A 288,358-nucleotide genomic window follows, 5' to 3' on the forward strand; every position below is an offset into this window, starting at 1 on the left:
TCATAATTAGTTGTAACTATATTTTGAAAAATTTAAATTAAAAACACAATAATTTCATTAACAGCTTGAAGTAAAAAGGAGACAGAACATGAGTCATTGGCATCTCCACGGGCAGATTCGTTCACAGATGTAGACAAACCGTTGTGCAGTTCCTACAAGTCGCGCAATTATCTTCTCCCGCAGGTTGTTGCATGATTGTGAGAAGCTGGCATGAGTCAAGAGTATCTTTTTTACAGGATGTAACCATTTCTGTAGTTTAACAAAATATCCACAGAACTTAATATAAATCAGTAGTTTGTGTCATTTATAGCTTTAATTGGTAGCTGGATGATAAGTGGGCATCAGGATCCTGCTCACCCTGTCAGGATTCTAATTTGCATAACTGCCTGTCCACTGAATATTAGTATCTCTTAAGTTGCAAACTGTCAAGCCATTAACTACCTGCTGATAATGTAGCTGTGTTGTTTTTTCGTATGTAGTATATCTACCATTTTATTGGCTCTCTGCAACTTGCTCTTAACAAACTCAGTTTACTTTTAAATACTGATGCTAATTTATACAGCCAGAGCTGTATCATTAAATAATCTCATTGAATCCTCTTCAAGGAGACGCCTGATTGACAAAAACTAAAAATAATTAAAATCTATTCAGCTGATAGATTTATATGAAAACTAAAACAACATTTCTACAATTATAATCTTGCTTGATGACAGATAAAAAAAAAACGAGTTTATTTTTACAGAGAATAAATCAACAGTTAATTTTCATAGGCTGAAGGTTGTTCAGGCAGCTTTTAGATTCCTGTTAGGATACAGGGATGTGATTCATGAATGTGTATTCCTTTTTATCCCTTTAAATTCAGGACTCATTATCAACTGTTTCCACAGTCAGTGCAGACTACACAAGAGTTTTAGTGTGAATGTGTCAAATAAAGGCAGTTGGATGCATGCTCCTGTCTAAGGTCGGACTTAACCAGATGTACATAAATGCAATTCTGCTTTGTTTACACTTAAGAATCTTGATTAACGTCGCTCTTTCATTCTATCTGATACCTTGATGTGACATGGTTTATTTCACAAGACCCTCCCTTCCAGTAACATATCAAACACTCCTGTCAAGTCCACACACACAACACACCTCCAGATAGGTCAAGCTACCACCAGCTCCACTCTGAAGACAGAGCACAAGCACTATACACGGTACTCTCATCTTTGCTCTGTTTTTTTTCTCTTTGGCTTTGATATCCTGATGGCTTTGCAAAATCACTCTCAACATTGTTCATTCCATAATTTTCCTTATGTATATTCTTGCTGCAATGTAGTAAATTGCCATGACGGATCCAAAGCCAGGGCTATAACCAACACAGGTATTCTTTTAAAATGCGGATATTGCCTTTCCCGAGCGATATCATTTGCATTTAAATAATGACGGCAATGCATCTTCTTATTTACCTCAGCAAGGAAGGAGTGACAAACATTATCATTATTCTGTGTAAGTGGGATCCTATGGCAGCAAACACACCAGCGGGCAGGGAAGGTGCAGCACAAACAAGCGGGAAGTGTCACTGCATGGCTAATGGGTGAAGCACAAAAGCTCAAAAACAACTCAGAGAGTAACGGGAACAGCTCCAAGTGAAAAGGTGGAAGCGCCATCAGCACTGAATATACCATCTCTGTATTGTAAAGGGGCATTGGCACATGGACAGTTTCATAAGAAGGAAATGATAGACATCCATAGCATAATTGCTTTTCAGATGGCCGGTTGGCAGTAGTAGTTTGGAAGGGAGGAAGACGAAGCACAATAATGATGAAATATCAATGAGATGATGAAAAAGTAATCATTCTGCCACAGAAGCACACAGCTCAAAAGATCTAAGTGCCAACACTCAGAAATCAATAAGTCTGATCCAATGTGGGACAATTTGCACACGACACATCACTCATCACTCCATATTGGAAAGCACACTGCCAGATTGCCATTCGGGAGAGATAATCACTGCCCAACAAGAATAATGCAGCTCAATGTAGAGCAGCCAAACTAAAAAAAATCTAAAAAAAATCTAACTTTTCACATAAACTTTTCTATCTTATCTCCAGCCCAGGAGAGAGAATACAAGAGTAGGTGTTTCATGCATTGATTCATCCAGCCTTATACTACATCCTCTATTAATTCAAACCAATCTCTTTTTTTTTTTTACACAAGTTGGATTCACATGCGCACATATTTCAGTCGCTATTACACCATCTCAAAGTGAGAACAAGACAGGAATATAAAGGGAAACTTTAATATTCACTATAGCAAATCATTCAAAAACGCATTTCACAATCACTACACTTTGAAAGACATCTGCTAAGTAGGTAATTTGAATGTTCTGTGATGGAAAAATCTGTGAATGGAATCAGGCAAAGTCCAGGTATACTGCTCTCAGAAGCTGAATACTAAAGACTTACCTAAACATGGTTTTGTGTATTTTACCAGACTTTGCAAAAATCAAGACATTTGCTTTCAGTTGGAGCTGTAACACATCAGAAGACCAGAGATTTTCTGCTGCAGTAAAATGTCTTGCACTTTATGTACAGAGCATTTGGAGGAACCTGTCAATGTGTGTGAAATAATAAAGTAAGAAAAGCACTGACAACTGTTCATTACTCATTGTAGATTTTTAAGTGGTTATAAAACAGTGCCATGATGGCCCTATATGATTAACAAAATCAAGCTATCATTGTTGCATTGATTGGCTGTACGAAAGGACTTATTCTGAAAGCCCATTACTGCAGTTAGTGGATCAATTTTCTGCAATGCCCGGAGAGTCTATTTTTATACATTCCTCAGCAAAGTTAGAGGTGGGAGTGTTCGCCATTTCAACGGCAGTACATGTGAGCAGGGTCGACAGCAAAGAGTTAACAAGAGGAGAAATGACTTAAGAATAGTGAAAAGTGATTTTTAACATTTTATTCAAAGTAGTCTTGCTACCAAGCTATGTCTTCTTGTTGGCTTATATAGAGGAAAGCACTGCAACAACCATACCTAGGAAAGACTATGAAGGCTAAACCCAGGATTTCATCAAGCTGTCGGGGTATGTCTGATCAGAAACAAAAAGTGTTGTCCCTACCCTTTCTGTTTTGTGAAATGTTGTGTTTTGCCCTCCAGGCCCACTATACATTATCCCTTGCTAAATCGAATTTAGCAACACAGATATGTTTGACCTAATCTGTAGGTGTTTAAAAAAAGTTGCATATCTATTCTAGTTTGCAAAACAAAAGCACACGCTTGCCACATTGAGAGCTTCTCCTCATAAGGCTTACCACTTTATCCAAAGAGCCACTTCAATCAACACAAAAGGAAAAGTTCCTCACTGCGATGTTAAATGAATGATTCCTTTACACATAATATTGGAAGCATTACCAGTTCCATCATTGTTTGGCTGCCCCTCTATCTTTATTCTAAAGTAATATCATGGATGACAGGCATTATCTCCAGACACAGTCAATCCAAAAGACTGGAAAAAAAGTCTGTTCAAATCACATAACCCCCCAAAACCAACACAGTAATTCCCTTGAAAACTTTCTGTATTTGTCTTGTTTTTCGAACATTTTGCAGCAAAGCTTTTGTTAGCTTGTTGATCCAGGCAGAACTGTACTGAAGTGCGCTGTACCCATATCTGCAGTGCCAGAGTATTCCTTTGTGAATACTCAACACAGCACTTAAGCATTTCAAAAAGCCTTATGCCAAAGACAGGATTCTCTTTAGTGAGAAATCAACAACACTACAGCTTTCCTGCACACGAACTCAAGTCGTGGCGGTATATGCCAGCATGTGACGCTCGCATTATGTCCTGGAAGAGATGCCAATTCAAGTCTATAATTTGCAACAAGCATCTGTACAGCAGAAGCTGTGAGAAGGTGGTTCTTCCCAAGCGACTGCGTGTTATTTCCCTGGTTCATAGTTTGTCGCCTCCACTCACCGACACTTTCTCTCCGTTTCTCTTTCTCTCTCTCTCCCACCCACACACACACACACACACACACACTCTTCTTCTGCTGAGCTCCCAAATACACTGAGAGTGTCGGGCCTAGATAGCAATGCCAGTAACCAGGCCTGACAGATATTCCTCTGTGGCCGGTGGGCAAGGAGCCCAAAGCACCTGCAAGCAGGCTGCCACGTCACAGCAGTTGTCACCAGCAATCTCATTCCCCCAGCTGATACCAAATGCATGTTAGGAAGGTGTGTGCCTTGCTTGGTACGGTTTGCTAAGATGGCAAAGTTTGTTACATGGTGCATTCCCATGGAGGCATGCCAATTTCACATCAAACCCACAAGCATTCCCAGCTGATACAAACACTGAAGTAATTTGGAGCTGCATACATATCAGTTGACTTCATGCAGTATATTAGCCTTGCAAGATTATAAGAAAATATGATCTCCAATCTATCTGTGGTGATATCTTTCCAAGCAGATACTTTATTTCTGCTCTAAGTTTATATTCAAAATGTATAAATGACCTTAGAAACAGCTGTTCAAAATACTATCTCAACTAAAGGTCCATTAACCGTTATGAGTCTTTTGATCACACCCACCAAGCACAAGATGTCATCAAAAGCTCCCAAACAAGGCCACTTTACGTTGTCTCTCAGATCCCTTCATATAATAGTAGAGTGTGTAGGCTCGGGTCAAGGTTTGTAAGTTGGTAACACTGGATTTTTTTTGTATTGAGTTGTTGAAGTGATATTATCTAATCATATTTCAGTGGAAGAGTCCCAATGGAGGGCAAAAAAGGAGGAATGCATTTGCAGTAATTCAATCCTAGAACCTTTCAGTCAACATCTGACCAAGAATAAGCAGTTTATGGGGCTGTCAAATTTAATATGTTGATAACGTGTTGACAGAAACGCCACAAGCTATTTTCATCATGTGCTTCTCGTACGGTACTGTACGTTCTGTGGTTATGACCCTCAACCAGGGAGATCAGGAAGCCGCAGTGGTAATAATGTAGATGGTGAGCAGAAACAAATTTCCTTCAGCTAAAATGGAAAAGGTAGGAGGCTTTTGAAAAGCAACTTCAGCTACAAAGCCTTGCAAGATGCTTCTCTTTATAAGACTTAAGTTATTAATGAGAACTGAGTTACCACCAAAGTATGTTGAGTCTCACATACCTCTTGCTGGCCAAGCACATAACTGATGCAGAGAGCCTTCCTCCCCCTTGGCAAAGACAGGCTACACTGAATAGTTTGAATTAGAGATGTCTAGACAACTCTACAACCAACGAACGTTCAACAGGGAGAGTTAAACGGGTGGCTACAGCTTGCAGGCCAATGGAAATTGTAGAGACAAATGGTCTGCTTGAAAGAACGCCGAAAAGTGTCAGAAATCTTTCTCTGACTGGTAAAGGCACATAGGAACTATTAACATACTATGGAAATGTATTGCTGAGGAAATGAAGGATTTCTTGTAGATGTTCATGGGCCAGAGGGACTTGGTACCATCTGCCTAGTGGCAGTAACTGAAAGGAATGGTAGACGGGGTGAGAGGGGTCCTCTGTGATCAGGATGGTTATCCCAATCATGAAGCAGTTGTACAGTTCAGAGAGAGGAGGTTTGGATGATGTGAGTATTTTGTAGGTGCAGGAGAGCTTTGTTTTGTGTTCACTGGTGAAGGAGCAGGATGACATTCTGTCAGTGAGAATGGAATCAATGATTGAGAAGTAAACCAGAGTTAAAATGTCTTCCCTGACATGAGTTTCCCTGAGTTTCCTCAGCAGCTGCAGGCACTGCACCTTATACACAGAGTGAGCATGCTATGAAAAGGACAGACAGGTGTCCAGCTCTGTTTAGTGGCAGTTCAAAGACTCAACCTGATCTACCAGCTGACCCTGGATACTGTGGAGAGGAGATGATGATTTATCTCTGCCTCCACAGCACAACTGCTTGGTCTTTGTAATGTTGAGTTTGAATGAGTGTTCACCAAACGGTGAAAACTGCATTACAGAGTGAAGTGTAACCTTGGAAAGAGTTGTGAAAACACTGTCAACACTTCTTCCATGATAGTCATTCAGTCTTGTTCAAGAAATCACTCAGAACATCTCTCTTTAACCACAGTAACAGTTACACTCTGGCCCTTCTTTCTATCACTTACACAGAGCCCCACATTCACACCTTTTCTCCATCCAGACTTGATAACAGCATGTTGTGTTGATTGCTTCAGCTAGCAATTCATTTACAACCCCAATTCCAAAAAAAGTAGCTGTGTAAAATCTTGATTTTGGTGGTTTGCAAATCATTAAAACCCTACACTTAATTGGCAGTGTGCTCAGACAACATATGGAATGTTGACATTTAGTTTTTTTTTTTTTTTGTATTTATCGAAACAATTTGCTCATTTTAGACTTAAAGCCAGCAACACTTTTCAAAGTTGGGACAGGGACAACACAACTGAAAAAAGTTATGCTAAAACCACTTGAATAAAGATCTCTCAACTATTTAGGATAATCCATGACAGGTTATTAACATGACTGGGTATACATTCCAGGGAGGAAGAGGTTCACCACACAGTGAAAGAGCACATAAACAAATAGTTTCAATTTCAGAATGTTTCTCAGCATACAATTGCAAAGAATGTAGGGATTGCATCATCTGCAGTTCGTAATAGCATGAAAAGAGTCAAAGAATCTGAAGAAATCTCTGTACAATAGGTCGAAAACCAACACTGAAATCTTTAATCATGACCCTCCAGTGTTGGATGGTCACGATTGAAGATTTATTATCTTTTTACTGATACATGCTTCACAATGATTTGAACTTGAATTGGTTTGCATTCAATGTCCTTATACTCGTACAATGACAATAAAGACGTTCTGTTCAATTCTATCTCCTGGCCCTGAGTGCAGGAGTGAAAACAGACGTGAATCTGTAGTGGAAATCACTGCATTGGCTCCAAATCACTTCCGAAAACCACCGACTGTGAACAAAGTATGTATAGTTGCATCCACAAAAGCAAAATCCAAAAAAGGTTCAAACTGTACTATACAAAGAGGAAGCCATATGTAAACATGATCCAGAGACACTTGTGACTTCTCTGGGCTTGAGCCCATTTAATAAGGACCAAAGTGAAGTGGAAAACTGTCCTGTGATCTGACAAATTTATATTTGACCTTGTTTTTGGAAATCATGGATGCAGCGTCCTCCCCTGTAAAGAGGAGAGGGACCACCTAGATTGTTATCAGCACACAGTTCAAAAGCCAACATCCCTGATATGGTTATAAAGTGTACATAGAATGGGTGGCTTACACATCTGTGAAGGCTCCATTAATACTGAGCAATGTATACAGGTTTTGGAGCAACATTTTCTGCCATCCAGACAATGTATTTTTCAGGGAAGATCTTACATATTTGATTAAGGCAATACCACACCTCGTTCTGCTCATACTACAACTGCATGGCTCAGTAGTAGAAGAGTATTGGTGCTAAACGGGTCTGCCTGCAGTCACCATATGTCACCCATTGAAAACATTTGGCACATCATGAAATGAAAAGTATGATAAAAGAGACTCAAAACTTGTGAGCCGCTGAAATCCATTTTGGTCACGAATGTATTAACATTTTACACAGCATCTCATTATTTTCATAGCTGGGGTTTTAATACAAAAATGACCCATGTTATTTTTCAGGTGATCTGATGACTTACAAAATCACAAGTGGATATGCCCTGCTATTCCTGTGTAATTTCCCTAAAGTTTATACTCCATTCAATGCTCTCTGCCCTCAGAATAAATGACATCTGAGTGACCCCAGTTTTAAAATAAGTCAGTAGGCTGCTGAGCCTCTCCATATCATGACCACATCCACTGAGTTACCCTCACTGCAGACATGTGACAGTATGAATCTGATGTGTTGGACACTCATATCCAAACTCTAAAGTCATTTCACTGCCGTTTTCAGTAAACTCAATATGTGTGCACCTCTACTTCAATTCTTGTGGTAGGTCGCTCTCAATCCCAAGGAATCTGTTAAACCTGGTATTATGGTCCATAAATTTCCTCTTGATGATAATACTGTAAATCACTGAAAAACAGCAGCATCCTTCCAACTCTGTTTATTTATGTCCAAAAAGCACATCAGCATCCAGACTGTGTACCTCTCTCTACACCTCTTTTCTTCTCGTCTGACCGTTTGCCATCTTGGCACCATCCTCTCTCCACTGGCCTCATTCTAGATGATTTGGATTTGATTCTCTGTCCTCCAGGAGTCATAGCCTCCCCTCCCAATTAATCTATCCCCACCTCATGTTGTCCTTGTCTTTCCTTCCCCAATTGTTTTATTTGTTCTACTTGCTTTTAGGGTCATTACGGTGGAAAGGTCACATAAGTCACGCCCTATCTGTTGGCACATCTCCATATATGCATGTATATTACAGTGTTTGTCCACTCTGTGCTCATATCTTTTGCATGTCTCTCTGTCTTGTTGGTTGGATGCCTCTTCTTTGAAGAAGAACGTTTGCTAAAGAAGAAGATAAGGAAGAAAGCGTTGCTGTAGAGGCTTAAGCCTGATTTATATTCTGCGTTGAATCGACGGCGTAGCCTCCGCCAGGGGTCCGCGTAGCTTCTGTATCTATGCAGAGGCCTACGCACGTAGCTGACGTGCACCTCCTCCAAAATGTAACTACGTGTAGAATCGACGTGGACCGCAAGCCTTGTGATTGGTCCACTCGCCCCTGCTGCGTAGGGGAGACGCAGAAGTATAAATCAGCCTTTAATATATGCAGTTTGTGACAGGGCTGTAAATACATGATTTGATCAGAAGTCTCAGACTTTTACATCTTTTTGATTTCTTTGAAGGTGTAATGCACCAATTGTAGGTCAACTTGGACCAATTTTTTTGTTTTCCATGAAGGTAAAAAACAATAATTCCACCTTTGTTTGGCTTTAGTCCATTACTTAAAGCTGGAGTAGGACATCCTGAAAAAGCCGCAGCAGTTAGCTTGATTTTGAAAGCACACAGCCGAATAGAGCCCTCCCTCTCCTTCAGAGCAGCCTGTGGGGAGAGGGGAGGGACACGCCTCCAAACACATGAACGCGCTGTGGCAGACTACAGCTGGAGGATGACGTCACGACAGCTAGCTGTGGAGCGGCGAGCGATTGAATTTATTTTTATCGAAGGAAAACATGTCTATCTCCCATGTAAGTAAACTGCTTATATTACCAAAAATAATGTAATTAGTTAGAATGCACAGCATAGCTTGCATGTTAGCTTTACTTGTATTTGTTTTTATCATCTGAATACAGCTAGAGTAAGGTGTTGCTGCTGGGCTAAAAACTCCTGGCTAGACATGTTTTATTTTGATTTAGCATGTCATGATGTTTAGTTACTAGACGGCTACAGGGCCTATATATTTATTAGCATTCACCATTGTTGACAGTCTTCATTTTCATGTTGGAACTACAACATATTGACTGTTTTTTGTGCTTGTTAGAGCTCTCATGATGACTGCTGATTACGATCCTGAGCCAAGCACCTCAGGTCGGAGAGGACGAGGCCGGGGTCGAGTGCAAGGCAAAGCCAGACGAGCGAGAGGGAGCGCAACGACTGGGGACGAGCTCCAGATCCTGGGGACAGAAACAGAAAGTTCCGCCATGCTGCACAGACAGGTTGTTGTCTGGCAGCATGGAGCACTTGGTGCAGGTCATAGAGTAGTAATACCTTGTTGCTGTATCTGGAAAATCCGTGACCCTTACCCAGATCCACATGGGCAGTATAAAGGTTTCAGTGATGAGTGAATGACACTATGACATGATTACATACAATACTTTTATGGTGACCCTTTAGCTCCTTTGTATATATTTTATATTTATCTTCATGTAAAAAAATACTTGAGTGTGCTGTGTATACATTTGTTAAATAAATCTTTAAATGTACACTGGCCTTCTCTCTTCAAATTGCAAAATAATTAAATCCATATCAAGTAACATCCAACATTATAAACAAATAATTGCAATATCAAAGAGTTGTTTTACATTTACTTTTATTAGAAAATGTATTTATTACAGAAATAAAAATAATGTCTGTTGAAGGTAAATATGTTGGCGTGGATCATCCCATCTCCTGGTTCTCTTCTTGGGCATCCCCCCAGCTCACGCAAGCCTCTGCGTACCATGTTTTAATGGTGTGGACGTCGATGTTTCCTTCTCGTAGCTATGAAAACACAGACAAGACAGCATGTAGACTTTATACAACATCCCATTCATGCTGATACAGAGCAACAGAAGAGCTACCAGCTAACAGACTGTATACAGGTCTGATGCAGAGCAACAGAAGACAGTTATCGCTAGCTATCTCATAGATGAACAAAACAATGAACACAAAGATAAATTAAATGACATGATTACCTGTCCAGTAGAAAATCAGCAACCATGGCGTCGCTTTAGAGACCCTTCAAATCCTTCAGCTGTCGCTGAAATGCAGCCCGAATATTGACTCGTGTTTGTCTCTTCATCCAGCGTTTTTAAGTCGTCTCCTTTTCCATCACAGTCTTCCTCTTCTTGCTCTGTGTAGCGGCATAACTTGAGGGCAGAAGTTGGGCTAAAATTGTCTGTTTCTCTCTCTCTGACATGTTTATCAGGTGTTCTGAGTTAGTGAATAGCCTGCGAGGTGACGATCTTAGTCAGGTCACGCGCACTCTGGTAAACAGTAGGTGTGTCTTTCGGCAGGTCACAGGTCATCCGGCCGGTCTAGCTGCTGACACAGACAACTGAGATTTCTCATCTCAGTGTTGGACCACTTTGTGTATTACTCCCTATCGATGTATACATTGATTTTTGCTAGTGGTTGATAAAAATGTATCAAAATAATATGTCCTACTCCAGCTTTAAACCACTGATTAGCAAAGTCAACTTTGTAGTCTATTGACTTGTTAATTAGCTTGCTAGCCAAAGTCTAAAAGGTAGGTATTCATGGTTGGACTCCCAAAGAGAACCCTGCATAATGCAACCCCTGCATAAAGTTACATTGGACTGCCGAAATACAAAGCTAAACACACAAAATATATATCCATGTGTATACTAATTATCACCTTAAAACTAACAGTGTGAACAAACATTCCATATTTCTGTATTTTGACTGAGGATATGTTTACAGCGCTGGAGGGTGTTAGTTTATGTGAGTTTATTTGGAGAGGTAAGCTTTGGGAGTTTGCCGTCTCAGCAAAGTTACGCATGTGGAAAATATGATAATCACTTCCCCAAATCATCTTTAACCACAGTAAACATGAGGGAGGAGTACCAGAGAGCTGCTTGAAGAATAGCAAGAGCAACCAGATAAACATTATTTTTATCTTCCTTTAATTGGTATTGTCAGAGCTTGTAAGAAGTGGGTATGAAGACACAAGCACTTTTACTTTTTATGATTTTGTGCATCTCTGCCATTTGTCATTGTGGTGTCCTCAAAGATGTCCTGGCCAAATACTTGCTAATTGGATCTACTCATGCATTCTGTCTGATGCAACAAAACACTTGAAAAAAGAAGCATGCTATTATGAATTTCAGTGGAACAATTAAAACTCAATAGAGATGTTTTATCCCAAAAAATTAATAGGCAGGACATGCGGTACTCGCTGACTGAGACAGATTGGAGTGGGGCAGAGGGAGGAATGAAATCCAAACTTCATCACACTGAGCCAACATGTAGAGAGCTTTAAAGTGAAATGAGGAATGAAAGGACATTGGCGCCTGGTCGCACATAACCCCTCACACGCCAGGAGCTCATCACACTGCCTGATGGCTGCTGATAGAGCAGTTCTGGAGTGAGGCAGAGGACCCTCCACACACACGCTTCAAAATATAGGTTCAGCATGATTTCAATGTCATTTTTCTTCCTGTACATTCTCTATAGAAACTACTGGTAAGGAGACTGGTCTGCTGCAGGTTGTGTATTAAAAACTTGACCTCCTATGTCTTCTCTTCTAGTCAAGGGGAAGTTGTTGTTTTTTTTAGTAAACTGCTGAGTTGTACACAAAGTTTTATCTTAATATTAAAATGTAAAGGAAGAATAAAAACTGAAACCTTCGTATAATTAAACAATAACAAAATCTGTGAAAGTGATTTACACCTCCAAAATTATAAATGCGGCTATTGGGTTTATTACTAACATTAACCCAACAAATACAAACGTATATATCTACACATCTGCAGGTTATGCATTAAAACAACACTATGAAACTGGTTTGGACATCAAATCCATCCATCCATCCATTATCTTGACCGCTTATTCCGTTAGGGGTCACAGGGGGCTGGAGCCTATCCCAGCTGGCTTCGGGCGGAAGGCAGGGTACACCCTGGACAGGTAGCCAACCCATCACAGGGCGGACATCAAATCTCAAAACTTAATATCTGGTTCTATCTTGATGCCTTGGATCTGTTGGCCTAAGACAGTAAATGGCGTATGTGGAACAATACACTTAAAATAGCATTTAAAAAATATTACATTTTTTAACAATTCTAAATGATCATAGTTTACATTTCTGGCTAAAAATGTAACTTCCAGAAATATAATTTTTTTTTTTTAAACAAAAAAACAGAGAAGCAGAGAGTCTGATCATAGCTTTTATGATCCTCCTACTCAGCTACCAGAGGGACAAATGCAACAATGCTTGATGCTGATTGGTCAGGTGTAATGAGAGAGAGAGGGTTTTTCTAATTTGGCCTTTATATATTTATTTAAATTATAACTATTAGTTATTAAGCAAGTTAATCCCACAGGTGCATTATTGTTTTCTTGTAGGTTGACTTCTGGTTTTCAAGAGATAGTATTCAGGCATAGATTAGATTATTCTGAGTCAGATTCTGACAGATCAACTCACATTGTAAATATGAAAAACAATACATTAGTTGCATGATTTTGTGAAAACCAAAAAAATTTTTGGTTTCTAATTTCACCATGGGCTGCATACCATAAGTAGACATGAAAATTCAGCATTACTCATAGTTCTGTTGACTACTGTTTTGAAGCCTGGAGTTTGGCTTTTGGACGTCGCCATCTTGGTTTTGGAAAGCCAGAACTGACCACATGGAAGATGAATACATCTTACTTACATCATATCCTGACTGACAAATTCCTGAAGTAATGACCTGTAAGTCACAGCTGGAGAAGTGTGAATTCATAGCCTGCTTTATACTCAATTTTACTCCAGAAGGTACAGGGCCATAACTTAGAAAAGTTAGAAAAGAACAGCATTCTGAATTGGAAGACTTGATACCAGTGAATGGACTGCACGCATATCATGAGAGGGTTTAGAAGTAGATCATCTGAGTGGTGGCATCAGACTGAAGCAGCCTTGAGATCTCCCCCCTTCGGCCATTAGAAGAGGAAACTGCTTAAGGAAAGAACCCAAACTCAAACTATGAAACCATGAAGAGGTGTATGTTTACTTTTAAACCAACTTAATATTCCCTTTTTTTAACTTAAGAATGAATATTTTCTTTACTCAAAACAGTTGAGCAACTTCAACGTGATGATTAAAAAAGTGAAAAGCCTTGCATATTGCAGGGACAAAAAGATGAAATACTTTGTCACTGACAGTTGTGTAGAAACAAATGTAAAAGTAATAACGTTCCTTTAAAATTGAATTTGCTGTCTCTTGTAGACCTAAATCAATAGCTTGTGTTTCAAGCTCAGCCTCGACCTGCTTTTGAAAGTGCTGTTTTTGTTTCACTTTGCTTTGGAGAGTTGTCTTGTAAGGAACAAAAGTTTAACATGCAGCACATAGTGATCCCATTAAGTCACTGAGGTCTAGTAAACATGTTGAATTATTTTAGTTCTTTATAAAACCGTTGCCAAGGTAATTCTTTTAGATTCAAGCTTTAATCTTGATTACACCCACTTCTAGTTTTGAGAAGAACATTTTTTTACAAAAAGAGGGAGACGTTTCAAATCCACCTGTGGAGCAGAGAGAAAGGATGACATCACTGGCTTGACTGTCGATTGCTTCATCCATGTGTGCATGCATGTGCACAAGACACACAAAATGGGGGACTCTCTGATTAAAGTTAGAAAAGCTCAAAGCACAACCAGAGGTCAAAGACTCCACAGGGAACCTTTTTAATAACCCTTATTCCAAGTAGTCCCTTTCTGGCTCTTGATAGTGGCTTTTTTATCATAAAAAATGATACCACCCTGAACACATCTTATGAAACAGTGAGTCCCCAGAGGCATGATGGAAGCTGTATTAACTTAAATTGATTCCAATGGTGAAAGCATGTCAAAGAATTTCTCAAACAACTGCAAAAACTATGCTATGGGAGTTTGCTGGATGCAATCTTTATTTTTTTCAGCAACATAAAGACTCTCTCAGATAACCAGGTATATGAGTTTGAGAACTGCTTCTTTTTTATTCAAACAGATATGGCTGTACACTTGCTCTCCTTGAGAACAGGGTCTCCACTTTCACAGCAACTGTGCAGCAGGGAGACAATTATGGAGATTCATCTCTGCAGTTTGTCTTCAGGGCACAACTCATCTCTGGAGAGGGGGAGAGATAATTCTGCACTGTGTCGGATGACTTGCAGATGTTGTGTGTCACATGGCGCAGAAAAACAGCTTTTCAATAGACCCGTCACTGCAGTCTCAGCACTGTTGTGAAGGTGTGATATGTGTTTGTAGGGGCAGGGAAGTTTGCACGCTTCAAGATCCAGATGTTCAGTTTGTGCAAAATGAGGTGATTTGTTCTGAGATATTGGAGACCCGTGCGCTGTCACACTGCTTCTGTGATTTATGGATCATAAAGCTGGGAGTAAGATCAGAGCATTTCAGATGCCAGCTTCTGTGAAATGTCCAGCCCAGACCATTTGCAAATCCTAAATCACCAAAATCCATTAGCTTGGCCAAACATGTTAAAACATGAGAAGAACTGCTCTAGTTTCATTTCTAGGAGCTGTCCTCTTGCATGTTGTTTTGTGGCATAGGAGTCAAGACGCATGATACAAACAGTGTGGATGTTTGCATGGGCCGGTTATAAGGGGCAGTGGATGGGAAGAACGTATGAAGACTCAAATCCTGTGCCGAACAAGTAATGTTCATCTCTTTTGAGCAGTCTAATGCTTGCTAGTTACACAGTGTATGAATGTACATCACAACATATACATTGTTTGTCTGCTATGATATCTTTGAATGCTTTTAAGCGGTCCTTAAACGACTTGGAGGCTGGAGCATCTGTCTGTAGATGTTTTGTTTAAATATGACACGCTGTTTTTCTGGAGGTACCTGTTGTGTAGCTGTTGTATGCGTCTGCTATTTGTATTTATGTCTATTGTAAAATTGTAACTCTGTAACTGTGCTGCTGCCTATCTTGGCTAGGACTCTCTTGGAAAAGAGATTTTTAATCTCAATGAGCATTTCCTGGTTGAATTAAGGTTATAATAATAATAATGATAATGATATAATAATAATAATAATAATAATAATAATAATAATAATAATAATAATAATAAGAATAAATGTGTTAGTTACACAGTATAGTGATGTATCTAGGACAGGTACCTCACTTATTTTAACCTAAAACATAATATTTTTATGAAGCCTATACAAGGTATTGGTGCCTAACACTAAGCCAACTGCAATGTTTTCAACTATATCAATCACATGTTACTAATAGTTGTGCATCCAAAAGTCATGAACAGAGAAACCTTTATGAGCAAGCTTCATCTAGCCTATTTTTAATTATTTATTACATCTAACTTTGGAAAGATTAATCAGCCACTAAGTGCTTCATTTTTTAATTCTGAGGTTGTGGAGCACAAAGAGAGGTGGAGTCAAAAAATCATGGAACACATCAACAATGCACAGAGCCTGTGGCAAAGTGGCGTATTCACAATAATCTCTCAAAATCAATTGGAGAGAAACATGTAGAATCACGCAGTGCATCACTCTCTCTTACTCTCTGTGAGTGACATGCTGTCAGTCTGCTCTGCTTTGGCCGCATTGACAGCACCGTATTTGCCCAATTTGTCATTTTCAGCTCAGACATAATTTCACCTTTCATAGCCCATGAAACAAGAATTTCACAATATCACCATTTCACAGCACAAATGCTCTTTCTGCACCCTGAGACACATGCCCAAATATTTAGACACCAAATGCATTAAACCAATTGCATATCAGGCTTCTACCAATGCATGCAAGGCATGCACTCCCCCATACTGGCCTCATGCATTTGTCAACATCATCAAACTTGTCACTCTTGCAATTAATTATATACACTACACAGCAGCACAGCTGTGAGCAAAAGTAAAATGTTGAACTTACCTGCTTATTTAGCCACAAAACAACCACTGATCCCTTCACCTGCTTTCCTCTCTTTTGCTTGTTCTTCATGGTCATGTTTGCTGGTGGCAGGTGCCACTGTGCTAGCATCACTGCTGCTCATAGCAGAGCTACCTACTTCTGTTCTAAATGTTATCACCACCACCTTCCGCCGAAAGTGTCTTTACCTGCTTTGAGTCCAGCAGATCCCCCTGCTTAAAGAAACTCATCCAAGTTGATCGTCTTTGTCACGTTTTGCTTTTTTCCCTCTTGCTGTGCTTAAAGCTCCCGTAAGGAGTTTTTCACTGATTATAAAGCATACTGGGTTTAAAAGTGGTGCCACTCTATGAGCTATAAAAGCAAAGAAGGTCATTAGTAAAAATAGAGACAACTTTTATTTTGTGATTTTAAATTCCTGTAACTGTTTTGCCACTGAAAAATCCACTAAAAATATTTATGATGAGTGACACATTTGACAGTTAGATGATAACAGGATGGGTTTGTCCAGAAAAAACAATTAACACATGTAGCAGACAAGATAAGCAAAGAGATGAGAGGTATAATTTTGTCCACAGGCGGCGCCACAAACAGACACAAACCGAAAATCTCCCACAGGACCTTCAATCAAATCACTGACAGTTACATCGCTCTTGTGACATGTGGAGTACTCCCACACTCTAGGCATCCCCACATGACCTGACCCTGATCTTGCCTCTTGCTGTCTCCCGCTTTTTGTGAAATGAGATTTAGAAATGCATATTGTCACAGCTCGTGGGCCATGGCAAAAAGTGGGACGAGAACAAGGACCAAAGCAAAAAAGTGGTAGTGAAAACAGAACAACAGAAGAACAACAATAGATATGAGGCGTGTAAAGTTTGTAGGATAGGTAGTATGCATGTGGGTGTGTGAACAGGGTGTAGTGAGAGGTGTTGAGGAGTGCACTAACACTGAAGTGCAGCTTAAGAAAAAATGTGCAGATACTGGTGTGGCGTCGGGAGAGCAAGGGAGAGGGAATGAACAGGAAGCCAGCTTTTAGTTCCTGGGTGGAGCAATGGGCTCAGGTGCTCAAGATTTTGCAGGACACAATAATCAGCTTTCCAGGCACCTCAGAGAGAACATATGCAAATCAGTATGGCCACCAGAATATAAACACACACGCAGGGCCGTAATACAAGTGGAAAACAAGAGATGTTTATAATGTATGTCAAAGAATGATGAAACTGATAATATTAAAGACTAGATTTTAATAGTGACAAAGGTGGTGCTGGCTCCATTTAGATAGGTGCAGGTCCTGGTTGGGGAGGTTCTGGATCCTGGGATCAGCCCTGCAGAGGCTGCACTGCATTTATAGCCTTCCTAACTGTAGATCCCTGCAGTGATACCTAGATGTATTAAGCTAAAGGTCACAAATAAAGCTTTTGTTTTGATAAGTTGGAGGGACATCTGGGTCCACTTATTGTGCCTATATAGCATCAAAACTTACTCTGTATTTAAAAGAGTCAAAGAGAAAAAAGACACCAGTTCCTGTTTTAGAGAAGACATTTACAGGATGTTTAATGTGGGCTAACATGAGAAAATAGGCTCAAACCTGGAATGCAATCTCTGTAATCATCTACATGTTGTTGTCAGTGTGTTCATATTTAGGCTGCAAAGAAGGATCAGTGGAAGACACAAGTCAACAAATAATTCAGCATTCTTAAAGCACAGCCAAGGCGAGCTTCAAACAGACAGAGACATCAAACACAGGAACCACTAATGCACTGACTCTGCAGAAGTTGGCCAGACAGAAATGCAGCGTCATAGGTGCCTGCCTACGCTCTGAGCAACCCTATGCTCACTGGCCAGTTCAGAGACAGGGCAAGCAGATTCTGCAACAACAGAGGAGCTGATATGGAAATCCTCTCGGGCACAGATTAGAGTTTTACAAATGAGAAAAAAAAAAATCCCCCCTGCTGTGCTGCTTTAGAAGCTTAGTGGAATATCGAGCTGATGGGACCATTCAATGATTAAAGACAACCAACTGGACTCAGTGATGTGCTAAAACCTCAGCCAGAAAAGACAAGTACAATATAAGCCTGTGGACTAATTAGAATTGAATGGTGGATTGAACAGACTGCTCTATTGTTTGGATATATCTTCACTTTGTGCTCATAAGGACTTATTAATACATTATGATTGTGTTTTCACTGTAACCAGCTGAACAAGATAATGATGTAGTATGATATCACAATCTAAGGGCTGGTCTTTCTCTTGTGATATGGTGTGAATTACATCATCGCTATAGACAATCACACCGGTGTAGGAGTACTTAACGAGTAAGGGATACCGTAAAGTAAAATAAGCCGGTTGTTCAATTGGAATATTTCCATTTTAAAGGATTTTATGGAATTGACAATGATTTTATTAATGAGAGTACAAATTAGTCTCTTTGTTTTTGTTGGCTAAACAGCATTTAAGGCACAGTAAACTCTGTAGCCTTCCTAAAATGAGTCTACTTAGCTGCTATTACTCACATTAAGCTGAACATTTATATTGATGGGGAAGTGAGAAGAGGTGAGAGGAAAACTGCACTACCTGATTGAACTTTCTGCCCCGTAATTTTGAAAGTCTGTTGACATTTTCATTCCCATTAACCAGTCTTTAAACAACGCCGTGGTCAATACCACGTCTCTTTAGTGATTACTTCATGTCCATCCTCTTCAATTTGGTCGATTTCTCTCTGCTCCAGCTTGATGTGGCTTTTTAACCTCTCATTGTTTTGCTGCATTGTTTACTTTTTTGCCTCTCTCTTTTTCTTCCCTTTTCTTTTCAGCCACAGAAGACAGACAGACCTTAAATGGAATGTACTTCTTTGTGAAGAAGTACATTTGATACAGACTAGATGTTCCAGAGACTGTTATCAGTGCTGTGTCCATTGAGGAAGCTGCTATCCATTGCAGGGGTACTGTTATAAAGACACAGCAGGCAGAAGAAAGAGTTGAGTTTCCAATACAGCCAAAAAAAGGAAATAATTGGACATTACCCATTTGTTTGTGGACTAGAGTCAAAGCTTCAAAGCATCCTTTTCTGTTGTTTTTTTTAAAATTGGGAACTGCCCATTTTTATTTACATTACTTTGTCATCTATTTTTGTCATGATTTTCTATTGTTGAGTTTTGAATCACCCTTGTTTTGTATTTTGGTCCTAACTTCCTGTTTGATTTTGTAGTTTTTACCTCGTGTTTCATGTGTTGTCTTATGTTCTTGTCTTTAACAGTCATTTTAATTTATTTTGTTATTTTGTGGGCCAGTATACATGTTTTCCTGAGCTCCCTGCGTGTGTACTGTTTCCTGTTTTATTTTGTAGTATTCACCTATTGTGTCTGGGTTTAGTTTTACTCCCTGTGTTTTCCCTCCAGTTTGATTGCACCTCACTTCTTTCACCTGTGTCTTGTGCTCACACCTGTATTTGATTACCCAGTTTGTGTGCAGTCTCTGTTTGTTCCCTCTTTCTTGGTCAGTTCATTGAGTCTTACCTCTGCTTCCCATGGTTCTTTGTGTGTTTTTGAGACTTTCTGCTGGACATTTCTGGATTTCATGGACATTTAAGTACCTTTTCCCATGTGGATTTGGGTTGGATTTTCAGTTGAACTTCGGACATTAAGAGAGGTGAGATTCTGTATTGGTCTTTTGTTTAATAAACCTTTATTTAGTTTTGTCTGCAATTTGGTCCTTTTTTAATAAAATGAACATCATGTTGTTTTGAATGAGACTCGAAAGGAAAGATTTAAGTCACAACTTTAGCTATTCTGTTTTCATTAAGACATATGTTCCAACTTATTTTTCAACCAGCTGAGTCGCCTCCAAATGGCCACAAGATAAGAACATTTAAAGATGCCTCTTAACACTGTTATGCAGATCACAGTCAGCTTTACATGTCTTTTAAACCTGTAAATATCTCTAAATTATCCACTACACTTGGCTGTGTGAACTGTCAAGATCGGATGGAGAGTATGTTGTGTCACATGTGGTTTGGCCCACTTTTACTTTTCCACTATTAATGGACAAATTAAATCAACATTGTTTTGTAATACATTTTGGTTGGAAGTACATGTCTGCCACAAGTAGTTAAAATCTTGTGTCTTGACTCTACCCAGGTCCAATTTTGAGCTAATAAATCCAGGCTAACTGGCATATCTCGTAGAGTGCAATTTAATATATCTGTTCATGTAATGAGACATGCTTATCTCACTGGTCTGCTCAGTCGTCTGAACTCCTTTTAATCCCACTTTGATTCCAATATGAGTTTCAAAACACAGACTAATTCAATAACAATATTTGGTAATAACTCCAGCAGTCAATAACTCACCTGAAGCTCCATTTCGATCCATTTATATCTAATATGATCTTCAATGAGGAGCAGTGTGAGTGATTTCATGGCAGTCACTCCTTCCAATAAACTCCCACATATGACAGAATAGGATATTTGAGATCAGTAAATAAGACAGATGCTCCAATAAACTGGACTAATGTTTCAGCTGCACAAAAAATGAGCCAATTGTTACCATGGTGCAATTTGGAAGATACACAATCCATTACTGTTCCATAAAGTCTCATTTTAACATCTCAGTACTTTTAAGTGAAAGATGAGAACGTTTTATTTGAGAACACTAAATAACTCTGGAACGCCTCCCTGTGCGTTCAAGATCTGATAATGTTGTTGATACATATAAGTTTAATAAAAGAGATTTCTCATCAATGGGAAAAAGACGATTTTAAATTAACAGTTTGTTAAAGAAATGATTGCAAGCTCTCTTTAAAAAAAATTCAAACGAAAATCTTCCTCAATGGAATCAAACCTCTGGATCAGTGTGCAGCAGGTCGCTCTGACATATAACCGCACATTTTAGTAATCATTCTCCAAACTTTCAAACATTTTTTTCTTTGGGCAGCACACCTTGGCTCACATTCAATATAGTACTCATAATATGAGATGTGCTCATTCTTGATTGAATAAGTTCAAGATTGGCTGGCTCAGCCTCGAGTTCTGCTGCTCTCAGAGCCCCTCCGCACATCCTGTCCTCTTTTATAAATACCCAGCATGCTGAAGACGGCAGGCAGGCTTAGGTCTGAATGATTTTGTCGCTACCATCTACAGGAAAAATGCAAATCTTTATTTAAATCTATTCATTAACCTCTCTCTGGTTCCTGTTGCGCTGTGCTGACATATGCCATCACCTCAGTTCCCTTGCTAGCTGGAATTGCAGAGGGTGTAAAGAAAATATTTCATGTACCATTTCTGTACCTCAGCAGGAGGGGTAAAATGACTGTCAAGGAGCATCAGTGGGGATGGGGTGATAACTGTTCTGAACAGCTCCTCTCCTACCTTTTTCTTTCCTCCCTGGCCCGATAGCATCCATTCCCCCTTATGTAAATGTCACAATGTTGCCTTATAGACCCCACAACATCCATCTCCTTGAGGAAATGCCACAGCATCAGCACCACTGTGCATCGATCCGATGCCTGAGTTGCGGCACTCCAGAAAAAGAAGAAGGGGGTCAAGAGGCACAGTGCTATTTCGGGGGGAGGTATTTTCTGCGTTGCACTGCTTAAGAGAGCAAGACCATGTCGAATTTAAATGACCTTATAGAAGCAGGAAGCAGTTGATAACAGTAAGACAGACACAGAGACAAATACGGAGAAGGAAGAAAACCCTGATATCTATTTTTCATTCTTGCAGTGTGAGGGTGCCTGTCACTCTGCACGATAAGGAGTGGTTCTGCTTTAGATTAATGGCCTGCTTACAGTGCAGCACCAAATCAGCGCAGATGTTGTGCGCAGAAAAGATGACTTTGCTGACAAGCAGTGTGTCCTCTCTGTCAACAGGAGAGACTCCCAGCCCCTACCATTACCCCTACACCCCCACTGAGCAGTATCACGCTGATGAAAATCTCACACCTCTGAATTTAATCAAGGTATTTCCAGTTATTTCTTGCTCAAACTAGCTCTGCCCTCCTCTGCCGGATTGTCCCTTCATCCCCCACAGAGCAGCACCGGATGATTTCATCAGCCATCTCAAAGGGATACCTTGACATTATGAGTGATAGTCTTGTTATTAGTTAGCTTGAGTTCTCTTCACTAGGTGTGTATGTGTTTGTGTGGGTGGAAGAGTATTGGCAGCTCAATCACCCAAATGACAGGGTGTTTGAGTCTGGTGCAGTGGGCACAGCCAGCTGCAAGCCGATTTCAGATTAAGCCAAGGACAAGTGTTGCACTTCCCTTTCTATATTGTTTGGTTTTCATACCCTGCAAATATCATACACTGGATACATAACGGATGCAGCCATTCAGGCATCACAAGTTGTTTTGTCGAGTATGTTTTTGAAGGCTCAAGTCTGGCATTTTAACTGTCACCATGTTGTCTTTATGGTGCTATGTTTGGGCAATAGGGTGGGGCTGGAGAGGTATGGGGATGTGGCGAGTTCATAAAGTGCAACAGTCATCAGCTAGTGAAGCAACCATTGAACTTGTCTGCACACATCTCAGGTGGGAGAGCAAGCTTTAAAGGAAGGCATTAACGGAGTAAGTTTTAACAACCAGCCTGCAAATCCAGACTTATGCATGGATCACCACAAATAGACCAATGTATGATAAAGGCTAAACAAGGAAACCAGCCAGGTGGGTCATTAATTTGCTAACTAGCTCATTACTTCTAACCTATCACTAGAACAGTATTACAACTATTAATCATAACAGCTTCTGCTTTGAGCTGTGACTAAGTTATATAAAATTATCATTCATTCAGTTATCACAAAAAAAAGCTTCACATAGAGACCAAAAATATTGTCGTTACTGGGCTCTAAACATGTGGGTCCAAATGAGGACAGACTCTTCTCTTGAGCCAGCCCCATGTGGCCATTCAAAGAACTGGAGTTTTTGGCTCATCTGAGTTGATTCATATTTCAATTTCAGAGGTTGCTGCTTAGTTGAAAGATTAAATTGTCATCTTTTGTGTGCATCTTCATCTCAACCTGCTGTCTAGATCCCTCCAAACACCATCTCACAATTGTGTAGTCCTTCCAACCTCCTTTACAGAGTAGATTCAGATTTTCACAAATGATAACAAGAGATGTCTTTAAAGGAGGGTGTGGTGGGGATGCTATATAAAACTAATTGGCATTATATAAGGATTTGAATTGCATCTGGCACTGTTGTGGTTTCAGTGTTGGGTTTGATTAAATGGCTGGACCTCCTGTTAGACACAGTTGGGCTGGCACTGCTCATCTCTGCTTACTGGCGCCTCTCCTGGGCAGCGCTTCCCTCTCCCATCTGGCACTGCCATCACTGCCAGTAAGCTTCTCACACCATATCGCTCTGTCTGTCTGCCTCTCACCATGAACTTCTCCTCTAAATATTGCTGTGATTCATTGTTTCACACTGAGATACAGAGTGTGCAAACTCTGACGCATGGCAACACGCAGAGCTGGTACCATATAGTGTGCGGTATTTTAAAAGCATTGTTCAAAGTTTTGGTCTGCACTCTATCTCTTTTGATCAATTTTTCTTTCCTTTCAGCATTCCTTTCAATGTTCTGTTTTTTTCAGATCCTCCTGGTGTGCTGGCTTTTCTCTGTTCCTGAAGAAGATGACAGTGACTCAAGGATTCATGCTGAGACTGCAGGTATTTGTGACAGTCCAGATTTGAGAGAAGCTCTGAGATTCTTGGAAGAAAGGACACATAATTGCCGACATTATAGTGATTCTGAGCAGTAGGAATTGCAGAAGGATGTGGATGAACTGAGGTCAGGATACAAAGCCAAAGGTACTCTATAAAAAAGACTACAAAGTAAAGTAGCAGTGGTCCATCTTGTTCTTGTGCTACTTCTAAATGAAGACACAGTGCTCAGGTTTTCATGGTCCTTGTAGCGACACTTGCTGCGATCATGGTGTCATTTTTTTTTCTTTAGGCCTAATGGTTGCATGCAGACTCTAAGAAGGGAACAGATTTTAACACCATCGCCAGAATATAATGAGCCAGTAAACTCAATGAAGTACTGATATGTTATGAATCATGTCATCACTTTACTTTAATCATCTAATGATGAGTAATGAGAAAGTATTCTCTAATAGCGTATAAGCACCAACTTACATTAGTGGATCAGAGGCATTGCCAATTAAGAGTGTGGGAAGTGGAAGGTTTGCTGCTGAATGTGACACAAAAAACAGCCTCTGAGTCTCATTTCTTACTGAAACTGTGTAATAATTGGTGCTGACTTTAAAGGTCAGCTCACCAAAATGAAGTTTTTCTCATTTGTCCGTTGTTGAAGCCAGTTGTGTTAAAGATTTTGGTCAGTTCTTTCGAATAAGTAGTCCCTATGAAAAGCCTTTAAAGGGAGGTCAGCAGATTATTCAGATTCATTAGATAAAGGGTACCCTGCTGTTAAGTTTTGAATTTGTTAGAATTTTAGTAATTTGTATTAATATACAGTGTTTTGAGCAGCAGAAGCCAAACTCCACACACTTGCATTGCACTTAATAGACACTAACGATAAAGGTCTCATTAAATTAAAATAGACGGGTAAATTTTTTATGATGCAACATGCACAGATTTGACTTATTAGTCAGTCGCTGGCCTCCCAAAGACCAAAGCTCAGTGTTCGGTGGCTTTACATTACAAAGAGGCTGATCGTGGCAGCATGCGTGTGAACACACACGCGCATGTTTTAACAATGACTCTTTAAGACTAATTTATACTTCTGCGTCGAATTGATGGCGGACACAACGACGAAGTATGTGGTAGTCGTGTCAGCCCCTGCTGCGTAGGGGTGACGCTGAAGTATAAATGAGCCTTTAGTCTTGAAAAGATAAAGGTGTTACATTAAATGCCCCTCTGAGTTATTTTGAAGCAATTGTTATCTTAGCATTTGTAATGATATATTTGAGTATTACATTTCCTGTCAACCTTAAAAAGATGATTAATCATCTAAAATGTTCTACTTTTTTATGATGTCATCAGCCGGCTGTCTCTTTTGCAACGAACAAAAACAAGGGAAAAGAATATGGGTGAATAATTCCAGAAGCTGGCCTCATGCTTCATTATTTCACTGTTCTCAGGGTAGAGTTGAGTTCAGTTTCACAGTGTGATACTGTGAAGATCTAAGAATATGATCTTGTATTTTGGCTCTGCTTGCCCTTTAAAATCTTGTTCAGAGACATTTCTGTTGGACTAGATATCTAGAGCAATATATTTTGTCCTTTAAAAAACACGTTTTCCCTGTTAGAGGGTGTATCTGTTATCAAAGCTTTATTCTTCAGGGTGAGGGTCGGATGCAGTCTGACCAGAAGTCGTCAGCACATTGTGTTCTGCTTACCGAAACAGAGTAAAATATGTTTTCAAAAAGATGAGCAACAGTCAGTGTTCACTCAGTCTCAATCAGCGTCAAACATCTGACTTGGCTGGCTCATGAGTTTGATTGCAATCATTGTTTGCTTCTACCCGAACAACCTTGCATCACTTCAAACTCGCTCCCTCTCTCTCTCCTCCAACATCCGTGTAGTCTGTTGCTGCACAAACAAAAGCACACACAATAAGCACTGCAAGCTGCTCTTCCCTCTCAAGTTCTACTTCAGCTCAATAAGGGTGAAAAACAAAGTATGTTTCACATTTGTGCTGTGAGATCCCTCATGACTCAATCCAAATAGAAACTATTCTAATTTGCATTGACTCTCTTCAGTGCCTCATCATTTAGTGTGCCCACCACTGCTGGAGGAACAGGAGCCCACGGGAGCCGAGGTTGTTTGATGTGAGAGCAACAAAAAAATGACAGTTATGAGATGTGAATGTGCCCAGCATCAGCTACAGAGAATGACAAAAAAAATGATTGGCACCATTTTGGAACAAAGTAACCCCCTTGTTTGCTTGCTACAGAACCAGGAGGTAATGTAGTCAGTCATAGTAGACAGGTTAAAGAACTAGACAAGACTGTGCATTAACTTCAGGATCAATAAATCTACACATTTTAAAATGATATACTAAGAGTGTTGTGAAAATAATGACACATGATATTATACACCAATACACTAGGGGAATATATTTCACATCATATTTTAGGCCTGCTCGACATTGGATGAGAGGAGAATATATTTAACTAATCTCCTATTGCAAAACATTCTAGAAGTAACGGTTGTTCAGAAAGTGGTAAGCAATAATCAGGTCAAGACTTCTTTCTTCTTGAGCTGTTTCTTCTTCTAGTAAAATATATTTTACTTTTAAGGTGTTGCATTGATTCCAACCTATAAGGCAGTATCTGGGCTTTCAGCAACAAAAACTTATTCCATTTACATTTCTAAAAATCAGTGGCAGCTGATGGCTATATTGGGTGGTTGGGCTCATACATGCATTATAATTGTATGTAGCTAATGCAGCAGCAAAATTAGCATTACATGTGAGACTTCAAGTTACAGTGCAACACTACAGAGAAGTGATTAACACTAGTAAGGGGTCTGTGTATCTCTTCCTTGATGGTGAATGCCTGTTTTTATTTACCAGCTCGTTCTGTCTCTGTATAGCCATGTAGTAGCCCTCTTCACAGGCAATGTTAACTTTGCCCAGCATCAATAGCATCACACAGTTTCCAATGTGACTTGTGCTGCATTCATGCTTTCTAATTTTGTCATAAATGTTCTGAAAAGCTCCTCCAAAAGCTAAGCATGGGAAACAGAAAGCAAATTCTTAACTACACATGCTGTCAGCCAATCCTTTCACCAAAACCAAGGACCAAAAACTTTTGATTTTGTTCATTTTTCCTTTTATGTTATTTAAATCAGGAGAGACACAATTTGAAGATTAAATGTTATTTATTACAACTTAATGAATAATGGAACTTGACAGAAATCTTTGGCGTAAGGACTCTATGGAGCGTAGAATGTGTGAATTTGGCAGCAGAAGAAATCGCCCTAGTCCAGACACTGGTGGTGGTAGTTAATGAATTCTAGGAATTGAAGACTTGCGGAGACCAGGTGGAAATGGGGAGGTGGAGGGGTGTGCACCATCAATGCAAGAAGGAACTAGCTGGAGAGAGAGACACATTTAAAAAGACAGCAGAAAGTTGATAGACTGACGATAAGGGCGTGCCACTAAGCTTTTTGATGACAGCCGCTGCTGATTAACCAATGACAGCTCCGGAGCATGGTGAAGCAGGTGAAGGGAGAGGAGAGTTAAACAACTGCTTGTGAATGCTTTTATAGTCTTCCTGTCTGAACATTTGCTAGAGCTACATTTAACCATTTGGATGATGAGTCCACAGTCTTTTAACCTCCAGTTTTTCCAAAGAACATTTGTTTCTCTTTGGTCATCGTACTCAAAACTGAAAAGCATGGAGCAAACACAGCAGTGGCTTTGACGTTTTGTGTATGTGTTTGCTAGTTATCACTGAAGAGGGGTAAAGGGACCAGGTTTGTTCAAGGTTTCTATCTAGGAAGAGAAAATTGCTCAGACTGTTCTGGAGTTTGCTTCATCATAGTGTCATGTTACAGTGGAGCAATGAAACCTGATTGAAATATGAAACACTCTGTGGCCTAATAACCTGTCTTTTGTTTAAGAGTTTCAGAGGTAAATGGATATGGAATTGATGATGATAAGACTAACTATACTGTATAACTATATATTAACTAACTATACTTATCATTACTGTTATCCCTGACCCTTTACCCCTCAAAAGGCTATGCCTTTTGCCAGGTCATCACTGGAAATAAGAATTTGTTCTTAATGACTTACCTGGTTAAATAAAGGTTAAATAAAAACAAATAAAAAATAAATACTGGCTAAGGATTGTGTCAATGAGGATCACTGAGGTATGAAAACAAGTCCATAAAATCTTAGCACAAAGTCAGGTAAATGGCACCAATGTGCTCACATATTAATCTCTTATTGTTAAAAGACTGAAACTAAGAACAGATGTTACTATATTTAAGACCGTTTAGTTAACTTCCCAGGTTTATTGGTTTGTTTTATTTGAAAAGGGACAGCTAAATTAACCAACTTTCAGACAAATGTACTGTAAATGCAACTGAGCAAGCTGATTTCTTTGGCAGTCCCTTTGCAAGATGTTGTCTGTCATCATATAGTTGTCTACCAGGACCTCCCAGTTGTTTGTGTCATTGTCATAGTCTTATGTCTTAAGTATGTCTTGGTAGCAGCAAACAAACAGTTACTTTGTTTGGTAATTGAATTTTTCATTTGAAGACAGCCTGAAGCTATCTATGATTTAAAGGATCTGTTGTTGCAACAAATTGTTCCGAAGTTGCACAAATGTAATGTTTATCCCAAATATATGCTACACAGAACAGCATGCTAATGATCTCAAATTAAATGTTGCAAGGATTTTATGGAATCAGTGTTGTATTGACTTCGTACATTAGACAGAAAGGAAGAAGTGAAGTCATTCTGTTTGTGTAAAAATTAAAATGGAAGTAGGCCATCAGGAAAAAAGTAATTGGATCTGGCTCTGAAGCCTAGCAGCAGGGCAGTAATGAAGAAAGAGATGTCCCTTGATTGTAAAGTGCGAGCAGTAATGGTTGAAATTTCATCGTGTGCAATTACTCACACTGATATTTGGCCTGGGTTCAAATCTTAGCCACTCCTTTACATGAATCTTCCTGCACAAATTAAGTAAGTAACAACCAAATCAATTAAATTAAAATAGATGCTTTTGTTTTCTGTGCATTCCTAGAGAAGCAAAGCTTTTTAGTAAGATTCAGATGTGGCAGGACTGAATGGCTTTCCATTATGACTCAGCAATACTAAACATCTCAGAGGAGGTGAAACTTTGCAGACAAGAGAACGCCTGCTCCTACCGATAAAAAAAGTCTGACTGCTCGCAGAACCTGAACCTTCGCCGTTCTAGCTGTCAGTGGAGCTTTGCCTCTGTATTGAAATCTAAGAAGTGACTCCTCCACAAAATGTGAACCCAGCACAACAATCAGAACTCAAGATGAGTGCCAATCATGTCAGCTTTCACGTGTGCGAAGGGGATAAAAAAATAAAACTCTGCTCTAACGTATCAGAACAGAGAGGCTGACAGGCAGACATAATCTCCCCAGGAGTCTGAGCGCTGTGCTGTGGATGAAGGATAACGGAAGGAGGGTGGGGGTTGATGGAGTGCTTGTGGTGGATAGATAGATGGCTGGGAGGATGGATGGATTGATAGAGGGGAGGGGTGTCAGAGGGAGGGATGGAGTGTTGGACCATACTCGAATGCCCTCATGCTCTTGATATCAGATAACTACTGTCTGTGTAGCCGGTCAGAGTGACAAACAAACACCACATATACACACAAATAAAAACACAGAAACACACACTCTCAGTAGAGAGAGTGCACACACATACACACACACACACACACACAAACTTGTCAGATAAGACAGCTTTGCATCAGGGATCACTGCTCACAAGCCTGAGACCAGCCAAATCCTGTTCGAAAATCCTGCTGCTATTGATGCCAGCGGGGAGTCCTGTGAACAGCGCGGCGTGCGCCTACACTTTGTGTGTGATAAAACAAGCAAGGACTGTCATGGTCGATAAGGAGGGGCACTTTATCTGTGGATCAAGCCTTATCCTGATGAAACCAGTCATCTATGATGGCACACTGACATTTTATAGGCAGCAGTGGCTCTATACTTCACACCATGAGACTGATGCTGTTTCACAGCAGCATTCCAGGGTTCATTTTGCCCTTGTTGCTGATGATAGCAAATGATCCCAGGAGGGCTGTTTGATTTGCACATCTCAAACAACAATATGCATGCTGTGATTTTCTTCTTTTTTTTAATCCTTGAGACCACCAAGTAGGTGTTGTGTATTTGAGCTTATTGAGCTGATGGAAATGCAGTTGTAATGGATCCGACTCACATCCTTTGTGTCCCTTTTCTTAACTTGTTCTGACTCTTGTTGTTCTGGACCTGCAGCTCATGACCCTAATAAAGAAGAAATGTCAGCTCTGGCATCATCATAGGGCCTCTGCATATGATATAATTTATATTGTGTGGTCTTTGAGTATCGTTCCTCCAGACTGGAAATAACAGCCATGTACACACATTCAAATTGTACTGTGTTGGCTGATGTTTTACTCATGCTCATTTCTTGCCTCTGGTGACTTGAATTCACACTTAAGAATCTATAAAAATAACATGTTTCTGTCATAACCTGGCTCAAGGGGTATGACAAATGGGAAGGACACTAGAGCTAAATGCAATTGGTATTATTTATTGTACAGAAAATAACAGCTGGAGAATTAACTCCAAATAAGGAGTGTGTTAGTCAGCAAGGTCAGCGATATAAATGTGGATACGTGACCTGATGAAGTGCGGAGTGTTGTCAGGCAAAACAAACAAAGGCACAAATGTGTTGGTGATTGCTGGGATGAGTCCTTATGGACTGAGAGAGATAGAGAGCATCACTGGGGTTGGGCTTTTATGCACTCAAAGGGTGCATCTCAAAGCTCTAAACGTCCATCCTCGCGTCGTTTCCTCGTGTCTCTTCCTCGCGTCTTAGTCCTGCCCACCAGAGATGCGAGGAAATGAAACCAGAGGAGAGAGGAGATTTGTATTTAGAGAAATGAGACGTCCTCTCCTCCGGAGCGTCACGTGAAGCGATGTTGGTTTGTGATGACGGCTTTAACAACTGTTACTGACTGCACACATGTTCACTGTAATAACTCTGATCAATATAAACAGTAACAGAGCTCTGTCTCTGTGTTTACCTGTTTAACACACACCTGCACATGAAGAGAATCAGCTCTGTTTATTCTGTCCTGAAGCATCACGGATCGATTCACCGGTAAAATGCCTCATTATTAAATAATTCATTACTTCAAGGGGAAATAGAAACCATGCAACTCTTTTCAAACCCTGTGCTCATTAATTATCAGCCTCGTATGAAACTTTATTTACCTGACAGGAAATATTTCAAGTGTTTTTACTAACAGACAAACTTTACTGTCAGACATTAATTCTCTTAATGTAGAAAATGAGAACAAACGGGGAAACTAACAGGAGGAATAACTGATCATTAATATATATTCTATCTATGATATTATACTCTATTAATCTATTTCATTAGACAGTGAATCTGACAAAAACAATCAGATATAACATAATCCATCCTCTGTTATATTAAATTTATGATTTTGCGTTCAGTATTTTGTGTTTAAAACTCACATCAAACACTTTTCAATCTCAGCTCATCACACACAGACTGTTTAGAAACCAACGTATGTTTCTGATCTGTTTCAGGGCACCCTTAGTGACTGTTTTAGGTCCGTCTTTTCTCTGTTATTAAACTCAGCTGATGTTAAGTTTCCGTTAAGTCCGAGCCGCTGCAGCATCCAATCAGTGAGTGATGTTCGATACGGAGGCGTGTCTGTCGGAGAAAAGACTTCCGCGAAGTCTGCTCTCGTGTTTCCTCGATAATCCCTCCTCGGATCAGTCTCCTCGCGCCTCGCTCCTCTCTCCTCCAGCAGCGTTTAGAGCTTTGGGACGCAAGTTAAAATGACGCGTCAGTAACTACTTCTGGTTCGGCTGAGGAGCGAGGAGACTGCAGTTTAGAGCTTTGAGATGCACCCAAAGAGCCGAGCTCAGGCAATCTGAATCAGACCTCTCAAATCAAAGAGAGACAAGGATGGGTTAGTCAAGTCTGTAGTGAGAGGGTCAGGCAGAGACTGTCACATTTCAGACTGCTTCATTACAAACAAGGCGACAATGAGGGCTACTGATGCATACAAAACTCAACCTCAAACTCCTTTGTTGTATCGTGTCGCTCTGATGTTAGATTGGAGAGTACACCGTGAGTTCTGCTGCTATGATGACATGCTATTAAGGGTACAAACGTTGCCTCAAGCTTGTAAACAGCATATAAGAACAGAACACATCCCATGTAAACAGATGATATCGGATTTCTCATCCGAAAGATACTGGTTATGATATCAAAGCGTAGTCATTAAACACCTTTTGTCAGTTTTCCTCACCTGCCTCCTAACTTTGCTCACAATTATGTTGGTAATTTACGAGTCCCAGTGCATCATGCTTTATGGATATATGAACCAAAAGTGAATGAAAGCATCCTGAATGGGTACAGTCTTTTTTACAAACAGATGCACATTATATTTCCATTTTTCTGCAAAGGTTGGCATATAACTAGATCAGTTTCCGTGGGCTTTTAACTGAGTTGTCAGGAGACTTAAGAGGTTTTCTTTAACACTAAACAGTTCTTGTTATTGTGTGATTAGGCAGAATTCCCATTGTATTATTGATGTGGCAAAAATACAACTATTTCCTCGTTAAATGTTGGCTGCAGTTACTGGAGATAACTTAAAAGAAACACATGAGTATTTTGCTGGCAGCTACCCAACGTCAGACTTCACCATACCTGCCATCAGCATAATTGTCAAAGCTTGAAACAAGACACATTTCATACATTAAGATAGATGCATATTGCTATGAATAGAGGTACCTAAACTACAGCTACACATAGTGCCAATGAAAGTGGTTTTGCAAGAACAACACTTACCCTTGTGTCGTTTTGTAAGCTCCTTTGTGTTGAAAAAGTACAACAAGGGGTGGTGAATTTTTAGGTTGAAACTCTCATGCTGTAGTTGCTTTACTCAGTGGCTTTAGATGGATATTGGCAGAAGTGGAGTCTTATTTTGGAATGTCAGCTGAACACTGAGAGGACAACTTAAAAAGCATGAATCCTTTTATGTAAGGTTAGCAGTTACAAGCCACACAAAGGCTTTTACTGTAGATTGGCTCCATTCCCCTCGACACCTGTCAAGATGAGTGACAGTTGCTGGGGCAGTAACTTGCCTGGCATAGGAGAAAAGAGGCATTCTTCGGTGATCTACTGTGCTGCATGAGAGTGAAGAAGCACATTGCAACAATCCTTCAGCTTTGTAAGTTTGTCTTTGGAAGTTGTGTTTTTTTTTGCAGTGCATCCCTTTAGTGATTCACCTGTCTCTTAATTTTCCATCTTAACACCTATATGAGAAAGCTCTTTAACTTCACAGTGACTGATACTCAGTGAACAGGAGTCTGGTTTGCAGAGATGGATCCTCTCAACCTGTAGCCTTCATTCCCTCAACGCAGCACCAAGCACAGCTGTGGCAGTCAGGAGAGTTTAAAAATGTAATTTCCGGAAATAATGAACCAATTAAAATTAAATACCACCCATAAACACAGAATAATCTTCCCCTTATTTGCATTTTGCAATTTATTATTTCAAAGCACTCATCTTAGCATGACTGAGTGCTTCCTGCACTTAATATTAAAGAATACCACATGCTAGCTATCTGTCTACCTTCCCGAAAACACAAACAACTCGTGTTTTTTAAATGAAAATGTATTCCGAACTTCACCACAGTTACATCACTCATACTACCGTCCAGCCATTAGTCTACTATTCTCCTTGAACTTAGCTAATGCTTGGCGTATCTATGAATGTGTTATGACAACCTTCTATAAGACAATAAATCTATTTCTTTCAGTCCGCCATAAATCTGTTGAATCTGTTGAGGTTTACTTAAACGTAATGACATTCACTACTAATTCAAATCAATCCATCAGACAGGGTAAACAAACAGGAATCAAATGAATGACTATTCATCACTGTGCATGCTACATTAAACTCCCTTCACTCTCAAGCAAATAAACACAGCTTAATTTGTGCTAATTGGTTAGCGCCGGCCAAAAGTTGGAGAAGCAGCTTGCACCGGTCAGCGGTTTGATCCCATGACAAACAAAAAACTGGAAAGTGGAAAAGACATAATTGCCAAAGGTTGTGATGCCCTTGAGCAAGGCAGTTTACCCCCCAACTGCCTAATGAACAGCAGATCAGACTGCAGCTGTACTGGACGACTTCCAAATCTGAAGGCATGAAACTGAGTGCCCTTGATCAGGGTGCTACTCTGAAAGACAGCACTGCCTGAATGAACAAAGGTTATTAAAGACATTTTTGTTTTTAATATGCACACAGAACAAGTCAATACATGATGCAAGTAGAACCATATTTCTTCAAACAAGTCAAACTTTCATTTTAAAGAAAACATTACCCTGAAAGCGAAAGAGCAGTAAAGGTAGGCCTAGAGTTCATAGCAACAGAAGCACATAAATGTTACGAGAGGACATACCAATGACAGTCTCTCTGTCTCCGTCCTTCTCTGCAGAGCATGAGATATAATCATTACACCTTTGTCAAACCAGCAGAACGAGGGTATGCAAATGGTAGAGCAAGGAAGGATTATCAACGTATCCAGTGTTAAAGGTGATATTTTATTAGATAAAAGAATAATTATGCTAAACAAGTTTTAACTAATTCCCTCAAAGGCTCATGCAATATCTTGTCAACTAACGTTAGATGGATGTAAGGTCCCAGTAATTCTGACCTTTGCCCCACAATGACCCTCATCTTATCACTTCATCTTTGAGCCGAAATGAACCCTTTAGCGACATTATAAGATATTATCTCTAAGCATGCTGGATTTATTGCATTCACAAGAACAGGACAGCGTTAAATAAAAGAAAAGTATTTCACAGAGACATTAAGATGTCAGTGAGTCGACCTTTGACATCCAGGGTAAAAAAAAAACACATACTCCACTTTATCTCTTAGACATCTGTGTGAAATAGTGTCACAGAGTGCATTAATTCTTGAGATATGGCCACATTTTTTATGAGATCACAGTCACCTTTGACCACCAAATTCAAATCAGTTCATCCTTGAGTTGTAGGACACTCTCGGCTAAATGTGAAGTAATTTCCTCGAGTGTTCCTTGAAATATTAGAGATACAAGAATACGATGGAAGGATTCACTGCAAACATAATGCCTCAGGCCTCAAATGTGGTGGGATAACAACTGGTGACATTTGATAAACAATAACAATTGTCTTCTCATTGATTGTTCAATGCGTCTAACTTCCCCCACTACACATACTGAGACATTATGTTGACTATTTGTGAACATACTCTTCCTGAGAGACTTCTTGTAGCTTGTGCCAGTGTTGACATACTTGAGTCAAGGACTCAGACTCGTGTCCGACTCATGTCCTCATTTTCAGGAAATGTGACTCCAGTCTTACTCCAGCATGGATGGCTTGGACCTGGGCTTGGCCATTCACAGCATTTGTACTAAAAAGATGCAGGGGAGGACTCAATTTATGTATGACAAATAGTCCCTTCCATTTGTTTTGTAAATTTGTATTTAAGGCCCTAATGATTCATTCAGTTTCAAGCAAGGGCTGTCACTTGTATGCACATGCATGCATGCTTATGTGCTGTCTTGTCCAGTAACGGTTTCTGTCAGGATGTCTCAAGCAGTGACCACATTGTGAGTTTTGCTTTCAATGATTTTACAGGAAATGCAAACAAGAGCAGTTTGATATGTTTAATATGAAAGAACCATCAAGTAGAAAACGGGGACAACCTCAAACTTCAACAGACATCTGTCCAGGATACAGCGTGACTGTTGGCAGCTAATATTAGCCTTGAAAATGACTCCACCAGATTGCCAAAGATGTTTGGTTGGTTAAATTTCTGATCAAAAGCAAGTAGGTTTCACTTTTTTTTGGAGTTTATTAACTGGCAGTGATGCCACCACATCAGAACTGATGAGTGCGTCTCTATCTTTAGAGGCCTGGTTTGCATGTACAAGGCACAGTAACCTCAATGATCATTTAAATCTCCACACATAATAATAATAATAATAATAATAATACATTTTATTTATATAGTGCTTTTTCAAAAACTCAAAGACACTGTACAATTGTTAAAATCAATACAAGCAAAATAAACAAATAACAAAAAACACAGATCAAACAAAACACAACAGTACAATCACAAATGAAAAGCTAACTTAAAAAGGTGAGTTTTTAAAAGAGATTTGAAAGCGGAAGGGTCAGAGCAGTTTTGTATATGCCAACAGGGTGAGTCTGAATATAGTGTAAATTAATTATATCTGTTTTCTACACATCAAAAGGTGCCACACAGTCAGTCCAGGTTCACACAGTGAATGTGTGGAGTGAAATAGCGCTTCTCATTATAAAACCTTTGGTGATGTGAGTGAATAATGGAGGCTTAATTTAGACTCTGACTCAGGTAACAGGGACTCGATTCAGTCACAGATTCAGTTCTCTCTTTGGTGACTTGCCCATGACTTGGACCCTGGGAACCTGAGACTCAACTCTAACTCAAGGTTTAGTGTCTTGACCATAACACTGGTTTGTACCAGTGAAACAGTAAATGACCTCACACTGCGCTGAAGTTTCATTTAATTAATTGGAGACTCAACACTTTGCTCATCCTGCACTATGGAATATGTGTGGTACATGTATTATCATGTTTCCATGTGCTGCCTGTGTCACGCTGAGGAGTGAATTATGCCTACTGTAGTGGCCATTACCTCCAGTCATCGTCAGTGTTCACTGATACTGAGATGAAAGCCAAGAGTGCTTTCTGGGGGATGTAAATTATTAAGTAGCAACATGAAATCTAATTCAGGGTGATAAATGGAATTACATTAAATTAGAGTCCGAGTCTATGCAAGCCAATCGTTACTTGGAGGGCAGAGAAATAATGGTGTGTGTGTGTGTGAGTGTGTCTGGGTGTTTTTTGATTAATGGATACTTCTCTCCAGCTTGGGCTGTATGCCTGAACTTGCTACAGAACATCAGCCATTCAGCACCAATGACCCTCCCCTTGGCAAGACAAAGGCAAGCACTCTCACCTTTATCCTTTGGTATAAAGGTCTATCAGGAAACCTATAATTCATATGCTGGAAACACAGAGGTTCCAAAGGCTCTTTTCGCATGGGGTTCAGAGGGCTGGGGGAAAGATGATAGGCTATCTCCAATAAGCTAGAGATATGTCTTTTTAAACTTCTTATAAGTTTAATAAGGTGTTTTTTTCTGAAAAGTACAGGTCCAACTTGGCTGACGGAATTTTTCAAAAACCTCTTTGATAATCAAGTGAGACTCAAACTTATTTCTCCTTCACTTAAATGTACTGTTGTACCTTCCTTCTGTCAAAGAAAATAGAGACAGTCGGGGGTTGACTTGCCATCTGGAGTAGCGGGAGGTACCCTGTGGGACATTCAACCTGTGAGACTAGCAACAGTGATAAGATTAAAAAAAATCCCACACTGTTTGATTTGGCTTTAGACGGACTGACTCTTAGTTCCAAGTGTGTGTAAATCCACCATGTCTGAGGTGTCGGTGTATCAGCCCCCACCAACTGTCAGAACTGAAAATGACTCTACAAGCAATGCATATACAACATGCAATATGTGTAATGAAAAGTAAGTATTATTCAGCATTGATGTAGTATGTTTTGTATAACCGTGCAGCACAAAGTGTACCTTTTAGCAAAACTTAAAACAAAACAGAAAAAATTTATAAAAAGAACTAAGAATTTTGCAAGAATAAAACTTCACACTTATAAAACAATACATGTAAGAAATCCATAAATGAAAACAGGTGACATTTACAATGAGAGCAGAATAAAAGCAGACAAAATCAATAACAGGGATACATCTATAATGAATAAAAGTGATAAGTCAAGCTAAAAAACAATCTTGTATGAAAAGCATTGAGTACCTCAACTGAGATAGCTCGGCAAAAGCTTCTGCACATCATTCAACTAATACATTTTGGTACAAGGCCTTGGTTAAAGAGCTTTATTTAAAAGAACATAGCGATGTGAACATACAAACAAAGCAATAATTCTGCCAAGACATAGCTCAGCTGAAAACTAATAAGCCTTTGTGAGAACATTTGATTTCATGAGCATATTCTGGGCTCATTATAGAGTGGTTGAGGGCCTAGTGTTACTTTTTTTTTTTTGCTCTATGCATATGCAGTAATCAATCAGTTTCTTTGTGTGTGTGTACATTTAGAAGTGGTCTTAGCCATGCATATAGAGAAAGCCTGGAGGGTAGAAATGTAGTAGAACTCACACTGAAAGCATATGTGCGCAAGAAGCATTGTTGAGAGCACTATAGATTTGTTGGAGGCCCAGAGGCTGTGTCTCTCCATAAGGTGACACACTATATTTCTCGCCTTCAATATCAGGTTTAATGTTGGCAGAATCCTTGATCTTTTCTTCCTTCTTTTTCAAATATTTAACTTGAGAGCAACCTCAACTCTCACTCTGCAGATCCCAGGCTCATTGGAGCAAAATCTGGAAAATGTGACTCATAAAAACAGAATAGTTGTTCAAATGTCAATAATCTTCTGTAACTGTAACAAGACCATTACCTTGAGGTGCAAGTTTCAAACCTGCATTTTTGCTGAAGGCCAGCTGAGCGAGACTCTCCCTTTTTCAAAAAAAAAAAAAAAAAAAGTAGTCATATTCTATAGAGCAAAAAGAAGACGCTACTTCTAACTTGAATAATTTCCTAAGTAACAAATTCTTTTAATATGCCAGTTGGAGTTTCAGGTCTTTTCTCAATACCATGATGGCTTTGTGATTAAAAAGCGGTCTTTTTCAGAGTAAAACAGATAATAGAGGAGGTGCTGCTTCAGTTGTTTCACCTTGACACGTCACCACCATGGCAACCTAAAATCTGACGTTATTTGTTTGTACCAAAAAAACATTTTAAGTATACCTGTTGATAAGTGCATTCTGTTTGACCTGCTTTTAAGAGTTAAAATTGGCATCCCTAATATTCCTTATAGACACGGATATTATAAAAGAGGGTCATTTTTTTAATTCACTCATATTGGGGGTGTAATAATTAAATGTCAATATTTGTTACATTTATTGGAGCCATTTATCTGTGAAGTGAGTGATTAAGGCTAGCTGTTACTCACGGCTATGGTGCCAGGGGATATAAAAAAATTGGAAGGACACGGTGAACAAAGTTGCACAAAAGAAGGACGAGTTACCCAAAAAGTGAAGCTTACTTATCATGCTTTTTTTTAAAGAAAACGGCCGAAACAATAATGGCAAGCGTCCAAGAAATATGATGTCCTAGAAAGTAATGATTGAAGATGGCGAGTGAGAAAAAATTTGCCCAACACATTTGAGTATGTTTTGAGACTAAAAATTAAAAAGTATACCCATTAACAGACCTGTCATCCATTAACTAGATGGCAGGTTATTTTAATTTTCTTGGCATTACAATTCTGATACTGTAACTCTACCTACATTTCCTGCCAAACATGTATCAAACCAAACAGTAACTGGCTGGTTTTAAAATCATTGAGTGACAAATGTGACAACATATTGTGATCTTACAAAGAGATGGAAAATACTAAAGACGGCTTCATGTGGGTGGTTTTATAAATAAATAAATACGATAAAGAGAGTAGCAAAGCAAAACATGTCAAACTCTGGCTCTTCCCTACATTATTCCTCTAAAAACAGCAGTATATTTCAAGTAGGCAGGATGCACTCATTTGAATTGGCCAGTGTGATTCCTTTCTACATAATGCTTTCTTGGTTTATTGCAAAAGTTTTGCAAGGTCGGACTCTTTTGCTGAACTACCCTGTGTTTCTTTCACACATTCCTGCTCAGAGTGCTTGTTCCATGCAGACCTGAAGTGCATTGCCTCTCCTTCTTGTCATTTTCTTTACACATCACATCAAAGTGCAGTCAGGTTTGATTAATCAAGCTCATTGTTTTGACACTTTGGTTTTCATTAAGACTTTAACTGTGTGTTATGTTTCTGCCTTAATATTTATAGTTGGTTTACTTAAACCTTCACCAGAATAGAAGGTTGAGGAGTCGTGGATGTGTCTAGTATGTGTGTTGCTTCATGTTTATGAGAGAAAAAGTTTTGATTCTGAATTAGAGACTTCGGACTTTCTGTCACGTCAGTAATAAACCAAAATTGCCTGCCCATGCATGACCTAAATACATCGAGGAGGAACATAAGAAGGATTTTTGGAAAGGATTTTCTGTGCTCTCTAAATTGCCAGGATGTAATAAGAATTATGCATTGCGTGTATCATCCTATATATAGAGTCTGAGCGAATCCGGCTCTGCCCATTTTAGTGCCCAAGCGAAAGAGATTAGGATTTGGCGCCCAAAGTAAATGTCTAAATCATTGTGAATTTAAAGTGTGCCTCATACTAACTGCGCATGGCATTTATTAAACATCATATGACTGCTGTTGCATTAAAAATTCCAGTTGATTTCATCTAGATCACATATGTTGTTTCATTAAGAGGGCTTTCCTTGGGTCACACATTTTCAGATAAACCTTACACAGTGTTGTGCCTGCGTAACATTTTATTGACTTCTGCTTATCCTCACACACTTTTCTCCATCTACTGCTGTCTCGCTGTCCTATATCTTCCTCAATCATCTACTGCTGCCTCTCTCACTCTATCATATTCTTCTGTTTCTATGTCTGTCTGTATCCCATGAAAGAATTCTGGGTATGACCTGCTAATTAAACAGCACCTTGAATCATGATGAGAAGCAAAATAAATCTTATCGCTTATCACCAATTACTGGGAAATTACTTCAAAGGATGAGCTTTGTTACCAGGACCGTAGCACTCATGACTTTTTCGCTCTCAAACATTTTTGGCCCAAACCAGCCAGGCCTACCCCCCTCATTGCTGTATCTATCGGGTGCGCTTGAAGCTGGCCTGAATCTTTCTGTCTCTTTAATAGTTTTTTTATGCATGACTCAAACATGCAGTGCATGGGTGGAAAATCTGTTGGCTGTCTTTGATCAACTACTGTGGTTTGATTTTTCATGCGACTAAAGCCAGAAAGAAATCAACTCTGAAATATTTTGAATGCATTTCCAGAAAACACAGTTTAGATTTACTCTTCTACATGAATAAGACATTAGATGTATATGTACAATACACACAATGTCCTCCTTTAGGACAAATAAACTATTAATCTGTTATAATGTAACCAGGGAACTGGTGTTTACAGCCTCTTTCATTATTTAGCAAAGTAGGTTTGGGAAAGCACACAGGCTGTGGTTAATACATTAATTTGTCACTTGTGGTTCATGCCCCCAGCACTAGTTATGCACACATTGACAAAAACACTTAAAATATACATGTTGCGCAGTGTAGATATTATTTGCTATGAGCTTTTCTGCTTTTCCTGGAGTTTTCATCCAAATCACACAGTCTTTCACTCCGTTCCCATTCCCACATCAAACGACCACATCTCATACAGCTTAACAACCCCATCCAGTATGTAACCACATGGGCTCACTTGGGTTTGGTTGGCTTTAACTAAGCATGGGCACAGAGTGGCACTTTAAGTGGGCTGGTTTTGGTGCCAACTCTGGCAGCCAGATGAACATAAATGGGCTAAAATTGGCTAACCATTTAGACTGTGAACATAAATATTGGATTGGTTCAAAGGGAGCTCCATCTACTCATATTGGCCCTTTATTAACACCTCATCACCTAACCCTAACCCATGAGAGTCCTCTGGAAACTAAGGACAAAACTAGATGTGCCTTGGATTGGTATCATGATAGCTCAGGTACAACTCTTTTTTTTTTTTTTTACTTGGTGTTGGCTTGAAAGGTAACCCTAGGCATTTATATGACATAGTTCGAGCTATTACACAAATGAAATCCTATTTATGGCAGCATTTGTAAGTGTGGTTTTCGACCTTAGGGAGGTGAAGCTTTGGTGAAAAAGAGCAGGACTTTGAAATAGTATTTTAACCCACATCATGACTCTTTCAAGTGAAGGACTCAGACTTGAATCTGACTCTAGCCCTCATTTTCAGGACTCAATTTGGACTCAAGCACTGATGATTCAGACTTAGACTCGGACTCAAGCATTGACTGCGTTATGGTGTGAAATTGTTTTACTCAAGGGTTGGTGACGTGAATCCAACATTGCTGTTATCAATGAACCATGTCAAAACATTTCAACAGCTTCGTTTACTGCCCCAGTGTACACTTTCATTTGGAACTGGTCAGCGATGTCATTGTATTGCCTGCAAACTGTCTACTGTACATGTGTTATGTGGGCTGTGTGTTTCCAGTTTTTCCACCACCATCTCCTTCCAGTGTGACTCACAGGCTGCTCCATCTGCTGTAGATCCATTAGACAAACAGACCATATTAATTGCATGGATTCAACACCAATTTGACTGCTCTTGAGAACACGCCACATTTGATTTCCTTTGGAGTACACAACCAGCCTAACCCACACAGACATGTACATCCAAGCTGCTGACTCTTTGATCTGTATACGCTTCCTGCAGGGCATATGAGTCACTCAGCTTTTCACCGTCTGTACATTTGTGTATTTCTGTGTCTGGCTCCTGTGTAGTTTTTTTTTATGCCCTTTCTCTTCAACCTTCATATGCCCACCTGAGGGAAGAAGCCTTACCACAGGGTGGGGATCAATGAACTGCTGTGTTGTGCTCAGCCAGCATAGGATCTTATTTAGAAGCCCTCCAGGTGGGTAGGATCAGTAGCGCACAGAAGGAGAGGGCAAAGCCAGCATCCATTATTTATTTCTTCATTTAACACTGGCAGCGGGTTGCTCACCCACTTTTATTTGTTAAAGAGAGTAGTAGCGTGTGGGGATGATTCTCCAAAGGGGTTAATATTTGGAACATAATTGGATTCCTGCACTGGGACAGATGGGAGTTGGAAAGATAAGGGATGTGTTGTAAACACACTAAGCCCCGTCACTGATAAAAGATCTATTTGTGCTGCCTGGTCTTTTGCTATAATGTCAGTGCATGCCAGAACAGGGCGGCATGGTGAAGCTTATTGATCTCCCAATCCTTCTTCAATTAGAGGAATGAAGAATTAGTCCTTGCCAATAAAACATAACTTATTGTCTTCTCCAATGTTTCCCAACCCACCTGTCCGTCCCTCCATCCATCGCTCTTCTTCACCGTTTATCTGGCTGAAAAGCAAACGCTTCTCTAATGAGAGCTTAAGAGCAGGCTGCTTTGTGCTGTTGGAGATAAAACTCCTCAGAGGAGAGACAGGACTTCTGGGAGGTAAAAAGTGAAACTGTAGAGACAGCTTCATCTGTAACTAGGATGGTTTTATGTATAGCTGCATACAGTCTGGTAGTACATAAAGAGTGAATTTGAATTTCAACGGTTCATGAACGAGTCACTTTACTCAGCTCTATTTTCCGATATTCCCAGGGAGAGAAAAGATGTCTCTCTTCATGCAGGGTTTACTCTTCAGCCAACAAGGGTCATCGCTCAGTAATGTTCACTCACGCTAGGAGGTATCTCAGGACATTTTGTTCAATCAGCAGGGTCCAAAAGTAAGGTGTAGGAATTGTTGCTATTGCACTGTTGAACTTTTTGGCTTATGTCTCACCACGCAAGAATTAGGATGATATCAATGATGGTTATGAATGTTAAATAACATTAATTGATGTTTGTGTATTGCCTGTGTTGTGATATTATGTTGTGTGAACTTCTGTTGCACACTAAATTCCCCCACGATAGAACCTTATCCTTGACTTACCTATCCTACCTTACCTTATCCTGCCCTACCCTACATTTTCTTACCTTAGCCTCTCCTACCCTGAGCTACATTATCCTTCCTTATTCTATCCTGTCTTACATAAACGTTTCTTATAATATCCTACATTATCCTATCCTACCTTATCCTGTCATACCATACACTACATTATCCTATATTATTATATCCTACCCTACTTTGACCTATCCTACCTTATCCTGTCCAACCCTAAATTATCCTATTCTACCCTACCTTATCCTGTCCTATCCTACCTTTTCCTGTCCTACATTATCCTATTCTACCCTACCTTATCATGTCCTACCATACCTTTTCCTACCTTAACCTGTCCTACCCTACCTTATCATGTCCTATCCTACCTTTTCCTACCTTACATTATCCTATCTTATCAAATCCTACCGTACATTATCCTATGCCATCCATTCCTTTACTTTTCTTTCCTTTCCTTTCCTATCTTATAAATGCAATAAGATTACACCAGCCACTTACACCTCATCAACCCTGAAAATAGCAAATTACCATGGAGCAGGTACATTATTCAGTCCCTCAGCTATGTTGCAAAAAGAACCTCAACTAAAAATGTAGCAGTGGAAGAAAGCTTAGAAAAATGCAAGAAAAAAAAATCATTTTATATGAGAGCAAAACACTTAAGAAGTTGATACCAAATGGCACATAATTCAATTAAAAATGTAAGTATATTTGCTTTTATACATACCCTACACATTCATAATTTAATACATTTATCTATCTGAGACTGTAAAAGGCTGAATAATTGTTGTACTGTTAAAAAAACTGCATAATAAAGGGGATTCCTTTAAACGCGCACATTTTTACACCGCCTACAGGGCCAGAGCTAAAGAACTGCCTCTGCGGGAATCCAGCAACTAAAAATGCCAAATGATCTGTTATTAAAATACTTTGCCCGTGATAATCACCACAACTGCCCCAAATGGTTGAGCAGTTACCGTTAAACTTTTAAGCTCTAATTAAAAAATTGAAAAGAAGAAGAAAAAGAAATGCATTCATCCGCTGCGCCCCCAGGGATGAAATCTGTCTCCTATTCTGTTGTAAATTGAGCACACCTAGCAGCTCACTGCAGAATAATCAGGAATTAGGAGATAAATGCAGCGACTGTGAAGAGTAATACGAGCTCGCATCGCCCCTGCACCCTGAGTTTATAAAGCTCTCTCTCCCCTCGAGCTTGTGGTTATGCTTCTCTGTTTGAATGCCGGATTTAAAAGTCTCAGGAGAAGCACAGTGGGTGAGTAAGAAGTGTTTTTTTTGTGTCATGCTATAAGCTTCCACTCAAGATATTTTCTGCCCTTTTAGATTCCTTCTTTTTTTCCATCCCTGAATGCATGTGCATTGTGCTTTGAAATAGCACAGAGGCAGTTTGAAGTTGTGATTTCTGCGTAATAAATGAGAAAGAGAAACACTGGCAGTGCCTCTTGCTTTTGACAAGTAATTAAGGGCTACTGTGCCACTGCAGACACTGAATAGTGGCCAAATATTACAAATAAACAAACTCAGGCACAAGACATTCTTTAACAATTACCATATTTGCTGCTTGTTTCTCTCTGTTTATGCATAACAATTCAGAGTGTCTGTTTTAAAGAGGGTGAATGATTCAAGAAAACAATGTTTTCATGATGTTTCTCTTGTCACTCTTCACTCACCGGACATCAGCACTATTTACAGCCTTTATCTTTAATCTGCAGTCTTTCAGGGCCAGTATGAGGCTGTGGTGTAAGGGTGAGGGACACAGAGGAGGCCATGGCCACCTCATCACCCTGGCCTGTCCTTCAGCAGATGGAGTTAACCCCCAGTGCTGACAACAGCCGTCACAGCAGCTCTGGACGGCCTTGCTTGAAATTGAGTGTCAGTTTTTTACTTGAGCGGATTAAGCAGTGGCCCAAAGATTGTACGGGTTATGTCTTTAATCCTTGCAATACTGTTACTGTGCTACTGTCCTTCTCTGCCATGTAAACACGACCACAAGGTGTAGGGACCACACACTCGTTGTGCTGTGGTTGTGTTTTTCTTTAAGCATCAGACATAACATATGACATGGCAGGTTATTTTCTTTTGAATATTTTCATCCAAACATTGCAAAGGGTTTTATGAAAAGCACAGGCATGTTTGGATGTTGTTACAAGCCCTGCTCAATGGGAGAAATCTTTGTACAAGGATTCCTGGGAAGATTTTGTACAGTCATGGTAATAAGTGCTCACTTTATGAAGTCTTGCCATTAGTTTAGCCTTGGTCTCCCCTTCATGGAAGCCATAACAAATAAATCAGAGCAAACAACATACAAGCAAACAATTAAGACACAAAAAAACTAAACCTTTGGTCGCAACTTACAGACATCAAAGGAAATCACTCTTAGAAGAGAAGCAATTAAAATATCTTAATTCATTCACTATATTTTTAATTGTCTGATCAGGATCAGCTCATCTTGCTGCAAATCTGTCTTCAAGTGGTTCCAGGCTACAGAGGCAGAGAACATACAAATCTATTTGCTTCCTGCAAACCTTGGGGACATAAATAAATAGGTGTCACTTGAGTACAAACACTGATTGGTTGATGAGACATACCTTTTGGGGTCCAAGGATGGACTTTATGAGAATGTACCTGTAAATAAAGGGAAATAAGAAAATGAATAATACAGATCATCTGTGTGGGGGAGAAAACTGCCATTTGTACTCAATCAAAAAAGCAGTACATATTTTCTTCCTTTTGGTGATCAGAAAAAAAAAAAGGGGGGGGGGGGGGGGGGGGGGGGGGGGGGGGGTCTGATTTTGTGACTGATTCCACCCAATGATTTCAGACTGGACGCAATGTCTGCACAGTCCCTGTACACCTGTAAAAGCATATGCAATCATTTCCACAGATTAGAGTCTTCTGCAAGGTATAGCTTCTTAGCTATTTGTGGAAGGATGGCAGAGAAAGGTCCACTACAGTTCATGATTGCACTGCACCCATCTCCACATTGCACTCCTTTTTTTTCCCATTGAACACTTTCAAATCAAGCAAGCATTTGGTGGTGTATAAAACTCAAATTGCAAATGACTACTTTTCTGAGTAGCTGCCATCCTATATATTTCTTTGTTGTTGTTGTTTTCTTGTATTGCAACAGTGTGTCAAATACCATGAGCCAGTAAGTAAAGGGAATGGAAACTGAGTAACAACTGCATGGAAGTCAAAAGGTTATTTATTGTTGTCGCTGCTGTCTTCTTGTGCAGGGATGATACTAACCAAATAAGTTCCTCCTGAATCTTCCTTTGTCTAAGTCATCATATTGTAAATTTTAACACCAGCACAGCCATCAGCACTTTAAAAGACAATAAGAAATCCTCTAAATCCCATTGTTCCACGTTTAAATTTTACAGTACAGCCCTTACTTTGTTCTCTTAACCTACATGCGAATTATACAGTACACTGTGCAGAACCCATCCTGGCATGTTGCTTAATTTAGCTTCTTTCTTGGCAAGATATCATAACCACAGGGAGGACAAGTGTGTCATACATGAGGGGGTTCTTGCTGCAGCAACTGAAGAACAGTGATGTGGTTTCATAACAGAAAGTTGCCAGACAGTCCTGCTGACCAACAGTATGTGGGTGCAGCCTCATTAATCCTAAAAAAAAACGTATGTTCCTCACATCAGAGAGTGTTATTTACATCAGCAGCTTACTGTTTACTTGATGGATATCCTGGCTCAGTTTCTGAAAGATCAAACCAAGATATGTCACAGAACAGCGACTGATTTTGAAATTAATGCTGGCACACTTCAGAACATTTTCCAGCTTTTAATGTTTTCAGGCAACAATAATCATTTTACTCTAAGAAAACCAGACACAAACTTTGACTTTATGCTATTTTTGCAATCCAGAACAGTAAACATTAATACTTTTTAATGCAAAAATGTCATTTGATAAATCAGTGCAGAATGAATTCAAGAAAATTACAAATCCCTGCATAGAACAGTAGAAATAATACATTCAAAATATGAAATTGCATGAATGTTGCATGCAAATCAATTACTAATGTTATTTAAGAAAAAAAAAGCTTTTTCTAGGAGCGTTCAAAATACAAGCTCCATTGTACTGCAGTTTTAGGGTATGAGAGTAGACTACAACACCCATTTATAGGCTGTGTCCTATACACGGATGCAACCAATACACCAGCATAAAATGCAGGTTTTGTTTGGATATTTTACCCATAGGATGGCAGGCCAAAAAACTAGCTGCCAATTTTCTGTGCAAAGCATACTGGGATACATAGAAACATGGACTTAGCTAACAGCACCGCTGTTAAACATCTTTCCTCCCTCATTATGTCTTCATCATGCTTTTAATTAATTAAGTATTGGTATTATATTAAATTTTTCCACAAAACTTCTCAGTTTAAGACAGCAAGTGTTCTGGATGTTGCAGGTCCTCATGAATTGTTGTCAGTTGGTCTGTTCCTCCCAGCTATCAAATGAACCACAGGATAAGCTCAGTTACCATAATGGTAGCTAGCAGGATTGCAAAATGCATGTGGTGAAAAGAGATGGTACCAAAAAAAGCTACACAGCTGCACAGAAAGTGCACACTGTGAACGTTGCTGAAAGCAAAGGAAATCATCATACTGAAAGTTAGTTAAAACATTTTTCTTTCCAGAACACCCCCAAAACAGACTGCGTCTTATACACCCATGCAACTTATAGAAGAAGCTGGCTCAGACCTCTTGGCACCTCTGAAGGGTGCCGGTATGCCCAACATCTAATTGTAGTTCCAATATCACGTTAATTCCAAAACGCCATACCTTGTCAGAAAATGTCCAATTTAAAATATGGCATTAAACAAACATAAGCATGAAAACATAACATATTTTAATACCAACGATCAAGAAATAAATTAAAATTTGTTAAACAATGTCATTAAGACTCAGTTTGTTAAAAGAAAATACAAGTTTGTAGTTACAGAAATAAAAACTAAGGTTGAAAAATGAGTTTGCATCCCTTTTATGGGGTGGGGAGTAAGCAGCTAAAAAGAGGAATGTTTTTTAATTGGGAAGGATTATTATAAATAGTAAGCCCCCCTCGCAGCTCTGAAGTCTGTAACTTGCAGAGTTTTACTGTCCCACCGGACACAGAATCACAACTGATCTTGTCTTAACCGAAATTAACCCTTTTAATTATTAATTAATCTCAAAACTTCTTCCCAAGGATTAAGACTCACACTTTGAAAAAAGAGAACTGTTGGTGCTGTTGAAATAGTAGCCATTAGAATTTACAAGTGCCGCCTATCTCAGCCCGTCCTTCCAACATCATCACGTTGATAGTGATAATTTGTTGAATACCATTATATAGTCTATCGTGTCTGTTTGTCAAATCACGGCACAAATGTATTGCTTTATGATCGCCTTATCTGAAACTATGACCATCATAACAGAAAACAGATTGTGTATTCTGTCAAAAATGTTTTTAGGGATAGAAGCAGGTAGGGGAAGTTGTTACACTGAATAAAAATAGGGTTTTTGTACCTACACATTCAGCATCCTGCCTGCTTTGCTGTTAACATTGTTGTTGACAAAGGTATGTAGACTATGGTTTTAATCACTTCAGTAATGATATTCTGACTCTCAGACCAGATTATGCTTCTCCAAAAAAATGCATATTGACCGTTTTTGTTTGCATGGCTTAAATGAGCAAGTACTTGTTTACTGTGAAATCTTCAGTTGGAGTTAATCCTGGAAAATGAATATACAGTACATGTGTGATTACCAGCATATCTTTTCTAATGCAATGAGTAAAGAAAAACCTCTCCCAGATTCTGCGTTGTGGTATCTGGTCCTGTCTGGCATCCTTCTCTTTGCCAAACGTACTCTTGGTAATATTAAAATTTATGTTTTCCACTCCTGATTCCAAGTAGATCTTTTTAAACATGAGTTTGCCGAGTGCACCACTACTTCCTATTCATAACAAATCTACTCTAGGCTAACACCCCCCCACACACACATACATACACACAAAAGGACACACACATGCATATCATACATAATTTCCTTTGTCGATTTTATTAATGCAATTGTTCCCCCACACACTTAGGGAACTAGTCTTTTAATATTTACACAAACATACCTTCAGGTGACTGAGTTGTAGTAATGCTCATTATCCACCCACTGATCTCCATGGGAGTGACCCAGGGTTATCACTGACAGCAGTGTGGCTCGTCATCAAGCAACAAGTCTCCGTAGCAGAAGTTTTGCTGTGAGGCCCTCGTAGAAAACCTCAGCACATGAGTGATTCTCAGCTTGACTTGTAGAGGTGTTGGCAGTGAGAAACATAAGTTCCACAACCACAGCAGGGGGCTACAACACTCAGCAGGGCACTTCATTTCAGAAATCTGGCTGAACTGCCAATCTCTTATACAAACTCCACACAACAGGAAACAGCAAGTAAATATTATGAGACTTTAAATATTTGTGACAGCTTGTTCTCTGAATACCATTCCTATAAATAACACACCCACACTTAAGGAAGGTGTCAAGGGAGAGTAAAACTTTATAGAAAGTGCATAAATGTAAGTGCTAAACTTTTTCCTTTTTTTAGTGTTGCTCTGCTTTTTGAAATTCATACGTGCAGCCGAGCCTCTCGCCCGCTCTTTGGGGCATGACGAATGACTCCAAACTGTATTCCCTTTCAGGCCTGCATTGCACATTAACAAGAAAAATGGCAGCTGATGCATTTGAAAAGAAATGTAATTGAGACTGGGTGCAGTGGACACTCTGATATTAATTTCTCAGAGGGCAGGGCCTGCTGCGGGGCATCAGATAAAATGTAATTAGGCCCACATTTCATTTGAGAGCTTCTGTACTGCAAACATAGACCGGAGGTGAAGTCAGGTCGCCGCTTTGATGATAAGTAATATTGGATCCCAAACAATGTATCAATCATGCCCGCGGGCTTCTTAACCAGAATATATTATTCATATTCATTACTGTAGTCTGTAAACAGTGAGAAGAAAAATGCTGTGACAACTCACTTGGACTTGATACTTTACTTTTAGCACTATTTAAGCAGAAACATTTAACCATATACCATCATGATGAGGGAAATAGTGTACACACAGGCCATAACTGTCACCATCTATTCAGGCCTAGTACGTCGACATCAACCTCAACAAAGTCCTGCAAAAGATTCAGTAGCAGCTCTTCTAGACCTAGTCTGAAATGAGTTGTTCCAGTACAAATACTTTGATTTGAGAGAAACTCTTTATTACTAGCCCATCAAATAGTTAGCTTCAACAACAGTGAGAAGCTAGCAGAAAGGTTCATATACGTCAGCAATCAGTGATATTTCACCAATAATGAGTAAATATATTTTCACATTTGAACAAGACACAGGCTATCTGGGCTGAAAAGGAACAAAATAAGTAAAAACTGTATTTTTTCTGTAGTCTGAGGTTTACAATTTGAGATAGCTTGTTCTCAAGAGCAGTCACAGTTTGCACAACTGAGATTGAACTGTAGATTTTGAAATGTTCCTGTCCTCTAAAGACTTCAAGGACTTCAAGGACTCCTTGTCTTGTTTTTGTTAAACATTTGTGAAAGGAAAAGATAATCATAATAAAACAGCAAACTATAAGATATGGGAATGTTTTACTCTGGTTCAGTCCACCATTTGAAGGTCTGAGTGACCTTATTTTTAGAACAGTAGGTGCAAGCAGTGCAGTATGTCCTTCATTTGATCTCTTCAATCACTGGATCCACCAATCAGCCTTGGACATAAGGTATGCAAAGATATTGCACTGAAAATATCTATTGAGGTTACTACAAGAGCTGTGAAGCTGCCAGGTTTCTTACCTGCACCACCTGGTCTGAACGTGTGAAGCCCTCTGTGCTTCAGAGACTTCACAGTCTAAGCCAAAGTCAATTACTTTTACCCTCGATCGCTCCTGTAAATGCTCCACAATCATTATATCCGCAGATTTTAGATCTATGTGCACAATCCCTTTTGCTCCTCAGAAACCACAGTCTTAGCTCAATCCTGGACAGAAATATTATGAGAGGGTCAGCTTTACTGCAGCAGTTAACATTTTTGAATGTCATACCTGGGGCAGGCTCGGATTCAGGTTCACTTCAGGGCAAGCTGCTGACTCTCAAGCAGACCAGAAATCAAGTTGCCAAAACCTGTCAAGAAAATAGAGGTTCTGTTATTTGTACCAGCTTTGATATCAGTTCAGTTCAATCCAAAGACTGGAACAATGGGAAAATCTTGTGTAAAACTATTTTTCCAAAGCATGGAAGCAGAAGTTAATTGATGCATGATCAATGCATGGAAAACCAGAACAATATTTAAAGAAATAAATGGAACGCAAAGAAAATGTTGTTTGAATATTTGTGTAATTCATCAAAATATGTTGGAAACTAAAAGATGCATTTCATACAAACAAAGGGAAAAAAAAATGCAATTTCTGAATACAAAAGCAGTCTCGTGCCGTCATAAACCACCCTGCTTTGAGTAAAACATTGTACATCTATAGATACAGGTTTAATTTGACTTTCTATATGAATCAGGCCATGTAAACATCAACAGTATTGTAAGATGTCGGATGGATGTGCTAATTTTCAGTAAATTGGACCAGTGGTATCCCAGTTAATTAATATTGATTGTTAATATTCAGTTTGTATTGATGGATTCTCCACCACCATGCATACAACATGATGTGGGTTTGAATTTTTTTTTTTTACCTTTTGGTTTCATTTCGTAAAACTAATGTTGCAATACTATTTAATTTATGTTTAAAATTTACAACTATAGCAATTTCATAAAGCTTTTATTCTACACTTAGTCCCACTTTCATTTATTTACTACATCTCCGTGAAAATGTCAGTTTCCTCTGTTTCTGCAGCTGCTTTGAGACACGACACTTCCTCCACCAGTGTTCACTGTAATGACATTCATCATACACAGCTGCCTGCGTGTGCCACGTCTGAGTGAGCGTCAAAGAGATCCTCTCTGAGCTCCCTAAATATCACACGCTAAGTTGTATTTCCACCTGCTGCCAAAATAGGCAAATCACTTCTTAATCCCAGAGTCACAATCACAGTATTGAATATAATGCATCTCACATTTACGTTATAGCTTACATTGCACTTGCAGATTCAGAGGCATTTTGTAAAGAGGGCGGACGCATTAATCTAAACGCCACAACCAACCTCCCCCATTCCCTCCCTGCACACAAAACAATCTACAATCTGTTTCCCCTGTGGTGGCTCCTCCTGACTTATGCAGAACTCAAATCTTGCCAGGGTAATTTATTACTTTCCTTCGCGTTGGGCGAGTCTCCATTCTGCAGTATAAAGAGACGGCAGAGAGCCCGGGATGCTCACACATCATTATGCAGTACGAAGATAGTGTAACATGGATGACAAGTCCTGCACATTAGCTCTACATACAGGGCTATGTCTGTGGGCGAGTATGAGCTAATTCAGGACAAATCCTTACAGGTCTTCAACAGTGAGAGCGCTGTGGCTCCAATCCTTGTACAGGCCACTGAATTCACACACATTCAGTAGTTCCAGAGGACCCAAAATGTCACCACCTGCCTTTCATGATATATCACAAGGACACAGTGACTCATGATCAGGTGTGATAGCCACAACTGTGCCTGTGGTAGAAAAGGCAGAGCGAGTTAAGAATTGCTGTTATATATGTATCTGGTGAGTCATAAAAGAAACCTGAATTTAAATTGGAGTATCATTTGCATAATGTTGAATGCATTTACTGACTCTGTCTTCCCTATTTTCCCTTAGTGCAAATAATATTTCACTATGACAAGCCATCTGGGAAGGGTTTCTGATGATGCAGCTTGAATTCAGCTAAGGAAGCAGAAAATAGTTCTGAATTGAGCACCCTGTGTTATGTTGTTCAACGGTGTGACTATCTCTGATTGGATCCTGGGAATCTAGCAGAAATTTGAATTGCATCATTTTCTAATCAATTGTTGTGGCCTCTTTGTTCATGCTTTAAGGACAAAAAGAATCAATGTAATTGAGGAAATAAAACATTGTTTTTACCATCATGGAAGTGACAAGAGGGAGTTTAGGTTTGAGATAACAGGTAATACATACCAATGTGGTTGCTATTCCCTCTCTATAAACAATTAACTGTTTAATCAAAAGGGGTTGAATCAGAATAAATCCAAAGAGGGGAATGAGATCTGAGATTCAAAAATGTTCATTCAGTCCAAGCGATTCCCTCAGGATGCATGAGATGTTTTGATTTTTTATTTCTGCACAACCTTATCAAATATAGAGAGGGGGTTTGGCAGTTTTATCAATCAGTGCAGTTTGCCAAATTAAAATTAATCCAATTCAGCAAAACATTTTCCAATTTCTCAGCTATTTAGAAAATGACTGCAAGGACTGTATTGACATTGTCAGATGGCTTCCCCCCCTGGCAAGCAAAACAGTTGACTTCTTTTGAATGACCAAAAGTGAATAATTATCTGTAACCCAATAACTAAATGTAATGAAGCATTTTGTTTTCACCACACAGCATGGCAAGCAGCACTGAGGTTAATTCAAACTAGCTCTCATGGTATCAGATTTTCAGCTCGTTATTTTTGTAGCCAAAATAATTCATGAGTCGTCTTCTACTACTACATCTTCTCATTTGTCTTCCCTCCATTTTTGGCTGGTGGCAACCAGTATAAATAACGTCTCCAACTATGAACTAAGTTGTTATTGGGTATTACTGTATGCTTTTTTTTTTTTATCACAAATGCAATATTTCATTTTTAAATAAATAAATACCAGTATATTGCAACAGCCATGATTTAGACCTTAAATATAAATGTAAAGTTTGAAAGCATGGACAAATTGAAGGTCAGCAACTGCAATATTTTTACATGAGTGATAGCCTGCGTTGTTTAGACTTTTCTGTCCTTTGGGGTCATGAAAATTGCAAATAAAATGTGCAAATGCCTTGGTGCTCTGTGTTATAGAAACTGCTTCCACACTGGATGATTTCTCACCACTGGATTGCAGGATGTACTAGAACAAAAGGTAAAGCCAGAGGTTGGAGGTTGTTAAATTTTCATGCAGTTTAAGTTTTTTTAATCCTGCCAGCTATCTGAAATGAACTTTAACCTTTCCATAAACAAATGTCCAAGATCATTTTTTAACCTTCTAACCACCCTGCAGCGCTGCAAACAGGTATAAAACAAAGTTCCAAATATACCACCTTGAATGAATGTTGGTTTCTTCAAAAATTCAAAGACCCCCAGGGTCCTATGGTGGAAATCAACAAACTTGTTTGTCACAGGGTAGGACAAACCTATTAGTTTGTTCCTTCATAAGGAAACCATACTGTCAGAATCTTCAGAGTCTTTTCTAAAAACAGCCTTACTTCTGATGGTCGGATAAAGTTTAGGGCCTACAAAATGTAGTTCATTTTTTTGTTAAAGGGCAACCAATACCAGTGTACAGTAATTGCAAAAACGATTGATGTCTCTATGATTGATTATCAGCCTGAACTTCAATACATCACCAGAAGTCCAGAGGTAAAATGCATCTCCAATGTTAAGAGATTTTGAATTCCTTATCCATCATACTTGTTGGCACAGAAACAAAACTCCCTGCATCCTTTTTCACATCCTGTAACACAAGATATTTTAAAACTCCCTTGCACGACTTGGTAATTCCTCCACAAAAGAACACCATGCATTTCAGCTGAAGATGACTACTACAGTACATTTGTCTGTCATGTGAAAGAGGCTTGTTGCTGCAAGCAATAGAGCCTGGATTAAAAGGTCAATCTCTCCTTTTGCAGTTTTACCATTTGCTGCGGAGATCCAGGAGAGTTTGAGGTTCACCTGCAAATTTTTCAGACAGAAAGAGAGTCAGAGAGATGAGACAGCTGTCTTTCTTTGATGATTGACTGTCATGTAAGAACCTAACAAACATGGAAGAAAATATTAAAGAATACCTGGTCTGCTCTTCACATAATACAGGCTAAAAACGAGGGACTCTTTTGGATGAATTGTTAGTCATATCAGACTCAATGGATCTAGAGAATGAAGAGTAATGATTACAATGGAGTGGGGGGTGAAATGGCTCCTGCTCATTCTTTTTAATGGAGTTTACACAAGTTACATTTCTTCTTGCACAATAAGCAATTTTGGCCCAGTCGATAAAAGCCGTTGCAAAATAGTTTACTTCCCTTGCCTGTAAATCATTTCAAAATTGGTTTGATATTAAGGCATATCCCTGAGAGCTTGTACACTATGGATGTGGGTGATTACAAAGCAAACTGCAGCAACCTTTACAGACTTCCTAAGGACCCCTGTACTCTTTCTAATTAGCTCTTTATCCCTCCAGGGCACCAGATAATGGCTGGGTGTGAATGAAATTTGTGGGTGGATTTTCGCCCCAGGTATGTGTCAGATGCTATATGTGTTAGGAGAACAAAACCAGTGCAGTTGTTAAGCTCCAGAGTCAAGTGGGAGTAAGTCATGTTATTAAAGCATAATCTTGTTTCTGCCTAGGGTAGCGTCCCATTGGCCCCTGAGGGATGAAAGAAGAAGGTGTGTCACTAACTCTTTTTGAGTCTGAAAACAAACACAAAAGTATATACACTGAAAGTTCTGTTCCAAATATATATTTCATTAAATTAATTTGCATCGGGAAGTATGTTTTTCAGAGGTTTTATGGGAAACCAAAATTAGTATTACATTTTTTATTTTTTTAAATTAAGAATGTTAATTAATATTCATGTCCAGAAGCTTTTTTTGAATATTGAAAGAGTCAGCATTATTTTTAATTTTTTTTTGGAACTTTGACCTGTATCTGATTACGAATGAGCCCAAATTTGATTATGAATACCGAAAGGCATTGATTATTAGATGAGAACAGATTTTTTTTATATTGGACTATGCTTGTCATTATCCAGAAATAAAAAAAAATAAGTCATTTTTATATGTGCTTAATTGACGCAGCTTGCACCACCTAACGCCCTGCATGTCTGGTTAGCTTCATGTGCTCTTTCCTGCGGGATTCACTGAGGCTGTGGGGTCATTCCAGTCAAACTTCTGCAACATACATCAATATAAAGCTAAACATAACTAATTTTAGCAGAATGTGTAAATTTCCTCCATTTAAAAGTTCAGCTCGAAAGTCATTTCATTTCCCACATTAGTGAATTATTCACTTGATACCAACCTTCGGTCTAAAAATATGAGTCCAATGCGGAAGTGTTAAAAACTGCAGTTCATCGAGGATCCGCTTGAGATTGGCTCAGGAAGTACCGGAAGGAGGAGTAATCAATAGTTTGGTGGTGAAAGTCTTTTCTGGCAGGCAGATTTCTTTCGAACCTCAAGTCATTAAATGTCATCTTGATACCCCTGCTAACACGATACCGTGCAAACCCAACAGTTTTTTGGCGACACTTCACCCCTTTCTTTTCTGGCTCATTCTGCTTTGCTGCTAAGATATTACTACCCTATGAACTCGGTGTCATGGTGACCCTGCTCATTCTACCGCTCATTGCTCTGCAGCCTTGGACAGAAATACACTTAGATGGCCGCAGGCTGTCTGCACATGATCAGCAGCAGAATCACTTTGCACAGGCATGAACTGCTGCTTACCTAGGGAGAGAGATAATGGTATACCCCACTACAGTGCTACCCTGAGCATTGAATACTGCTCAGATTTAACATTTATGAATTTTAATATAATCCTGTTCACAATACTCCTGAGCTCAAGAACAAAAAAATAGATGATGTCAATGATTTTTCAAATATCTCTACCAAGTTTGATATTTCAAGTTTCAGTTTTCAGCAGTTCTTCTTTTTAAATGTTTGCAGGTCAGCATTAGCTAAGCACTCATCACAGACTGTATAATGAACTAATGCTGCAAATCATCAAGCAGCCTGACCTTACATTAATGAGTTTTTGTCCAGGATGCATCACACATCAAAATTTGCACATGCATAACTTTGCCATGTGTTTGATAATCATTTGTCCCATTCCTTCTTCACATCTCACTGCTTTAATAGTTGATGCTCAAAAGACTGACTATGAATATATCAACCCATGCATAGTTTTGAATCCGATTATCTAGCTTTTGTATTGCTATGTATTGCTTTTAGTTTTGCTTGCACGTCCAGAGTTTGAAAAATATCTCGCCTCATGTTGCTTATGCTAAGCTGCTAACCATATGTATTTTAAAATCTGATGAGACTTATGAGAATTATTGGTTACTTGACAGCAGTGCCCTGCATGTTCATAACAAATATTCAAAGGGACACCAGGATTGCTCAAGTGAAAGCATGCTGGCTGGGCAATCTTTGACTTTGATTGTTGCTCATGAGTAAGTATATGGCTCCAAATCTGCCAACCATATTTCTTGAACATCTTGACCTCCAAATCAAACCCCTTGACTCTTTCCGTGGTGGGTACCTAAGCTGGAAATCCTGACTCACCCGTACTGAGTATCTGACAGTGTTAATTTTGTCAACGAAATTATGACGCTATATGTTCGTCAACGACTCATTTTTTCATGACACGAGAATATGACTAGCTAAAGTGCATCACTAAAAACTCTGACAAAAATATGTTTTGATTTAATCGGCGAGACAATGACGAGACAAACTTTAGTGGCGGATCGTCGGACATTAAGAATCCATGTTTCCCTCCCCTGGCCTCCTGGTTGAACACACTGAGTTTGTTTGGCCCATCCATCAGCTCAAATGTCACCTGGATTCAGGGCAAACTCAAAACAGCAAGGCAGAGAATAGAGCCATGGGAGCTATTGTTGAACCTAACTTGTCATATCTTGATGTGTTGGGTAGCTGACCAAGCTACAGCGTTAGTCAGCTTAGGACTAAGAACAGGAAGATACACAGGGGATGCTTTATGACAGTTTCACAAAGTTGTAGAGCACACTCTTGCTGTATTCAGGCATCCATGAGAGAGCAAGTTTTATATTTCTCAGCATCTCTTTGCATAAAATCACATCCTCTTTTCTGAAGCCTTATCATGGATCATTCTTACAGAAGGATTTGCTTTGCTATAGGATGTTTTTCACAATAGGGCATGGTGTACTAGCATAGTCAGCCTCGGTGTACAGCCGGCTGTAAAATATTCCCCACTGTCAATGAAGAACCAGGTAAATGAGGGATGTTAGGACGATTTAGAGAGTGAATAGGTGTCTAGGGAAGTACTGATTATGGAGGTGCACATTTCCACCCTCACTGTGAATTTGTCTTGTTAGCAGTTCATTAATAACAGAGCTGAGGAAGTGGTTTTCCAGCCGTATCAGGCCTGTCTTTTCTCATACCCCATCATTTTAAATCTTTAATACAGTATGCACCCTTCTCGATGACCCATAACTCCAGACTAAATCAACCTTGTGTGGAAAGCACAACAAGTTCATGAATCACTGCAATACATCAGCAGGATTTATCCTCTCACAGAGGGATATACAGGCAACAGACCCAACCACCACTTATTAATTTTGCGAATTATTAATTTTCTACCGCACACCCGCAACCACACATATGAACAACTGTAATATCCATTATAGCTTTTCAGAGCTCCAATGGATAGAGCACAGGCTCAGCCAGAATTATTGCTTCAGTGTGTTCAACACTGGAGGGACCTCTAAAAATAAATGAGCAAGCTGACTGTAGGAGGTGTCGTTATAGGGCTGTTATTTAATCAGCATGCCTGTGTTAGAATACTGTAGGTTCCACTGTTTGTAAGTGTCTGTCAACGCCACATCTACGTGACTGGCACTTAAATGTAATTTAATGTAAATGCACTCTCAGTGGCTGCTCTTGATATTTTCTCTTTTATTTGTTCAGGTGGTGATGAAGGGATGAATAGAAGCTGCTGATGGCTGATGTTGTGGGCCGATATTCAATCTGTTGCCGTGTGATCATTACAGTTTACATATTCAAAGCAAAAAAGGACAGACACTGTAGTACTGTCTGTTCATCTTCAATCTGTGAAAAATGGCAGAGCTAAGAAAAGTCAAAGAAATACAGTGGTATAGTGGAAAAGTCGGTCATCTCTCAATCAGATAATTGGCAGTGTGATCCAGGTCTCACTGTCAGCATGCTGGAGTGTCCTTGAGCAAAACACTTAACCCCAAAACTGCCCCAGGTGGCTGTGTCAGTGGTCTGTGAATAGATTGTTAATTCTGACGCTTTACATAGCAGCGTCTGCCACCAGTGAGTGAATATGATGTGATTGGCTGAAATGGACATGTGACGTAATAACGCAATGAGTCGACAGAAGACTAGATAAACTACTACATAAATACAGTGTATTTAGGGTTAGGGTTAGTTAATTATTTACTACACTGAATAAAAATGTTTTTTAAAAGTTTGAATGAATTGTAATGATTATAATAGAATAAAAAGAAGAACCGGAAGATGCAGGTAGAGAAGAAAATACACAGAAAAGGAAAGAAGCAGGGAAATAAGGAAAGGAGAACAAGAAAAAAAAGGAAGAAAGAAAAAATAATAAGGGTAACAGTCTGGGCTAGAGAGAAAAGAGGACAGCAAAAGGGGGAGACAAAAGAAAGGAAAGGACAGAGATAAGATAGGAGAAGACAGCAGGTAAAGGAGAAGAAAAGGGCAGGAGAGAGGGGAATGGAGGACAATAGAGACACAAGCTAAGGTAAATGGGATTAGAAGAGAGAAAAAAGAGAGCAACACTGAGCAAAAGAAGAGGAAAACAGAGACGGCAACAAGAGAGAAGAGGAAGGATAATGGAAAAGTTAAAATAGAGGTACAGGAGGCAAGACAGGGAGAGATCACAAGATGGAAGAAAGAAGAAAAAGTGAGAGGAGAACAGGAAGAGGTACAAAATGGGAAGGAAAAGATGAAGAAAGGGGAGGAAGAAGTGAGAAAAGGATAAAGTAAAGGAAAAGAGAACATGAGGAGTAGCAGAGTACAGTAGGAGACTGGAATAAATAACAGGAAATGCAGTAGACCCTAGAAGGAAGTATCAGTGTGAGATCATTTAGTAGCAGTGAAAGAGGACATGGAACAAAAGTAGAAGAAGGAAGAGATCAAGATTTCTCCTCTCTCTATTAACTTGCATGTAGAAAACACCCACTGATATCTACTTTTATCAAATTAAATTACAAAATCAGCAATACAAAGTGTTACACTACAACTGCATGTGTGTGTGTGTGTGTGTGTGTGTGTGTGTGTGTGTGTGTGTGTGTGCCCCTTTTTTTAATTTCTGTGCATATGTTGGAATTACCAGCCCTTTTAAAATCTCTTGTTCCAAATCCTTTCATCTCTGGTAATCCCTTTCTCTTTGGAAGTGCGGATTATGTCCACGTACGGTGGACTAAAGTCTTCATCCATACGGAAACGAGATAACCTCTTACTCCCACCTTCTGCAACAAAACCACTCTGAATACCTCACAGACGTGTTCGAATGGGCCTGCGAAGAAGCGAATGTTTATCTTGTTCTGTCAGTGCGAGGCAGACGGTGTCATTACATATGCTGCTGCCATCGCCGCCTGCCGCTCGCCAGCACAGCCAAGCACCGCTGCTTTCCATGGAGGTAATCTGCAGTGGCAGAGGCAGGCTAGATTATGGATAGGAGATGAGACTGCGGGCTGGCCACAGGCGTCCCCCCAAGCTTTTGTCTGTCACGCTGTTTCGGTGAAGCGCAGGGTACCTCTTTGGGGGATGAAAGGATCTCTGTGTCTGTAACTGAGCTCACTGAGAGGATGAAATGGATTTGGCTGCTAACGGGCAGGGCGGGGCTGGCAAAACATTTAAACATCTCTATGAGACGCGAGTCAGAAAGCAGATATACAGAGCAGAGAGCGCTTGGCTCGTAACAGGTGTCCAAAGCAATCATGTCGCACTGAATGAAGACAGCTATACAGATGCAGAAACCTCGGGGAAGAATGGCAGCAAGCATGCATACACAAAATACAGATGGATAAATACTGTACACTAATCTACAATTCTGATTCAGTATAATTTAAGCCTGGCACACACCAAAAAATTGAAACTCCAAACATGATGACAAATAATGACAAATTTAACCTTTTTGTTCTTGTAGTCTGACGCCACACTACAAGACACACTAACATATTCCATTCACCATAAACCAGAGTCCACACCGTCAAACTAGAAATCTCACAAAATCTCTTGTGGTCAAACGTGACTTTAGAGGAACAGTGGTTGTCAAGCTAATCTATGCTAGCTGCTCAGTTACTTAGTGCATCCATTTCTGACCAATTCCTCTCCTTGTCAGTTCTACGGGACACATTAGGTGTATAAACACTTTAGTCGTTGCCACAAAATCAATTCAAAACCTTTATTTATTCGTGGATGACATTGAGGTTTCCCTCTTTCCAATGTCGTCAAGATCATAGGCACATCAGAACCACTAAACAAAGAAATATAATAATTCCCAAAACCCTAGATTGATTAAAATAGATCAAATTTGAGACACATTGGTCAGAAATCAAAGTCTTAAACTCTCTAAAAGAGAGAATAGATATCATCTTTTAATTCTGTTGGAGGGTATTCCATGAGGTAAGGGTGTCAATGGAGAATGCTGGCCTACCAAGTTCAGTATAAACTCGAAGGGCTTTCAGAAAGAGCCAATCAGAAGAGTGAGTCATATAGGTTCCATAATGCCACTGCAACAAGTTTGCAATGTAGGAGAGCAGCTTTCCAGTAAGGGCCTTTAAAAATATACAAATACCAGTATATACAAATCAATAAGTCGGTTCCCTATTTCTGACGTCCATCTGACTTTATGCATCACATTAACCATTGTTCCCATGTCTGCTTTTGCTCTGCTTCCTTCTTCAATCAGCTTGCTTCCCGTTTGGCTATCACTCGGTTCCAAGAGACGATCCACAGAGTGCACACTCGGCTGTGCTAAGGGTTCCCTCCGCACAGCTGATAGTTAATATTGAATATGTTTAATTTTTCAAATCAGGGCGGCCCCAGTTGTCTTCCTAGCAGACTTGTGGAAGTAAAATCACTCTCACTACATCTTATACCACTGGGAATTCTGACAAGATAATCTTCAGGACCATCAAAAAGTCAGGCCTCTGCAGAATTCTGTTGGAAGGGGGAATCAGGACCAAAGTTGACCATATCATCTTGTAGCGTGTACCCCAACTCACTCATTTAACTTTTTTAAAACTCTGCAGATGGTTTTAGCTTATTCTTGAACACTGAACACTGTATTTGCACAGCTGTCTATATGTCTATCTATCCGTCTGCCTGTCTATCTCCTTGTATTTGCAGTATTTTCAGGTAAGATGTGTTAACTGTGCAGAGGACAAACTTTGTCTGTGAGAACAGCATAATTGACCTCTTGTACTGCTACGTTTAATATCATCTGTCTGCTCTGACACTTTCTCACCCGTGTTGAGCCTCTGTCCCTTTTCTCACAGATTTTTTTAACAAACGTGCCTGGGCATGAAATCCACCAATATTCACTGCAGTGTGCTGAGCATGATTTGAATTCATACTTCAAACGCCTCTCTGTCTTTTCCAGTGAACTGGAAGTTTTTTGACTCACTCATTGCATTCCTGCAGCTGGGAATGTTGAGAACAAAAAGCAGCTACAATCAAATGGAAAACAGTATTTGTGTGTCACTAAGAAAAGGCATTTTCTCCACAAGCGCATGAATCCAAAAAAGCTGCTCTTATGGAGGAAAGATGAACAAAGAAAATAGGACAGGTATAAATGCTGCTGAGAGGTACTTTTATTGACTTTGGGAGTCCAAAAGTTTACAAAGTAATGACTGCGGCAAGAGACATGACATTTTGATTTCATTTAATATGAAGAGAAACGACGGCAAAGGGAAGCACTCGAGGAAGCCAAATAAAATGTATTGTCTGACGGTGGAGAACAATGCAATAAAAAGAAGGGAAAAAAGAGCCTAGCTCCATCCACAACAGCATATAATATCATTGAATGTTCAGTAAAGGAGATTACTGTTTCATCAAGCTGCATTTCATGAGGTATATACAGTATAATAGAAAAGCAGATCTGTGTTTCATAAAACCAAGGTATCGTGCAGAACTTGAAGTATGTGCGTGCCTGAGGACAAAGTTTGCCGACCTATCTATTTCTGCAGATTTATATAGGTCTAGTGTGTATGAAGTCAATGCCCCGGAGGCGAGTGTGTCAGAGGAGCAATGCATTAGGTAGGATCTTTTCTGTGGGGTGGAAGCTTACAAGGTCAGGAAATGTGTTTGTGTTGGAGATACAAAAAGGTGGTGAAGGTGCAACAAAACTATACTGCACTCAGCTGTAAACACACCAAAGTCTGTTTTCGGGGTTAGCATGATTCAGTGTGAAAGCCATCAATCAAACCATGGTGCAAACCTAAGATTTCAACCAACACTGTTAAAAAATGTTAGCCTTGCTCTTAGGACTTAAATAATAGCTGAACGTAGCCTCTAGTTTGAAAAGTGGAGCTGAACAGGATGTGCTTTAAAGCTGCTCAGCAGGGGAAGATTCTACCATTTTCAGAATGAAAATAAAAAGTCAGGTCATATTAAAGCAAAAACAGGGGAAATGGCTGTTCTTTCCATAGACTGCACTTGATTTATTACCCCAGAAAACATTTTCCCTCAAGAGACTAGGGCTGGTTTTAAGTCTTCAATACAACATGATGTCCGTTTTGTAAATATTGTTCCCATTCAGAATAAAAATGAACAATAAAGCAATGCATACTTTAGGACTTGGCTACCTGTGATGGCAAGCCTCTACCAACGCAGCCTGTTAACCAGGATAGAAACATTAAAGGGTATCCAGTCAGTCTCCACGCTCGTCTTTGGACATTGTCACTTCTGGTCCCAAAAAACAAGATGACGACAGCATGGATGCTAGATTTGAAGCTTGGACACAGGCTCTAAAGGGTGGTGTCACAGGTCTACTTCCACTTCTTTCATAGAGATTGTCTCTGATCTAGCCCAGCAGACTCCATTGCAGTTTGTAGTTTTGGAAGGAACTGAATCAACCACTTGTTTTAATGCTGACAGATATGACATGTTTGCATCATTGTTAAAGCTTTCGCATTGATAAATCCATCTGCACAAAGTGATATCTGTTTGCAAGGCAGCTGATTAGTATGTGGTTGTAAATAAGATATTTTTCACAGAGCAACCTTGCTTCTATAAATGCATCCCGGAACAGTATTTCTCCTTGTTCTTGGTTTAAATGTTGAATCCAGCTCATGTCAAGCCTATTTAACAGTATACGGCAGTGTTAAGCCTTGAAACATTGTGATACAAAACATCTCCTTGTCCTCCTGTGTCTACCTACTAATGTTTGTTCAGACAAAACTTTAAAAAAAAAGTCATTATACAACCTCTTCCTAATGACTACAACAACTAGGAGGTTCAAAGCTGAATAACACTACATGTTGTATATGTTGTGAAAGTGTTCTATGGGAGTTGAAAATTTGAGATATAATGAGATCAACATCATAATCTGTGTCACATACATATGCATAGTGGATGGAGGATGCTCACATAAAGGTCATTCAGTGGATATTGAGTGTACTTGTTAAGTTATTAGATATTTATTCAGTGTTTTTCAACCTATGACAAAAGGTTTGTGGAATACTCAACCAATATTTTCCTCACTGTACACTTGCACCTGTTTTGCACAGTGCTGATCATATTTCTCCCATATTATACACCGCCATTATCAAGTAATAAAAGCATAGAACGAATAACAGTACAAGTAATGAGTTAACTTTATTTACGTAGAAAACAAACACAGCTTATTTTCCTTGGAGGGTGGTGCAGTAGTTGTATCATTATTTGTTGAAATAGCAAGCCAAATGCAGAACCACTTCTACAAAGCAACAAGTAAGACACTTACTGTTTATAGGACAAACATTGAGTAAGACAAAGAGTTCATTAAGCCCTTTCCCTTGATGGTTCCCCCTATCACTTGCACTTGAAACTAATAGTAAAAATACCTGAGCAAAACACATATCAAGGTGACAAGAACAGGAACCTATTTATTTATTGTCACAAGAAAGGTCTCTTTTCTCTTTCTCTCTCAGTGAGGTGATCTACTTTATTTAGCTGAGGTGGAGAATTGGTATAGAGTGAGAAGTGACGGATGTGACTCAGCGAACGTCTCTAATAATTGCTTAATATGTGATTCTGGTATTTTTGTGTCTTTTATATACAGTATACCCTATCACTACCCAGGCTGTTCTCATTCACAGCATGTAGCAATAACAGAAAAAGTAATGCACTCTTTGTGAAAAGCCAACACAGTGAGGACTCAGTCGCAGTGTGAATATACGACACTCTGACACCTTTATGTGTGAACTGAACTTAACCAATATTTTTTGCCTTTACAAAACCAGAACATTTCATGGTTCAGGTTTTACAGGAAGGCAGGACACAGATGAAGAATGGTGCCTTTTAGCAGACCATGGTGGTACGCTGAAGGAGACAGCAGAGACACCTTGAAACATACTGAAGGGGTACCTCAAAACAGTTACCAAAGGGTACCTGTAATCAGAAACTAAATTATACCTTAAATCGTATACTTAAGGATGCTATATAAAAGTCTCTAAGTGGTGAAACAGAGTTTTGGGATAGTTGATTCAGACTTAAAAGGTACCTTGAAATACTTACATACCCTCTAAACATAAACTAATTTATACCTTTTAATCTAATACTTGCATACCTTGGATGCACTACAAAGTATCTGGATTATACTTTGAAACATAGAAGGGTTAACAAAAGATAGCTGCCATATGATACCTTAATCAGATGCTTAAGGATTGTTGAAATTCTAGCATAGTATCTTCAATTTGAGTCTGTGGTGGATTGTAATTGAAATCAGACATTAAAGGGTGCCTCTAAAAAGTTGCTACAGTATATTTTTCTACATTGTTTGCAGTGTTTCTCAAGGTAGAAACCTAAGGGTACCTTAAATAAGTTGTAATAGTTGCTTTTCAGCTGTTTTAAAGTACCCTAAAATAGGTTTTTAAACTATACTTTAAAGGAGGCACTGAAGAATTTGTACGAAGATGCAAAAACATAATTCTCAACATTTCTCAAAATACAGAAACGAAAAAAAAAACACTTCTTACCCTATTAAGCGCACACGCACGCACGCACACACAAACACACAGGCACGCACGCACGCACACACACACACACACACACACACACACACACACACACACACATATACATATCTTACATAAGATCAAGAGAAACACACTTCTTTCTTCACAGCAGGAGGCTGTAATTTTCTGCCACATATGCCTTGAGTAATGACTTAAACATTATGCGGAGGCTCTTACTGTGTCCATCATTGTGAGAGCTGCACAATGTCTTCTCCTTCCCTCTCTCTCCAAGAGCCTCCGCAGGTGAGAGACGTGTTAGCACGTGGCTTTCTGGCAGTAACGGAGCATCTTTTGATGGGAATGATGGGGAACCTTGTGGTGGCGTTGGCTGTTAGCCTGTTGTGCTCTGCTGGACAGCCATCTTCTCAACAATTTGACATGCATGGCATTTTGTAATCTAGTAAGGACGCCCTGTTCAGAGGGAGTAGATTATGCACCGAATGTCAGGGGGGATATTGTCTCCCCTCCTTCCAGGAAGGATCCAGAAAGCTCAGAGATGATTCCTTCTCTTCCCTGTGGTTTTTTAGCAAATAACACTTGAAGGTAATGACATTACAGTCGGATGCAAATGTCTCCTCGCAGGAAAAGCTGGATTAAAGATGAATTATAAGCCCAGATAGAAGGTAAAGTGAGGGATTTGAAAGACATTTTCATTTTCAAAACATAAGAAGCTTTCCATGAAACAATATTCAGCAATAGAAAGATATCCAACATTACGAACATCAAACAGTGGAAAGATGCAGCTGATCCAGTGGTCCTGATTCAAAGCAAAAGCTCTTGGCCTTTTGATCTGACGAGTGAAAAATGAAAAGTTTTTTTTCTCAGAGCTAATCCGAGAAGTATGTTTGGCATGATACTTAAAAAAGACAGTTGTACTTTCTAAACCTGCTCTTTAACTAACATCCCTTGGTTTAGGAACAAGAGAAGATGGTTAGAGGAAAGCTTCTCATCTTGTACAGAAAAGCAAAGCTTGATTGGTTTTACACGCCATTTTAACATAAACATAAAGCCCCTTTATTTGTTGATGGTTTAAATTTCCTGTAGTACTTACTTACAACAACTTAGATTGAAAAGGAGGTCACCTTTTTAATTGATATCAGTCTCCAAAATGCACTACCAAGACATTCTTGTCAGACAGGAATTTACACTGGAGATGCAAATTCATGCAGCTTCTCAGTCCTGCAGGGCGAGACTCCCACATGGGTTACAACCTGCAGGTTGGAAACCTTTTGGCTTTGTATGTTAGCACTGACAATTTTGGAACAGATCCAGGGAAGCAGAAACCTTTACAAGCACTGAGCTGCTGTGGCCTAACAAATGGTCTTGTAATGCCACCAGTCAGAGCTCAGACATTCAGCACTGAAGGCAGTGACATTTCAGAGACCTTCTGAAAACTAAAGCAACAGCTTGAGTCTGGAGGTAAAGAAGAATTCATTCTTCTGCTTCAACACAACCTAATATCACAGAGATTTTAGACTTTGGTGACTTAGGCACTCATAACTATCAGGAGATTTGTTATGGTGTCAGGGATTATGTAAAGAAAGGATTCAGTCCCATCTGATTTTAACAAACTGTGTAATACGCTACTAATATTCTAGATAGAAAGATGAATAGATAAAACCAGACCATATGAAGATTTGTAAAGCCAATTTATATTTACTAAATTTCAAACAGTCAGAAACCTCCCACATCAATTCCGATTTTCAGTCTTAATAAAAATGTGGCGGAACAAATTAAAACACTACCACTAATTAAAACACAGAAACATATCGGGTAGGTACTTATATGCTGCATGAATCCAATTCCTCTAAACTCATGTCCCCCAATCTTTGCTGCTCACTTCATAGCAAGGATGGAGATCCAACCACTGAGATTTCTTATTCAAGATTGATGAGTATGTCATAATGAGGGGTTAAAGCCTCAAAGTTGATGGCTAAAAGTAGCACTGCCGGCTCTGTACATGCTGTCAGGTATCTGAAAATGCTATGAGAAGGAAAACAGCAAGTTGACACAATGAGTTAGAGCAAATTTTGTCATGGATTAGTTAAAGGTGACATATCATGCAAAATCAACTCTTTAATAGTTCTCTACCTGAAATATGTTCCCTGGCATGTCTACAAACCCCCCGAAAATGAAAAAAATCCATTCTGCCCCTGTTCTGATTTCTCCACCTTTCTGTAAATGTGTGTGAAACAAGCCGTTTCAGACTTCCGTGTTTTTGTTACGTCACAACAATATCCAGTCTGTCACGGAGTCAGAGCTCGGAGCTTGTTCAGCCCATAGACTGTATAAAATACAACTCAGCTCCTCCTCTGTTTTTCATTACCTGCACACACCTGTGCTAACAAGGAGCTTAGGAGGGAGGCATGCTAGTTGTAGGCTGTCTTAATAAACACAAAGGTCCGATTTATTCCCCACGTCTGCAGATTTGAAGATCTAGTGGATGATTTTTATTTTTCATGGATAAGTACTAGCGCTAGTTAGCATAGCCACATAGCTACATGTTCGTAGCTGTGTACCAAGACGCACGTCGACATACTGACAAATAAAACAACAAGAAACACAAAATCTGTGACCAATCGTTCAGAAAGGTCCTGCTGCAGGCGCCTCTCCGTCAGGATCAGATTCTGGATCAAATTCAGAGGGTTGAAGAAACGGGGGTCTGTGAGCTGCCGTGTATATTCAGCTAACATGTAAACATTAGATCAACGTGGGGCGTGGTCAGAGAGAAAACTGAGTCTTCTGAACAGGGCTGAAGAAGAGGGTTTTTCAGGCATGCCAAAATCTGATTTCAAAGTGTTTTTTTGAGCATAAACTTTAAAGACATGTTTTTGGGACCTCTTAGACCAATATATTTTGATGAAAAGAGAGTGATATGTCACCTTAAACATTCCTTTGGTGAGCTCTCTATAGAGTTGGTGGGTTAAGTTAAATTCTATTGTCCAACTCTTATGGATACTACGCATAGACTGAAAAACACTTCGCTGTGGCCTCTGTGACATCATGCATTGGTTTCTGAAGACTCATTTTAGAGCCTTAAAAAGCCAGGCTACAGCCTGCATCTGTGAACTGTTGACTCCCTGTCCACTGCCTGAGGTCTTCTAGCAGGGCCTTACCAGTGGTTCCTCAATCTCGGCCAGGCATAAAATGTGGCTGAGTATTTGCATTTGGGCTCCACAGCTTTGGATCAACCTGCCTGAGGACATCAGGCAGGCAAACTCAGTGTCCTTTTTAAATCTCTTCTTTAAACTCACCTCTATCGTCTGCCTTTATCTTGACATTTAGCTTTGTTGTACTTGTTTCTTTCACTTGTCTCTTTCACCTTGTGTTGTTTAGGTATAGGACCTTATTTGCTGTTGGCTTTTATTATTTGCCTGTTTTGTTGTTAGGGTCTTGTTTTAGTTATAAGCCTTGTTTTGATTATCTACCATATTTTGTTTGGTATTTTCCTTTTTATTGTGTTATCTGTCTTGTCTTGAATGTTTTGATAAATGTTATTTAAGCACATTGTAATCTGTTTTTGAAAATAACCCAAAAAAGTGTTATTCTTACTACTACTACTACTACTACTACTACTACTACTACTACTACTACTACTACTACTACTACTACTACTACTACTAATAATAATAATAATACAAGTAATAATAATAATAATAATAATAAAAATGATTATTAATAGTCAAAGTGATAGAGTTGAAGTTTGTTTTGAGCCTGGCAAACATGTACAAGCACCCACTTGTGCAAATTTATGTTAAACTCTCAGCCTTTATACTATATTAACAGACACATTTAAAATTCCCTCCACATACACATGCAGTGAGTTTGGTATGCATAAATAAATAAATAATCTTCAAATCCAAAAAATATTTTTTTAACTGGGGTGTAATCATGTTTCATTGTGGTGTAAAAATTAACATTTTAATATTTGCTCCAAAGGGGTTTCCTTGAATTTGGCAGCCAGTCTCAAGTGGACACTTGTGAAACTGCAGTTTCCACATTGGTTTCGTTTTTCAACAGTTTGTTGATAATTTAGTATCATACACATACCTTTGATGTGACATGATTGATAAGCAACCATTCACATTGTAATCCATAAAATACCATCCAATGTTTATTACTTATTATACTCTGACGTGCTTAATGATACAAAACATAAAATAGAAAAAACATGCAACATCTCTGTCAGTCATTCTATCCAACCCATTCAGTATTAAATGAATGGTGGTGATTGGCCATATGACATCGAGCCAGACAAAAACCTGTTCATACAAGAGAGGGGACAAGTTTCATCTGCCAATGTACACAATACATGAATTCACAATCTGTGCCTTTGAGTAATGTCTCATATGGACTCCAAAGGGGAGCCTCTTGGTTATTAGTGGTTTATTTCACTTTTGTCTTTACTCACTGGAAATAAGCCTGGCTTGACAGCTGTAACTGCTTTGTGTTTTAATTTGTTTCTTATCTGAGTACAATGTCCAAAACTGTCAGTGGATTTTGGCATTTCTTGCTGCTTCACTGTCCCACAGTTTTATCCACCATATTGGAAAGCTTCATACACCGGACTTGTGTGTGTGTGTGTGTGTGTGTGTGTGTGCGTGTGTGTGTGCGTGTGTGTGTGTGTGTGTGTGTGTGTGTGTGTGTGTGTGTGTGTGTGTGTGTGTGTGTGTGTGTTTGTCACTGTGTGTCTGTGTGTGTGTTTGTCACTGTGTGTCTGTGTGTGTTTGTCACTGTGTGTCTGTGTGTGTTTGTCACTGTGTGTGTGTGTGTGTTTGTCACTGTGTTTGTGTTTGTCACTGTGTGTGTGTTTGTCACTGTGTGTGTAATCCACAAGATTTCTCTCTCCCAGCCAGCCACCTAGCCAGCTAACTTTGCAGTCTGCTCACACCCCCACAGTCCTCTCCTTTGGACAAACACAGCAGTCTCCTCTGTGATGGATGCAGAGTCTAAGTGCCACCACTGTTTTTAGCCTTCTAAATATTTCTGCTCTCGCACAAACGCCTCCATGTGCTTGACACTGGCTCCTCTGTTTAGCCTCTTTTGTGGGCAATATTTGCACCTGTTCCATCTGTCTCCCTGCCCAGCACGTTTCTTTTCTTTCCAGCAGATTTGTGTTTATTCTCTCTGTTTCTTGGGAGAAAAAAATTCACGGGAAACTTTCTGTGGAGCTATGCTAATTCCCCATTGTGTGGGTGAGGGAAACATATTGCCTGCTGTCGAAAAACTGTGCCTATATATGTTTACACAACGCATTGCATACATTTGTGTGCGCAACCATGAGAGAGTGTATTCCTCTTCTTCCCTCTTTGTATGTAAATGTGTTGTGCATGCTCCTTAGTGAACAGCTGAGTTTATCATGGCTAATACAGTGCAGATTTTCAGAGAGAGCCCATAATGCCTCTGGTGCTCGACAAGTTGCTCTTGGCGGCCCTTTTTTTCCAGAGATTTGTTCAAATAATGACCATGTCGAACTGCAGAGGGCAGGCCGGCCAAGCTGCTTGCAGACTGGAGGGGAGAGAGGAAGGTTAGGAAATAGACTAAGTATTATGGGCCAAATAAAATTCTAAAGCTGCATAGAAAAATTTGAATTATTAACATTAAAGTCCTCTGTGATATATCCATGCAAATCTGTAAAAATATGTAAAATGTATAAAAGTTTGAACCATTTTCATTGATCCATTTAAGCTTATATGAAGAGATGGCCCCATTTATGCTATTTCTGTTCTGGCTACATCCACAATAAGGGAGATGTTACAATCAGAGATAGTTCCTCATCAAGAGAGAACACCTTGCTCAACTTGGACAGTAATAATTGAACCTTATTGTGCATTTAATCTTCGTGTAAGCACATAATACTGGTTCAATACCTTGCAAAATATAAAGCATCAACATACTTATGACCTTCCAGTTGTCAAAACACAGGATTTAAGATTTTCTGGACAGGTAACTTAAAAATGTTGAGTAATCACATCTAAAATCTTAAGTGGAATTGACATTCCACCCCTAACTTTGGCAACTAACCAACATCACAGATGTAAGCCGAGCTGCAACTCACTTGTGTAGATGATTACTTAAAACGAGCCACCAAATGTAAAATGTTAGGTGGCTCAAATTAAATATATTTGTAGTGTAATTTCAAAAAACTGTAAAATTATGGTTAAGTGACGTGTCGACTAGAAGGTAGATGGCTAGAAATTAGGGTTGTCCAGCCAACCAATCTTCAGCAGATGCTGATGGGAAATGTCAATACATACTCACAGATAACATGAGGCTCATGTAGCATTATGAAGTTGAAGTGAAATAGAAAAGAAGCACTTAAAGAGTTTTAACACATTCTGGTCAGATTTTACAAGCAAGATCCTTTTGAAATTGTGCTTCATGTCGGCCTTGGCAGAAGCTAAAGCAAAATATATAATATAAACTTGATGTTCAAACATCACAATGGATCAAATGTTCAACTCCATCTTTGCTTAAAATCTATAGAAACAATACAATTCACTTGTATGACCAAAGGCCTAAGTCTGCAATCCACCTGTAAAAGTCTTTGTTGTGTGGAGAATAAATCAAATCAAGGACATGGCTCATATTTACTCATTAACAGTCAAGCTGTGTTCCAGTAACTTTTTCTCTTCCTTAAAGTGAGCCCTAATTCAGAACAGAAGCTCAAAGCGTCAGTCTCAGAATTCAACAGCCACAAACCGAGCATGAAGGGAAGACATCAGTGCTGAGCTGTTTCCTGCCTCTTTAGGGGGGAGAAAGTAATGTCTGGAGACAGCCTGAGAGTCGGGGATGCACTGAAGGGTGTCAATATAGTACAAAATTGAATTAAAGTGTAATTAGGGAAATCATTACCTGACACTTATGCAGTTAGGGATTTGGTTAATTTACTGAACATTCCTTTAACGAATGGACTGTGTCTTAGAAGATTTTGAGTCAAGGGTGACTGAGTGCTTGTGAGTGGTAGAGGATGAATTCATAATGCACTCCTTAATAATGGAACACTGATTCCATCAAATCTGCTTTAAAAGTGTTTATTCAGTCTAAAAGATGGCAACGTTGGTGCTGACTGTGCTGACAGAGGCATATCTTACCCTGCCTCAAAGAGTAAGCATTATCTGTGAGAAGAAATTCTTCCCTCTAAATGCTCTGAAACGGAGTCTGATGCCAGGATTCCACAGGGCACATCACTTTGGCTCCACTATCCTTTTTTTCTGTTGTTTTTACTCTATTTTAGTTTTGGAAGTAACACTCATTCTCTTAGAAAAAAATGTTCTTAAGCAACATTGTTACATCTGAGTCCATCGATGCATTATTAAAGCAATTTTATAACTCTTCTCCATTTCTGTGCGGTCTTTGGAAACACACTTCTGTAAAACTTTGAGAGAACTAAAGCCCTAAAGTATTGATTTGTACTCATACATCTTCATACTGTTAGTAGGAAAACCCCCAAATGGATTTATTCATTACCCTGACAACAGGCATATCTGCACGTGTTCATAGAAGACACAATCACGCACAACACAACCATGCCAAGCTTTCAAAAATGATGCACTGATATAGCATCAACACCCATCAACTTGTCTTTTACTCAAGTGTCAACTACCTTCACAATAAAAACACTACAAAACCAACAACAATCCACATGCAAACAGAGAAACACACGAAACAGGAAGCCACAAAGAAACGTCTATTGTACTTTATCCACTTTTCACAAGCTCTGCATAAAAAAAATAAAAAAAAACAGCCTGAATATGAGAACACTATGATGCTGTTGCACAAACCATACAGCCTCAAGAAAAACTATTTGAAATTGTGTTTAAGGTGGGCACAAAGCAGGTTTTAAAGCAGTCCAGTTTACTTTGGGGGACTGAATTGAGTAATCACACAGGGGTGCCTCCTGTGGGTTCTGTTAGAGGGTAGAAACAAACTGCTGTTGTTGTTGTTGTTGTTGTATTGGTAGGAGGACTTTTAAAGATGAAACCATATTTAACACAGAATTCAAGAGTGATAGAGCAAGGTGTCATCAACATAAAAGTGATTGTAGTTGTTTTATGTAAATCTATAGTAGAAAGTGTACCTATAGAATCCTAAGAGGCCCTTTGGTAAAGGGATAAATGAAGAAATAGAACAAGACTCCAGCAAACTTGATGTGGAAGGTTTCAGCTGTAAGGCAGTTGTCTAACCAGTTTCAGATACCCTGGATATACCAGTACTGAGAGTCTATTAACCTTGGTGACCTATTCTCCTTTAGCAAAAGCCTTGACCTTAAACTAGCTCATAACTTGTGAAGTAGTAAACGCCTCTGGATGTAAATCTAGGAGCATTGTTGACATTGTTGTCCGTTATGCTCTGATCATTTTAAGGCTAAACAACATAGCTACACACAAGTTACATGACCGCAATTAGCTACAGTAGGTCCCTCTGGGGAAGAGATTTATGAGCAGGTGCATGTTTTGTGTGCATATTTGTGTGTGTGTGTGTTTTTGTGCGATCCTGAAACTGCTGCTCTGGTGCAGAGCAGTTAGTTGTGCGGTGCCATTATTTTCACAGAGGAGCTTCATTTGTTGCTCCTTCTCAAGTAATTAATTTATTCATGCCAGTTAAAAATAAAACCAGGAGAGGACCCTTGTGAGAATATTAAGGCAGGGAAAGAAGCTGGAAGGGTGTCAAAACATCTGCTGGTCGTGCTGCAAAGCCGCTTCCACTAACCGTCAAAAAACACAGAAAACCTCACTTTAAGGAGTATGCAAGTAGCTGTGCTGCATTTTGTACTGTGCCTCAGTCTGCTTGGGAAGACCATGGCCTTCCTTAAGGCATCCCCATGAAAACCAAAGGGTGGGAAAAAGATCTAAAATTAAGATGACAAAACATTCTGATTTTAGAGACATCTTTCTCCTGCTGTAGGCCGATCATGTGAATAAAGTCTAATGTGTGGAAGGCATGAGTGTTGAGAAACTAAATGTTCAAAGTGTGTTTTTCAGCATTTTTTACATTACTTTTCACCCTGTTAGGATAAAGCAGTGAGCCTTGTGGGTGATAATACAGCATTAAATAAAAAGGTGCGGAAAATATGACCTTCTGCCAGTGAATATTATGAGGTAAACAACCATCAGTGAGAAAAAAATATCAATTCTACTTTCAGAAAAACATTTCCTTTTCCTCCTTATCATGATACTACAAATGAAGAATAGTTTAAATTAACCTTAAAACTAGATTCTACTGCACAAAAACACTTCAGGTGCATCCCCGACCTACTACATCACAATGTGTACCTAACCTTAGCAAATTGTACGCAAATCATAAACCACTAAGATGGGGAGTCATTCATTAATCCAGGGTCATCGGTTTGATTTCTTGAGTGGCCTTGAGCAGGACACTAGGCAATAAGGTAAGCAATTCTGCAGAGGTATCTCTTCTTGTCAGCAAGGTTATACCAACAGAAAGTAATTCACTAAAACTGTATATAACCAACATACATGGAGACCCAATTTGGTGTTGTTAAGATTATAATCTTACACTATCTGTTGGGTTTGTAGTATATTTTTTTTCTAAACCAAACTAAATATACTTTTAAACAGTGCAATCGTGTTAAAAGGTTGTTGTTTTTTGCGATCAGTTGTTTTTCATTTCAAAAAGAAAAGGGCATGACATAGTTTAAAGGCAGTAGTACAACAGGTTGTAAGCATATATCTTTAAACGCCCCTCTAAAAAAAATTCCCCCCAAATGGCGACATCCCCCGATATTTAAGGTATATACAGTAGCACAGTATGTAATACCCTAGTCTCCTCTGTGTTCAGTAGGTCAAGGTAAGAAAAAAAATACATACATAAATGAATAAATAAATGAATAAATAAGTAAACAAACAAAAAGTCACAAATAAGTACACATTCTTCATTCCAGTAAATCTTTCACCATTGCAGCCGCAGAGGTCCAGTTTGTTTCCTGACCAGCCCCACGCATTCTTGCTACAGACAACTCCATATTATGCTCAAAAAATGTTTACAGCCACTGGGTACGTGTGAGTGTGTAAGGGGGCTTCCAGTGCAAGGCTAGCATTTTTTTAGCTCCAGTCAACCCTGCTAATAGAATGTGTTAAAAGGGTTTAAAAAAACTCAAAACACTTTCTAAGGGAACCTTAAATACCCTAAAGGTGCCTTGAAAGGGATGCTGATGGCTGCTTTACAACCATGCCTAAGAGACCCTTAGCTCATGCTAAAGGACACAGTAAAACTGAGTTCCTTGAACCAAGTGAAAAAGGTTCCCTAAAAAAGACCTCCAAGAGTACCTACAAACAGACATGACAGGATACTTAAAAGCACATGCTAAAGCCCCCCTTAAACAGATCACTAAGGTGCCTTAAAACAGACCATGCAAGTGACAAAAAATAGACCTTAAGGGGAGATTGGAACAAGTCATTGTAGATACATTGAAGGAAAGTACTTAGAGAACTTTAAAATAGACACAAAAATATTCTGCATAACAAACAGTAGAAGTTCTGTTCAAACAGGCACTAGGGAACTAAAGGGATAGATGATCAAAGGTAACAAATGTGGCTGAAACAGCTGATCATGGATACCTCAAAACAGATACAGAAGGCTACTTTGAAACATATGGTTAAAGGCATCTTGTCCATTAATTTATTACAAATACAAATAATTGAGGATACTTTTTCATTACATGTCTTACAATCTTAATGAGTAAACATAGAAAAGCGCTGTTTAAATGCTGTTTAAAAATCCCCTTACACTTTTCGTGATTTTCTTTCTCTCTCACTTAGGATCACTCTGGCCTGAGATGTGTCAGCTCAAGTCCCTGCACTCTCCCTTAGTGTATGTCATTTTCCAGCAACACCCCCAGATCACAACAATCCATTTATTTGGTAAGTGTGTGATCACATGCAATTTGTTTGTTTTTTTCTTTCTCTCCACTGTCCCAGAGTTGATGGCAGCTGATGAGGTCTAGGAGAGCCAAGCCTTTTATTCTCCAGAGAGCATGTCCCAAAACAGCATCTGGCCATGCCTCACAGCCAAATACAGGCTGACGCACACACTCTCTCGCACACAGTATGTCCCACAAACTGTCATACACACATTTAATACACTATGTTTAACCAGTGTTGTCTCCCTCACTGCTGCATTATCTCTAAACATTTTGTCCATCTGCAGTCATTCCATTAAATCTCACTACAGTCTGTTGTCTGCTGTTTAAAATCTCACTGCAGTGTAATTTCAGTATTGCAAGGACATATGGTCTCTGATGAAATGATGATATTATGTCTTTCCATAATAGAGACACAATCAGGATCAATTCCTGAATATTACTAGAAGAGGATTTTCTCTTTCTAGACTTAAAGCAGGGCATGAAAACTGCAAAATATACAAATCTATAAATGGTGAACATTTTATGAGACAGGTTGGGGCAAGAGATGTGAGCATGTTTTTGAAGTATTCACAGCTCTAGGATGTAGCACCATGAGAGAAAATTCTTGCTAAGTCCATGTCTCCATCCTATTAAGATTCTGATACATTTCCAACTTCAGCAACCGTATTATCTCAAATATAGCCTGCAGCAAATGACTGAGCAATACCCACAATTTGTTAAGGTAATAGTCCTAGAAATTTTAAAATGATTATTTCATTTATCTGGGGTGAAACCAGCACAGAAATAGTGTTGGGAAGAGAAGAAAGGAGAAGAGAAGACAAGGATAGATTCAAAGCGATCAAGGGGAATTCGTAGTTTACTCAAGGTTGAAATATCTCCTTCCTCACACAGAGAAAGTTTGCATGTCATTATAACATAACGAGTAAGCTGGCGCGAGTGCTCTCCCAAAACACTCGTGACCCTTAACAAGGTCATTTGAGATCTATGTGAGCAAACAATGGCCATAAAATTACTGCAAACATCTTGTGCAGCACAATCAAAGTATTCAAAAGTCCAATATTTACCTCATTATCTCCAAGACTTCTCCCACTCACAATGCTCTCATGGCCCTGCTCCATGTGGAAAAGTGCTGGCGCCTTCTGAATGTCAAGTGAAATCTTCAAAATTCTAAGAGTCTGAATTTGACATAATCTCATACAATAAAGTCTTGTTGTTGCCTTTACACCTTTTTGGACTGTCAAGCAAAAAGTGCAGCGAAAAGAAGCCACGGCAGTTTGCAAACTGAAGGTAACTGTGGATTCAATGGTAATGTGCTCTGGTTTATTATAGAGTGACTCCTTTTGTCTCTCCCATTAAGTGTCATTATTGTAATATTTTTTTGAAATAAAAAATGAATTAGCGCTGCTTCAATACCTCATAGCATTCAATAATAGCACAGTAGCAACTGGAGAGTGAACAATTTTACATAAATTAGCATTTCAAGTATTTATTAAAAAAAAGATCTTACATGTATAAGTGTAACTTTTATTACTTTTTATATTATAGAATGTGTTGTATCCTTTACACTGGGGAGTCTAATAAAACAATTTAAGATGCAAAGAGAGATATTGTGTTCTGGCGCTTTGAGTAGCAACGAGTGCTTCATGCGCAAAGCATGCCGGATACATCACGAGGCAGAGCTGTAGTGGCGTCACTATTTTACGCTTTTCTCCCTCATTAGATTATAATAATGCATTTTGTAAAAACAATGGTATACTTTTGAGTAAATAGAACTTATGGAGTTTTGGTTTAATTGAAAAGACGCCTCAATTTAGGCCAACAAGTAGCCAGTGGAGGGGGGTGTTGTGAGTCTTACAAGCAGTGAGTCCATCCATACTTCACAACTATCAATGCTACCGTAGGCTCAACTGAACTACCATGCACGTAGCTGGTATACGTGAACAGATGGTATTAGAAAGAGCTACACATCTGCATAGAAACTGCACATTGCTGAACACAATGGGAGTCTTCATGCAAGAACACAGATTAAACCTTTGGGACCCCCCCAAAAACAGACTGTCCTATATACTGGTTCATTTATATTGCAGATTTAACAGTATGTTTCCACAAATATCCTGAGTCCAGCTTCTCAAATGTAAAAGTTAGCTGCATCTTTTGTTTTTGACATGACTTTTTATTAACATATTATGCACCAAAGAAAGAGGATTGATTTAGGAAAAATGAGTAAGGGTTAAATAGCCGTCAGTTTCAGCCTTAGTTCAAGTGTGACACTCCACAAAATGTGAATAAAGCAGTACTGTGGTGCAAAATAAGCTTTAAAAAATGTAGGAAATAATTGGGTAAGCATTTAACTTTTAACACTCCATGGCTGCATAAGTTTGCTCTAAAGCTGTTTGTTGATGCCATGAAAGCTGCCTGAGTATTTTATAGTCATGTCTAAAGCCTTTCAGTCTCGTTAAGGGTAAATAATTAATAAGAAAATGTGTGATTTTTAAAACAGGCAAGAATTGCATCTTCCAAGTTGTGTCGACTCTCATGAGAGTACATAACAGGCTGATGGGCCATTTGCATACTCTGATGACAGTTACACTCACAATGAGCTGAGAAATAGCAATCAGACTTGTTTACACTTTGAGCGCTGCATGGAGACGATTGGAGCAGGACTCTTGTGTATTTCAGCTGGACTCTGCACAAGACTGTGGGCTACTGGCAGAGGTCATTTATCAGCAGCCAGCCGCCACAACGAGGGCTAGGCACTTTCTATCTCTGACCTATGTTCTCTATAAAGTCAGACAATGTCCTACTAACACAGGGCTCTTTTCTGGAAAAAAGTCTCTCTATCACTGCTGAATTGTTTGCTTTTCCCTCCGCAGAGAGAATGAATCGTCCTTGCCTCCCCCCTGCAAATGCAGACCAGCATCAAGGGGAAATAACTCTGAAAAAGGTAAAAACAGAAGAGGGAGGAAAAACATAACACTAACAAGGTTTATACAATGGGTAGTGCCAGCCCAGCAATCTGCTCAGTCAGATAAGCATTCTTAGCGTGTTTTATGAGACCCTTAAGGACATTCAGCCTGGCTGGACTAAAACGAAACTGGTTGCTAAGCTGAAAAAAGTAAGCCATTGTATTAGTCAGAGAGATAAGTAAGCATTTGTTTCTATGCCAGTTTGTTTATTTACCACATACGCTACATTATGAGGATCATTGAGCTATTAATATACAGCAGTAATGTATATATGTTTAATACATCAATATTCAGGTGGACTCAAATGAGAAGCAAGGTATGTCATGTATGTTCACGGTCCTCTTGGTTACTTATGACTTAAACTTTCAAACTGTGGTTACTTGAATTTTGTTTTCACCCAAGGACAATAATTACATAATCATTAAATTATGAATAATAATATAACACATAATGTCCGTTCAAATGTCCCTCCATTATTTACCAGAAGGTCTTTATCATGATCAAGCACCATCATTATCCCCTGCTTTAAAATTCAAACAGTCTAAAACAAAGGAATTAACCATCAATAGCTTGCAAAAAACAGCAATTATGAGTCATCTAATGCAGGATAAACATTATTTCAAGAGAGAATGAAGACTTATCTGCAATCCTTTAAAGCAGCCTTGAGTACTGCATGGATGTCTTCCCTTTCAGTGAGATTTTTTTATGTAATATGTCAAATAGGCAGCCAGGTTAGTGGGCCAATATATGATGCTCTGGGGACCTATGTAGTGAAACCACTGGTCCCTGTCCTCTAGCTTTTGTGTGATGTGCTACTGAATTCAAGTGACACTGTAGAGTGTGAAAGTAGACTTGATGTGGCAGCTGGGGTAGATGCATGTGTCAAACAAACAAAGGACTTTCAACCCATAAAAGCAGGATTTGTTGTGCTGCCCTGTGTGAAGCAGCTGTCAAAGTTGAATAGCTAAAATAAATTGACCATTTTTTAAGTTTTGAACAGTTGCTGGGTAACATCAAGCATTTTCAATTAACTTTTAATGAGGGCTGTGTAGTGTACTTTGGTTAATTACATCCAATAAGGAACACTATTTGGCTAGCATTATACAACCAATGTATGTTGTGCCACCATACAACAAACTAAGGTAAAATCGGTGTATCCTCAATCGGTGTGTGACTGTATAAAATATGGCCGTAGTATCTGTGACATCACCCATCTGTTTCTGAAGCGCTGTTTTGGGGCCAATTGTCGGCGGGAGCCATATTGCTGCTGTCGAGCGAGTGTGACATAAAGAGGCGGGCTTTGAGCCTCCTGACCAACAGTTACTGTATTCCTGCCTGTAAATCAAGTCAGCTGTGCCTCTCATTGGAAGACTTGTAATCTAAATATCTTCTAAATTGCTGCGTTAGAAAAAAATGCACCCCCCATAGAGTGTGTGCCGATTGAGAAGTGAGCTATCCAGACTACATTCGTCCTTTGCACCAGGCTGTAAACATGTTTATTTCTGCTGTAAAGATCGGCCTTTTTGAATTGGTGTGTATGTGGTTTCCGGTACTTCCGGAGCCAGCCTCAAGCGGATCTTCGATGAACTGTAGTTTTTAGCACTTCCGCATTGGACTCATACTCATATTTTTAGACCGGAGGTTGCTGCTTGGTTAGCAGTTATTCAAACTTAACTCTGATATTCTCCCAATATATGGACAGTACAGTTATTTTTTTAGATATCCAAGTGGCAACCTCTGGTGTTGAAAAGATGGCCAATGTGGAAGTGCAAAAAAAATGCCGTTACTCGTGTCTCTACTTTGAGCTGGTAGAAAAAGCCAAGGAATCACCATTAGGTCCTTGCTGAAGCCTGCTTCAGCTCCACATCTTTGTCTATCTAAAGGTTGAATGAGAGTAAGGTTGAGTCAGCATTTCCAACATGGTGCCCACCACCCTTAGACTTCAAAATGCCATTTTAGAAACCAATGGGTGATGTCACAGACTATCCATGGTTTGTCTAGGTTGATATCCTAAAGCTATATGTTCAATAGTAAAGCATCAGATGCTGTGTATGCTTTAGCTACTTATTGTCTCTTTCTGTGCACATAGAGGGTGAAGCAAATTTGGATGATTGTGTCAACAACTGCCTCACTATTATGCTCAGAATCACTTACTAAAAGACGAGAATTTACAATAATTGCTACAATTGTACACAAGGAACACCTTGAAAGCCATGCATGCACAAGTCTGCCATCTGCTTGTTATCCCAGTGTTTCCCCGTCAGTAAAAATCAAATAATGTTTATTCTTTATGTGCAAAACAGTGTATATTTCAATCACTAAAGTTAATGGTTTTCCAGCTGGAGTGGCTGCGTTTGCAAATAACAATTTTGCTCCTGCAAATGAACTCAACTCCCTGATGAGGTGAAAAACCTACCAGTCTTTAACAGTGGGAAATGATTTCATATGGGCTCTCATATCACATGGACAAACACACACACATGCATGCATGCATGAGCGCACACAAACACACCGGCTGTCACTGTATTCTTGACAAAATATGCAAACGTCAGAATCATTCAATAACAGAGGCTCCAACAGGGAGAGGCTGAGCATCTGGGGAGGCTGTAAAGAGAGGTATGAGCCTCTCCCTCTGTGGACATACTGACAGATTTTATTATTTCTCTTTCTCCTTCCTCCTGCTTCATGTACTCTGTGTATGAACGGGTGATGGCAATTGTAAAGCAAGCATGTGACATAAGTCAAGTCAAATTTATTCATGTAGCACATTTCAAACAATATTAACTCACATTTAGTGTGTGCTTCACACAAAATAAAACAACAACAAAAAAACATAGTTGCATATTCAAATACAAATATATGTTTACGGTAGGCTTTTCTAAAATATTGGTAGGCACACCTCTTTTTGTAAACACTGAACTGATCATGTGACTCCAGTTTTATCTCTGATTGGTGGAAATGGTGGTATTACAACTTTCTTCATATTACAGCCATACCCGGTCTCCCCCAGTTAGAAAGCATTTGATCAGCAGTGGTATAGAAACATAATGCATTTTGGGATAAAAGAAAAAGGTAATATATAACACTGATATGTTTCCAATATGTTAATGGTGTACATTTGTAGGATACATTGGCACAGGATCGTCACACTATTGTTGCATTTTGGGTGACTTAAAATGCAAACTTAAAAACGGATTCCAGAGAGACATTTTTTGAAAATGCAACCCCTTCTGTTGCTGTCGTCACAGCCCAATTAACACATGTGTATTATGTCCCCAGTCAATAGCCATGTGCGATTAAGAGGAAAATAAGAACGATGCTTGACTGTTTGTTCTGCTGACTATACTGTGTTTATTAACGCTTCTCCAGACAAAGGTTATGGTTTTTGACCGTGCATTCTCCATAGTCTTCTTGTTTGTATGTTATTACAGCTCTGTTGAAAAACGGCTTTCTGCACATGGCACGTGGTGTTCATTGGTTGTGTTAAATTAGAAAATTATACCACAAACTACTTGTCTGGCATGCTCTAGCGTTTTAAAACCAAGAGAAAGACTTCTCAGCTAGTAATTGGCCTGTTCCTGTGTAAACAAGGCCTTAGTTGAAACCCAATTTGACAGTGTCAAACATGATCATACCATAGACCATAAATAAGACAACTACAAACCAATTATGTGCATACTAACAGAAATGAGGTCATACTGGATATCACATTTAAATCTTTGCATATGTTTATGCATAATAAACACGCTGAAAAACACATCATAAATACAGTACAGTTAAATTCACACATACTGTATGGAACTGCATAATGGATTTACAAGGCCTTCTCCAGTCTGCCCTCTCTCTCTGAGCTGATGACAGTATAGATGGAATTCAATTTCATTGTGCTGTTTAACTGATGTTTCAAAGACTTTCACACATATCCTTCTAAAGAAATGGTGACCTAGGAGAGGATAAAGAACATCTCCTGGTAGAAATGCATTGTGTAGAGGGTAGAATAAAGTATTTAAGAGAAAAAGTTGTAAAATAATCAGCTAAAGGTCTTTAAAAGTAAAAGTAACACCTTGAAAGAAAGGATATGAATAGCACAGAAACAAATATGTACTGTAGCCATAGCCAACTTCAAGTGTTTATGTCTGAAACGACCTTGCATAGTTAATTCGTCACTTCTTGACTCTCCTCTATGTGCACATTACAATGATGTGTCTCACAGTCAGAAAACAGAACAAGACCTCACAGTGATCCAAAAAGTTAATTAGAAAAACTGTGCTAATTGTACTCAAATAAAAAATCTTGAATACTTGTCCAATCCTGCTTGTGTAACGAGAATAAAGAAAATGAAACAAGGGGGAAAAAGTCCCCGTCAGAGGACCAGACAAGAGGCTCAGCGTTTTCTTAAGTTGATTAATGGTGAGTTTAGTGACCCAAATGAACAATAAGTGAAGCAGATTCTGATTAAAGCTTTGTCAGAGTATGGGCTCTTTTAATCACCTTATTATGTATGCCTTCCACGCTGCTGAAATGCGTGCTTTGGATAACATTAAGTGGGAAGGACTCTCTTTTTTTAAGGTTTGACAGGTAGCAATTTATGCTTCATGCATGCCCCTTCAAACATGCCCTACACTCCTAAAATTTCAAAACCATGTCCAAGTGGGCTGGATGTGTGCACGAAAAACAGCCTAATCAGCCCTCACTGAAATAATTTGTCAGGGCAAGCTGATGTTTGAAGATGGCAGTTAATAAACGGGAACACTGACCGTAAGTAAGTTAGAGGACAGTTGATGTTATTTATGTTAAGTGGAGTTTTGCTGATCTGTACTCATAGTCACTTCAGTTAATGTTTCCACTATTGTCTCTGCATTGTGGAAACTTCCCTGTACATGGGGTGGTGATTTTAACCCAGAAACATGTATTATTATGGAAGAGTCTTCCTCCTGCCAGCACCCTCCATCCCACAAAACCAAGTATTTCAAGTTGTGATATTTCATCTGACACTCTCCTGTTGAGAGTCACATAACAGAAAGAGTAACAGGACCTGGACATTGACCAGAAAATGTCCGGTTTGTATATGCTGAAGGGGTTGTAGTCGTCAGGGCAGTTAGCTTACATTAATGCTATTATTCGTACAAAGAAGATGCATCGTCTCATCCATCAATGTTCATGGGCGGAGGTAACTTTGAAGATTTATTTTTTTAGCCTTAACACATCTACATAGTGAGCAGCAAGAGGAGCGTTTCATCTGGCATCTAGGAGTGTCACGCAAACACTATTTTCCTATCATGTGCCTCTCGAGGAGAGAGCAAGTGAAGCCAACACTGTGGTGACAAAGCACTGACAAAAGCTGTCAGGTTTTCAGGCTAATTAAAACCTCAGCTTCACTCTTTTCCCTGATCACTCCTCACAAAGACCCTTGAGTGGCATCAATGAGCACGCTCAGGCTTAAGTGAATGTTTACCTCCCCTAATGACTATCTGTCTCCGTGCTGAGTAAATGCAACTGCCTGGGTCCTCTCCCGTTACTCAGGTTACACACACTCACGCTGAGACGAGACCTCAGGCCGAGGTCTGTGTACCAGCTGTTTGTCGACACAAAACCATTTGCAGGTTGTTATTATTTTGCGGTGTGTAATGATTGCTGGACTGCAGGGCGGCTCAGTGGTGCACAGCGTTGCTTAACAACAATAACAAGAATGCCAGTTTTATTCCACATCTTTGCTCCATCTGCTCAGAGCTGCATGCCAGCTCTTTCTGCTTCTTTAAAAAATTCAAGTCAGGTGGAGGACACAGGAAGAACTGTATGTGAATGTGAAAGTCTCTTTATCTGTGTGTGCCCTGTGATGGAGAGATGACCTACTCAAGGTGTTTTCTTGCTTGCTGCACTATAGCATGCTGGGATAATCTCTCCAGCTTCAAAATTAAAGAAAGCAGGGTGCCTAAATTACCTTAATTGCCTTTTAGATCACATAAGTAGCAAAGCCACAGTTAAAAAAGTAACACATTACAATTAAAAGTCCTGTAGCTAAAAAACCCACAAAGAATAGACAGTGTGTTATCCTGAGTGACCCACAATAGCATCCCTTTGAATAGGCCCCCCTACCCGTGGAAGGAAAAACGTCTGTATACACAGTAATGTACCAAAGACATGGACAGCACAACAGTTCCCCCAAAGTGAAGCTAACTTTTAGAGCCGACCCAACAGCCAGAGGACTTCTCAACATGCCAAGCCCCGATATTTGGCCCCAGCTTAATATGTCAGCACCAATTGAGGTAATATTTTGGCTTAATTTCCTTTAATGGGAAGAGATTGAGGCATGCCGTCCATAATGATATACTGTCAATGCTATTTACCTGCAAAATAGATGTGGAACACTTGGGGAATGTTGATAAGTCGTCAGATTGACTAAGTTTAGACAATTCATACCTGGTTTGGTTTAGAAGAAAGACTGGTTGTGTTCAGCAGCAGGATGAGACTCCCACCCTGCGGGCCAGTGTTCTATCGCAGGTCCTTCATCCCATCCGCAATCAGACTGTTTAACACAAGCACTACAATGTCCCGTTAATCATCTTTTCTAATCTTCCATTCCACTACATGGCAGTTACTATGTGACCTGGCACATTCACAACTAACTATTTTATCCATCTGAATCGCACTGCTCTTCATACTTTGTATGTTTTTTAAATAGCCTGGTGCAATTTTATCCATGCAATAACTTACCTTACTATCTATTTATCAGAAAGAAGTGTACATAGTGTGTATACATCTGTAATAGTTTTTATTCTATTTCATTTTATTTTATTTTATTCTATTTTACCTTCATCATTATTATTATTATTATTATTATTATTATTATTATACATTTAATTATGTTAGTACATTGTTGTATTCCCCTGTCCTGTGCTGTAAAAAACAAATTTCCAATAAAGTATATCTTATCTTATCTTAAGATAAGTATGCTCTGTTCTTTGGTTACTTTTTGAGTCACATGTTTATGAAACCACTTAAAAGAAGTTAGCATTTACTATTGGTTACACAAACAACTCCAACAACCTTGGTATAAGTCTTTTTTTCTTTATGACCCATCGATTGTCCCCAATCACAACCTTTCACTGTTTATACTGTGTCACCTGACTTCCATAACTTCTATTGTCATCATATTCATAGCCAATGGAGATTGCTGCCTCTCTTTAAAAGTGTAATACAGTTGAAAATAAGCTGCTAAGGATCATAACTTAATGGCAAATAGTCTCCATGGAGCACATGGACTGAATCAAGACAGAAAAGGTGCACCTTGACAAACCAAAAGATGAGCTGAAAGAAGCTAAACACTCCAATACATAGACAAAAATCAACTGCAAAGTTTTATAATAACCCTCCCCGGGCTTCCCTTTCACATGACACACTGTCACTTGGACCATAGCTAATATTTATGCACCTAGTACAATTGTAGTTGCTATTGTTTGTAATATATGATCTAAAACTGCTAGAATTACTTCTTTTATTATTGCATCGTATCAAATATTAACATGATGAAACATAGTCTACAGTTCTGCTCAGCTTTATGGAGCCTTATACTGAGTTTATGGTGAGCCCTCAACCTCACCATTATGGTTCACTTTCACTGCTTTTATAATGTTTCTGGCAGCGGGCAGCTGTTTTCAGCCCTACAGTACACTGCAGAGGTAGACACAATTACTGAATACAGGGTAGGTGAATAAAATTGTAATACAAACTGCTTATTCCCCCTCATGATCACTGTAGAGAACAGAGGGAAAGCTATAAAATAGTTAATATTGGGCACAGGCAACACTCAAATTGTAGGTTGATGATTGCATGCATCTGATAAATTTGTACCTTCAACAGTTTGGTGCAATAAGAGTGCTATATCAAGGCAGCTTCATTGCACCTGGGGCTATTTGTGTCCAATAAAAACACAATTTCCTGCAGGTTTAAAATTATGTGTATGCTGTATGTGCTCTGTTAGCCTGTAAAACAACATTTGACGAAATATGAGTGAGTCATAACCCCAAGTAAAGTGTAGCGAGCACTGATTAAAAAAAATTCAAATTAAAAATAAATGAATCATTTTTTGCAGTTGCTGCATGCTTCTGTCAGTAATACTTCATAAATCCAATATTTCTTAATGGTTCAAAAATTCCCAAACCTCTGCAGGAAGATATCTGTTTGAATGGAAGTACAAAGGTTTTGCAATCTGTGGTGACAGTGGCCTCAAAGAGCACACTGATGTCTCCTTGTTATAGGTCATCTGCTCAGCCACTGTGGCCTACACATTTTCGGCACCTTTCTCAGTAATGAGCCCTTTGCAGTGACATTCTCTTTGATTTCTTTTTCCTTTCCTACTTGTGCAATGTTGGTTTACATCTGGTCTCATGTGGACATCCCCATATTTCATCAGTTGGCTATCAATCCCATTTCTGTAGAAAAAAATTAAAGGAGTACACAGACTGTAACAGTGAACACTTAAAAGTATCTACCACAACCACCACTACCACGCACTATCTCTCTCTCTCAAACACAAACACACACACAAGAATTGATGAATGATTTATTTCAAAATGTAAATACCAGCCACTGAGGCTTGCTTCTATTCTGCTCGTGTGGGTTGGGGGACTCTGAAACACAAAAAACAGTATTCTAAAAACGGCCTAAAATGCGATGCCAGTCCATGAAAGTAATGAGCTGTGACACTCTCTGCACTAAATATCATATTTTATTCAAAACTTTAGAAAAAAAAAAGTTTAACCTGTGCGTGCACACAAACTTTAGATGGGCAGCCACAATCCAACTTGAAAAATCCAGAAAGAACACTATGGACAAAGAGTGTCTGTTCCCATTAGAGTCGTCCTTCACAAGTCACCATGGCTGCCAGCAGGGTCAGCAGAAAAGCCACCCAATCCCGAGACACGATGATGAAACCGTGACAAATCAACTCATTCTTTCACTCTAAAATCTGCAAGTTGCTCTGCCACGGGATTTCAGCTTCTCTTTGAGTTTGGGAACCAGCGAATCTCGCGACTCAATGGTGTTCATTTCTCTAATCCAATCCCTGTATAAAACGCTCCCTTTGAACGTCTACAGAAAAGCTGAAAAGCAGCACATATCCCCTCCCTGCGTTCGACTGCTCTCCGCGCTCTCTGATCCACGCTCGGTGTCCTAACACACAAGCTCCTCGGATAGAGAGGGGAGGGATAGAGCAGATCTAATTAAGTTTGCTGATGGTGAAAGTGATGATTATTCTGCAGGAAGAAAAGAGAGGGAGGAAGAGGGCAGAGGAGATAACGAGAATAACTGCAGGGGGGCTGAATGCACCCACTCCTACTCCTCATGATCGTCATTATCATCTCCACCACAACCATCATTAAACTCATTATTCAAAGAATTTAAACTTTTTAGGATCCATTTACACAAAACTCAAAACCATTTAAATAATTTATTGCTATGTAGTTTGAGTCTTCTTCTAGTGGAGCCTAGGAATGACAAGTTATTACAACTAATCCAATTTTACAACTATTTATCCAGCTCTTAATCTGTTTTTTTTTTCTGGATTTTTTGTATTCAAAGCATAATTTGGTTGATAATGACGGCATAATTTGCCTAGAGTATGAATTGATACTCGTGTATGATATTGATTGTTGATTTTTTTTTCTATTTTTGTATGTAGTATCTTGAATAGATGAGCACATGAACCCACTTTCTGGAGTAAAACATGCCTGTAAATGTGTAAGCAGTCATCTTATTAAAGTCGACAGGTCCTGCTTTCTATCCTGGTCTGTTTCCTCTTTTATAACATCATGCTTTTAATCTTTTTCACAATTTCTAAAAGGAGTCATCTGACTCCAGCACATCAGTATCCTCCGACCATTCCTCATTCAGCCACCCCCCTCTCATACTCTCTCTCTCTCTCTCTCTCTCTCTCTCTCTCTCTCTCTCTCTCTCTTCAGTTCTTCGTCTCAGCCAACCGGGAGTGTGCTCGCTGCTGGAATAAATTAAATTGCGGCGGTATGGTACAGGAGAGAGAGTGAGAGCGAGAGGGTGAGGGAGGGGAGAGAGTAGTGCGAATGCCATTCACACATTTCCATGCGCTGGGAGTCCGGGCACTGTCGGCAGCCCTCCGTGCGCTCTGCATGCGCCCAGAGCGCGTCACTCCAATAAAGAGCAGAAATGAGTTAGAGGACAGAAGACACAACAAAGCGTCCACATGCGGGAACGTATCTGGGTCCCAACGCTTCTTTGCAATAAATGTAATGCCAGTGTTCTGAATTCATTTGCCCACCTGGAAGCTTTGACCCTGTGCGCTCTTGAAGCATCGCGTCCTCTGTGACTTACTCCGCTGGATTGGACCAATACAGTTTCTCCTCAGCGTTGTTTGGAAGCTCTCCGGTGGAAATATGCACATTTGAAAAGAGCAGAGTCAAGGAGAGGAGCGCGCTCTGAGGAGGTTGGATGTCATCTTCTGTTTCGCTCAACTTGCTCGGCCCCTAATTGCACGTCTGTTTGCATTTGTGGCGATAATCTTCAGCAAAGTCCTTTTTCCAATGCCGCCCTGTGTGCGCGCCGTGCCGAGCCAAACTTCACGGTCCTATCAAGGGATTTTGCGGAGACTATTTCAGACCAGCCACGGACCAGAATACTCACAGAATAAGGTAAAATTCAACTATCATAGCAAAACAGTGACACTTTTTCATACTTAGACTCGTCTCAAATGTTCGTTTTCTAACAATAAAATGATTTGAATTCTACATTTAAGAGTATTTTGTTTCTTTAACAATGTACATTAAACGCACAGTAGGTATTTTAGCCGTTACTCAAAAGAGTGACTGCCGTCATTCTTGACCCAATAATTATGCACTAATGTAGCTCTCAGTTCATCTTTATCCATCTCACGCCCAAACATAATTTCAACCTCATTCTTCAACTAGTCTCTCCTTCCTCCTTCCTCCAGGACTCAGGAGTGCGAGGAGAATGAAGAGTCACCGGGGCAGGGGGAAGCAGCATGAGTGGCCCGTGCATCTCCATTAGACTGACGGCCCTCATGTTTTTATGGAAGTGGTTAACATTAAGCCTGCTCCAGAGCTGGGTGTCAGAAGGGGCTTGGGCAGCGGACCCTGTGGGGGCCGGCTTCAGTGGCTCCGCCGGGCCCCTGGGCTGGCTCCTATCGGACAAGGGTCCCTTTCACCACTCCCAGGAGTTTGTTGATTTCACAGAGCGCTACCAGCAAGGATTCACCACCAAGTACAAGATATACAGGTGAGGGGGCAGCGGGATCAGGGATGGGTCTACTGTCTGCATGTCTGAGATGCATGTGAGGGAGGTTATTGAAGCCAAAATGGACACAATACACACAGCCTGAGATTGTGAAGCCTGATTTTGATAATGTTGACTTTCATGGCCTTGTTTGGAGCAAAAGTAGTATTTTTTGCAGATCTACCAAATAGTAAAGGCGAGAAATGACACAGTACTTTTCTTCATATGAGGAAAGAGAATAAAGTATGCAGATTTAGTAGGTGGCAAACTGTGGGATGAGGCACTGAGACGATTACTTACTTAGAGGAGTTTTGCATACAAATCAAAGCCCTCCATGTGTTCTGTACAGAAGCAAGCTTCTATGGGTGCGACTGCCTGCTTCCTTTTTTTGTGAGAAGCAGAGACATATGGTTTGAGTATGATACAAACCTTCTGAATGCTTCGTATCAGTGGGAACTCAAAGTGGAGATACTGCAGGAGGGCTTGGGCAAAGCAGCAGGACGTAACAGATATCTGACTGAGCTTGTTGATGTGTGACAGTGGGTAGACAGGAAGGCTTTGGTACTGTGTAGTGTGATGTATAGTGGGTGTGTGCAGAGAGTCGGCAGAGTGAGCTTGCATTGATAACATTTTTTTTAACTTTTTTTTTTATAAATGGGGAGGGTAAAAAAAAAAAGGAAATGAGTATTTCCGAATGAAATCACACAGCATGAATCCACAGGATATTCGATAACTGTCAGTCACATGCACGGCTTGAAATAATGTACAACATGGAGGGCTTCAAAGAAGGACTTTAAAAAAAAAATCAATGAATTAACAATTCTAATCCAACTGAAGAGAAAGGAGGATGATTTTATCATGTCTTACAATCACTACTGAACATAACCTTTATTTTAAATTAGTTTAATAATATTATAGTGAAGTTATTACAGTGATAACAGCTTTAACAGTATCTTATAACTATGGGCACTGCTAATCAAAGTGTTCATGCTTGAAAACGATTAGGATAAAGTATAACTTATCTAGTCCTTTGTGTCTTAAACAATTTATATACACTTAAAGTTTATAGATATCATTATTTTATAAACAATTATATCCATTTGAGTCAATAGCAAAGAGAAAATGTGTTGTCTCAACCTTTCCTAATTTTTTTTCCATTTGAATGTTTTTTTTGTTTTTTTTTTCATTTTGTAAAATTCTCGACCAAAATAAGGCATAACTCCTGCACACTATCTTGCAAAAAAAAAAGCATGTATTAATTTTTAGCAATGTTTTAGTCCCAGACCTTCCTCAGGCACTTTGTGAGAAAGGGCAGAACATCTTTAAAAGGGTGTGGCTGCAAGCATGCAACTAATTACCATCGTAGTAACAGGTGTTAGTGCAGTGCTTAACCAGAATAATGTTTGTGCATTGAGTTCCACTTAAAGACTCTTCTCCAAATCCACCCAACAGACTATAAAACCCTTCTTCTTCTTTGTTATACGAGCACAGAGTTACTTCAGGTTAAGCCTCCTATCCAAATTATAGGGCTATAAATGCAAGAAACTTTTTGGTGTAACAGCTGCTGACTTAACTGTACCTCACAGGCTTTCTTCGTTTGACTCTGTTTTATGTAAGTGTGGGTGTGTTTTTGTGCAGGAATTTCCTCCTGAGTCTGACTCTCTACAGGATTGGAACGCCTCTGATACATTTGAATAAACTCTGAAGCTCAGAGATGATAAAACACTTTAAGGCGGAGGTTCGGTATCTGTAAGGCAGCATGACCCACACATGTTGCAAATGGATCGGGGTATCTTCAAGGTCCACCAGAGGTTAGGACATTTTTCACATTAAGTGAAACCTTGAAGAAGTAGACCTGGAATACATTTCCGTAGCGAGAACAGCCAGAAATCCCATGCTAGATTTCTGATTTCATGAAAGTTTTCAGATTTCCCAGCCAACAGCAAAAAGCCTCACCACAGGATATTGTACGTCACCGTGACTGGCTATGCATACATCTTAGTGTGTGTTTGTGTGTGCGTGTGTTGCTGCCAGGTAAGTGTTTTGATACTCGCTGATGAGAGCGATGCTTTCGGAGCGTCCCCGGCCCTGCAGTGGAGGGCCTGATGCCAGCTGAACACAGGTTTGAGTGACACTGGCATTTAGCAGCTGACAGGGGTGACAATGCCAGGCAAAGATAGAGAATGTAACGCTGCCGGCTTCCCCGCATCCATCACTTCCTCCCTCACTGCCTCTCTGCTCTCGGCCTCTTCTCTCTGTCTCTCAAGATGTCTCCATACCTCCCTTCTTTCCTTCTCGTGTCCATCTTCCTTCCTAAGCCTGGGCAAGAAAATCTAACAGATATTTGCTCACACACAGTTTTGCATTACTAACTAAAATTCACAAGGGCATTGTCTGATGACTTCCATTTCAAAAACCCAAACCCATTTTAGCATTCTTTAACCTACAGCATGACTTCTTTTGACCTCCATCAGCAAATATCCAGAAATGCAAACTTGACAAGTCTATAACCCTCCTTTCCCCTTGAGCTGCAGTGGCCTTTTCAGTTCCCTCCAACGAATAGAAATAAGCAGACTATTTGGAACAAAAAATCCAATCAAGAGTGGAGCAAAACATCAAGTTTCACAATGTCTAAAAGTGGAATTATCCTTCTGTCTTTCCATTTGCTTTCCGTGTCTTGAAAAACAAGTCTTTTCAGACTCTAAATATGTTGCACTCAGAGCTCTGTCATCCACCACTGAGCAGTCGAGGATGCCAGTTAGCTGAGAACTGAAGAGATCACAAGTGCCTTCAAAATGCAATGGGCTGCAGTTTCTCTTTTTTGTTCCAAAACAGACTCATGAATTTTGAAAGGCGGAGAAAGTAATCTTTGAGTCTTTGGTATTGATCAGCAACAGTCTTCTGCTTCTAGCAGGCACATTGCAGTCCTTTATGGGTCAGTAAAAGTCTTGTTATTGCCACTTGAATCATCACTCTAATGCGTTTAACTCCTAAATCTGTGTTCCCAACCAAGACTGGCCTCTAGTAGAACTAGACAGAGCCAAGATGTTCTCAGTTTGGACAGTTTTCATCAATACTTGTTCAGATTTCTGGTTCTCTTAGCAGTGCTTCAAGACATTCACAGACTGACATGGAGGAATGGCAATGAGTAATTACTTTTAATTAACCACCAGGTTAAAAGAAAATTAAATACAATCCAACCTCTGCCTTTATCTCTGCGTGCATCTCACATTCTCTTTTTTTTCTCCCCCTCACTACCCCCCTCCCCCTCTCACTCCCTCATCGAATGATCTCAAACCAATTGCTCTCCCTCGCTCATAAATATTCTCCAGAGCTCAGTTGGCCTTTCCCGTCAGGGAGCAGGAGAGAGGGAGTCACGGATGAGGGGGAGGACCAGAGGAGTTCAGAGGAGGGGAAATAAGAGAAACCAGGGCTTTATCCCCCCCTGCTGGTCGCTCATTGCTCCAGAACAGCTTGTAGCAACAGAACAAATTTCAGAAATAAAATTTAAAAAACAGAAAAAGATGTAGTGTTATTCAGAGCTATGAAGTGTGTAAATGTAACACTTCCCAAGCCCTCATCTTCTATGTGCACTGCTTTTAAAGGACAGATTAACCAGCCTAGAGAATTACACTATTGCAATGTAAAAAAAATTTTTTTTAAATTGCAAATCCTCCGAATGAAAGAGGTTTCTGCCGCTCAAGGTCTGATCAGATGCAATAATGGGAATGATGAACTCAGCAGATTCAAAAGCAGTAAAAAAAAAAAAAAAAAAAACAGTCATGGTGGCACTTAGCAATATTACTTCTTCTGTGATTGCTGGAAAAATATGACTGTTATGTCAGGCTTGATGGTGAATTAACAACACATTCATTTTTTCTCTTGTTGTGTCAGGGCTCAACATTCTGGTAAGTGCTTTGTGGCTTCAGTTTGAAAACCAGACCAATATAGTTGTATTTTTTCTTCATTCACCAGATATTTCCTGCAAAAGACACAAATATAGCATTCAACATTATTCCTCTGCGTGTCTTATTCACGTTGACAGCGTGACTTCAAAGAAGGAATATTTGTGTTTAGTTGCTGCTGCGCAAACGGGTGAAGCAATGAACAAAAGCATGTTTCATTTAATAATTTAAAAGCTTGTGGTGTTTTGAAACCATGGCTGTGATTGTGAGAGGCTCCTTCTCTCATGTAGTCGTGCAGTTCTCACAGACAGAAGCATATTAGTCAAAATGTCAGCTCCTCCTTTCTTCTTCTTCATGGGCCATAACTTTTCCATCACGCCTCATCTCCTGTGTTTTCTCCTCTCTCTTCTCTCCTGACAGCCCACCGGCTATTACATTGACTCCATTTGATGTAAGGGGTTGCCTCATGTAATTATAGTGTGTTTAGTGTTTCAATTATATGCAAACATGTTTGTGGATGATTGTAGAATGCAGAGGCATGATATTACAGTACCTGTGCTGCAGCGTATAATCGTGTCATTTGGATAGGTAGGGATGGATCCTGATGTGCTTTATCTGTCTCGTGTGTATGGTTTTGTGATATTGTGTTTTCACAGTAAGGAGAGATTATAAAATGGAATATAAATGGACATGGAGTGTATGAAGCAATGAAGAGAAGAGCATTAAGGAAGATAATATCAAAATGCACTGCAGTGAGCGCAATACTATGGTGAACTGTATGTGTATTTCAGTTTTACTTTTTGGCATGTTTGTCTTCACTGAATATTGACAGTTGATGTTTAGACTGAGTTCTTGTGATGTGCTGATGACGTTTTTTTTCTGGGGCAGACAATTATCGAAAATACAGTGATAAAAATATTTAGGGCGTGTGAGATCATTAAAATTGTAAATGTCTGCGTTGTTGCCGGGCGCAACTGTAATGTTTAAAAGTTACGGTGAAACACTTTGGGGAGACCAATGTGTCATTCCCGCTGTGCTTCTTCTATGTAACCTACTGTGTACAAATTACGAATCCTAATTCGCATAATCACCTGTTCACTACAAAAAATCTCACCTACATCCAACTCCAGCTACCAGCTCAATACATAAACAAGTTGTCTCAAAAAATGTATTTAAAAATAATGTATTTGCCATGGATTCTCATGGTTTAAGTGACTTCGTAGTGATCTGTAGCTTAGAGATGCTCTCACCAGCTCTGCTGCAGGACAGGATCTCGCCACACTCGCCACACTCATCCCTGTCTCAGGTAGTTGGAGTCCAGTAGCTCTAGGCTAATCCAAGCACAGTAAAGGCTGATTTATACTTCTGCGTTGAATCAACGGCGTAGGCTATGCCGGGGTTCCGCGTAGCTCTCGTACCTACGCAGAGGCCCACGCACAAAGATGACGTGCACCTCCTCCAAAATGTAACTATGCGTCGATTCGACGCAGACCGCAAGCCCTGTGACTGGTCCGCTGGACGGCATTGTATTTCCCGCATTTATATCACTTCCGGGATCCCAAACATCGGCCGCACATCCACTGTGTATTTCATCTCCTCCTCTCTATTCTTCATGTAATCATGTCTGTATGATAAACAGCAACATGTATCAGCTGTAGATTAACATAACACGCTCTGAATCACTGTAGAAAAGTAAACAGAGATCGTAGCAGGGCGGGAAGCAGGCAACCGGCTATCAGAGAGACCACACTGCCCTCAAGCGTTTCGGCTGAGAATTGCTGCGCGTCATGGACACAACAACGCACGAGTATGTGGAGCTCATGTCTGCGTCAGTCCCTGCTGCGTAGGGGAGACGCAGAAGTATAAATCAATACCAACCTGAGGCAGGAACTTGCGTTTATTTTATTTTACGACGTGGGTGACCAGGTTGTCCTTGGTGCTGCTTCTGCTATTGGGAATTAATTACCCTTGTGGTGGGGTTTTGACCAATCAGAATCAGGTATTTAACACAGCTGATAAATAATAAGAGTTAATGTTTTTTAAAAAAAAGGAGTTCTGGCTAGCCTAGCTCTTTCCTGGTAAGCAGCTAAATTCACAATATGTCTGCTTTTAGATGAAAAATGAAACTGCCTTATTGATTCCTAAATAATAACTGTTATATTATAATAATAATTGTTACCAGCATTTCCATTGAAGCCAACACTTAACCCTATTTTTCTTTATTCCTTGACATTGAATTGAATGTTTTTCCTCTGATATGTCAAACTTTTGATTGATTTCTTTTTAATGTATTTGACTTTTTAAATTGAGTTTTGCTCAAATTTTCTGATTGGCATGACGTACGTTTTCTGTATCCCTGAATGCTGTGGGAATGTTTGCTAATTGGTAATTTGATCTCTAAGTCGTAACTTGCGAGAAACCCTGGAATATAAGATATAAAGAGCGATTACAATGATGATACCACAATAATCAAAAGATTGTATGTATAAACTGGCAGATGGATTTCTGTTGCAGGATCCTGAGCACATTCCAGGGATTACTCTCTACTGCTCTACTTTTCTGGCATACATAACCAGATCAAATCTGACCTTGTTGTACATAATGTAGACAGCAGTCACAGGTAGAGGCTGTTGATCCTCGCTGCAGTTGCCTTGTTTGTTTCGTCAATATATTAGTGTCTGGAAATTATTAGAGTAAAGATTTTTCTGCGAACACATTGCAGAACAGTCCCAGAGAGAGTACAAGTATACAGCTTTCATCAAACTGCTGTTTTCTCTCATGCATGAATGCCCGAGCGGCTTGTTCAATGAGAGAGTCATGGTGGAGACAAGTCTATCGTCCTCCAGTCAGAGGGTGAATGCGTCCCCGGGACAGAAGCAGAGCAGCCTCTTCCTCTTGCTCACCAGCAGCAATGGCAGTGACGAGGACTTCATCCAGCGCCGAGCTTATGCTTTCTGACAAGTGTGTGATGGGGGAGTTATCAGGGCCAGAGGTCCATGGAGGCAGCTTTTCTGAAAGAGAAACTCTGCATGAGTGTTTGAATGTATTTTGTACGGATGGTCTGACCCACTAGTGTGGGGAATTCCATACCAGTGATATAGGTTTTTTGTTTTGTCCTTGAAGAGGAAACCTTTTGACAAGGGTAAGATTTAACATCATAAAGCAACATCATACAATGTAGATAGGACTGACAAAGAGGAACAACAAACCCTCTCTTTGACTGTGAGAGCTCCCTCTGTTTATCCCTGTTTAAAGCTGCTGTCATGAGTGATTAATGTCTTCACAGTTCACAAGATGTAGCAAATCTAAAATGTAAAAGTGAAGTAAAGCACTGTCAAAACTAAAAGCAAATGTCAAGCACAGTTTTGGTCCTTTTTTGACGTCTTCCAAAATGCACTGAATAAAAAAGAAGTAATGTATCCGTCTTTTGGCAACAAAGTCCCATACACAGTAACAATGGAAACCAATCTTAACATTCATAGTTACCCAGAGAGTATAAAGTAACATGTTTTAACATTTAAGTACATCATACTAACTTATACAGTATGTGGTATAATTAAATTTTACTCAACGACCATTTGTCATCAGTACAGTGACATCACACACCTGTCATGTTCAACACCATTGAAGTAAAGTGCATGCATGCATATTGAGCGTCTTCCTGAGCAAGCGGCAGTGTTCTTAAAGCTGTGTAAGGTGTGGTGAATTAATAATGTTTCAGCTTGATGTAGTTATTCCCATCAGCACAGCGATACTATAATGAAGAACAGCCAGTTTTTCCCTGTAAACATGCAATTAAAGCGAATACCGAGCAGGCATACGCTGTTAGCCTGCCAACTTGGCATACGCGCAATACATACAAACAACTGCCATGGACAAGTTGAAGTAATGAAGTAATCATCACCCAAAACTTTCATTTTTGCTGTCCACACAAAAACAGTTTTCAAAACTCTCCACCTTGGAAGTACGTTTTAAAGACTCAGTTTTTGGTGACCTATCACTCTTTGCCTGTGAACGAAAGGCAAAAACGAGGTCAAAAATACATGTAGACGGGCACAGACTTGGCCTACTGGTTAAGTTGCGCGCCCATGTAGCGGGCGGCCCGGGGTCGAATCCAGCCTGTGGCTCCCCTCCTGCATGTCATTCCCCCACTCTCTCCCAGTTTCCTACACTATCCACTGTCCTCTCCGCTATCAATAAAGGTGTAAAAGCCCAAAAAATAAAAAATAAAAAAATAAAAAAATACATGTAGACTAGGCATAACAAATGTCAGAAGATATCAAACTGGTTCTTTGATTGCATTTCAGCACTTGCATTTATCCTCCTTCCCCCCCCCACTTAAACTGTCTTATCTACATCTTTTATTTTAATGTGATGAATTAACATCCCAAGGACACACGATACTGTAATCTTTGTCCCCCTAAAATATTCTGCATTCATATGTAATTAATGGATTCTACGGATTCATAGTTTCCATTTTAAAATATGCTCACTCTTGTTTTATGCAGCCCTCTTCTTTTCTGAAGTAGCAGAAACCTGAGTTATGGATTTTGCAATCTAAAACAAAACAAGATGGGAGTCATACCCAGATTAGGAGCCAAACATGGTTGTTGTATAAGCAGTTGAAAGCCAACTGTGTTATGAAAAATGAAGCAAGCATTCTTTAATAATTGAGCATACATGCATGTGCAGTGTGCTTTTGCACGTATGGGATGACACATTGCATACAGTACCCATACAGGCATGTCATCAGCAGAACGGACGGTGTCACATTGGCCAGGATTAACAGTAGCTGGTGGCTTCTCTATATTTTGTTTGTTCGTGTGTGTGTGTGTGTGTTTTGATTGTGAGGTTAAGCACAGCGTGAATTAACAGTCATTATGTCCACAATGTGATTCAAGGCGTTTCATGTTTTATGTGAACAGTGAAGTCGCTTGTCAACAGAGTTATGACAAATTGCTGTACAAAAGAGATCAGCAGGCATCATGTCAGCAAATCATTCTCTGACTTGGCCTTGCTTTCTGTTATCAGGGGTGTAGTGTTATTCATGGGAGCCACAAATCAATAATGCAATTGCTTTTTTTTAACAAAACACACCCTCCAACAACTTGCCTGTTTTCTTTAACGCTGTGCAGTATCTCACAGTTTCACAAAACTGGCCTGACTTTGAATGCCTCAGACGGCTGAAATAAGGTAAATCATAAAATTGCATGCTTGTGTTTCCCTTCTAAGAAAAAATAAAAATATAAGAGTGTTGCTTGAAGGCAAAAGAAAGAAAGGAATAACATTTATTTTATATAAAGGTTTTCTTCCAAATGGTGTAAAGCAGCATAATGTTTTTAGTTTGGAGGTAAAAGCAAGCAATCAGTTCAGACAGGGACATTTACATACAGAAAGCGAGCGTTTACAGCAAATAGCTGTTAAGTATACCAATTTGTGTTATGTGCCTCACTTTTGAGAATGTTCTCAAAGACTTTCAAAACATGCACAACCACGAATAGAGTTTTATTCTTAGTATTTCCAAAGCATAATGTATATGTAGGATTTATGGGTGTTGGATGGTGAAGCAGCAAACAGTGTTGGCATGAGTGTATGAGAGGAGTAATTAGAGGAAAGCAAAGGTGAAAGGGATGAACCCAAACCTCATTGGAAGGATGTCATGATGGATGACTAGGCATAAAAAAAAAATGCTGACTGGAGACTAAAGTTTGTGTTCTGTCTTGTACTGTCTACAATATACTGTTGAGGAAAAATCTTTGTGGACTTAAACCGCTTTCATATCTACTTGAGTGAGTTGCTGCAACTGAACACAATCAACTTTACTAGGGGTGTAACGATTCATCCACTACATCGATGTATCGATTTATATTCCTACGATCTGACCACATCGATCTGTGCTCGGCAAGTTGGCCTTCCAGACAACATATATCCATCTAATATTGTTTTAAAAGGTAATAAATCGATTGTATCAATACTCGGAAATGACGCATTGGATTTAAGCACGGCAGACTTTATATGGATGTATTTTTTTGCACTTTTAATGATAAAGGCGTTAAACGTTACTCAATTCAGGCTGCCTGTCTGTGACGTCATCACCACATGCCAGCAGACAACAAAACATGGTGGATGGCAGAGAAGAAGCCAGCGAGCGAGAAATTATCAAGCCACACACACTGGACCGTAATGATTACGGTGATACTTGTCAGGCAATCGCCCTTAAAATACCGCATTGTAGTTGAATATGCAAGTAGACCGAAAGGTACGACTGTGTTCGAAGCATAGACTGTCTCATAAATGGACATAGTATCCGGAACTTCACCCATCTGTTTCTGAAGCACTGTTTTGAAGCCAATCGTCGGCTGGTGCCATATTGAAACGCTGAAATCAATCCAACTTCGTCCAAGCTAGTGTGAGGTAAAGAGGAGGGCCTTTAGCCTTTTCGCTAACAGCTACAGGGTGCCTGCCTGTAAATCAAGTCAGCCAGGTTGTAAACACGTTAATTATTGCTGCAAATATCATCTTTTTCGAATTGGTGTGTATGTGGTTCCGATGTTTCTGCAGCCAGCCTCAAGTGGACGCTCGATGAACTGCAGTTTTTAGCACTTCCGCATGGGCTTCATATTTAAGACCGGTGGTTGGAAATGGTCCTAGGCCTACGCTCCTAGCTGACGTGCACCTCCTCCAAAATGTAACTCCCCGTAGAGCCGACGCGGACTGCAAGCTCTGTGATTGGTCCGCTCGGCGGCTTTGTCTTTCCCGCATTTACAACACTTTGGGGATCCCGGACATCGGCCGCACATCGGCCGTGTATTTCATCTCCTCCTCTCTATTCTTCATGTAATCATGTCTGTATGATAAACAGCAACATGTATCAGCTGTAGATTAACATAACACGCTCTGAAACTCTGTGGAAAAGTAAACAGAGATCGTAGCGGGACCGGAAGCAGGCGGCCGGCTATCAGAGAGACCGCACTGCCCTCAGGCGTTTCGGCGGAGAATTGCTGCGCGACACGGACACACCGACGCACTAGTATGTGGGGCTCATGTCCGCGTCAGCCCCTGCTGCGTAGGGGAGACGCAGAAGTATAAATCAGCCTTTAGTTTCACTGACTGTGTCTGCCTTTTTATGACCAGTGCATCTGTTCAGATCTCTGTCACTTTGTTCAGAGTCACATTCATGGTGGACAGAATAACGACCCAACATTACTTTAAGTGTAAAGCTTACGTGTAGTTGCTGTCATATGCATGCTGAAGTCCATAAAGGGAGTCTGACAATGTAGTATAAAGGATGAGAAGATCCACACAGAGCAGAGATTGGGATGGATGTATGGGTCAACCAACACATGACTTTCATCAGGTAGATCCAGTGATCGTGCATCCTATGTTAACAGTCATTGCTGACTTGTGGATGCAACGTTAACAGACACATCAATACCTTTCTTTCTTCACTTTACTATTCTTCTTTTATCCAAAACCATGATCTTTTCTAAAACATTTCAACAAAACAAGAGGTTTCCTTTTTTTCCAATGTTGTTTTGATTGGATTATACCTTATGTATAAGGATGTGTGTATAAGTTGTTTGTCCGGTGCATTCATTCATCCTCCTTCCTTTTTTTCTATGTTGTCCTGGAGAAGTGTCTACTATGCTTCATTGGAAGTCCTGTAAAATCAGCCTTTCATGTCATCCTGGAATGCGTATTTGTTTTTTCATGCACTGATAATGTCTGTTTCAAGTTTCATTGAAAGATATTCTGCCACTGAATGAGATGTCCGGTGAGTAGAAGTCATTTTTAACCCCTCAGGGAAGTCTTGTGTTGCCTGCTTTTGCACAATTCGGGATCCCCGAAGAAATTCATTCGAAACCGCTTCAGGACTTAAATGTCCGTTGCAATGGTCTCGGTCCCAGCTGGTAATCAAGCGTTTGAAGTGAATACTTGAGTAACGCTCAGTAACATGAAAGGCCTGAAGAAGAAAAGTAAGCAGAGAGCAGTATGTTGTCTTGTTTATTGCACCTCTCAGCAGGTTTAATAGGATTTTCACAAATCAATGGTCTGATGTTTGTTTGATGTTGCTGGAAAAACTGTTGGTGGCAATTTCATGAAGCGTTCACAACCAGTAGCTATTAAGCACATCATTACATTCTCTCCCTCCGTCCTGATCCTGCTTTTGTTCACTTGGGCTCGCCCTGGGTGGAAAACCAAAGGATGCAAGTCTCTCCATCTTTCCCCCCCCCCCCTCCATCTCAACTCCCACTCACATTGGACTCTTCATTGCTTCTCTTGTTAAGTCTGGATCATCAGTCGCTCAATTAACAAAGTTGATGTGAGCCACTGTGAAGGTGCCTTTCAGGAAGATGCTCGCTATGCAGACAGCCTATGTAGAATTTCTTTTGATGTCACTCAAATGAAAAGCCTCTTTGTTTGCGATTCTTAATTTTCTGAAATCATTTTTGCATATAGAGTAGGATCAATGTCACATCAGATTAAAGGAATCTGCAGCAAAGAAAAAAAAACATGCATCACTGAAAACAGAAGAGCAGCTGCAGTTTGCTTACAAGGTCTCCCAAATAAATGTAATTTGGTTTATCTTATTAAATGAAGCATGAAGGACTTTTCTCTCATTTTGTAGAATTCTCTTTGGGGAGGTCCTTGAAATAACTTTGAGTCTACATCAAGCAACTGTTTTGCACAGCAGGTTATTTCTGTATCTGGGGTAACACAGCTACAAAACACAACATTGTGTTCTTGTTCCGGCCTTTTTCTTGATAAACAAATAACTACCTAAAACTATTAAGGTAAATGATTTTTTTTTATTTTGTATGTCCTTTTTTTATTATTCCCATCATATTAATGTTCAATCCACTAAAGTACAATCTGTTACCAGTAACACATTTATTGTACATCGATATTGGGTAGTAAACCGCAGGTAGAAACTAGAAACTGGACATTTAGAGCAAGAATGAGTGAAGCAGCAAAGATGTGAGATTGAATGAAACTGTCTGTAACTGGCAATCAGCTCCCTGTCGGAAAAAGTGTTTAAATGCAAATATGAAGAACACCTGCAAAGACAAATCAAGATATTTCCGCCTTTTCTTTTGCCCTTCATTTTTAGTTGTGACTTTCAAACGATCTCATGATAAGTTGAAAAGAAATGTGTTATATCCTGCCACATTAACATTTGCACGGTTGAGCCACCTGCAACACAAGAAACTCAGGAGCTATATTTATGATAGAGGGAATAACTAACAGAGAGAAACGTGAAATTACTTTTCTTCTTTCAAAATAATGAACCTGCTTTTCTGCAAAGATGCATCCTGCACAGTGAAATTTGTACAACTCCCGCCTCAGTATAAGCTGAGATGACTTTGGCGTTATTATTTTTATTTCAAAGATGTAAAGGGTCCTTGAGACTTATTGTGTTAGTAAAGTGTTCCTATTCAACATAAGAACCCTGCAGGGAAAGAAAATAATTTATATGTCAATCTCAGAGTGGATTTCAATTCAACCATGCATTAGTATAACCTCATTAGGCATGTTTTTTCCTCCAAAGTTTAAAAGATCTGGCCTGGACCCCCCCATGTGGTTTTCAATAATTTATTAGAATTATGAAGAATTGATCACATAACCTCGGGGGGGTTATTTTCCCCGAACAGAAGGCCATCGATAGTCTCTCCCCTCTAAGGATAATGACATCAAGGCTTATGTAAACAATAGTTTTAAGATATTTTATCTGCTGACAATAGTTACCACCGAACACGCCTCTGGAGATAACCTTTATCTAGTCTGCTCAGTTACACACTGCATGGAGAGGACACAGTCTGCATTGGTGTGCTTGGTAGCCTGTTTCACATGCATCAGCAGGTTATTCGCTGGGTTGATTTCCTGATTTGTTATGGTGGGCACCAAGCGTTGCCCTGAGGCTGCCTGTACTCTGTGATGGATCTGAGACACCTGTTCTGTGATGGACAGGTAGCAGGCTTTGACTGCTCTGATCGCGCAGCACCATAACCTCCTGCAGCTCACCTCCTGGTGCACAGCGCTCCGACTAGCTCCAAGGGAGGGCTGACAGGTAGATGTGCAGCGAGCCCCCTGCTGGAAACAGCTCCGGGTGAAATAAAGCTGCCTCCTGCGTATGTGTGTGTGTCTGTGATAGGCTATTCCAGTCACTCAGCACCTCGCTGAGAACGGTTAAGGGTGAAATAAACCTGCAGTCGTCCATGAAAGGCAAGATCTTTTGCCGTGTGTATGTGCTGGGCATGCTGAAGGTAAAGTCAAAGTTGAGATTTGTGTATGTGTGTGTGTGTGTGTGCTGTATTTCCCAGCTTGGCTGTGGCACCATTCATAAATGTCCATCAGTGAGCAGCATAGCGAGACACTGTCGATCACAGCCTAAGCTCTCCCCCTTTCCCTCTTTCTTTCTCTTTGTGCTGCTCCTTTCTTCAGCCTGCCCCATCGGACAGAGAGAAACACTAATGGCCGCTCGTTATAGAGAAACACTGACATGAAACAGGTCTTAATGAGCTGTTTTCTGTTTTGTATTTTTCTCTGGGGGTCATTGTTATTGGTGGAAAATTGATTGGCAGCAGGCCCTGCACCCTTGGGGGGGCTCTGCAATATTCTGGGCAATAGCAAAGTCGTTGCAGCAAGGGCAGCTTTGTTTAGATGTTTGCAGCTGCAGGGTGCGCAGAAGCGTCTTTGCATGCGAAGGCTGTTGTGTGTGTCTATAGGACTGCGGGTTGCATATATGTTTGAGAGAGAAAAAAACATCCGTGTCCCATTTTGCAAAGACTGTCCAATAATTTATGCAAAACTTCCTAGAAACTACTTAAAACATGTTGTTGCCAGAATTTTGCTGTCTAACACTTTAGAGTCTACCAGACCACTTTGTGCAGTTCTTAACAACTATTGTGCATGCACATTACATTGTGTCTGCCTGTTACATGAGCACACTGCTTGCAGGGGTTGCTAATAGGATTTGGTGATAAAACAAAGTGCTAATGAGAAAAGAGTGATTACCATTTACTTAAAAATGTGTTCAGACCTCACATAGATGAATTATTCAGATGGGTATGAGTGTTTTTGGCTAATCCATTAGATTAGATTCCTGATAGATTAAGTTACATCACATTGAAACAACTACACAAGCTAATATGAGAAGAGATAAGTAGGTCTCTCATTCACTTATTAACCAATTCACGGACAGTCATTCACCCTGAGCAACTCGGCTGCTTATAAATTGTTGTTTTGCTTTTTAACAACAAAGCAATACTGTTTCCAGCAGCAGCAGGGAGCTGTTCTCTGAGGAGAAAACTAAATTTAACCAGTGTACACTACCTAATAGTACACTGCCTACAAATCCCACCATACAGCACACAGACAAAGTTGGCATCTAGCCAGCTCAGTTACTAAACATCTGTTTGCTAAGGGCACTGATATACTTCCTTTACAATCTGATTGGTGGAGACCAAACACGAGCAAATAATATGTTTTTGGTTCAACCCCAGGTGATTGTATTTGTATATACTTATCATGACAGAGTTGAATTAGCTTTAGGAAAGTGTCATGTTAGCGGAACATGTCCAAAGTAAAACTTTGGGCTATTTTTTTTTTGTAGATTTTTTGATCGAGGACTGATGCTGTTTTGTTTGGAAAGCTGTTGCCAGTAAAATAGTGGAGTGTAATATATAAAAATCATCATTTATTTCTAATATGTTTTTTTGGTCATTTTGAACCTGACCAGCCTTGGCAGCTACTGCCTTTTCTTATCACAAAATAGATAACCCTCCTTTCCTTTTTTATTGCAATCATTGTAATTTTGGTAAATTTTTGAGGCATTTTCTTTTACAGTATTTCCAACTATAGAGTAGGATTGCCCTTTTAACCACACACACAAAACTCATCACTAATTCAAGAGCAAACACTTTGTAGAAGTTTTTGAGCAAAACTGATTTGCAAATTGCAGAACATAATGATGGCTGATGCCAGTTTGTCGGTGAGTCTTTTTGTTTTTATGTCACCATATTATGATCAAATAGAAATAGCGTAAATGTTGATAGGTGAAAGAAGCTGAACATTGTCGGGATGAGTAGACTCTTGTTTCATTTTCATCATGTTAGCTGTAATCTAGTCAGAACTCAGTAATGCTTTGTTTGTTCTCATCAGGGGGTCTTGTGTTATGGGATTGTCTAAGTTCATGGCTGTTAATAGTTTACATCCTATCTGCTCATTCTTTCTATAGGCATCTTGGTTTAAAAGCAACCCCTGAAAATTCTATATTTAGACCTTTTTCTTGTTTTTATAAAAAAAAATTCAGAATACATTTGCATGTATTGCTTTGTCTGACATAAATGCTGATATATACTATGTTGCCCCCTTCACTGGCCATAACAATGTATCTTTACTTGTAAATCTCACTGACTGCAGCTTTAAAAAGGAAAAACACATTAAAGCGCAGATGTGTTTAGGATATAATTTGTGTTCTTTTCTCCAATAAAAGAGGCAGCAAACTGTCCAACAGGGATGGAAAGGTCTTCAATTTCTCCCCTGCTAGTTTGGGTAGAACCATGTTTATTACCAGCTCTATTTGAATTGCACTAATCTATGCATCAAGCAGCAGCACTCAGTCTGCACTTGCTAGATAAAGGCAGCTGGCAAGCTACAAGGCCAGGCTGAATATCAAACGACTTTAGATGAAGACTGCTCCCTCCCAAAGATGCCCTGAAAGCAGCAAGACTCCAGCCATGATTACAGCCCATCCAACCACAGTGCCTCAAAAAGGACTAAAGATGAGAAAAGATTGCGCTATTATTTAAAATCGGTTGAGAAACACAATGTTTTTCACTATGGTGCAAAGCAATTCTCCGAGCCGGAGGTAGAAACAGCATGAGCCCATTCATCTTTTAAGAATGGCACACAAGATTCAGTTAGAGGTCGTGCAGGCATCATTTTACGCATGGCAAGGAACAGATCCGAGTATGAACCTCCTTGTGAGGGGCAAGCTGTGTCCTGTCCAGTTTAAAATCACAACAATTGGTCCTTTTTTCTGCCTCTTTTCAGGGACATGAAACTAATGTTCAAACTGGGCTGATGGATTCAGTTTTGCATTGTATTGCTAATGGGGATGACTCAAAACAGCTCAAAAGCCAGATCCCTGTCACTTTATATCAATAATGGAAAGGCTCTTCAAATAGGGACCTCATTGTGTTTGAGTTCAAACAGCACAAGGCTCCTGTTCTGTCCCATGTTTTATCTCAAATGTGCCTGCATGCAGCATTCGTGTGATGTGTGTCCTTTGCTTCTTTTGCCAGGGAGTTTGGCCGCTGGAAGGTGAACAGCTTGGCCCTAGAGAGACAAGAGAACAATGGCTTTTCCTTGCCGCTGGACCCTGAGTTCCTCCAGACCATTAGGCAGCTGGGCAGGAGGCCCAGTCTTGGTGCAATCACTGACAACATTATCAGAAAATACGGAACCCACTTCCTGCTCTCTGCTACACTGGGAGGTAAGTGAGGCAGATGACCCAGGACGAATATTTGGCTGGTCTCCACAACACTAGAGTCTTTCAAGAACCTCTTAATAACCCCAGGAACTTTACCAGTGATTGAAATGGAGAAGCAAGAATCTATATTTAATTGCAAGTTACACAAAAAGTAAATGTATCAGACTTGTTTGCTGTTTCAAACACTTGATAGATCTGTCTTTCTACAGACAGTTCCTGTTTTGGAACTTCTGGTATTAAATGACTCAAAGTTCTTGCAGTTCAACCTATTTAAAGCTCTTCAACTTTTAGCTTTGCATTCAAACAACTAAACATTTTAACTCAGTATTGACTCAGCTGTGACTGTGGGTTTTCTTGTGGTTGTTTAAACCCATATTCTCTGACTCACAATGTAAAATCTGTGTTTGGAGTCGCTTGAACAAAGAAGTCGGTGGATTTTCAGGCTAACTTACACTCATTGTTATGGAAACAGAGAACTGGGATGCGTAGCAAAGCTCCCACAGCTATCTGCTGTACAATCTCCCCCAGCTCCTCTGCCGGCACTTTTCATCTTGTGTCTCTTGTGTATCAACTCTCACAGCTATGATGATCAGTATTTAAAATAGATCTTACAGACAATTCTGTAAAAACTATGCAGCAAACAAAAGGAGAAGGAAAAACAACTGCTTAGGGAGGCTCTAGTAGAGCTTTGGATATAAGTCTAATTTTTTGTTATATTATTAATGTTTTTCCAGAACATTAAAACTTCTGACTGCCATCATCATCAAAATCATTACTATTTCACTATAATTACAAATAAAATCATTATGGTCATCATCATAAATTAACTGTATTATCATTATTATCATCATTGTGATGATAAACTTCCTCACTGTAAAATGGCATGCATTCACTTCTTTGACCAAAACTCAAATTATTTTATAACTTTTTTCAACATTTTTACCATAATTGACACTTGTCCCACCATTATCATCAACATCATCACCATCATCAACATTTCCATCCCTATCCTCAGCATTGTCATAATCATCTTCTCAGTCATCTTCATTTTCATCAGTTATTGTCATTATTTTAGCTAATCATAAGCAGCAGCACAATAAAATTGTCACTATCCTCACCATCACTATTAAAGAATATTTATCACAACTGTTACATGTGAAGTCACTTCTTTCACTTATGAATTAGAACTTTAAAATAATTCCTTTTATCATCAGCTTTTATCATCAGTTTCATAGTTTACATTATCATCATCGTTGTAATTCTGGTATCATCATCACTTATACAATCATAACTAACCCCAGTTCTATTACAGACACTTTTATCATCACCATTATTATCATCATCATTAATAACATCAACATTATAATTATCATCATTATCATCAGCATGATCATCATCATTATCAGTATCATTATCACCATGACTACATATGCATTCACTTACTTTTATAATAACAGATACAATTACTTTTACAGCTTTATCGACACTATCAACACCGTCAACATCATTATCATCATTATAATCAACATCATAGGTTCCCAAACTTTTCAGGCTGGGACCCCCAAAATACAGGTGCCAAAGACTCATGACCCTCACTGTCCATGGATGTAATTGAAATGTTGCTTCATACTTCCTTTAGCTGGTCTTCAGAAAATTCGCCTAGCTTTATGCACATGTGGCTGTTTCCTGAACCTGCTGCTACTTATGTTTTTGTCATTATATTTACAACAATGGGTAAAATATGCAATTTTGGATTACTTGAAAAAATGTAAATCTGGAAGACAACCCCTCATCAACATGATCATCATCACCATTATCTTTCTTTACCACCCACTCTATTAAATACATATCAGTATTATCTACCATCTCTTAAGAAAAAAGAAAGGAAAATGTGATTGCCAGCACCACGACCAAAGAAATCATTCTTAATTTTCATCATTCTTTATCTTCTTTGATAACCTCATCACTAGCTCCAGGAATAGTCTGCTTATTTCCATCAATGTCATCAACAGCCCTGTTATTATAGCAATTTTGACTTTATTTTCATCATTATCATTGTTATCAGTACCATCTGGTTTTGTCAAAATAAACAGTTCTTTTATCAGCGTACATATGTACACACACACACACACACACACACATATATATATATATATATATATATATATATATATATATATATATATATATATATATATATATATATATATTTAAGATTTTCCCTTTCTCTTAAAACAAAGTACAATGTAGTCGATAAAAGACCAAATACAGCTTTTAGTGATGGATTTTTTCCATTCATTGCTGGAGACAAGTGTTAGTCTTTATCTATCCAAAGTGGTAATGTACTGTGTGTTAGTTTTATGCTTCTCCAAATTAAAATGATGTTCCCCTTAAAACCTGATACTGTTAAAAAGGCCTTTTCATCGACCTTTCACTCTGTCCACGGTTTGTCAATATGCTGTCCTGTGAAAGCTCTGGCTCTGATTGGATTGAGAGACTTGTTCAATAAAGCATCTCAATTTGTGATTCTTCTGTAGCAGAAGCATTGGACACACTGTCGACTTTTAAATTAGTAGAGGCAGCCAAGTTTAAGGGGTACTGTTTTCCCGCCTTTGTGAGGGTAGAACGTGCTCTAGCAGGTTTTCAGTCATTCATATTTACCTGTATGATTGTATGTGTTCATAAACAAAAGAGAATGAGCCACTAATGAATTCCGTGTATGTGTCTGCTTGTATGTATTCACAGGAGAGGAGTCCTTAATGATCTTTGTGGACAAGCGGAAGTTAAGTCGGACATCAGAAGTGGGTGAATCCAATGGCACAGCTGTGACTCTGGAGGCTCTGCACCAGCTGGCTGCCTCCTACTTTATCGACAGGGAGAGCACCCTGCACAAGCTGCACCATATCCAGATCGCCTCCACTGCCATCAAGGTAAATATTCAGCTCTCTGGGCTTTGTGTCACACAACAGAATGCCAATAAAAAAATCAGATTCTCACTACACTAAGCATTAGATTGCTGCCATCGCTGGATGTTTATTTCATGTATGATTGCAGCCCTTTCATAGGGACATTGTTCAAATGAGATTTTGTTTTAGTGGATCAACATAATTAGTTAATTTTTTGAAACATAGCAAGTGGACTCGATTAGCTCACTACCTGCAGAATTACCAGTATGGAACGTTTGAATGGAAACTCATTATCAGCAGGTGTACTTCATTCCAATTAGAAGTGGTGTTATTGCTTGACTGTTTTTCGTCACTGCAGACTAGAACACAAATAAATGAAGTACTGAAATGTTATGTATTTTTATCTTCAAATATTACATACATTAGGCTATACATATATAATAACATGCATGCACATAAAATGTATATAAAAACAGTATTGATAATAGAGTATTTTAGGATAGTATCATAAAATATATCCCCACATTTGTTTTATTTTTTGAGCCTTTGTTAACGGTTTCAAATTAAGCTGCTGAAAGGTTTTGGATGAAAAGTGTGTGCTGTTTTTTTATTTCTTCTATGCACCACAGTAGGTGGCATGAGCGTATGTTGTGTTCTTATGTATTTTAGATAATAACTGCGCCTGCGCTCCCTCTGGGCATTAATATTGGAACCATTCAAGACACTCAACAGTGGTCAGTACTTGCCAAGTACTTTCCACTTACTACCAATTACCAAAGGCACTTTACGACCCATCAGAAGGTCCTCGGTGGGCTGCTCTGGCCTGCTTTAAATGCAGAATATCATTACGCTGTAGATTATTAAAGCATATTTTACAGGACATGAAGCAACTTCAGACCTTGGTCGACAACATTAGACCCTCATTTACAGACTGGACTCTCTGTATGCATGGATACACTTCAGCTACTTCTTATGTCGTTTTTAATTAATTATCCCTCCATAGTACATGCGCCATTTAGGAGCTAATCTCATGTGTCCAGCAGCTCTAAGCTTCTTCAGGAACAGGATACCTCAAAACACATTTTACCATACTCCAAGGAAAAATTAACCAAAGAGAATGCTTTTAATGAGAATACCTTTGTATTACTTCATACGTTTACTAATTGGGAAAAAAATGTCCCACAGTAATAATTTCCAAACTTTATAACAGAAACTTATTTTCCTCTGTACCCACTGTATTATAAGCTATGCTAAATGGCAGTTGTTGCTGGCTTTGTATTGAGTGTACAGATACAATAGTGGCATCAAGTGTCTTATCATTTTGTTCAGCAACAAGGGGAATTCCCCAAGAGTCAAACTGTTTACAAAGAAACAACAGTGGATTAAATAAACATATGTAAACGTATTATTTCCTTATTTTTAAGTGAATCAACATCATGAACATTTTTCGTTTATCTCTCTTAGTTGATTGAAGCTCTCTTATCTCTTAAGATTTCTTTGTTGGCTACCGAGGATCTTTCTCAATATGTTTCTTCAACATACTGGGCACCATTAGCAGATTTGACTGTTTTTGTTTCTGATTCTGTTGATAGCAAGTCCTCCAAATCAAACAGTAAAATATGCTGCTGGGCCATGTCCTCTGGAAATGCATATAGAAGTATTTCCTGCCAACTTTCAACAGGACAGCCTGGTTTGTCTGAGCTTTCCAAGACTGTTAAAAAGCAGCCTGAAAGATTCCAGCACTTTAGTATCTGATGCTATTGTAATGGTTCTAAGGGTTGGAGACTTATTATGATCTCAGTTAATGACTTGGCAAATGTTAAATGACTTCTAATAATGGTAACCACATAGTTCAGGAAATGGGATTGGTTGGAGTTATGGTTAAGGGAAACCACCTTTGACTGTAGGAAATAGACTACCAGCAGTGGTCTCCAGGGTCGGAGTCCTTTCTTGACCTATCCATCTATTCAGATACTCTCCCTCCCCTGACTTCTTCATCCTATGATTTCAACAGAGAAGGGTCATTATTCACACGACTTCTTTGAATTTAAACTTACTGTATGCTTTAGGGGTATCTCTACCCGGAGAATAGGACACCCTTGCCACGTGCAATTGGCTGTGTCAGTCTAATGCTGAGCTAAGACTGCACAATCAATGTTACGATATTCGCTGTGTCAGACTAGACAATCACACATCGGCATCTGACCAATCATAATGACCGGTGAAGTTGAAGTGATGACATTGGAAGGAAGAGGGGCTGGGCTAGACGACACCCGGAAATAAAACTGCGTAGGACATAAGTATTAACCAGCATCTGTTTTAACTAGGTTTACCAAAGAACACCCAAATTGAGTGTTTATACTTTATTTCTTTGTCTATCCAAATATTATGATAAATCATATGCTAGCTTTCTGCTAATGCTCATGGCAGTCACTCACAGTGTGTCTACTGTTTCTCGACAACATTTCTCTTTTTCACTTTTCCTCTGTCTCGTAGCTCCATCTCGCAGCATCAATTTCATCATTGTTCTTTTGCTTTGCCATTTTGTTTGTTCACATTCATGACCTTTGCATCTGCAGCACTCTAGGCTCTCATTGGTTGATGATGAAGTGACAGAACACATTGTAGAAAGCAGAAAGAAAGATCAAAAATGCAAGGAGGTCATAAGGCATCCTAGATGTGGCTTTGAATGCCGTACACTACGACACACTACACAAATCGATTTTTCAGGGCCAACAGGTGGCAACACCCTACATCTGCTGGATTAGGCTGCAGTCATGCTTATAACATGTGGTCTGACCTCGGCACAAGACCATACAATTGAAGCTACATTTTTTGAGTTTTCTGATTGTTTTGGGTCAGCTCAGGTTTATTTCAAGAAGCTTGTGTTAAGGACAGAGTGGGTCTCACTGTATTTTTACCGTGAGACCCAGCAACTGCAAGTTCGGCATCATGTCTACTCTTGGTTATAACTTGAATGCATTACAGTTATTTATAATGATTATTACTTGTAGTATTTTTAATGGAATTCTAAATGTTATTTTAAGCCAACAGTAAATATTCAACACAATTTAAAACTATTGTGAAGTAATTGGCCATCTATATCGTTATGCAGCTTGGAAACCACTGTCCTACAGATGTCGTCTTATGCACTACCACAAAGGAACTACAATGGACTGATCAGTATTTAATTCTTAACTTAACTGTTTATTAAAATATGGTGCATTCTTTCCCTCCTAACCTTGTATCATGTGCACACTATATTGCTCTATTGTGACTTTGCATTAAACATGTACAAATACAGGCTCAGTGAGTAAATAGGAATTCAGCCAAGAGAATAGATGGAGCAAGCAGCATTGTTTACTTCCCTTTTCACTCTTGCATGTGTGTATTCAGATGTCTGTGATAAAGAACAGCATGCAATGCATATCAAGATATGCTTATGATGTAAACATCACCTTGCATCTTTTACTGCTTAATACCTCCGGGGTTTGTTCATTCATCACTCTGTCAGTTCTTATCAAGAAGAAAGAATTGAATCGGCTGAGTGTGCCCTTCGCTCCACTCACTGCATTCTGTATGTGCCTTGAAGAATGTGTTGCCTCACGTGGCTTTAATGTGTTTTCCCTCGCTTCAGGTAAACAACAGATTAACTTCACGCAATGTAGGTGAGATGAGTACCTGCAGACAAAAACAATAAAAATCAGAGACACTGTCAGCCTGTTCACTTTGTTTGTCGCATACCGTGAGCAGTGATGACACCAGCTGTCTGTCTCTGGTTTGGAGACTGGATTCAGAACATAAACACATTTGACAGAGCTTAAAGATGTTGTATAAATATATACCTCCATTAATTTTTGGAATATGAACCAGGCTTAGACCTGTGGTGGGATGACTGTACATGCATGTCAAAGACTGTATAAGAAGGTGGATGGCACTCCCACTTTGTAAAGCAAGAACATAAGAGAGCTCCTCCTGGTGTCTGACTGCAGTAACTCTTATAAAGCTGCATCCTCCATGGTAACAGATGGGATATGGGTCAAACTGGAGACCTTAATTACACATCAAATACATATTTCTCAAACATGATTTCAGTTTGACAGTTAGTTCTCAATATGATGATTTATGTGCAACTGTTAATTTTTCAGAGAAGTAAAGTTTTAATTAGCTATTTGATGATAAGAAGATGAGTTGTGATGTCATGATTGACAGCTCTGTTGCTCCTGCATTATTCTCATGGAATTAGCAGAGAAGAGAAGGAAAAGAGAGTGAAAACGTTACAAACACTAGCACAAGAGGCATTGCATTTTAGAGAACTTTGAGTGTCTGCTTCTAATATACACAATAATGTGTTCTGGGTTTCATCTGCAGGTGAAACTTGTGTTTTAGTTAGTGGCAGGTGTGTGACGTCAGCTCCACAAGTCAGATCTCTTCAACACATGCCTTTTTATTTGAGCTTCATGTTTCACAACAGAGGCAGAAGGAGGCGGGTTGTCCACATTTGTGTACAGATTCATATGACAAAAACTCATAACTCATTAGTCATTAGTATTTTTTGTGTCTACCACCTGGTTTAGATTAGAACTAAAGATTATGATTTGTGTTAAAATAATTTATGACATGAAGTAATGTTACTTTCTTTACTTAGATAAACATGTATCTGACATTACACATTAACTCAAGGAAGTGGACGTTGACTTCTGTTTTTACTCAAGACTTAAACTGCAGGTTCTGGGTACACTCCTTGCATTTGTCTGATCCACCATTCCCAAGAACTCAGACCAAAAGCTTTAATTGCTTTAAATTCTATGTCACCTGCATCACCTTTTCTACTTTGATAAATGTGATGACTACTAGAGGTTGCAGCCTAATTGGTGGAACATTTCTGAAATGTGGTGTAATGTTTTTATCTTTACAAGCAAAAAGGGAAACTGAAAGTAAGAAGAAAAAAGGTCAGGTCGTGTTATTAAATACTACTCTATGCTTAGATTTTCAATTTCCCAGGTTACATTTGGGTCTGAGTGAACCAGAACTGATCTTTTACTACAAGCAGAACAACATTTTGTCATGGTTTGTTGCTAGTTTACGTGTCAGCCTTGTACACAGTTATAGGCGTGGTGGTATGCTTGGAAGGGGATGTCACTTCCTATACCAGGGAGAAAACAAACATTAAGCGCTCTCTAAGACAGAGCTCCACTGGAGAAGCAGAAACATCAGAGTTTATTTTGTTCATTGTGACTGCGGTTCGGTGGCTAAAAAACTAAATTGCTGGCCTTTTTCTGAGCTTCAGCCCATTTTTCATTGACTTGTCCTTAGTGATGCCCCACTATACAGTCCATCAGAGATAAAACTACATTCTCTAAAGTGAGTTGGCAAGAGGATGCTGAGCTGATTTGGCAGCCGCCTCCGAACCAAAGTGCTGCTAAAAACCCCTCTGATTTAGATGAATAGAGAAAGAGTCCTCTGGGGTGCGTTTGTTTGTGAGGCATTTTCAGGTGACTGATGTAAAATATTCACGGCGTCAGCAGGCTTTAATTCCTAACATTTTTTTATTTATTTTTTTTACCTCAAACCAATGAAGCCGGATGCCAAAACAAAGCTGCCTTAAAGAAGAGCACTGGTCCCCTGGTTTTAGGAGATAACATTTTTTAAATGGTTGAAATGCCTGGCCTGAAGGAATGAGGGACTGGGTGCAGCAGCACTGGAAAATAATCAAAGACGGGGAAAATGAGATGGGAGGGTGGAAAAAATGGCTCTGCTGTTACGTAGAATGATGAATCAGCCGCTTCCATTCCTGTAATTTCCTTTGAGAGCAGCCTGCCATTTGTCAAACGTTTTGTGGTATGAGTTAAGGTGTCAGGTGCGTCCGAACGGAAAAGATGAGACGAGGACAGACAGGCCTTATTTAGCAGGCTCTTTTAGCTAAGGATCAAGGTGCGGCAGGTAGACAGGAAGTGCTGCATCAATCAATGCACTTAGCTTTGATTTGCAGCCCAGGCTCCTCTGTATTGAAGATTCATTAGGCTAAAGTTGGGAGGAGAAATATCATTGACGAGGAGGAGAAGTGATAAAGAATGGTTGACCCAATTTGCTGTGGTGAGCCTTGAGTGTGCAGTCAGTCATGCAGCTTTACGCTTCATTTGTCGGACTAGACAAGTAAGACCAGAGCTTCAGAAATCAGATAATGGCTGCTGAGAAACAGTTGCAGAGAACACAACACCCTGAGTTTGAGGTCGATTTGATGGCAGGATAAACACGAGAAAAGCAAATAAGAAAAAAAAAAGCAGTCTGTCCTCTTTTATCACAAATGCAGATGAATAATTCATTACTTGCAGATTGTTTTAGCATCTTCATTATTCAGGGAGGAGCATACATTTTTTTGTTGTCTCTTCACTGTGTCTTCAACTCCTTCACCTTTAACAAGACCTATCACTCATCTTCCCGGGTATTCTTTATATGTAGTCGCCTCAGATTATTTCTGGTATAAATATATAGCGAGTAGCTATTGGCTTTAGTTTCTTTTGTGACTTCTGATGACAGGACTTTTTAAGAATTTCCTCTTCCAACCATTTCTTTTTAATCTGCTGCTGCTCAAAAGAATTGATGCCTTGAGAGGAAAAGTACACAGTTTCAAATTTGCTCTCCTGGCCCCTTTTCAAGTGAATGGTGCTTTCCCTAAAAGAGCAAGAGCATAGCTTTCCTGCTCTTAAGAGGACTTAGTGAACATAACACCACATACAGTATTATATTCCACTTTCTTCTTTCGAAGGCTCCCTTTCTGCACCCCTGTGGCTCTAAGCGCCTTTTTTTCTGTTCGAGTGCACACAATAATCTCATTCTGATGCTATTTTCCTCCTCTCCCCCTTTTTCTTGCTCATAGTTTATAAGCTTATCCCTCGCTGGTTGACATTAGAGAGTAAGCCAGTGCCACAAAGTGGTCTTAAAACATGCATCGAAATCCTCAAAGACTGAATAAACAGGCGTAAACGTATCCCACATGCAAATGTGGATTTTCACATTTACTATGCCACGATGATTAAGGCAGACTACAATTCTTCAAGGTGCGGAGAATGAGGCAATTTTGAAATGAGGGATGATTTCATGAAACATTAATGCTATCTTGTACTTTTTTCCCCACATCAAGCAGAAAGTGCAGCCATTTACAGTCCATTGTTGCTCATTCTGACAAAACAAGCTCACTAAGTGACATTTTATGCTGTTTTGGTGGAATTATTCATGTGAGGGATTTGCAGCTGTGATGAATCTTCATCAGTGTGATGCTCTTGCCTAACTGGTCTAATAATAATATTAAAGCCTTAGATTTCTTAAATAATGGATGTGCCTCAGGGCCATCTGTATCAGTTGGCCATGTTAACAGGCTAAGTACAGCGTTGCCCTGCAGAGGCCCCACACCAATAACAGAGCTGCTATCATCCATCCACATACTATGCAAGACAGGGTATTATCAGATTGAGATAATACAGGTGTTTTATTAGGCTACTTGTGCATCATTTCCTTTAATCATGTTCATTTTTTGCAGTTTATGAGCTTTAAGTATTCAGTTTTATCCTCAGACATTAAAAAGTGCTGACTTTCTGCTAAATCATGTTTGAAGGAGAGAAGATAATCTATGATATGGTATCATTGTGTTACATTTCTGAACTATTAACACATTGAGCCTCTTAGAAATTAGTCTCCAAGTGCATATATGGGTATGTAACACACTACAACTTATAAACTGGAAGACAGGAACCTTAGCTTTCTGTTGGAAAAGCATGACAGCTTTAGCAATAAGAAAATTACTTTGAGATTTAAGAGGAATTGTCTGAAACACTCTTGGGGCAACTTGCGGCCACCTACAAGTTCATGTCCTTTGTTTACAGAATGACTTCTGAAATGAACTTATAGATCATGTCATGAAGCTTTCTAGTTTTAGTTTAGATAAGTTCAGACATTATCATCAGTTCCAAACAGTCCTGCGTTGTATGTTTTGGTGTTCTTCCTTTATTTGCCATTTAATATTCTTAATTTGAATGCCTTTGTCTGTGAGTTTTACAATAAATCAAGCATATTTGCCCTTGACAGAATTTGAGAGCGGTGTGTGTGTCTGTGTGTTTGCATAACCTCTCTTGTGGGAACACTGGGCCCATACTATATCTCCTCCTCCACTGTAGAATCTGAGTAAAACTAACAGCTGTGCAGTGTTCAATCCAGCTATACTGCCAAGTCCTGGCTCCGGCTCTCACCTGCTCCAGGAGGTTCAAACGACACGTCCTGAACCGAAGCAGTTGTGCGCTGGGCCGCTCTGAGTGGGACTATGTCAGCTTTCCAAGCAGCAGTGTTTCCCTTAACAATGTCTCTGGCAGCAGGCAGAGCTACATTCACACTGACAGGGTGTAATATGAGGCTAAAAAGGATGCCTGCAGGGCTCACGGGGGAATTTGTGTTTGCTGCTTGAATATACAGACGTGTGGCAAAGAAAAGCTGAATAAATGAACTGAGAAATATGAGAAATGCAGATGCTTCCATACAGGGCAGGAAAGTTCAGTGACTGGTTTGATGAAGTTGATGTGCATCTTGTATGCTGCGGAAGTTTCAGTTAACAGATCTCAACTTAGGCAAGCACTCCTGGGAGACTTTGGATGCACATAGCCACCAACATCATCAAATGACTGTAAAGACAGTTTGAGAATAAAACAAATAAATTCTAAGAATGATATCCTTAGCATCTCAGGATACTCTTCAAGTCTGTGGACTTGGAAGATCTATACCACGGAGAACTGAGGTTGCTATAAAAAGCACATGGGGATCAAACAAGAAGTCTAGTTAAAGAAGAGTTCCAAGCACATCTTCCAACAACTTAGATGCTTCTTGGCTCAAGGACAGCAAGCTGCCAGAGAACAAAAGGCACTGGAACACATCAGTTGATTTGCTTTGATTTAACTGTTTGAACCAACCAACGTTTCAATTCCACAGTGCCCACATCCTAGTCAAGATAAACAAAGACATGAGGCGAACAACGAAATGTCAGTCTGTACCAGGTGTACAACTACCATTTGGGTAATTAGTTGAAGACAGACTCTGATTCATCAGCAACCAAATGCCACACCCCGATCTCACGTTGGATCCACAGCATCATTAAAGTTTTGAATTTAGAAAAAAAGCGACCTTCGCCTACAAGTAGATGAGAATGTTAAGACATCAAAATCTCACAAATCTTTTCAAGTTCTGATTTGCCAAGTGGCTTCTCACATAACTCATATTTGCCAATGTGTATGGGACCGCAGTCAGGCAGTGTCTGCATGTTTTTAGTTTGTCTGTTACCTTTCCTCCTTTCCCGTTTTGTCACACTGAGAAACTGAAATACTTCCACACATAAGGTTCAAAAGCTGCTGGAGAATCCACTATTTCAAAATCATGGGCACACATGAGAAAATAGTATCTGTAGCTCCCACTTCAATCCACTGCAGCTGAAACAAAACTATGCGTGTTGCCTAAAAGATCTATTATTTCATATCATCACAGGTCCACCACACTTCAGTTCACGTGAATTGGCTATATACTATAACGTCCCCCCTGGAATAGCCTGGATAAAGTGTAGACATTTGGCATAAATTAAGTGAAATTGTTATGTTTTTCTGGCTGATACTTAACATTTTAAAAAATACAGGGGACATTTGAAGATTTATTAAATCTTTAAGGTATTCTATTTTGGAATATCTTCATACATACACAATCATTTAACTGGACAACCTCTTAACTTTGGATACCCTCCTGTGAAATGTGTCAAATATTCTCAAATTGAATCCACTAAATCTCTTCCTCTGATCTCTTCATGAATCAGCGGCTGTTAGATTTCCATCTCAGAGGTACAGGAAAGCTTTACAGGTCTGTGATAGGAACATCTATCTATTCTTTCATTCTTAAACTTGCAACAGGTTAGTCTAAAATAAACTATGTGATATCAGCATTTCTGACAGCACAGTAAACATGATTTGCCTGAGCATTGAAACATGTCTCAAAACTAAGATCTTTTGAGACAGGGGCTGACTGAGTCATTACTGCAGATCAGGGGGAATGATATGCTCACATTTCTTTGTATCTCTCACTGTATGCAGTTGCCTGATAATCCGGTGACGCCATTTGCCAGGTCTGCGATCCGTCTGATGTACAAATCTGGTATTGAGAGGGATTTGCATATATACATATTGTCACAAGCAGACAATATGTTTTTCAGTATTTGTGAAGCTCACAATGTTCTGTATCCTTTCTGTAACATGGTTGGATATGTGACAGAAACATAAACCTGTGAAACTGTTTTGTTCCAGACACAGGTGCTGTTGATGTTTGTACAGGTACTTATTTACACTCTTTAAAGATAATATTATCTTGTGTCATTATTCAGTGAAGTTGAAAAACTGTTCTACCAGCAGTCAAACACTGACAATGGTTCAGCTGGTTCAGTTTGATGTTGTTTGTCTTTCATCTTTGCTTGTACTTTGATGCAGATAAAGACACTTCTCTGTGGAACCATCAGTCTACTTGCACTTAAAGCCAATCAATTAGCCATTCTTGTTTCCCTTTTCTTCAAACTTTACGAAACTATTTCAGTTAACCTTCATATCAATTAATATTTCTTTTTTTTCTGTGGTGCAAAAGAGTCACAAAAGACTTGTGCAGTCAAAATTTTGTTTGCTCGGTGATTCAAGGATGCTGTGCACAATAGTGATTGATGAAAGATGAGAAGAAGCAAAGAAAAAAAAAAACACTTGGAGCTTGAGATCTGAAATGGGCATTTTAATTTCTGATATCTGTACTAGGGCTGTCGCAATATACTGGTATTGATGATAACTGTCTTGAATTTAAAAAAATGAATAGATAAGCATACAGTTATACCCTGTAAATTATTGGTTCATCGTAGGGGAGAGTAGTGGTTCTTTATGCTGCTTGCCTCCTGCCATAAAACAGGGGGGAGACATAGAAGAAGCAGCGGCAGAAGAAGAAGACGTAGGCTGTTTTCAAAACCACCTACTGTACTAGCAGTACCTACTGATTTAGCCAAAAATCAGTATGTTTTAAGTAGAATGTGAACAAGAGCAATATCTGCAGGATGCCAAAACTCCCCGGATGTCTAATGATTGGGGAAAACTTTTTAAATTATAAGTGGATGCCAAAGAAGCAGTTTCGCTGTCAGCTTTGCCATTGTTTACTTCCGCATTCCGAAACTGGAAATTCAGTGATGTCTGGCCCAGCATACTGCAACACAAACAGAACACTCATACTACATACTAAATTCAAATGCAGTACGTAGTAGGCAGTACCACAACAAATGAAGTCACAACAAATGTTCTCACCAGACACTTTAAAATGATAACATGTAAGTAAGTCATTTGTGTTTATTAGTAAAAGTTGTTAAGTAAGATGTCGCTTCACACTTGTCTTGCTTTTCCTTAATTTGATGATATCATCATCCTGAATTTTTTGGTTACATTAATGGTGAGGTAAAAATATTTTATCCTGACAGCCCTACAACCCCGACTTGCAATGATCTGAGCATCAAATTAAGATGTTCACTCTTTTAGTTGCGGGTTCCTTTTTGCTGCTTTGCCTACATGGTCTCTTCAGCACTCTTGCATTATTCCACACTCAATGACTTATTTTCTGGCACTGAGATGAAACAATATGTTTTATCCTTTGAAAAGTAATAAAGCCAATGCACACCATGGTGACATTACACTTCTAGCCAACCTGCACCATGAGTGGGAATAACAGCGTTGCCCAGCTATGTGATGGGACTAAAGAGGAGTTATAATAAAACTGCAACATTTATAGACAAGACCTTTAATTTAACAAAGATTGCATGCCATCTTCAATTTCAGCTGGCATCTGAATTTGATTTTGCTTTGCTCCTTTCATGGCCAATATCAGTATGTTGGCTTGACAACACATCAGTTTGGACTCAAAATTATGTTAAATTCAAGATTTGATGTGATTGGTCTGGGAAAATAAAATTCCCCCTCACTCAAGGACATCAGTTCAAGTGAAGGCAACAACAGAGGGAAGAAGAAAATGGAGAGTAATGAGTTTAAAATCACTTTTGATATCTCTCAGTGCAGAAGAAGAATACGTTCACATTATTTTGATTTCTTATATTGTTACAAGAAGCCTGAAACTAACATTTTATGCATCATTGGTCCACCAAAAAATCATCAAAATGAAGCAGATTTCTGCACGGGAAGTAATTACCAGGCACATTTTCAGGATTAATACACTGTAGAAGTGATAAGAGACAGTGAGACGACATCAAAAAAGCACAACTGGAGGGCAAAGTGAAATTCCTTGTGCTAGATAAACAAGTCACGTCCCCAGCATGCGTAATCGTCACAAACTGCTTATTCCGAGAAAGCCTTTAAGTGCAATTAAATGTTCCATTAAATGCAGCTGTTGCGTATTTCAACACAGTCAGCACGATTATCTTGTACTCAATTATGGCACATTAATAATTCCCCCACCAACCGATCCACAACATTTACATATCACGTTCTTGGAATCGCTTGTTTTCTCACTTTCAGCAGACCCGCAAGGTCTTGAAAGGCGATGAGAATACACAAAAGAGATTTTCCCTTTTTTGGGGGTTGATTTCTAATAGAGAAGGCTGACTGTGCACACATGCTCTGCTCCAATGAGTTCTCTTTGCAGATGGTCTCATTGCTATGCATAGAAAAGGCATCCTTAGATTTGCATTTGGTCAATTCCCCTTTAAGTTGGACATCTGTCTGTGTTAGAAATTAATCTGCGGGTCCCTACGGAGGCTGCTTGGATTTTAATTAATTGTGTTAACGCATCAATAATAAAAAGAAGAATGGAATTCAGTTACTCCCCGTCTCTCTCCAGCTCCGTCTGCTTGTCCTGTCCAAAGTGATGATGTCTTTGTATTCATGAGACTATTTAAGTAATTAAACGATGAAAAGCAGTAGCTGATTTGAGTAGCTTTGAGGAGCAGACTAAAAGAGCCTCTGAATGTATACTGTACATACGGTGCTCCCAGCTGTTATTCATCTTTGTATCTTTCTGTATTTACTTCCCTCATTGACCTTGTAGCTGTCAGAACTAGACGTCAACAAAAAGACAACTTTTCTGCCTACAGCGGCAAAAGTTTTCTGTTTCCTCCTGGCTGGATATCAGGAAAGCTGTCATTAATCTAGCAGGGATATGTTGTTATTTTCATTGAACCTTTGGGAAAATATTAAAAGAAGACACCGTCATGGAGCTTGGCAATAATTTGCAAGTGACAGCGAAGGAGATAGATTTCCCTTCAGGTTGGCAGTTTATCTTTGCCGCCCATGGAGCCCGGATACATGCGTGCTCTAAATCAGGCTTTTGTCAAGGATGATTGAGCAGAGATTGTGAACAATCTAACCATGAGCTCAAAGGACAGGAGAGACTCGACTGGGTTGTTTTGTGAGTGTATGTGAGAGAGTCTGTGTTTTGTCAGCACAAATCCAGCGTTGTGTCTTTGAACCGTGGATAAAGTTGCATCTTTCAAGACTTGCAGCAGAATTTCTTTTTATGCCTGTCTCAGAAGGTATTCTGTTTTGACTTAACTTTTGGTTCTCGCTTCCAAGTTTGTACTCAACTTCTTGAGTTTTTCTCAACGAATTGATTTGCAAAGCTTTCTACTGTGTGCAGTCGGACCCCATTAGGGTTTGGCCTGTGGAAATTAGTATCTGTAGTCCTTATTTTAAGTCAGTCTTGAACTGAATTCGCCCAGCTTTTCATACTGGGGGTAATTATCTGAGGATGTACCTGACGGTTTCTGCTTGGAAATTGTTTACCTCATTAAATTACATTCTTATTTTCATAAAAAAGAGGTGGATTCATAACAATCTTTTGAGGTGGATTCTTAATATGCACCTTTACTTTTAAGAATGCACTCAGTTGAAAGGTTTCTTTTAAATTGAACAACTTTAGCTCTCTGGGAATCTCTATTTTGGTAAAAGAAATTGGTATTGCAACTAAAATATCTCAAAATGAATCGAAGCCAAATTGAATCGTTTGTTCCTTTGAACCCTGAGGAGGCTCTGTGTTGAAACATGTAATGTTGCTGGTGTGCTACTCCTCACAGATCAAAAGTTATTCAAGGACATTTAGTGTGCTGACTCTTCTACCATTGAAAACCTTAAAAATCTGAATCTAATCCATTCAGGCATTCATTGCCGATACCCAGTCCTCGTGTTTGCAATTTTTTTCTCTCTTCTATAAATCTGCTTTGCTTGCAGATGCGCATGCATAGGTCATCGGTGTTACTTTTTACACCAAAGCCATGCATTCTAATATTAAATGGATACCATTATTTTGTCCTTTAACTTTTAAAGAAGTTTGTTTTTGCCAAATATCATCTATCATAGAAAGGAGAAGGGAAGAAAACAGACCTTGAACGAAATACCAAAGGATTCCTTGAATATGAAGTCAAAAGGTACCTTAAAAAAAAACATTAAAAGGATACCTTGAACAGAAGTTCAATAGACGCTGGCTTTTGTTTCTCCATAAGATTTAACAAGGGTTGTTTGGATAGTAGTCTGTACTCCTTTTAACAAGTTCTGGCCTTGGTACTAGAACATTCAGAGGCTTACAAACAAGAAGTCTTAAAACTTTTTAAAAAATTCAAACAAACTATAGTCAGGGGATAAGCTGCTTGATGACACCAACCAAAACCTAAATCCGTTTTTTAAAGGGAGAACAAACCGGTGAAAGGTTTTCCTCTACAACTACGGAGTTAAACTGTTCAGTTTGAACAATCAGCTGAACTGGCATGACATGAAACCCAAATGCAGACATTCAACCACTAGCCAGACCACTAGTATATGGAAGTGTTTTACATACACATGAGAAAATAAAACTACTCTGTTTTTGTGAATTCACAAGATGATTATTAAGGAAAACAAGAAACATTTGTAAAGGAAAAATTAAATTCTGTTCAGTTTTTCTGTTATAATGAGAAACTGAAACCTCAAAAACCCAATGGAAGCTCTCCTTTAGGTCACTAGAGGAGATTCCCCTGCTGTTAAGTTAAATCCAGTATTAGTTTGGTTTGGGTTTGAGGCATTGAGGGATTCATGTGACTTTAAGTAACATGATAATGTTTATTTTCGTATTAAGTATGAGTTTGGTGGTCAGCACCTCAGGGCTTTGCAGTTTTTCATACATAAAGCTTGTTCTGTTCTGCTGGACGGCGCAGTTTTTCTCCAGTGTCAGTTGAGCTGCTATAGCTGCTTCATGGGTATCAATCAATCAATCAATCAATCAATCTTGATTTTTTTTTTATATGGCGCCAAATCACAACAAACGTTATCTCGAGACGCTCTACAAACATAGCAGGTCTAGACTGTACTCAATGAAATGTTAGTAACAAGACCCAATAGGATAAGATGCAGTCCAATCTTACAGACAGGACTTATCTCATCTTAATCCACCACGAGCAGAGCACTTTGCAGCATTTAGCAAGTTACAGCAGCAAGGAAAAACTTCCTTTTAACAGGCAGAAACCACAAGCAGAACCAGACTCATGTTAGACAGCCACCTGCCTTGACCCTTAACTTTTAAATATGATGAATCTGAAATACATTCAGCCTGGCAACATGGTGAACAAAGAAACTTAAAATAGGCCTCCTGAATAGCTTTCCATACAGTCCAACTGTGGTAACCTGTCAATTCAGAATAACAGCAGATATTTTTTTTTTCATTAAAACTTTTCTCTTAATTCCCCAAAAATTCTCTCATTGATTTGAAAACAGGTGTTTTGGTTTTTGTGAATTCAGTACTCTTCTGTACTTTTCTGATGCTTAGCAATGTTTTAAAATCTCTCTTTCACCACAGTGCCCTTTAAACAAACCTGATATGGAAATAATCCTAAAGTACTAATTTGGATTTGATTAAAAAAGACAACTCAAACTTACATTAGCTTTATGGTTTACTCATTCAATGTTAAAGAGGAATACTGTCAGAATAATGTGTCTCATATCACCTGCTTGCAGGCATTTAGTTTGTGTTAAACCTTTTTACATTAATGCATCAGCCTCTGATTAGTTTTGACAGCTGAGTACAGCCTAATGGCTGTAGAAAATTGGAGCAGTCTCCATAGAAAGAGTTGCCGTTTCATCTTGCTTTACTTGTGTTATTGTATTCAGTCAACCCACACATTGAATCACATGCTTTTAATTCAGAATTATTATTAATTAAGTGAAAGTTTGGGACTTAAGCCAGCAGAGAATGTGTAGTGTGTGGTGGTGAGTTTTTATAGATCACCTGACTGGTAAGAAAAAACAAACACATTCAGCCCGAGAGGAGCTGTGGATCGGTTATCTGCCTGAACAGCTTCAAAAGCTTCATTTGTCCCAGACGATCATTTCCTGCTGGCACACAGGAGGTGCTTTTATTAAAAATGAGAAGACAACAGGTTCAATCCACTTGTTTATAAGAAAATACAAGCCAGCAACAGATGCTATAGCAGACACATCATACTGTCTTCTACAGTCTGTTAGGTCTGCTGTCATTTAGTTATCGTTTACCGAAGTGTTTCCTAAGCTTTTGACACTCAATGATTAATTCCAACAGACAGATTTACCACAAGGTATTTTTTATCCACACAGCTGTGAGAGGTGGTTCACTTCTTGCCAATTTCGTTGGCATGGTATCTTTTCCTGCACCTCTAACCAGCCCTGTTGTCGGTTACGTTCAAGATAGAGGTTCCCATGAACGCACTGCCTAGAAACCAATTGATCAACTTGATAACTGGGCGTATAATTAGTGCTGTAACCTTAGGTTTGAACCTTCTTTTTCAGTGCTATGATTGAAGGTTTCTTTGTATTTAAGTACATTGCTTCTGTATTTTAAGCTGCACGCCCAACATGCATTGAGCAGTTGTTTTTTCCATTCTCTCCTGAGCAGATCCTGATGTTTTGTGAGCAGATTGTTAGGTGGAGGTGGTCAAGTGGGTTGAGACTTTATTTTATTTTATCTTATTTTATTTTATTTCATTTTGTCTATTTATTTATTTATTTATTGGGAGGGGGTTCCACCTTTATTTCAGAGAGGACAGAACAGTGGATAGAGCAGGAAAACTGGAGAGAGTAAGGGACTGACGTGCAAAAAAGGAGCCACTGCTGGATTAGAACCCAGGCCACCAGCTACATGGGCGAGGGACTCAACCATAAGGCTAAATCTGTACTCTTCAGTCTTTATTTTTAACATGGAAAAAACATTCATGCTTTAAAACGATACCATCCAACAGAAAACATAAGCACAAATGTCCTGTTCTTACAAGAGTGAGATGAAAAAGCATAGCTAGTTTCTGTCTTATATCTTGTTTTTATGTTTGTGTTTTATTTGCACCAAAGTCTGTTTTGTACTGTCATGGTTGCAGCTGAAACAGTAAAGCTTAAACATCCATAAACGCTATTTAAATACATCTGAGCAACACAATATTCAAACAGACAGATGTAAATATAGTCAGATATAATCATGCAGTAATGATAATTATAAGGCTTAACTAGCACATTCACACAGTAGATACAGCTTTTTTTCTGCTGTTTGTTTCCTGCAGGTTTGATTCATGTAGATGATATTGTGTTTTTAACTGCTGCACATTTGAGTATATGCTCTACATTTGTAAAATACTAAGCCGTCCATGTTTTTGATCGACCACATGGTGCCAACACCACCACAGCTATATGAAGCAACCATTGGTTGGCTTGTACAGATCATCGCAAGTGCTGTGTGAATGCTTCGTATGATTACAGCTGTTAGACTAAGTGTAGAGAAGGAGAAGACTTTGGTAGTAAATTACTCATTCTTTATTGGCAGGCCGCTGGTGAAGAGCTCCTAGTACACATCACAGGTGCTATTTTCATGAGTTTACCAAACAAACTGCAGAATGATTCCACACAGTTCCCCAAAACAGACACAAGGACACCCTGATGTTTACTGCACAGTCTGTTTGTTCAGACAAACAACGGCTTTTTGACAATCTGGTCAATCCCTGCATACACGACTCACTGCTTGACTGTCCACAGGCCGTTATATGCACACATCTTTCCTCAAATACACAGTCACTTCCAAAATATGAGCCGGGAAAAGGCTGGAGAGAGTTGTCTCTTTGGCGTCAATTGATGGGACTCTCTTCTTCTCTTACTCCTACATGGTTAACCTGTTCTCAGTTAATTAACCTGACTCTGAATCGGTGTGTAAAACCAAGAGCCCTCTCTGCCTCCATCTGGTGCTTCCAACACGCCCACTCGTGACAGAATACTCATCTTGTTTTGCTGTGCTTTCTTGTGGATTGAAGCTGTCTTATGAGACTTGGACGTAACCAAAAACTAGGAAAAGTTTTCATGATTATTTTCAAATAGCTCGTGTGATAGATTGCCAAGTATACAAAACTGATGCACTGAGCAGATAAATAAGATGGCTGTAGCTTCTATAGATTGGCTGGCTGGTAAATGACCCTCTCTCAGCTCCAAATCAACAACTTCTGCCAACGTATTTGGCACGTCGCTTCGTGTCACTGAACCACTTCCTAGATTTGTACTCGAGTTCTCCTGGGACAAGACAAGCTCATGCTAACTGAATGTGTTTTCTCCTCCCGAGCAGCAGTAATTTAATATCCTTCAACCCTCAGTAGCTTACTTGGGGTGTCATATATTCTCTCAGAGAGAATTTACACCTCCCACACAGCCGCAGCAGTTTCCTCTGGGGAAAGTGTTTGTGTTGAGACCTGCTCTTCTCTGTCCTCTGTGTCATCAATTTGTCAGGACGCCATTGGGCATACTGCTGTCTTATATAAAGAAGATTACGTGATTGGTCATAATAAAACTGCACACAATGTCTGACAATAATAGTCCTACAGTCACTGGGTATTCAGCTTCCTGACAGGGGAACCAAATTTACCAGAAGTGTTTACCACATGTAAGCTAACGTTATAAACACTTTGACAGAGCTTTGGTTTGTGTATCTCAGAGAGGGAGTTTTATTGTTATGCCCCAACAGTCCTGAGCCACCTGCAACACTTACACAATTTTCATCATCATTTAGTTAATGTTTCATAAGGATGGTATTAACACAGTCAGTTTAAAATATGCAAGAAACCACTGATTATGATATGATATGATGTGGGTGATCTGGTTGTCCTTGGCGTCTCTCCAGCTTAATAGCTCTTGTTATTGCATTTTGACCAATCATAATCATGTACTTAACACAGCAAGGTCATAAGTAAGACTGCTGGTAATAAGTATAGGGAAAAAAAATCTAACCATGTATGTTAATATGTTTTAAAATTCTGTTGCATAATCCCCTATTTATACCTTTGTTTTCGTGGATGTTGAAATAATAGTTGTTTGGGCGCCGATTAGTGGTCAAGAGGTGTTCCCCATGTACAGAGGTTATAGTCCTCAAGCTGGCGGCCTGGGTTCAATTCAAATGTCACTCCCCACACTCTCTCAGTTTTCTATTCTACCCACTGTCCTATCCTTTCTAATAAAGGACATCAAATCACAAAATTCTAACTTAAATAATCAATAAATAACCATGTTGGTCATAACAAACATGGCTGCAAGACATTGAATTACCTGAAAAATAATAATTTGATACCACTGCAGTTCTTGGCGCTTTTTCATTAAAGTCAAGCTGGAGATGTAAGTTTGATTGATCATTAAGCTTGAAACAATTGTTTGATACTATCTCTGTGGCTCCAAAGAGATCAGTATGAAACCATGTAGTGCCTCAAGTGACATTGATTGACCAACATAGCTAACACTGATGTACAATGCTGTAAAATGAAACCCATTGTCAGACCAATAGATCTTCTAAAGTCCAACAAACCTTGTGTAAGACCTTTTTAGCTCTTGTAGGAACTCAAAAACCTGGAAAATTGCCTTCAGCAGCTAGCGCAGCATTAATGCATGATGCAAGCTGGACAAGTTTACTTAACTGCTACACGACCAACACACCTGAGTCATTACCTGAATTCTCATCACTTATATTGCTTCTGATGTAAATACTTAACAATGATGATCAACAAAACATCCATTCATTGTGAGTTTAACACCATTAGAAGTGTAATGCTAAACTAATGGAGTAGTCTTTTCCTTTTGGACACATTTGCAAAACAAGTCCACAACTGACAGCAGCTATTTTGTTGCCAATCCTCTCATTAAATCTGTAGTCCTGTAACAACATTGCACAGCTCATGAAAAAAATGCATTCACATGAAGCCTCAGGTGTGTGTTTGTAATTGAATAGGACATGCTAACACTGCAATCACAACATATTTTAGCATGTTATGAGCATCAGTGGGCACTGTAATGAGTAAACAAAATGTAGATGTGAATATGATAGATGACACCACTGCTCACTCATTAGGCTTTTACTCCAGGGATCCTTATCACAGCTCAATTTTCAGCCCAGTAGCTCACAAAGTCATTCTCCTAAATATGATTTGCATAATGGAGAAGTCTAAATTGTGCGTAATATATTTCTCATTTTTCAAAAGAGGGGATAGTGAAGGGAGAGGATGTTAATCTTACTCCGTATGACGTTTAGTCATGTGCTCCCTCTTTCTTTTTTTCATTCATCTCTCCTCTTTCTCTTTGTATATTCAATCAGTGTGTTACTTTCTCAGTATGGATTATTGTTATGTGCCTCTGTTTTCTTCCCTTTAGGTGACCGAAACAAGGACGGGCCCTCTCGGATGCAGTAACTATGACAACCTCGATTCTGTCAGCTCCGTTTTGGTTCAAAGCCCCGAAAACAAGATTCATTTGCAAGGTTGGCCATCCATAATTGAACTCCCCCAATTTCTGATGGAATTGTCACAGTGTCTGTTCTCTGGCAAGCTTATAACTGCAGCATGAGAATGTCAGAACGAATTTAGCTTCAATCACTCTTTGGCTTTTTTTTTTTTTTTTTTTCTTTTCCACGCATGCTTGCAGAGTTCTGAAGTGAATCCCAGACAGTAATGATTCAGAACCAAAGTAGCAGAAGTGTGCAGTAAAAATAAAACTTTAAGTGAATCTCAGCATACTGCATGTGTCACCAAGCATATGTCAGGCGTGGCAAAAAAACAGAGAAAATGAGTCCCGGCCTCTGGTGATTTACAGATTCAGCGTAACAACAGCCATAAACACATTTTCTGCAGTAACTAAAGCACTTACAGCTCCCCTCTTCATTCATCCATGTGACATTTCCATGTTTTTTGTCCTGGTTTTGTCCTTGCCTCAGGCCTGCAGGCCATACTGCCAGACTACTTGAGAGCCAGGTTTGTGCAGGCAGCGCTCAGCTACATTGGATGTAACGAGGAGGGCCAGTTCGTGTGCCGAGACAATGACTGCTGGTGCCAGTGTGCCGTGGACTACCCACAGTGTAATTGCCCTGAGGTGGATCTAAAGGCTATGGAAGCCAGTTTACGGAAAATCCGAGATTCCTGGAACATGGCCAACCAAGACTTTGAGGAGTCAGGTCTGTTGTGTTTTCTTTTTTCTGCTCTTCTTAAATTGCTGTGACCCTCCCACTGACAGCAAATTAGACCCCATTGTTAGACGGGCAGGTGAGGAGGGAAACAAAGACAGAGAGGCCATGAAAAGAAAGGGACAATTGCATCCAATCCATGTAATGGGGATTCATCAGTACACAGAGGAGCGATTTGATAAAGCAGCATCTTGCAAAATGACACTAAAACAGAGAAAAACATCTCATGCCTATTAAATGAAATGGCTCAGATTTGATGGATTCTCCCAAGTCCCAGTGTTAGGTGAGAAAACTGCTAATAAATTCTTACATACACAACAAAATGTAAAAGTGTCTCATAAATGTAAAACACGTTTGCATATTTTTTATTTTTCATTTTATGAAATCATATGTTATGACATCTTAAAATTCCTGCAAAATGGTTTCAGTTTTTTCACAGACTGAGTGTTTGTTAGACAACCCGCCAAGTCGAATGTATGAAAAATTAAAGGCACCTCATCACACTGATGAAAAATATCCTGTAAATCCAATTTTGCCATAAAGCAGCCCTGCTTATTGATTTGCAACATGTCCCTCAGTGGCCTCATGCAGACAGAGATATTAAAGGCAGCGCTGAGTCAGTAGAATGAGAGGATAAATCTTTAACTCTTGACAAATCTATCATCTTGCAGTGTACATTGTCAAAACACCAAACACTCCTCTGCAATCAAACAACTACCACTGCCACCATTTAAGCCTGGATGTGCACAGAAATTGCACGGTGCACTTCTCAACATTTGGAAAATGAAAGGGGCTACATGTACGGTGATATGACAAGGTCAACAGCCATGCAGTCAAATTAAGGTTTTTCAGTACTGTAGTCGGAGCCTTCACAGCCTGAAGACAAACTACAGTCGCTGTGATGTAACCTGTGATTTCATAATTTGCTGCTCAACTGCAGCTGTTTTATCCGTTAACCTTATTTAATGTTGCCATGGCATGCAGATGGTCAATCCTTACAAAAAAACCAAAACATTGATATATGGAAAACACTTCAACAGGGAATTATCTGCAAACAATGCATGAAAATGTTACTCGCCATGCTTTTTTAAGACCAATAAAATTTTATCAAATAACCCTTAGACTGCTTCATGTGTCCTGACTAAGATCAGGTTAAGTTTCCTGATAAAAATAAAACATAAGAATTACTTTCTTAATATGTAGAAAAAATATGCTTAAATTTGGCCAAGCTAGTGCTGTAGGCTCACAAAGAAACCCTAAAAAGTACATCTGTCCAGCTCAAGAGAAGATTTACATTTTTTTTCTCAAATATGCATTAATTCAGCATTTCATGCTGTTGCAACCGGTTTAAAGAGACAACATATACACCTTAACATGCACTGCTTTTGATTGCTTTGAAAAATAAAATATCTCACTGGCAAATTTCTTCCAAACATACAAGTCACTTTTAATTTTTGGGATATGACTCATAACTTGCTAACCATCTCTAAACAGTGCACTGTCTTTGTTTGTTCCATCTAAAAGTGCAAAAGATTGCTGTGCCGATGTTTAATACTGGGAATAAGGGTTTAGTCAGACAGCTCACGTTGTAATGGTTTGAAATGTTTATTGCAGAAGCAGAACTGTGTTTGTGTTTGGCATCTAAGCCCCAACCCCATATCTGTTTTAATAGGTGATGAGACCACACTTGAAACAATCTGGTGAGAAGAAATTTATTTTCAGACAAAACATAAGCACATAAATCTCACATTGATTTGCCTTCTTAGAGAGCATCAGCAATGAACTAACTGTTCACACACAGGAGGGAATGTGAGAGAAGCACTTAAACACTTCCATGCAAGATTTTTGCAAGATTATTGATAATAAATAGGAAGGCACAGTGTACTGTGCACACTGATGTTTCACCTTCACAGTATATCACTTATTAAACCGGATGTGTCCACCACAGCTAGGCTCCTCTGTCCCTGTCATTACTGAAACTTCAGGCTGCATCCACAGACTCAGAGGGCATCTAGCTGTTTCAATCATTCCACTGCCTGCCTTAAGCTGTTCTCTCTGCACCTTGCTGGCTGAACACGTTATTACTGGCTGCATGCTTCTGTAAGGGCGACTTGATTAGCACACAGCCGCAATAACATAAGCAGCAAGGTGCCCCGAGAACTGGAGTAGCCGCGTTGCATTAAATACAGGGGGAAAAGTAGTGCTGTTGAAACCCTGGGGATCCACTTGATCTAACGCAGAGGAGAGAGACTCATTATTGTGACTGATTGTTAAATCCTCAATCATCTAATGATTAGCTCTGACTTTACACTGACCGTGATTTGCTATAATTGAGATACTATGTATTTTGTAGCTGAATAAGTGTGTTAGATGTCGTTATACTGGCAAAGATCCATTTTCTAAACCCCATTAAATGTTTTAGCTTTGAGTTATGTTTGAGCCTCTTTTTGTTAAACTCAGTCCCTCTAAACCTTAGCTTAGATTGAACTTTAGCCTCAAAATGTGATCTAATATTTACTTATATATCTTACATGATGAATTTAATCTTTTAAAATTGCCCTTTTTTAAATAAATAATAATAACCGCATTAAAAGTCAAGCCCCCCCCCTGGACTCGGCTCAGAGTTTGTGGTGCTGTCAGATGTCTCTCATTAAACCAGACAATCAAGGAAACTGTAATGAAGCAAGGGAGGAAAGGTTGGACCAACTGTCAGACATGGCAGTGGAAGAACTGCAGCTGTACCAGCAAAGCTCCAACTCCTGGTGCCCCGGAGTTTTATGCCAAAGGATGTTTAATTAACTAACATGAAATCAGCCAACAAGTTTGAGGAGAAGCAGAGCTTCCCTGGTGATTTTGTTCAACCACTTTCTACAGAGCAGCTGAAACTTCATGGCAAAATGAGAGGTTTATGCAGTTTGGGTAACTTAGGAGCTCCATGTTAAAGGAATAACTCAATTATGTTTATGATTAGTTCAACTGGATTCACAAGACGAAGATATTTATTTTAATTATGCATCAAAGCTCTGCTTGATTTTACATTTGGATATATTTATCTCCAACCCAGTTTTTCTATGGACCGGCACAATCTGGTATTCAGTTCTGCCACCTCTGAATATAACTCCATCTGCATACTGGGTCTTTTTATGAGCACATATCACAGTTTATCTTGGTGATTCATAATATCATCTAAAATACTATTCATGGTGCACTATGCTCGTGTTCTTTTTGAGCGTTACATGACACTCATTTGTCTATTTTTGTCGGTTAAATTATTGCAAATGCAAGTCTCTACAAAGGAGGAAATCTAAGAATAAAGAGCAGCAATGCTGGCCTAGCTTCAAAAGACAAAAAAGGACACCAAATTTCAAATGTGATATTTAGAATTTACTGATTATATAAACACCAATAAGTGAATTACAGGAGTTTTGGCACGTATTTCTTTAAATTGCTGATTGAAATTAATCTTGGATTAAATTGAAATCTGTTGGTGAAGCCAGGCTCAATAAGGTTGTTTGGTAATATTTGGTTCACAGGTAATAAATAAGGCATACACATAACATTATATACAAAAAAAGAGGTAAGACTAACATCCATTGGTCAGCAGGTGTGTGTACAGTGTGTACAAAGTCAAACAGAGTACCATACGAGCTAAACAAAGAGGTCTTGGTCAGAATACAAACGGTGTATTTTTTAGAGTTTGTCTTTTTTGTAAAAATGAATCTGAATATTTGTTTGAAATTAACCCAGATTCTAATTTACATCATTCAGTAATTGCAACCTCATAATTCAGCTCCTTATTCAAACAATTACCCTCCAGCAAACCCTCCCTCTGAATGTTATTTTTAATAACGGCCACACACTACTGTATTTGTTCTCTTCCAAATCTGACAGTGTCTTCTATTTTTAAACTGATCCAAAAGGGAAGCGCTGTTACCTTCCTGCTTTCAGCTGCTGACAAGATAATAATGGGGGGTAGTGACAGTGTTTCCAGGGATGAGCTATTGTTGTCTTGGTGATAAAATAATGGTCGGGTTTAGCAGCAACTTGCAGTTTCCACCTTCTCTGGGACAGTACCCTGTGAAGGGGTTGAGCTACTGTTTATGAAACCAACATTATCTTCTCATGAGAATGGGAAGACACACTGCCAATTAACAACAATTAAAGCCTACATAATTAAATCAAGAATGAAACAATATCTTGTTTTTGTTTGTTTTCATATTTATTCTAACCCACTTGAAGCCTCTTTTGAAAAAGCAGTGTTATAGTCATTTTACTTTCATTTGAATGTGATTGTTATTTTTCTGCCTCTTTCAAGTTCATGTTTTGTCTGCATTGTCTTGTGAGATGTCTTTTATCGAACACTTTGTTGCAGTGTGTTTCAGATGTGCAATCATCTTAAAGCGAAGAATGAAATATTTTGTAGCTCTAGCAGTTAAAATCCAAGGTTGTCCTTGGTGAGAGTATAGTGATTTTTGCATCAATGCAGAAAAGTAGGGTGCAAGGTGGGAAAAATATAATAATCAATACAGATAAACCTCACTCAGCTGAGGGTGTTGGATTGCTTCACAGCCTCCCATACCTGCAACAGAGTTTGGCTGCATGTTTGTGGGAAAGCTGTTGAAGAACAGCTGCTCTTTATTTGCATTAACAGACTCTCAGAAAATTTCCTGCAGTACTTACAAATTAAATCAAGTCAGTTTTTAATACACAGCAGCAGCCAAAGCACTTTACATTGGATGCAAGTACAGCTGCATACATGTTTTTATGGTTGGGAGTTTGTGTCCATCAGCAGTGTTTTTAGGCACTGTACAAAATCAGTGCAGTTCAGTGTTTTCAGTGCTCAACGACCCAAGTAAGAAAATGTCTTCGGTGTCAGCACTTTTCATTGCTGCTCTCAGTTGAATATAGTTCAGCTCTTGCAACACTGCAACATTTGTCAATTTCACTTCTCCATCACCAACCAATCAAAATCAACCAGGGGCTTCTGATATCAACCTTGTCAGCAGCACTGGCTCTTGAAAAACAACAATGGTAAAAATCAGAATTGAAGCAAAAAAATAAGAAAAGGGGAAAAATGTAAAACAGAGTAGAGCTTAAGGGGAAATAACGACGCTACCAAGAGTTTGAAGACATTCCAGACATTTTGAGACATTGCAGTGTTGGCAGACATCTTCGACTGGTCTAATAATTATTAGGGTGTTTAATTTTGTCTGAATGATAGATGCCTAATGAGGGATTACCTGATGTAGAATAGTAAGAAGTCACAGAAGTAACCCTTATCAGCAGGCTTGGTCCTTATCGTTTTAAAAAATAGAAAATATTCATCACAATTTTTTGAAAATATGTGTAGTATGTCGTCAGCAAAACGATGAACTCGGGGCTCTTTGAGATGGGAGGACTGATGTGCTTATAGTTAAGATCTGATGTCCTTTTTTATTGATTTATATACAACATTAAATTTGTTAAACACCCCACACTTATCCTTCAAACTCCCCCGTCACCTCTTCCAAGGTCATAGTCTGAAAAGGCCATTAACAGCACTCTGCTGAAGCAGCCGTTTTGAAAATGTTTCCATGCCACGGTTTCATTATGAGTCACATGTTAGACGTTTGAATAAGAAGGGTGAGATTTCTTTGTCAGAAAGCACTCTTAGATCAGCTAATGGATAATCTGTCCTGCTTTGTCCATGGGAGTCACCAAATTTACACGACACAAGAGATCCTCACTTAAATATCACACAAATATACCTGTCAGAGTCAAATCGTCTCCTTACGTGTACAATTAAAAGGACAAATATGAAAGCTGCACTGCATAGTTGTTTTTATCTCCCCTGGAGACTTCCTCTCATTTTAAAAGTAGGCCATGAAAAGCGCCCCTGAATAACCTTTTAATATTTTATTACAAGCTGTTTAATCAACTTATTAATTTCACAGGAACATGGAATACACCTTGCATAATCACCAGGGAAGCCATTGACACTTAATTGGTTTTCTAATCAGATGCTGTATTATCAAGATAACGCTAACTAATTACAAATAGAGCAGCAGTTTTCTCATCTCTGCTGCACCAGCATCGATTTTCCATACAACCAATCATGATTACAAAGCTGATGATATTGTTATTGAATGCCTTGGATTTAATATGTGTTCTGTGCATTGTGTGCGGCACACAGCAGAGCGCTGGGCTGACAGATATTGTCCTCTGTGCTCCTTGTCCTCACACAGACAGAGCAGCAGCATTAGCCCAGGAAAAAGCTGTTGGCTGTTCATTAATAGAAGAAGAAATATTACCCCAAGTATTTAGCTCTGCCTTTTTCCATTTGCGTATGCGTCAAACAATATCACTTCCAGTTCGCCCTGTGGCTCTTGAGCCCGTGTGGCCTCTGCAAAGTGACTCTCTCGTTCTCTCTGAGTAAATTAGCCAAATATAGTTGGAAGCAAGTGACAGAGTTGGTTTGGGCAATGTTGGAGAGGGGGGGAAAAGTGTTCAACTTTAATTTTGCTTCTGTCTCTCCTTTTTTTTTCAGATGAGTTTCAGAACTTTGTTCGAAGGCTTCCCACATCCTACGCCCTCAACATGTCTGCCATCCAGTACTTCTGGAAAGCGGAGCCGAGCGTTCATCAGCGCTACAAACAGCTGGAGCTCGGCACGCAGCAGCTCCTGAGCAAAGCGCGACGCATCGTCAACAAGCTCTTCGCACTCAGCAAGAGGTGTCGAACTCTGCCCAAAATTATCATGCTGAGAGAGAGGTGAGAAGCTGCTGACCTCCGTGATGATGATGATGTGGAAGAGTGTGTGTTGTTGTGTACGTGTGTAAAAATAAGCAAAAAAATTCCAAAGCTTGCAGCTACATCACAAGTCCTTTCAAGCAAGCTGTGAACGGCACTGCTCATTTATTTTCTCCAGCCGGCTCTGTGCGGTGCTTTGTTATCCATCCAACTAGGCATTATGCTAATAATGCACACAATGAAGAAGCCTCCCCACCGGTCACCGCACACAGTCCAGCTCCTACTGTCCCTCCTCCGTACTCCGTCGCTGACGTTTCCTGGACACGGCTCGGGGCCAAGCCCAAGTCTTTGGTCAGCTCCACTCCATCCCAACCGCCCCAACACGGTCATTGGTCCCTGCCCACCGCTGACAGCAGGAGAGGGGCACGCTACTCCCGCGACCCTCACTTCGACATCCAGCTGGAAAATAAATATGACATTCTCGCCATAAATGACTTCCCTCTTCTCTCTGCTGACTCCCGGACACCTGCACCGTCTCCCTCGCCGTCATCTCGGCCTCTTCCCTCGTCCATCCCCGTGCACTCGACCCGCCCCAGGACCCGCCGCTCCGTGCCTCAGTTAAGACCGGCGCCGCGTCGGGCTGCTGCCTCTCCCCTGTCCGCTCCGCCACCTGTTGCGGTCTCCCCCTCACCGTCCTCCTCCGCTCCATCCCCGCCTGAGAGCCGTCACTCATCTCCCCGACCACTGTTCCCTCCGACTGCTCTCATAGTCGGAGACTCCATCGTGAGACGTGTCCGCTTTTTTAACGCCATCACCCGCTGTTTTCCCGGAGCCACGGTCCCCGACCTCCTCTCCAGTCTCCCCGCTCTGCTGCAGTCCGTCCCGCCCTCCGTCACCAAAATCATTGTCCATGTCGGAATCAACGACACCGCACGAAGTCAGTCGGAGGTGACGAAAATGGATTTTAAAAAGCTCTTAAACTTTTTAAGCAGCTGCGGCTTGCGTGTTTTTATCAGCAGTCCAACTCCCACACTCGGTCGCGGCTCACAGCGTTTTAGCCGTCTCCTGAGTCTCCACACCTGGCTCCAGTCCACCTGCACTTCACTCCAAATATCCTTCATAGACCATTTTAATCTGTTCTGGAACCGGCATGATTTTTATTCATCCGACGGCATCCACCACTCCTCACTGGGCACCCGCATTTTAGCTGCAAATATTCAATACTCCGTTCAATCGCTAACACCTGCTGCATGACTGTTTACCTTCCCCTCACACGCCCCCCCCTCTTCTTCTCCGCCGCCACCCCAAACCACCTGTCTGTGCGAGAGCTCCCCCTACCCGCCCCCTGTGTCATTACCCCCATCCACAACAACAGTTCATCCTATTCACACCATCACTACAAAAAGGCTTCCCTGCCCAAAAACCGGTATTAAATCAGTGAACAAGCAAAACCTCATCTACATCCAGCCCAGTCACCCCTCACAGTGCCAGATCATTTATAATTTCACATCCCCTAACTCTATCCCATCCATTTGGACAACACGCCGTTCCACTCCCATTTCTGCACCTCATCCCCACATCAAAAAGCACGTCAACACAGCCAACCTCCGCTCTCTCCCTAAGTCCTCCCACCAAATCAGTTCACATCATCTGAAAGTCGCTCTGTTCAACACCCGGTCATTAAATAACAAGAGTCTCATCATCAACGAATTCATCACCGACAATAAACTGGATATCCTCTGTCTCACTGAAACCTGGCAACAACCACTGGACTACTACACCCTGAACCAAGCCACCCCCCTGGATACTGTTATCTCGCCAAGCCACGCCCTGACAGCCGTGGCGGTGGAATAGCTGCTGTCCTCCGCCAACAATCAAAAACATCCCTCACCACTATCCTTTCTCCACCATCATTTGAACATCTGTCATTCAAACTCTCTGGTCCAAAACCCCTAATCATTGCAATAATCTACCGCCCTCCCAAACATAACCCATCTTTTCTCTCTGACATCTCTGAATTCCTCACCCAACTCTGCGCCGTCTCACCCTCCATCCTCCTCCTTGGAGACTTCAACCTACACATTGACTCCACCCACTGCAAAACCGCAAGAGAATTTCTGGACATTCTGCAATGTTTTAACTTCACCCAACACGTCAACTTCCCCACCCATAACCATGGACACACTTTGGACCTGGTCTGCTCCACTGGCATCACCATCAATCACATCTCCAGCTCCGACCTCAACATCTCTGACCACCTAGCCATCCTCATTGACCTAGCCACCCCCATCGCTCAACCCAAACAGAAGCGCACCATTACCTACCGCAACATCAAGTCCATCTGTCCCTCTTCCCTGTCAGCCTGCCTCACAATAAAATTATCCACTCACCCTCCCTCAAACCTCTCCCCCTCTGACCTGGTCAACCTCTACAATGATACACTCTCCTCCTGCCTCGATCAGCTTGCCCCTCTGAAAACCCGATCTGTTTCCTTCACCCACTCTGCCCCCTGGTACACCCCCGAACTCCGTCAGATGAAATCAAAGAAACGCCAACTCGAACGCCTCGCCAGACGAACATCCCTCACCGTACACACCCTGGCATACAAGGACTTTCTCCACCACTACAATGACGCCCTCCATACCGCCCGGTCCACTTACTACTCCAACCTCATCCACTCCAGCTCTACCAACCCAAAGCACCTGTTCTCAACAATAAACAAGCTTCTCAAACCCATGGACAATCTCTCCTACTCATTCACAACAGACAAATGCAACTCTTTCCTGTCATTCTTTCAAGAAAAAACCGAAAACATCCACACCGAACTGCTTACTTCTGCCCTCCCCACCCATAGCCACACTCCCATCAGCCCCCCCCTTACAACCCAGTCTCTCTCTCAGTTTTGCCAAATCTCCCCCCTGGATCTCAATAAATCACTCTCCGGCATGAAGACATCAACCTGCATCCTGGACCCCCTCCCCTCCTCACTGACCAAAGCTTGTCTCCCTGCCCTTCGACCCCTTATCCTCTCCATAATCAACTCCTCCCTGTCCACTGGTTCTGTCCCTCCCGCCCTCAAACTCGCCTCTGTCACACCCATCCTCAAAAAACCAGGACTCGACCAGAACAGCCCCAACAATTTCCGCCCCATCTCCAACCTCCCGTTCCTGTCAAAGATCCTCGAACGCACTGTCGCCACCCAGCTCAAAGCCTATCTTCACTCCAATCAACTGTACGAACCATTTCAATCCGGATTCAGAACTCATCACAGCACAGAAACAGCCCTTCTCAAAATCACCAACGACCTCCTCCTCTCATCCGATAACAACTCCCTCAGCATCCTCCTCCTCCTGGACATTAGTGCAGCTTTCGACACCCTCAATCACTCCATCCTCCTCACCCGCCTTCAATCTTCCCTCGGTATCACTGGCACTGCCCTCTCCTGGTTCAAATCCTACCTCTCTGACCGCCATCAGTTTATCAGCATCAACAACCTCAAGTCACGCACAGCCCCCCTCTCTCATGGTGTCCCCCAGGGTTCAGTGCTTGGTCCCCTCCTCTTCATCATCTACATGCTCCCTCTTGGTCACATCATACGCCGCCACGGCCTCCATTTCCACTGTTATGCCGACGACATCCAGCTTTACATTTCAACCACATCCATCACCACTGCTTCCCACACCACCCTCACAAACTGCCTCACTGAAATAAACTCCTGGATGCAAACAAACTTTCTCAAACTCAATTGTAACAAATCCGAAATTCTCATCATAGGCCCAAAATCCCTCACTTCCACCTGCCCAGACTTCTCACTCACTATTGATAAATCCACTGTTTCAGCATCCACCCACATCCGTAACCTTGGTATCATTTTTGATCAGTCACTTAATTTTCAACAACACATTAACAATATTTCAAAAACTGCTTTCTTCCACCTCAAAAACATCGCCCGTCTCCGCCCCTCCCTTTCCTTCACAGCTGCTGAAACTCTCATCCACGCCTTCATCACCTCAAGACTCGATTACTGCAATAGCATCCTCTACGGTACACCCAACACCCTCCTCAACAAATTACAATACATACAAAACTCAGCTGCACGCCTCCTCACTCATACCCGCTCCAGAGACCACATCACCCCAGTCCTCCAGAACCTCCATTGGCTTCCCATCCCCTTCAGAATACAGTACAAGATCCTACTCATCACCTATAAAGCCCTCCATAACCTAGCTCCCTCCTACCTCACCGACCTTCTGCAGCCATATAATCCCTCCCGCAACCTCCGCTCCACCAACGCCAACCTCCTCACCCCTCTCACCAAACCCAAGCACCGAACCTGGGGGGACAGGGCCTTCTCTGTCGCTGCCCCCACCCTCTGGAACTCTCTCCCCCAACACCTCAGATTCTCTCCCTCACTCACCAAATTCAAATCCGGACTCAAAACACACCTATTTACAAAGGCTTTTAAACTATAATTGATTGATTTTTTTTTCTTGTTTTGTTTTATTTTGCTGCCTTGCTTTTATTTGCTTTCTTCACTGTTCTCCTTTTGCTTCCTATTGTAAAATTGTATTTTCATGTAAAGCGCTTGGAGAACCTTTTAAAGCGCTTTTATAAATAAAATGTATTATTATTATTATTATTAATATATTAGCCCTTTGATATTCACGAGAGGTCCCACTGAAGTGAGCTAAAGTGTGGCACCTGATGACTTGGCTGCACTCCCAGTCCGGGTCCTCTTTGCATCCAGGAAATCAAAGCTATCCTCCTGTGAAATTAAACTTTGCTGTGTTTCAAAGGAAAATGCAAAGTTTGGAAGATTTTCCTGTTGGTTAACTAGCCTGAGATGAAATCATAGACAAAAAAGTTTCCCATGTTTCCTCTGTATCATCATCTATTTTTGAGTCTTTCTCAGAAAGTTCTCTGTAGACTCTGAAGTTATCAAAAAGGCATGTGATTATGTCAGTACAGCTTATGCAGCACAGGTTTTATTTTTGGAGCTAATTCAGGTGAGAAACCAGATATTTATCCCCTGCAATGTTTTTTTTTAACTGCAGCTGCAACCCCCGTTTGCAACCCCCGTTTGCTCTATCCCCTGCAATGTTTTTTTTAACTGCAGCTGCAACCCCCGTTTGCTCAACACCTCCACTTCCTGGGTAATCAAATGTAATCCCCCTTCAGTTAAACAGCACCTTATTCTTAAACCACCATATCAACAAACACCTACAATTTCTTATCAGACCGTACATAGACATACTGTAACCGATTATTTGCATTTCTTCTAATTTTCTGCCCTCTGTCGTTAAAAAATAGCACATTTCAGCATAATAACCAGGAAACAGCAAATAGTGCATCATTTTATGGGATATTTCACAGAGGAATTTCAGGCTTGTTGTTTACGCTAGTGGGCAAAAATTAACTCATCCTTACTGCCAAAAGACTGCACCAAGATTTAACTAAAGACTGTATATGGGAAATAATAGCCACCGTAGCTTTATAAATGGGTTTGTAATTCATGTTAACTGTGTTATCAATTCAAATGCTGATTTTTGCCTGCAATAAAACACAAGGTTTTAACAGAATCTACTTATCTGGAGAATGAGCAGCTGACTTCTCACTGTGTTTCACACGAACAAATGTGGCACAAAGCACTTTTCTTGCACCATGTTTGCAGCTTGTCAACTATAGAAGGCAGCCACACCCTGAAGCATACCCTGCTCTATTATCTAGTTTACTCTAGATTGTAAATCATTTTCTAAATACACATTAAAGTGTATAGAAGGAGTATCAGATTCTGAAATTAAGATCATGCACCCATTAGGAAAATGTTTACTGAGGTTAGAAATCAAATGAGAAGAAGGATCCGTTTCCTGTTCTCCCCAAGGAAGCCAATAAAAGCAATCCAGGTTGAATGCACCTTTATACACAGTATGGATTTTGCCTCCCAATGATTCAGAAAAATGCGACACCACTCAAAAATTGTAAGCTTGTTCTCAAGTTATTCTCATTTCAAGGTGTTTTTGTGAAAAGCGGAGATGGAAGCGGTGATAAAAATAGCTGGTGGACTTGATTGATCACTTAAGACTGACCACTGCTGCAGCAGCGGAACCTGCTTATGAAATTTAATGCGAGGAAAAGGCAACCAGGAAATCTGTAGCCCTCTTATTGAACACACGCAGAGGGTGAGACTGAAGCCAGGCACCGTGAGAGGAACAGAGAGGGAGAGAAACACAAATTAAAAGTTACTCCACAAAGTTTCTCTTATGAAGCTCTCCTCTCAGCACAAAGAAGCAAAGTAGCATCCTGATATCTTTGGCAGCTTTAACTTCCTGTATTCTGCAGGTCACTTCTGTCATTGTTTCCAGGATTAGCGGCTCACAGGGGCTCTGTCCTGATGCAATTTGACTGAATAAGCCAACAAAAGACATTATGTACCACAGGTAGATCAACAGTTTGTACAGCAAATAAGTTATAGCACAGAGTAGGTAAGTGTTGAAGTAGTAGGAGTTGACTTCTAGCAGGCTTAGAGTCAGTGTTGCACCTTTGAGTATATGTATTTGACTTACACTGTAAAGCAGGGGTTCCCAAAATGTTCAGCCCGTGACCCCCAAAATATAGGCGCCAAAGACTTGCGACCCCCACTGTCCCTCCAAGTGATTTAATGTGGCTTCATTTAGCTGGTCTGCAGAAAACTAGCCTACCCATATGAGCATGTGGCTGTGTTTCCTGTGCCGTTATGAATTAACCTACTGTTACTGATGCTTTTGATAATTAACTGTTCACTAAACCTAAGCTTAAGAGTCATCTGGCAACAAAGAAACGCAGGAAACTGATTACACTTTACATTGTCAAGGTTTCATTTCAATGTAGCTACTATTTTTGTCAATATTTTTTACTATAATGGGTAAAATGTACTATTTTTTAGATAACTTTATTTAAAAAAAAACACTCTTATTCTCATGTCATGAACCCCCCCCCCCCCCCCCCCCCCCCCACACACACACACACACACACATTTCTGTCTCACGACCCCCCCCCCCCCCCCAGGAGGTCCCGACCCACACTTTGGAACCCCTGCTGTAAAGGATGGCACACTCGTTATTGTCAGGTGTTGATGTTTGGCTGTGTTTATCTCAGACTAAAAATATTAATTTGGCTGTAATTGCTGTGTGGGCCAGGCACTGTAATTCTTCTTAGAGGTAGTTAAAACACTTTGTTTAAATTAACTGTGAAAGATGGAAGAAATGTTGTGTAACTGTAGTGTTTGCAGGAACAGTAGTAATAGATTGGCAGCTATATGAAAGGTGGAATATGAACTTAAGGCTGTGATTGATTTATAGATGAATGGGTTTAAATACATTTAGTATTTACTATTGATGGTGTGTTGACAATATCACTCTGGGATATACAGAATGTTCTTAAGGGCTGTGTTTGAGTACACTGGAATAGTCGCTAATATTTTCCCTCTAACATTTGTTGACATTGTGCTCACAGAGAGTTCTCAGCAGGATTTGGGAGCTATAGTATCGCATATCATCAGTGAAGGATTCATAACCGTCAGCTGAACAGTTCCAGCATCAATCCTGTGGAGATCCTGAAAATACTGCATTCCTCTCACAGAATAAAAACAAAGTGTCACATCCCGCAGCTATCCGAGTTCAGCAGCAGCTCTGCAGACATGTTCAACACACTTCAAAACAGTCTGACATCAGATCCCACTTAGTGGCTCATTATGTAGTCAGATGAACTGTGGTTTACCTCATCCATGTTTCTATAGTCTTTTTAAAAACCAAGTCATTTAACAGAATGATGCATTAAGCAAAATGCTACAAGGTTTTGAGTCTAAGGGATCAAAGAGTGAGAAAACATACCTCAGCTTGAAATAAAAAAGGTATGACTTCTCCATATACAAGGCACATCTAAGTGCAGCACTATGTGAATTAATGTTATATTCAGTATCTGGCTGGACAGCATCTGGGGGAAATATAGAAAGAGGAGAAAATACAGAAATGAGGTAGAGTGGGAGTGATGAAAGCACTTGCTTAAACTGGTTATTTTGGATCCTGCTGTGATATAACCTGGTGCTCTCAAAACATCTAAGGAAGAAGTCTGTCACTCCATTTCACAGGGGTGACAGCCAAGAAATCATTATAAAAGATGCAGTCACTCCCTCAATGGAAACATAGCATTTCCTCTCATGTTGTGGGATACAATTTAGGGATGCTATATCAGCACAAACATAAATTACAGAGTACTTTAAGTAAAACTTGTGATTCGCTGGGAAATAAACACAATTTTCTTGTACTACACTAAAAAATACGATGATTTCCTCTATTACTTTGTGTCTTTCTATATTTCCTTGTGTGTAATGACCTAGTTCATGGAAGATTTGTTTTTCCATTCGTATAAAAGAAATATGCATGCATCCGTGCAGCCATTATTCATGTACCAGAGTAACATGGTCTTTGTCAGATAAAGAGAAAGCAAACAGAAAAATATATGCTTTGTGACTTTACACTGCAAACCCATTTTAGAGTTTCCATTGTAACTTTTTAGTTCACTCTTTGAAGGCGTGTTTTTTCTGGTTTTCAGCTGCGCCGTCTGAGAATACGAAATGTCAGAATAACAGGAATGGAGCAACAAAAAAAACTGATATGTTGTTTTTTTGTGGCTGACAAAGTAAATATATATATTGCCTTAAATGGAAAGGATGTAGTGTGTCTTGTTTTGAGGAAAAAAGTTTTGCTCACTAGTGAAATGGATTCTGTGGCAGAAGGAGAAAGTTTGCGTGTGGCATTGATCTGTGTGAAATGAACTGACAGGCAGCGAACAGATTGCAGAGTGAACACCCAGCTTCTCTTTGGCCCGTACTGCACACTGTGTCTGTGTGACAGTGTGCATGTCCTGCTGACAAAATGTGCTTTATGATGGCGGGATAGCTTCCTCTGTTTGGCTGTGCATAGCCCCCCCACTCTGGAGGAGAGACATGCACAGCTGACTCTCACTGATGAGTTTCAGAGGAGCTGTGTGACTCTTTAGTTTGTTAACACATTGTATTGACTGCGTTCAGACAAAATGTCACCAGATTTGAACTCAGTGATGTAATAAAATGTGTTTTGCTCCTTTCTTTTTTATAATCTCTATCACACTCTGCTACACACAATGAGATATGTGCACGTACTGTGAGGTTAGAATATTACAAAAACTTGTTTTAAAATGTCAGATGCCACACTTCAAATTATCTATTGACTTGGGCCCCATTATCTCAATGTTTTCATGCTGAAAATGTAATGCTTCTCACTAGAAAACCCCCTAAAAAAACTAGTCTAGCTCCTTTTTTTCCCTTTTTCAGTGTCTCTTCCAAACCACTACAGTGACCTTAGCTAAGTAACATACATACGTGTCATTACACATAACGCCAAAGAGACACTTTAAAGTCTGGTTTCACAGGAGCCTTGAACTCCAGTCTCCTGGATGAAAGTGCTACGCTTATACAACCTATTTACAGAGCAGACCACCAACCCAAACACACTTTGTCCCTTTATTCTATGTTGTAGTCGAGGCACCAAACCTCAATTTCGAAGGGGTTTCATTGCTCTTGCTTGAAGTTGATTACAATCTATATGAAGGTAAAACGCATAAAGTCTAGCACATCTTTAGGATCCTTGCAGTAATTGTTGCTGAACAAGATGGCATGAAGGTGAACACGTCAGGGACCATGTGCTAGCCCTTGCTGAGCTGAACAATAAAACATTCTTTATCAGTAAATAAGTGCCAAGTAATTATCTCCATCTTCCGAGTCCTAATGCAGTTAATGCCCAAGTCCAAGTCCAAGTGCGGGTCATCAATGCTCAGGTAGAAAAACCATGCCTTTAAAAACATGTCACTTAATTAACAGCTTTTCCAGTGTCAGCCTGACTTCAATGCCTAGTTTTTATGCACATTCTCATTATTTCACTACATTTTTTTCCTCTCACTTGATTAAGGTGAAATGATACTGCTAAACAAAAAGGCATTACATAAGCAACACAGTGTACAGCTGCCTTGAAAATATATGCATTGTGTTTCAAAATGTTCCTGTTATCATTGCATAACATAGTGTTGTGTTATATAAGTCTAGGAAAATGACAATTTGTAGGAATAGAGTCTAAAATGATGTTCAGGTTGATGAAGCAGGCAGAAAGAAAGGACCAAAACACAGTCGATCACATGCAGGCTAATGCCATTTATTGTGCATTTAATAGCTCACAAGCAGGTGAGGTCAGGAGATCATCAGTCAAACACCATCAGCTTTTTTTTTTTAAAGGTGGAGAAGGACTCTGCACCTGGAGTTTGTTAACTCATCTGATCATCATGGGACTACAGGGTATTAGAGGCTAGCTAGCACCAAAAGTTCCCGTTGTGATGGGAGTACCAGGCGCCTTTCATTGGCACTGTGCAGTGTGCAGTGAGCCAGAGGGAGTGTGGACCTGGATGAAGAAGTTCAGGAGGGCAAGAGCCATTTCTGTGACTGTTTTCTTTTTTTCTAGTGAGGAAAAGGAAAGGGGTTTTCAATTCTGATACATGTGGAAACTGGGAGCCAGTGGAGGGATTTGAGAAGCAGAGTGATGTGTGTTGTTTTGGGTTGGTTGAAGTCCAGTGGTGCTACTGCATTCCGGATGATCTGCAGAGGTTTGAATGTGCATGCAGAGAGGGCTGCCTGTAAGGAGTTGCAGGCAATACATTATTGAATGCATTCTACATTCACTGTTATGTTTTATCAGATGTTTGATGAAGGAAAGTCAGCCACAAACAGCCAGAGTATAAAGAATGGTGGATTGCTCTCCACAAAAAAAAATACAGAGATAGATATTTATTTCCAAACATTGAAACAGACTTCATATATTTGCTCTGAACCTGGTCTGTAAAGTTGTAGAAAGAAACTCGGCTGACTCTGTGACTTTGATCTAACATTAATTACAGAAGTTGAAAACCACGGTGCCACACACACGCTGTGAAGCCTACTTATTATCTAGTCAAACAACTGTTTGGACAAATGTTATTTTTTCCTTCAGAAAGATGCCTTTGAATGTAAATTACTTATACATACACCGTTGTTCCATACGAATTAAATGAGCAGATGCACATGGCCACAAAAACAAAGCTGCTAACTCTGCTGGAGAACAAAAGTGGATTCAGAAATGTGACAGATGTGGAACAAAAAGGGAAAAAAAGATGGACAGCATTTTATTCTTGCCATGCGGTCCATCTGTTCCTTTTTCACAAACAACCTCAGGAATTTGGATTTTATCATTAAAGATTGTGTTTTAAATGGAATATTCAGCCTTTCCTACTTAGTAGTCATCGTGACTCTGCCTTATTACACTGCACTGATTCATGCATCAGTGACAGACTTACTTTTCAGGATACAGACATTATGTTTGACCGTTATTTATGATGTTAAATCAGGCTCCTAATGGTCCAATGACAGGTTTTGATATCATCATTAGAAGTGTTACCTATGGGGGGTCGGTCTAAGTCGGTCTAAGACCACCAATGGGTCAAGGGACGACCTGAAATAACTGGTAGCAAAGAGTGCAACGAGCAGGAGAGGGGATAGAGTTGTATAAAAATTACAAAAAGAAAGAAAAGAAAGATGTTGATAAAAGAAAGTATAAAGGTAAAAATAACTAAATTAAACCCTGTCCTTGACTAACCTGTCCCAGATTCACCCGAGAGCTCTTTGTCCTAACAGCCAAAGCAGAGATTATGTTTTCTTTCTTTGTCTCCCCATTTTGCTTTTTTCCCTTCTCTGCCTTTAAAACCAGCCACCCACACAAACACTCATGCATGCTGCACACTACAATAAGATAATATAAACCCGACACTATGCCCCGTCTTTTTTCCCTTCCTTTATTTTTATCCTTTCTGCTCCTCTTTCTTGTTGTGTCTGCTGGGTTTTTAGTTGTTTGTGTCTTGTTTCTCCTCTTGTCTGGCTATGTTCGATGTTTCTTCAGAAAAGAACAATGTGTTCTTGTGTTTCGACTGCTGTTAAAGACCTTTTGGAGCAAGCAGACAGATTTTCGCTTTGTTTTCACTTATGTTATTAATAGTGTCCTGCAGTACTTTAACACCACATGGTACTAGTGTTTTCCCAATGCTCTTAATTTAACACTGCTCCACAGAAAAGGAGAGTCTGTTCAGAGATTGTAGGTCAGCCTTAGAAAAGTCTGTAACTCAGCCCACATTTATATCATGTCCAGGCTGATAAACAGCATTGTGTCTGACTCTAATCATGTTCAGGACAGTTCATACAGAAGGGTGTGGGGCCTTTGATGAGATTACATCAAAACACTCTACTGTATCTCTATCTATTGTGAAATAAGTATGTAGCTTAATCCCAGATCCACTTTGGGTTAGAGAGCCTTGAATACAATCTATTCTGATTGTAATGCTGTTCCTGTGTATGTCAACTTAAGTTCTTACATTATTAACTACATGCATTTTCTGACAATAGAGGATAATCATCAGAAACATTATTCATAGCAGTCACTTTAATTGGACTGTTGACATAAAAAAAGCTTAATAATTAAAGCAACAATCAGCGTGCTTCCCGACAAGATGTTACCTTAAACGTTTACTTTATCAACATACTAATAGTAAATCTAACATGCTGTTCTGTCTTTGTTTCAGGCCCTTCAGCTACTGGCTGCACTACATCCTCTCCATCATGTACTGCAGTGAGAACAACCACATCGGCTCCTACCTGGAGGAGACCCGGAGTTGTTCCTGCCCTTACGAGCACCCTCCCTGCCAGGGTGTCATCCCCTGCACAGTGGGCGAGGGCACCTCCTGCGCTTCCTGCTCCTACGAGAACCGCTCCCGCTGTGCCACCTGCAACCAGGGCTACATGCTGAGCCAGGGTGTGTGCCGAAACGAGGTGCCTGACTCCACTGACCACTACATCGGCTTCGAGACCGACCTGCAGGATATGGAGCTGCGCTACCTCCTGCAGAAACGGGACAACCGCATCAGCATACATGGGATCTTTGTCAGCAACGATGTCAGGCTGAACAACTGGTTTGACCCATCGTGGAGGAAGAGGATGTTGCTGACACTGAAGAGTAATAAATATAAGTCAAACCATGTGCACATGCTCCTGGGGATGTCTCTGCAGATCTGCCTTACCAAGAACAGCACTTTGGATCCGCTGCTCTCTGTCTATATCAACCCGTTTGGGGGCAGCCACTCAGAGAGCTGGATCATGCCCATTGACCAGAATAACTACCCAGACTGGGAAAGGACTAAATTAGACTTTCCCTATGACTGCTATAACTGGACTTTGACTTTGGGAAACAAGTGGAAAACATTTTTTGAGACAGTTCACTTTTACCTGCGGAGCAGGATCCGAGGGCCTGCAATTAACGGCAATGGAACTGTATATTATGAACCTCTGGAGTACCTGGAACCAGGGCAGAATCTGGGCTACATGAAGATCAACAGCATCCAGGTGTATGGCTACAGCATGCACTTTGACCCAGAGGCGATCCAGGACCTGATTTTACAGCTAGACTACCCATACACTCAGGGATCGCAGGATTCGGCCCTGCTGCAGCTGCTGGAGATCCGGGATCGGGTCAACAGGCTCTCCCCGCCCGGAGCGCAGCCTCTGGACCTGTTCTCCTGTCTGCTGCGGCACCGGCTCAAACTGTCCACCACAGACGTTGCCAGGATCCAGGCAGCGCTGCAGACTTTCAGTGCCAAGCAGCCCAACTCGATGGAATACGAAACAACCAAATTATGTAGCTAATAAGTGGGCAGGAGGCCAGTTGCACAGATGGCGGAGCAGTTATCACACAGGCCTGATGATGGTTAAGAGCAATTCTGGATCCGTGCAGGGGACATTTGGGGGACATTTTCATTGTCGTCATGGATCTCCAGAGTGCATTTGAGATCCTCATGTCAAATTTTCGTATAAATTTGTACAACATTGTAGAATTAAGGAGGATTTCACCAAACTTGCCTCATAGCTTCTTTTTCTTCTCTCTCCTGGTGAAAATAATAACTGACAGTTATAGTGCTATACATTTAAACTCTACCACCACTGATATGTTGCCAGTGTGCTGACGTTTGTAGGTTGCACAAAACTGAATCACACACATACGTAAATAAGAGCTTTTCTGATGAAGTATTACCTGAGCAATGTATCCATCTGGCAAATATAACATTTCAACACCAGCATGTTTGTTTTGTTTGTATTTTAATCATGACATTTATTTTCCTGGTGCGACAATATTCACACACACACACACACTCCCACACACACATCAGTACTTATTTTACTGTCCTTACACTCTTTTCAAGCCTGAGACACTTGCTTTCCATTCAACGATAGACTCACTCGTTTTTAAAATCTACTACACACTTTTATAAGGAAATAGTTGAAAATGTTCAAAAAACTGATAAATAGATGCTGTAATACTGCAGATAAAAAAATGACACTAAATCACAATCTATGTTACATGTGCTTTTATTTTTATAATGCTGTTGTTTGTGAAACAAAAAGTTACAAAAATAAAATGTATAATACAATTTGTTAATACACTAAATAAAATACATTTTTATGTGTGGTCTATAGATGGTGTAATTTTCATGCATGTCATCGTACGTCTTTATTCAGGAACACCTCAGCCTCTCCTGCCATGACATGCCAAATGTCTTCTGATGCGTCTTTGTTCAGGGATAAGTGAGTTAGCCTGAGTCAAGGCCAAAATTACAGGATTATCCAGCCACGTCATAACCAAGATATTTAAGGCTAATCCTATAAACTAATTTTCAGATTAAAAATACTGTTTTCATCTGAGCACTATGATGATACATGTTATTAGAAGGATTTTAGATGAGGAGATACAGACTATTTCAAGAAAACATACACCAGTCACAATTAAGGTTGAAACACTGACACGATAAGACAACCATAATAAAAATGTATCAACCCAAATTAGGTTTGGGATATTATATAATAATGATTGTAAATATTCTTCCCAGGAGATGTTTTTGCAAAAATGTAAAAAAGTGACATTATCGTGAATGAAACAAATGGAGCGCTGCCTGCAAGCTAGTTCAGGCAGACAAATCAAGCTGCACTGATTCATACTGACACGTCATCTTCTCCATCAGCTGATCTCAACATCCTCTCATTTGGCGCTCTATTTAAGCTGCAAGACTTCCTGTCTCTGCCTCTGCATTGTCAGTTCTACTGCCACCCTGCAACAGTGCTGTGTGCAAACTTTCAAACCCACCTCCTCCCCAGCATCCGCCTGTAGGCTCCGAAGGGGTTAGTCCTATCTCATTACTCCTCGATGTCTGCATATAAGGTATTCTGCGAGGAGTAATGAGTCAGATACTATGCGCCAAACACAGTACTGTATGCTGTAATAATAAACTTCAGCTTAAAATTCTGTTAGTTGTCTGACTGACTTGGTTTATTGCTCCTGCAAGATTCATGAGCTGTGATTACATCCAAACTAAATTCAATCCCGCCTGGCTGAAGAATTTAAGTCAGGTGTTTAAATGAGATGTGATCTGATATGGTCTGGTCAACAGCTTTAAACTTAAATTCGTTTGGGCCCATTTTTTGATGGAGCTATTAATATTGAAAGCTTCTGTTCTGTTTTGATCTGTAGACTTTAGACTGAATACAAATTTTTGGCTCCAGAGTAAAACAAAAGAAAGACTAAAAAACTTTTGGGACATTTTAGGAATCTTGAATAGATATTTTACAGTTATAATAATAATAATAATAATAATAATAATAATAATAATAATGATAATACATTTTGTTTAAAGCGCCTTTCCAAACGCTCAAGGACACTTTACAGACAGGATAAAAAACAATAAAAACAACACAATAAAATAAATAAAACAACAAGCAAAGTAACACCAAGTTAAAATGAGGCAGTGAAGTTAAACAGAGAATATGATATGATATGAGTGTGCACTTAAGTCTACTATCTGCTATGAATAAGGCTCATTTGATTTGAAGGATATACTTTACCTTCAAGCCCAGCACTCTTGATATGAGGGGATAAAAGGAGAGAATGAATGCATCTCTTAAAGCATGTTAAGAGGACAGTCTCAGGACCCATCCACTAATATTTGGTAACTATATTTTTGTTGACAGTGTGACTAGAAATTTCAGAGACGAGATTGAAGCCAAGTTGGAAGGTCAGCAAATTGTAAACTGTTTAAAGCAGATGTCTGTTTGTAGGGATTGATTAATGCTGACTCGTTATCAGATGATAGCTATCAGATGGTACTGCTTTACGGCCTGTCCTGCCTCTTTAACCTTGTACATGGACTGTTTGCATAAATCAAAGCTCACTGAAATACTGCTGGACAACTGAGCAATACAAACATAAACCAAGAAATGCTGCCATACTTAAAGTCTGTCACTGTAAAGGAGAGAGAAGACATCTTACTGGATCTTAGGGACACTCAGTGTTATGATGGTGTTATGCATTTAATGGACATTTGGACTGTTATAGAAACTGCCTTTCAAAGGGGAAACAAAACCAACAAAAAAACGAGGTTAATCTTTACCTGTCATGATTGTTAGCCCTTAGAATATCCATTAATTAGCCACAGTTGTATGACATGCTAGAAATGACATTCTTTATTATAACGAGATGCTACCTAAAGGTTTTGTTCACTGCTCTGTAATATTTCTTATTAGCATTGATGAATCATACATTTTTCCAACCTCAGTGTAAGAACATGCTGCATCCAAATACTTTTTCACATCAACTCTCATTTTCATTCAGATATGCAGTGAAATACTCCCTCCAGAGAGGCCAGCTGTTGTACAGGAGAGCAGCTCTGTGGCAGTAACAGACGAGACACAGTAAAGGATTGGTTTATGATCCACTTACTTATGATTTGGCTGATTATTGGAACATCTTGAAATTGGTATTATGGAGATGTAATTTCTGGAGGTATGATTTTAAAAAAAAAAAAGGTTTCGCACATTAGATAGCTGTTATTAATCCAGCTGATGAGTTTTTGCATTTCCGTAAAACCTGTTGTAGCCTATGCAGTTTTAATATTCAACATAGTATCAATAATTCAAATGTTTGTATAACCACCTCATTAAAAGTGTCATAAGAGTTAAAAGAAGAGCAGCATCCAAGTCCATTTCATCTTAAAAACAATGAAATCATGCCGTCAGTAAGTTCAGGGGATACTTCACTAACTTGCAAAGTAGCTTCTTTCAATGCAATTTAAAGGAGAACAATTAAACTAATTTTACCTTCCATTATGTCAGTCTAGGACACCCATGGAGTAGCTTTGCATAATTTGCAGCTCAAAAAACTCCTCATTTATCTTATACTGAAAATTCACATTTGAGCACCATTCAGCCTCTGCCTGAAACTCTTCATTTTGGCAGCTATTCCAGTGATATAAAGTTAGACACAGCTTGTTGGTGTTAGTTTTCATACAGCTTTGTAGTCATATATCGACCCATAAATTGGCCTTTACAGAAAATGTCAAAGATTAGCCCATTATATATCTATTAGCAGTTAGCCATTGTTCCATTAACTTGTTATTATAATGTTACTTACAGCATATAAGTTCCAAGCCTTCATGGATGGTATTTATATGGAGCAGCCCCAGGTTTCAGTCACAGTTAAGTGGCAACACAAACAGTTAAGTTGTGACTGTTGTTTTCCTGAAAACAAAAACTTCCCACTGTCTTTGGTGCCTTTGTCTTTGGGATGAGAAACTAGCCTTGACTTTCCTTCACAACCAAAAGAACACTCACGAGCAACTTTCCGAGACATACTGAATCAAAAAATTGCAGAGCGGAGTATAAGCTGAGTCTTTGACAGAGCTGCCAGGTGGGCTTATCCTTGAACGTTGTCCTAAAAGGATGGCAGAGCCTGACGTCAGGTTCAGGCCAAGTCTCACAATGTTCTTGAAACAAGCTGTTCTGAGAAGCCGGAAAACACATTACGCCAACAACTGTGTATCTCAAAGTTTGAAACTTTGCAGAGGTTAAGTTGGAATATCCAACATTGTAACATTATATGTATGTACAGAAGTGTGGATCAGCATAATAGGTATCCAAATGGTTAAAAGAGTAAAATTAGTAGTTTTCTTGGAGCGCTTGGTAGTGAATGTTTAACATGTATCATCAGCTTTATCCTGATCATTAAACGCTGGTTATTTCCTTTGGACATAAATCAAAGCTACCTTTTAATGACCAAAAACTTTCTTTCTCATAAAATGATGGTGATGGACATCATTGTGGCAGTTTGCATTTTGTGCCTGATTTAAGCTGATCACACTTGGATGATTTTAAGATATGCAGTGCTGCACACAATGCTCTGTAGTACCAGGCAGAGAATTTCCGGGCTCTAGATCTCTTTTAGGTCTCGGCTGATGGATGGCTGCTGGAAGCGGCGGCGAAGACACAGCATCAAAGGCCGTTATCTCAGGTTGTTCTCCCAGTGGTTTGTAGTCTGTTGTAATTTGCCATACTTTATGTCTTACTCCAAGCCACATAATAAAAGCATCACAGTTCGTGTCCTGCAAGTGCTTTGTGCCACGTCGTATACTACACAGCTCCCCACTGTTCACCATGCAGCTCATTCTCCAACTTCTCTCTGATGTTTAACCATTTCACATGATGAAAGCAGTCAATGTGGAAATGCAGGTTCAGAGACTGAATTGGCCCACAGTTTTCCTCCATCACACGTTTAGACCACGGTGATGCCTTCTGCCAGAGATGTCAGAAAAATGCAAATCGCTTCTTCCTGCTAGAGATGTGTGAAGAAAGGAGAGATCAAGCGGAAAGTGCAAGCAGAATTTGAAAGGTTTCTTAACCACAAGTTTTCTGGGGATGTGTTAAATCCCATCAGTAAGAAAGGAAACTACAAAACAAAAACTCTGCAGAGAATTACTGTTGACATGTCTGCTATAATAAAAAAAAAAAGGAGAATAATTTTTGACATTTCTTCTGAAATGATAAACTTAAATCTGTGTGACAATTACTGACAATACATTTCAAATGTAAAGTTGCACTGAGAGGACTGTTTCCCATCACATGCATTTATACGCAGCATAATCAAGTTCACATGACTAACCAGTCAAATACATACGCTTGGTCTGTAGCTGAAAGCTTAAAAATATATAAGGATCTGGTTTACATTCGAGCATCACTTCATCACATTCAGAGCTTCACTTTCAGATCCTTCATTATGATTGGCTGTATGTCTTGTCAAAAAGCTCACCTGTGATGAAATCGGCTATCTGGGCTGCTTGCAACAGGCTGCTGGTAACTTTTTTTGCATTCCAATGTGGCACATTTTTTAATTTGATACTTTAAATTGTTACTTTAGAAATCTTCTTTGTGAGTACTTCAAGACTTAAGCTGAGAATATTCATTATGTTTCCACTCTGTTGTTGTGTATGGTTGGCCCAAAGGTTTAAGTGTTCGCTCCACGGACAGAGACTAGTCTTTGTCAGCGGTCACTGTCTAGACCATAGACTGTAAAAAATATGGACGTAGTATCCGTGACGTCACCCATCTGTTTCTGAAGAGCTGTTTTGAGACCAATCGGCTGCGGCAGCCATATTGCTTCTGTCGAGCCAGTGTGACGTAAAGAGGCGGGCTTTGAGCCTCCTAGCCAACAGCTGCAGTGTTCCTGCAGGCAGCTGTGCCTCTCATTGGAAGACTGGTAATCTCAATATATTCGAAATTGCCGAATTAGAAAAAAATTCACCCCCCTCACAGTGAGAGGACGTCGAGAAATTAGCTATTCAGACTACACTCGTCCTTTGTACCAGGCTGTAAACATGTTTATTAATGCTGCAAAGATCGTCTTTTCCCCATTCATGTGTATGTGACTTCCGGTACTTCCGGAGCCAGCCTCAAGCGGATCCTCGATGAACTGCAGCTTCTAACACTTCCGCATTGACTCATATTTTTAGACCGGAGGTTGCCGCTTGGTCTAGACTCACACCCATGACCCTTTGCTGCATGCCTTACCCGACTTTCTTCTCTCTACATTTCCTGTCTTTCATTAGCTATCATGATAAAGGCAAAAATGCATATTTTCAGGAATACTTTGATCTGATCGGTCTATCAGAAGTAGATATCATTACGAAGGATAAAAATATAATGCTATTAATTTGTGTGCCTATGAACAAATATGTCATGCCAATGCTACGTAATTATGTGCCCAAGCTGGGCCACCCAAGCCAAGAATGTCTAGATCCGCCCCTGGTAATACATATGCAACATCGGACTGTTAGACTTCTAACATAAAGATGTCAGGTTATGGATGATAGATAAGCATTAACTAGAGGACAATGTGCAGAAGTTATGTTAGGGGTTCTGAAATGGTCTGTTTTGACACATCACTTAACAAGACGCCGTGTTGACTACATGGGAGTGAGAACAGACTGACTGCAACATACCCTGAACACTTGCTTGGAAAAACATGTATTTTACAAGCTAAATCAAATCTCTAAAGCTGCAGTGTTTTGATCCTTTCTTATCCCAAATCAAAGCAGGACTGCTATAGCATACAAATACTGTGATTGCACCCTACCTGCAGGGAATTCCCCATCCATGCTTAATGAAACCGAGTGTAAGCTCTATCATGCACCACTGTGTCTGGTGTTTCACTCCTGTCATTATTTCCCTGCATAGTTATTTGGTCTGAAATTATCCGTGCATCACAACAATCCACAGTAACATCTGTGTGAAATGCTATGCTCCATGACTCCATGTAAGTCCATGAGCAAGCCAGCACTTGATTCTCTCCCAAACTGTGATATTTTCATTAAACCTCAAGTCCAAGTGGGAACAGAGAGGTGGGCCTGAATTGAATTTCTTCATGCTCAGGCAGCCATCATAATCCACCCATCAGACAGAGGAGAAAAATATAGAAGTGAAAGAACAGGAGCAGGGGAGACAGCAGATTTAGAAAAAACAATGTAGACTTGGGGTATCTGCAAGGTTTAAAGGGGTATTAAGCTCAGTGCTACTGGTTACTTAAAATAATTCCTATGAAAGGGTCTGTAGATAACTTTATTGTGTGTTTTATGCCAAAAGGAATTAAATAAGATAAGATTTTCTTTGACTTTTGAGCTGTGGTGATAAGGATTATCTCAGACCTATTATTTTGATCATCAGATGCTCAGACAGGAGCTCACTGATGACAGCACTGTGGTATCGCAACATGACTGCATGATGTGGTGATTCTGTCTGCTCAGGGGGGAGTCAGATCTTGGCCTTGAGTTAAATAGTGAAATCTCCTCATGATCATTTAGCTTTTATAGACAAAACACACGCTTCTCTTTTATGTATTTGCCTAGAAATCTTAGTCAAAGCAAATGCTGATTAGAGAAGCTCTAATGTGGAAATAGATTTGTATTAATTGGCCATGCCACTGTAATTACTGGACCTCCTCTAAATGTTAGAAAATCAACATTTCATGGGGATGTACTCCCAGACCCCCCTTACCTGTACCTCATTTTGTTTAAATACACCTTGCACTGTTGGCATATCAGGAATTTGAAACACTTGTCTACGCTGTAACCTCTAGGTAACCTTCTTACAAGACTGCCTGCCGAAAATCTGACCAGCCCATCGTACTGTTATAGAATACTGGGGTGACAAAAACTGAAGAGCTTAAAAAGAGAGCTTTCAAAATGCAGCTTAAACAATTCCCCACTCACAACTTCCTGTCCCCTGGTGCCGCGTGGCATACAGCTGGGGTTGTTTTTTCGTCCCTGCCCCTCAAACAGCCTGAGTACACTCTTACCCAACATGACATGAAAATTAAAACTTGGTATTTTCCCTGTTGCAGCCTGATTTCAAGACAGCAATTAGATACTAATGCACCACTAAAGATCAACTTTGAGAGGCTAACAGAGCTGTCGTGGCATTTCAAAAGAAAAGTTTCAGTGTGTAGTGTGAAGTGAAAGCAAGCATGAAGTTCCAAAGTTTAGGAGTTTTCAGAATGTGTCAGTTTCGCTCAGCTCAGTATCTCCCTACAATAAAAAACGAGGAGATAAATTGCCCTCGTGTTTTGTAAAAGTTCCCTGCAGAGTTTTTGAACTCTAGAAGCTCTGTGGATTTTTTTTTAAGAGTAGATTTCCATTTTGTTCAATTTGTTCAAGTACATGAGGATGAACATTAACCAAATTATGCCATCCTTATATTGTTGCAAAGCATTCCACTGAACTAACCAGCTTACCTAACTACAGAACATGTCTTACATATGCCTGTTAAATAAAAAGCTCCACCGAGCAGCTTTAGATAATACAATAACTGATTTTAAGCTTCTTGTGGGGCAGCATTATAGTGGAGTCACTAAACTTTGAGTCTGTGTCCAGTCTCAAGTCCCAGGTGTTTATGTCCCAGTTGAGTCCAGGTCACCAGATAAAAATCTGAGTCAGGATAGCATGGAAACCCCATTATCTGAGGATTGATAAGAACTGCATCAACCCATGTCCCTGTATAAAACTAGAAACAGTATGAACTATGAGATTTAAATTATTTATGAAGTCACAGCACTGAGGGTCCAGAGTACATTTGCACCATGACTCTCTTAAAGGGTAGACACTCATTGCTTCTACTGCAGGGAAATCACTGTCTAATAAACTCAAAAAATACCTGCTACCAGCTGCTGTGATAAGAATTTCACTAATCAAACATCTTGGAACATTATGGTTAGCTAACATAGCTAATAGTACAATTATCAGCAGTCCAAGTAACTTGAAAATATCTCACTCACTTTTCTGTGTATGTCCTGGACAGACTTGAGGTTGACCACATCTTCTTCTCAAGCAATGATTCAAAGTGCCTCTTTAGGCATGCATGGCAGGAACTTTTGCTGAAAAAGAAGAACATGAACGCAGGCATGTGAATACACCAGCCCCTGCTCGAAAGGTACAAGATTATTAGGGTCTTACATAAAAATAGAAAAAAAAAAGAAAAGGAACTGGTCTGTATCAATAAATATGTCCAAGTGCAGCAAAAGCTCTACCTGGAGTCCAAGTCCAAGTCATCAGTGCTTCAGATCAAGTTGTGTAACAAGTCTTGAAAATCAGGACTCCAATCAAACTCAGCTCCGAGTCCTGGATTATGTAGTTTTACAAAGTTTTTAAAGCTGGGGCATCAGAGTTGGGTGAATCCTGGCTATTGAAGTTAAAATAAAAAATGATCCAGAGCTTGATTCTATCTCAATCATAGTACTAAATATACTTATTAGTCAGCAAAACTCTTCCTGTACTGTTCTTCTTCTAATAAAAAAACAGCAGTAATGTTTACTGATGTCCATAGTTTTAACTCGCTTAAAATATACCATACTCGAAGATCTATGGCACAGCTGTCGGGCCAAACTCCTTTAAAATATCAAGTTTCACACTCTTATGTAACAGCTGAAGAGTGCACACAGCAGGATATCTGATAACACACCATAATGAAACTTCAACCTCAACACATAGAGTAACTGATGCAGCTAACAAAGAGAAAGTAGTGAGAAAAGAGATCTCAGTCCAACAACTGTAAATGTAACAGCAGATTTAACAAAGATGTGTGATATCCAGATTAAAAAGATTGTTTTATACGTATATCAGTAGTCTGGAGATTTGTGCCATCCTTTTTATGTTTAATTTATTGCTGCTTTGTCTTTTTGGATATTTATATCCAGATCTTATTCTAACTCCACCATTGGGTCATTTTTTTAAAGATGGGTATACAACTCTCAAGTTGCAGCATTTCCCTCCTCAAGAGACTGATGTTCTGTGTTTTGTTCTAAGAGTCAAAATATTTCCGCAATCAGCATGTGCTGCCTTGCTTTTATTGTTCAGCTTTGTGTTGTTTCTCCTCATCTCAGTCCTCACTGCAGTTCCCCACAGAGCAATGTGCACAGCTCTTTGAAAATGTACTTCATAGTTCACCACACAAGCCGCAATCAGACACAATTCCCAAAGTGACCCGGAGAGTCGCAGCCCTTTCTCCTGCAAAAAGAAAACACTCATGCAAACTCATAATGCCTTAATAGTGGCACTAAAACATAATGTTAGAGGATGAAAGGGAAAGAGAGGCGTCTGCGCAGACTGTGGTGGGTGAAGGTGACAATATTATCATCATCTCAATGCCAAATCCTTAGAGAAAACATTCCCTCAGAAGCTTTAAGTAGGCGGTGAGACATGGTGTCCTCGCCGTGCAGAGGCTGCCTCGACTTCCTGAAGAACTTGAACGTAAAGGCGAGAGAGTAATTCAGTTCATACCACAATAAACGTCTTCAACCTAAAGAAGTTTTGAAGGTTATTGACATTCATGTGGCCTACCTGCAGAGCACTTGAGCTGAATATTTTGTGAACAAATGTTTAGGGGTATAAGTTATTTTTATGCATATTACGCTGCCTTGCCAGAGGGGGTAAGTGAATCTAATTTAGCGGCAATAAAACTAAATTAATGGACTACAAGCATCGGAGCACATAAAGAACTAATTCCATCTGAAAGTTACATTAACACAGAGAATATGTAATTGCAAAAGGGGTCCATAAAAATAGTGATTTGGTCGGCCAAATGCAAATGTGTCCCTCAATCAACTCTGCCAAGTTCTGCTCAGGCGTGACAAGCAAACTGGATCTGTGGCCAGCTTTTTTTTCCCTAAATCATCAGATTTTAGTAATGCCCTGAAGTGAATTAAATATTTGGCATAATGAAGAGGAATGATTTGAATCCCTTGATCTCACTGTGGAAACATTACAGCTATGCTATGTTGATCTTGCACTGTTGGTTGACTTTAAAGCTGCACGAAGGTGAAACCACAGTCCTCTAACTCTCATCTATAAAGAGCCTTGAAGCCTGTTTGAGCACACTGTTCTGCTTTTTTATCAGGCAAATTCTCCTCTCACTAACCTTCCAGTTTTTTTAGCTTACAATCTATGATGTACTTGCTCTTACTCACAGCACCAAACAGCAGGCAGAGAAGGTCGGCATTAAATTGGCTGAGTTGAACATATTAAGCTACCTGCTTAGGATTCAGACATATCAGGCTAATTGTACAAAAAAAGGAACGTAAACATCGGACAAAAATCCATCATTCTCAGCTATTTGTTCATCTTTTGTGTCTAACAGCTTTAAAATTTCAAAGCTGCTGTTAACAAATTGAACAGGGGTCCAACTACAAGAGTAAAATACACATGACATAATGAGAGTCTGCTTCAAACCAACACAAGAACATGTTCTGCTGTGGACCGTGCCCCACTGAGGGATCCTTGACGTTTTATCAGGAGGTCAAATGTTTGTTTTGGTTAGCTGGAAGAGAGTGCCATCAGTCCAGCAGCTATACCAGCCAGGTTGCCTCTGTGCATGCCTAGACTCCAACAGTGTAATATTTCAGCGCAAAGCAGCAACCCCTGTCTTAAAATATGATGCCAATAAGGAAGCGCAAATGTTGTACCCTTCAAAGGGGGAAATATTGCTTTTTTTAACAAAAAACGAGGGAAAACCACACAGATGCTGCTTTTGTCTTCACTCGTCTGTATTGTCATATACATGTAACTTTCTTTAAGGGCAAACAAACATATTAAATTCACAACACAATTACACTGGCATAAAATTAACTTGTTTAAACCGCCATGACTTGGCTCTAAACAATAATAGATGTTATGTCTAATCAAGCTAACTAATACATAGTCTGAGTTAGCCAAACTTTTCAATATTGAACAGATATAAAACATATATTCAGTAAACATAAAATAACAGTAACACAGAAAATTGTTACTTGGGTGTGTCATTAATTCAACAATGCTTTTCGCACGGTAATTACCTTCAAAAGGGGAAATATTGCATATGGGAAAACCACACAGTTGCCGCTTTTGTCTTCTCTCGTCTGTATTGTGTGAGTACGCAGAGAGTGGACCCCTTGTTGGATCCCAGAGGCAGTACCAAAAGATCGTAGAGCCATCAAACTCGAACACAAGATCTGAATAACTAGATTATTTTGTCTCATCACTGACCATGAATTAGTGCACATTAACAATAGAGTTACAATGTATTTGATAGAAAAAACAATAACGTGAACGCTACAGAACATGAAATCAATCGATTGATCAAGTCTGACACATCAACCTGTCACACTAAAAACTGCAGTTCATCGAGTGTCCGCTTGAGGCTGGCTTCAGAAACAAAAAAGACAATCTTTACAGCAAAAATAAACATGTTTACAGCATAGTTCAAATATAGCATAGTAGCATAGTTCTGAATATCTAATTTCTCTATCTGCACACACTGATAGGTGACATCACGAATACTACCTCCATTAATTATACAGTCTATGGTCAGTGCCTGTCAAGGTACTTTTTTGGCTTCACACCTCACAATGAGCGGAAATGAAGGCCCATTGTCCATTCTACAAACAGCTGGTGGCTAGTCCCCATAGCCCCACTGCTGTAGTCAGCTGTTTAGAATTTGGTCATGGCCACATTTGTGTACTAGTCATGTTGAATTAATATTTTAATTTCACCCTTGTATGCATGGGGCAACAGTAATAAATGAGAAAATTACCAAATTAGTAATCAGCAAGTTGAGATTACAATGCATAATTAATTAATTAGTCTGGTTTCTCTCATTCCTATCTCACCACCATTTATCATATTAAAGGGCAAACTTCTGCAAATATGTATCACACTTTATTTTCTTTCATGTTCATGTGCTGCAGTCAAAGTATCTGTTAGAATTTCTCTCTCTTTTTCAGCCTCCTCATGCAGCACATGTGAGTCAGGTGCAGGTGAAAGTGTCATTCTCCTTGTACTCTATTCTTGCCGTCACACCCAGATTTAAGCAATCAAATCAAAGCTCTGACCACTTTAATGAAATCTCACCTGATTTATGGTCACAAAAATGTGTCATCTAAGGAAAGGTAAGAAAGGAACTGCAATTACTCTCTTATGTTGAATTATAAGATGCCACTACAAACAATTTAGACGTTTGTGTTATTATAGCCGCGTTGGATTAAAGGAAGCTGATAACACACTCCTCTACAGAAACATGCATCAAACTTTAAAAGAGGTTTAGAACCTGTGATGTGAAGTGAGTTATTTCTGCTCAGGGCTTTCAAAGCTCTGTCAGTGGCAGCAGGATGCTCCACGCAGTCCTTACAGTTTTTAAAAGGACTCGAAGCTTCTTTCTCTGATCTCTTTTTATTCTTTAAAGAACAGGAAAAGGAAATGAGAGGCTTAAAAGGAAAACTACAGCAACAAAAAAATGCTAACCTCATTTCTTTAGAAAATAATACAAGTGTCTCTTTTGTTCCTGCCCTCTTATCCAGCACTCTTTGAACATCACAACTTGCCCTCTTGCCCAACCTACTTATGCATGCCAGCAAAAAAGTATTTTGTGTCCATTTCTATTCCGATTGCTTATGATAGCAGGAGCGCCGCAGGTTCCTCTGAGGCCTAGAAATGCTCATTTGAAAAATCGCCCAGACGTGCATGGAGGTTGCCAACCTCAATTTTTGATGCAGTAGCTCATTTTGTGTGTCTTCCTCAGGAGTCACAGCCCGGCCCCAACGGAGGCCTGGACACTCTAGCCAGCCAATTATCAGGGCCTTTTCCTGCACCTGCCCACTGCTGCCCCTGTGTGTGTGTATGTCTGCAGCTCAGCTTAGGCCAGGGAGCAATCCAAGCTGATGCCCCTCTACAGCTCAACTCTGAGAGGCTAACGGAGCTGTGGTGCTGCTTAATGAGAAAAGTTTGAGGGTTTTAGGCTTTTGTTGAACGCATGCATTTTGTTCTGAGCTTTCAGTCTTTAGACCATCTCAGTTTTTATCAATTCAGTGGATTTAAAGCACTGTATGCCACATTTGAAGTAAGCTCAAACAAAAGAATTTCAATCCAACCGCTGTGTTAGATGAAAGATACAGAGACAAAAAGAAGAATCAGCTAAATGCAACTTTCTTTTGGTGAAAGATTCACGCTCCAGTGAATGTCAAAAATATCTGGAGTGTTTAAATATTCATGCAATTTGATTCTTTTATTGTGCAGAAGAGAATCCTCTCTAAAAAAGAAGAAACTCAGAAGCCAGCTGCATGTTTTAATCACAAAAAGTTGAAACAGCAGCAGCCCACTCCAGCACACTGATGCTTCACTCTATATTTGTTAAAGTGAGAATTTGAAAGATATATTTTTGGTCCTCTTATAAGATAATCCACGACTAATTGTTTGTCTTTACGAGACTTTTAAAGTCTGTTTCTTTTTTTCTGTGGATGTGCAATTGTCTTTGATATTTCAACACCCTTAGAAATAGATATTTCTTTGTTGGTTCAGCCATTGTGAGTGTTAATCACAACTCAGCAGAGACTGCAGAAAACACGTCACCTCCACCACCTACTCTCCCTGGCAAGTAACACACTGCTGGGAGACGACGGACATGGCTTGTGATTTTTCCAGGGAATGTCGACTCACCATCCAATACATAATGCCAGAGAAAACTGCATATGCAAGGGCTTAGATCTGCAAAAGGCTCTGGCATTTCTATGTTATCTCATTCTGCAATTAATTTCAAGTAAACTGGTTGCGAATGACAGATATGATTGAAAAAATGGGCTGTATTTGGTATAGGGTAAACAGTATGTATGTGTTTGAAACATCACATTTTGTGGCAATGTAGGGTGGGAACAGAAATTTCCCTCCTTCTTTACTTTTCTTTCACCATCTGCACAAACCAAGACATGTAAAAATAGGAGAAACAATCCAACCTAATCACTGCTACTCCCTTTTGTTTCCTGTTTCCTCCTTCTCCTCTTTTCTTCCACACTCTCCTCTCACTCATCCCTGCAATATATTCTGACTTAATGCTTGTTTATTTTTTGATAAAATTCTAAAACTTCCATGTTTTTTATTCTGACTGTAGCTAATGGAGTGAGTAATGCATTGGATGCTGCCTGACTTGCAATTGCATTTTGGGGCATCTGTTGGAGTGGTCTTGGAGAAAAAAGAAGAGGCAGCAGAGACAGTGAGCATCCAAGAAGCTGCTCAGTGGTCCAGGTAATAACCACATGAGTGCACTCTGTCCATGCAAACACACTTACACATTGTCCGGGCAACAAATTAGGGCTTCAGTTCACAATCAACATCTGCATAGTCTTAAAAGCCATGCAATCTCATGCTGCACCAACGTTAACTTGAAGCAATTTTTAAGGGCTGCATTTCTTCTGCAAATCACAATAATCCTGCCAGGTGATCAAAACAAGCTAACTGATGAGCGCTGTCCTGGATGTAAATTAGTCTTTTTTTCTTTGCTCCAGCCACATGAGACTCAGGAGATTGAGTGTTGAGGAGATAAGAGGAACAAGTTGTCAGTGTGAGGAGCGGCTGAGAGATAAACTGATTGGAGTCGAGATTGGATATAAAAATGGTCTGCATAAGTAGTCTCTGTCATTCACAATCAGTCTGACTGAACAGAAAGACAAACAGACTATGTGTGCACACACTCAGGTCTTCTTATCACGTTATGTGTATGTGATGTGACATTTTTTAACCAAGTCTGCAAGGGAAGGGCCCTTTAAGTGACATCAACCTCCAACAGACATTACAGAGGACAGGCAGACTTTTTCCATACGCATTTATGGTTTTATCATTATCTTATTCCTCCAAGAATCGCCACCTTAACGTGGTGGAGGGGTTTGTGTGTCCCGGTGAACCGGGGAGCTGTGTTGTCGGGGGCATCCCCCCCCGGTAGGATCTCCCAAGGCAAATTGGTCCCGGGGGAGGGGCCAGACTAAGAGCGATTCAAAAAACCTTCATGAAACGTCAATCAGGGATGAGAGCTACCTCGCCCAGAAGAGGGAGACCGGGGCACCCCCCTGGAGCCAGACCCGAGGGGGGAGCTGGATGGCGAGCGTCTGGTGGCCGGGCTCTCGCCCATGAAGCCCGGTCGGGCTCAGCCTGAAAAAATAACTTGGAGCCGCCACCCTGTGGGCCCACCACTCGCAGGGGTGGGCATGGGGGTTGGTTGCGTAGGAGGCCGGGTGGCGGTCCAGGTAGGAGGCCTGGGTGTGCTGATCCACGCACTGCTCTGGTTCTGGAACCAAACTCCTGGAGAGGGGCTGGACTCTCTCCTATTCCGGAGTTGCTCAGGCGGAGAGGTGCCAGGCTGGTGTGGGGATACTCACAAGCCCCCGGCTGAGCTCCTTGATATTGGAGTTTTCCCCGGGGGGCGAGAGAGTCGCTTCCTTGGACTTAAGGTTCGGGGAGGAAGGCTCTGACTGTTGTTTGTGCATATGCAGCAAAATTCGGAGTACCTGGCCTTCTTGGAGTCGCTGGATGGGGTCCTGGAATGGATCCCGGAAGGGGACTCCATTGTTCTCCTGGGGGACTTCAACGCCCACGTGGGCGATGACGGAGACACCTGGAGAGGGGTGATTGGGAGGAACGGCCTGCCCAATCTGAACCCGAGTGGTGTTCTGGTGTTGGACTTCTGTGCTAGGCATGGACTGTCCATAACGAACACCATGTTCGAGCATAGGGTGGTTCACAAGTGCACCTGTTACCAGACTACCCGAGGCCAAGGATCGATGATCGACTTTGTAGTCGTATCATCGGATCTGCAGTCGCATGTTTTGGATACTCGGGTGAAGAGAGGTGCAGAGCTGTTAACTGATCACCACCTGGTGGTGAGTTGGATCAGATGGCGGGGGAGGCTGCCTGACAGACCTGGTAAACTCAAACGAATAGTGCAGGTGAACTGGGAACGTCTGGCGGAGACCCCTGTCCGGGAGGTCTTCAACTCCCACCTCCGGAAGGATTTCTCGTGCATCCCGTAAGAGGTTGGGGACATGGAATCTGAATGGACCATGTTCAGGGCCTCCATTGTGAAAGCGGCTACTAGGAGTTGTGGCCTGAAGGCCATCGGTACCTGTTGTGGCGGTAACCCTCGAACCCGGTGGTGGACACCAGCGGTGAGGGAAGCCGTCAGGCTGAGGAAGGAGGCCTTTCGGGTCTGGCTGGCCCAGGGGTCTCTGGAGGCGGCTGACGGGTACTGGGTGGCTAGGAGGGCTGCAGCATCGGCGGTCGTGCAAGCAAGGGGAGGCTACGGAGAAGGACTTTCGGTTGGCCCCAAGGAGGTTCTGGCAAACCGTCTGGCGGCTCAGGAAGGGAAAGCAGGGCTGGACCCAGGCTGTCTTCAGCAGGGGTGGGGAACTGTGGACCCAGAATGGGGATATCGTCGGGCGGTGGAAGGAACACTTTGAGGATCTCCTAAATCCAGCCAACACGTCCTTCGAGGAGGAGGCAGAGTCTGAAGACCCAGCGGAGGACTCGTCCATTTCCTTGGCAGAGGTCACTGAGGTAGTCAAAAAGCTCCCCAGTGGCAAGGCGCCAGGGGTGGATGAGATTCGCCCTGAGATGCTGAAGACTCTGGACATTGTTGGGCTCTCTTGGCTGACACGCCTCTTCAGTGTCGCGTGGAGGTCTGGGACGGTGCCTGTGGAGTGGCAGACCGGGGTGGTGGTTCCCATTTTCAAAAAGGGGGACCAGAGAGTGTGCTCCAATTATAGGGGTATCACACTTCTCAGCCTCCCGGGAAAAGTGCACTCTAGGGTGCTGGAAAGGAGGCTCCAACCAGAGTTCGAACCTCGGATACAGGAGGAACAATGTGGTTTTCATCCTGGCCGCGGGACAGTGGACCAGCTCTTTACCCTTGCGAGGCTCCTGGAGGGGGCATGGGAGTTTGCCCATCCAGTCTACATGTGTTTTGTGGACTTGGAGAAGGCCTATGATCGTGTACCACGGGGGCTCTTGTGGGGGGAACTGCGGGAGTATGGGGTTCGGGGGCCACTACTGCGAGCTATCCGGTCCCTGTACGACCAAAGTGAGAGTTGTGTCTGCATACTTGGCACCAAGTCGGACGCGTTCTCGGTGCATGATGGACTCCGCCAGGGTTGCCCCTTGTCACCGATCCTGTTTGTAATCTTTATGGACAAGATCTCAAGGTGCAGCCGGGGGGGAGGAGGGTCTCCAGTTCGGGGAGCTTAGAACCTCATCTCTGCTTTTTGCAGACAATGTGGTTGTGTTCCTCGAGCTGGGACCTCCAGCGGGCATTGGGGCGGTTTGCAGCTGAGTGCGAAGCGGCCGGGATGAGAGTCAGCACCTCCAAGTCTGAGGCCATGGTTCTCTGCCGGAAAACGGTGGATTGCTCTCTCTCAGTGGGGAGTGAGACTTTGCTCCAAGTGGGGGAGTTTAAGTATCTCGGGGTCTTGTTCGCAAGTGGGGGTAAAATGGAGTGTGAGATCCACAGGTGGATTGGTGCAGCATCAGCAGTGATGCGGAGGTTGTATCGGACCATTGTGGTGAAGAGGGAGCTGAGCCGGAAGGTAAAGCTTTCGATTTACCAGTCAGCCTACGTTCCAACCCTCACCTATGGTTATGAGCTGTGGGTCAAGACCGAAAGGATAAGATCATGGATACAAGCGGCTGAAATGAATTTTCTGCGAAGGGTGTCTGGGCTTGGCCTTAGAGATAGGGTCAGGAGCTCGGACATCCGGAGGGAGCTCGGAGTAGAGCCGCTGCCCCTCCGCGTCGAAAGGAGTCAGCTGCGGGGGTTTGGGCATCTGATAAGGATGCCTCCCGGACGACTCCCTTTAGAGGTGTTCCGGGCACGTCCAACTGGGAGAAGGCCCCGGGGTAGACCCAGAACACGGTGGAGGGATTATATCTCCCGCCTGGTCTGGGAACGCCTCGGGATTCCCCAGGAGGAGCTGGAAAGTGTTGCCGGGGAGAGGGATGTCTGGGTCACTTTGCTTGGACTGCTACCCCCGCGACCCAACCCCGGATAAGTGGAAGAAAATGGATGGATGGGCATTATCTTATTCGGTACATACTGTTTTTTTGAATGAATTTCATTTTTTCGATTCCTGGTTTATTTCTAAAAACATTCGTCATCAAAGAAAATCTTGAATACTTCCTAAAACTTTCAGGGTAGGCTGTATTTTTCCATTGCTTAGCGCTGCTCGAGTGGCTGCTTGTTGCAGCAGTTCTCTCTTCTATGTCTATTTGTGTGTATTTGCTTCTTGGTCAGGTCATGTTTGTAAATGAGAACTGGTTCTCAAACATTTTTACCTGATCAAATAAAGGTCTAATATGAAACAGTTGAAATATCTGCCATTCCTCCATTTACACGTAGCATTGATATAGATACGAAACTGTCATCATAGGTGTCTGTTTCTTCCTCTGTCATCCTCTATCATGTTGTAAGCATTACTGTCAATACAGTGATTTACTATGAAAATTGATTGTTCTCATGTTGTTATGGTGTCTGACTTTCTGTCATGCTCGATCTGCCATGTGCTGATTGATTCATTGAGTTCTGGCATCTAGCAAAAATAGAAGTCTTGTGTATCTGCTGTTTAGAGCTACGGACTGCTGGAGCTGAGATGGAACAGACACGCAACCGAAAGAAGCCAGTGGAAGCACACCTATCAGTTCTTGTTAACTGTGCAGCGCCGAAGCGTATACCGTAGTAAACAACACTACTGTATTGGCTCGTTTCATGCTGGTAATAAGCAGTCCAGGCAACTAACAATAACATGCAAAGGAGACAAGTTGCCTTGCAAACAGAGACAGTTAAATGGTGAGTCCTTGGATCGGGAAGCAGCTGAACTACTCGGTCAAACTTCATTGTTTGCTGTCTTGAAGCTAGAGCTGTGCGATAGTAAAAATGATGTTATCACGATAAAATATTTCATATTGGTTGATATCGCTAATTATCGCAATAAATATCCGATCATTATTTCATCTAAATTTAAAGGCAGATTTTGGGTGAAAGTTGAAGAAACTAGACAGTTTGTTAGCTTGTATCTGGATTTATTTCTCTGATTAGTTTCTTGAATCTGTAATTACTGACGGTGCTAACGGGAAGCAGGTCTTTTGTGTTAGATTGAGAATTTTATGATGTTTGTAGATTGTAATTTTTCACAGGTTGAGGTATTTTGCTAAATTTGGTTTAAATTTACAACAAAAATATATCAAATTGTATACTGTGTATGAGTTTAGTAGAACATTGTTTTGAGTTGTGCACTTCCCTTTAAGATTACTAAGGGTTACAGGCTGAGTGATGTTGTTTCCCACATTGCAGTGAATGCATCACAGTTATTCAGTGTTCAGGTGTACTACGCTCGCAGTGGACATTTAACGAGTTAGAAATGCACAGCAGAAGTTGTCTATGAGCTCTTTCTTTATCCACATCCTGAAAGTATATTTAATGAATTGTATTAAGTTAATAGTTAAAGTTGAGTCAGCACATTGATGGACTAACAACTCTGTTTTGAGCTGCTAGGTTTTGGGTTTTCTTCCATGCCGCTGTGGCTCGTTTCGGCTGTGTTCACATTCCGCTACAAATGTCTTTAAGCCCCACCTACCTCTCGGTCTGCAACTTGATTAGCTGTTCAATGCATCTTATTCTGCTGTCTAATTTTGGGTGGCATCTACGGTTTAAGGCTCATCAGCGCCCCCTCCATTTCCAGTGGTTGGGAGATGTAATTACAGGTGTACTTAAATCAATTTTTTATCGAACATTTGTTATATTTATACTGAGAAAAATTAGATCATGATAATTAGCGTCATCGAATTATCGACCAGCCCTACTTGAAGCTATCATCTGTACTGTGCTTGGGTTGAGTTATTACCACAAAAGGATTAATACAAGCTTCAACCTGTCTGAAAACACACTTACACTTGTGTTTTGTAGTGCATGTAAATGATTTTCATTGGTGCTTTGCTGATGCATCAACTAATACATGTCCTGGTATCAAAAATGGCTTTCTTCTTAATCCAAGTCTTTCTCTAAAGGCATAAAAAAACAACTTGATGTGAAACTGTTATGGCTTTTTAAAAGTAAAAAGAAAGAAGTCCTAGTCCTCAAGTGAGTCTCACCCCTTACCCAGAAAGAAAAGCATCAAACTTTGCTGTATTGATTTAGTGGTAAACTCTAATTTATACACAGTTTTGCTTAGTCAGACTCAGATTTGAAAGTTCTCTAAAAGGTGACATCGTCTGTTTTGAATCTGACGCAAAAAGTAGACTTGTGATAAATCTTCAAGTCAGAGATAGATGCAGGTCATTCTCCTCCATATTTATCAAAACATGAGCAGCATGAAATATAGTCTTGACGGAGGAGGAGTGTAATGAGCTGCAATATATTGTGATGCTCTGAAATGGAAAACAATATTCAGTCAATACCTGCTCAGTAATGCTTTGGCAAGGTTTCATTTTGGTGATGGATGGATTTGTAATAAGAATCTGTCTGTGCAGCAGATGACACTTTGAAGTTCTGGAATTATTTTCCATGATGTACAGGTGTTTAATGCCTTCACGTAGATCTGTAGCTGAACTCATTTGTATATCTGTACTATACTTAGAAATGAAGCAGTTTAAAAAGTGAAAAAAGTAATTTTAATACAGGCTATAATTTCTGACTTATGCGTGATTCTTTTCCCAGAATGCCTTCTGGCTTCAGTAGAGCACAAATGAAAACTATTTCAAAGGTTAGCTGAATAAATAAATGGATGTGTTTATGAATGTGGATATAAATTTGACTAAAAGGACCTACTCCCTCATGACGTCTCTCTCTATCATTTGTCTTGACAGCTGAAGGATTATCTGTGGAAATGCCTGTCATTCTGTCGAAGAGAACAAGACTGACTGGAACCGTCAAATAGTTGTACATATGCATTTACACTACACATTTTAAGCACGCTTATAGCCTGATCCAGTAGGCTTGGGGTTTTGGTATTTGTCGGCCCTGAAAATCCATCGTTTTATTCCATGCGATTTGCTCCATCATGTCAATGAGGTTGACCAATGAGAACACAGAGCGCTCTACATGCCCAACGTCAAGTGAAAAAAGAGAACAATGAATGCACTGCGAGATGGAAATATGACAGAGGAAAACTCTGTTGAGCTCTTCCAGCAACATTCCTACCTTTATGATGCATTGTCGAGAGGAACCTCAGCAATCCTGTGAAGAACTTCCAGTAACATTTCAAGGTGTTATCTGACTCAGCCCCTCTTCCAATGCCATCACATTAGTCATGATGATTGGGCAGGTACCACAGTGTAGTCTGTCACGTCTGTCAGGGAAGTTATGGCTCTGTGATCACCCAATCTGACACAGTGACCATCATTATAGGCAAAAAGCTTGTTTAGCCTGACCTCGACATAACACAACCAAGTTTCTCTGTGACCCATAAGTGAACTTTAGCCCTCAAACAACTATGGGAAGAAAAAAAAAAAAGATCATAAATGATAAAATGATAAAATACCAGAAGTTCAATGGTCAACATCACTCTAACATCAAAGTCATCCTTGAAAACACTTTTCAAGTCAGTATTCCTTTCTCCTTCGTTTGAATGGGACATCTTAAGGTTGCCTACACTGTTTGGCCGAACCATCCACTCGGGCTCAAGGATGAACTGCTAAGATCTTGGAGTTCAAAGGTCAAAGTCACTCTTACTTCATGTCAGTCTTATTGTTGTGAGCAAGATTTTACTGACCGGAGGGAGCGATGTTTATTAAAGGCTGTTATATATTTATATATTCTAAACAGCTGTGAGAAGGACGCCACTCCTGTTGGATGCGTTAATAATCCACTTGAATTAGTCTTTTACAAAGCAGTTGTGATGAGGGTTTACTAAAAAACACATTGTCTGGAGATAAATAGAGAGACTTTCTCTGGCTCTTCATTCAATTAGTCTTTTTCTTGTTTTTCAATTAACAAGAAATGATTCAATAATTGTTGTTGATTATACTGCCAAGAAAGTAGTGACTTTAAAGATAGGATGAAATATGTGAAGTATAAAGTACCACTTTCCTTGAATTCTCAGGACTAAAAAAAATGGAAATAAGCTAATAATGACCTTTTTACCATCGCTGAACACAGCATGTAAGACTGACTGTCTCAACACTCATTCCAAACACTTTCTCCATATGAAAGCCATCTCTCTCTTCTCTCCCCTTTTGTTGGACTACACATGAGTTGTATATTCTTATGATTTTGTCTCAGTAGCAAACAAGGAGGCTGTCACCGTCTCCAAACAATATGAATGCATGCTGTTTATCATCTGAGCCGGGGCCATTCCTCATGGGTATTTTCCCATTTATGACAGGAGTTATTCTCTCCCTCTCACACTCCCACTATCTCTTGCTCTTTCTGTTTCTTTAATATATGTCCTGACTTGCGGGCACTTCCTCATTATTCCTATCTTGATATCTGCCACTGTTAATGAGTGGAGGGACTCGAGTTGCAGAGTTTGAGCATTTGGATTAATGTGGGCGCTGCAGCGAGGAAGTTTGGGAATAGTGCACGCTCTCTCGGTTCATTACTGTGGATATATGACATTTTAAGGCTGTGAGATGCAGGGCTAATGATGCTCTCCGGTAAACACTGGAGACTGCCAGCCACTGCACCTGAGAATGTTCCTCTAATAGCAGGAATGTCAGCATGGTGACAGGTCTACCCCCTGTGCACTCACTGCACTGTTGCATTTTTTATTTTTCCTTGTACAGCAAGTCCTACTCAGAATGTTAATTGATAATGTGTTGATTTTTAGAGTTCATGAGGCTGGCACACAAACAGGAACACCTGTGTGTCAAAACAGCATATTTACAAGCTGGAACGTTGTAGGGACTGACATGAAGGTGTGCAAACCTGAAAAACTTTGGAGAAAGTATTTTTACTGGGTGTATAACAAAGTGTTTGTGGGGGTGTGATGCCACATTGACAGTCTCTGCCAACCAAGTCTCCATTGAGTCAGCAGTTTTAAAGACGTCATCATTAGGTCACTTGACTGACAGTGAGTGAGAGAGGACCACAACATGGAAATATAAAAAGAACAGGACAATATGTTCCAGGATGACACCATGTTTATTCCAATGACATTTGCTGACTGGGCATGTATGCTGGACAAGTTATTCAGGCATCAATGTTTTTGGTCTATAGAGCATTAAATTAAGACTGACCTTCTGCACACATGAAGGTAAATGATGAATCATTCATTATCGTATTCCTGATACTTTGCATAATACCACACAGGGCTGGTTTTATTTGTGATTATGTTCTTTTTCTCCCATCACTGATACAAACTAAAAAAGATGTAGATGATGAAACTATACTATGAACATGATTATTCAATGGCTCTGGGTAATGTCCGTTAGGTCCACTTAGGAGGAGATATCTGCAGATTAATGAAGATCAACACAGACTACAGAGGACACATTTCCACATGGACACACAAAAACAAGATGACAAGCAAAGATAATAATAATAATAATGATAATAATAATAATAATAATAATAATAATAATAATAATAATAATAATAATAATAATAATAATGATAATGATAATAATAACACACTTTATTTGTATGGCACTTTTCTTAACAAGGTAACAAAGTGCTCCACAACAAAAAAGCAGAGAATTACAAAGCATGAAAAACAGTGCAAACAGGGCGGACAAAAAAGACAGAAGCAAAACAAGACCTCTGAATTCAGAGCAAATTCAAGAATTAGGGATGGAGAAATGCCTTCTTATATAAAAATGTTTTTAGTGAGGATTTAAAAGCAGTTAAGGTTGTGGACTGTCTAGTTGTCAGTGGCAGGGAGTTCTACAAACTTGGAGCTCTGGTTGAAAAGGCCTGCTCACTTTTTGTTTTAAGGCAGGATCTTTGCACAACCAGCAGAGATGCATTCACAGACCTGAGGGGCTGCCCAGGCACATGGGGGTTATAAGGTTGCTTAAATCCACTTAATCGCTTAGATCCACTTAATAGACAGAGCACACACTCTTCACAAACATGCAGTATAAAGGACAAGTACAAAATTACAGTAAATGTCCAAACAAACAGATATGTAACTGACAAAAACAACATTTGTATGCACTGGAGTTTCTGGAGCGGGGGCGGCCCAGGTTCAGTCCCAGCCTGCAGTCCGTTTCCAGCATGTTTCCCTGTTTCCTATCCTATCCCCTGTACTGTATGAATAAAGATGTAAAAGCCCCCAAAATATAACTTAGAAAAAAAATGTATGATCATTCAAATACTTTGATGAGAGTATTTTGGTATTGTCACTGCAGAAAAACAACTCCATGACCCCATATTTGTAATTCTACAGATTATGCCATTCATTTTATCCACTTGGGGTATTACTGGGTTTACCCACTGAACAAAATAATATTTTAATCCATGGCGAAACAAAAAAATTGCCTTGTAGACCAGGTCTCCTTGTGTATTGTAGCCTCCTTGTTCCATTGCCTGTTAGGTCTGAATTTTTTATCCTCACAAGTATTGGTTTGGCCATACAAACACAAAATGAGCAATGAGGGAATTGTGGAAAAGCATTGATCACCTGAGAGACCTGACAGCAACCTTTTTTTTTTTTTAAGTAATGTCATTGTGCAAATAGAGGTTATGTTTCAACTTTGGTGAGTCCTGCCCGTTCAGCAGGGCAGCGACATGGAGTCAGCACAAAAAAATGCCTTTGGGTAGCAAACTCAGCTTTTCTTTTGGGAATAAAATATGCCATCTGTATTTATCAAGCCTCAAATTGATAATGTCAACAGCCTGGTCCTGACATAGCCGGCAGCTCTAGCAGGCCACATTTGCAGCTGACCCAATGTAAGCGCACCCTGTCTTCACCAAAGCCTTTGCTTGAGCAGGAGACAAATTATCTTTTGATTTGAAATGGACCATTTCCTTAAATACCTGTATTCCTAATGAGCCCCTCCCCCCTCCCTGCTCTTGCTCCCTGCTTGTCTTGCTAATAGTGTCCAGGGAGCCAGCAGCGAGCTGCCCGACTGCCTGGCTGCCTGAGTGATTAACTAAGGCTTGGGGCTGACAGGCTAGCTACCCCTGATAGGAGCAGGAGGGGGATAATGTGGGGCTCTGTTTAGCAAGGCAGAGAGGACAGCAGAAAATAGTAGATGGCTTTGCAAAGAAGCAGAGAAGAGGGGGTAGAGGGAGCAGGCAGAGATGATAGAGAGGAGAACAAATGGACGGAGTGAATGCAAGGTGAGAGGAGGAGGAGGAGTGAGTAGAGGAGTGGAAAGTAAGCAGAAAATAACAAGATGTCCTGACTCCACTTTTCCCTTTCCAATGCTAATTCTAAAACCTGAGCCCAAGTGGTCATACTAATTATCGCTTGGATAGCATTGGAAGTTTTGTTAACGTCTACATGTATGGATTTGATATTCTTACTTTCATTTTTACCCTGCCTGGATTTAGACATAAACAAATGCATGCAGAAGGTTCACTAAAACTTCTGTTATCTAGTTTGACACTCTTCAAAACTTCCACAGGCAAAAAGTACTTGTTTAATATCCTGTCTACAGCGGCCCTGAAGTGCATCACCATACGCTGGTTGAAACCAGACCCTCCCACTTACAATATATGGATCCAGAAGGTTTGGGACATTTATCAAATGGAACAAATTACATACCAATTAAGACTCCAAAGAGACACTTTTACAACAAGGTGGAGACCTGCACTGGCTCTACTAACGCAATAGAGAGTGATGTTTAATTTAGGCACAGACCAAGATCATGCATTACTTTTTCCTGGGTTCAACTTTGCATCTGTACTTTGACACGCGATATATCTAAGTGGATTAGAATTTATTTCTTCATGATTACAATATTTAATTACGATTTTCATTTCTCCTTTACTCATAAGAACATTTATTCTTACACTTGTATGTATTTGTGTAATATTGTTTGTATGCATATTCTCTGGAGTGGACATTTTGCTTTATTGTATTTGTGTTATCTGATTCTGTCATAATGTCCAAATGTAACTATACAGCTGGAAAAAGAAAAAAAAAAAAAAGACATATTTTTCACATTGTATTGTTGATAAGAAAAATGAATAAAAATTAAGTAAAAAAAAAAAAAAACTTCCACAGGTTATGAATAAATGCATCCTTACAATGCATGAATAAATAACAAAACTCTTTCACTTGTGTCTGCAATAGAGAGGCACTGCTTTTCATTTGAGCTGCTTTATTCAGTATTTTTTCCATTTAATTACAAGGTCTGTATTTATCATTTGAAGAGGAGGAGATAAATCCTTACTCCTAGACATCAGAAAAGTGAACATTAAAGGAATCCTAACTTTAAAGAAGAGGAGAGCCAACAAACAAGCCATGCAAAGGGAGCTAGTCAGGCTTTGCGGACCCTTCAGACAGTGGTACAAGGGGGGACAAGGGTGGCTTGCATCCCCCACCCTGGTGTCCTCAAGTCTGATAAATGCTGCACAAGTGCCACCTTGGATGCTTAAAACATCCAAGGAGGATGGAAGAGAAAACACTATAAAATGCCCTCTCTGGTGCCCTTGCAGTAGAAACCATTTGAAAAATGTCCTTGCAGATGCCTTTCCAGTGGATAAAATGTAAACAAAGTGTCATCTGGTTGTCCCCTCCAATGGATCTAATGTAAACAAAGAGCCCTGTGGTAATTTGACTTGATTATGTTTGGTTGCTAGGCCAGGTTTGTGACCCTACAAAGTCTACAAAAAAATCCTCTAATTCAGTACCCTCCAGGCTACCTACTGCCCAAGTTGCCCACCAAAAATTTGTATAAGCCCACTCTTTTGGCAAGAACTGAAAACACACTGTAAACATAATACAGCAACAATGTGCAATAAATGATGTAACCACCACCAATTGTATCCTTTTTAACTGCATACATTGGCAATGAGTAGATGAGTAGATGGTTAAATGGAGGCATGTTGTGAGTGCGTTTGTGAATGCACTTTAATTTCCTTGTATGTTTTGTACAATGATGATAAATAATCTTATCTTATCTTTTGACAGGCTAGAACCAGGCTTTCCAAATACCTTATGATTACAGAATGCCACGAAGAGATATACAACTGGAGAGCATAAATGCCCCATGGCATATAGGAGGGGCCTTTCATTCCTTTTCACTCCTTTTCATCCCAGCCCCTCAAACTGCCTGAGTAAGCCACTGCCTTCGGACATGCTGTGTCCACAAAAAGCTTGTAGAAATGCAAGTTTTAAATACAAAACTGCTTTATTCAGACTAACACTACATTTTCAGCTTGAACTGCAATATGGTTTAGTATTCCTACAAGGTAAATGTTTGAAAATGAGTATGCTAATGCAGCTCTGAAACAGTAGTAAGAGTTGGCAATCATATCACATACATGAAAACAATAAAGCCAGGCTTGCTGTGTTACTGGAGCAGTAAAGAAAATTACAAAACAGGTGTAACCAGCTAAATTTTTCAAGACTTAAGGATTTTATGAGGAAATACTAACAAAAAAAAAAGCTGAGTGTGAGGTGACTTAAAGAGGAAAGGTGTTATGTCAAAACCCCTAAATCATCTTAACATTTTGACCTCTTGGTCGCCCCTTTTCTCAAGGGTCAAATATGACTTACCAAACTTGAAAAGGCTCAGCAGTACTTGCTGATAGTCCGGTTTGCTGCAGTATTGTGTCATTTAAAAGAAAAAATAGACAGGACACAGGATGGAGACAAAGAGAAAGGCTGCAGCTGTGAAGCAAAGGATGATGGGGCATCATGGTGAGAGGAAAAGTGGATGTGGCACAAGAGGGGAGAACAGTGGCACAGGACTGCAGGTGGGAGTCCCTTGTGAGATAACAGTTAAGTCTATGTCGTGATAGGGGCTCAAGCAAACTAATGATCTTGTCCAATTGAGAATAGGCCATCTGAGACTGGCTTACAGCAAATAGATGGTGCAGTAGATTCTGCAGGTGTTTCAGACAGTCCTTTGAGAAGTTTTCCCTTAAGATTTCCTATGTTTAGTACTTTTGTCGCCTCAACTGTATTCAAGAAGAGGACATTCATTTATTGACTGTCAGTATCTTGTTTTTTTGGAACAAGAACGGGCCATATTTAGACAACAGAAGATACAGATTGCTGTGTTTCCATACTGGTTGACAGGTTTCTGTGGAAGCCACTGGCCGATTACAGGTAGCCACACCCTAAATAACACAATGGTCCCCCTCACCCTAATGTGACATCTTCTTCATTATAACCTCTATCAGAACACGCTGTATTGAAGTGTGACATACAAAACAGCTTTGAAAATGTTTACATGAGTAATAAATAAATTGAAATTCAGGGGAGTTTTCCCATTTTGTTCAATACAATCAGACTTCTTCATACAACCCTTCTGGCCACAACAAGCAATGCATGTTTAAGGTACTTGGGCCTCAATTCAAAACCAAAGACCTGCACTACAGTCTGTGGTCTGTTGGTATCAGGTTTCCTAGGATAAATTTATGTGGAGTTATTTTATTTTCAGCACCAAGCTGACTGCTGAGAATCAAACTGACAGTCCATGAAGCTCTGATGAGAGGGTGCAGTTTTATAAATAATTCTCCTGTGAGTAGCTCAGAGTGAAAACAGGTTCATTAGCACAATGGAAGCAGTTCATGACAAGAGACAAAAAAGGGATCTGCAACTTCCATCAGTTGGCTCGCATGGGTTCGTTTTATACCAATGAGCACTTCTCAAAACAGATGAGTCTCTGGAGGCTCCTTAATTGACATCAGCTATCAAGATGCAGCAATTAAAAATTTCCATTTATAACTTCAGCTTTGACATTGTGGCTGGGATAATTGAGACTTTTTAGTTATGTTTATATGTTTGTTGTTTTATGTTCAAGTCAATCATAAATCATCATTCACGATGGGTGTGTGGAGTATCTGCTGATAAAAAGGATGCATAAACACTCACCACTTGGTTTTCTGTATAGCTGAGAGACCTAATTCTCCATCCTTCCCCTCAAATAGATTAATGCAAAAGCCATTGGTTGAGAAAGAGCGAATATTACGGAGCCAGCATTTTTCTCAATCATTATGCATTAGCTGCAAATAGAGAGCGTATCACACCAACTTTTTTCCCGTCTGAAAAGCCTGCAGAAATCCAACAATTTTGGTGGCAATAACTATTGAAAAATTCTGAGGGGACAGATAAGATTCAGGATTGGAGTACTGCGGCACATTAATTTCCCTTCCCATTTGAAATCATGGTGGCAGCATTTTCCCCCCTAGAAAATGCTTGCCTCCGTATTTTGTCACCTTATTAGTGTCTTCCTGTCCCAATGCTGCAGTGGGTTTTTTCCATATATGACAATCTGACAAGCTGTGGAAAGCCGCTGGGCACTTTTAGGTGAGAAAAGTGTCACTGAGGAGCGATGGGAACTATGGTGAAAAATAATAAATTCTGAACTGTGTGAGGCTTATGGGGCCATATCTTCATTTGTGCTCCAGTACCCCAGGTGTTTATAATTTCTATTATTAATGTGTAGGTGGATATTATGTGCCGATCCTCTTTACCAGGAAAAGCAGAAACTTGGTTGAATTCATATTTCAAGTTACCTTAATAACAAAAACCTACATTGTGGAAAAATAATATGTGATCTGCACACATTTGTTTTTTGTGTCTTTAAAACAGGAACCAGAAGATTACATATATTCTTATCCAACAGTCCACTTTTATGAATTATAACAGCTTTGATGATCAATTTAAAAGTAACCCTGTTTTTTTATGTTGACCCTCAGTATGTTTGCTTTAGTTTGGAAAAACATTCACTGCTGTTTAGTGTTTTGGTCCAGTATTTCTCGGGACTCTTAGACTTTGGGGAGTTATTAGCAGATGATTTTTCCCTTTTCTCAATTGAGTAATGAATTGTCTTGTCTTGATTCAATTATGTATGATGCTCTAGATCTTATTTTTTAATACCAAGTCATTCTTAAGTTCGGCATAAGTACATTTTTCAATTGCCTATTTTCTAGATAGTGTAAGATTTTGTTCTGGTTGGTAAAATAATTAGTGGTCCACAAATGTTTTTTCAACATCTGATGCCAATGCCAATCATTACAGAGCAGGTCAGTCGATGGCTGATATATAATGATGATGATGTTATTGTTTTGCGTTTAATACAAATATAATTTAATAATTATAACATCTATTCTTGCATGCACATTACAATCTAAAAGATGCAGTTATCTTAGCCAATGGTGTGTTTTAGATGGAATTTTGATTATTCATGGGATGGAAAAACACATTTGGTTCTGCAATAGATTTCAGAACATGGCTGGTATTTATGTCAGTAGCAATATTACCCAGCATTATTCTATACATCATGATAAAACATCATATTATATTAACACTCAAACTAACTGTTTTAGATTTCATAAGCTGTTATTAAGGATGTAAAAAGGGGGTCATTTAGAAAAAGACGAAGGTGACTAAAAAATATATATAAAATAATGCATAAAGGTAAAATGGACGAAAGGGGAAGCGCTTACATTGCTTGACAGCAGCCGCACTGTCTGCAGTGTCTGGAGACATTGCTTGTTTAGTTTATTAATCTGCCTTGTGAGTGTAGGCACCGGCCAAGGCCGATTACTTCAAAAAGCCATCAATCAACCAAAATAAACATCTGATCAGTGGCCAATTATATGTTTTTATCTTTGTTCTTCCGTTGACAGGGATGTAGGACGAGTGAACAGGACTCCTGCAGGAATATTTATTTTGACATTTCTGTTCTTATTCAGCTCTCCTTCTTCTCCGAGCTTTGCAGCTGATGCACCTTCAAACATAAATGACGCAAATGCTACAGCTTTTAAAACCATTGCAAGTTACCACTTATGTTTTTAGTTACTTTGTATCTTCAGCAGCTTAGAGATGCTCTCACCAGCTCGACTGCTGTTGCCTGAATTGCAAGACAGGATGTTGCTCCACTTTTTCCAATCAGAGATGGTTGGGGCTCAGTAGCTCCACAGGCTGCTCTCACATCTGTGCCCCACTAACTGTCATTATTTCCCCACTCTGAAGACCAGCCTGAGCCAGAAACTGACATTTTCCCATGATTTTTATCATTTTTCTCAGAAGCTAATATTTCTACTTCAATGTCAAAGCAGGATGAAATGTGGATGTGGTGTAACGTGTGTGATCAGGTTGTCCCTGGTGTTGCAATTACTCTTGAGAAATAATAACCATTGTGGAGTTTTGACCAATCAGATTCAAGAATTTAACAATCTAGTAATAATCACATATATAGGTACTAATGTTGCATCTTATGTATTTTATTCCCCTTTTTTCTCTTCTGAATATGCATTTAATTGCAATCATGCACTTCCTGTTTTGCTTTAAAAATGTAAAAAATAAAAGTCATCCTATCTCTTTGTTCTCCTAAAGTAAGAATCACAATCAAGGGTTGAAACAACTTTAAAGAAATTGATGAGAGCACAAAAAACTGTTATTCATGTACCGGGATCAAAATAGTGCATCCTGTCATTTTCCATCTCAGCTACTCCTTTGGCATTGTCCTTTGAAGTCCTTTCAGAGGCAGTAAATAGTGGTTAATTAACATAAAAGAAATGTTAATGGCAGCAGTGCAAATAGCAACATTGAACACCCATTAGGAGGCACACACACAAACAAGGACAGGCATTGATTCAAAAGAAAAGTTGCCTTGTGAAAAAAGTAGGAAAGTAGTTCTTTGTTTGTAGACTTTCATTAGAGGATATTTATTTACTTGAAGGTCCACCTTCATCCAAACAGAGCCAGCAATGAAAGATGCACAATTCATAAGTGTTATCACACCCAAAGCTGCACCGAGAAAGACTGACATGTATGCCTGTGCACAGAGCAGCCAATTATTTTCCTCTCCGAGCGAGAACTGCTGTGCTGACTCTCAAATACTGACACATTCAGCAACAGCGTTTGAAGAATATTTTCCCTCTTCACCTTCACACTCCAACAAAAAAAATATAAAAACACAGGTGCGCCTTTGGAATCAACTTATTTCATTTAGACTTGCATTGAGTTATCTGGAGGTTTCATTACACATACATTAAAAGCTGCAATTTTTGAATTTATGCATTCACCCTTGTCTCGCTTGCTGCCGAAGCCTTGAGGAGAAGCACGAAGTGGAGGCTGAACAGGCACTGAGTTCAGAGCTCAGAGATTTAAGGATGACAAAAAGAAAATCTAGCCTCAGGCCCACTCCCGCTCCCGCTCCTCTCTCTGTTCCTGCGTCACATGCACAAACAAGGTTCACATAGCCTCAAATTCATACCCACATCAAATCAACCTTTAGCACTTTTCATTGTAAACAATTTAAGACACTGCTGGATGGAAAGAGGCATGCAGTGATCTGTCACTGCAGTAGTCCGCTCTCTCTGGAGCAGAGCACAGCACTGAATCTGCACTGAATTCATAGTGCCTCTAAATCTGCTTGACTAATCATCAGAAGGATGACAGTTTCTTAAAAAGCGATGATCATACACTGCTTTCGCCTGTGTAGACTATTTTTTCTGTTTAGCCTGAGGGGGACCAAGCAGATCTGAGATCTCCCATCACCATACCCCTCTTTCTTTTTAAAGCCTTTTTGTTCCTTGTTAATAGCAATAAAAACATGTTCACAATGCCGTGCTGACATTATGTAAACACATAATTACGTGACTGTGTCTTCAGAAGAAGTGTTACACTGCACGTGACTTTCAGTGATTCTGGCGATTGTAGAAGTTGCTTTAAGTGAAGTGTTTGTAACATAAGGTTGACTCTAAACGACTTGTTTCTTTTCCCATTAAGACACTTTAAGCCACTTTTTTTTATTTCAGTTGATTTATAGAGCTTCATCAGCAGCAATACTTCACCTTTTTGAAATAATAAAGTGAGTCAGGAGATGCCTTTTCTACATATCAGTGAGCAAACCACAATTGGGAAGAGGAAAAAACAATGACAAGCTGTCGCTGTTCCCTCTTCAACCCCCCCACAATGCACAGCGTGATGTACTGGCTGCTTGATATCGTCTGACTAAATGCTGAATTCATGAGTCTATAAATGAATACTTTGAAGAGGGAGGATTTACATCATGCTGTGGTGACTGGAAGTGTTTTTGTTTAGCATTTGTTCAGACAAGATGACACTGAATATTTATGATTTGTCCTAAATTGCGGAGAGTTGTGCAACTTTTTACAAAATATAATTGTTAAACCCCTGTCTGCCCTTTGCTTCTTACTCATGCTGCTTTGTTTAGCTCAGATTTCAATATACATAACATTGTACTGACACATATTCTCTTCTTCTCATATTAGTCATCATTCATTGCATATTAAGAATTTGAATTTGAATTACATTTCATGATGGTGCATCAAGCCAGAGAAAGTCTGGTAATGGAGGGTCAAAAAAACACATGAGTTTCACCAAAGAGTCCAGAGATGGTGTCAAGTTTGAGACTCAGAGTCCATTTAATTTTTCATTCCATGGCAAAGCCTCCAAATGTCAAATTTTTATTTAGTATTTCTTTCTTGTTTTTCTTAGTTTTTTTGTTTGTTTTGTAATTTCCTTTAAGCACCATCTTTAAAAACCTTGGTTCCCAAAGTGGGGGGTATGGGTCACCAGAGGGGGGGGGGGGGGAATTGAGATGCCTTCCATAAGAAGGTTAATTTAATTATTTGAAACTGCTTATTTTAAAGTTAATAAACTAGTATTTAAAATGTAAATAAAAACATGCACATGATACCATCCCTGATGTGATTACATCAATTTACAGCAGCACAGGAGGCACAGCAACATGTACACATAGGCCAATTTTCTGCAGTTAAATTAAGTATATTTGGCTTTAAGCCATTATGAAACTTACAGATGCACACCGACAAGCTGTGTGCTAACTTATTCAAAATTGTATGTATTTTGTGTTCTTTAGTGTTGTTCTGATGTCTGCTAGTTGGTGCCAGTTGGTACTTAAGCTCACCTATAAGCCCCGTTTGACCACTGCAAGGGAAATGAAGGGTTGCCAGTCTCTGGCAGTGTTCATTTTGGGGGTCACAAAAGTTCGGGAAGGTTGTTTTTTGACAACTTTTAGCTTGGGGGCTAAACTAAACCAAAACTTAAAAAAAAAAAAAAAAATTTTGGCAATCAAAACCCTTTTGTTTGTTTATATAACCATGGTGTGGGCTGTAATAATGTCGTTTAATTTATAATTCTGTTATTATATGGATGGATGGATGGATGGATGGATGGATGGATGGATGGATGGATGGATGGATGGATGGATGGATGGATGGATGGAGGGATGGAGGGATGGAGGGATGGATGTCTTTTGTGAACATACATATCATAGCTCTTTCCTGAGACACTGCTTAGGTATTGTTTGGTCTTAAAAAAAACCCTCTGATTTAGGGCCATTTATTCACAAGTTGTAACAAGTGTTCAGTTGCTTTCCGCCAGAAATGGATATTAAAATATTTCTGTACAATCATAAATCCCAAATGAACACATATCTGGTTGTGAACAACCATTACAACCTGCTGATTGTTCCCAAAATTACATCTGAATAGGCTATAGATGCTTTGAGCTTCAATCATTCACAGGTCTGTCAGAGAATGAAATATTCAAGTCCTGTTTCAAAATTGAGTTAGCCAAAAGTATTTAGTTGTGCCAGCTGAAACTTCAGATCACTAGTTTTTCCCAATTATTTTCTTAACTTGTTTTAACTTTTTTTTTTCTTTTCCTTCCACATCATTTATTTCATCAACGCAGTGTTAACGTCTTATCTAAAATGCGTTTTATAACCCTGTGTATAAAATGTGCCTCGCAGTCTGCCTCTCCTTGGTGGATTGCTGTGTCAACAGAGTGTCATGGTTTAATTGACCCTGAGGACTCATGAGTTCATACAACTCCCAGTCATGTGACCTCAAGGTCCTTTTGCATGAGCGTATCCAGTTGACAAGGAGCAGGCAATCAACAGAGAACACTTCCATTATCTTCCCTTTTGGGATCGGCTGACATTAAACACTCAAGATTACAAGTGTTCTCCCGTGGATCATCAGCAGCATATCTCTACCTACAGACACACAGCAAGGACAAAATACTGAGCAGGGTTAATAGGGTTCAAGTGGCACTCGTTCTGTGATTATCAAACCTGTGTACTTACCTGCTGCCTTTCAGATAATAAACCAACCAAATATCATGAGAACAAACAAACAGAGAACAAACAAACTAATGCGTATTCACTGTCTCTATGGCTTGAAGTTGCATCATGGCTTGTTCCTGATCGCTGAACTAATGCTTACAGAGAGCCCAATGCACTAACTTTTCCATTATCTTGAGGATTTGGTCATTTTCATGTGACTTTTGTGCTTTTACATTGTTCATAAGATTTTCATTTTGTCTCATTTTGTGTCCAAGTTACACTTTTATTCTGGTTGGCGCAAAGAGTGGGACATCAATGTTGTGGCTTCAGCTGATCTCTATTGAGCCTTCCCTGGCTCTAAACATAACAACCAGCCTAATGTTAGCACCAGTTTGGCATCATATTTGTACGACAGAAGGAGGTGGAGACACGTTGACCATATTTGTTACAATGTTACAATGTCATTTAGCAGACGCTTTTATCCAAAGCGACGTACATACGAGAACAAGAACAACACATGCAATGATCTAGACAAGAGGAAACAAGATCAGTAAGAGTAACAAAGTGCTTCAAGTCAATTTGGGTGCAGGTACTGCCAAGCAGTGTAAAGGCAATGCATAAAAGTAAGTAAGGATTTTTTTTTCCTAGTAAAATAAGGAACATCTACAATGAAGCAACCAAACAATTTAAGACCTTCCATTATCATCATCAACAATTACCTTGTCATCACCACAATAGTTGCCAAAGTACCAAGTGCTGGGTCACTCCAGAGCTGAACACAGATTCCCACAGTAGAGCAGTGCGAGTCAACTGTAGCTGGAAGACACGATCTGCCACTGGGGACAACAGTGGAGAACAGTCTAGCTAAGTGCATAGTGCTTCCTAAAGAGCTGGGTCTTTAACTGTCTTTTGAAAGTAGAGAGGGACTCTGCAGATCGAATGGAGTTGGATAATTCCTTCCACCATTTAGGGACAACAGAAGAGAAGAGTCGAGCTAGTGATTTTGATTTATGTAACCTTGGTTACTCATGCTGAACTCCTAACCTGCTCCGGAGCAGGTTTATGCTCAGGATCAGAGATTAGTTTGTTGTAAATTCCACCCACTGACCAATCAGCTCACTCGATCACGAGGGGAGGGGGGAGAACTGCGGTCAAGCCCGCAGTGGAGAAGAGACGGGCAGGACACTTTGTCTACCTGTATGATTTTATATATAAAATGCTGATGACAGTTATTGATTATCTTTCCTGACATCATATATAAACAGAGTCTAAAGTCAGATTAGTCAGATGAAATTGTTTTACTGCATTAAATATAAAACTGCGCGTGCTTATCTCTTTGAATCATGTTCTCATTTGTATTAGTCCTTTAACCACAACGCTCAGTTTGATAACGTCAGAACTGCAGCTGAAATATTACGTCTAAAATGTACACACACGAGACAAGATTAAATCAGAGAGAGATCACTGTTAGGGAATAAACAGAGTTATTATAGTCAGATATATCTAATGATGAATAAACAGAGTTATTATAGTCAGATATATCTAATGATGAATAAACAGAGTTATTATAGTCAGATATATCTAATGATGAATAAACAGAGTTATTATAGTCAGATCTATCTGCACTAAGTGATGAGAAATAAGATGTCATTTGCTCATTCAAACAGTTTTTGTCTTATCCCTCAGTTCTTCCTTCATGTTTCAAACACAGCTGTGTTGAAGTTAATCTGGATTATGTGTTCAACCTTTTCATATTTTTCTTATATCAGTGCAATGTTTGAAATTCATGTGGATGTGCTGACGGCAGACTGTCTGTGTCTGTGATTGGTCACATGTTGCCTTCTTCGCCCCGTTCATGTGAACGCACTCAGGGTAATTCTGGATTGACTCAACATGTTGATAACCAGCTTCGTGAGACAGTTTAGCGCGATCTCCTTTGTCAGGTTCAGTGAAGCCAGATCAGGAGAAGATATCTAGGATATGCTGAACTCGCTTCATAGTATACCCCTCTGGATGTGGGGTTCCAGTTAAACTAATCCAGGATTAGGGTTCTGTAACTGATGGAAATACTCATTTAGTGGGTTGAACATACAACAGATTCTCTATTAAATTAAAAACCATTTCCGCCCATGCAATGTGCCTCTGACTATTGATACAGGTTTATGAATATAAGTTTTTTACTTTTAAACAATGACGACAAAATGTCCTTACTCTTAGTACAGCCTCCTTGTTATAAAACGTTAGCACTAGCATAAATAGGTTATTTATCAGTTCACTTTGACTGTAAGACATTGAAAAATACAGTATATACCATAAAATGAATCAACTCCAAACCACGTATCAATCCTGCTGAGTGCACGCATTAGTTGGAACTACATTAGTACATATGATAATTTTGTTATGAATGATTTTGTCTTTGGAAAGGCTACAGAAAATGTTTTTTAAACTTAAGACTAATAGGCACTTAAAAGCATTTTTCTTACTTGTACTTAGTGGACATTTAGTATAATATTGTTCCCTCTATGTGACCTATTTCACTGCCTGCCCACTTCTTCCTGCTTCTACAGTATGCTCTTTCTTGTCTATTCATTCTAATTTATATTAAAGCACGGTTGTCTTGTGAGGCAATCAGTCACAACCACGCTGCAGTGACCCATTCTCTTCGGCAAGGAGAATGATATGAAAAGCAGCACAGATGATTTCATGAGACTGCACAGTCCACCCACCTTTAACTAATGGCTTGGAAGTAATGGCCTCCAACAATTTTATATTTTTCATTGACAGTCCACATTACAGCCCACAGCATTACACAGAGTGGACTGTGATAAAGGGAGAGACAGATTGAGCAGATTGAGATAGAGAGGGGGGGGGGGGGGGGGGGGGGGTTCAGGTATAAAATAAGCTCTGGTCAATGACCTCTCTTGACCTTAACTACCTATCATGCATGGTATGAGTGGTTAAAGGGAGTTCACTTATAAGTAATTAACAGTATGAAGTGTTCTCGAAGGAAACATAATGCTGCCACATTAGTCTTTTAATCATCAGAGAAAATAACTACTTCTGCTGTTAAAGACTAAAGCTTGGCTAAAGTTTTTAACCTTAGAGTTAAGCAGCAAGAGTTGGGTAATGTCAAGCCAAAGATCCCAGTCATGGTTGAATACTGACTTGTTAAATAAGAGGAAACTTCGATGACTGCTGGTGTCATCTGAAAAAAAACAGTGAAGCGTGAATGATTACTTTTACTTTACAAGTCAGTGCACAGTTAATAATATGTGCCCTAATCTGTATCCTTGAATGGTATACTGAATAGGCAGGCCTAGACTGTCCTCTTTGTTTATACTATTTACAATGACCTAACATCAAGATGTGGCACTAGCAACTTTAAGTGGCAAAGACAAAAATGCCTTTTAACAGGAAGAAACCTAAAGCAGAACCAGACTCTTTTTTTTCTTTTACAGTTTTTTTTTTTTTTCGGCATTTTTGTCTGTATGACAGGACAGCTGAAGAGAGACAGGAAGCACGGGGAACAGGGAGTGGGGGAGGACATGCATGCAGCACATTGTCGTGGCTGGGAATCGAGCCAGCGACCTCTGCGACGAGGGCTACAGCCACTGTATGTGGGGCGCTAAGACCACTACACCACCAGTGCCCCCAAGACTCATTTTGGGTGGGAAGAACAAAACTTAGACCAATGTAGAGAGGGGAGAAACTTCTATGCTAAATGGAAATCAGATAGATCCTAAGTTACCTACCATGCAGGAGTGTAAACTGTGAGCCCATGAACCAAGAGAGCTTTACTTCCTGTTACAAGTGAGACCTTTCTAAATCGGAGGATACCAGTGGCTCACATACCGCTGCAGTCTCCCTCCCTGAAAACAGCAGTTTTACGCACTGTTTTAGTTTTCAGGAATTACATTTAAAAAGAAACAGAAAAGCTAAGTGGAAGTGCGACTTCAAAGAAAGTTTTCTGCTCTCAGTGTTTTTTAATTGCATAATGACACAACCAGTGGTGTGCTCAATATATTTGCCTTATCAAAATACAGTGTTCGCTGTTGAAGGGGAAGACTGAGCTGAAATTACAAACTCTACAGCCATTACTGTGTCAGCACGATAATGTTCAGCATTTGTTGCTTCAAATTAAGTCAAAGTGGGATACACTATTATCAAAATTCACAATATGTCAGCGACTTGGTGATCATAGAACTGATTAGCTGATCATTGCATGGCAGGGGGAGGAACAAGCATGTGTCTAGTCAAATAGTATTGCAAAAACAAATTGGCTTTCTGACGGCAAACTAGAGCACAATAAATTGTCTTAATAGATTGTACACTTACACCAACATTAGTGTTTTGGGTGGAGTTGTTTTACTTCGCTAAATTACTTGGTGGAGCTGAACCTGTCTGCAGTGGCCGATAGTGGACTTCCATGCCAGTTTCCCCGACCCATTCCTCAACTAAGAGACTAAGCTCAAGCCCTGCAAGCCTCCAGGGGAGCCACATGACAGCGCTGACTTCCACAACCCGCCAGTCAGACACCGAGATTAAAGAGCTGTTCTAGTTCATCACACAGTTAAGAGGTTACTCGCACAACAGAAACAAAACAGCACCAGAAGTAGAACTGTTAAGGGAACACTGCTTTTAATTCTGGAACACTCATAATTCAAGGAGTTACTTTGCAGATGTGACAAGGGCTTTGAAGGTTTGAAAGTCCTCTAATATTGCCAAGCAGCATTCATGATCAGGCAGGGGTATATTTGAAGTCCTGGTGGGGGGATGGTTTAGTTGGCAGTAGGCTGCTTGGCTGGTTTTGACTCTAAAATCTTACAATCCTTGCCTAAACTATTTGCATGTAATGTAACCATTTGGATGCTTCTGTATTCAGTCCTGTGTAACACCAAAATAGCTGAAGTGCACATTTCCAGTTTGCTATCCAGCTATCAAATTGCACTCTGCTGGTGTTTGTGTGTGTCTTCTTTGACTAAACTCAGTAGTTACCTGAAACACATGTAGTTTCTTAGATTTCCCCCCACTCTCCTCAAAATTGAGGCAAATTTGTAAGCAAAGATAAAACATTTCAAATCACATGCACACGTCTTCACTTCAGTTTTCTAGACTCGTAGAAAATTGCCATGTATTTGCATCCAATGGTTACTTTCCATCAACTTTGTATTCATTCAGAGACACTGAGATTTTGATTCATACTCACTGAATCCACTTTTACGAAAGAAGATCATAGGATCTTAAAATTATTTCATTTCACCATGATCCCCCTCTTAACCTAACCCTGAACTGAGTTATACAAAACAACAACAAAAATGCTTGTGTCCATCTTCATTGCGAGGATTATTGCCTTTAGTTTAATGGCCATTGATTGGGTGCTTTTAAAGTGATGTGTGTTCTCTTTTTCTGTAGGTAACAGAAACAACAGTCCTTAACTGGAGTTTTAGCAGCTCAACCTTCCCTCACACCACCAGGTACAAAGGTTACTGGTGGACAGAGATGTTGATACTTCTGGATGATGGCCAGCAGCTGAGGGAAACATTGATTTATTTTACTTAAAAAAAAAGACCTTATGCCAGTAAATTAACATTACTGGCATCATCATCAGGCTTGAGGGTATGAAATTATTTTGTCTACACCGTGTACTTTTTCTCCAGCATTACATTGAGGAAATATGCTATACTGTATGAATAAAACATGCTCACTATTTCTGAACACATTCATGCAGAGCCACAGTTCAGTGCAGTGATCTGGTACCTTCGCCTCAGGAATATAAACATACTATTACAGCGTATTTTTCTGTTAAATGTAATTCACATCAATTCTGCTCAGGCCCATGCTCACATTTGATCTTTCGTTTTTAGTGCAATTAATTGCTTGTACTTTTTTGTTTTCACTGTGTTTACAGCAGGTTTCGGCTGTAGGTTTTATGAAACCAGAGATTTCCAGGGTTGCAAAATTTCCATTACAGGGAATAAACGTCTGAATCAGATATTTAACTCTGCCAAAGATGACAAAGTTAAATACTCTGCTGCAAACCAGCGTTTTGTAAGTTGCTGCCTTATTAGACAATGGGCGTCATGGAAGCTGTTACCCAGTATGATGAACTCACACAGAGAACTATAATCTGATTCTGCAGTACCTCCTCTATGGGTGACAACAGTGCTTTTTAGCTCATTATTTTGGTTTTAATAGCAACGCCTGTACTGTTTTGGTTTGGCCTCACAGCTCCAATAAGCAGTAGCTGCTTTCTATGATAAGGCTCTGATAAACAAGCTGTTAGCTTATGGATAGATTCAATTTATTGCTCAAACCTCCTGCAGCTTGTAATCTTGCAGGTTCAATTTAATCTCACAGCTCTCATACCACAACTTTTAGCTGCAGCTAACATACCTTTAAACAAAAATGAGCCACATCCACATGTCACAACTTTTAACACTGTTGCTGTTATCACTACCACCTATGGTTTTAGTTACTTTGTAGAAATCAGCAGATGGACCCCGCCAGCTCTGCTGTTGTTGCCTATAGAAAGCAGGACAGGATGTTGCTCTACTTTTTCCAATCAGAGATGGTTGGGGCCCCGTAGCTCCTCAGGCTGCCTTCATATCCATGCTAGCTAACTGTCATTGATTGTGACAATGTTTATCAATTTAGAATGCTAACATAAACTAATGTTTTTGATGCAGTGTCAACAGGTAGATAATTAATGAGTCAGACTCTTTTTCCTTGGATATGTTGAAATAACAACTTGCTGTTGTTATGGGATTTTGACCAATCAGAAATGAGTATTTAACAAAGCCAGGTAATAATAACAATTAGCACACGATTGGATCTATTCAGGTTTTAAATTAAAGCTAATGCTGCAATTATCTCCATTTAGGGTTTTTGAAAATCTTCTGGGTTGTATCATTGTTTGAGATTTTATCACATTGAATAACAAGAGCCCTTGTTTTGGAAGAAGCAATTAAATCTTAAAGTAGACTAGTTGGATTTTTTTCTGATTTAGTTTTTAAGAGATGTAGCAGGGAAGAGCAAGAAAGACTTATTTTAGAAAAAGAGAGCCGCGAGGTAACAAAAAAACAACAGAGGAGAGATCCTAGTACAAAGTTAACTGCATATTTAATCAGTTATAAAAGCAGGTCGCAAACACTATTTACCATTTTCATTATAATTTACATTACATAAGAAGATTAAGCAGCCCTCTCACTAACCTTAGAATTGGTCCTGTGGGGTCTAATTATTGTACAGGATGTACTGCTCTAACACACTCCATTTTACTTTCTTTTGTCACCCTCTGTTCTGGTGTTTAGTGGAGATGTATCATTCCCATTTATTTTCTAATTTGCAGTTCTTGTTCTGCATTATTTACAGAATCCATATGAATCCCCATCTGATTATTTCTTTCATTAATGAGTTTGAGAATTAGATCTGTAATGTTTAACATGGCAGAAGAGACCACTTCCACCACCAGTGTGCTTGTATTTATGCGTTTAATGCTGAGTAAGTAAAAGTATGCTCAAAGAAAGAGAAATCTTTATTGCTCCTTGCAAATGTTGGCCAGCAATAAGTCAATTTCTAATTTCAGACTGAGAGGAAACAGAGAGGAGCATTATTTAGAAGAGCCATGAGGAGGTGTTTTGATAAATGGGAGCAAAGCAAGCAAAACATCACTTCATAGTTATTGAACTTGTCTGTCTTGGGTTTGACAGCCACCAAACGGTAAATAGCTATTTTAAAGCAAAAACATTCTCGTAATTTATCTAATCGCTTTGCATTCTGCGTTTTAAATCAGCCAGCTTACAATTTAAAAGACAAGATCTCTGGCTGCTCAAAGGTCATGGTTACAAAGATTGAATTACCCTAATGCAGAAATATTCAGCATGTTAAAGCAAATTCAAAGGATAACTTGTATTTATTTTATGGCCAACTGTTTCATGCTTTTCCTATATTCCACCTCTCATCTCAGCCTGTCCTGACTCCCAAAACGTCAAATACAGCAGCCAGGTCAGTGTCCACCGGGTCAAACTTCAAGTCATGTCATGATGTTTCGAGACACAATCCAAGCTGGCATATTTGACAAGCTGGGAAAGAGAATATGTTGCACATCATCCCTGTTTCAAGTGGTAGGAGGCAGCTGTCATAAAAAATTATATTAATAATAAAAATGAAAAAAAAAAAACCTGTATGCTACCAGCTCAACATTGTTTGACTAACAGTCTGACGTAATAGCAACTCCAAAGTGACACATTCAGCTACTTAAGGGACAGCCAATGTATTCATTTTGTAGAAGACCTTCTCACAGGTGATCAGAAACACAGCTCCACAGGCCTGTTTATGTTCCTTGGTTTTTAAATAGCCTATTTGCTGCCATGTTTGAAATTTCTAGTTCAAAATGCACAATACATCAACAACCTCTTAAAACTTGTTTTCCTGCTCTTTATAACCAATATTGATTTTTTTCTAGAGTTCCTTCCTTAAGATAGGTATTCCATTCTATTCTATTCTATTTTATTCTATTCTATTCTATTCAATCCCGTCCTTTCCCGTGCTGTGTCGTGTTGTGCCATTCAATTCCATCCATTCCTGACAAAAAAAACATTGAGGCAGATGGCTGTCTAACATGAGACTGGTTCTGCGAGGTGCAATGCTCATTGTGGATTAAGATGGGATAACAACGAGTCTTGCCCTGTCTTGGTGTTGGGCCTCTGTTAATAATTTAACATAGAGCATGGTCTAGACCTGCTATGTTTGTAAAAGCGTCTTGGGATAACGTTTGTTGTGATTCGGCGGTATACAAATAGAGATTGATTGATTCATTGATAGTTACTGATAGCATATGTAAACACCACAAAGGACATGTTTTAAATTACTCTCAATATATTTGGAGAACACAACACTTTAGATCCCCGGTCAATGGCTGACTAGTAACAGCAAAGAAAAGTCGACAAGAGGAGGACAATTATGCAAAAACTTGCAAATTATGTTAAAAAAACCAGTTGCTGAAAAGTTACAGGAAAGAAGACCCTATGCAGGTGCTGTTGTTACTTAATACATCTGTTAAGAGTGCCAATAAAAAAACTCTGATGTTTTGACTTAAAAGTGATCCATAGCAGTGAAGCAGGCTAATGTTATGACTTAAATGAAAATCAATGCGCTGTTTTATGTTGTTTTTCATGTTCTGATTGTACAGCACTTTGTTCATCTCCGATGTTTTCTAATGTGCTTGGATTGGATTCATTGGGAAACATCACATTTGATGTTAATTCAACCTCCAAGTAGGCTGATCAGAACTCTGTTGCTATTTGACCAACCGTCAAATATTGGGGACTACATTTTTTAGCTGCATGAAAAAGTCATTTTTAAACCAACAGAATTATTATTAAATCAACAGTCAGCTTGTCTGTATCTTTAGTTGGTGGCTGGATATTGTTGGATAATGTCAATTGAGCATGTATTGTAATAGAATCCCGGCAGGGTGGGACAAGACCATGACTGAAAGTGTTGAGGTCTTGTCACCCTGTTAGGATTCTATTTTGCAATCACTATTTAATCATTCCTCATAGATCATTATTTGATACTAACACTTTCCAGTTTTATGAACTAAAGTGGCTTCCCCCACAGAGTTTGTAACCACTGCAGTTAAATGCCCGACAACAGTGAAAGAAAGTCATCCCAACACACAGAAGCTCACTATCTAGAAGTATGTTTTGAAATATGAGTGTGTTGAACACACTGGACATCCAGGCAGAATTTACTAGTCCTAAAAATATTAAAGAATTTTAATGTAGCTCACCAATGAAATCCACAACAACTACAATGACTCTTGATTTTGAAGCTATTAACATTTCAGAGACACCTTGTGAATTGAAAGAGTTTTTGTGTTTGATACTTTTGGTATCAATTCATGAGCTTAACATAATGTTAATGTGTAAAAGTAGAGATAACATTTCTGTCTTGAATTATATGAACTTTAAATACCTTGATATTGCATCTCCTCTAACAGTCAAAAACAACACCATCAAAGCAGCTGCCAACCCTGAAACTAAATTGAACCTGGCTTTAACTTGTAAGGCTGTCACTTTTTGAAAACACTTCATTCTACCATATTTCAACAGATAGATGAACGCAAGTAAGGAATAAGGGGACATCTTTGTCATATCACTGAGCAGCATTTATTCAACATTGTCCTCGTCTTAATGACCAAAGAATTAATTTATTTCTGTGGCACGCCCTGAGCCCCCTGCAGGGGATCAGATATGACAGGGAAATGAAAGTTCTGACAGTACGTCACGTTTATTTGCTGTGTTGTTGTGCATCTTTTGATGAAAAAACATTTTTGGAAGGGTCCAAATTGAGGAAAAGTAATTCATTTTGCTTTTCTAGTTGATGAAGCATCACATTTCATCAAGGTTATCCACAGCTGATGAAACTGATCTGAGAGCAATAACGTTTTTGCTTTTGACAAGAAACAAGTCACTCAAAATCAAGCTCATACAGTATGCAAATTTTAGAGATAGTAATTCCAGTCCATCAGCGTGCAGAGACAGAATGTCAACAGCTGCATTAAAATAAAAGTGATATCTTCATTGTTGAAACTTGCTAGTTCGAGATGTGTTTGGACTTCTCAGGGTCGCGACTCAGAAATTCTTCCTCCATTCAAATCAGATATGCAACACAGAAAACCTGATAGAATGGATAAGCTCCTGCATAATTACTAACACAGGCGGGAAGTGGTGAAAGATCAAGCTGAATAATAGAGCAGTGGTGCGTGTGTCCGTGTAATGTCCACCTCTGAACGTGCACCCTGCTCACAGTAAATTAGTCAGGATGCTTTCACAGATCACTTCTCTACTAGGTTCCAGGGAAATAAAGAAAAACGGAAAACAACAAGCCAGCCAAAGAAAGTTGGATTTTTGTGCAGTCTATAAAACATTTCTCAAAGGCCCGAACCTCTTAACCACATGAACCTTAAGTTTTCCTCACTCATTAGTAAAAGGATGGTACTAATTAAGGCTTGCTCTCCTGCTTCTTATCTAAAAGAATGCACTGTACTAGTTTACTTTATAAATCTTCCAAGGTAGCTAATTAGCATAGCTGACCTTCTTGTAGCGCCACGTACCTTTAGCTGCTGCACCAAGAGGAGCTATGCTTAACTGGCCTTTTCCCCAGTTGCTTAATTCAATAGCCATTAACAACAAGGTGTTGGTGCCTTTCACAGTAAAGACTCTACAAACACTCTGCATTCAGTCCGATAGTTTCTATTGAAGACAAAAATCTTTAACATCCCAGCACTAATCCATACTTCTGCTTCAGAAAAGAACCCAGTATTCCAGCAGTTAGGAACTGGAGTTATCAAAAGTTAAACTGATGTAAATAGCTGATATGTTGGGGACTGTTTTCAGCTGTGGATTTATCCACATTTGGTGCTTTAGCGAGCATTTGGGGCAGCAGGGTGGTGTATTTGGGCCAACCTCAAAATAAACAGCGATGGCTTTGTTCCTGGTAATGACAGAACATATCACAGAGAGCAGAGTGGCTCGTTGATGTGTTTTTTAAATAGCTTTTAGGCAACAACAGAGCTCTTGAGACTGAGGAGTATGATTTATCAAGCACAGCAAATGCAATTCATTGTGGTTGTGCGATTTTTGATCTTGGTGTAGGTTTGAAACCAGATCAAATATTCTGAATTTCACAACACTGTGTGGTCAAAGTTTTGTGACATCAAATGACCCATATAACTTGTCTTTCAATTCCAGCTGCTTTTATGCACTTGAATCTGGTAACTTATACCAATGAAGCATACATCCCATACACCAGTGTGACCATAAAACCAGTGTAACATGCAAAGAGGTGTGTTCTGTGTCCAAATGAGGGTGTTCGAAGACATAAGAAGTCACTTCACTGCGCAAAGCATTAGGGATGCTCCGATCAGATTTTATGCTGCCGATTCCTATACCGATCAGCCATGAGTGCCGATCACTGCCGATCACCGATACCGATCACATGGATTTTCTGTACATTTTTCAATTTAGTTAAGGTGAGTGCTACATCATTTGGGAAAAAAGGAACCATAAAATCACCTTAATTTAGAAAAAAACGTCTTTTTACTAACTTCTTCAAGAGAAAAAATACAAAAAAAAAAAAAACTTGCAGGCACAATGCAGCAACTATTCAGTCAAAAGGACAACTGAGAGACACTTAAATGTACCTGCTATCAGTAACACAATCTTTAACAGATCGGAAACATTAAGGCTCTCAACAGGCTAAATAGTGCAGAAAGTCAAATAAATAAAAGACAATATGTCTCACAAGTTTGTCTTTCTGAATATGCCATGTTTGAAACTCGTGAAACTTACGGAGAATGGGATTCCTTATTTAGGGAGACGTTCGATGTGAGAGTACACTGTCTGGTGGAGCTCTGGTAGCGCTACGTCTCAATGAATTATTTACGTCCCGGTAGCACGTAGCGGGGCTCCAAGTGAGAGAGCAGTTGGTGGAACCCGGTGTCTTCCACCACTGAGAAAGGCTCATCTAGCCTGATTCAATTATTTTTTGGGTTATTGGCTTAGCCTTCTGACTGTTACGCTCATACAGGCGAGTGTTGCCACCGTGGGCTGTGTTAGCTACCGTCTGACTGATGCTGCTCCGGCTGTCTTCTTTTCATTCACTGCCGTGAGCCTCAAAAACTCACAATACTCCACCAAGTGTTTGCTCTTTAAATGTCTTATTAAATTGGTTGTGTTGAAGCTTTTTTAACGTGCTTCCCCTGCTAGGTATTTTTTCGTTGCATGTGTTGCAGGATGCAAACTTTACATCACTCTTACAGACTGTATAAAAGTTCCACACGGCAGACATGTTTGTTGTGGTTTGCCGCTGGGCGCCTGCGCAGTGTGAAGGAAAGGGGGAGGGGGCACATTATACATAGGTCCTCTTCGGGCTGCAGCTGCAAAGTATGAGCCACAGGTGATGGTTTTTTGTGATCGGCAATGAAGGCATTGATCGGCATACGCCAATCACATACTTTTTCACAGAAATCGGCCGATAATGATCGGTGGCCGATCGATCGGAGCATCCCTACAAAGCATACATGGGCATATAGGATCAGTATATAGGATCCCATGGGACACATAATCATGCAGTTAATGAAAATGGTGATATACTTAAGTAGATAAGCCTTGTCGAGTGCTTGTTTGATTGAAAAGTCTTCAATTTAAGACCACAAGGGATCAGCGGAGGGGCATGGTGTTAGTCTTCACAAATTGATCACAGGCAGCGTGTCCATCTGTTCCAAATAGCTATCAACGATACCATAGGCTGAGCTCAACTGTTGTATGTGCAGCTGGCTGGCTGCCAATACGGATGGTACTAAAAAGAGCTACACGCCTGCATAAAAACTGCACATTGCTGAACATATTGGCAGTCTTCACACAGGAGCATTTTTTTAACCCCTGGTCCCTCTGGGTGCCATCAAAAGCAGTCTGTGTCTTACACTGGTGTGACTTATATTCCAGATTTTACTGTATATATTTTTTACTTTTTTGGTTAGGTTTTAAAATATCCTTTGTCTGAGAATTCTTTCCACCATGTTCCTTTTCTGCAGGCACAAGAAGTGTTGTTTTGATATTTATTGACTGCCCTTATAATATGAGTGTTCCAAGCCTTTAATGTTAAAACGTTTGAACGTTTCCTCACTCAAAAAGAAAACAATAGACTCTGATGTGTTTTCCCTTGTCAGAACACATGTTGTTTAAATATTTCCAAAGAATTTGCACAAAGTTTTTTAGAAAAATCAAATACGGCATGACACATTGTACATTCATGCTCTTCTGAAGCACCAGGGTTGTGTCAGAGATCACAGGCAGGATCCCATCATGAGGTTATAAGGAGGCAGAGCAAGGTAAAGAGATCGAAAGAGAACAAATGTAGATGGTCTTGGTCCATACGAATTAGTTAGCTTGAATTATTGCATAGGACATTATTTTGAATGGTTCTTTTCTAAACAGCCCAATAGCTCTTTGAGGTAAAAATCGGCCAGTAAGAGAGTGGTAATATAAAACAACTTTGGACTGAGCAACCCTTTAATGCAAAAAAGCACTCCGTAGTATAATTGGCCCTGCTCACATCTTCTTTCTCTCATCTGTTCAAACCATGAAAATGATTTCCATATAACTGCTCTGCCTGCACTGATGTGATCAAGAAGTATTTTGCACTGGATTTCTGTATTGGAATTCACTGTATGTCACGAAAACTGAACTGAAGCGGACCCAAGGGAACCAAAAGCCATTCAAGCAATGTGAAAATTGAGTAATTGAAACTGAATCAGAATATCCTGTCACAGTAAAATCTGTACATTTAATCCTATTTTGACTGAAAGCATATTGTTTGTTGTTATGTAGCTTGTTATTCAAATCCATGATGTTATGTTCAGCACTGGCCATTTCTGCAAATGTCTTTATCCTGTAAGAAGAAGCAGGGAAGAAGAAAGACATGTCAAAGTGATTTGTGTCTGTTTGAGAGTCCCTAGAGAGTGGAGCTGTTCTGTTGTAAAGCCTGTAAAACACCTCCCAGCTAGCACGATATTTTTCTCCAGAGGATACACATGCAAAAACCTTGTCAGCATGTAAGCCTGAAGAAAGCAAAAGCAAGCCTTACTCTGAAACTTTCTTTTCAAGAGAATGGATAAATGCATTAGGAACAAAAGAAAATGCTGACAAAGGAGTAGTGCAGAAAAGTGTTTGCTCCTCTCTTGAGCTGTGTATTAAAAAAGCATGGCGATTTATGAGTGAGTGCAGACATTCATCCTGTGTTCTTTTTCCTCACTAAAGTGTCGGAGCAGACTGGATGGATTCATGATGAAAACTGAAGCGTGAAACTAATGTGCAGTATGTCTCCTCTTCAGTTCTAGCACTCTTGATGCAAATCAGCACTAATGATACACAGTGGGCTATTTCAGCATCATTATCAAGATGGAGTGTTTTGGGTTTTTTCAAAAGTCATTCACTAGAGTTTCAAATTAATGCAGAGCTAAAAATCTATTCTTGAATTTGATATTTGAAATCATTCCTCTGTGCATGCAAAAAGTCAATTGTCAATATATGGCTTTCGTTTTTAAGTATTTTATTGACTTTCTGTGTTTATGACCTTTTCCTCTGCAGACATTTTGACATTTCATTGCAATATGAGCACAGCTAAAACTAATAACATCTTGTTGGTCTAGTTCCAGGGCGATTGTTTTAAGCTTAAAATAAAAAGTCATCCTTAATGATATATGACGTGCACTTCCCGTTTTATTGCTCAGAAAAGTTCTGAAGGAAAGACAAAAAAAAAACCTCCAGAAAAGATCTTAGCAGTATTGTCACTTTTAATTGAATTGTATTTATAGTAGTTTTAATTTTAACACAATAATAAAAGAGGTTCGTATACAAATGAACACAACAATGATGGAGGAAAGAAAAATAAGACTTGGGAGAAGGACAGAGTTACAGAGTCCTAACTTGAAGTGAAGGCCAGAGAAAGTCTTTGAAACCAAGACTGAGCAAGGTTTAGAGAGTGCAGGGTAAAGGCTGAAGCACCAGGATATGCATAATCCAAAACACAATGTAATTCAAGTCGGTACAATACAGTGCCATCCAGGTAATATTGCAACTTTTGTTATAGGTTGTGTTTTTGTTGTTGTTCTCCAGCAAATGGAACTTCAATTTTCCTCACTCAGCCCAACCATTTTCCCCCAAAGTCATCGATGTAGGTGTGATACATGTGTTAGTTGAATTATATCCTAATGTTGAGATGGCAGAGCCAGCCATCAGCATGAAAATGTACGCATGATGGGGTAAATGTGACATGTTGTGTGAAGAGCTTTGATTGATCAGAAGAAGGTGCTATGTAAGTGTACTACATTATTTATGCTGGCCCAGTTCATTAGTTGGTTGTAAATCAACATTCCTTTTACAATCCATTGGCTCCCCATGGGATCAGTGACAGGAAGGGAAATGGAAGAATGCCATTTTAATGTGTAATACAAATGTACCAGATGAGCCAGTTAAAGATAGCTAGTTAGAGGTCTTTACATAAAGCACTATATCAATACTGTTTTGGACTTCAGGATATACTTTGGTGATATTTATTGATGTGTTACAGTTCCCAAGATGAATAATAGTATGCTGATTTCAATAAACTGGTATGACAAGACAGTAGCAATAAGCAGGACTACTAGTACTTATGCCAATATGCAAGAGTTGCAAGAAAAATAAAGCCCACATTGGTTTCTAAATGATCAGACTGAATTTGTGTGTCCAGACATCACAAACCTATCTGCATGGCACACTCGGAAATCTTTTTTCTAACCTGGACACTAGAGAAATCCTCTCACCATCCAAACAACTGCACTGAAGTAGTGTCGCAGAACTCCTCAGTCGTAAGCTGTTCTCAGTATTGTCCTCTGTCCCCCACTGCAAGTAGCACCATGGATTCTGCTTGGCTGCTCCCTTTAGGACTCCTAATTGGACTTCTTTGTTGCATGTTTTGTGCCATAAAGACAGTTTGAAAGTCCAGGAACAAGAGCAGTTGAAGTTATCATCCATAAAGAATAGGACTTGAAAAGTATTTAAAACCACCAAATAATGTAGCTTGGATCTGATTTCATGTTTTTTGTCTTTGGAGAACATCTCATCAGATTTTTTCCCTTCCCTCCATGTCAAGAATTTGTACATTCTGGTTCTGCTGAAAAAAGGATTTGGGCTGGCATTTTCAACATGGTTTTAGATGAAACTTTGAAACAGAGGTTGGCACCGATTCACAAAAATCTTGTGTGAGAAATATGATTAAAATTGCATGGAAGAACCTGATAACCAAGTGTTGTGAGTTCCCAAAGGTCGGGGTAATGGAAGGTCTGAGGTCATGTGCCATTCACAGCTTGTGATAAAAATCGGATAACAGATGATGAAACAGACATCGGGAGAAGGTAAAACCTCAACAAACAGTCTTTAACTGGGGCACATTACCCAATGTCAGGATTCAATACCTTTCTGTATCCAATAGGATTTTTCAATCTGCAACCTTTTCAAGAGCAATAAAGAGACCTCTGCTATTACATGTGCGCTCCCTGAGCTGTCAGCGACATGTAACAAGCACATGCCAGAGCATCTCAACATGATGGATTGTAGACTCTAGGGAGAGAGATGGTAGCACCAGAGATGGAGTCATAGGTTTGTATGTCATTTATTCACCATTTCAGCTGCAGTAATTACCAACCATTTCTCTGTCGTTAGTGAGAAGGTCAGAGCACCATTAGATTGGTGGAGGAAATGGTCACAGTGGCACCCTGTAATTTATATTTCATATTAGGGGAGGGGCTATTGTTTATAAAATTGAATGCCTTTTCATTACAACATGGATATTATTCAAATTATATGACACACATTTTGTGTCAGCATGCTACTCATAAAAGGGTGGTATTATTATATTGCACACTGATATCTTTTCTGTGTCCACAACTGAAAATATGAAATTGTCTGTGATATTTTCATACTTTTTAACAAACAAGGATAAACTCTTATTCTTATACATAACACGTAGATATTAAAATGTTATTTTGATCATCAATCTGTTGAGCGGTCATTATTGGCTCTAATGATGATGCTTGCCTTGGACTATTGACATGATGCTGTTGGATTGGAGCCATTTTGCATTTTTATCAATGTTTTGTTTGTAAAGAAAAAAGTTTATTCCTTTCTATGTTGTGAAAATAAATTAAAGTATACATTTTTATTTTATGGTTGAAGGAGCAAAACATTCAAGGATTCAAGGAGGCTGTCATCTGATTCTGAGGCATTATGGTGAAAGGGAACAAAATTCAGTACTCAGGTCTTTTTCTAATTTACTTTTTTAACAACACTAATAAAAACCATAAACTCTATATACTGTTTTGAGATTCCCTCTTTCCTCTGTTTCATTTTGTTATTTCTTTTGCATCATATTGGTGATATTACTTCTGTTGTGCTCCACAGGCACTGATGGATATGCCAAAGAAATTTTCTTTTCTATGTGTTATTGTCCCATCCACTTAGGTTGAAATAGGTGTGGATATTGAGAACGGGATGCACAGTGATGCAAAATAAAGATCCACTCAGGATTGAAAGGAGTAGTCAGTTTTAAAAAGAAAGAGAATATATGGATATTTGTATTAAAATAAAGGAGGTAAAAGTGAACGTTTTATCCAAACCCGACGGCTGTAATTAAGTTCAATAACAAGTGTTTGTACCTCCTTTTTTCATAACTTCTGATTAAAGGTGCTGCATCCTTCCTCAGTCTGGCTTTGTGAAAGAAACCAGACTCAACACTTCAGCATAATTTCCACATCAAGGATCTGTAATTTGACAGACAGCGGGCTGACATCTCGGTTTATTAAGGCACATGCCAGTGAGTTCATAGTAAGCCGTAAACATCAAAACATCACTAAATCTATGCCGGCTGTGGAGCTGCGTCAGCTTATAATTAGCTGTTCGAGTCACTCAGAGTGGCTTACAGCAGGTAAAATGAGTCTGTACAGTTCACTCTGGTATAACTCACGACAGCATAAGGGGTAATGGAATAAAAATAATTTACAGTCTATGGATAAAATCTAATAATTTCAAACTCAGAGGAAGAACTGAACAAAATTAGTGGAACAGTTGTTTTACAAATAAACAAAAACGACTTCATCTACCACTACTATTGCAATACTGTGCTTGCAACAGCAGAAAGGACTCGCCTGACAGTGATTGATATTTTTTTAAAGTATGGGAAGTTAGCATAAAGTATTCAGTGCCAAAGATATTTCAACAGCAAATGACATTCTTTAAGTGGTTGTTCATCAAATCATGTCAACACAGAATATTACTTTCTTTTGTAAATATTAACAAGGCAGAAGTAAACACAGCACCCTACAAATCATGCTCTCCATTAGTGACAATATGTCTTGCAGTATTGACCTGTAATTTAAGTGTCCCCTTTAGACCAGCTTTAAAAATGGCATTACACAGTCAGCCAAATGCACTATTTCACTGTCAGTATTTGAAATTCATGCATTAAGAATTTGTTTCAGTATCAAGGATGCAGCTATTGTACAATGAATATATTAAACTAATCTAATCAAGAGTTTTATAGAGACCAACAGAGGAGAAACGCTTGGCTCATTACCTTAAAAACTATGCGTAAAATGCCAATGTTATAGATATACTGGCTGTTCAGCTTTGCATTTACTTACACAACCCAGTTCTCTCATGAGCATAATTGTTCATGTACTTGACTACACACCAGAGAGCTCAGGCGGTATGAAACTACTGAATATGTGGGATATGAACAAGAGACACTCACAAGGTTTCTGTATATTTTCATTCTGGGTCTCAGTGGCTGATGACCATCGGACTGAACACATCTTCAGCACTGCCTTCACTTTGTTTCTACAACACTGTCCACTGTGCTTGGTTGTAGCAGTCCTGGACATGTTTCCATTTGGTTTGGAAGGTGTCTATGTTAACTTACAAACCAAATGGAACTGTCACCAGCTATTCTGGCATTCCCTGATTTCATACTACTCCTACTGTTCATGTACAGTACATACTTTATTTGCATGCAGGCAATGTATATTTTTGTGGATGTGTACACCCGGCGTGTCAATCAGCCATGGGCAATGCATGACAGCCATAATGTGCACACCTATGCATAGTTTAAAGGAAATATATCTCCAGCCTTCGCCTTGTTAGTTATAAGCTTCTAACTTCTCTGCTGCTTTGAACCAAAGCAGATAGACAATTTGCTACATGCTAGCAAATACTACACTATTTTATCAAATTTTTGCAAGCAAGTTTATCCTGCCACATCCAAGAGATCAAAATGTGTCGTATTTACAACCGGATTGTGCTGACTATTGTGACACTGTTCAAATTTAGATGTAATAGTTTTGTCAAAGCCACAGCGAGCAGCCATCATGGCTAGCTATAGCAAGAGAGTTCTCGCAGATTTATTCCCATACCACGCCCTCTTGATTCTTCTTTTGTTGCTTTATATTAGCCTGGGAAACGGATACAGCTGTAACCTTAGACTGTAAAAACCATACATATGATGTTACTTGTTGGTTTCTGAAGAGGTGGAAGCATATACGGCAGTCAAAAAGGGCCGACTCAATCCAAGGTTTGGTTATCCCAGTAACAGATCAAGACATGGCATGCATAGCAGACGCAGGCTTTTAGCCTCAAGGCTAAACCTGTATGTCAACTCAGCCATTCCCTAATTATGCAAATGTATGAATAATTCCTGGCCCTACATATTTATATTCTTACTTCATGCATTCAAAAATAACCCCCCTGAACATAACCTTGGTTATTTCTGCTGTAAAGTTGGTATTTAAACATGGGACCTAATGAGGATTCCTTGGCTTCTCCAGGTAGCCTCAAGTGGACACTCCACTTTTTTTTACCAATTTCACATTAGCTTGTATAAAGATTATATTTGCTTCGGCAGATGTGGATTTACAGACTCTCCCATGTGTCTCTTCAGTATGTGGCAGGTTCCAGAAGTGTACATGGTGTTGAGGCTTAAACAATTAAAACTGGTGATGTTATTCAAGGCTCTGAATTGGCTTATTGTTTCTCAAATAAGAGAACAGGATAGTACGAGAAGAGAGCTTTTGATCTGCCCCTGAAAATGTTCCCGGAGAAATCAGGCTACCTGTTTCCTGGAATGAATATTGCAAACTGGCCTGTAGGTGTAGTGTGGTTGTGTTTGTGAATTTGTGTTTAGCCCTCTACTCCAGGGACTATCCTGCTCTATACCTGTCATGTTTCAACCCATGGTGTCCCCTGGGTAGAAATTAGCTGTGAACCTCATTCCTTCTTGCCTGTGCATTGTGTGTATTCCAAGTCACCTTCGGGTAGTCATCAACAACTATTCACACAGCAAGTTATACGTGGCAGCTTCATTATATTTTGCCCACAGCTCCAGAAACCAGCCAGCCCTTTTACTTTATGTTGGGATATTACACCCCCCAGGTCGGCCGTATGTAAATAAGTGTGTGGTAATTTGATTTAACACACATTTATTAAAGTAGTTGCATGTAAGCATGTTTACAGTATATAAATAAAAGTGACGGCAATGTCCCTCTTTAAAACAGGGCCCCAATGCTGTAATAATGCAGATGTCACCTGAGGACCACATTGCAAACATTTACGAGTAATCACATTACAACAGCTTCTAAATGAGAAACAGAGGACCTGTGGTTTTAGCCCTGGAGATCTCTGACTTTGTTGAAGTTACCTTGGCTCTCATGACAAACACCCAGCATGAGAGCCAAAACATAAAAGTGAATCTCTTATATATGTCACTTTTATTATGTCAATTTATCAGATTTTAATATTCAGCGATTTAATAATGTATTGCCTTCTTCCGCTTCAGGTGAAATACACTGTTCAATGGAAGGCAGGCGAGGGAACACACTGTACACACTGTATAAGCTGCCATGCCATCACTGGGGCTTACACGGTTATTTCAGTTCAATTCACACCTCTGGGCGATATTGAGTCTCCAATCCACTCGCATGTTTTGTAACCTACTGTTGAATGAGAGGCATGCAAATACTTCTAAGAGTGGGAATAGGATCCTGGTCCTTGCTGTGAAGTGTCAGGGCCACTGTGCCCTCTCTGTAAAATTGAGTTACAAACAGTACTTCAGCTTTGGTGATGCAATTTCTGAACATTACAGAAAAGCATTTCTGTAGCAGAGTCTGGAAATTGCATCAGGTCAAACGTAATTTGTTTGGTACATTTCAGAGCAGGAACATCAGGCTGATTTTATACAAGGAAATAAAAGTCAAGTTAAGTCATGTCACGTTCATCTGCATAGGGAGAATGTCACATGCGTGTTTCAATGGGCTTGGCAGACTGACATCCGCAACCCCCCCACACCAAGCTATGAAGCCTTTATCATTTTCAAAGTAATACTTTCCAAAACACACAAACTAAATTGCTGCTTCAGTAAACAGGGGAACTGCAAATTGTCATGAGTAGGATGGGGGAAGAAACCCGGTTCCAATAAGGACCTGCTTCCACATATTCAAAACCCCAAAATCTATATTGTTTAAGCGTATCCAATCTTTCATTGAGTCCTGTGGTTCCCGTGACGTAACTTTATATGTCAAGTCACATGATTTGAATTAAATCATTGGTGCACAAACATACACAGATTGTCTAACAAAGTTTTTGAATATAATCTAATTCCTAACCAATAGGTATTACATCAGACGAGTAAGAATTATGATAGTTGCTTGCGAGGATGGTTGATGGAGTGAATAGGTCTAAATACCCATGACTGTCTGTGGGTTGAGAACACTTGGTCACCATTTGGTGACCAAGTTTGTTCTTAAGAGTAAATTTAAGGCTTACCTTTTAAATCTGGCTTTAACTTGGAATAATTTATTTTTAGCCATGGACTGCATTATAACCATTAAAACTAAATCATTATTATTATTGAGCATCACTTTTATTTTATTTTATTCTCTTATTTGATCTATTAATCAGTTATTACTAATAATATGCATAGTTATTTTGTTGTTCTGGTATGCACCTGGTTTAATTTTATTGATTTTATTGTATTTGTCGTAAGTATTTTATATTGCTTTCCTCTTTCTTGTTTTAGCCTTTTATTATTTTACCTATTGCTGTTATTTTCTGTATCTGTTATTTTGTGAAGCACTGTGGGCTGCATGCTTGAATGTATTAAAGGTGCAATATAGAAATAAAATGAGTTAAGTTCAAATAACTTGTTGAATAAAGCTAGTTAGCTAATGAAAAGAGGTGACATGATGTTACATTATGATGTGTTCAAGGTTGGGTCAGTAAAATGACTATAGGCCAAGGTAAAAAAAAAATCATCATTGTGATGTGTTCAAATGTTACGTCAAGAAAAATAAATGTATATTTTGGTGATAAACCGGAATAATACAGTTTTTTAAAAGATTTTTTTTTTCCCCCAGCAGTATAAAAGTGATATGACATGCAGACTTACAACATGGATGAACTCTAAAGCTTCAAATATACTGATGCCAAGATTTTTCAAAGCCAATGTTCAAATTAAAACATGAGAACATGAGAAGTATGGAGGATGGGCTCCATAAACACTCAATTTTAAAAAGTAATTAATGGTACCACTATGTATAAAAATGGATTATCCTCATTCCTAATCGAGAGAAGAGTGCTGAGAAACATAACTTGATAAAAATGTTGTTTTTTTTGTGTTGTCAAGGATAAAGTTTGGAATGTTAACATCCATCCAATGAAAGCTCTGCTATTCTTATTTTGTTGTCTAGCCACTTCACAAAGCCAGGTAATTCACGGACATTTCAAATGAAGACCTCTGTTTAGATATGTAAATTGGACCTCTCAAAGAAAAAGTACAATCATTTTAAGTGTAGAATCGTCTGTCCTTCTATTCCATAAAAAGAGACAAACCCAAACCGTGAAGAAGCTAGTGGTTTGAATTAATTAAAACGAACAAAAGAAGGGAACAGAAGAGCTGGAATGGAAATGGATAAACAAAGATGAGTGTAGGGGACCAAGGACCCTTACCTAAATGGCTTAAAAGGCTTTCAGAGTCTGGAGGAGAGCTACTTTTATTCAGGTATAAATCTAAATTTGGAAGTTGAATCATTCTCTCCTGGCAAACAGGAACAAATTGCATTCAATGATCCCCACTCTGCATGATCCTCACAGTGTGAATGTGGAGATTGCATCTTTTTTATCTGTGTGTGACACATAATGATTAAAAACAAGATGTGAACACAAACGCACTACACAGAGAGACAAATTAGGGAGAAGAGCAACTCACTGAAACTGTTGTCATGTCAACAGATTTTTCAGGAGGAGTGGTGTTGCTAATTTATTACCTGACACATCTGAGGTGATATCTAGCCCTATTCTTGGAGAACCTTTGACCAGTCAACTGGGTGACACTTTGATGCATCATGCAAGGACTGCAGTTGGAAGATGCTTAGCTAATTATCGCGTCTGTCAATTTCTACCAACGCAGCTCTCATTACTTGAGACACAGCATCTGGAGGTGATGAAATTAACAGCACAGCTTCTTATTGTGATGTATGTATCACTTGAACATTTCACAGCTCCAGTCTTCTGGTGGATTAGTCAGTTCAAGGATTCATAACTGCTCAGACAGCCACTGAGACGCAGATGGTGGACCTGGAGATGTATGCAGTGTGTTCTGGATAGTTGATGAGCAGACAGGGAGGAACTTAATGGTATTGAAGATGGAGTGCATGAGGATTTTAATGCAATTAAAAAGTGACACAACCATGGGTCTATTAACATTGAAATATATTTTTCAAGGTGTGTTATGCTCACTTAAATCTGGACAGATATATTTTTTGCTTGAGAACAAAAAACGAATAGTTATTTACCAAATTCTTACAACTCTTATTTTCTTCAGTTACCAAGCTCATGTTGGGGAGCCCAAATAAAATGTCTCACTGCTGTTTCCATCATGTAAGTTGATAAATATGTTGTATGTAGTGCTGAAGTACTCGAGTCAAGGACTCTGACTCAAGTCTGACTCTATGGTTCTGAAGCGAGGCTTGTGGGGGTGGTAGGTTTTAGGTTACAGGAGATGTGGCTCTGATGTTGCTGTCTGTTGATGGATATAAAACCAGACTGTTAATATCTCACCTTTGGTTTTTCACTGAAAATTGACCCCTCTTAACTCCGCCGCCAAAAACATTCTCTCATAGCCTTCTGTTTTAGTTTGTCCGCACTGTTTTTGCACCATGTCAGTGTCCATTTTGTTCACACCTGCCACCCCATGAGGTCATGAGGTAGTGCACTGCTCCCTCTGGCACACTCCAAAAAGCTTACTATACTGTAAAGTTCAAGCTGATATTATTTTTAGCTTATTTTTCAGAGACTTTTGCAACTTAACCTAGCTATATCACACCAGATTGTGCTGTGTTTTCGAGGAAATGTTGAGGTTTAAGAAGTTGTTCTTGTAGAGGTGCCATAAAACAAGAGAACCGCTTAATGTTTTGGAATTTTTTTTACACATTTATCATTGGAATAAGAAAGTTAAGTCCTATCCCCTTAGCCAAAATTAATTGTCAAGCACTCTATCTTAAGGACAGTCAGCTGTGTGCTCTTTTCATTTCCTTTGTGGTGTGTGGTGAAATATTTGGAGCAGTTGGCTTAGGAAGCACATCCCTAGTCTTAGCAGGGCTGCCAGCTTGCTGTTTGCCTTCCCGTTCCAGCCCAAACACCTGCTGTTGGCAACAAATCAGGGTTGAGTTTGTTGATCAGGCAGGTAAAACCAAATTGTTCATTATTTGCCCATAGAAAATATTAATTTTTTAACTGTTATCCTTTAAAAACAAAGTGTTATTAAAGGGCACATTCTTTGTCACAAACAGAGGTAAAGAGGGAGCCGCTCTCAAGATGTTTCTTGGTTGAAGCAGTAATAAGTAGCAATAGCTTTTAAGCAGAGCAGAAGGGTTTGTCATTCATTCGCAGCTGAATAAATCAACATTGTTTTATTTCTTATTCATAGCTATTTTCTTTTTCAATCCTGCTGCAAAGTTCTCTTCCTCTAAGTCCTGTCAACAGAAAGTGATGAAATACAAAACCTGAGGGTAACCTCAGACATTGAAGTATCCAGGGAGCCACAGTTCAAGATTGATTGTTGATGTACTTCATATCTCACCTTCAAAATGCATATCAAAGACTTCATATGGATATTAGGAGAGCTTCTTTAAACTCCGGCATGGCTTGGGTGTGTTTTCATGTGATGTGTTCTGTCTTTGAAACCAAGCTCAGGCTACAGGAGTTAAGCAAACATCTATCTCTGATTCAGCAGCATGACAATTTGTGGATAAATGTGCTCTGGGTACAGATGTCAGCCTAGGTTATCTGTGAACTTCAGACATTTAGAGATCCAGTCTTTAACCTCAAGACAGTTTTCAGAACCACTGGGACCAACCAGATACTTTCAAACATATTTGACTTTTGGGATTTAAATGACTATCTGTGAACTATCATAAGAGACAAATAAACTCAAGATGCAGCAAACATTCTTGCTCTTAAGGCTATCACAACTAGCATGCAACTGTTGACATATATCAAAACCGACACTTAAAATCTCACCTCCAGTTTTTGCTGAAAAGTTGACCCCTCTTGACTCCGTCTCCTCAAACATTTTCTCATAGCCTTCTGCTTTTGCTTTTCTTGCTGTTTTTGCACCATGTCAGTATCCATTTTGTTTACACCTGCCTCCCAAAGAGGTCACAGAAGGTGGTACACTGCAACCCCCAACACAAAAATCCTCATGGGCATCCTGTATTGTGTGATGTAGCACAGTTTTGGGCTCGTGAAGTTTGTGTATGTTTGAGATTAAATATAGGAACATCTGCAAAGTTTGTTAAGATAATATGGAAATCTGTTAGGACTTCAAACACTGTAGTCTGAGCCTGAAACTGAGCAGCTGACCACTGGTCTAAGCTGTTTCACATAGACCACATTCTGGTGTTTGAAGGTCATGTGTTTCTCAAGCATTAATTTATGTTTTGTGAATTTTTGGCTTCTGTACTGTTCATTTGTCTTCATTTAGAATTTGGCCATGTGAACTCTACCCTAAGGTTGCACAGGAGGTGTGTGTGAAACATTGTGTTAGTGCTGTTTCTCCATCAAATGGCCCACACCCAGCCGTACTGGAAGCATGTTTGAAATGTAGCGCAGCAGAGTCAGCTGGACTCGGAAGATCTTAAAATCGTTCATGAACTCCACAAGATCCCTCAGAATGGTCAATATCATGTTCATGATTAACTGCTCATTTTGATGTTATTCTGTGACTTTTGTTCTTCCACTTTTGGCGAGTATGCTACACAATTATAAAGCTTTGTTTTCCTCAAGTTTGAATGTGTTTGATAGTTATAACATGTTCTTTTTTTGAGCTGTTACCTACAGTCATAGTCAACAACTAAAAGGTATGGATCCTGGAAGAGTGGCTTTTTTGTAGTTTTTAAAAATATATCCATCACCAATCATCAATAAGTAATTCTTAACTGTATGATATGATGGCCAGGGGTCTGTACATGGTGTTTTATTTTGAAACTGACCTAATTGTATGATGGTCGATCTTCTCTATTCAGCTTGACAAGTGTTGGATCGAGCCTCTGCTGTATAGACTCAGCACATATCTTTAGCGGCCCAGAGCGAGGAGACACCTCTGGGACAGAGCTGAGACACACCACAGTGCTCCTGTGGAAACACAAGCATTGTATAGAATTGGCACAAAACAGTTCTGGAGTGTGCAATGCTGACGGAACGCGATACACACACTTCCTGTGGAATCTGACCAATCTTTCATTTTGAGGAGGAAGTTAACCTTCTTTATTCTTTTAAACTCTTGATTGGGTTTCCTCTAGTAATAAGCTTTACAAAAAAGGGTGTATCCAAAATTAACACAGAAAGGAATGGTGATTTTGTGGACATGTTTATTTGGGGAAGTCTTGTTCAGACTTGGCATCAATGTTAGATGCACCTCAGCATTGTTTTAGAATTGGTTTCCCTGTTTATGTGAGGCAGGGCATTGCATTTTAATGTGTTTTAGGAAAGCTCATCTTTGGTTTTAGAAATTGTTCTTTTTTATTTAAGGTATTTTGGCGACACTTTTGCCATTATTGGATAGGACAGCTTAAGAGAGACAGGAAACATGGGGAGACATGCAGCAAATGGCCATGACGGGTACTCAAACCAGCGACCACTGTGACAAGGACTATAGCCTCTGCATGGGGCGCACAACTAAACCATGAGGACAACAGCGCCCCCGTTTTTTTTAAGTTATTTATATTGTCATGGGATGGTTTTATTTGATAAGAGAATCAAGATGCAAATTTGCACTTCCTGTCCCAGGTTGCAAATTTAGTCATGGGTCCAAGTGGGCTAACTTTTGATCATGATTTCCAAAACGAACTGCCGGGCACTCTGCCCTGTAGGCAGAGGGCTGTTTCCTCATTTGGGATTTGTTGGTGTTTCTTTGTAGTGTGGGGTGAAAGCGTTTGGAGCAATTGGCTTGGGAGCAGATTCCTAGCCCTATGGTTGCCAACTTGCTGGCCACTTTCCCTCCACCACTCTTTAAAAATACCGGCTGTCAGTATCTCTTGCAAGTTGTTGATGATAAATTGTTGTTAGGATATGTTCAGGTGTTCCTAAAACTAATTTTATTCTTCAAAATCAAGAAAGAAAGAAGTGAAAAGTATTTTTAGGAGGAAGCATTAATCCAGACCATCAATGTCACACCACGAAAGCAATCCAACTACTTAATTGCTGTAAGAGCAGAGAGGGGAAAGAGCCTGGTAATTCCTTTACATCTGAATAAATCAACATCGGTGTATTTCTCATTCATAGTTTTTTTCTCTCACATTCCAACCCAAGAATTACTTTTTTTAAGTGAAAGTGTCTTTTCAAGGCCAGGTTGCTTTATACATTTTAACATCTTATTCAGAGGATTATGAAGCTTTAAACAGGGTTTGCCTCAATGGTTTGTTTTTTCAGGGAAAGCTTGATGGTTACATAAAAAGGCCAAAAACAATGCAACTGCAAATTTGTCGAGAGTAAACATATTAAATGAATCAATAAAATATGCCCCTCTGAAATGTAAAAATCCCATTATGATAATATGCTTCGTCAAAATATTACATTATGTGTTTTTAATGCAGTTTCAACTCCCATTCATCAGATGCTTGAATAAATGTGATCACATTAAAAGTCTTTTTTAATCTCCTAACCTAACAAAAACTTAACTAGGTCCATAAAACGTAAACTCTACTTGTTTTTATTTTTCACAAACTGCCAATGCCCTGTTGTCTTTTGTTTAAATAGACTATACTGCTGGACTCTCAGGCCTGCGGCAGCTACCCAAAAGAATTACAGGAACTCTTTTGCTTGAGAACAAATGGGCGACTCAACCTGTGACACCCATGAAAGATGATACTTAGGGCAGCATATTTCTTCCGGGCATTATAAGGGCGATGATGAATGAAAGGGGACACTGGACAGGGAGCATTTTCAAGGTATAGATTCCTAGACCTGATAGCCTTCAGGGCCAGCAGGGACATGTGGGAGTCCCATTCTTCTATTCGCTGCAGATAGAGAGACACTCACCTCTCGCTAACCTCTGATGTCAAGGCCCCATGAAGAAGTGGGAGCTCGCCCGGGGGAGAGAGTTTATGATTTTGATAAAATGCTTCCAAATGGCTGCTTCTTTCTAATATGGCTGCCATTATTATGCTTTGAGGGCACAACTGGCTGCATTGGTGTGCGAGATTCCCCAAAGTTCATCAACCTTTAATAGAGTTTTCCCATCAAAATAGAAGACTATGAATCATCCACATGCTCTTTTAGAATACATTACGACATACTGTAGACTGTGTAGCCTTAAATCAGTGGTGACCTCATGTCTCTGAAAGGCCGCTTAATACACCACAATGTCTGGAATGAGTCATTGTCTGAGCATTAAAGTTTTTTTTACGGGTAATTGCTAAATTTAAGGGCTTCTTTTACGGTTTCATTAAAAAGCCATTTAAGCGGATATTGGAGGCAAAACATTGGTGCTGTGTTAATTTCCATGGGGACTTCGGAGACAATCTCTCCCCGCACCAGAAGTCTTTCAGTCATGTTGTAATGCCAGTTGGTAAAGGTCGATGCAGAAAGACCCAGGGACCCTTGTGCCAGAGGAAGAAAGATTAAGATCCAGTGTATTGATAAACTATCACTGACAATACAAACAACCCACCGGGAGCTTGTGACATGTTTTCACTCACTGAAGTCTCTTTCACCATCCACAAGGGAAGGCAGAGTTTAATTATAGCAAACAATGTGATAGTTGTGTGGCATGGATTTATCTACACGGCTCTTTTATTCTGTTTTTCCTCGTAAAACACTTTCAAACATGCGGCGCAGAAGCAGGGCAAGAGAGTCATCTTTGTTTTCATGCTCTTCTCTTCCAGTCAGCGTGTAACAGATATACTGTATCGTCAATAATTCTTGATCTTCATAAAGCCTGGGGGATAAAACGACTACATGTAGCAGGCTGTGTTGCTTGAAATAAGGATTGAGTTTCCCATAAACCTTGATTTTCTGATGCAAAAGCGTGAAAACAGTCAGGAGTGTAAGTAAACACTCCGCTCAGAGTTTGGTTTGTTGATTCATGGTTCATAGATACACAACATGTCTTGAGAAAAATAACCACTTTTAGTATGAAAAATAATGAAAATCCACAGCGAGTTTTGCAATGTTTTGGATGTCTAAAGCTTAATGCTGTAAATTTCACTAATGTCGGTCCATTTACAAGTGATAGCAGTATTATACTGCTGGTGTAGACAGTTCCAGTTTTGGACAGGGCGTTCTGGAGGTCCGAGAACAAAGTCTTTGATGATGCCAACAAAGACGTTATCGTGCCTTGGGCTGGAAGACCACACATCATAAAAATAGGCCTGTGAGCATAGAGCTTGAAAGATGATACTTCCCAGCAAGGAGACTCTAATCAACAGACGCTGGAAGTGCAATCCTTCTTTTCTGGAGAGCCTATTTAAATATGTATACTTTCTAATTAAAACAGGGCGATCGTGTGGTGTCTCCAGTTTTGTGTTGGGGTTTTTGTTTAGTTTTTTCCCCAAAGCCATGAGGTCTTTTGTCAGATTGTCAAATCTGTTTTATTCACAAAGCCCTTAGCCGGCGTATGCCACCCCAGCTCATCTAACTCCATTTCACCAAAAACGCTAGCTTTGTCTTTGGCCCTTTGCTTCAAAATATGACACAGGTTCAACCCAGCCTCCAGTCATGGCATGCTCTCCTGACTTCATCTTTTGATGTGATTTTTGAGTTAGGTGGCAAAGTATGGCTCGTACTAAATTCTTCCCTTGGTGGCATTTAAGGACAGTGGTCAAACAAAGAAAGTACGCTCACCTAGAAGACAACAATGACTGTAATAGTAGTCAGTGTTCACTTCTCTAAAGAGGTTGATTTATTTTAGTTATGTAACATACATCTATTACTTCATGTGCGTGCTGAAGTGACTTAAGGTATTAAGGTACAATGGCAGATATTTAAACACAAATCTTGATCTTGAATCATGCTAAACTGATACCATATGAATATCTGGATAGTCTAATTTTGAACCGCCAGTCTTTAGGGAAATCTGCTGTATAGACAGGTACAGATAGAAAACAAGTCGGGCATGTTTCCCTCATGTTTAACGGGGGAAAAGAGTGAAGAACCTCAGGAGGACAAACATAGAGTAGGATGCAGCAAGGCATTGAGGCATTAATTCCCAGGTGCTGACAAAAAAAAAGAAGCAGAGCCACACAACCCGCTCTCTACCGAGGCCTGGAAAGAAGATAGACTGAGCATACACACAGAGACAAAACTCAAGGGAACTATTCCCACAGAAGAAGGGACAAAAGGTGAGGCTGAGCCTCTTGGAGGATGAGGATCTAAAACGTCTGGAATAAAGTACTGACAACCCAGAGAGAGGAACAAGAAGCCCTCATACAGCTGATGGTCTAACATAGTTTGAGCATAAAAAAAAGAGGACAAGATGAGGAGAGAGAGTTTTCATAGTTGATAGTTTCATAGACTACTTTACATATGTATTCATTAACTGTGTTTTTACATTTTCTGTATTTTATCAGTCTCTGCTTTGTTCTTCTGTTAAACACTCAGATTGTTGGTTGCTACGTAACTGCCTGTCTGCACTAGGAGCAATGCTTGTTATTTTAAATGGATGCACCTGTGCTCTCTGTGCAGTTTAAGTGGTATCTACGCTGGATCATTTTGACACAGGCGAAGGTTAAGTGAGTTTTTTCAGCTAAAGAATAAAGTGACTTCTTATCTTTGAGTTGAACCCTTGAGCAGATGTTCTCAACAAAGCCCGACCACACAAAATCATATGCATGCGCTCTCTCTCTCTCTCTCTCTCTCTCTCTCTCTCTCTCTCTCTCTCTCTCTCTCACTCTCTCTCCCCCTCTCTCTCTCTCTCTCTCTCTCTCTCTCTCTCTCCCTCCCTCTCTCCCTCCCTCCCTCCCTCTCTCTCTCTCTCTCTCCGTCCCTCTCTCTCTCTCTCTCTGTCTGTTCGGGTCCCCCATGGTTATGGATGCTTTCTCCTTTCTCCCAGCGGTAGAGTTGGCCCCTAAGAGCCCAAACATGTGTTTGCAAGAACAACTTCATTAAGCTCCTGTTAGCTTGACAAACACATAAATCACACAGACACACACACTGCCGCCACCATCCAACAACTGTGATGTTAGGGGGAGGGCTTTGCCTCTAAAGCTGGCCTGGCTCTTATAAAAAGGGGGGTAAAAATCCTTGGGTCAGCTCTTTGTCTTTGGGGACGATCAGGGGAGCAAAAAAGCAGATTGCTGCAGACAATTTGATCATCCACTCCTGGGCATGGGCTCTCCATTACCTGACTGAAATAGGCCTCTCCCAGGAGGCCTCAGGCCTCATTGAACAGGAGAGGTGGGGACTGTAATTATATCTTGGGCCAACCCTAAATCGCTTCCCATTAGTCAGTTTCCAACACGTTGCCACGGTATCCTCGATATGTCGCTCGCAGCCCCCACTCTGGGCCATGTTGTCACGCTGCCGCTATTAACTGTGTCCTAATTTATTAGAGCTTTAATTGTGTGTTGCCATGTTGGTTTTGGCCCATGTTCACTCAAACATCAGCTTGTCCTGTGCTATGAGAGGGGGATAATAGCGGGGGGATTCTTCTGTCTCTTTTCTTTCCAGAGATATCTCTATCATTCCTCTGCAAACATACACTTGTCCCCCTTCTGTCAAACCTTGTCCATGTTTGTCTTTGATTTACAAAGACATGCACACATGCACAAACACACACGCACAAAAAAATTCCTCTTTCACGTGAGTTGCTCAGTAAAAAAAAGCAATGGAAATCAATATGATCTAATAAAAACACAAATAAAAGGAAGAAGAGCAGATACAGGGAGCACCAGCTGTCTTTGTAAAACGCACCAGCTGTCTTGGTAAAACACACCTTTCCAATGCAGGGGGGATCGGCCAATCAGATATGCTGCTCCTCAAATGAGGTCGAGGAATCCTGGCTCCAGGTGTTGCACAAATTCTTGGGTTGTGTTCCAAACTCCCTCCTGGGGCTGGAGGCCTGAACACACATATACAGGCCAGTACATAAATGCACAACACACATGATTTCTATGACCCACACACTCTAACGCTGTGTGCCCCCCCCCCCCCCCCCCCCCCCCCCCCCCGCTGAAAGAGAGACACCTGCCTTCCCAGCGCAGCTGACCTGCAGGAGAACAAAGTGTTGGTGTGAAAGCCGTCAGCTCAACCAACCAGAAAAGGCGTCCTCTTATGGCAGCAGTGCATGATGGGACCTCTGCCCCCTCGGTGGATTGGCCTTATTCATTTATTCTAGTAGCCTTGTACACTCAGCATGGGATGGAATTAAATACAGAAGAAGCAGAAATGCAACATCTGGCCTGAGACCTGGTGAAACAAGTCTGCACACAGATTTATTTATTTATGTATTCAATTATTTATTCATTTGATTGTGTTTGTTTGTTTGTTTGTTCATTTTGATTCATCTAAAAAATATTCTCAGGAACAGGTCTTCTCTCCTCTCAACTAAGCTGAGTACATTTGGCTTCAGCCAGCACCCCGTTAGCTTGTTAGCCTACCATAAAGACCTGAATCTGAGGATAACCATTAAAAGAAAAATGAAAACAGATGTATAAATACTTGTTTACTAAGTGGCTATGATGGCTTCTACCAGCAATCAGTTATCTTAAGTGAGGCACACACTTCAAGGTCATTGAGTGATTATTGGCTGGATTCCCCCAAATGTCAGCAAAGGCCAGATTTGATGGTTCTAGAGATTACCATGCCAGATTTTCCTGTGGTGTGAGGTATGTAAAGGGTGATTTTACTTCCCTCAATCTGCTCAGAGGACAATTGGGGCTGGACTGATTTTAAGGTATACATATCAAACATGTTCACAGTTTAAGATCAGATATCCTGCTGTGTTGGGTGACAGCCAGGCTCACTGTGAATTGCTACGTGGAACTAAACAATATCTAATAGAGATGCAAAATGACTGAAGACGGAAGCACAGAAAATGCAGTCAGGACTACAATAGTAAATGCAAAGTATAAAGTTAGATGGAAGCCAGAAACAGAGGACCGACTTGTTGATTTGCTGTGTGTTGACATCAACACAAGCTTTTCTAAGTTTTCTGTAAAACAAATCACAATCAAACAAGGAGACAGGAGAGGATTCAAACATAAATGAATAACTAACAAACAGGAGATACCAGGTAGCTAGCAGCTATCAACAACTAGCTTGACAACCATCCCATGGGCACCTTGTTTGTTTACTACACAGTTACATTTGTCTGCCTGAATTTGCAAGATTGCATACTATAGGAACAAAAACTGATAAATATATATATGCTGAATATATAAGGCTTCAGCTGCAGACAATTAGCTTGTTACAGCCAAGCGGCAACCTCCGGCCACGAGAACTGAAGCCAGTGCGGAAGTGTTAAAATCTGCAGTTTCTCGAGTATCCGCTTGAGGCTGCCTCCGGAAGTACCAGAAACCACATATACACCCATTCAAAAAAGACAATATTTAAAGCAGAAATAAACATGTTTACATTCTGGTACAAAAAATGAGATGTCTTGATATCTAATTTCTTGATCAGCACACCCTGTACAGGGGATTCATTTTTTCATAACGCAGCAATTTCGCAGATATTAAGATTACGAATTTTCTATTATGAGAGGCACAGCTGACTTGATTGACAGGCGGGAACACTTAAGCTATTGGCAAAGAGACTCAAAGCCTGCCTCTTTACCTCACACTAGCTGGACAGCAGTTAGGTTGACTTCAGCATATCCAATATGGCTCCCCCGATTGTCCTCAAAACAGCTCTTCAGAAACAGACTGGTGACGTCACAGATAATATGTCCATTATTTATACAGTCTATGGTTATAACTTTATAACTGGAAAAGAGCATAAGATTAAGAAAAGATCATAAATTTGCTAAAGATGACTGTCATCTCCACTAGCATGCCAGGTAGGTTTAGCATTGGAGACTGGTAAACAGAGATATAATCTGACCATGTTTGATGTGTAAAAATTGCAGGATTGAGTCCCAAGGAGAATCTTTTTTTCACTTTACTCTCTGCTGATAAACTAAGCTCAGCTAGAAAAGCAGCTGACGTGATAAATTTGCTTTCCTATCTTTGAATGAAGTATTGTGAATATGTCTTTGATTTCTAATGCTGTATTCAAACACAAATAGAGGCAGGAGGGGATCAAACTGTTTTCTGAATACACAAAGTAATCTAAATTCACTGCTCAATTTAATCTAGTTATCCTGATGTGTTTACCATCATTCTTCAGCATTTAAACCATCATGTGGAGCGTTTATGATAAAACTGTTAATATTTTTCCAAGCCCCGCAGAGTAACGGAGTGAGGTCTGAGTTCTCACTTCCTGCGCAGTAACACACGACACGTCACATTCAATTTCACTGAAGAGTATTGAGTTAATGGCAGAACACTGAAACGCAGGTGATACGGTGAGGTGAGTGTTGGCAGCAGAGGCATGTTTGAGCTCCTACTGACAGCTCCCTGCTGTACAGAGATATAACTCATCCAGTATTGATGAGCCGGGCGCTGCACTACTCCAGCGCAGGACACCAACACACTGAGGTAAAGAAATATGCAAAAGTGGCACACAGCGCGTTTCTATCATGTGTCCGCTCCTTTACCTTTCCCCGCCTCCACTTACTCTCTTTCTCTCCCTGCTTCTATTTCTAACCTTGAAATATCATAAGTATCCTCCCAAGAAACAGATAGCAGGAAGCAGCCTTTTCACAGCGAGGCTCCTGCTCAGGTAATTGCTTTCAAATTGTCAGCACAGTAAGCATGAAAAATCCTACCTCCCTCCACTCTGCCAACCTCTGCTTTAAGCCCAACAACCATCTGATGGCTGCTTGACAGAGAGAGTTATCAATAATTGAGGCTGTGATCGCTTTGGGGATGTTTGTTTCTTTGGCAGCTGAGATGACTTGATTGTTTTTCAGTTTTCACCCGCAGAAGTAAAAACGACTAAAAAAGATTCTATGCTGTCCCACTTTCATGCAGCACCATTACAGTAAAGACAGCGTGTATTACTAGATATATACAACCTTGTGGCATGTGTTGAGGGTGTTTACTGATCAAATGAATATTGTTTGCTCTCTAGGGAATTGCAGGCGGGTTCTGAGTCGTGCAGGTTTCATACATGCCCCAAATAACAGATTTCACTCATCTGCATCCACAGACACGGTAGACAAGCGAGGAAAAAATACGGTCTCGTGTCTCTCTCTGTGACTGATGATTTGTAGTTTTGCCTCCCAACTCAAATTAAGAGCATTTATTTTGGCTCAGAGGGTCTGTGTGTTTGTGTGTGTTTGCAAGCATGGTCTCCACATTTTTTTGTGTGTGTGTGTGTGTGTGTGTGTGTGTGTGTGTGTGTGTGTGTGTGTGTGTGTGTGTGTGTGTGTGTGTGTGTGTGTGTGTGTGTGTGTGTGTGTGTGTGTGCATGTGATGCTGCAGATGTACCAGCTACAGCAGGTGTCCTTGAGGTCTGGGTGCATTATTCAGGCTCTGTGGGCAGGTGCAGCCTCTGACACCATCTTTCAGGACTCTCATTTTTCAGCCCCAGCTGCACTTTAACAGCACTGATGCTCTTAACTCTGAGAAATGTAAAAGCTGGCTATTCAGTGAAGAACTTAGCAATGTTCTTTTGTTTTGTTTGTTTGATTTTTTTCTTCTACACATTCTTAATCGCAAGTCAGGGCCAGTCTAGGAGAACTTTTGGCAGTAAAGTAGAAGCCAAGAGGGTAAACTTAAAAGTTTTGATCTGAAGGTATAAAAAGTGTAACAGATTCACCCCTCCTGAATGAAAATAATTCTTCTATTCTTTGAAGTCTGTGTTTTTAGCTTCAGAAATTTAAATTGGCCCTCGCTCCATCAATCAAGGGCAAGGCACGCATAATAATGTGAGTTGTGTCTCTCAGATGTGTTACTATGGCAACTTTGGCAAACTGGAGCCCAGGAGTGGGGAACTGAGTGACAGGTACTAAGAGCACAGACTGCATGGAGTTTGTGTGCTCATGTTTTTGTCTGCAGGTGCGGATGTGTTTTGGGATCTGCTTGCAAAACCAGAGCAACAGAGGAAAGCTTTTACTGAGCTGGTCTCCGTGGAGGGCAGCTTTGCGCGTACACTTTAGTTTTAAAAACCATGGTAAATGAAAGTCATTTAATCATTTCCCCAGAAAGAATTCATAATTGCGCTGGGCTCGGCAATGGCAGGCAGCTTTGTTAAAAATCTCTAAGTGTGAATTCACTGAATATACCTCCCGAGATGAGAGAAGATATCATTTGTTCTTGTGCTACAGCAAGTGCTTGGTGGCTCAACAGGCTTTTTAAATGATAATATTGTCATGCATCAGTGCCAAAAGATTGCAGTGGTTTTGGATCATTAAAGGGTTGTTAAGGTGCACTGGTGTCCCAATCACGCTATGTATGAGCAGATATGCAATCAGAGAATGAATACTTTATTTCATGCTAGATTTAAGCTGGCTGTTCTGCTCATTTTCAGAAGCCGTGCACAGTTGCGTCTTTTTCGTGCTTTTAATTTTTAAGATTCATCATTGCTCAGTCAATCAAAAAGCAATCATGCATATTCAGGCCCAACAAACACTCGTAAGCAGGGGGACATCAGTTGAAATGATTGCTTTCAGTGCAGAGTTTATTTCCCATAACACCGACGATACATTGCGGAAAGCTGCTTTGATATAGCTTTTCACAGATATTCTCGGTAGCAAATTTTTTAAAGCGAGTTCCAGAAATAACCCTGCTGCGCAATGCAATAAATAAGACTGTCAGAGACCGTTACCTTCAGAGAAGTACATTAAAGGGACGACTGCCCAAGAGGTTCTGGAGATAGAGAATGAATGTTCATTATCATAATGATGCGCAACACGAAATGTCACCATTCTTCGACAACTCAAACCTCCAGCTTTTTTATATAGTGTCTCTTCATGCTGAGCTGTTCAGTTGTGACATCGCTGTGGAGGATAGCGCTGTGAGAGCTTTCAAAAAGCGTGTTTTTGACACGAGAATTTTCCATCTCATTTGTCACTCGGAAGGAAAAGAGACACATCGGAATTGAGTATAGCACATGCATGGGATAAACTCAGCTCATAAGATAAATATGCTCCTTTCATTCCACACCAGTTGTCAGTAATGGCAGGTGTGTTGAGAAGTGTGTGCATCTCATTTTGTAGCCCACAGTGAAGTGCACTGGGAAAAGAGACGGGGAGGGATATACTGTGTGTTTAGGCACCATGCAGTGCTTTGGGCTGTGGCAGCTGACATGAGAAGTCCACTCCACAGAAGCAATGGACCTGAGCGGGTGTAGGTGAATGCGACCTGGAGAACACGACCTTTAAACCTGTCCAGAGGGGGTCAGAGAAAATGAAGCGGTGCTGACACATTACAGCACACCACACGGGAGATGAGGATAAATTTACTTCAATTAACGGTCACATCAGACACCTGCAGATACCTCACAAGGCAAATTGTAATGTGGGGTGAAGGGAACAGACAACATACTAACATTGAATTAGACAGAGATGACCACTGGCTTAATTTAGGTAACAACATCACAGCCACTTTTACGTAGATTATAAGTGCTGTTGCTACCACAATCCAGCGGTGACCAAACTTTTTCTGTAGGCCCCCTCTTAAGAGGATTTCCAAGCCTCCTCTTCCCATACATTGTGACATAAAAAATATACTAAAACAAACGATTGTGCATGTCCTTTGCAAGCAAAGTCATTTATTTTTAAATAATTTGAAACACTGCCTGCAAAAAATACAGAAATACAACTTTAGCGTGTGACATTCAGACTAAAAAATGTACTCAACACTCTCAGAAAGCTGGCACTGAAAGTGACACCGCAACATTCAACTTCCAAATGACTAAAGTGAGGCAGCCCACTGTTGGTAGAGGTCTAACCGAGGGCAAGGTATGACTCGTCATTTCTTGTCTTTGTTTTTTTTGTGACATTTGGTGAAGATTCATCATTTACCTGCCAGTCCTTTTACAAAATCTGCCATGCTTTGCTCAGTGAGAACTATGTGCATTGTTTTTATTAAACCTTGCATGTCATGGCCCTTTTCATAACTCGATGGCCCTCTAGCCACTAGAGATGGCATCCCTTAGCTTGGGGAATCATGGCCCCAATCATCCTGACATGATTCATCGGTTTGTGATATTCTATTTTAAAGTCTTGAGTCTGGCAATTTTACCATTTTCATTTTGTATTTTGGTGCCAGAAGTGACCATACTTGGACAAAAAGATGGATTTCTTCTGGACTTCACCTTGACTCAGGTTAACAGATGACTACAGTGGCTTGTGAATCAAAGGCTTTGCTGTGACACCAAGAATATAGTGCTGCATGGAGTTACCAAGGCCAAATTTGTCAGTGATGATCATTAAAGGGGAGAAGCGAGAAAAAAGAATTGAGAGAAATTATGTTTATATGTAGAACTTAAACAAGGGATCAAACTGGAGAAATATTTCCTATATGAAAACCAAAAGTAATGACAGGCTATCTGTAATATTAGAGTGAACAGCAGGATCCCTAAGGTTATTGGAAGATATAAAGGCCTGGATAGAAACCAGGATTTGTACTCTCTGCAACGAGACAAATCATATTGTGACTGAACATATGAATGTGAGCATTCCAAGTTATAAAGAGAGGTGCCTACCAAAGTATTATTTGAAACATCTGTGTTTAATTTAGTCTTCTTATTGCAATCATATGAGCCAAAAGTTATTTGCAAATAAGGGGCTTTTCTGAATAATATAATGCCATTGTTTTAGTAAGATCTGTTGTAATTCGGCCATGTCTTGTGCCATCATTTTGTTATTGTATTGTATGTTTCATCTGTGCTCCATATATACCACCTGATCATAGTCTGAGTGTCAATAATTGAAATGAAAAAACAAACAAAGGTTTGGCTGAATGAACCAGTTTTCAGAGTCAGGATAAAAAATATGATGTATAAGTCAGGGTGTTTTTTGTACATACAAGGAATTAAACTTCAGCTTCACTTTACTTTTTGTGTAGGAAATAAGTAAATTCAATAACAAGGACAAAAAGCATGACGGGATAATATACAGCTACACATAATCTGTAGTCAACGAGACAATAAAGCAATTGTGCATAATGCAAAGGGTGTTGAATGAATATAATGTATCTTCTGTCAAAGGTTGCTTCATATACTGCACATAAAGTAGGTGGATATGGAAGTTTATACAGTATGTTCCTTGTGCATAGATTGATGTTTCACATAACAGAGTTATGGTGTGTCTAAACACCAAGCATAAACAATATAAATGACAGGTGCAGTCTGTTTTTATATCAGTTGGTTATTGCACAGGTTTAACTCCTGACTGAAGTCAGCATTAGAGCAGCAGCGTCGTGCCAGGCTCTTCTTCTGCACACGCTCTGTGGTGTATACCAGAGGGAGGGAGTCTCAAAGTCAGATCTACAGTTATGTTTCCTTAACATTTCCTGACTGAGGACATTAAGTCCTGAATGTCAGGCAGGTTGACTCCAATTATTCTCTCTGTGGTTCTGACTTCCCTTTGTAGTCTGTTTCCTATCCTGTTACAGTGGCTGATCTGAACCAAATACTGATGGATGTGCATTCTCTGTTAAGCCTTTAACGTGATGGTGTCTAAATTGGAGACCAATTTAGTTCCTGGGGGATTGTTCAGTCCAGAAACCTGAAGGTCTGGACAGCAGACTTGGTGTTGTTAAGAGTGGTGATGGGGTGCAGTGTTGGGGGAATCTTTCTGGAGTCCATGAACATCTCCACAGTTTGGAATGAGCAGCCTGAGCTATTGGATGGCACTTTTAAGCCCCATGTCTGCATCAATCATCTCAATATACCTTTATTTATATAGCTCAATTTCACAACAAATGCTATCTTGGGACGCTTTACAGAAAGAGCTGCTTTAGACCACAATCTTTGTTTATACCGGTTACAGTCTCCTAAACATCATAAATCTAAGGCTCAGAAAATGGAGACCACACCATGTAAAAAAAGGGCTACACAACTTATGATTAAACCCCAAGCTTTGATGAGAGGAAACACTCCCAAATTTAAGAAACAACGGAAACAAAGGTGGACTGGAGACCCCTGACAAAATGAGCAAAAGACGAAAAGGTGCTGGGCCAGCCCTGCAAAGAACCATCACTCCCAGCACCTCACCCTGAACCAACCAGGAACAAAAATCTGAATCTATAGGGAAAAATGATACCAATAACTCAACTTCCTTTAGAGGGAAAAACAAACCATGCCACCCTCAAGCTGACAGAGTGATGAGGGTCCAGAGAGACAGTAAAGACAGAGAGAGCTAGAGCCAGAAGATCCATCCATAACAATATCATTTACAAAGATCCAACATCAAGGCAATGTTAGATTCAATCGTATCTCTTTCCTTATCCACCATGAGTACTTTGGAAAAATGACAAACTTTTGCTGCATACATATGAGTCTTTTTCATGAATGAGGATTTTCAAGGGGTCCCCGTCAAATCTATGAATCCTCGGCCAAACAAGTCTGAATCTGAATCTGAATCTGAATCTGAATCTGAATCTGAATCAGCTTTATTGGCAAGGTATGCTTGAACACACAAGGAATTTGACTTAGGTAAACGGTGCTCTCTTTGTACAAGGCATAAGAATAAGACCTACAAATAAAAAAAATATATATATATATATATATATAAAAATAACAATAACATCAGCTATAAATACAAAAAGAACAACAAATAGGCATGACTAATATGTACAGGCTAAAACAATATGATAAAAGTGCAGTGGTGAGTAGCAGAGGTAGTTTTTACATTAAAAAAATAGTTGGGAGTCGGGAGAGAGAGCAACTCCAACACATGTTAATCCATTTAAAACGTGGAAACACCAATTTTCTTGTGGTTGTCAGTCCAATTTGGTGCACTGCCACACAATTTAAGGGCTTCAAATGCTTTTGAGTGATAGAAGCGATGATGCAATCTTTGTTTTTTTTTCACTGTGTCAGCCGATAGCATTGTCACAAAGCACGTATCGGAATCCATCTTTCCATCAGTACTTTCCGCTTTGAAAGCTAGGAGCCAAAAAGGATAAGGTCATACTTCTAGACAAATTGTCTCCCTCTATCAATTTAACAAAACAACTTCCAAGCATACAGCTGTGCACATGGGGAGCTCCTAATCCTCCTCTCTTTCACCCACAGGGAGTGGGGTTCTGGGCTGCTGCGCTCCCACTCTAAGGGATAAAGAGATGAAATTTAACGGGGGAGGGAGTATTTTCCAGACAGTGCGGAGTCAGGATATCATCCTGTTACAGCAGCAAGCACAATAACTTTATGCTGACAAAAACTATCACCTCTTCCACTCATAAAACCGCCTCACAAGGTCAGGGAAGGCTCACTCTTGCTATCTCCATGACTGCTATGACCAGTGCCTCCGCTCTGGCCTGCATGAAATGTTTTTCTCTTTGAGGCTCAAGTCATCGTGGCATTGTCAGCTTAATAAGTATTATGGCCTGTCAAAGTGACAGTGCAATGGTTTGAAGAGATGGGGAATTTGCTCTTACATTTTGGTCTTGAGTGGCTTTTAGGTTTTGTTAGCCTGTGCTGCTCCTAATCTACACAAGACACATGTGGTATTGAAAAAGGCAATAGTATTAAACTGGCAGAGAAAATAGCAAATGTCAGACTGTGCTTGGAAATCGTTTCAAAAGAAGTCAGCAGGACACCTCGATGAGAGAAGCCAAGGGCTTCAGTGAGACGTGATGTCGTCAGTGACTAAATGCAGTGAAATAACCTTTTCTCTTGCTCTAGTGCTCTGTCGACCTTGGGAAGTGTGGGCTGCCAATCCGTGTTGAAGTTACCGGGGTCATTGTCTTTCCCTGGGATACGCCGCTGCTGCCTTCTTAGCTGTCAGAGAAGATCGAGGTTTTAAGTCACTCTAGGTCATTATGAATCATACATTAAGATACAATGAGCCAGGCAACCACATTAGCTATCTCATCAGGAATCTCATCACTTTTGCTCCTTAGAAAAATATTACCATGATTTGTGCTCACAAATGTATTGTTTCATTTGCACAATGTGCATCTTTCATGGACTTCCCACATACAGTATGATGGGAATAAATTAACTGATATGTTCGAGGGTCACATTTAAAAGAAAGAAAGAAAGAAAGATTACTTGCGTAGTATTTCTTTGAAAAACTTGTAATTAAAAAATATATACATATAAGCTAATGATTAAATGTTCTTGGTTTCTCTTTAAAACACAGTAAGATCAACATTGGACCTCGTTCACCAACTGTTCCTTATGAGAAATGTGTGCACATTTTTAAGAGGATTCTGACATTCAACAAACTTTTCTTCTCTGGGATTTTTTTATAGCTAAGAACATCCAACAACACTCGAGGGCTCTCCCATGCACATTTGAGAGCTGATAAGTCAGTGAAAATTTATTGGATATCATGTTTGCCTACATTTTACATCTTTGCATTACTTTAAAAAAAAACTGAATAAAAGCATGATTTTTCTGGAGACAACTTTTATTTTAACTGTGCAGTGTATCAGACAGGGGTGTACTTAAGGGGGGCAATTGCCTCACCTGGTGCCCCAAGGTCCGAAAGTAACTGCGCTGAAGTGCCCTCTTAGATTCAGCTGTAGTAGATAAAACATTACAAATTGCCTTCAGTGGAAAACATGTTAAAAAGTGCCCTCTGGATGCAGTTTTAATTAACTTAATGTGAAAAATAAGCCCTCTCGATGCCCTAACAGTCAATACATTGTTAAAAAGTTGCCTCTGGGTTCCTGCCCATTGGATTAAATGCGCAAAAATGCCCTTTGGATGCCCCTCCATTGAATTAAATGTTTAAAAAGTGCCCTCTGGATGCCCTTCTAGTAAACTTCAGATGAAAAAGGGTGATATATAGTAGCTGCTTCAGTGAGAAAATGCAAATGAGTTCCCTCTGGATGCTTTTGTAGTTAATTATGTTATGTTATGTCATGTTATGTCATGTCATGTCATGTCATGTCATGTCATGTCATGTCATGTCATGTCATGTCATGTCATGTCATGTCATGTCATGTCATGTCATGTCATGTCATGTCATGTCATGTTATGTTATGTTATGTTATGTTATGTTATGTTATATAACCAAAAATATAGAAACATATCAATAGCTTTGTGTTTTGATTTTACGTAATTCAATTTCCAACACAATTGGTCACAAAAATTTTACCATGATGCAGGGAATTAAGTGATAGATTCTCAAAACTTTCCAGGGTAGGACTCGTAACCCCCCTCTTGTTAACTCTACCTCATTCACCCAAAAACTGAGTACCAGGGTTTGAAAGGAGGTGCCCTTTATTGTTTTCACCCTTGACCCTCAAACTGCCTGAGTACACCACTGGTGTATCAGGTAACTTTTCCCATCAAATTTGCGATCAAACTTTTTTATTTCACTTCATCTGGTGTGAGTCTTTTTCAAAGTAATATCTCTGATGACAGCCACCTCTGAACAACGGACACCGGTGAATGTTTTTGGTTGTATACACTCTTGGCACTAACTATTTGTTATTTACTGCTAGCAGCACAAGGCCACCTCCATTGTAGAACAACTTGAGTACTTTTTTTAGTCAAGGTCACTTTAAATTTGTGCATTTCTGAAGTTTCTCTACTTTTCTTTTCAATCCTGTGTGCTTTCTGTGTGTTCCCACAACACTGCAGTCTCATGCCCTTACACTGGCAGTAAAGAGGTGTATACCTACGCTAATTGGGAACATCTAGCACAAGCTTCATACTGACGAGGACACAGCATTCATCAGTTTTAGAACACAGATACAAACAATTCTGTGGGTTAAGAACAGGTTAATGAATCTGCCCCGGAGTCTTCTCAGAAACCTTGGTTGGTGAAAGAGGACCACTGTGTGAAAACTTTTGTGACATCCATTTGTCTTATCCGCACACTCACAACCCAGTGTTTAAAATAATTATCTCTATAGGGAAATAAAATATGAAAGTAAAATCAATTCAAAATGTTTGCCTGGAGCTTCGTTCTTTAATTTGATGTGGCTCTTTTATTTCAAAATTAAGTATTCATCGAAATATATTAAAAAGAAAAGGGTGAAAAGATGCCCCAGACTTTATTACAATATATTGCCACTGGTCCGGTGAACAGTAGCCTCAAAACAGAGATGCAAAAAATAAAATGATCTAGGATGTGCTTTATTGGGCCTTTTTCAAGACTTACTGTAGTTTATTAAATGCATATTTATCACAATGCAAAAACACAAAAGTAAGCCAGTGTTTTTGTCTTTTTCTTGTACAAAATGTATGAGACAGAAAAAACAACATTGAATTAAAGAAAATATATACATAAACAAACAATTCAGGTGTCCTTATTGGCTTGCAATATCTTGTGATGAGATGTGTATCTGGATTTGTCAGGGGAATGTGGCTTATATCAAGTCTACTATCATTATTTTACTATAAATAAGACACCTGCTTAGTTGGGAGCTTTTGCAGTGTCTGTCTAGTTTGGAGTAAATGAAAAAGATTGACAAGCACGAAAAGAAAGTGTCTGACATTTACCGTGTTTTTAAATTTTTGTGATAAAACCAAAAATGAACCTGTGACAGGTTAAATAGTTATAAGTAACATTTTGGCAAGAGTCACAACGGTAAGTCAGAAAGCTGTCGTATCAATTACTGCACTGATCTTGAAATGCTGATCCGACTCAAAAATGAGACCCCAGGCATCGAACCGTGTCAAGCAGCAGAATTAGTTGTCATGAAACAAATACGAAATGAAAATTACTCTGAGCCCAAGACAATCAATGCAAGAATTTGACAAGTGTGTGTGTGTGTGTGTGTGTGTGTAAGCGTGTGTGTGTGTGTGTGTGTGTGTGTGTGTGTGTGTGTGTGTGTGGTTGTGTGTGTGAAAAAAGGGAACTTGTATTATGCTTTGACTGTCTTAAGTTTCTCACATTTTGATTTTGCAGGAAAAAGGGTGAAGTGATACTTCAGAGAAAACTTGCCTCAGGGTTTTCTTACATCTGGTCACCAAAGGGTGTTAACGTGTCATCATATAGTAAAGTGCATTAAGTCTGTTGAGAAAGTTATGTAATTTGAAAAAGTAAATGACCTAGTAATGAACCCTGGGGTACTCCTTATTCTATCATAAAGAAGCTGTTGTGACGCAATTAATCCAGAGTGTTTTTTAAGGACACATCTGAAACTACCTTTGAGTAATTCCATCGACTCCTAAAATATAAACTGTTGAGTAAAATTGAAAGTAAGCCCTTGTGTAACATGAGACATTTCTCAAAGTTCATTTTTTAAAGTTCAGAACATAATTTTCTTTCATTCAACTCCCTTTGCAATCATTTCCTTGTTCCCTCCTCCTCACCCTGCATGGGTCCCATCCCATCTCACAGCTGTTCAGAGCGATGCACTAATGGCTTTTTGGAGGAGTAAAAAAAGGATATTGTCACTGCAACTACTCTCTACAGTTTGGCTCGCTACTAATAAATCCCCTGGCAGGAGTTGTTTATAATGTCCCTCAGATGCAACTTTCATAATGGGGCAATTTTACAGTGCGTATGTTCTCGATCTCACAGCTCGTCTATTCTGCAATCCTTATTTCTTCTCTGCTAATTTACCAGCCTCAAATCTAATGGAGGATGCTAGTGAGGTAAATCAAACAACATTATTTTTGTCTTGCTGCCGTTACACTGTGGCAGATGTATAATGATCCATTATAAAGATAAATTCTGTCTTGCATTAGAGCGAGACAGCAGTGACTGTAGGACTTGATGTTTCTTGGTACAAAGACAAAAAGCTGTTGAGGAAGAAACAAAGAAAGAGAATAAAGAATAACTCATATAAACGCTGATGGCTCCTCTGCACAGATCTATTCTTTTGTTTTCTTTGTCTCTGGCTATTTATGTCATGTCATTGGTGAGGAAATCAATGATAACAATGTGACCCTGTGAAGTCCTGCCCCTATGCGGTGATTGAGCCGTTTCGATGACAGCCGTTGAAAATAATGATGGAAACAAACTTTTAAGTCCTTCTAGAAATAGCCTTCCTCGGGTCAGCTTGACACAAACAGCAACAGTTTTTCACGCCCTCACAGCAGACAAAAGAGGGACACATTCATTGTCTTCATCCAAATGCACAGCGTGTTATGATATCCAGCTGATAGCTCTGTTTTTCTTGAGTTGTTCCGGTGAGCCGTCTCTGCATCTGATATGATAATCTGTTCTTTCATCCTTATGTAAATCATTGTCAGCTTTTCTGAGTGTCAAAGGAAATGCTGGAGACAACTAAAAAACACACAATCTATCAGGGTGGCTACAAGCAAATTAAGGGCATTAATCACAGCGGACAAAAGGACACCTGGTTATTTAAGCGGTGTCACGCAATCACAGGAACACCGGAGAGTCTGCTGCTTTATCCCAAAGGTCAACCCTCCTTGAGCCGACATTGCTCTTTTTTATATTTTCTGTGAGGCTGTGACGGGTGGTAAACCTGTGTTCTCCACAAATCTAAAACTCTGGGGTGCTGCAACCTCTTCATGTTGTGTGTGTTTTAAGGGCTGTGCTGAGCCAGAACAGAGTCTGTTGTTGTACTACAAGATGCTTCTACGATCTCTACCCTTTGGCAATGTGACAGATTTATTAAAATGACACTGCCTGCTTTTACGGCACCCATTATCAAAGCTAATCCAATCGTGTTCCTGTCTGAAATTTTGGATATTTTACAACCAGCCGTTGAACGACAGATCCCCGTGTTATCAATACCTTGCAAAACTGCATGGTGTTTTCAGACGGATACATATATTTTAAGTTTGATTTATGTTTATTTTGTGCCTCTAAATGCAGCCGACACAGTGTAAGTGAGGTATTCAAGGGCATCTGATTGTCATTACAGCACCATCAAACTCTGAATCATAGCACAACACCTAATGGCTTATTACAGGAGCGTATGCTAAATTAAACATTACTGCATCAATAAATGTTGCATGACATTAACCTGACAGTGCTTCATAAATATTGTGCATTTTTCCTCCAACTCTCCGCCTTCTTCAGCCGCGACATTCTCTGTTACCTTCACTCCTACATGCACAATAGCTTCCAATAATAACACACAGCATGCTCTCGCCCTGTTTTTCCCTAATGCACTGGAATTACATAAGTGAGCATTAAATATTTTTCAATTTCCCAAATTATCTTTCAAGTATTTTAATTAGCAGGCACTTTGCTGCATTGCTCACCTTCAGCAGATGGGTTCTCATGTCAGCCAATTCAGCAACGAGCAATTAGACATTACACATTAGCATTCCTATTTTCATCACCCAAAACTCCTCATTCCTCCACTCAACCACATCTCACTTACTGGGGTTTCTCACATTTATTCCTTGGAGTGTTTGACTTACAGGTTGTGAAGGGCTTACTGAGGATGTGGAGCCAATTTCTGAGCTAAAGTGGCTCTCCTTGAAAGGTTAAAACATCAAAGGGATATTCCCCAAACAGATTTTAATGGTTTTGCAGACCACAGTCTGAAATGATACCATTTCAGTGACTGAAAAATATTACAGCTCAACCATACAACAATCAGTATTAATTAGAGCGCAATGTAAAATAACATTTACCACTTGGGCTTAACTACTGTATACAAATTACCTTGGGGATTGCCGTCAACCCTAATTGGATTTCCACATGCAGAGTCATTATTTCATTGTTATCGTGATCAAATATGACAAGCATGCCTTCTCAAGAATTAAGTTAGCAATCTCGTATGCTATCTTTTTTTTTTTTTTCGATGAGGGTGAATCTCGCTGTTACTACCCCTTGCATTATGTTCTACATGCATTGTTATGTATATAGAATAAATCAGCCATTTATTTTAAGCAGTGATGCATTGATGCAGAAGAATTCCTGCTAGCCAACATAGAGCAGGGACCTTCACACTGAACTGTTTCACGGTTAATGTTCAAAGCCAATTTTTACTGCCAGTGAACTAAGTGTTATGCCTGTTGTTTATGTGTTTCTCTGTTTACACATTAATTTGCTTTTTGTTTGTTTGGTTTTGCAGATTTAAACATTTGTGGATACAGCTAAATTTGTGCAACACTTGAGTCCAAGACAAGGATAATACAATGTATGGTAACATAACATCCCATTTGGTGGTTGTGTCTGGAAAGCCATGTTTGGAATTATTGGACAAATAACTCAATCGTTCAGACATCAGAGGCTAAATCTTATGAGACAGATTGACTTGCGATCACCGAGGAGCATTAAAGGGAAAGTGTGGTACTTTTTTAACCATGGCATCCATGTATTTTGCATCGACATAACTCATAGAAGCAAAAACAGTTAGATTACTTCAGGCTGCAGATGGCTGCAGGGTCATCTTTAAATCAAAGTGTGTCCTCCTAAAGCTGTTTTACATTAAATGTGTCTGTAAATCCCTGCAAAGTTATGAAAATGCTGTGCTACATTATGTATTCTGTTAATGTTGTTGTGTGTTTAGTTGTGGAAGGTTGAACCAGGAGGTAGTGTGCACTAACAGTTATGTTAATGCAGAATATGTGCAAGAGACCATTGATGTTCCAGAGTCCAGTTCTGTGCTGAACAAACCACTACACATTACAGCTCTTCATATCGTATCACATCATATCATACATAGCGTAGGGTAATGTATGATGTATGTATTTTTCATGCCGCATTGTATCTGTTGTATCCCATTACACCACATCAATCATATCATATTGTGTCGTGTTGTGTAAGACTGTATCATAATGTAGCATATTGCATTGTGCTGTATCATATAGCAGGGCAGGAAGGACAAATGTGAGGGTCAGATTGTGAGTCAATGCATTTCATTTTTAAGCAGGCAACTGAAGCTTGCATCCCATCTATTAACAAAACTAGCCTCTGTTTACCTCCCAGCTTACCTGATTCAGTCTACTTCACAGTTTATTTGCACAGAAACAGCCAATGCCCCATAGGTTCCATGCAGATATTGTAGAGATAACCCCCCCACCCTTCAGAAAAAAAATCAAGGTTTTGTCCTCTGAATTATTGTACATCAAAATCCGTGCATTATTATCAAATATAACACGTTTAAGCAGGCAATACAAAATATATGATAGAAAAATACATTAAGGATACATAATACCTTATATCATATTCACAACAGAATAGAGCTACAAGGGTATGCTGGACTTAAGAAACCCAACATTTCTTTCCTTGATCACTTTTTCATAGTGATAAATAATCATCTATTGTATTTCTAACAGTTTTGGTCTCATCTGAATAAGGTAACATCTAACTTTCCTAAACTTTACTGCATCATTTGAAATCTATATGTGCTCCCTTTATCCTAACACTAGAGTTTAAGGTTTGTAGTTTTATCCCTCCTTTTATTATTGACTATTGCTTATTCCATTTACGCCTGTGATCTTCATGCTTTTTGTAGACCTGTCATTCGTCACCTGTCAACCAGTCACTTTATGTGTGTACAGCTTATTGGCCCTATTCCACTTCCCACACTGAAACCCAGCAATAAACTCGACATCAGCAGTGTGGATTTCTGGGCCCAAAGGTTTAAAAAGAGGAATTGAACGCAAGGGATGTTACTCATTAACTTGAAACAGTCATTGATGTAATATATAAAGAAAAGGGCTACAGCTCCCATCTGTACTAGTGTTGGGACATTGCAGTGTTTACCAAAAATGATATCACGATCAACTGTTTAAACATGCATGAACATGGACTTGTGATTTGAGACTGGAGACAGGAATGGTGCCTTTGTCTGCCACTCCTCCTGCCAGAACACCTGCCTCTCATTCTCATTAGCTTCAGGACACATCAACCTGAGCTTCTCGCTTTGCCAGCTGATCTTTGATGCATGGTGCAAACTGACTCATCCTTTTTAGTCTCTCTTTCTCTGTTTCTGTGTCAGTTTCTGAGTCATGCATCAAACCAGTTTTTATTTTACACTTTAAACCTGAACAAACATTAAATAGAGGCTGTTTCTTCTTATCTGCCTTCTGCCTCTGGCTCTTCTTCTTACATGAAAAATAAAATGTGTTTTTTTTTTAATAAAAGCATTTGATTGAGGAACATTTGAATGTTCTTTTAATACTTTGCAATAATCAAAGGAAGCTTGCCTGCAAAACAAGCTTTGTTTTACTCTAATAAGACAATACAGAAAACAAAAATCAAAACTAAACTAAAACATGAACACTGAGTTGTACTTTGTGTGATAATGTGGATGGAAACTGTAAACTGGGTATTAAAATATAAAACATAAGTGTTCAATGACTGTGAAGCCAAAGGAGTTAGAGCTCCCCCTGCTGACTAGCCACAGTATAGGTCGTAAACCCCGCCTCCCTCACATTAACAGATGGAACGTTGGTCAAACTATAAAACTAAAAACTTGTCAAACGAATGTTTCTCAAACATGTTTTCTGTCATTATAATTAGTTCTTCTCATGCTGATTGACACCAAGTGTGCATTTTTCTGACCAGTTCAGTTTTAAATAAATATTTGATTTTAAAAGGATGATTGATTGACAGCTCTGTTGACAAATATGTTCTGTTCTTAATTAGTACAGGAGCTATGGCTAGAGAAACTATAATAAACACTGGCACAAGAGTCCTTTTTCTGAGCATAGCTGTAAGTGTCTGCTTTAAACCCATCTGAGGGATCATCAGTGATTTACAGGCATTAATTTAAATGCCTGTTTAAGGAAGCGGAAAGGATTTGACGTCAGCTCTATATGATTTAGGATCAGCCAGGTCTCTTCTGTGCATGCCTTGGCTTTAAAGCACAATATGTCAGCACCTGTGGACATGGTCTTTTGGCTTCGAAGATCATATACTGGGCGTAGTCCATTCTATATACAGCCAATTATGATAACAGTGCAGTGAGCTATTAAGAAGTAACATGCAATAAAATAAAAATCTGAAATTGTCTTAAAAGTTGGCATAACGTGGAAGATACCGCATGTAAAATAGACAATGGACAAACCATCAAGACTCCACGTAATAAAAATGTTGGCTATGATTTGTATCCATATCTACATAGGAACTTTGCTGCATAGGTTTAGCCAAATCTCTTTGATCAAGGTACTACATGTATAATTTTATGAAGCTGTTTTGGTCATTTTAAGTGAGAAAAGGCTCCCAAATGCCAAAAACATTGAATCAGTTATTTTTTCTATGGTAGATAAATGGTATGGAAGTTAGTATGTACATTTTAATGTTGGGTTGTTCAATTATTTCTTCACATACTGGGATAAGAAAATTACTCAAAAGACAAAGAATAGATTATTTATTTATTTAGGATATTAGCTATAATCGCAGTAACAACTTTTCTTCTTGGGGTCCAATGGTGAAAACAACATCTTATGGATGCAGTCTAGCACATAATCAGGAGGAGGGGGTGATCCAAACTCTTCATAAATTCCCCTTTTCCTGCTACAACACTGACACACACCATCACACACTCTCAAATACAAAATAAATTATACAAGCCCAGCTCATCTCACTTTTTACTTTGTTAAAGAACATCTTTTGAACTTGCTTTTCTCTTCTCTTGCTCTCCACCTTTCTCTCACTCTTGTGTTTCTCCCTTATTTTGGTTTCAGCTCTTTGTTTTATCTCCAATTACTCTGTAACCAAACCCCTCAGCTCATTTTTAATAAGGTTTTGTAATGTTTTCCGTTAGTATTATTTCATGTTCACATTGAACAATGGTGCATGCCAACACAAACACACACACACACACACATGTTGCCACATACTTTACAGTCATTATAATACCCTTTTTATCCTAATAAAACTTCTTAAATTGGGACAAAAATAATTGATGTTCATTTGGTACACATGAATCTTTTTCCCTGCTGTTCTGGATTTGTTGTTTCATTTGAGTTTTTTGTTGTATGTTCCTTTTATTTTTCCTTCTGGGTTTATTCCTATGTTATTTTGTTGTCACTGGACTATTATATTATATAAAAGATGAACAGTCAGTGTCTTTATCCTGAAATCAAAACTATATGTATGCCAAAGAGAAAAAAACAGCACAATTTATAAATTATTTGAAAATGTTTGAGCCAAAATAATATATCAAATATATCCAGGTTCACATGTCGTCTCTTCCCCCTGCAGGAAAATAAAAACTGTCACACTGGTGAGGTAATGACAGCTGCTCAGGCATTCACACAGCCCCCTGAAGCACTGTTGCTACTTTAACTGACTTCTGAGCCCAGGCCAGATACATCCAACAGTCCGGAGACAAGCAAACCCACCAGTGCTCATTATGTAGAGAAACCGTGTGCTTGGTTGGCCATGACAGTTCTTCAGCCCACATGGTCTGTGTGCACTCAGGTCATGACTGAGAATTAGGTGGCACTGCCGTCCTGTGCATTATATCTCCATGCAGTCATCAGTGTCAACAGACTGTCCTCTCAAATCTGTCAGACGCTTATTGACCGGTCGGCTCGGAAGCAGCTCACATTTCTCCACCTAATTGCTCCATCAAGCAAAGCATGTTGAGGCAAACTGACACAGTCGTTGTCACTTCTAGAAACTGTGAAATTGTAATAATAAAAGGCTTGAAAACAAGAGCTGAGAGCTTGGTCCGAATTATAGTTTCGCTAAGTTTTATGTCTGCGCTGACATCCCAGGATGAGATCCAGCTCTTAGTAAATGATATAATACAGCAATAGCGCCCGGGAGGCAGTTCACCACCAGATGATGAGCATGCCGACAGTGCAGTAGGTATGAGGTACAGCTGAGCAGTGTCAGCAGCACTGAAGTGGCCATAATCACAGCAAGGAACACCCTCAAGTGTATTGCTGCTGTCATATAAAAGCTATAAATAAATGCAGGCTGACTGGTAAGTCTTGGTACATACACACACAAGGATGACTAGCTAATAAGAGTATGATAAAGATTGATATCTTGCTCTCCAGTTAGCATTAAAGCTCACAGTTTGAAACATGAATTCTGTTACCACTTAAGTCTAACCTACATATAAGTAGCTAAATGAATTAGCTCAATAATACAGTTACTTTTACACCTCATTTTCAGACCACAGGCCAAATCTGTCCCTCAAACTTTATCTGGCCCTTCAGTCATTCATAAATAACCCTACATTTGAATGAGAGTAGGGATGTGCGCATTTTGTAAACTAAATGATTTAATGTTGTCACGCTTGCTAGATGGCACCAGAATTACTTGTCGGTTTAACAAGATATTAATATTTTTATTACTGTAAGCCTGAAATGCTGATCACATTTTATGTCTTAGCAGTAGCAGGCCCACTTGCCACTAGCATGGGCTGTAACTAGAATGCTAGAATGGTGTTATAATTACATATTAACTGGAGATCATATCTCTCAGCTGGCCTGGGAATGCTTTGGTATCCTCCCAGAGGAGCTGGTGGAAGTGGCCGGGGAGAAGAGTTCCCTGCCAAGACTGCTAAGACTGCTGCTCCTGCGACCCAAACTCGGATAAGCAGAGGAAGAAGGATGGATGGATGACATGTTAACTAGCTTGGATGAAAGATTACATCTCATAGTGTGCCACTGGTTGGCAGAATTTTGATTGAAAGAATTGAGATAAAGTTGTATGTATACTGTGTTAACTTACCACAGCTTAGAATGTGTAACAAGCACATGCATGTGGATGTTACCCTGCAGGGATGACTGATCTGCTAATGTTAGCCACATTGTTTACCAATTTGACATAATTTATTTGCAAAATCTGTAATCTTGTTTGTAGCTATGTTAAATAAGTTATGCTTACTTTAGACTTACTGGTTAGTCGGAACCTGCATTTGTATTTAAATGACTTTAACCCTCAAGCTTTAAAAACTCAAAAGTAACAGCGGACATTCTCAGCTTTCCATTTACTTTCACATGTGTCTCATTTAGCTTATTCAAAAGAAATTCAGTAGAGTGTGGCGCCCCTAAAGATGGTGAGGTCTTTATGGGTTAAAAGTAATCACTTTGTAACAGCCCCCAAAAAAGAACATTTAAAAACATATATTTAGTGTTAAATCCAATATAATGTCTGTTTCCATTACACATAATCTTTGTCATTATTTACATGTTTTGCTCTCTCCCATTACATTATCTTGCATTTATCATCTTCAATATTTTTTTTCGACTACACTTAATACTAAGAGAACAGCTGCACTTGTTTTGTATTTATGCATTGATATATGTCTTGATTGTCTATTATGTTCATTATGAAAGTTATCCAATGACACATTAGATAAAAAGCAAGTTCTGGATCAACTCTTTGGCAATACCTCTTTTCAACAAACTCAAACCGGGTATTATTTGGGGTTATCTTTGCTGGTGCTCGCGCTGGTTCGGAGCTGGTTGAACTCGCGAACGAACACAGCACACGTTTCTTTTTTCGTCCACTCGAGCCCTAGGATGAGGCACGTCAAGACATCAAATTTACATCACCGCTTTTCCCAGCAGCGCTAGCGCAAACTTTCCCTCACAACAACAACAATGGCTGACAATGGCAGCTTGTCTCCTCGGCCAACCACTGCTTTGCCTTGGAATCCATTAGTCTCTTTTTTTTTGCTGCAGGACAAGGGCGGAAACACGTTTGGTTTGTGTTTTTGATCACGACAACCCCACCCCTGACGTAAGTAGTTCGCTGTTCTAGACCAGCAAAGAGTTGGAGCCGCTCTGGAAACGGTTTTCCCAGGAGCTGGTTCACTCGCATGTGAAACACGAAAAAACGGTTCTCAATCGAGCGCTGGCTCAGAACCGGCCCTGAAACTACCTCGGTCGAAGAAGGGGTAGTGAGACTCAACTTCATCCACCATTAAGATGTAAGTTGCAACCGTGGTTAGGGAAAAAATATTTTTAGCAGGCAGAAACCTTGGATAGAACCAGACTCAAAGGTGAGCAGCCATCTGCTGGGACTGGCTCTATTGACAAGGTGGAATAGTGTTATTTAAAAGTGTATCTATCTATTTTTCATGATATCTTATTATCTGATCATTATTAAATCTAACATTGGTTGGCCTATACTTTCAATATTTCTACATCTACATCACTGAAACTACCTTCAACTTGAGGATTATATCGCCAGGGACTCTTCTGATCTTTGTCACGAGGTGATACTGTGACATTGTCTTCTGAAGATTAACAGATGTTGAGATCAACCCTATCAGCTGAATGTATCATACTGTATGAGAAAACTCTAATCTACCCTGATCTTAATCCAATTTACTTGTGTTCAAAACATGGTTGAAGGGAGGTTAAATATGTACAATATGCTTAGCTGGAGATAAGAGAAAGCTTGATCAGCAGAGCATGTTACTGCTATATCTGATACGGTATTGTATGTGATGGGGAATGATAACACTCTGATGAAGAATGTGTTACTAGATGTAATCCTCCAATGAAAGACTGTAAATGATCCTATGTCACATAAACCCTCTTTGTTGTTCTTTGGGGCCAGTCAGGGCTCTTTTTTTAAGTGATAAGGCTGATAAATGCTTAATGTTTTGTTCTCTGATGTTTTAAAAACGTACCATCATGTCAAACTTATATCTCTTGTAGTTTTTGTTGTTTATAGGACAAGCATAAGTGCTCCAATGAACCATGTTTTTTTCTGTCAAGATTCATTAATTTCAATGGAGCCAAGAACGCCGCACCGCTCTCCAACCTCAATCCCCATAGCAGTCCTTTCTCATCAAACATTAAGGTTAAGCTACAGCTTTATGTTGGCATGCATATTTATTCATTTGAGAGCCTTCAGCCTTTCTTGCATGAGTGCTAAGCCAGATGCAAAGAAAGGTTCGACCTCCACCTATGCAGACAGGGGAAAAAGAAAGAGCATCTTTGCATCTTCCTAAGGCCTTGTAGAGAGAAGATGAGAGCTCCTCTTTTGTCCAGTGCCCCCTTTCTCTGCCTCCCTTTATGAGCTCATTTGTTGATCCTTATCAAGGACAAGATGAAGAGAGTGTTTTTTTCACCTTCACTGATTACATTTGTGCAGAGTTTGTCTTGCATATTTTGTTCTATACAATACGCCTGCAATCTGATACTTGGCAGACTTGGCAATAATGGGGAAGACATTTCCAGAAATGCACAAATATACCTTTTTTATTTTCTAATACCTGATGTGTTTCAAAGTAAATAGGTCTATTTTTGCAAAAGAGTGTATGTGATGCATTAGGTGTGCTTGCAGAGGGCTGATACACATTGCAAACCTATCTCTATGAAATTAAAGTTGAATTTAAGTTTGAATACATTTGTAATGTAACTGTTTCCCTAATTACTTTGTGCTTTCTCATACTTGTGTTGCAGTAAATCAAACACAACAGCTATTTACTGCACTGGTGGAGCAAGAAGTCGAGGCCCCAGGGTGGATGTAGGGGGTACAAACAGACCATTTGTTCAGCCAACTAATGCACTTTAGTAAAGGTTATCATCATTTCAATATGAATGAAAGAAAATGTATTTTGTTTTTGTAATTTTTTTAATAAATTGGAATAATGCTGCACCCACTAGTTGAGAATCACAAGGTTACCTCTCTGGCTGAAAACAAATAAAAAGCAGGAATGAGCGTTTCAAGGCTAATGTGGTTTCTTAGGAATTTACAGAGCCGAGGAAAGATGTTTCTTGAAGTAATGTGAAGTTGAAGAGGTGTGCTCATATGTGAACCTTACTGGTTTCATCTCACATAAATTGGAAGGTGAAAGAAGCTCGAAGAGGCTGACAAAAAAACAGAGCAGCACACTTCTCAGTGTTTCCACAATGCTTAAGGCGAGGCAGAGTATAAATTTGCCATCAGCCCAGCCATTTGACAAAAAATAATCCAGATTTTTTAGTACACTTGTGTTTTAGTACACAAAAGTGTTTTTTGGTAAATTTGAAATTGGATCTGAAAAATGTTCCTTAATGAATATAGCACCAGCACTGCAGACTCTTAATCTCTGCCCTACAATAGGTAATAAGGTTTTGTTCTTCAGTGATACAGTCAGCATTAATATTTTGTCATTACATTAATCAACATTTACTCATTACGTTAATAGAAAACTTAAATGCATCTGCATTATGATTCCCTCAAAATGTGTTTTCTGTTCTATATGAGTGGTATACAAACGTAATTATCAGAAGACAGGGCGGTATTTTGAGTCTTTGTGAAACAAACTCTTTATGGGTTGGTGCTTGTAAAAAAAAAGGAGGGGGAAAGCAATTACTTGCAATGCCCTTGCCTACAGTTGTCTTCAAATACTTGGGACTCGTTTTTATAGTCGATGGCAGGAAATTGTCTTATTAACATCCCATGTGGGAACGGCAATTCAGTGTGTGATGTTAAAGCTGTAATGATGTGCATCAGTTGCTCACTCTCCCTCCGTTCTAAAAGTAGGAACCAGAGAGTCAGTTTTTGCATAATTGCCTGAGAGTCGAGTTACTAGATTGCTATTTTCAAGATGACACTGACTGTATTGCTTTGCCCTTTGTCTGTTTTCAGGTCAGTGCAGTAACACGTGGAGTAGTGGAGCCAGGAAGCCTCAGAGGACTTTTGAGACACAGTCTCTGCTCGAGTTACTTCATGTAAAGAGGCATCCAGAGGCACCGGGGTTGATTGGCGTTGCTTGCTGTTGCACTGGCGTTGACTAAGACCCTGGTGTGCTGTGCCAGCCAGCTGTGCAGCAGCGACGGCCGCCTCAGTGAAATATGCAATCATCAGCCATCTATCTGCCCCCCCGAGTCCTCATTTGATGGTAGCCCTTTTAATGAGAAACAAGAACAACGACTTACAGCCGCTCTGTCCTTGCCGCTAACCTTTATGCAGAATAGAAGCACTCTTGACACGCAGTGCGACTTGAGGATGCAAAGACACAAAGCATTGAGGGAGGCTTAATCCCTTATGAGGAGTGTTAAAACACCAAAGGGGTTTGGCCTCACATGGACAGAAGGCATGGCAGGTGGAGAAAGCAAACCTTTCGACCAGTCAGCACCCCTGTCGTCCTGCTGTCAACCCTCTCAGCCTTTCCACCTCTCTTAGTCGTTTCGTCTTTCTCCTCTGCAACACTTCAGCTCTTCGCCCTCATGTATATCTGTAAAAACCTCATTCAGCATACATTAAAGCTCTGCAGATAAGCATGAACACAAGACAGATAGAGTGACAAGGACAGATTGCCACCTATTGGTAATATGCAGTCATTGATGGCACAACAGTAAATGTAAAGGTGACATCATTCCTAACAAACACTGCATCACTTGCATCTAAAGCCTTGTGCATATGTGTGTATTGAATTTAGAAGCAGCTTATTTGTTTTTCGGCTATTTGCTGTAGCCGTTTCTCTTTGTAATTTTGCAACCTATCTCAGCTTAGCTCACACAAAACACACATTAGCATAACAAATCATTTCTCCCCAAATTGATCTTTTTGTTTGCAAGAGAAGCAGACAAACACCATCTCTCACAAGCCGCTGAAATGTCATTTTATTTCGACATTAAGATTCTCCTCCACTGCAACAGCTCTCTCTCTCTCTCTCTCTCTCTCTCTCTCTCTCTCTCTCTCTCTCTCTCTCTCTCTCTCTCTCTCTCTCTCTCTCTCTCTCTCTCTCTCGCTCTCTCGCTCTCTCGTCTCCTCTCAGTCTTTCAGAAAGTATAGAAATTAAAAACTTGACGGCCCTCTATTTAGCCATCCCATCTCTCATGGGGCCCTTGAACTAATCTGAAGCCTGGGTGGATTTTCCTACCCTAGAGGAGTGCGTCATTGGACTCTCATTTGAATATTATTACAGTGGATAAAGAAGTGCCATTATGAGCAAAGAGAGCCTTAATAGCGCACCACAATCAAATCACAACATTGCAGGAAACCACAGTTGGCACAGGGATGGAGGGACTCATTTAGCAGCTCTTTTAACTCGGCTGTCCTCCAACTTAACCGCTGTAACCGGCTAAGCTGGTCCGTCCTGTAAATCCTTCCATCCACAAATAGTTGTGTTTCGCTGTTTTGCCATCTTGGTTTCTGCATTCAGAACACAATGTCACCTCGCTCTCCCAGCTCCTGTCCCACTCATAATCCTGTCTCACCAAGTAATTCACAATAAACAGCTACATAGCATGGATCCAGCAGAGCTCTCACTGTATATATGTGACACAGGAAGTCATTCTTTGCCACGATACTGTGAACAGACTATGTCAAATTGTAGCATGGGAATACAAGAATCGATTTCAGGCGGACTTACTGCTCATGGGAGAATGATCCAGGACTGTTTTGTGACTATAATTTAAGAGAATTTTCTACCAAAAGAAGCTATTCATTAAAAAAGTACTTTATAACAGGTTTGAGGTGTACTTCACTCGACAATTACTATACTTTCCCTGACGAATGTGTGAATGATTTAACTTTTTGCTTATTAGAATAAACAGTATTGTGTTTCACATCAAGCCCACGATCCTCCAAAAACACAATGCAGAGACTGAAGACCCCCGCTGTCCTTAGAGAGGGTTAAACATTGCTCAAAACCTGCACAAATACCAACAGGCCAATCCAAAAACGGACTGTCGAGCAAACCAAAAGAGCACAAAAGCCAAACAACCATAATATGAATATATTGTAATTTTAAAGGCGGGAGGCAGAATAGAAGTAATCCTCTTGTTTAGACTGCTGCAGTGATACGTCATACAATATTCAGTGCTTACTGCTTGTTATTTAATTTTCCACTAAATTAAATATAATGGTATTATCATTCAATATGATTAAAAGCTAAAGAACAGCAGCCAAAGACTGAGATTGTGTTGTCTTTTTTTCTTTTCTTAACAGCTGTTTCCCCGACCAAGATGACAAAGACTGACTATGTAGGTTGTTTTCAGCACCTTTAAATGGTCCATACATACAGGTGTAAATGTGCATGTATTTATAAGCTGCCCTCTAAAGAGCTTCACATCTGACATGAAGTTAAATTGCTGCGAACCGATCTCCAAAGTGCCATCACACTTTCAGAAATATAGCACGGAAAAATGAGAGGCAGAATGTGAGACAGACGGAGAGAAAGAGAGAAAATGTCAAAGATTTGTGCAGCAAACACTCAAACAATCAAGCCACAAGAGGCAATATGCAGGGCAGATTGAGGCACTAGTTGGAAAAAGCATCAACAACTAGAGCGTCTCATGTTGGTGACATTTACATCGACTTCACTTGTCTGTGGCTGATTTACAGCTGTTTGGTGAAGTGAATGTGCAAAAGACACACAACAAGAAATTAGAAAATATGTGAGGAGCAGAGGAGGGTCTAAATCGACACACTCTTCAGCTCGTATTTCTTTGTTTAACATGTTTTATTTTATTTAACTTGATATGGCTCTTTGTTCTCTTATATTAAGTTAGCCAATTAGATTTGTACACCTGCTAACTCACATTACACTTTGGCTACTGCTGCCTACTTATGACTACTTATATAAAATCTAGTCATTTGAAATGTGTTTCTCTGCTACAATGAGGTGGGTGAGCTAACTTTGTGATTCATCTAAAGTCATCAAGTAAAGCTGAGCTAAAAATTTTTTTAGCATGATAGTGTTTTATTAGATTGTTTACCTGAGAGTGTTTTTTTTTAATCCCATCTCTGCAAGACAGCTACCTAGTGTTCTCCCAATGAAGGCAAACTGCTCGTTGAAAAATGGATTTTGAATGGAAAAAAAAACAAATCAAGAAATTCTCTCTCCCAACGCCCATTATTTGATGAACTGAGTTTTTACAAGAGCCACAGGCACATTTTAAGTGCAATGATACTGCACAGTGGATCATTAACAGTCTTTTGCATCATATATCTGGTTATTGTTTGGTTGTTTAATGATGTAATGCTCTCAAGTTGCATTTTTCTATTGATGGCTCTCACGCTGGATGCATTTAACATTCAAGCATCAAACGCAGCTCATTTTTAAATTACAGTCATCTCAGAACAATGCCAGTACCAGACTGTGTCTTTGTAATACTGCCTTCCGTTTCCCAGACTAGCCTTGCAACATGCTAGAGTAAGAGCGTTGGCAAGTCAGGCCATCAATCACTTTAGTCACGACTTAAATAGCTCTTGAACTTTTAAATGGATACCCATAGAATTTTGTACGGATATAAATGAATAATGGACAATGAACCAAACCAAATTTGGAGCCAATTTAATATTTAGCACCTCAAGGATGACATTTTTGGTATTAAGTAAACTGTTGTTAAGTAGTGCTAATTTTAACAATCTAGCACAAATCTGGGGACATTACATCGATATATATGCAAAACATTGCAGTGTTAGCATTTTCATTACGTGCATGTTAGCATGGTAATGCTATGTGACAACTTTTGGGGTGTGTTCAGACAGGACCAACACATTTCCAGTAATGCACCATACCAAGTTTGGAGCTGAGGATCACCAGTTCATCTGTTTCCAGCAGGTCTCAGTTTGACTGTATATAGTAAGTTGTACAGAGAGAGCACTTTGGTTCACTACGAGGATATGAACCTAAAAAAGAAACAGACTTTCTTGTGATTTAATTTGCAACTGACTCATCAAAACAAGCGCCATGCGTCATCAGGACTGTCTACACGAGGGCAATAAAACAAATTTAGAACTGTTATTTTTTTTAATGCAGGATATATATTTTCTGATATACACATAACTGATTTTAACTTTTCCAACAGAGCCTCAAATTAATTTGTTGCAAATGATGTAAAGTTCTCATTTTGCAATGCATCTCTTGTACTGTAAATCTGCATCACCCACCATAAATTAACATTTTGTCACACCTCAAGTCTTGTCATATATTTGCCATTGATTTTGCATAGTGATTTGATGGCACAAGCTGTGGTTGCTAGGGGACATGTAAAGCTTGTATAACTATTATGATAAGGGGGGGGGGGCTGTGCTCGGCTGGAATCCACCCTTCATTAAAATCCCTGCCATGCTCACTCATGGACACACATCTCTTTGGTAAATAATAGTAAATAGAGAAAAAAAGAGGCGCGGGTTGGCCTCAGGGAAATTGGTGTCACTCCCTCAAATTAGCCGCTGCTTTGTGAATCTGAATAGAATCATTTGCGGTTGATCACTTCTGCCAGCAGGTTTGTTCCTTGCATAATTTCCTCCCATCTTAGGACACCACCCTTGAATCGTTTGACATTTTTGGGTCACGTCTTGCTGCCGAGGCATTTTTAAGGGTTCAATGGTAAATTGATACACAGAGACGACATGTTTCTATAGGAGTTATAATAGCACCATGCTTCGCCGGCTGGAATGAGGAAGTAGTGTTTGGAATTCAGCATCACATTGTGGAGGTAATAGGACGTTGCCCCAAGGCGGTGTCACCTCTCTTTATCTCTGTTTTTGTCTCCCCATCTTTGTTTCATATGTTGTCTTCTTTTTAAAAGCACAAAGAGATACCTCAAATATCTGATACAACGGACAAGTCTGTATCACCTTCGCTTTATTAAAATGCAGCCAGGACTTTTGTTAAAATCTACCTACAAGTCAAGGATATCTAGTGCAAATCCTGTTTAGAGACTCAACAGAGAAGCCACAAAGATACGTAAACATTCACAAGCCCCCTTTCCTCACTGTTATGCACAGACTTAAAGGTTTATGATAAAATTCTCAGTGTCACAGGTATCTGTTGAGAACTGCTAGGTGCAGAGTAAATTGATGAGATGCGGTGGATGGAAAAGGCAGGGGAAGCTGTGGCAGAGAGAAAAGGAAAGGTCAATCTGTCTTTAAATTGCTCTTTCTGTCTCCACAGCAGCAGGTAATCAAATCGCAGCTGAATTATTTCATTGGAACGAAAGAAACAAGTACAGTAAGAGCCTTTTTCTGAGGGTCAAAACTGATCTAACACTGAGACCTTTACTCAGTGGGCTGCCAGGTATATAATATAAAATCAGACTGCTGTGATATGTCTATATATAGTATGTGGTCTTGTAAGACCAGACTTTTCCATTTCCTCAATAGAGGGAACTTCAAAGCAGAACATTACCATTTCAGACAAACTGGGCCAGCAGTAGCCCAAAGGTTGGAAAGAGCGTGCCTCTGAATGCAGTTCAATTCCGAAGACTGCCGGAGAAAGGTGTTGGCCATTGAGGAACCACTACACAAGCCTCTCAGTCCTCTGAATTAACAGAGAAAATACACGTAACAATTCCTCTAATGCTAAAATGTTCAATTGGAAAACAAATAAATATGTTCACAATAAGCTCTGACCCCCCACTTCTACTATTCATATGTACAAAATGTAAGCACTTGACGCACTAGAATTGTAAAAAAAAAAAAAAAGAAAAAAAAAGAAGTATAATTAAAGACTTCACATTGTTGATGCACATCTTGTGAAGACAGCAGGAGTTTATGGACCCGTCACATCTTCAGAACATTTACATAAAACAACACACACAGATCTGAACCATCACAGAAACTCAAAATGATGTGATTTTTGCAACTGTTCTTCTTTTATTTCTGTTTACACTGAAAATAATTTATTTAGCTTAATAAGACAAAGAAGAAACATTTGAGATACAACTTAAGTTGTATGTAGTGTCACACCTTTTATCACACCTGGCTCCTCTGGCTTATCAGTGGTTTCAGTTTTTAAAGACGAGGCATTACGCTTATTTTCAGGCTTTATATTTTTCTTCTGATGCTTCTGAAATAACGTTGCATGACTTAAAACAAAAAAAACAAAAAGACTCTTGATGTATCTCAGGCTGGTGTCTTTGAAAACCCAACTTTGAGCTTATTTTTGAAATGCTTTCAGACAGAAATTCATTGAGTAATCAATCAATCAATCAATCAATCTTTTTTTGTATAGCGCCAAATCACAGCATACATTATCTCAAGACGCTTTTAGAAACATAGCAGGTCTAGACTGTACTCTATGTTATACGATTAACAGAGAACCAACATCAAGAGAGGCTACAATCCAGTCCCCAATTACTGACAGGACCGTAGACTGTATAAAATATGGACGTAGTATCCGAAACATCACCCGTCTGTTTTGAAGCGCTGTTTTGAGGCCAATCGTCGGCGGCAGCCATACTGCTGCAGTTGAGTGATTGTGACGTAAAAAGGCGGGCTTTTAGCCTCCTAGCCAATAGCTACATTGTTCCCGCCTGTCAATCAAGTCAGCTGTGCCTCTTATTGGAAGACTTTTAATCTCAATAACTTCGAAATTGCAGTGTTAGAAAAAACTTCACCCCCGTACAGTGTCTGTGGATCGAGAAATGAGCTATCCAGACTACACTCGTCTTTTGTACCAGGCTGTAAACATGTTTATTTCTGCTGTAAAGATTGGCTTTTTTGAATTGGTGTATATTTGGTTTCCCGTACTTCAGGAGAAAGCCTCAAGCAGATCCTTGATGAAATGCAGTTTTTAGCACTTCAGCATTGGACTCATATTTTTAGACCGGAGGTTGCCGCTTGAACAGGACTCAGTCTGATCTCATCTTAATCCACCATGAGCATTGCACCTCACAATATTTAGCAGTTACAGTGGCAAGGAACAACTTTCTTTTAACAGGCAGAAACCTCGGGCAGAACCAGACTGGTGTTAGACAGCCATCTGCTTTGCCCCGAGTTGGGTTTGGAAAGAGGGAGAGAGAGAGATAGAGAGAGAGAGAGAGAGGGAGGGAGTTAGAGAGGGAGAGAGAGAGAGAGAGAGAGAGAGAGAGAGAGACAGAGAGAGACAGAGAGAGAGAGAGAGAGAGCGATGATAGTTATCGGACGAGTAGTAGTAGTAAATGAGTCATGTATTACTTCAACATGAATTAAGCATTCATTCACAAAAAAAATACAACATGTACAACAATTGTCAGTGTTACCCTCAAACCCATGCAACATTTCATACTCGTACAAATATTTACTTTCAATTTTACAAAAGAACTAAAGTTATAAGCTGTACAAAATCAAAGTGAAGCTTGTAACAGATTGAAATAAAAACAGTTTTAAAGAGGACCATGAGTGATAAAGCTGCAAGTACCACTGGCTCATCAAACAGCAGTGTCTGTATGGAGATGGGAATTTGAGCACGATAAGCAGAGAAAGTTTTGTGCAAAACCCATGAAGGTGCGATTTTGCATATTGAAGGACAAAAATAAATTACAGCATTATGTGCAATGGAAACACTTAAGTCCAGAGTGAGTGACTCGACAGTTTGTCAAAAGCAACACAACACAGATGGAGCTACTGGATTTACTGCCTCCCACATCATGCTCCTCAAATCAAGACGGACAAATTTAGAGATGGATGGTTTGTTTGTTACACAAAATAAAAAACTTATGACTGAAACTTGAAATGTATTGTGTTTGATTTTTTTATACAAAGCGTTCTCCAATTCAACATTTCATCCCATTTAAGTTTAGTACAGTTTGCCCCATAGGAAGTGACCAAAGTGTGCTGTTAACTGAGGGAAACAGGAAACAGAATAGTCGTTATTTTGAAATTAGCCACATTTTCATAACTTCAAAAATGATAAGACTTTCACAAAACTTAATGTGTTCAAATTTAAAAGCTAATCAAAACTGTAGGACTACTCCATTTTATAATGACTTACTGGGAGATAAATAATTCTGGTAGCGCTGGTCTGGTTGTATGATTTATTTCACACCATCTGGCCACTGTTCGTCTGAACAATGTGAGGCAGCCATCAACAGAATTTTGGATTAAAACATTAATATGTGAAAAAGACTTTCATTTACATGAGCACATCTCACCCAAGGAGAAAGTTAACGTCTGTGTTGGAGTGTGAATGATGAGCATTTTAATTTGAGGGCTTTTGAAAGTCTGGAATTTAAAATCATTTGAATATTAACGGCACAAAAAGAACTCAATTTTAGTGATTATGAATCAGGCAAACTTGCTTACGGTATTCATATTCACATCTTCCTTCAGATTAGTTTCTTTTATTGCACTGAAGCATTATTCTTTTCTTCTTTCTCCATTTCCTCTCGAGAACCAGCCTTCTGCATTTCTTCAAAACATTATTTAATTCATTCCCACTTCCGTCTCCCATCAGAAGAGCCAGAATGAAATTAAATTGCTTAAGTGTAAAGGAAGTATCTGTGGTATTTGTGCATCATTCAGATTGAAGTCAAGTCAAAGTGTTTTCAGCCTTCTCTGTGTGACATGCTCAATCTTAGTGAACTATGGACAGTTTTAGTAAGAATACAAACCTTTTCACAAACATGTTGGCAACAGCACACCACCATTAACCTATTCAGCCAGTACCTGCTCGCTCTCAATCCTTCGCCTTTCATTACACAGCCCATGCAGGGTTTGTAAGGTATCTGCAAGCATCCATTCTGCAGGAGACTGTACAGTGAAAATGACACCATACTAGAAAATGTCAGAAGTATTGGCTATGTGGAAAAGTGGAGAAAGCTCTGCTTTTATTTGTACTTACATCCTTGTGTTAGTGCTGCATGTCAACAGGAGTTCACAGCGAGGTTCTGGTCTAAATAAAATGTGTAGCACATTGCTCTGCTGGAGTTTAATGAAAGAGGAGGAGTGGTTGTGGTTTACTTTGCTGTGAGATCTGATGGGACAAAATAGCTTACAGAAAAGCTACAGCATTTATGGAAAGTAACATTATGACCTGTAACATGAAATCTATCAACAGATGGGGCTGAGTCCATGAAAAGAAAAAGAAATGTATAACAGGGTGAGAGGTCGCTTTTTGAAATATATGACATGGCAGTGGATCACTTAGCTGCTGAGGTTTTATGATGGCACCAACCTTACTTAATTAATAGAGGACTAAAACCAACAATAGGTGAATTAACAGTTCCATAAAAACGTATTGTCCCACTTTGTCCCACTCAGTTACAGAGCTATTCAGCTGGTTCTGCCCGAGGTGTCTGCCTGTTTCTCGCCACCATTGCCAAAATGTAGCCGAGTGCTCACTGCTTGTGAAATAATGATCTGTGAATAACATGACCATGAGTTCTGTCTAGACCTGCTCATTTTGTTAAGTGTCCTGAGATAAGAGTTGTTCGGGTTTGATGCTATGTAATTACAAAATGTTGAAATATGTGAAACAACATGTTTTACTTTCTTACTACTTGGGGAATTAAGCACTTTTCTTGAAAATGAAGAATGGAAACACAGTTTCAGTTCTTTGTGAAAGTGGCCGACAGTACAGATAATTGGTGCTTTAAGCGGACAAAATAAGTGTGGGTTGCTTCCCTTATTCACTTGCTGGGGTGTGTTGTGCAGCCAGTATTAGCAAATCAGTAGTATTACTTTCTAAACTTCTACAGTTCATAAAAGACACCAGAAGACAGCTCTCATTTACACATCGTACGTTTATTGCAAAAACTACTTCAGTGTGTCACACGAAGAACCTCTGTGTCATCATCCAGCTCTGCTTCAGTTCATGTCCTCATTGTGCCCTTTTGGAGCTAGGCCAACACTGCTGTTATCTTTTTTATACTGTGATATTCCTCGTTTATCTAGCAGAGTAGAGACTTGCAAGTTTGCATTACTGTCTTGCAAAAACAGACAAGTGAGCGTCATTTAATGCCAGAAGGACTTGAAGGTCACATATTGCACCATGGGTAATGTATTTTAGGTGCTGTTATGAGTCGCAGAGAGAAACTTTATTATGGAAAGGACAGGAAAGAGTACTAGCAGAAGTTCCAGTATGTCAACAAAATCAGACTTAAACCACTGCTGATACTACAAACAAATAAATCACTATATTATAGTCTTGGCAACTTATGACCCTTTCTGACCTCTTAATCATTGACTGTATATATGCCAACCTCCTGTCTCCACCTCACAGAACCAAGCACTGAACCTTGGGGGACAGAGCCTTCTCCGTAGCCGCCCCAACCCTCTGGAACTCACTCCCCTCCAATATCCAAAACAGCTCTGACCCTTCAACATTCAAATTTCTTTTAAAAACTCACATTCATAGGTTAGCTTTTAATTTGTGATTGTACTGTTTGTTATACTGTGGGAAGCAGGCAGTGTGAGCGGAAACAATGAAGAAAAACTTCCAACCAGGTTTTCCTTGAAGTGTAGGCTCATATTTTATTCAGCCAGTTATATTTAAGGAAAACACACAGTTTGCTGGGTTCCCTATGATAACAAAAGAAAATTGAGAAAAGTTAACATCAGATTCAAAGGCTCTTCTTCTGGCCTCAGATCACACAGTTGTGTAGACAGAGTAGCCATTTTCCTGCAGCTCCTTTTAAAGCTAGTCACCTGCTCACTTGGCCAATCAGGCAGCAGCTCCCCAATCAGGGGAACCTACTTCAGGTGAGGAATGAGGAGGAATCAAGAGGAATGTGCACCTTCCTCTTGACACAAACAACAGCATTAACACAAACTCATAATGTGGCATTAGGCCTCATGGCACTGTTGCTTTGTTTGATCTGTGTTCCTTGCTTGTATTGATTTTAACAGTTGTACAGTGTCTTTGAGTTTCTGAAAAGCACTATATAAATAAAATGTTTTCTTACTAATATTATTATTAATATTATTATTATTATTATTATTATTATTATTATTATTATTATTATTATTATTATTATTATTATTATTATTTATAAAATAAGTGACCATAACCACTGTGACGTTGACCATTGCTTTGTGAACCTTCCTTCTGAAGACAACCGCTAGCTTGTTTTGTTTTTTTTGGAGCCTGAACTAACATCACAACAGTGGGGCAAAAAACATATCCTTTCATGTCTACTCTGATTGAGGAGTATTTGTGGTATGCAGCAATGTTTCCACAGGTATAGTCGAACCTCATAGCATACCATACTGACCATTGAAAAGAATGCAGGTTGGAGGTAATTCTGCATGGCTTCACTTGGTGTCAGATGTCATAACCAGAGGCTACACCACTTCTTATATCATCTATGATATTGGTTTATATTGTTCCTGAGAAACTCGTGCTACTTCCTTAGAAATCAGTTTGCTGTGATTAATTTAAAAGTAGAAGTGCCCTTGTGGTGCTTGTACTGTTTCTGTGGCTTATCCATTCCCTATGTGACCCATGGTAGGATTACTTAACCATTATGGTTCCCTAGCACTGGGTTATACAACAGCATGTGTCTATACGTGCGCTATACGCCAGGGGCTGCAGAAAGTACTACATCCACGTTTTTACTTTTGAGTGCTGGGAGCATGGAGGCAGCTCTAAGAACCACAAAGTGGGTTAAATTGAGATATTAAAAGAGCTCCAACCCTCAGGAGGTATGAGTTCAAACAGGAAGCTGGGCCACGATGGACTTGTGTCTAATACAACCAAAGTAAAACTGCTGCCAAGCATCCATTGAAATCTACTTCCTCTATACATTTCCATCAGGTACATTGACTACTGAGACGTTGCCTTCACATGACACAAACGAAGCGATGGCCTCGAAGTGATTGTTAAGAATTATTGCAACTTGCGCAGCTCCATCTCTGTCAGATCTATAAATAGTATCTCCTGACAAATTGAGGTTGCTCTTATCAGAAAATTGAGATTTCGCAGCTTTGAGGGCGAGATGAGGAGTGACACATCAAAGGGCTTTTGGGCTGGGTTGAGCCAGGCGGGGGGGCTGATGGCAAAAAAGGGGGGAGCACATCTCGCTCAGAAAAAGGATAGCCAGATGAATATGGAGCAAGGGATGCAGTGCTCACCGTCGGCTGCTGACATGTGATGATAGAAGAAATGTGAGAAGTTGTCAAGAGGGTGTGGCAGGACAGGGGAAGATTTATTTTAGCGCATAAATTATAATGCATTAATGGTGCCAGATGGAGTCCAAGTCAGTTATTTTATCAGCTACCATTGCTGTTATAAATTATATATGAGCTTGATATTCTGTCCATGTTACCTTTTCTATTTTTCTGGATTTAAAGCCATCTGTTCTTAGATTACAAAATCAAGAAATCCAGTTATTTTAAAGGGATAACTCAGAATGATTCCCTCAATATTGATGAACTGATGACATTACAGATCCACGCATTCTTGAGACTAGCCTCAAACACCTCTCATCTGTTTTATGGCAAAATACAGACCTACTCTTGCCCCTTAAAGAGACTTAGTTTTCATCTCTGACTCCATAAACCAATAAAAACCAATGTAGTATGCTTGAGAACATTAAACAAATAGACTGAAATAAAATTCAAATGTTGATGTTATATATAAATATATAAAAGACTATAAATCTCTATGCTCCAGCCTGATGAAGTCTAATGCACAATGCAATTAGAGGCACAATGCAAAGAGAGATCCTGCTCGTATAGTTTGCAATACTCAAACAATAGGGTGACAATATATCAAGGCTTCAGACTGGGAAGTGGAGCCTGCTGCAAACTCATGCATGCGCTCAAGTAAGTGCAACTGACAATCATTTCTCCCAGCAGATCTTTCGAGTCCATGAACACCACAAAGGCAGCATTTCATGTTTCCAGGTACTTAACAAACGAGGAACCAAGCCTCCTGAAGGTTCTGATAGAGAGAGCGGTCAAAATGGCATCTCTGACTCATAGCCTGAAAATGACACATCTATTAACTGACGCCAGAGACTTAGCAAAGCCATGGACATAACAGAAAAACATTCAGAGTAAAGCAAAATGTTGTAGAGCTCCCCCCGACCAGTATAGGTCATAAACCCTGCCTTCCTCATTATAAGTGGAACAATTTAATGTTGAAAAGATGAGTGATTGACAGCTGTGTTAACAAATGCCACGTTATCTACCAGACTAGCAGAGTAGAGGAGTTATTTCCCATAACCCGGAGCATCTGCTTCAAATCAACACAAGAATCTCTTCTGCTGTGGACTGTACCAAAACAAGGGGTCTTTTTATCTGTAAGTTTACTGTGCGTTTTGGTTAGTGGAAGGGGTTATGACGTCAATCCCACGGCTCACCAGCCAGGTCGCTTCTGCACATGCCTTGGTGCCAAATTACATCGCTATGTCGGTGTCCATAGGGGCACCACATCTCACAGTGGGAGGAGATGAAGTTTACAGGACTCAGGAGAAATTTACTTGGACTCACCCTGGACAGTAAACTAGATTCTGAGCGAGCATCTCTGACATTCTTCAACGCTGCCAACAAAGACTGTCTGCCATCTGCAAACTTAGAACACTGTCTGTTGCCTCCCACCTTCTGTTGTTACCTTACTAAAGTATCATCCAACCCATTCTCCTTTACTGTTCATCCTGTTTCTACAACATTCTAACTGCCTCCAAGAGAAACTAACTTTTCACGCATCATTAACAGTGCCTCCAAAATTATCAGCCTCCCCACACACCCAACTTTTGTAACCTCAACAGTAAAGCCATCACACAGAGCACGCACCATAACACTTGACCCCCGGGCACCCCCTCGACTCATTCTTCACACTGCTCCCATCTGGTCGCAGATATAGATCCCTGGCCTAGAAAAGAGCATGTTTTGGCAGGAGCTTTGTCCCGTCTGCCATCACACTCCTGAACAAAAAAACCCCGGTAGCTGTTTTGCGTGCGTGCGTGCGTGCGTGCGTGCGTGCGTGCGTGCGTGCGTGCGTGCGTGCGTGCGTGCGTGCGTGCGTGCGGGATATGTGGGTTTATGTGGAATATGTGGGTAGATGTTTACTGTATGGATGTCTTTATGGTACAGGTGGTGAGGATGTTTTGCACTTACCTTTCTATGTGGGTTGGCTCAGACTGCGGCAAAATATCCACTCTCTCTGCCAATTCCTTGCAAAAGGAAAAAAAAAAGATTGATCTGTATATATATCAGTCAATGTTTGACACACAGGTAACTTGAAATTCAATCAAAACAAGTGGTGCATTGTTCATTTTTTATATTGGGATATGTAGTGATTGGTTAGACTGAAAATGAGACCATCTATGCTAGGGCTGAAAACATGTGGAGCATTAATGGTTGACAGAACTGCAGTGAATTTTGGAAACCAGACATTTCAACGTTTCATGGATGTTTTTCAGAAATCAGAACACACACCTTGACACTTTTCTACCAAAATTCAGAACATATGTCCCCCTATACTGGACTCTTGGATTCTTTCCCTGGGAGAGTTTGTGCTACATGCACAGAGCATCGTATGCACCATACTCTTTTGTTATATGCATAATATCTGTAATCTTCTACTGCATTCAACTTGGACAGATAAGAGCCTGAAGTCTCTACCTGTGTCAACAGAGGTCTGCTGTATCTCTGCTCTGCTCTATTCACAGTGGCCAGTGGCTACAGCCTCTCTGCTGATAGTGGAACAATCTGCCGCCTTCATCTCTCTCTGCCTCTGTTGGCCAATCCACCAACTGTATTAAAACTATCCAAGCAAAATATCAACCAGAGCAGCATGCTGTTGGTAGCCGTGAGCGCATGAGATGTGTTTGTGTAGTAGCATGTGGAGCACACATAACTGGAGAGTTTGTGCTCTGCAGAATGAAGATCAAAATGCTCTTTATCTTTTATGTGCTTTGAATAATGTATGAACACAGCCAAAGCTATACTATCCCTTAAATTATATAATGCATACACAGACAGAGAAACTACCAGGGCTGTGTCATCATCAGGCTAATAATTAAAAATGAGCTTGGTTAGCTAACTAGCACTTCAGTGAAATGAGCTCTCTGTTGGTGGTGTGTTCCTTACTATTAATGAGAACATACAGCTTAAGACAAGACAAGTTTTGTGGACCCTGATTACTTAACATGGATTTGCAAATCAAAAAGTGTAGATGCAAAGACTTCCTGAAGCTGAATTAAATGCTCATACTGTTATACAGTACTGTGTGAAGTTCACATCTTCCTTTTAAGAGCTAGTGGGTCATCTAAAAATACTTATATTGGAGGAATCTGCCGGTCCTTGGATTACATTCGCTGCCAATGTTCATTCCCCAGATTATCCACGCTTATGATGGGTCAGCAACCTGACTTGGCTCAACTGAATCCCACTTGTCTGACAAATTTAGGCTTTCAAGCCTCATTTTGCACCATACTGGGTGTTTAGTGACTGAATTTCAATAAAACATCAGAACAAACACCTCACCATCAACATAAATGCCGGACACACTGTAAAATTCAGTGTACTATAAGATGTGCTTTTGATAACTTCTTGTCATCTACAAAGTGGGCTGTGTCCTACACATTGACTGTATAATAAATTGAAGAAGTACCAGCGACATCATCCATCTGTTTTTGAAGCCTATAGTTGGCAGGTGCCACATCGTAAATGCTCAACTCAACTTCTGTCGAGCTAGTGTGAGGTAAAGAGGCAGGCTGTGAGCCTTCTCACCAGCAGCTAGTGATCCCATCTGTCAGTCATGTCAGATCTGCTTCTTATTATGGAAAACCTTGTAATCTTAATAACTTCTAAGGTGCCGAGTTCGGAAAAATGTCACTCCTTGTATAGTGTGTCGGCAGAGAAATGGGTGATTCAGACTAAAAAATGTCTTTGCACCAGGCTGTAAACATTTTTATGTTTGCTGTAAAGATCTGCTCTTTTGAATTAGTGTGTATGTGGTTTTCGGTACTTCTGGAGCTAGTCTCAAGAGGACACTTGAGGAATTGGCTTCATTTCTTGTGTCCGGAGGTTGCTGCTTGGTCCTACACATTTGTGTGGCCAAGGGAGAGGTATTCTATTGTGTTACGGTATTTTACCCAGAAGATGTCGCTCATTGCATTATAATCCTGCATTTAAAAAAAAAACTGTGATATGCTAGTAATAAGAGTACTGGTTTGATTAAAATGATTCTTCAGTTTAAGATATTGCCACTGTAAGGGAGTTGCATGAGTCTTGTTCAACTGGTGGCAGTGGGTCTGTCCATACCTCACAACTTATCAACGCTACCATAGACTAGGCTCAATTACTGTATGTGTTGCTGGCAGTGTGGCAATAACAGATGGTACTAGTAAAAACTTAACTTCTGCATAGCATGTTGCTGAATGCAATGGAAGTCTTCATGCAGGAACACAAATTTAGTCTGCCCAATATCAGACTGCATCTTATAAACTGGAGCAACATCTATTCCAGCTTTTAGGGTAATTGGTGTTTTTAAATTGTGTGTTTGGACAGTAGATGCTTTTAAATGATGAATGGTTTTTGGTTCTTCTGTCATGTGGCAGAATAATATTTATCAAATTAAATGAATGCAAAATAAAGCAATGCCTTGATGTTATGTTTAATTCTGCTATCCCATAGGCTTAGAGGGGTATATTTTAATTTTAACTTCATTACATGTTTGTTTTTTTTTCCAGTTTATTTATCTGTTCACAGCAAATGGTATCGGTTATTTGACAGGCTGATACAGATACAACAGAAAGAGTTGCACAGTGTCTATGAGGATTATCATTGTGATAGTTTTTGAAGCTCATAAATCCCTGACAGCTTAGTTTATTGACAAGTAAATTTGGTAAAGGAGATCTCTAACAAACAGAAGCACTTTTTTCCCAGCTAATTCAGCTTGTCAGAAACTTTAATTTTCTCATATTTACCATGTCATTCACAGTTGTGAGTTTATCAGTGATCTGTGAGGATGTGGCTTTGAGCTTACTGTAATTTCCCACCATTAAAATATGAGTCGGGGATTTTGTCCACATCAGCTCTTGAATAAATAATGACTACATTCTCTCCAGGGATTTTTGCTGTTAGTAGATGACAGGAGGTGATTCTGCAACAACCTAATTTTCCCTGTCTAAACTGTGTGTCAGGCACATTGGTACAAGTAAACTGCCAAACAGGAACCACTGATGCATACATGACAATATCATCAGCCGAAACCAGCTGTGTTTTAATCATTGAGTGCATGTAAACAGTCACTACTTCCAAACTTTGCTTGGTAGACCTTAACAAAACTCCAAATCTCAGGCTTATATGGCACCTTCTGGATGTTGAGTTTTGCTATGCTGTCAACCCTGCGATGCTCATAAAATATAAAAAAAAGTTTTTAGAATCCTTGCCTTGAGGAATTTGAGACTGTGCTGGAGGCAGGAGTGTCCCCCCGGCATAGGTCCTACCTCTGTTTATTCATTTCCTCTGTTTGTTTTCCTTGTTTTCCTTCTCAGGTCATTCCGGGTACCTACCCTGCTGTTACCTTTCATGTGCTTACCTTTTCCAGCCATTATTGCATGCACTTCCCAGTCTTGGTGTCCTAGCCTCCACTCCTGCCACTCACTAGCTGCTCAACTGTTCCTGAACACCACCTCAAAGTCTGGCTTTTGTTTTCCCATCCTAGCTTGAAGTTGGCCTTAAAGTTTTAAGCTGACTAAGGACCTGCTGTGGGCATCTGGGAAGCACGTTGGTTCCAGTGTCAACCTCAACCTCAGTTTCCTCAGCATCAAGCTAGCAATCTTTATTGTTTGTTCCAGCCCCCCTTGTAAAATGATCACTTCTGGACTCTGCAGTAAAGGTGGAGATGGCTGAAAGATAACTTAAAAATGAACTGTTTTGTTAACAGTATGGCAGCTATATACTTCTGGTTTGCTGAGGGGGAGGGGGGCAGAGAAATCCAATTCTCTTTTCAGGGCCCCATAAAGGCTTTGGCCGGCCCTGATGTACCCAATAACACTGATTACAGATCAAACATGAGCGCTGCAAGCACCAAGCACACATGCACACAAAGACACAGGTTTGTGTTGAGTCATTATCACTAGCCTCACTCACTACCTAAATGCTGAAATGTCAGCATCGGCTGCAATTCGGGCATTAAAATGCATAGAGTTACTGGATGATCAGCATCATTGGCAGGCTAGATAATGTGCTGCAGAGTCATTGGTGCTCAGTAGCAATCAAAGGGACATGGACTCCAGCCAGTGAGGTAGGCAGCTAATGCAGATCAGGATCTGCTTAGACCTTGTTGAAACAGATGGATTAATAATGGCAGTATAAAATGGGCTTGCCCCTCTGTAAAAGAACTAAATATTAAAGCAGAGGTAGCAAAATATCCACTCGCTCTGCCCTTCTGATGACCCCAAGCTAGCTTTTCCCTCCTAACCAGCTTTATTATCAGCCTCTGAGAGGAAACATTAGCGGTGCTGTTTCCCTCTTACACTAATAAATGTTCAGCACATCTGGATTTACACTTCCTTACTTGCCCTTCTCATCATCTTACAGTATTTGAAATCATTTTCCAACATCTCAAACAGGGTCACGCTGCTTGGTCCCTGTAAATGGCCGTTTCACGCCCACCTCACATTACCAGAAATGGTGGCATTGCCGTAAACCTGCGGCTGTATTCATCATAGTTATGATTCTGTGACAGGGTTGACTCCCCTGCCTGGCATGCAGGGCTTGTAAAGACTGCCTTGCTGCCAGCGGGTTTCCTGTTATGGAGCCCGTAATTGGCTGATTGGCGGCAAGGAGAATGCGATGCTGTTTCGTGAATGGATGACCAATAAGATGCGAACGTGGTCCCTGGGGCAGGAAGGCACCTATTAAGGGCTCCTTTCCAGCTCGATGCCTCATTGTCATTGTTATACACATCCAACCTTTACGCGCTATTATTTTTTCCCCTCTGAGTCCCTTTACCTCTGCCATAGACTTGTAAACTATAACTCCTAAATTGTCTGTTGTTCAAAGAAAGAACATCCTGGCCCAGTTTCCTCTGCTGTGGGATGTTTGATTGCTGCCTTGGCCATATCGCTCCTCCTGCCGAGCACTTAGACAATGGTCCTCAGAATTGCCTGTGTCCTTAAAAACGTCAGTGTCGAGCGGTGGTAATTAAATTCCAGACCTTCTCTGCAGCGGATAATTCACCTCACCATTCATTCTGTCCGTGCACATCATCTTTGTGCTGCACAAACTGTACTTGGCAGTGGAGGTTTGTTTTTTCTGAGGCACGCAATAGCTCAAATGCCATTAAACAGAACTATATATGATATTTACTCAGGTTGATCTTTTTAATCAGTCTTCATACTCTGCAAAGAGCTTTTCCCTCCATTATCATGCAGAATGCAGTGCAGCGTTAGAGGGTAAGGAGGGTAAATACTCTGTCTTCATGTCAAGATTATCTATGCACCTTTTAGGCAGTGCTGGAGGCTGCTTTTGTTTAATAAAGGCCTGATTAATGAATGGAGCAACACGGGGAGATGGGATGATACAGAAAGAGGGAGAAACGAGAAATGGAAACGCTCCATCTACATACGAAGGGACGTGTGTAAGGTCCCTGTCTGCTTGTGCCTGAATTAAAGCCCCTTTTTTCCCCCATCAGTATTTTTCTGACAGCAGAGAGAACAGCTCAACGTTGCATCACGCTGCCACACCTTGGGGCTTTTTCTCTTTCGAAAAAGCATCAAAGGAAACCTAGAGCTTTGAGGAGAGCTTTTTAATCAGAGAAAATGTGAATGGAGGAATTGTTCCTGCTCTGTATAGGGCCAGTCATCTGTATCCACTCAGTATGTTTCAGACCCATCTGATCGGAGCTGAGCATTCACGGCGAGACAAAAGCCCATCTCAGACAACTCCTTGAGATGTTCTTTAAAGTTTTCTTCCTCACTAATTAATAACACACTAACCGCCAAGATCACGCCACTCTGAAACGGATGTGAGAGGGATTGTACTCCAAGAATAACTGTGACTGACTTTACAGCTCGTCTTCACAGCATGTGTGTTTGTGTGTGTGGGGGTTTCACCCAAAGGCATGGAGCTATATTAATCTAAACCTCCAAATCAGATTGTAGTATTCATTTTCAGTGGTTTATATCCCCAAATCCCCATACTAACACAACTGAAACATATCTGGCATGTTCCGGTTTCTGTGCCAATACACTTATCATTGATCCACTGTTAAGATCTGCTGCTGATACCGATGGATTCAGCTGAAATTGTGCTTGTTTTAAAGGAAAATAAAAAACCTTCCAAAAAATTACTGATGCGAGTGCAATTTAACAACCCATAATTTTATACACTGCATTCTGCTGGCAGCTAATTACCCTGTAATTATGAAACTATGAGATGTGTGATTAAAATGCTTAACAAAAAAATCTAACGCTGATGTGGCTGTAAGACAGTGTAGGCCTTTTTGAAAAATTTCACAATGGTTATAAAATTAATTTCAACAAGAAGAACAAGCAGGCTGAGAGAGAGAAAGAGAGAGAAAGGCATATCTGAACTTATCTGAAGGCCTTACTTGAGGCTGAGGAGAGTGATGCGGACTGTAGACCATGTGCAGTCTGCTTATGATGCAGGACGTGCACCAAGAAGGTAGAGGTTCAAGTCCTGTGTGACACGAAGGGACCAAGAAGGCAGAGGTTCAAGTCCTGTGTGACACGAAGGGAAACACAGTTATAATTTTAAACTACTGTTCAGTCAATTTGGTCAGATACATTTGGCTTTTGCTCATTCCTGTGTTATCTAACCAGCTATTATGGATGGGGACGTGAAAGAGAGGAGGATGATTCACAGATTGCCAATCTCAGAGCCAATCAGCTATCATTTGAAGACAGGCTTCTTGGAGAGATGGACATTCTGTGGCTTTAAGTGAAGCAAGGAAGGACTTACGGATGAGACTTCGTGCTGCATTGTTTACTAGCAACTGAGAGGCAAGAATGGAGTTCCAGATTGGAGATGACATCTAGGAGCAGATTGTTAGCTGCATTTGCGTGAAGATGTGTGTTTCTGAAAGATCTAATGTAGATTAATGACTGCCTGCAGGTTCCTGGATTGCATTACAATGGATCGCACTCTGCCCCTGTAACTCTACATGCAGACTCTTCTCCTTTATACAGCTGCTACTGTATGTAGACAATGCCACTCAGACTACTTACAGAAACCAGAACACTTGGTAAATGGTAAATGGACTTGTACTTATACAGCGCTTTTCTAGTCTTTCTCACCACTCTTTTACACTTCTTGGGTGATGGGTGCATCAGTATTAGTGAATCTCATTCATACACATTCACACATCACTGAACAATTTTGGGGTTCAGTGTCTTGCCCAAGGACACTTCGGCATGGGTTGAACCGCCAACCTTCCGATTGATAGACGACCCACTGAACAACAGCCGCCGAACACTTTAAACCACACAATTCTGCATCTATCCTGAATTTTTCTGCAAAACCTGTTCATAGAGATTGTTAATTCCAGCACTGAGACTGATAGATTGATGAAGAGCATTATGGTGCCGGACATGGAGGATAAAGAGGATGATGAGGGGGAATTAAAATGTACATGCCTGTATGAGCTGGGCTGATTCTGTAAGTTATTTCATGGCTCAACCAAAGTGAAGCTATTTGGGTCTATTTGCGACATTGGACTGGTGATTTAGCCAATGGATGGATGGACGGATCATGAGGTAAGCTGTATAAGAAGTTAAAAGTGTTCCATAACACACATGTTGTTCCATCTGAGGATTACATACGTATGGTGATTTCTTCAGCAGGTTATTTTCTTGTTTTGTATTTGTGTCTGTGTCCAGGTGAGGTTGAAGGAGAAGGTCTGACTTAAACAATTACAGGCTGGCCATGTGGAGGCAGCATCTAGAGTCAGTGGGGTCAGGGCACATTAGATGCCGTTATTACACACTCCGAGTGTGTCGGCATGCTGAAGAAAAAGAGAGTACTGCTTTACTGGTTGTCCTGGAAACCTTTTTCTTCCCTCACCCAAGAGTCAGAAATCAATTATTTATTACATTGTGTTATTGCACATAATCTGACTACTCTCTGCCCCTTTGCATTTACAGTACTGAAGCATGGCTGAGGGTTCTTGAAGAGAACGTGCATTTCCAAGGAAACGCTTCATGGATTTTCAGATCATCAGACTGAATATGCAGTCCAATAATAATAATAAGAAGAAGAAGAAGAAGAATGTGCACATTGTGCTGCTCCATACAGCTTTATGAGGCAGTTAAAGCAGCTGTGACAGCTTATTAGAAAAGCTGTGGATAATTTACACACAGGATGTACAAATGTGTTAATGATTTAATGTGTGCATGTTTATTCTCGATTTGCATGAGTTGGAGAGATCACATGCAAAAGGAATTCAAAGAGAGATAAAAGAGTGTTTATAACCATGGCTCAATGTTTGAAGGCACGCATGAACATCTGTGTGCGGTGTGTGTGTGTGTGTGTGTGTGTGTGTGAATAAATTAAGAGTTAATGTGTGTATGTTGTGTGAGTCCATGTATCTTTCTAACACGCTTGGCTTCCGCAGCACACATTATCATGTGTTGGTATAAAAACAAAGATCGATGTCAACTCTGATGGAAATTCAGCATCAGACTGGACTGCAGGGGATTGCAGATGCCTTCTCAACCTTTCCATCAGAACAACAAAATCAATTAACATAACATAGAGGCACACACAGCTAACCGATAGATTCCTCAGAGAGCAGGATCATGCTCTTCCTCGATCAAACACTTTACAGCCCCACGGTGACTGTCTCCGCTCCCCTCAAGAGTAATTAATTTATTTACAAAAACAACCACGGACTAAGTGTTTCTCGCACTCCATTCTTTTCTTCTTCTGTGTAGCGGAGATAAAGGCATAAGAAGCGGAGACTATCTCTCTCTCCAGTCAGCTTGCATGAAGATCCATTGACTGTTAGACAGCTATTATTTATGAGGTCTCCTGCCTCTTAAACTCACTGGATGCAGCCTCTAAGTCGCGGTAGTCCAGTGGACTACTGAATCTTTTATGCCTGTCTAGAGCAGGTGCAGTCACTTGTAAGTGGCGGAATAAGTGCATACACTTACTGAGAAGGTAGTGCTAGTATACATTTCTAATAGGGGTGTAATGATTCATCTACTACATCGATTTATATTCCTATGATCTGACTGCATCAATCTCTGCTCGGCAAGTTGGCCTTCCGGACGACATATATTAATCTACCATCGTTTTAAAAGGTAATAAATCGATTGTATTGATACTAGGAAATAAAGCATTGGATTTAAGCACGGCAGACTTTATATGGATGTTTTTTTGTGCACCTTTAATGATAAAGATGTTAAACGTTACTCAATTCAGGCTGCCTGTCTGTGACGTCATCGCCACACGCCAGCAGACAACAAAACATAGCATGGCGGACGGCAGAGGAGAAGCCGGCAAGCATGAAACTATCAAGCCACCATTGCGGTCCAGTGTGTGGAAACACTTTGGCTTTTGCAAAGACAGAGATGTTCTAAATAAGTCGCTTGCTGTTTGTGTGTGTTTCATTTTTGTCAATATTTCACCCAGCATCCAAACTTTTTTTGGAACAGGGTAGTATGTTGGGTTGGATTTGTGGTTGAAAGGTGAGGTTTTTATATCCTCCTATTTTTTTTCTCATGTGGGCATAAAGCCAACACAATGACTGGCAAGGATGCCACTGAAAGTATACTCTGGTGTACTTTTTGTGTGCTTTCTACTGGTTCGGGGCTAGGTCCCCTAGTTCCAATTAAGAGAACTCTTGTGCCAGTGAAACAGCTTTGCGGAGACAGACCTCACTAAAACTCTGGAGTCCGAACGGGAGTAAATCCCTGCAGCTATTTTCTGAAATCTTGAGAGTTTCCCAGAAGAGTGGAGACTGCTAAAGCTGCAGATTGGTTCCCATGGTTGTAGGGAGTATGTTGAACTATCACCTATGTTTGTATTTTCAGGATGACCAGAGACTAAAATAAACTGTGTTAAAACATTACTGCTTTCAAATTGTATACCTAATATCATTATTTTACTAAGTAATGTGCATAAGAAGTGGAAACTGAAACATATCGATGTGGAGGTGTCTTTCACCTGCTTTCCTTCAGTTAGTCAATAAGGAGCGGCTGCAGTGGTTGCAAATACAAAGTAGATGGGAAAATGAGCCTTCCACTATCTTGATTTATTAAATGAATAGACATCTTCATGATATTTTGATGGTCTTAATTATTTTCTCTAACAGTATGATGTTCACTTTGTACAATATGATCCCATTTGGAGTAAAAATTAGTTTAAATCAGGGTTTAATTTAGTGACCTATTGAAAGGTTAGATCCATAACACTGCTTATCCATCCAACATGGTAACAGACCATAATGTCAAACATGAGAGTTCCAAAGGAGGAATTAAAAAATCATTAGGTAGTAACTTGGAGTTTTGTTAACCAACATGTGGACAATTATATATGCACATTTATTAAAATGCAAATCAGGAACATGGGCTGTAGACCACATGATAAAGACATACAGTATAGCCCTGGTACCTAGACTGCCAAAGAAACTTTCAAACAATGAATAATGCATTTTTCAATCCAACAGGAGACGTTATGAAATCATAGTGTTAAAACTCCACGGCATATGCTGTAATACCTGTGCAGCCTCAACAGCAATCAGACACTCTGTTCTTAACAATTTAGCCCCAGGGACATAGAGTCTGAACTAAAAGTAAAACCAGGTTCTTTGACCCTGTGATCCCCCACTAGTGAACAGAACCCTGGGGGAATCTGAGAGTTGTTTGACTGTCTGTGCTAAAACTCGGCCTGACTCAGGTCAGACTCAGCAGACTCTGAGAAGGGTCAAGGGAAAGTTACGTAGGTACAGCATCAAGAGCAGACAAGGGAAAACAGTCCACACAGCCCCTCTTTCTGTGTTTGTTCCGAGTAAACCGTTGATGAACATAAACAAGATGAATGTCAACATGTTGCCAACGGCCCACGAGAGGTTTGTCCGCAGGTCGAACCGAAACTAAACTGAACAAACCCAAACAGAGCGTTTGAGATTTTATCAGCTTTTTTATCCTATGTGGCCTGGTGTTTAATTTGTTCACCTGTGCCTCCTCGATGCTGGATCGTTCCCTGGCTTCCGCCCATTCACTCTCTGGCCTTCCCGCCCGCTGTACCATCAGGATGTCGCTCATGGAGAGAGACAGAGCAATTCCAGGGGCGGCTTGTGTGAAAATAGGGAGTTTAACCAGAGGGGGCTGGAGAAAATGGCTTGTTCTGTCCTGTCTCGTTTGCTCCGGCTGAGGCGACCACTCGGCCACACTTGGCCTCTCTGGCCTGACCGATCACATAAATACACACACAAAGAGCTTCTCTGTGCTGGTGAGTATAGCAATGCTGCCTGGTGTCACACTCTGGGAGAGTCAATTGCTGTCTCGTGCATGGTCACACTTCACAACGCAACCTTTAGTGTGGGGGTTGTTTTGGTGTCAGAGTCAGACAGAAACACAGCCCAGTGCACATTTGAGAGAAAGAGTAAGTGAGGTGGCCATCAACCCTAAGGAGAGCCACATATTACCCACAAAATGATGATACCATGCACTTAAAAGTTTGAAAAGCACTTTTTAGTATCATCCTATAACATATTTAATGTTGGCAAAGAAGAAACTACTGTAAGAATAAACAACCAGAGCTACAATTCACAGATGTGAAATACTTTTTAAAATAGTGTAACATAAAAATAAAAAAACAGTGCAAGTCTTGGCAAATTGAAAGAGGGCAGTGGATCTGTACATACCTCACAACTATGGGTGCTAGTGTAGGCTGAGCTCAACTACCTATGAGCAACTGGCAGGGTGGCAACAACAGATAGTACTAGAAAGAGCTATCCCTGTTTTGAAGCCGATCATCATTGGGAGCCATATTGGAAATGCTGAAGGCAACCTAACTGCTGGTGACCTAGTGTGAGGTAAAGAGGCAGGCTTTTAGCCTCCTCGCCAGCAGCTACAGTGTTCCCGCCTATCAATCAAGTCAGTCATGTCCTTAAATGGGCAAAACTCGTAATGTTAATGTCTTCTGAACTGTAGCTTTAGAAAAAAATTCACCCCTCGTACAGTGTCTGCCGATAGAGAGATTAGCTTCGTAGGGCCAAGCTGTGTTTTGAACCAGGCTGTAAACATGTTTATTAATGCTGCAAAGATTGTCGTGACGGTTCAGAAAATATTAAGATTACGAGTTTTTGCCCAAATAAGGACACGACTGACGTGACTCCCGGTTGGGAACACATAGCTGTTGGCTAGGAGGCTCACAATACATCACACTCTGCCTGGTTGAGTTCCGCATTTCCAATATGGCTGCCGCAGTCGATTGGCTTCAAAACAGCGCTCAGGAACAGATGGGTGACATCATGGATACTATGTCCATATTTTATACAGCCTATGCTCTGAACACATGCAAAGGTGTTTAAGTATCAACCAAGCAACATGAAATTGCACACATAATGGTCTGTTTAATTAAAGAAAGAGGGTTTAAATCCTTAAATCATTAATCAAATAAATAATTAACTGTATTATTATAGAAGGAAACCAAGTAACCCCTGAATGCTAGTTTGAAAAGTGAAGCCTGGAGGACCTTGATGAAGCTTGATACTATTTACTCTGAATCCAAGGACGACTCTTCATCACACCTCAACATCCAGTTAGAAATACAATGCATCATTAAAGGGAAGCAAATAGCTTATTTTGTCAGGGTGGTTATATGTCATACAGCAAACGGACTGAATTCCTGTCAGCGTTTCCACGTTGGTTATTGAAGCAGAAACACAACTTCAAAAGTCAAACTTTTTAAAACCATTGAACTTTTTGAGCTCACAGAAAAATAGACTTTGTTAAATAATTATTTTTTTCCATAGCTTTCGCTCTCTTAAAAGTGACATTGCAAAACAGCCTTATGAATATTCATGCAGACTTTCCTCTGTTGACTCAGAGTCTGGAAACTACTCAGTGATCCCCTGAGCACATTGCAGCTCTATTTCACCAGAGTTTTCTGAGTTCTCTTTGGCTACCAAGCAGTAAAACACTTTCCAAACCCGATCAAAGAGGCATGAAATTTAAAGCAAAATAAAAAGGATGACATGAAACAATAAACGATTATATTCAGACTAGAAGTGAAAATATGCTTTATGTTACTCGCCTTACATTACCGGCAACCAAACACCATCATGTCTAAGTCCAGGACATCCTCCAGAGATACACACAGCTAAATCAAGGTCACTGACTCCTACAAGTCTTTGTTTGGATGAACTTAATAACCACTTCTACACTTCATGTCAGCCTCATTTGACTTTCTGGATTTAGATTTGGCTTGGATACATAAGTTTGATATTCATATGGAAACTTATTCCTAAGTCTGTTTCAGCTGAGTGGTGCCCATTTGTCCCTTGTGAGTTCCATTCCACTGTAAGTAGCAAGTCTAAGAGCTGTTGAAATAACTGCTACAGCAATAAAACCAAAAATTTAATTTTTTTCTGTAATTTAATTATTTGAAATGTGTCAAAAAAAGATGCTGAGGTAACTTAATATTGATACTCATATTTAAAAGTCAAAGTTATGCCTTGTCAGGTTTTCTTAAAAGCAAAAACACATTGCTTAAAAAATGCTTGTTTTTCTGCATGGAGGTTGGCTTGACAATTGTGGAAGCGACTTTAAATGTCCGGTGGACGAGTTTTCAGCTGATTCAGAAACAGACAGAAACTTATGTTATTGCTTCTATATGATGCTCAAAAGCAACAGAGACCATCAGCATAAAGACTGATCATTTCTCCATAGTGCTTCCTGATATCTTAAACCCCTGGAGGGGGTGAAGTGATTAAATTACCTCAGCAAAGTACACCTTTTACCACAGCAAAGATTCTGACACACTTTTCTGTCACAAGACAAGATGATGTGTTTTTTTGTTACAAAACACTACTTACATGTTCAAGAAAAAATCTGCAACGGTATCCATTTTTCCACTAGGGGTGCCAAAATCAACACAAACAGTAAGTTACTCACTGGAACTATAAGATATACTAAACAGCTTTCTTTAAACAGCTTTCAAAATGTCTCTCTCAAATTGAGTGACATTGATTAGGCGATGACTGGTAGCCACACCCTCTTAAAGAGGTTCTCCCAGTCTGTTCAAAATGTTTTCCCGATGAAGGTCTAGCAACAAAACGTTGCAATACATTTTTTCTTATATGCAAGTTGAACAGTGTGCGGGATCCTTACGACTAAAATTTTGTGAGCTTCTTCTCACCTCTCTCCTACGCACTTGTCTTTTAAAGTTGATGTGCGAGGCCTTCTCCTTTTTTTTCTCTCAAACTGATATCATTCATCCAGTGTATCACACAAATGTATGTATTATCCATCAATCGTTTTGTCTCTCACATAAAGCTTTTTTTTCTGCATAAAGAAATGTTGTTTCTCTTTCCCTGAACATTGCCTAATAATGTGTGATTATTGTAGGTTCACTTGCTGGCACTTTGCCTACTGCTCAGTGTCCTGCAATGGACTAATGATCTTGCCTTGTGCATCAAAGTCCAAATTTTTGTGCTTTCATGTCTTAAAAATCATAAAACACATTAGGACTTATACTTTTACTTTGAGTACTTATTCTTAAAGTATACTCTAGCACCATACAGGTAACAAATAAAACCCATGTGTTCGCTAGCTCAACTTTCCCTTTGATAAGTTTTATAGGAATTTGCACAATGCTGCAGGCTCATGAATCCTGTTTGTTAGAATGGAAAATGAATTCAGGAGTGAGAGAAACAGTCAATGGAATGGCTACGAGGGACTGCTAGGTGAAGAAAAACTTGGGTTGTTCAGAGACAGCAAAGTTAGTTAACTGGCAGCTGGAGAAGAAGACGGCAAGATATGAAGGCTGAGAGCCTGAAGGCAAACAATGTCAAAAAGTAAGAGCAGAAACCTTCCGAGCACTGAGGGCCGCTCGACGCTCAGATTCAATCAGAGCATCTGTCTCGCAAGTCAGTAAAACTTTATGTAAGCTCTATTAATTCCAGGGATGCATTCATTAACACAAGAAGCACAGAGGGGATGCTCAGCAGAGAGAGGATAAAACCTCGATTAAGAAGATGATGAGAGAAAAACAGGGTTGATAGTGAAACACAATCTTTAACAATTCATTATCAGGATAAAAATAGTTGTAATGACTACAACTCTGCTTATGAATTGGGTTAGGCTAGAAAAGTTAGCTTAATGTATATGGGTTATGCGATAATGGAAAATAAACTGGTTACAGTATTTTAGAGTTAATCATTACATATCAAATTATTGTATTTACAGCATAACAAATGAAATACCAATGGTGTGAGCCACGGCAAGCAGCGCGGCACAGCTACAAGTTTCCCCTGTTTCATTGTGTAATGCATCCATCCGCTTCCCTGCACAAAGCCTTCTGTGAAACCCAGCGACACGAGCTGAGCTGGCGGCATAACTTTTACACAACTTTTCTCCCTCATTAGTGCAAAAAACATGTCTACAAAGAAAACAGTGGAATACTGTTTGGTAAATACACCTTGTGGGGTGCTGGTGTGTTTGAGAAGACTCCTCGATTTAAGACAACAATTGAAGCAGGAGGCGGCAAGCAGGTCTCTCTGTGTTTTGGCTGCCTGCTGTGGGTTTACACCATGAGACGTTTAACATGTTTTCAATGTTCTGATGCATGTGTTATGAAGAGAAGTTTCAGTGCCAAGAAAAATACATAAGAGAGTACAGATATAACTTTTAAGATTTGCATCCTGACAAATAATTCTTAAAGCTTGGGTTGGTCGTCAGATTTAGACACACTTTTTGTTATACTGGTTAAAATGATCTTTATGTCCCGATGGTAATCAATACATAATGTGTTCATAGAAAAGAGAGAAAAAAAGCTGCTATCTACAGCCAGAGTAAACCTGGGAAAACACCAACCAATCACCGTCATTAGGGTCCAATTTATAAACCAATCATGTCCTGTCCTGCCGTTCTGCCCGCCTCCTGCGCGTACATTTCACCGGCGTGCACTCCGAGCCCCCGTCCCCAGCCTCTTCTTCCCCTGACTCTACTGACTTCCCCTCTTGCTCGACCTCGGGCCTATCCCCTCTGACCCGATGAGGTGCTTTGCTCAGGACTGTAGTCCGGATCAGAGTCTAAAAAGCTCTCACCACGGGGGCTCTGACAAGCAAAAGAATGAATGACATTTAGTAAGTCCTACAGAAATGCAACAATCAATGTTTGAATGAATGAAGAACTTCTCCTGCCTGTCTCTCCTCTCTCCTACTCACTGTGAGTTGTGAGTACTAAGAATAGCCATGTTTGTTTGTGTTTTTAACTTTCACAGCTGTTAACCACTGAGTGAGACATGAGTTGACGTAGTGCAAAACACAAACGACGTGCTGAGGACCGGTTTTGGAGGAGCTCTGAGCGGCTGCGAGAGGAGAGGGAGGGTTTAGACAGAGTATTGAGGAATACTCATTCAAATTCATGGTAGTTTTCCGTGACTACCAACCTTAGCTTTAATGTTGATATTAAGGTTTTGATTTAGTTCTCATCTAGCATTCCCATTTTATACTGACATTTTGACTTTATTTTAGAATTGCAACCTACTTTGAGAATATGCAAAAGAGGGGAAAACTTTTGCCACTTATTTACTTTTTTTTAATGCCTCCTGCCAATACTGAGGGATCAACCCCACTGAGTTGGCTCCAACGCAAAGAAAAACTGATAAGGCTGATGATAAGGAAGATAGAGTATCCTGATTTCATCTTCAGACTCCAGCTGACTGCATGAAAGTTGGATACACACACATCCCCTAATAACCCCAACCACCTATGGCTTTTTATAAACACAGATCCCCCTGCTGTGAATCATCCAACATTAATGTATTCCTGGGGAGTTAGTTTGGATGATTACATAATAAATAGGATTACAAGCTCCTATAAGATCATATTCAGGGTTTATTTATGCATCATGCTTGAGCGGCACTTGAAAAATAGGGGAGACACATCTCATGGCAAAATGTCCCAATCTTTAGGGGCTGCTGCACCTCTGTTAGCTAACCTCCACATCAGGTAATTGCAGCCCCACAACTTCGAGTGTAATTCAGTTAGTTTAGTCTGGTGCAATTTCCTTTTTTACAGCCTACTGCCTCTCTCTCTCTCACTCACACACACGTACACACACACTTACACTCTCTCCAAAGTTATCTCCACATTCCAGTGAGCACACACTAATTCACTTAAGGCTGACGTATCTCACAGCCATATGCAGCACAAACAGTCGGCTAAGCTCAGCTCAGCTCCTTCGACCACTGCTGCGTCATTTCCCCACGAGTTCATCAGTTCACCACTCCAAGGGGACCAACCCCCCCCCCCCCCCCCCCCCCCCTCTTATGCTTTATGTATGCCCTCATAGACCTAATTGAAACTGAAAATGTTATGTTCCACTCCAGTACTCTCCTAATAGGCTAGCTTTCAGTAACCAGGCTTGTGAGGCAATTACAAACCAGGGCCATGAGATGGATCTTAGAGCAGGGAGGGTGGGCACACTGGGTGTGAGGGAAGGTGTGTGTGTTTATTCCGGGGGTCTCTGCCAGCTAAGAGCTGTGGTGGCGAGAAGTGAAACCCAACTGACTTCACTAATTATAGATGTCTTTTCTGGCTTTGCCTTTATGTTTCACACTGTTCGGTCTGGATGAGGGAACAGAGCCCTGGCAGATCAAACGGGATGCTGCGCTCCATTGGCTCAGCTCGAAGGCCTCCAATCAGAAACAACTGGGTGCCAAGTGAGAGCAGCCAAGGTGGCATCCTCATCCAACAGTTTAAGGGGAGGAAATTCAGGGCGCTTTCAAACTGGGGGTTTCATCTGGATTTGGCACAGGTGTATCAAAAACACTAGTTAATATAAACACATTTTCTCAAACAAGAGAATACAAGATCAGAGACTTGAGCTGCAAAATCCAATCCAAGAGGAGAAACATGTCTGCATTTCAGGATCGAAACAAAAAGTTACCCACACACTGCAATCTTATAGTAGTTAGTATGTTATTCTTCAAGAACTTCACAACATTTCCACCACAGACGGTCTCCCTTGGATAAATGTGTGAGTGTGAACAACTTTAGCGATATTTATATTCAAAACTGTGATGACACCTCACACAGATACAATTTGCAAATTGGTTTCACATGTATCATGCTTACTTTCCAAAATGGTTGATATTCTCACCACGGAAAGGTCACACTATACCTATACACGAACTTTCAAATACACACTTTATTTCAAACATTTTACAAAGTAGAACTGCTGAAATGCAAAAAATATCCAAATACACTGTGACCAATAAAGGCATTTCATGATATTCATCATGGAAGAGTTTTTGATTTACTCTCTCTTATGTGGCACAGACAATACTTCCCTAGTGCACCTATAGACATATTGTTGCTTTTTACTTGATACCTTTATATTGAACATATCAATAAGAGCAGAGCTTCTTTCAATAAACCAAACAAGTAATACTAAATAATGACCTTTAAAGGTAAACAACAACTTTGTTGCAATGAAAAATAGATAACAACGAAATATGAACTGGAGATTTATTCAGATGGGGAATGAACATGTTAAACCTGATAAGTGAAGGTGGCATTGACAAACGTTTAATGCAAATTTGATGTTAAAAAAGAGGCTGTAGTATTATTTTAGCAGCCTTCTTCTCTTATGCTCAAACATCTTTCCATGTCAGAATTTGGTGGTGGCAACTTTCTGAACAGGATGCGTGTGCTTATTTCTTATTAATTATTTTCATTATTAGTATTACTATTATAACTATTATAACTATTATTATTATTATTATTATTATTATTATTATTATTATTATTATAGTACTGAGTATTTGTATGTGTACAAATAACTCCAGGGCACAAGCAGCACAATCCTGATTTCTTACGATGTAACACGACACGATAAGACACGCCATGACATGACATGACACGCAACGACAGTTAGAAATCAACGGGTACAATCCAATAAGATATGACATGTTAAGATTTGATAAGATATGAAACCATATGACACAACTGAGTAAGATACGATATGGCACAATATCTAATGACACATCATGAAAGGGTAAGATACCATACGGTACGGTATTATACAATACGATACAGTGCAACACAACAGGGTATGATGCAATGCGATGCCATATCCCCCTGGGGCAAGAAGCTGGTTACCATCAGGAAGAAAACCTCTTGCTTCTCAAACAGTTTCTTCCCTTCTGAAACCAGACATATTAATGATGCCTTTCCCCACTCACAACCCCACCCCCACCTCATGGACACTAGTTCAGCCCCAGAGTCACTCATTATCATAGCAATGTTAAGATTCGACATCAGGCTATTGCATTACATTGACACATATATTATGCATTACCCATACTGCATGTAAAATACAACACAAGTGAGTGAAAAAGATAGGAACAACATGATGCTCCTGCACAACCCTGAACCCCCCTGAAACATTAATGTTTTTATGGAGTTGTGGGATACAAAATAATTTAAATCAATCAATCAATTTCAGCCCATTTTTTTATTTGTCTTTTCTCCAAACCCCTGCCATTCTGAAAACTTTCACCTTCAGATCTGGTCGGACTAATACTTGCTCATCCCAGGACATCAAATAGTAATAGTAGTGCTCTGTCAAAACATCTCATACCCATGAACAATGTATGCACAAGTCAGTTATCTTCCTTCTCGGTTGAGGTGCAAAAAATACAAATTTTGTGTCAGGACAAATGATGCCATGGATAAATTAATAACTCAACATTGACCTTTGGTTCAGGACACCATCGCCATCCTCCTTTGTGAAAGTCCTTCATTGTTTGACCCATTCATCGGTCCTGATCACTCCAAGCAGACTTTATCAGCCTTTCTACAATGTCCCAGCTGTTCCAATCTTCTAATACCGCTTCTTATGGGTTAGTTGAAAGCCTGGTGGGTCTCAGGTGGCTGCTGCAAGACGATAAAAGGTACCTTGTGGGTGTGAATGAGACTAAAGAGGGCATTGACAGAACGAATGAGAATGAGAACAGGCTTTTGAAACAAAGCCCTGCCTTTACTAAGATGTGGTATCATGAAAAAAGTAAGTTTGGTTTCAGATGGTCTTTCACTTTTGATCAGGCAAGGGCACTGTGCACCTGTCAAGAGTGCTCATGTGGCTCCAAATGTCAAAGCTGGCACCAATGTCATTGCTGGTAACAGCGGTACACAGCTGCTTTTTATTGACAAAGGCATCCAAGCAGACCACCAGTTCAGAACAAAAGGAAAGAAGTCAAGAAGCTCACCAGCAGGGTTAAAGGCAGGGGTGACAATCAAACAGTGGACTCTGACAAATGAACCCACTGTGAAAATAGCCTTACAGTGATATTCAGTCTTCCTATATACTGTCCTCTATCCTGTGACCCGGGACGCTTCCTTTTGTATAGGCGAACATTTATTACTGTCTCCTGTAGCCAGAAACAAGAGAGCAGAGTTGGTCCGGCCCCCGCAGGTGTGAAGTTCCACGGAGAATTAATTAGAAAAGATGGAAAAGGTGGCAAAGGCGAGCTCAGGGTTTGGGTCTGTGTTCCAGCAGAGCTGTTAGCGCTGCTGTAAGTGGTGCACAAGTTCAAACCAACATTTTACAAGTTCACAAAGTTCATATCTACTTTCCTTCTACTGCCAAAAGAGCTCCTCAGTGTTGACAGCAGCACAGATGTTCACGTTCGCAAGTCAAGAAGTCCTAGAGACATGGCATAATGTGGGTTTTTAGAGTGAAATTTAAGTCTTTTTTAATGAAGCAGTGAAGGACATACACAGTTGGAAGTAAGAAGTCTAACTAGCATTAATGCATAAGATGTCCCTGTTTCCAAGTGTGTTTTTACTGTTTAGAATAACCATACTGTCAAAACTCACAACAACTTGCCCTGTGACACTAAAAATGTATTTTATTCAAATTACGACACAAAGGTACATGAAAGGCAATGAGGAAGTATTGGAATATCACAGATAGCATGCTCCAAAGCCAACAATGGCTGCCCCCAAGTTGCTAAACTGGAAATTAAATATTACAAAGTAGACCAGTATTTTCAAACATCTTTGCAAAAAGTTACATTTGTAAATTAGATATAAATTAGATCTGTATGGATTATGGTAGTCTGGCTGCACCATTTTCATATCTGTAGAACATTTAAACATATATTTAATTATCACATTATTTAAGGAGCTCTCACAAATTAAAGCAAGAACTGAGAACTAGCAATGCTGAAAAAATGTTTGGTTAAAACTATTTTAAATACATCATTTTACATTGTACAATATACAGTAGACTGTGCTCAGATAGACAGTCTCCACCTCCTCATTTGTACAAAAAGTGAAGCCAACATAGACCGTTACAATGATGACTGATGTTGACATCATGCTTCAGTCGTGATATCTTTGGAGCCAGACTAGAGGAAGGGATCAGCTGATCGAACAATGATACTGGCATCCCCCCTCTTCTTCTAACCAAAACCCACACTTAACCGGCTGATTAAATTTCCAAGACCCCTCAAGTCCACAGAAGAACCACTTCATGACTCAGTTTGAAGCAGGCACTCACACTAATGAAAGATCAACAACTCATGTTAGTTTTTCTGTCAGTGTGTATTTCTAAATTTATAGTTTGACCCGTGTCTCATGAGGAGGCAGAATTGTAATCCTACTGCCAGTCCATAGGGGGAGCTACTAACTGGCAGCCAGTCTGTTGGACTCACTTTTGGGGTGCTGTCAAATTATTTTTTTCTACAGTCTGTTATAAAATTTTGTTAGATTTTTCTGTAATTAAAACAACATTCATCTACCGTTTACATTTGTGGTGTTTTTCAGCTTCTGCAGCAAACAACTTCAGCCAGTCAGAGATTTACACTTGTCCAAACTCCTGCCCAGTCAGTCAGCTTTTTTCTGTTCTGAGATTCTCCAGTCAACATACTTTTTTATCTCCCCACCTCTATCCTGATCTCAGACCAGTTAATGGAGTTTTGTGCCCTTTGGAGCTTATAAGCACTCAACCTGAGTTGTGTAGTGCAGGAAAAGACTTTGGGAAAATCTTAGTGGAAATCAGAGAAAGAGTATTCTGTTTCTGCTCCTGTACCATCCAAGTGATTCAGAAGATGTGATGCTTAAAAGATAAAATAGTTTAAATAATGTGCCTTTTATGAATCTAAAGTGATATCTTTCAAAGAAAATGTATGCAGTGATTCCAAAAATGTATTTCTTTCACACACCCCCAACTGGGATGTACAGAGAATTAATTGACTGTTTGCTATTTTCGAAGGAGCAACAATACACTACTAATTCATAATGAGGCAATCTCATTAAGAGAGAGCACCAGCATCAGGGCAGCTTGATCGGCAAGGTCATTGTAAAGTAGTATTTGGCACTCCACCTCACTCAGATGAGCGAGTATTATTAATTTACACTATGACTTCCAATACCAAATGTAGCTGCAGGTAACTTGCTTTGACCTTAGAGAGGATTTCCTGCTTTCATTAGAATAATTAATGTCTAAATCAAGCACTGTTGATTATCTACCCTGGACTCTTTCTCCCTCTTTGTTCTTTAATGTTTCCCATTAACATATAAGGCTTAATGGGGACGGCTGCAAATTGCACAGCCGATTAAAAAAGAAGACACAAAGAGGCACTTTTACCGGGAGCGTTACCCAGAGGTTCAAATTAACAATCTAGAAAAATCCATCGTTATCAAAATCTGTTGTTTCTTCGGCTTTTTCAAAAGGTCATAAAATGATTGCCATGCCTCAAACCATACCTATCGATTTATTCTTGTATTGATCCATTAATTGTGTGTCTTCAGGGTGGTCAGGGGCTCTAAATGCTTCCTTTTGGACTTAATTATCTCAGTTATTATCATTCAAATCCCGCCTGAGCTTTTACTGCTCTGAAAGCTCTACACATACGACCAGGTACTTTCATTCATTTATGGATTATTTGTTAGGGACAGATATTGTATACATAGACATCAAATGCAAGCATCATAGTGTTTATAGTGGATGATAATTCGCAACCCCTTTAGGGCTTTTGTGAGCATAAAAGATTGACACAATAAGTTAAAAGGTGAATGAATAAATAGTTTTTATCTTGTGTGCACAAGTTAATTATAACCTCTCCAACTAGTTTAGATGTGTATTGTCAACATAAAGCCAAATGGAGGACACTAATTTAATCAAGTTTTACTTGATATTATAGCTGCTCTTGTAGGCATGGTACTGTTATCAGCAGAATACATCTGCTTCGCTGACTGAACGACAACAGGCTCAGCTGGAGTCTTTTTGCTGACAGACGCCCCATTATCAAACATCACTCACTGATTGGACGCTGCAGCGGCTCGGAAACTCTACAGCACCTTAGTTTAATAACGGTGAAAAGACGGACCTTAAAACAGTCCCTAAGATCATAAACATACGTTGGTTTCAAAACAGTCGGTATGTAATGAGCTGATATTAAAAAGTGTTTGACGTGAGTTCGAAAGACAAAATACTGAAAACAAAGCAAAGTCATAAAATCAATATAATAGAGGATTACTCTTGGGTTTTATAGGCCTATTTGTCTGTTTATTCAGATTTACTGTATAAAGAAATAGGGCCATAAAGCCTAATATCGTAGATAGAATATAAATATTCAAGCAATGTAATTATCTCTTGGGCACAAGATAATAACTTGTGCGCACAAGATAATTATCTCTTGCGCATGAGATACAAAATATTTTGGAGGGACTTCAGGGGCTCTGTAAAAAGGGGAACAGGAGGTGAACAAATCTATAGAAAATCACACATTAGTGCAGGTTTGTTGCTGCTGGGTTAACCAGGATTTGGTAGCTATCTTAAAAATGAAGTTTGTAATGAGTTTCAAATTATCAGGAAGTGATTTCCAGGATTCTATTCCTGTCACAGAGAAAGCTATCTGAGTGATGGATCTTTTTCAGAAACAATCACCTCCTGAAGCTGCTCTGGTGGATCTGCTGCGGCTCTTTACTTTCTAGGTATTTCCAGTAGGAGAGAGGAGCAAGTCCATTTCAACATTTGAATACAAACTTTACTCCTGTCCCCACCTCACAGAACCAAGCACCGAACCTGGGGGGACAGAGCCTTCTCAGTAGCCACCCCCACCCTCTGGAACTCACTCCCCTCCCATATCCAAAACTGCTCTGACCCTTCAGCTTTCAAATCCTTTTTAAAATCTCACCTTTTTAAGTTACCTTGTAATTTGTATTTGTACTGTTGTTTTGTTTGATCTGTGTTATTTGTTTCTTGCTTGTATTGATTTTAACAGTTGTACAGTGTCTTTGAGTTTTTGAAAAGCGCTATATAAAATAAATGTATTATTATTATTATTATTATTATTATTATTATTATTATTATTATTATTACATGGAAATCAATAAGATTTCTTAACATTAAAATATTAAATTAACTCAAAACACAGCAGGGGTGATGTCTACTTTTGTGTTTATCCAGGACTTTTAAGACCGATTATTGAGGCACTTGAAAGATTTGATTACTGACAGGTTTGACTGGGACCTGCAATTAAACCAAGAGACAGACGTGAAAGTATCACAGAATCTAAATAGAAAGCACAGTTGAGTGTCAAAACGTTTCTTAACCCAGCAAAGATTGGCCTTAATTGTTTGGTGAATCTTTTTAACATGGCTTTTAGAATTTAACTGAGAATCTTAAATGATCCCCCAGATACTTCACCTTCGTTACTTGTTCAATAAGTTCACCTCTGTTTCTGCTTGGGTTCCAGCCCAAAGTAGAAATGCACAAAGGAAATCACTTTTGAGAATATGATTAGTTGATTGCAGAAGAGGCCACCCTGAAGGATCCGGATGAGAGCTGTCAAAGGAAGGGCTGAGTGCTGCTCCCACCCAAAAAAGC

At 39.9% G+C, this 288,358-nt stretch overlaps 1 protein-coding gene across 4 annotated transcripts; it reads left to right on the top strand.

The window, feature by feature from the left end:
• The first annotated feature begins 19,603 nt into the window (after positions 1-19,603).
• On the top strand, positions 19,604-154,793 carry LOC117831101 (BMP/retinoic acid-inducible neural-specific protein 3-like). Of its 4 annotated transcripts, XM_034709619.1 has the most exons (9): positions 77,761-77,796; positions 80,672-80,742; positions 91,725-92,029; positions 109,239-109,429; positions 112,172-112,356; positions 133,047-133,152; positions 133,606-133,842; positions 140,378-140,600; positions 153,249-154,365. In XM_034709619.1, exons 3-9 carry the CDS (start codon positions 91,776-91,778, stop codon positions 154,363-154,365), a joined length of 2,313 nt encoding a protein of 770 aa, XP_034565510.1. In that variant the 5' UTR covers positions 77,761-77,796; positions 80,672-80,742; positions 91,725-91,775. The 4 variants fall into 4 exon arrangements, with proteins under 4 accessions (XP_034565519.1, XP_034565510.1, XP_034565528.1 ...); XM_034709628.1 differs by lacking the exons at positions 91,725-92,029; positions 109,239-109,429; positions 112,172-112,356 and adding exons at positions 19,604-19,930; positions 23,866-23,941 and having other exon boundaries at positions 77,695-77,796; positions 153,249-154,793; XM_034709610.1 differs by lacking the exons at positions 77,761-77,796; positions 80,672-80,742 and adding an exon at positions 90,727-91,425 and having other exon boundaries at positions 153,249-154,793.
• Positions 154,794-288,358: the final 133,565 nt, after the last annotated feature.

The sequence above is a fragment of the Notolabrus celidotus genome, chromosome 2 (assembly GCF_009762535.1).
Source record: "Notolabrus celidotus isolate fNotCel1 chromosome 2, fNotCel1.pri, whole genome shotgun sequence".
NCBI classification, from domain to species: Eukaryota; Metazoa; Chordata; class Actinopteri; order Labriformes; family Labridae; genus Notolabrus; species Notolabrus celidotus.

What these genes read in the sequence shown, in the direction of transcription:
- LOC117831101 (XM_034709619.1), top strand. Translation starts at nt 91,776, where the DNA reads ATGAGTGGCCCGTGCATCTCCATTAGACTGACGGCCCTCATGTTTTTA. An exon ending in GCTCTCTGCTACACTGGGAG is followed by an intron (nt 109,430 to 112,171) that starts GTAAGTGAGGCA and finishes ATGTATTCACAG; the next exon opens with GAGAGGAGTCCTTAATGATC. An exon ending in AAACAAGATTCATTTGCAAG is followed by an intron (nt 133,153 to 133,605) that starts GTTGGCCATCCA and finishes TCCTTGCCTCAG; the next exon opens with GCCTGCAGGCCATACTGCCA.